Source organism: Caretta caretta, chromosome 8, assembly GCF_965140235.1.
Source record: "Caretta caretta isolate rCarCar2 chromosome 8, rCarCar1.hap1, whole genome shotgun sequence".
NCBI classification, from domain to species: Eukaryota; Metazoa; Chordata; order Testudines; family Cheloniidae; genus Caretta; species Caretta caretta.
Genome location: NC_134213.1, coordinates 42496409 through 42769050, shown reverse-complemented (window position 1 = coordinate 42769050; position 272642 = coordinate 42496409). Strand labels below are relative to the sequence as shown.

Below are 272642 nucleotides of genomic sequence, written 5' to 3'. Positions count from 1 at the left end.
GCAAAGACTGCCCTTCTCTCCCTGCTGTTTAGTGCCATTTGTGGAGCTGAGCGAGACCTCCTTCCCTAGACCCTCCTTTCTCCCCCTGCCTGCCACTCTGCACGCAGCTGGGGAGTGTCAGGCAAACCAACATGATTCACTCTGACCCCTGGGAGAAATGGAACAATGAACAGATGTGGGTATGATGGATTTTGTCACAAAGACCCTCTTGGGACTGTCGCCGGATGTGCTGCAACTGGCTCTGAGCCTGTTTTCTTTGTCAGCTTGGGACTCCAGAACCGCCTTGTTGAGCCAGACACACTAGCCTGCTTCAACACAGACCCGGGATCTGAACCACACCCCCAAAGCTGCCGACTTAACTGAAAACAGCTCAGCAAGTGCTCCTGTCTCCAGCACCCAGACACCCGGCTCCCAATGGGATCCAAACCCCAAACAAATCGATTTTACTCTATCTGAAGCTTATACCGGGTAAACTCATAAATTTTCCACCCTCTATAACACTGCTAGAGAGATATGCACAGCTGTTTGCTCCCCAGATATTAATCACTCTGGGTTAATTAATAAACGAACGTGATTTTATTAAGTATAAAAAGTAGGATTTAAGTGGTTTCAAGTAATAACAGACAGAACAAAGTAAGTTACCAAGCAAAATAAAACGAAACACGCAAGTCTAAGCCTAATACATTTATGAAACTGAATACAAGTAAATCTCACCCTCACAGATGTTCCAATAAGCTGCTTTCACAGACTAGATGTCTTCTTCGTCTGGGCCCAATCCTTTCCCCTGGTACTGTTCTCGTTAGTTCCAGCTCAGGTGGTAACTAGGGGTTTTTCATGCCTGGCCACCTCCTTTGTTCTCTTCCACCCCCTTTTATAGCTTTGGCACAAGGCGGGAATCTTCTGTCTCTCTGGATCCTCACCCCTCCTTCTAAATGGAAAAGCACCAGGTTTAAGATGGATTCCAGTTCAGGTGACATGATCACATGTCACTGTAAGCCCTCCTTCTTCATTACCTAGGAGCTAGAAAACAGGTACACAGGAGGGCTTTCAGGTAAGCAAATCCATTCACAGTTCATTGGTTCTGAAGCCCCCTTAATGGCTTCCACTTAACATGTTTACATCAGTAACACAAGTGTATATCTTATTTTCCTAACTCCAGACATAGAAATAATACATGCAAACAAATAGGATGAACAGACTCGTAGATCATAAGCTTTGTAATGATATCTTACAAGAGACCTTTTGCATGAAGCATATTCCAGTTACATCATGTTCACACTTATAAACATATTTCCATAAAACATGGAGTGCAATGTCACAGTGGGGGCAGGATGAGAAACCCACCCTGGAGACTCGGAGAAAACAAAGGAAGATTCAGGAGCTCTGAGTGAGGGCAGAGAGGAAGCAGCTTGGAGAACCGGCCGCTGGCGAAGGGGACCCAGCCTGGACCTGATAGGAGATGAGACCATGTCACCGCCCCACCACCCTGCGCTCATACCACACACTAGCACCAGGGCAGAGTACAGACAGGTTGGACTGACCCAGTGCGGGAGGGATCGCACTGGTGCAGGGCAGAGTCTGTGTGTGTCTAGCCAGGCATGGGGGGTGGGGGCTGCTTTGCTGCATGCTGTGCTGGGGCAAGGGAGGCTGTAGCCCCTGCCAGAGATCCTGGGTCTGATGAGGGAGGTGCTTGTCCCTGTGTTAACGCTGACCCCCCCCGGGAGGGAGGGCTGGTGTGTGTGCCAGGGTGCATGGCTGGGACCTGGGAGTCCCCCTCTGATAAGGGGTGACACAAACAGGATTTGGGGACTGTAGGCAAGGATCCCTGGGGACCATGGCAGAGGCACTGGGGGGCATCTTTGAGTCAGAGGACTCTCCCATTCCAGCCCAGCCCCCCTTCCTGCCAGCTCTACACCTGGGGGACCAACCTGGGAGATTCAGAGACCAAACGAATGGAGGAGCCGCCCTGGTGCAGTGCAGACCTGGCCTGATGACCAGACGCCCACCACCGCAAATATTTTTAAGTGGCCAGATTGGATTTATGGGCCCGCGGCCCACTGGAACAAGTGAAAGCCTTTTGCTCAGGCCCAAACACCTATCGAGACACACAGGGCCTTTGCTAGTCGGCTCCAAGGGAGCCTCTGCTGCAATACTTCCCTGGCCCAGGGCCTGGCACGGAGATGGGCAGGCAGGCCTGTGACCCTGGTGCTCAGCAGGCTTTGCATTCCCTGGGGGTCCCACAGCCTGACAGGGGCTTGGAGTTGAGTGCAGTTGGGTCACAGACTCCTGAGAGCCATGCTTGGGTTACCTGCACCCAATCCTTGGGGGCCAGATGGGGATGGGCTGACGTTTCCCAGAGAGACCCACCACATCACCCCCAGACCCTGAGGCAGCCTGGCAGCAAGTGGCTCAGCTTTCCAGATTGGAACTGGGGTCCCCCTCCTCCACTCCCCCAGGACTGGCCCAAGGGAATGGCTGGCTGAGTTGTCCGGACACATAGAGGCTCTGAGCACACAGCTAGAGATGCAGCTGCAGAGACTGGCCTGAGGCAGTCTAGGGCAAAGAGCCAACGATCAGTTCGCCCAGGATGGCCAGCACCGCTGCTAGGAATGCGGGAAGCTGGCCACAGCATGAGGGTTATACTGCCCAGGTGGAACCATATCCTGGCCCTGTGAAAACCTGACTGTGGTGGCCTGCAGCCTAGTCACTGTCAGGAAAGGGGTGCTGCCAGTGGGAGGCCTGAACCACACGCATCAGCCCGTGAGGCTGTACCCCACTCAGGTCATTGCAGGGGTCCGCACCTTGTCTGGGAAGCCATGGTGATCCCCAGAGAGAGACCAAACATGGGAATGTCCCGCAGTTTCCCTGACATACTGCATTGTTACCCAGTGGGGGTGAAAAAGGACTGTTTGCTTAGGGGAGCCTACGATATGTGGATATGGGTGTCACCTATCTGTCTTGGCCTTAGGCTCCATATCAGTGGAGCATCAGCAAAAACCATGGCAAATCCAGTTGCCCAGACATTGATACCTAGCAACCCATGACCCAGAGGCATTTGGATCTCCCTGTGATGGGTTGGATCACAGAAACCCACTTGGGGCTGCCAACTGATGTGCCAAGACTACTTCTGCCCTTGCTTTCCTTGCCAGCTTGGGACTCCAGCACCCTGCCAGTCTGCTCCAACACAGACCCAGGGTCTGAACCATGTGCCCTAAAGCTGCAGACTTAACTGAAAGGAACTGTCTTTAACACTCAGATGCCCAACTCCCAATGGGATCCAAAGCCCAAATAAATCTGTTTTACCCTGTATAAAGCTTATACGGGGTAAACTCACAAATTGTTTGCCCTCTATAACACTGATACAGAGATATGCACAGCTTTTTGCCCCCCCCCCAGGTATTAATACATATTCTCGGTTAATTAATAAGTAAAAAGTGATTTTATTAAATTCAGAAAGTAGGATTTAAGTGGTTCCAAGTAGTAACAGAGAGAACAAAATGAATTACCAAGCAAAATAAAATAAAACACGCAAGTCTAAGTCTAGTACAGTAAATAAAACTGAATACAGATAAAAATCTCACCCTCAGAGATGTTTCAATGTTTCTTTCACAGACTGGACGCCTTCCTAGTCTGGGCACAATCCTTTCCTTCCTAGTCTGGGCACAATCCTGGTACAGCCCTTGTTCCAGCTCAGGTGGTAGCGAGGGGACTTCTCACGATGGCCACCCCCTTTGTTCTGTTCCACCCACTTATATATCTTTTGCATAAGGCAGGAATCCTTTGTCTCTCTGGGTTCCCACCTCTCATTCTCAATGGAAAAGCACCAGGTTATATGTGGATTCCAGTTCAGGTGACATGATCACATGTCACTGTAAGACTTCATTACCCACTTGCCAGCCCACAGACTTACAAATAAAACAGAGCCATCTACAGGTAATTGTCCTGGTTAATGGGAGCCATTAAGATTCCAAACTACCATTAATGGCCCACACTTTGCATAACTACAATAGGACCTCAGAGTTATATTTCATATTTCTAGTTTTAGATACAAGAATGATACATTTATACAAATAGGATGACCACACTCAGTAGATTATAAGCTTTGTAATGATACCTTACAAGAGACCTCTTGCATGAAGCATATTCCAGTTACATTATATTCACACTCATTAGCATATTTTTATAAAATCACATAGAGTGCAATGTCACACTCCCCACCTCTCTGCACAGGGGCTGAGCAACTTTCCCCAGCTGGAGAACAAAGGCCTGGTAAGGTGTGAGATGGGCGGGATGACGGCTGGCTGCTGGAAAGCATCAGGGCTCTCAACTGGAGTCTGATGAAGAAGGTCAGAGGGAGGGTTCACTACAGCTTGGCTGTGCTCTGGGCTAGCCCGAAGGGACGATGCTTTAACCACCAGTTCTCTAGACTATTCTAAGGACTTCCTATGCTGTGTTCCAGTTAACAAATAACCCCGCTGTCTTGACAAAGCTGGGTGAGTGTCACTGCAAATACTGGGTGAGGTGCATTAGTCCCTGCAGAGCATCCCAGTCTCGACCAGGGTCTGGCTCATGTGGACTCGCTCAACAGAGTTCACAGCGTGAAGCAGGATACTGATGGCCCAGTCTAAGGAGGCAGTGCAGTGGAGTCGTGATCTGCCCTGGAGGAAGAGCCAGAGCCTTTGGGGGTCTGGCACTGTGAAGGATTCCCCCTAGAGCAGAGGCCCCGGGGGGCACAGAGGAACTTTCGGGGGAGGCAGTGGGGCCTGGGCCAGACCCCCTGGGGAGCAGGAAGGGAGAACCACGCAGCCTCTCACTGGCCCCAGCTTTGCTCTGTCTCACCCGCAGTTGTGTCCCCGGCCTCCACAAGTGCCAACTTTTCCCAGTGCCGGTGGGTGCTCATGCCCCCAGGCACCGCCCCCATTCCACCCCTTCCCCAGAGTCCCCACCCCCAACTCCACCCCCTTCATGCCCCTATTGGACCCCTCCACAAATCCCCACCCCAGCCCCACCTCCTCCCCTGAGCACGCCACGTTCCCCCTCCTCTCCCCTCCTTCCCAGCACTTGCCGCGCGAAACAGCTGTTTTGCAGCGCAAGCGCTGGGAGCCAGGGGGAGAAGCAGGACGCAGCGGTGCGCCCAGGGGAGGAGGCAGAGCGGAGGCAGAGATGAGCTGGGGTGGGGGAGCGGGGCAGGGAGCTGCTGGTGGGTGCTACAGCCCCGGAGCCCCCACGGAGTTGGTGCCTATGCGAGCCACGCTCCCGGCCCCACCCTTGGCGCAGCTCCACTCCTGTCCCCAGCCTCGGCGCAGGTCCACTTTCAGACTCACCCCAGCCTCGGCTGCTGTCCATGGCTCTGTTTCTGGCCTGGGGGCAGAAGCGGGGCTGGGACCAGACCTGCACCAAGCTGCTGGCCCAGCTGCTGGCCCCTAGCACCTCCGCTCCTGCCCCCAACTTTGGCCCCTGGCCAGGACTCTGGCCCCACTCTCGGCCCCAGACCCATCCCCAGCTGCAGCCCCCTTATCCCTGACCATGCCCCCCGCCTCAAACCGCATCCCTGCTCCTGGATTCTGGGAATGGGGCATGGATAGGGATTGGGAGGGGGCACAGCCCTCAAAAGTTTGGGGACCATTGCCCTAGAAATTATTCCAAAGCTGGGGCCATAGTACTGATCCTGTGAATCCGTGACACCCCCATTGCCTTGCAGAGCAGCATTAGCCAAGGCTTGGGAGAGGCCTGGCTCCAGGAAATAGACATGGGCGCTGTGCAGAACAGAGGGACCATCTGACCCAGCTGATTCAGAGGCACTCAGTTGCCTTCTCCAAGCAGCTTGCTGACTTTAGGTATGTAACACATCCAGCATTGGGTCACCACTCCCTGATCTGAGAGACAAGCCTTCTGGAGAACATCTTTGTACACTCAAAGACGTACATGGTGACAAGTTTCAGAGGGGTAGCGGTGTTAGTCTGTATCAGCAAAAACAACAAGGATTCCTTGTGGCACCTTAGAGACTAACAACTTTATTTGGGCATAAGATTTTTGTGGGCTGTAACCTACTTCATCAGATGCATGGGTGAAAAATACAGTAGGCAGGTATAAATATACAGCACATGAAAAGATGGAAGTTGCCTTACCAAGTGCGGGGGGTCAGTGCTAACAAGACCAATTCAATCAGGGTGGAAGTGGCCCATTCCCAACAGTTGACAAGAAGGGGTGAGTATCAACAGAGGGAAAATTACTTTTTGTAGTGACCCAGCCACTCCCAGTCTTTATTCAGGCCTAATTTGATAATGTCAAGTTTGCAAATTAATTCCAGTTCTGCAGTTTCTCATTGAAGTCTGTTTTTGAAGGTGTTTTTTTTTTTTTTTTTTAAGAATGGCCACATTTAAGTCTCTTATTGAGTGTCCAGGGAGATTGAAGTGTTCTCCTACTGGTTTTTGAATGTTACAATTCTTGATGTCTGATTTGTGTCCATGTATTCTTTTGCATAGAGACTGTCCGGTTTGGCCAGTGTACATGGCAGAGGGGCATTGCTGGCACATGATGGCATATATCACACTGGTAAATGTGCAGGTGAACGAGCCCCTGATGGTGTGGCTGATGTGGTTATGTCCTGTAATGGTATCCCTTGAATAGATATGTGGACAGAGTTGGCAATGTGGCTGTTCTTCAACAAAAAAACTTCAAAAACAGACTTCAATGAGAAACTGCAGAGCTGGAATTAAGGTGCCACAAGGAGTCCTCGTTTTTTCAAAGACATATGAGGACCTGAAACACCTGGATGTTCATCCAACTAATCTAATATGGATTGAAGAGCAAACCCTCCAAGTGCCAGTTCCTGAAGGAGAACATGGGATACCCGGCCCATGTTGTGACAGCAGAGGGAGTATTCCCTGAACTGGAGAAAGTGCAGGTCATCAAGACATGGCCAATGCCCACCACAGTACAAGATGTCCAGATGTACCTTGGGTTCATTGGATATTACAGACGTTTTATAAAAGACTTTGCCAGGCAGGCAGCACCCCTACAAACTCTGTTACAGGGCTCTCCAAGGGCAGGGCTATGCAGAAGTGTCCTCTGAACTGGGATGGGGGCTACCAAAGGTCCTCTGAATGCTTGAAGTCTGCTCTGGTGAAGGCACCAACAGTGGCCTACCTGGGCTACGCTCTCCCTTTATACAGATGCCAGTAACCAGGACTGGAGGCTGTACTCTCCAGGTTCAGGACGGGCAGGAGGGGTGATCATGTAGGCCAGCCAGGGATTGAACGCTGAGCAGTACAGCTCCTTCAAACCAGAATTCCTGGCCCTGGTCTGGAATTACAGAAAAGTTTTAGGGCTACCTGGCAGCCACCTGCTTTGCAGTATACATAGACAATAACCCTGGTGCACATTAGCTCCTCCACGCTGGATGCAGTAGAGCAATGCTGGGCAGTGAGAATGGCCAACTACAACTTCTACTCCTGGGGGAATTCTGCACCAAAAAAATTAAAATTCTGCAAAATTCTGCAAATTTTATTGGTCAAAATAACACTACATAATCACGCCAGTTTCAATTATTTTGGTAATTTATTTCAAAATACCCATCAGCAGGTATGTCTGTAACAATACAGACCAAAAAAATATTCCTCCAGGAATAGAAAGTTAAAGAAACGCCTATGACAACCCAGTTCCTATTTTTCTGTCCCCTCCACTGCAGAGCCCAGTCATGGGGCTCCCCCTCAGCCCATACACCTGCACCCTTTCCTCCCCAGAGCCCAGCTGCAGGACCTCCCCAAGCCCAGACACTCACACTCCCTACCCCCCCGAGCCCAGCTGTGGGGTCTTCCCTGGCCCAGACACTCACACTCCCCTTACTCCATAGAGTCCAGGGATCCAGAGGGAGAAACAGTTTGATGCTGGGTCCTAGGCCTGCATGGAGTTTTCCGCATGCCACGATCTCCTGCCTTCAGGGTGTGCTGAGAACAGCAGCTGCCAGGAACCCTTCAGTTTCTCCTCTGCCCTCCCCCCCCCCCCCCCGCACTGGGTCCATTGGCCCCTAGTGATAGCCAGCAGCACTGTAGCCCATTTCGGGGGATGGGGAGCGGGGGGAGAAGGAAATTCTGTGTGCATGGTAATTTCTGCAAAATTCTGCATTGTGCACTGTGCAATGGTGCAGAATTCCCCCGGGAGTAAACTTCTCCATGGAATTCCAGTCTAGCTGGAGCAACACCAAGGCTAATGCCCTATCCAGACTGCTGACAACCCAGAACCAGAAACACTGGCCTCCGCGAGGAGTTAGAGATGTTACCATTTGTGGACAAGCGGTCACTCCTGAAGCGGTCCAGGCATGCAGCTAGGCAGCGGCCATCACCCTGGGGCTCATCAGGAACCCACAGAAGAGCTGGAAGAGGGCAAGGACCTCTGGATCCAGAACCAAGACTGCAGCCCTGTTGTTTGGAGAGTATTATAGATTATCTGGCAAGGCACTGGGCTTTCCACTGTGGATTGGAGTGCTCTTCCCCCAACAGTGACTCAGCTGCTTTCTGTGTAAAGAAGAAGGCAGATTGATATGCAAGACCTGAGACCCAGGAACTAATGAAGAAGTCCCCCAAATGGTGCTGCCCCAAAGAGTAGCCAAGATGGTGCTTCAGACCACTTTGGCTCCTAAAAGACTCGCATGAATGTCTGCAGGAAGTTCTGTGGGGCGGGGATGGCCCAAGCCATGCAGGAGTGGTGCAACAACTTCTCAGTCTGCACCAGCAAAAGAAAGCCTGGGGAAGGGGACAGGGCCCCCCTCCAGCCAATAGAGACCAGCGCACCCTTGGAGTTGGTAGCATTGGACCACTTGGAGCCAAGTGAGACCAGTGCATCCTGCATCCTGACCATGGTGGCTCATTATACCAAATTCCTTGGGGAGATCACCACCAAAGCAACCACAGAAGCTGCCTGGCAATACTTTGTCAAGCTCTATGGCTCTTCCCACCCCCTCCCCCCTCCCAAGGTGCTCATAGACCAAGGCATTCCCTTTGAGTCACAGATATTCAAAAAATTGTACCCTCTATGTGACAGCCACATGCTAAGGACAACAGCCTGCCAACCCACTATGGACTCTGTGACTAAGCCAGCCAGAGGCTGCAAGTGGGGCTGAGGACCTGGCAGAGACCCAGTGGAAAGGCTGCCCTTCCTACCAACCAGAGCTGACCTACAGGTATAACAACACTGTGCACACCCCCAGCAAATACACCCCTACTTCCTGATGTTGGGAAGGCATGGCTGGCTGCCAGTAGACATGACTTTGGGCATCTGATGAGGACCCCAGAATGAGTCCATGAGTATCACCAACACCTCCACCAGGCAAGCTGCATCATAGCCACTAAACAGGCCAAGCCTGAGACACACAGATAAACAGTGCTGCGACAGACGTGCTGGTGCTGGGGGATTGGGCTCTACTCAAGAAGTAGAGGTGCTCCAAACTGGATTCAGCCTGGGGACCTGAACCATTCATTATCTGTGCAATCCCATACCCAAATGGCCAGTATATAAGATCTGATCAGAGTCTCCAGGTAGACCAGAGAAGGGGGCCCACCAGCACATGCTCGGGCCTTGCCACTTTGATCCCAAGCCACAAAACTGGGTGAGGGGAGGAGATCCTAATGTTAGTAGCAAGGGTCTGGAAGGAGTCACTGGGCTCCCACAAGGGGGTGGGGGTTGCATGGGCTGGGGGGAATCGCCACCAGAAGCACCCCAAAAAAGCCAAAGTGTGAAGCAAAGAACCTCCTCAGTTCGTGCTTTTAGCTGGATTCCCCCCAACACACATGGGGAGTAGGTGGCCCCACAACACAGGTGTAAGGGGTAAGTGCTGCCTACAAACAGGGCAGTTCCACCTCTGAATGTTCCTGGGTTTGCCATGGAAAGACACAGCTACAAGAAATCAAAGAGAAGGAAGACGAAATTCTGCCTCCTCATGGTCTCCAGGTCCTCTTCCATGAGGGCTGCCTCATTGCAACACAGCTGACCGGAAGAGGGAACCTGTGACATTATATGATTAAAATATGACCTTGTCGATCATTGTTGCTACCACTGTTATACAATTGCAATAAATCTTGTACAAAGTATGTCATGTAAGGTGTCAATGGAAAAGTTATGGTTTGCTGAATGTGATTATTCTATTTATATGCATGCATCATTTTTGTATCTGAAATTATAAATATTGGCTGTATTTCAAATGTGTTTGCTCCTGGGTAACACCCACAAGGTATTTACATCCAGTCTAGCCAACAAATTGTGAAAGGAATGTTTAAGTTGACAGTCCATCAGTGAACACAATGGGCCGTGAAAGAAGCTTATCCACACCTGATGGACTTTCCTGAGGACATTTCAGCCAGACTGTGGGTAATGGCTGCTATGACTCATTGAAGCATGCAAGGGCATGTGACTAGATCATATGGTACTGAACTCCATCTTGTCTGCCTGTACTTTTCCACAAACTGTGCTGGGGGCTTTGCTCAGAACAATGTGTTTCCCACCACATGGCAGAAGCTACAAAACGCCCTGGAAGCATCTCTGTTTTGCCTCTTTTCTGCTCTGCTCTCTGGACTTATACTAATGGGTAGGTTGACCATATTTCTCTATACTGAATATGGGACACTTGGTAAAATTACTCATCTTCAAACGAGTTCAATGGCAATCAGTTAGAACTAGGCAGTACAAATGTTCAAATTAACATCAACTTGACTGAGCCCCCGTTAAAAATAAATACTGCATAGCTGGATTCTTTTTATTTACTTTCTTATCTTTAAGGCTTTAGAGTTCACACGCATATCCCTCTCTCACACGGGGGTGGGGGTGTGATCTACTGACCCTCCCCTCCCTTCCGGGCGCTCTCCACCCAACATGTCTGAGTGAGCCACCAGGACTTCCTGAGGCAACGTTGAGGGGGGGGCACACAGGGTCACATGCCCCCCCAGACTTCTGCAGGGTTCAGACCAGAACAAGGCCAACAGCAGGCTTTTGACACTGTGTGGGAGGAGGGAAAGGATGGGAGTTGCTTCCAGCCGCAGGGAGGGGGAGGGGGTAGAAGGGATGACCTGGCCCGTGTCTTTGCAGAGCTCATCTCTTCTCCCTCTTCCCACCTCCCCTGTTCTGAAAGCAGCTTGTCCCTTCCTGCCCACAAAGGCAGCTAACACCTCCAGGCTGCTGCTGGTCACTGACATAACCCAGCCGCCTCCTGCCCCCAGCTACCGTGTGGGCAGGAAGGGGTTAAGTGGCAAGGATGCATTGTGCACCAGGGTCCAGGGAACCTGACTGCAGGAGCTTCAGTGAACCCAGACAGAGAGGTGGCTCAGCACGGGAGGGTGGGGACAGATCAGCCTGGTGCTCCCGGGGGGCAGGACCCAGGGCTGGGGGTGGAGGGGTTGAAGAGGACCTCTCTGGGTGGGCTGCTGTGGACCCTGCAGGGTTGGGGCACAGACAGGCTGGAAATTGCTTCTCCCCCCACTCCAGAGCTTAGCTGAGGGGTGGAGAGGCTTCCCATGCCAGCGCTGTGTGGGACTTTGGCATATGCAGGGCTTGGCTCCTCCTGGCCAGCGCCGCGGGCTGGGGGGTCTTGGGCACTGGCCCAGCCAGAGGCAGTGGGGGAAGGCAGGAGCCTGCCGGCCAGGCTGTTGGTGAGTTGGTAAGCGCTCCGACCAGGGGCTGATTCTCCACACAGCACTGGGAGTGAGACACTCTCTGCCAGTGGGGATATGGAGGAGCAGCAGGGCTGGGGGGTGTGTGTGAAGGGGCAAAGCAGGGAGAGGACAGCGAGAGGGGGAGCATGTAAAGGGCGGATGGGTGGGCAGCAGAGGCGACATGTAACCAGCTGCCACCTGGCACCTGCCCGCATGCACCAACCACCGCAGCTGCCAGCCGGAAATGGGATGGGGAGGGGAGCTGGGCTGGGCTGATGGACCAGCAGGAGGAGCAGCTGGCCCTGCGTGCTGCAGCTTTGCTCCGCCAGCAGCCTTGCACACCCACTCCCGTTGTTGACCACTGGACCCCCCACTCACCGCTGGTGGGTGGGCAGCTGGCAAGCAATGATCTGGCCAGCAGTAGGACCTACCAGTACTGATGGGGGGAGGCAGAAAATATGGGACAATTTGCCCATTTCTAAGAAAAAGTTGGGAGACCTGTAGGAGGGCTTAAATATGGGACTGTCCCTTTAAAAACAGGACATCTGGTCACCCGACTAAGGAGAGCATTCTAACCAAAGGACTGAGGACCTTCCAATCAGTTTGTTGGTGACACTGGGCACTACTCTAGGTAACGCGGGAGGGTGGAAGACCACGAGTGTCGATGAAGCCCTCCTGCTCTAGGCCCAGGCAAACTTTCTGTGACCCTGCACAACTCTGAGGAAGCTACCACACAAACAGACAGGTTTGCACACGGCTCGCCAGCCAAGGCCAGCTTCGGCCTGGGAAACGTATAAATAAGGCAAAAATGTTTAGGAAAAACTAGTAACAAATAAAACCAAATAAGGCAAGGCTCGGGAACTGCTAATGAAGAAAAACATAACTGGCTGCTTTAGCTGATTGGCTGCAATATTGTACGGGGCAACAGGTAATTGGTTGTATAAGCTTGTGTAGTAAAGTAGGCAAAAGGTGTAAATTGTATACTGGAATCTGCATTCGGGGCTGCAGAATTTGAGACAGTTCAGTCTCCCTGCGCCCTATCTGAAGCTTCAAATAAAACTCTCTGCTTCTCCACCCCATTGTGGTCATTGGCGCGACGCATACCGGGCAACAAACCCAACTGTTGCTTGCCTTGGGCGCTCTGTGCCGGCAACAAGTTGGAAGCAACCAGAGATTTAACAAGCCAGCAGGTTATGCTAATCACTGCTACAAGCCTGATCCAAGAACTTTGCAATTATTGTATGTATGTATTTGATTCCTTTAACCAATTTTAACTCTCACCTTTCTTTTCCCTTATAAATAATCCTTTAGATCAGAGGTAGGCAAACTATGGCCTGCGGGCCACATGTGGCCTGTGGGACTGTCCTGCCTGGCCCTTGAGCTTCCCGCCAGGGAGGTTAGCCCCCGGCCCCTCCCCTGCTGTTCCTCCCTCCCCCGCAGCCTCAGCTCGCCATGCCACCAGTGCTCTGGGCAGCAGGGCTGTGAGCACGTGCCGGGCAGCATGGCAGGCTCTGGCCAGGCGGAGCGGCTGCCAAACATGCTGCTCTGAATGGCATGGTAAGGGGGTAGGGAGTGGGGGGGTTGGAAAAGGGGCAGGGATCCCAGGAGGCAGTCAGGGGACAGGGAACAGGGGGTGGTTGGATGGGATCGTGTCCCACTCCCCCAGTGTTGCAGGGCGTGATTGAGGCAGAGTGGGAATTTGCTGGCAGGACAAAGCATCCAGAAAAGAAAATACAGATGTTTGGCAGGCTCCCCATAAATGAAGGATCCTGTCAGCCTGCCCCAAATCAGTGCTACAGCTGCTCCCTTGATAAAAGACACTGGGGCGGGGTGCACCCCTGCAGTGCCACACCTGCCCACAGGAGGCATATGGGGATGGCACATATCTTTTACACTGGACTAGAGCTTTTGCTTGTGTTCAGCTGTATGTTTTCCCTCTAGCACAATTCTAATGCTCTCTGCAACCAAACACAAGAGTCCTTCGGTCATGGGTAAGTTGTGCTACCTGCCTAGAGTGGATCCCAGCCGAGGCAGAGTCCCATCTGCTCCCTCACAGACTGTGTGGAGGGTGATCTGGTTACAACACCCAAGTCAGATCATCTGGCCACTGTCTCCCCTGCACAGCACAATCCCCTGGCTAGGGCTCAGGCCAGCCAGAAACCACCTACTATAGGCACAGATATAAACTGTTACCACAACCAACTTTGTGTGAACAGCTTCCCACTGCCTATGTACATCAGCCACGCATAGATGTTTAATGTCTGGCAACTGGAGCTACCTCCTTGCACGCCTGATGGCCTTTTGGGCCACGGCAGCAGCCATTCAGGACCTCTGCTCCTACCGCCAGAGTCAGAAGGTCTATGACAGGCCTTCCAAGCAACTCGCTGAGCTGGGAATTAACCCAAACAGGGACCAGAGCCATAAGGCCTTTCTTGTGTGGGAGTTCTGCAGACACTGCTGGCTATCCCAGCTCTGCAGAACAATGTAACCCTATCAGTCTGTGCTGGGGGGGCCTGGTCAGAAACCATCGCACAGGGGGGATATGCCACTGCTTCTGCGAGCTGTGCGGAGCCATGGCTGGCAGAGAGCCTGCCTTAGCCCCGCTGTGCTGCCAACAGGGCTGTTAACGGCCCGGTCAGCAGTGCTGACGGGAGCCACTAGGGTCTCTTTTTGACCATTCCGATCAAAAACCGGACACCTTGCAACCCTGTGAAGAACCCAAGCCAGAGGAGGTCAGGAAACAGTTTGCTAGTAGAAGTTGGTTGCCATGGAAGCAGCTAGGAACTGGGCCTATGCTGGTGTGCTGGGAAATTGTAATAGGCATCCAGATCCTGAGAGAACTATGGGATTTTGCAGAGGGATCATGGGAGTTGTGTGGGTTTGACCTCTCCTCCCAGTCTCCCCTTCCTTCAGCAAGGTCTCCCAGAGAGCTGTCCTCAGTCATCCACAATGCACTGCCACCTGAAGCAGTGCTAGGAACTCTGGGAGGGGTGCCCAGGGGGTATATGCTAGCACAATGTAACATGATGCGAGTGTGGATGCAGGGTATAATAGCAAGGCCACTGACCAGGTATGTGAATATCACATGCAGACACCATGACTTGTGTTAGCTGCAATGGAGCTAAGGTAACTCTCGCTAACACATACCCTCTGAGGGGACCAATTAACATATGATTCAATACTGGCCTATTCTGAAATACCTGACATGACTAATTGGGACTATTTATAAAAGCCCAGTCAGCCATTCCAGCTAGTAACTACTCCAGGGAGGTGGTCAGTTGGGGGAAATTCCAAAAATATCAGCACATGCTAGAGGATGACTGCACCAAGAACTCAGACAAAGCTAGTAACCTGCACTAAGGTGTGCATTTGTTTGGTTTCATTCATTAACAGATTCCCTAAAGCACCTTGCTTCACATCCTGAGGTGCTGGAGTGCTGCAGAAATTCAAACCCAATAGGAACACAGATAAGCCAAATTTCATCTCATTGTAAAAGTGGCAGGGAAGGACCTGCGCAAGGGATGGGGGGGTTTCACCTTCCTGTGCAGTGTGGGGGACAAGTCACTTGCTGGAGGATTCTCTGCACCTTGAAGTCTTTAAACCATGATCTGAGGACTTCAGTAGCTCAGACATAGGTTAGGGGTTTGTTACAGGAGTGGGCGGATGAGATTCTGTGGCCTGCGTTGTGCAGAAGGTCAGACTAGACGATCATAATGGTCCCTTCTGACCTTAAAGTCTATGATTCTATTCTGAGTCATTGCTCTGCAGCCCACACCCACAGAAAAGCTAGAGCCAGATCCCTGGCAGTGTGACTTGTTGTGCAACTCCTAGAAGGCAGGTCTGGCTGACTTGTGAAATAGGCATGAGCAAAAAGTGAAAGAACAGGCAAGGTTTCCAAAAAACAAACAAGCAAACAGAGTCCAGGACCCAAGGGTGTGTGGCACCTTGGAGCAGAGACATGCTGTGGACCATTGTCACATTGTGTTCATTGGCAAAGATCCAACAAAAGCCTTTGCCAAGCTCTGTGCCTCCGGTAGCCATGTGATTGATCATAATGGGAAACATTAAAGCATCCAAAAAATCCCTGTTTCCTTGATTTGCTCTTTAATCTGAGTAAAGCAGCATGAAGGTCACCATTTTAAATAATCTCATCTTTCCTTTGCTACCTGAGTCTCACCATTCTTCTGTTATCTAGCTATGCAACATATCTCTCTCTTCCTCATCTAGTTGCTGGTCCATATAGGGGATGACAACCTACTACTGCTATCAGTTACTCCTTAGCTGAGAGGATAGAGGTCTGCACTGTGGATCTAAAGATTCCAACCCTGCTGATTTCAGAGTAGCAGCCGTGTTAGTCTGTATTCGCAAAAAGAAAAGGAGTACTAGTGGCACCTTAGAGACTAACCAATTTATTTGAGCATAAGCTTTTGTGAGCTACAGCTCACTTCATCGGATGCATTCAGCGGAAAATACTGAATTTTCCACTGAATGCATCCGATGAAGTGAGCTGTAGCTCACGAAAGCTTATGCTCAAATAAATTGGTTAAAGTATTTTCCACTGAATGCATCCGATGAAGTGAGCTGTAGCTCACGAAAGCTTATGCTCAAATAAATTGGTTAGTCTCTAAGGTGCCACTAGTACTCCTTTTCTTTTTGCGAACCCTGCTGTTGACCATGGGTAGGTGAATTGGGTTCCACAGGATGGATTTTCCATTTTTCAATTTGCTTTTTGAAATATTTAGGAAATTACATGTAAAAACTTACATTAAAGAGCATTGATGTTGCAAAGTGAAGACATCAAAAGTTAGGAAATGCCAGAAATAGGCTCTGTGTACAACCCTGTGCCTCCTATGATAGCATCTGTAGTGATATGGTCACATAATATTTGCAACTTTAACATGCTTTTCATATAGTTTTTCTGGGTGTAATTAACATCACAAGCACAGTCTTGCACTGGTAGTGGGGCTAACTTTTCAGAGCAGCATCTTAGAATTCACAGCAACAAACACTGTTCTCCCTCTAAGGGCAGGCTGCAGCTCTGCCCACTCTAGGACCTTTCTCCATATTCAGACCCCACTATGGGTTTGGGGAACACCCTGTCCCATTGGCTGTCCTTTTTCCATCCATCCACCTCCTGTGAAAGGGCAGCCAATCAGAGCTCCTGGATTTCACAAGTTTCCTGTTTCTTCAGCACATGGAGTAGCTAGTGCTCCGCCCGCACTGCAGGGCTGGGAATGCTTCTGTGTGCTGCCACCCCCAGGGCCCTGGGTATTCTTGCCATCTCTGCAGCTCCTGCATGGTTCTCAGCACTGCCCCCAGCCAATACTTGTGACCACTTTGGTGGGGACAGGGGAGCTAGATGCCTGTGGAGGAAGGAACTCTCCAGGAACCCCCAAACTCTACATTGCAGGATGGAGAAAGAGGGGGCAACTTCTAAAGATTAGGAGGCAGAAAATACAGGGGTGGTGCAGGGGCTAGGTACTAAATGCTGGGCTGTGGGATGTGGGGGTGAATGAGAATGAAGTGCTGGGGCATGATGTGAAATGGTAGTGTGACAAAGCTGAAAGGAAGGGACTGGGTGGAATGGCACAGGCCAACAGTGATGGGGTATGGCCACACACCCAGACTGGCTGCACATCCCTGACAGGAACTGGGCTGCAGTGGGGTTTGTTTGTTACACAGCCGCTTGTAGCTATGCACATTGCAGGGCCCCACCCATCCTTCCCCTGAGATCACTGCTGTAGATGGCTCATTCATGACACAGACACCACCGCCCTCTCCCTGGCTGAGGTCATGGCTCACCCATGTTTGTAATGGGCCCTGCTGCAGGTTCCTTGGCTGCAATAGTCTGAGTTAGAGTTGGGCCAGAATGAAAAGCTCAGGTCCAAACTCTGTAGCCTGGTGGCTGGATTAAATGTAACCCTATAGCACGGCAAGGAGGCTGTTTGACAAGAACCGTTGGCTATGCGCTCCTCCTCAGAAATGGATGTTCAGTTCTGTCTGAATGCCCGAAGTGTGCCAGGTGTTGTCCATGTAAAGAATTGGTCCAGTCCCCAAAGACTCACAGTGAAAGGTCAGACATGCCATAAGTAGACCAAGTGGGGGACATGGAAGGGCAGGGGGAAATGAAGCAGAACAAGAGTTACAGTAAATAGAGTAACACTTCCTCATTTATTTTCTCCACACTGCTCATGATTTTATACACCTCTATCATATCCCCCACTTAGTCTCCTCTTTTCTAAGATGAAAAGTCCCAGTCTTATTAATCTCTCCTCATATGGAAGCCGTTCCATACCCCTAATCATTTTTGTTGGCTTTTTCCGAACCTTTTCCAATTCCAATATATCTTTTTTGAGATGGTTGGGTGGGGCACATCTGCAGTACATATATATCCCTTTCTTAATGATTCCCAACATTCTGCGTGCTTTTTTGACTGTCACTGCACATTGAGTGGATGTTTTCAGAGAACTATCACAATGACTATCTCTTTCTTGAGTGGTAACAGCTAATTTAGACTCTATCATTTTATACGTATAGTTGGGATTATGTTTTACAATGTGCATTACTTTGCATTTATCAACATTGAATTTCATCTGTCATTTTGTTGCCTAGTCACCCAGTTTTGTGAGATCCTTTTGTAGCTCTTCGCAGTCTGCTTTGGACTTAACTATCTTGAGTAGTTTTGTATCATCTACAAATTTTGCCACCTCATTGTTTACCCCTTTTTCCAGATTATTTATGAATAAATGGAATAGGATTGGTCCCAGTACAGTACAGACCCCCTCTCTCCATTATGAAACTGACAATTTATTCCTACCCTTTGTTTCCTATCTGTTAACTGTTAGGATATAGATATTCAGGCCTGTCTTTAAAGGCCTATACTCTAAGAATTTAGGTGTATTCTTATCACTTGGCTAGTGATAGAGGTATAAAAGAAAGAATCAAAATCACTGTCTGCCGGTGTAAGGGCCTTCTCTTACTGTGACAGTCTGAGGCCCTGTTCTTAGGCTAAGGCCTTTGGCTAAGCAGCAGAGGCAGCCATAAGCTGGGAAGCAAACAGTCACATCCTCACATTCCAAACTAGTCACACTGAAATAAGGTGCTATTCGGCTGTTAGGAATACAATCCTGTCCTGATAGTTCCTATCACCTCCAGAGAAAGGGAAGTGCCTAGAAAATGTAAAAGGAAACTTAGTTTGATAGCATCCTGTCTGGCAAGAACTCACTTATCAATAGCTGGGATGTGAAATCCTCACTTCTGTGTTGTCTTGTCATTGTAGTTCCCACTTTGCTATTGTTTGTCTGTATAATCTCTGTCTGGTTAAATTTCAGGAAAATGATTGGTTAAGGTATAGCTAAGCAGAACTCAAGTTTTACTATATAATCTGTAGTCAATGAGGAAGTGACTGGGTGTGGGTGGGGGTGGGCATGGGCATGTGGGTGTGGAAAATGGGAACAGGGAATGGGGGTAAGAAAATTGGAATCATGTTTTGCTAAAGGGGGAGATGGGAACAGGGAATGGGGGTAAGAAAATTGGAATCATGTTTTGCTAAAGGGGGAAATGGGAACAGGGAATGGGAGTAAGGAAGTTGGAATCATGTTTGGCTAAGGGTAGTAATGGGAACAGGGACACAGGTGTAAGGCTCTGTGGTGTCAGAGCTGGGAAGGAGGATACTAAGGAAGGAAACTGGAATCATGCTTGCTGGAAGTTCACCCCAATAAACATCGAATTGTTTGCACCTTTGGACTTCGGGTATTGTTGCTCTCTGTTCATGCGAGAAGGACCAGGGAAGTAAGTGGGTGAAGGAATAAGCCCCCTAACATTAACCAGTTACCTATCCATTAGAGGACCTTCTCTGTTATCCCATGACAGCTTACTTTGCATAAGAGCCTTTGATGAGGGACCTTGTCAAAGGCTTTCTGAAAATCTAAGTATCATAGAATCATAGAATATCAGGGTTGGAAGGGAACTCAGGAGGTCATCTACTCCAACCCCCTGCTCAAAGCAGGACCAATCCCCAACTAAATCATCCCAGACAGGGCTTTGTCAAGCCTGACCTTAAAAACCTCAAAGGAAGGAGATTCAACCACCTCCCTAGGTAATGCATTCAAGTGCTTCACCACCCTCCTCGTGAAAAAGTTTTTCCTAATATCCAACCTAGACCTCACCCACTGCAACTTGAGACCACTACTCCTTGTTCTATCAACTGCTACCACTGAGAACAGTCTAGATGCATCCTCTTTGGAATCCCCTTTCAGGTTGTTGAAAGCAGCTATCAAATCCCCCCACATTCTTCTCTTCCGCAGACTAAACAATCCCAGTTCCCTCAGCCTCTCCTCATAAGTCATGTGTTCCAGTCCCCTAATCATTTTCCAGTTGCCCTCCGCTGGATGTTTTCCAATTTTTCCACTTCTTGTAGTGTGGGGCCCAAAACTGGACACAGTACTCCAGATGAGGCCTCACCAATGTCGAATAGAGGGGAACGATCACGTCCCTTGATCTGCTGGCAATGCCCCTACTTATACAGCCCAACATGCCTTTAGCTCTCTTGGCAACAAGGGCACACTGTTGACTCATATCCAGCTTCTCGTCCACTGTAACCCCTAGGTCCTTTTCTGCAGAACTGCTGCCTAGCCATTCGGTCCCTAGTCTGTAGCGGTGCATGGGATTCTTCCGTCCTAAGTGCAGGACTCTGCACTTGTCCTTGTTGAACCTCATCAGATTTCTTTTGGCCCAATCCTCTAATTTGTCTACGTCCCTCTGTATCCTGTCTCTACCCTCCAGCGAATCTACCACTCCTCCCAGTTTAGTGTCATCTGCAAACTTGCTGAGGGTGCAGTCCATGCCATCCTTCAGATCATTAATGAAGATATTGAACAAAACCGGCCCCAGGACCGACCATTGGGGCACTCCGTTTGATTCCAGCTGCCAACTAGACATGGAGCCATTGATCACTACCCATTGAGCCTGATGATCTAGCCAGCTTTCTATCCACCTTTTAGTCCATTCATTCAGCCCATACTTCTTTAACTTGCTGGCAAAAATGCTGTGGGAGACCGCATCAAAAGCTTTGCTAATGTCAAGGAATAACACGTCCACTGCTTTCCCCTCATCCACAGAGCCAGTTATCTCGTCATAGAAGGCAATTAGGTTAGTCAAGCATGACTTGCCCTTGGTGAATCCATGCTGGCTGTTCCTGATCACTTTCCTCTCATGCAAGTGCTTCAGGATTGATTCTTTGAGGACCTGCTCCATGATTTTTCCAGGGACTGAGGTGAGGCTGACTGGCCTGTAGTTCCCAGGATCCTCCTTCTTCCCTTTTTTAAAGATGGGCACTACATTAGCCTTTTTCCAGTCGTCCGGGACCTCCCCTGATCTCCATGAGTTTTCAAAGATAATGGCTAATGGTTCTGCAATCACATCCGCCAATTTCTTTAGCACCCTCGGATGTACCACATCCGGCCCCATGGACTTGTGCTCGTCCAGCTTTTCTAAATAGTCCCGAACCACTTCTTTCTCCACAGAGGGCTGGTCACCTCCTCCCCATGCTGTGCTGCCCAGTGCAGTAGTCTGGGAGCTGACCTTGTTCGTGAAGACAGAGGCAAAAAAAGCATTAAGTACATTAGCTTTTTCCACATTCTCTGTCACTAGGTTGCCTCCCTCATTCAGTAAGGGGCCCACACTTTCCTTGGTTTTCTTCTTGTTGCTAACATACCTGAAGAAACCCTTCTTGTTACTCTTAACATCTCTTGCTAGCTGCAACTCCAAGTGTGATTTGGCCTTCCTGATTACTGTATGTCTACTGGATCACCCTTGTCCACATGCTTGCGGATCCCCTCAAAGAGTTCTTGGAGATTGGTGAGCCATGATTTCCCTTTACAAAAACCATGTTGACTCTTCCCCAACAAATTATGTTAATCTATGAGCCCTTTGTAAAAATTGGTGTCACATTAGCTATCCTCCAGTCGTTTGGTACAGAAGCTGATTTAAATGATAGGTTACAGACTACAGTTAGTAGTTCTACTGTTTCACATTTGAATTCCTTCAGAACTCTTGGGTGAATACCATCAGGTCCTGGTGACTTATTACTGTTTAGTTTATCAGAGTAACAGCCGTGTTAGTCTGTATTCGCAAAAAGAAAAGGAGGACTTGTGGCACCTTAGAGACTAACCAATTTATTTGAGCATGAGCTTTCGTGAGCTACAGTGAGCTATAGTTGCATCCGATGAAGTGAGCTGTAGCTCACGAAAGCTCATGCTCAAATAAATTGGTTAGTCTCTAAGGTGCCACAAGTACTCCTTTTCTTTTTGTTTAGTTTATCAATTTGTTCCAAACATCCTCTAATGGCACCTCAATCTGGGCCAGTTCCTCAGATTTGTCACCTAAAGAGAATAGCTCAGGTTTGGGAATTTCCCTCACACTCTCAGCCGTGAAGACGGATGCAAAGAATTAATTTAGTTTCTCAGCAATGGCCTTATTGTCTTTGAGTGCTGCTTTAAGGGTGTGGTGGGGGCAGGGAGCAGTGCTGTGGAGGGAGGGGAGTGGAGGGTGGAGGGTTTGGGTGGGAGCAGGGAGCGACACGGTGGGGGAGGGGAAGGGTTGGGTGGGAATAGGGAGTGGTGCTGTGAAGGATGGGGAGTGGAGGAGGGAGGGGTTGGGTGGGGGCAGGGAGCGGTGCTGTGGTGGGAAGGAAGTGGAAGGGGGAGGGGTTGGATGGGAGCAGGGAGAGGTGCTGTGGGGGAGCACAGAGGGGAAGGGAGGGGCTGGGTGGGAGCAGGCAGAGGTGCTGTGGGGGAGGGGAAGAGGGTTGCGTGGGAGCAATGCAGTGAGGGAGGGGAGTGGAAGAGGGAGGGGCTGGGTGGGAGTAGGAAGCGGTGCTGTGGGGGAGCACAGAGGGGAAGGGAGGGGCTGGGTGGGAGCAGGCAGAGGTGCTGTGGGGGAGGGGAAGAGGGTTGCGTGGGAGCAATGCAGTAAGGGAGGGGAGTGGAAGAGGGAGGGGTTGGATGGGAGCAGGGAGAGGTGCTGTGGGGGGAGCGGAGGGGGGAAGGACTGGGTGGGAGCAGGGAGAGGTGCTGTGGGGGAGGGGAAGAGGGTTGCGTGGGAGCAATGCAGTAAGGGAGGGGAGTGGAAGAGGGAGGGGTTGGATGGGAGCAGGGAGAGGTGCTGTGGGGGGAGCGGAGGGGGGAAGGACTGGGTGGGAGCAGGGAGAGGTGCTGTGGGGGAGGGGAAGAGGGTTGCGTGGGAGCAATGCAGTGAGGGAGGGGAGTGGAAGAGGGAGGGGTTGGGTGGGAGTAGGAAGCGGTGCTGTGGGGGAGCACAGAGGGGAAGGGAGGGGCTGGGTGGGAGCAGGGAGAGGTGCTGTGGGGGAGGGGAAGAGGGTTGCGTGGGAGCAATTCAGTGAGGGAGGGGAGTGGAAGAGGGAGGGGCTGGGTGGGAGTAGGAAGCGGTGCTGTGGGGGAGTGGAGAGGGGAGGAGAGGGGCTGGGTGGGAGTAGGAAGCGGTGCTGTGGGGGAGTGGAGAGGGGAGGAGAGGGGCTGGGTGGGAGTAGGAAGCGGTGCTGTGGGGGAGTGGAGAGGGGAGGAGAAGGGCTGGGTGGGAGTAGGAAGCGGTGCTGTGGGGGAGTGGAGAGGGGAGGAGAGGGGCTGGGTGGGAGTAGGAAGCGGTGCTGTGGGGGAGTGGAGAGGGGAGGAGAAGGGCTGGGTGGGAGTAGGAAGCGGTGCTGTGGGGGAGTGGAGAGGGGAGGAGAAGGGCTGGGTGGGAGTAGGAAGCGGTGCTGTGGGGGAGTGGAGAGGGGAGGAGAGGGGCTGGGTGGGAGTAGGAAGCGGTGCTGTGGGGGAGGGGAATGGAGGCGGGAGGGGTGATGTGAGACGTGGCTGGGAGAAAGTGCTGAGGATTCTCCCTTTGCTTTCCCCACGAGTCGGCTACGTAGAGTGTATGTGACATCACAAACATCACCATGGCAAACAGCTGCGGAGTTGGTGGAGCACTGGAGTGGCCCACACCCGCATACGCTAGGGCCTGCCACGTGCCCCAGAAAGCGATTGGGCGGAAGTGGCTGTGACTCCGCCCTTCGTGGGCTCTCAGCCATTAGGATCGCGTCTCCGCCGCCGACCATGACGTCAGGGCCGGTGGGCGCGTCGTGGTCCTGGCGGACGCGGCGAGACAGGCGGCTCCTGAGCCCAGCGATTGGTGGCGCTGGGGGGCAGGGTGCAGCCGCCTATATGAGGGCGGTAGCGGGAAGCGTGGTCGCTGGTGGGCGGAGGCAGCGGCAGCGGCAGCAGCCGGGCGGGAGGTGCATGCTGGTTGGGGGCCGTGAGTTCCCGGGCTGGGGTTGCCGGGCGCTCCCTGCCCATGGAGCCCGAGGTGCTGCGCCGCCGGCTGGCCGCGGCCGGGCAGAGCCACCTGCTGCGCTTCTGGGCCGAACTGGGCGGCGCGGAGCGGCGGGCGCTGCGCGAGGAGCTGGAGGGTCTGGACTGCGAGGCGCTGGGCTCCAGCTTCCGTCGGGCCATAGAGGGCACGGGCGCGGCCGGCCGCGACAAGGTGGACGGGCGGATGGAGGCACTGCCGCGGGCCGTGCTGGGCAGCGCCACCCGCGACGTGGGCCGGCTCCCCGAGTGGGAGCGCGAAGGTACGGGCTGGCGGGCGTTCCTCCCCAGCAGCCTGCCACGGGTGCCCCTGGCCCTGGGGGCAGCGCCGGGCGCTTCCTTCCCCCGGCGGGCCAGGCTGGCTCCTGGCCTGGGGGCGCTGCTTAGCGTCTGGCGGGAGGGAGCCCCTTGGGGTGGCGCTGCCCGCAGCCCGGTGCGGGGGGAGCGGAGGGCTCTGCTGTCCCCGCTCGCAGCTGCGTGGTGCCGCGCCGGCGGTGCGCTCAGAGCAAACCCTTCACAGCCTCTGTGCCTGGGAGCCCCTCTCCCGAGTGCTGCACTGCGATCAGTGACAGACCCTGGGGCCCGAAAAGCTTGCGCTGGGCACAAGCTGCTTTCTTTAAATTCTTAATTTTAGATTTCATTAGCATAAATACTTTTAAACTTGTTCAAGTGGCTGCTTCTCCGTGAGGGCCAGTCACATGCTTGTGGCGCTTCGCATTTGCACACAAACATCAAACCCAGCTGAACTGAAGAACATTGTGCTGTAAAGGCGGGGGGGGGGGGGGGAGTAGATACTAATGATCCTTCCCCCTCACCAGTAGTGCAAGCTGGCACATGGATGTGGCCCAATGGAAGACACATCACTGTGGACTGAGCCCAGGCATGTAATCTTAGCCACAACAGAACCCTCAGGAAGTGGTGTGTGAAAACTGGGGGAGGGTTGTAATGGAAGCAGTTTGTAGTATTAACTAAAACAACAAGGAGTCTGGTGGCACCTTAAAGACTAACAGATCTATTTGAGCATAAGCTTTTGTGGGTAAAAATCCCACTTCAGATACATGGAGTGAAAATTACAGATGCAGACATAAATAAACTGATGATAAAGAGAAGGGTGAAGAACAAGTGAAGAACCAGTGCTGACAGGGCCAATTCGATCAGGGTAGATGTAGTCCACTCCCGACAATAGATGAGGAAGTCTCAATTCCAGGAGAGGCAAAGCTGCTTCTGTAATGAGCCAGCCACTCCTAGTCCCTATTCAAGCCCAAATTAATGGTGTTAAATTTGCAAATAAATTTTAGTTCTGCTGTTTCTCTTTGAAGTCTGTTTCTGAAGGTTTTTTTGGTTCAAGTATAGCTACTTTCAAATCTGTTATAGAATGTCCAGGAAGATTGAAGTGTTCTCCCACTGGCTTTTGTATGTTACGATTCCTAATGTCCTGATTGGTGTCCATTTATTCTTTCACATAGGGACTGGCTGGTTTGGCCAATGTACATGGCAGAGGGGCATTGCTAGCATGTGATGGCATACATAACATTAGTAGACATGCAAGTGAATGAACCTCTGATGGTGTGGCTGATGTGGTTGGGTCCTCTGATGGCCTTACTAAAACAGATAAGGGGACAGAGTAGCCAACGAGGTTTGCTACAGGCATTGGTACCTGGGTTAGTATTTCTGTGGTGTGTAGTTGCTGGTGAGTATTTGCTTCAGGTTGGGGGGCTGTCTGTAAGTAAGGACTGGCCTGTCTCCCGAGGTCTGGGAGAGTGAGGGATTGTTTTCCAGGATAGGTTGTAGATCACTGATAATGTGCTGAAGAGGTTTTAGCTGGGGGCTGTACGTGATGGCCAGTGGTGGTCTGTTATTTTCCTTGTTGGGCCTGTCCTGTAGTAGGTGATTTCTGGGTACCAGTCTCGCTCTGTCAATCTGTTTCCTCACTTCCCCAGGTGGGTATTGTTTTAAGACTGCTTGATAAAGATCTTGTAGGTGTTTTGTCTCTGTCTGAGGGATTGGAGCAAATTTGGTTGTATTTTAGGGCTTGGCTGTAGACAATAGATCGTGTGATGTGTCCTGGATGGAAGCTGGAGGCATGTAGGTAAGTATAACGGTCAGTAAGTTTCTGGTATAGGGTGGTGTTTGTGACCATCGCTTATTTGCACTGTAGTATCCAGGAAGTGGATCTCTTGTGTGGACTGGTCCAGGCTGAGGTTGATGGTGGGGTGGAAATCTTCAAGGGCCTCCTTCCTGTGGGTCCATCTGATGATGTCATCAATGTAGCGCAAGTAGAGGAGGGGTGCTAGGGGACGAGAGCTGAGGAAGCGTTGTTCTAAGTCAGCCATAAAAATGTTGGCATGCTGTGGGGCCATGTGGGTACCCATAGCAGTGCCGCTGAGCTTATGCTCATATAAATCTGTTAGCCTTTAAGGTGCCACCAGACTCCTTGTTTTTGTGGATACAGACTAACATTGCTACCCCTGATACTTGAGTGTTACTAAGATCTGCTGCCTTCAAATACTGCACCTATGTGTGAAAATGCAGCATTAACGCTGCATATCAGAAAGTAGACCTCCCTAGTAAGGCTAGAATTGGCATGATAGATTAGATAAAGAGACAGCAGGAGTGATTGTGAAATGAGTCTTGTAGCTGCTATAAGACAGTAATAGAACAATAAAGCTTACACTTAAATGTAGTGGGTAGAGCATTTCCCTGAGACTTGAGGGAGCGGAGTGTTGGTCCCAGCTCTGTTGCTGGGTGATCTGGGTGAATTGATTTTTCCCTCTTTGTGCCTCCATATCCCCATCTGTAGCAGGAGGACCATGATACTGGCCACCTTTGCAACACATTTTCAGATTGACTGATGGAATGTGCCATAAGAGTTTGCATTAATGTATCTTAAACACAACTAGTGTCCAAAGAGTATGGGGGACACTTTGGCCCTACTTGTTTTATTTGCTCTCTCAATATGACACTATGGTGTGGCTGGGTAAAGTTGGGAGAGAATAACTGAACAGACTACTAAATTTTCATTGACATGCTAGTTACTATGCATGTGCACCTCGATATGTGCAGCACCCTTTGTTCCATTCCTTAACAGATGTTTTAAAACAAGTTTAAGGCATGAGTCCAAGCAGGAAGTTATCCAGGAAGCATTTGACCTTTGGAGGCTCATTGTAAACTCTCAGCTGTTTGCTATAAAGGCTATCAGGAAAAACAGCCATACCGCTTTTGCTGATGGAGAAAGCTCTAATGTTGCAAAATGCTTTTCATTATAAATGCCTGTCTGTAGAAACTTGCAACTTTCTAAACTCTTCTGGGCCAAACTGGGGTTTGGGGTAGCTGTATCAAGAGGGTGACCTACTTTTCCATCAGGAAGGCAGGAGAATCTGGACACTAATCATATACAAAAGTCACACACACAACTCTGAAATTTAAATGGATGCTCCTCAGTGAGAGCTACTAGTCTGAAAATATCTGGAAATTGGTTTGAAAATGCCATTGTGGATTCTTTATTGTGCACTATTCTAGGTAGCTGTCCTGTAAATGTAGGCACAGTTTGAAAAGAGCACAACTTAGCTGCATAAAATTGACTGGTTCGGTTCAGCTTTGCCTTATTTGAATGCTTTTACTCTTGCAAAAGCTTTTTTTCCCCTTTTTTGCTGAAATTTAACTTGACTGAAACCAAAGTTTTCTTGGAAAATTAACTTCTGTGAATTGGTCCAACCACTTTGTTTGCGAAGAGGGAGACAAACATTTTTGCAGATAGAAAATCCAGGTGCAGACATCACAACATGCTTAGCCAATGGGTATACTACATGAAGAACAGTCTCTGTTGGTTTGAAAAAATGGTTGCAGTTTTCTAAATTGAAATGTATTTGAATTTACTTTTACCATTGTTTGGAGGCTCGTGACATGAGGTGAAACCCAAACTCTTCAATTACATTGTGGCACAGCTAAAGAGGCAAGGGCCAATGTCTTCGTGCGTGGGGTGGGCACCTAATTAATTGCTTACATTTTATGAAGTGCTGAAGATTGAAACTCCTATTGAAGATGAACCCTGCACCACAAATCCTGTTGAACTAGTCTGCCATAAGCACCTATTTAGGCTCCCATAGTCAAAAAAAAATTTAGACTTAAAGACTATTCATAACAGTACTATATAAATCCCAAAATTTCCAGTTATTTGTAACTTTAAATTCTCTTCTTTGGGCTGTCACATCACCTGTTTGGACATTGCTTGAAGATCTGAACTTCTGTGCACGAGTTCAGAACTGTCTTGAATGATCAGACTTGGGAGTGGAGCCACACATGTATGCTATACAACTGAGCACATTCTGTTGCTGACGCTATTCTGATAGAACTGTCCAGCTGTGCAACATCTAGCGTATACAAACTCCCTGTGAATAACTGCTTCATATCTTGGCCCCACATACAACCTAGCACTCCTAATTCTTGACATTCTTGTAATACTCTAAATGCTGAGTATCTTTCACTATGCAGCTACAAAGCAGCAGTTATACCAACTCTTGTGAGATGAGAGGATGTGTACTGGGATATGGGAATGGAGGGGGGAATAAATGAGGTACAGATTTACCCAAGCTGCTGGCGGAACTGGGATTAGAATGCCAGCATTCGTGGCTCCCATTCATTCATATGTTTAGGCCATGCTTCTCTCTAATGCAACACACATGTACTCTTTCCCTTCTTTCTGTCTTCCTTTTGTTTGTTGAATTCCTTTCTAAACTTTCAAATAGGAAAATTCCATGTTAACTGTGCAACCTTGATTATTTTAATTTACCTACTCAATTCTGTAACTAATACAGTATTTGGGGGCGTGGGGTGTCATTAAATACAAAAATCTACACTGGTGCAACAAGAAGGGTGCATAACTGAAATGCAGGTTGGGCAATAGGAATGCACAGGTTCCTTATCCGTGTTACATGCAGTCTGGCAAGTTACCTTAGATGAGGCACCATTGTCTAGGGGATTAAGGTCTGGGCCAGAAATCTGAGTCTGGGAATTCTGATCTTGACTCTACTCCCCTCCCTACTTTCTGTCCTTGGGCAAATCCCAAATGAAGATAAAGCCACGTACCTCACAAGGGGTTTGAGTGTTACAGTTAATGTTTGTATAGTACTTTGAACACATGCTGGGTTGGCCACCTCTTGCCACTCCTTATGATGTGGTTAGTCTGTGCTAGTGATACTCTGACATCAGTGGTTCAGGAGCCAAATTAGTGATCAGCATTACTCAAAAGAGCCACAATAAATGAGTATATAGTACTATAGTTAATGAAACAATGAATACACACTAAACAGTATGAAGAATATTTGCTTTTTATATATCTATATATAGTCTCACAGCAAAATGACTGACCATGTATTTTATTAGCTACAGTTGGCTTATAACATAGTAAAAGCATCCTCAGTGGCTAACTAAATCTGCAGCACATGTTAAAATCCTGAGATCTGCAGGAGACACTCGAGTGAGGCTAGTGAGCCACATGTGTCACTGGTCTAGGCTGTCCTTGTGATCTCTGTAAAACCTGGGAGTTGAGGACAACTGTTTTCCTGGTCCTGTGAAGCCCAGCACTGTGGATCCCAATGATTTGGGGGTAAATAGAAATCTAAAGAGACTTGGCTGAGCCTGGATTACACTCCTGCAATAGGATGATTTGAAGATCCCTCCAGCACATTTACTACATGAAACTGCCAGCTGAGCTTCTGTACCCCAAAGGATAATCTCTCTGCCCCTCTGCAATGCCACTCCTGGGTGGAGTGGTGTGATCCTGGCAGACAGGAGCTGGGTGTTTTTCAAGAAGGGTGGGGTGTAAACACCACAAGCATACCCAGAACTTAGTTTAGCCCTGTTGGGGCCGCTCTGCAGATCATTCTTGTCTCCTTCAGACAGAGCTCCTTTGCTGTGACTGAGCCAGTCAGAGCAGTACACATGTTCTCTCAGACCATCCTGTCCCCCTGCCAGTAACCAGAGAGCCTTTGTTTAACTGGGATTGGCTGTGCTGCCTTCCTCCCCAGAGCCAGCCAGCTTGGGTGTTGGAGGATTATGGTTCCAACGATATTGTTCATAAACTGGAAGGCATCACATGGCTTCCACTCTGCAAGGGGAAAGCTTCTGGTCATTCTTTTTTTCTTTCTTTCTTTAGGTCTCCATCAGATTTCTCAGAGCAAAGTAGCTGTCCTCCTCCTAGCTGGTGGACAGGGAACGAGACTGGGTGTTTCTTATCCCAAGGGAATGTACGATGTCGGGTTGCCATCCCACAAAACACTCTTCCAGATCCAAGCAGAGCGCATCCTGAAACTGCAGCAGCTGGCTGAAAAACAGCATGGCACTAAGTGTGTCATTCCATGGTAAGGGGTGTGCATTGTCAGTCCATCCTGATAGTAATCTGGTTTGTCTGCAGCAGGGGGCTGGGGGAGAGTTCTAGATTCTGGTCCTGGCTCTATTTCCTTTGTGTAAACTTGGGCGTGGTAACTAATCTTTGCCTTGGCCTTTCCTACATGAAGACAGTCAGCAGTGGTATAGAATCATAGGACTGGAAAGGACCTCAAGAGGTGATCTAGTCCAGTCCCCTGCACTCATGGCAGGACTAAGTATTACCTAGACCAGTGGTCACCAACCGGTAGATTGTGATCGACTGGTCGATCACAGAGCCTCTGCGAGTCAACTGCAGTCTCCAGCTGCTAAAAGTTTGACAGGGCTGAGGCAGGCTCCCTGCTTGCACTGGCCGAGCGCCACTCCTGGAAGCAGCTGGCATGTCCCTGCGTTTGGGGGATGGGGAGGTGAAGGGAAAGGGGGTCTCTGGGCGCTGCGCCTCCCTGCCCCTGCAGCTCCTATTGGCCAGGAATAGGGAACTGCGACCAATGGGAGCTGTGGTGGTGGTGCCTGCAGGGAGGGGCAGCACGCAGAGCCACGTTCACTCCCCTCCAGACCCCACCCCCCCGGGATGTGCTGGCAGCTTCCAGGAGTAGTGGGGGCCTGGGCAGGCAGGGAGCCTATCTTAGCTCTACTGCGCTGCCGCCTGAGGTAAGCGCTGCCTGGCGTGAGCCCACACACCCCTGCCCCAGCCCTGAGCCCTTCCTGGAGCCAGCACCCCAAACCCTCTCCTGCATCTCATCCCCTGCCTGAGCCCCCTCTGAGGCCCCTCCCACACTCCGAACCCCTTGGCCCCAGCCTGGAGCCTGTACTCCAACCTTCTACCCCAGCCTGGTGAAAGTGAGTGAGGGTGGGGGAGAGCAAGCAGTGGGGGGTGGAGGGAGTGAGGTGGGGCCTTGGGGAAAGGGCAGGGTAGATCCTGGGTTGCACTTTAATTCAAAAAGTGATTATGTGCTTAAAAAGGTTGGCAATGACTGATCTAGATCATTCCTGACAGGTGTTTGTCTAACCTGTATAATGGTATACACCAGCACAAAGCCCTAATGAAGACATGGTGTGCCCATGCAGAGAGTAGCCTATGCTGAGGCTGTGCTCTCATTAAATTGCCAGGTTAAGCTGCACTGGTGCAATGTCTGCTTTAGAGGTTTGCACTGGTGATACAGCATCGAGGCAGTCATGTCAGTGAATTGCCTTAATGTAGCTGTGGTCAGAGTCTGCCCATCTAAGTTGTTCTGCAAGGCAGTGGAGACTGAAAGACCCTATACACAGACAAAGTGTTGAGTTATGAATTGTAATGCCATAGTTAAGGTTGCAATCAGACTTCCATCATAAGCCTTCTTCTAAGGGTATATCTGTGCTACAGCGACACAGCTGTGCCACTGTAGTGTTATAGTGTAGACACTTCCTATGTCAATGTAGCTAAATCCACCTCTGAGAGGCAGTAGCTAGATCGACCTAACCATTGTGCTCAGGGTGAGAAACTGTCGTCATAGTCCTGAATGTGGTAGCTAGATCAATCTAATTTTTATGTGTAGACCTAGGCCTCAGTCCACTCCCCTCTGGGTGGGGGAGATGGGTGTCTGCCATTGTTTCTCTTCTGCCTTGGTCTTTAAGCTTGGTCCTTCCAGCCTTGCTCAAGAAAGATGTGGACTGTGACCTTTCTGGGCCATCACTCTCATGGGTGGGGATGATGAGCCTTGTCAAAGAGCTGCTCTCCAAATCATATGTCCGGTGTCTGAGTTCAGGAGGTATGTGAGTATGTCTACACTGCAATTAAAAACCTGTGGCTGGCTCATGCTGTCGGGCCTGCAAGATGGGACGGTCCCAGAGCTTGGGCTGCAACGCAAACCAGAACATCTACGTTGTGATTAAATGGTCCCACAGCCTGAGCCCTATGAACCTGAGTCAGCTGGCATGGGCCAGCCATGGGTATCTCATTCCAGTGTAGATGGAATATACACCTTTGTTTGCAATCTACAAAGTATGCATTGTAAGGTATCATTTAAAACTGGTTTCAATATTTCAGGCTGTGATGACCCGATCTCTTCCCCCCCCCCCCCCCGAAGTGATAGCAAATTACTGTAGATGCTCACAGGAGCATACTCATGGTATTGCCACCCTTACTTCTGTGTTGCTGCTGGTGGCTGCACTGCCTTTGGAGCTTGGTGGCCGGAGAGTAGCAGCTGCTGTACCCCCCAGCTCCCCTTCCTCCTGGCAATATAGTGGAAGGGCTATATTACCAACCACCTGACCAGGATGGTGATAGTGACTGAAATGCTCAGGCAGATTAGAGAGGCTATTAACCTAAAAAAACTCAATAATAACTGAAATCCCCCATTATTAATTATCCCCATATTGAGTGGGTACATGTCATCTGAGGACGGCATGCAGAGAGAAAGTTTCTAGACACCTTAAATGACTGCTTCTTGGAGCAGCTGGTCCTGGAACCTACCAGAGGAGAGGAAATTCTTGTTTTAGTCCTAAGTGAAGCACAGGATCTGGTCCAGGAGGTGAATGTAGCTGGACTTCTTGGTAATAGTGACCCTAATATAATTACATTTAATATCTCTGTGGCAGGAAAAACACCACAGCGGCCCAACCCTGTAGCATTTAATTTCAGAAAGGGGCACTACACAAAAATGAGAAGATTAAACAGAAATTAAAGGGTATAGTGCCAAAAGTGAAATCTCTGTGAGCTGCGTGGAAACTTTTTAAAGACCCCATAATAGAGGCTCAACTTAAATGTATACCCGAAATTAAAAAACATAGTAAGAGAACCAAAAAAGAGCTACTGTGGCTCAACAACAAAGTAGAAGAAGCAGTGAGAGGCAAAAAGGCATCCTTTAAAAAGTGGAAGTTAAATCCTAGTGAGGAAAATAGAAAGGAGCATAAACACTGGCAAACAAAGTGTACAAATACAATTAGAAGGCCAAAAAATAATTTGAGGAACAGTTAGCCAAAGACTCAAAAAAATAATAGCCATCGAGGTGCTAAAGGAGCAGTCAAGGATAAGGCCAATGCAGAGAAACTAAATTAATTCTTTGCATTGGTCTTCACGGCTGAGGATGTGAGGGAGATTTCCCAAACCTGAGCCATTCTTTTTAGGTGACAGATCTGAGGAACTGTCCCAGATTGTGGTATCATTCATGGAGGTTTTGGAACAAATTGATATATTAAACATCAATAAGTCACCAGGACCAGATGGTATTCTCTCAAGAGTTCTGCAATTTCACATTTGAGTTCCTTCAGAACTACTGACCGTAGTCTGTAAGATATCATTTAAATCAGCTTCTGTACCAGATGACTGGAGGATAGCTAATGTGATGCCAACTTTTAAAAATGGCCCCAGAGGTGATCCCAGCAATTACAGACCTGTAAGCCTGACTTCAGTACCGGGCAAACTGGTTGACACTTTAAAAGAACAATATTGTCAGATTTCTAGATGAACATAATTTGTTGAGGAAGCGTCAACATAGTTTTAGTAAAGGGAAATCATGCCTCACCAATATACTAGAATTCTCTGAGGGGGTCAGCGATCAAGGGGATCCAGTGGATATAGTGTACTTAGGTTTGCAGAAAGCCTTTGACAAAGTCCCTCACCAAAGGCTCTTAAGCATAATAAGTTGCCACGGGACAAGAGGGAAGGTGCTCTCATGGATTGGTAACTAGTTTAAAAGATATGAAACAAAGGGTAGGTATAAATGGTCAGTTTTCAGAATGGAGAGAGGTAAATAGTGGTGTCCCCCAGGGGTCTGTTCTGGGGCCAGTCCTGTTCAACATATTCATAAATGATCTGGAAAAAGGGGTAAACAGTGAGGTGGCCAAATTGCTAAAGATCGTTAAGACCCAGGCAGACTGCAAAGAGCTACAAAAGGATCTCTCAAAACTGGGTGACTGGGCAACAAAATGGCAGATGAATTTAATGTTTATAAATGCAAAGTAATGCACATTGGAAAGCATAATCCCAACTATGCATATAAAATGATGGAGGATGGGGTGGGTCTAAATTAGCTGCTACCACTCAAAAAAGAGATCTTGGAGTCGTGGATAGTTCTCTGAAAACATCCACTGAGTATTCAGCAGCTGTCAAAAAAGCAAACAGAATGCTGAGAATAATTAGGAAAGGGATAGACAATAGGACAGAAAATATCATATTGCCTCTATATAAATCCATGGTATGCCCACATCTTGAATACTGTGTGCTGTTGTGGTCGCCCCATCTCAAAAAAGATATTGGAATTGGAAAAGGTTCAGAAAAGGGCAACAAAAATGATTAGGGGTATCGAATGGCTTCTGTATGCAGAGATTAACAAGACAGGGACTTTTCAGCTTGGAAAAGAGACGGCTAAGGGGAGATATGATTGAGGTCTATAAAATCATGACAGTGTAGAGAAACTAGATAAGGAAGTGTTTACCACTTCTCATAACACAAGAACTAGGGGTCACCAAATGAAATTAATAGACAGCAGGTTTAAAACAAATCAAAGGAAGTATTTCTTCACACAGTTCAGTCAACCTGTGGAACTCCTTGCCAGAGGATGTTGCGATGTCCAAGACCATAACAGGGTTCAAAAAAGAACTAGATAAATAAATGGAGGATAGGTCCATCAGTGGCTATTAGCCAGGATGGGCAGGGATGGTGTCCCTACCCTCTGTCTGTCAGAAGCTGGGAATGAGCTATGGGATGACTCACTTTATGATTACCTGTTCTGTTCATTCCCTCTGGGGCACTTGGCACTGGCCACTGTTGGAAGACCGGATACTGGGCTAGATAGACCTTTGGTCTGACCCAGTAGGGCCGTTCTTATGTTCTAAAAGTGTCCGTGCCCAGGGGGGTTCAGAAACTTCCAATGAGCAGTGTGTATGGGTCTACAGTGCATTTCCACCATTTCTGCTGGGACTGAAGGGTGTAAAGGGGGATCGCACCAGTTGCCCTTCATTCTGAAGTGGCTGCTCTTTGACCAGGGAAGTAACAGGATGAACTGATCTAGTTTAGCTCCCTCTTGTTAGTTCAGTCTTCTCTGAAAGTGGTTTTTCTAATCACTGGTTGCAGGCACTACTGTGGCCTTGCCTTTTTAAGCTGCTTGTGCATCCTCATCCCTCTGGGATAATCTCCCATCCTGTACAGTTGGTCTCTGCTTGGGGTCTGACACTCTGGTATCCTGGCTGGGGCATACAGGGAGGCCAGCATCAAGCACTGATTTACCATATTCGTGGTAGCCATTGCTAGTGTTTCTAGAACCTGAGCCATAATCCCTCTAGTTCTCTGTGCTGCCGATTCAAGCAGAACCCCAAAAGGTCAGGAGACGCCTCATTGCTGCTGGAGGAGGCTCAAGGGCCGGTAAGTCAGCAGTGCCAGATGCTTGCTGACAAAGAGTCCTCCAGCCAAATTACCCAGCAAAGCGTTGTCCAACCCTGCTCAAGGAGGTTCACAAAGGAGCATGTTAGAAACCTTTGTATCAAACTGTGTGGGCTTGGCTGAGGAAGTGTATTGATAAGCCCAACACCAAGGAGAGGAGCAGGCTGGTGTCCCTAGGTCCCCTACACTCCTCCTTGGTGTCATGGAATTACACGGCCAGTGGGGGATGGGCCTTTCAAGGAAGATCAAGACAGCTGATTCCTCTGACCCCAGGAAGAGTGGGGAGGCAGCACCAGCCTTCCTTCCATCAGAAGAGTATTGTTCTTACCCTTGCAAGGATCCTTCCTCCTGGTGTCCGCATCAGTGCCCCTCCTGAGACATTAGGCTTTGCTGCTGGCGAGTCCCAGAGTCCATTACGGTCAGTGGAAGTGTTGCTCAAGGCCTGTGCTGAGGTTCCTCACTGGCTTGGTGCAGCTAGCCCTCATCCTCCCTAGTGCCAGTAGATCATACCACAGCAGATCCAGCTTCCCCCTGCATGTGTTCTAACCACGAGCTCTACCCAGCTCATGGAGACCACCAGCACCATCCTCAGGGCTCCCTAGGACCCTGACATGGCCACTCAGACAATTGCTGCCAAACCTATGGCTGCAGAGAGCTCATTGGTCAGAGGTGAAATGTTCATGTGATTCGCAAGTGAGTGAGAGCTGTTCTGTGATACATCCTGATCCCAGGGGGTCCTGTTCTCTATCCCATGAGTGCTCTACATGGGCTTCAAAAACAATCCTGTGTGAAGATCAGGCAGGAGCAGAGTCTGCCTCCCTATTTACTTGGGGTTTTTCTCTTCTTGCTGTGGCAGGTACATCATGACAAGTGGCAGAACAATGGAATCTACAAAGGAGTTCTTCATGAAGCACAATTACTTTGGTTTAAAGCAGGAAAATGTGATCTTTTTCCAGCAAGGGATGCTGCCTGCCATGGGGTTTGATGGCAAGATTTTTCTGGAAGAGAAGAGCAAAGTTTCCATGGCACCAGGTCTGTGCTGTTGAAATCCCATTAGTGGGGGTTTAAGGGAATGAACTTCTCTAGCAGACCGGATTCAGCAAGGCTTTGAACAGGGCATCGAGATCGTTCAGACTGGAAGGTCTCAAATGTAAGATCTGGAGGGTGATGGGGATAAGAAGCCTTGAGGAGGTGGGGTAAACCACGGTGGGTTGAAAGTTTATTCTAATTCCATCAGACACATGTAGCCAGCAGCTCACAGGTGTTTTTTAGATTCAGAATTGCTTTGTTTGGAATCCTGTAGAATTTACAAAACGTTTCATGGTCTGTGCCAAATCCAGCAACATTCCCCCAATTTCCCATGGATTTCCAGTATTGCTCTGGTTAATCTTGAGCAGAGGGGAGTCGCAGAAATGGCTGGACTGAAGAGGCTTTGAGTGGGAGGGAAAGAGCTTGTTAGACTGCAGCCTAGGGACACCCCTTCCCTCACTCCAGAACATCTCCCAGGTTAGATTTGAGGGACAGAAAATACATAAGTGGAATAAAACGTACTTTAGGGACTTCTGGGGGTGACTTGTGCAAAAGTTGATTCTAGGAAATGGCAGAGAATCGCAAGTTATCCTCATATCTGGCAGACCTCGCCTTTCAGAAAGCAGCTTGCAGGCTTAGTGTCCTTAAACATCTATATCACAACAATAAGTGCCTGCCTGTCCCTTTCCTTTAGACAAATATGGGTTTAACAAAGCCAGGCATCTTGCCTGCAAACTGGGGAGTGACCCTCTTGGTATTCTACCGAGTTATCTAGGGGTAGTAGTTTGCTCCGCTATAGCGCAGCTGGGTTCCTGTTTTCCCTCTGGGACGGAGGGGGGTGAATTTGCACAGAGCGGCTTGTGGCCTATCACTCATCCGTCATCTTGGTGATGGAGTTAGCACTGAGATGCCAAAGAGACTGCTTAGCCCATTAGTGAATGAGGCAGGGGTGGGGGGGAGAGGCTTTGCAGGGCTTTAGTAGTGATGAGGGGCTCAGTATCTCCTAGTCCTATAGGAACAAAAGCCACTGTTAGTCCAATCCTTCCTGCCATTGGTGCCCTGCAGCCCAGTGGCATTTTTATTAAGCTGAGGCAAGTCCTTGCCCTGACTTGGCATCTCAGTGTTGGAATGATCCCTAGGATCCTCAAAATTCCATCCTGCATACCTTGCCACAGCCCCTTCCCCATAGACACCTCTGTCTTATGTAGTTCCTTCTCCTTCTAATTCCCTGCATACACTGCTCCTGCTAGGACTGTTCCTCCTCCTCCTCCACAGAGCAGGCAAAGACTGGTGCTGGCCACTCAGGGCTGTGTGCTGGCTTCTTCTTGTCCCAGCCTCTGCTGCAGGGTCACAGTCCCATCCCATCTTTCAGGCTGGGCCTGGAACAGGGCATCAGGGAAATGGACACAGCAAGGTGGCAGACCAGGGGAGAGGATATTTGGGCTAGGGGTGGGCTCACAGGAGGCCAAAGTCCCACCTTGGCCCCTCTTACCAGAGTCTAGTCTGTTCCCCTGGCAGCTTCCCTCAATCTCTAGGAAGTGCTACTCCCTGTGTGGCATCCAGCTGGGAGCTGGCTCAAATACTCACTCCTGCTGTTTGCTTCTGGTGCAGTAACGTGTTCTCGCCTCACCAGATGGCAATGGGGGGCTGTACCGAGCCCTTGGCGCCCATGGCATCGTGGAGGACATGGAGCAGCGAGGCATCTGGAGCATCCATATGTACTGCGTTGACAACATCTTAGTGAAGGTGGCTGACCCCAGGTTCATTGGGTTCTGCACGCAGAAGGGAGCTGAGTGTGGGGCAAAGGTAATGGGGCTGCCGTGGGGTGGAGAGGGTAGAGGACCTGGCTCGTACACCCTTAAGTGCACTGGCACAATTGTCCTAATCGCAGCATTGGCTGGCACCAGCAGCTTGCTCCCCGCCAAGGCTGTGTCCAGGCTCTTCTGGTCCCTCTGTCTGCATGGGCGCTCTAGATCTGAGAGGGGGTTGGTACTGAGCTCACTACAATGAATGTTGTGTGGTGCATTTTTTTCAGGCTGCAACCATGTTAGCCCCTGTAATCGGGGATTGGATGTGGTATGCTCCAAGCTCTGTGCATGGCACCATGTGATGTCACTGGCAGGAGACTGCACATTTCCGTAATAGGACAGTACCTCTCTATTCTCACATAACTTGATGGCCAGATGAATAGCTGACAGTTTGTTTAAATTATAATCCCTAGACTTCAGTTTCAGCATGGCCTTGTGGTTAAGAGGCATGGATAGTCCTCTTGAGCTATGTTTCAGAAAATCCATGCACCCAGGCAGGCGGCAATGTCTGTTTGTTTATACGTGGTTTATAAAGCTTTTCTCAAGTGCTAGATATCGAACTCTAATGTAAAGTTTAGGTTCTGGAGCCTGATTCAGCCCCAGGGGAGCAGTATTGGCTCCCTGAGCTGCCCCGATCCTGCCCCTGCTTCAGTGTTCCTGTTTCCAGTTGGCTCTTTTGGATGGCTGAGCTATTTGAGCTCTCCGTTGAGCGGGGAGTAGAGTAGGCGGCTGTTGCTATTTCAGGCATCCGCTCCTTAGTGGACTGGCCATCTGCATGGCACTTCCTCTGTTTGTGTAGAACTACATTAAACATATTAGGGCTGCAAATTAATCACTCAAATTAGGAGATGCCTGTGCACCCTTAATTCAGTCCTCTTGTGTATGTAGTACAGCTGTTAATTACTTGATCACATAGTACTACCACAGCACCCCACCTCATTCAGCGCACAGGATTGATGATGCGCACTGAATGGGTATTGAGGATTTTGTCCTCATTCAGTGCATAGCCCATGCGTTTACTGTTCGCCGTCCAAATCCTGCCAATTCAGAATAAGTTATTCATGGGCTCTTTTGTGCAGACATTACTGAATGTGGTGTCCCACCCCTGTGAGATGAGTGGGTGATGTCCCCATTTTACAGCTGGGGAACCAAAAACACAGATTAAAGCCAAGTGTCGGCTAACTTTCAGCTCCCAATTTGGGGAGCCTAGGACCTGATCTTTGTTCAGAGTGCTTAGAACTTTAACATTTTACATGTTGAAAGCATAGCTCCCATTGACCTCATTTGCAACTGTGAGTGCTTGGCACTCTGCAAATCAGACCCCACGGTCTCAAGTCAAATTCCTAGAAAATGAGGACCACAGTTAGTGCCAACCTGCGAAAAATCAGACTTAGGTTAAAATGATTAAAAACAAACCTATAAGAACAGCCATACTGGGTCAGACCAGTGGTCCATTTAGCCCAGTATCCCATCTTCTGACGGGGGCTAGTGCTTCTGGGGGAATGAACAGAACAGGCAATCATTGAGTAATCCAAATTATCCATACTTGTATACAATTAAACTTGAAATTGACAGTCTGAGTCCCTACTATGATCTATTAAAACCATTTAAATAAATGCTTGATCAATGAGCTCTCAAATTTCAATGAATTAAAGGGTGCTGCTTTTTTACATCTTCTGAGGTGATCTCAAAAGTTCAATTTTATAAATGTCAGTATCATAAAGTACATTAAGCATCAATTTCAGGCTTTACAGAAGAGCAGATGCTTGTATTTCAGTTCCTATTGTGCAGAAAAGCTTTTGCCGTAATTGCTTTTGCCATATTTAATGTTAAGCTGCCTTTGTGGCCTGTTCTAGGTATTTTCACAGTTGCGTGGTTGAAAGTATGTGCAAAAATGGGATCTCTCTGAAATAACGGCACAAACTCCATAGCTGTACAGGGGATAAGAGTTGGGCATCTGGTTTTGAACAGTGCAGTTTTCAGTTGGACTGTGTTTGGCAAGTGAGGCTGGAGACTCACTGTGTGAGAAGTAGCTGATGGAAAGGTATCAGTCTGCAAAGGTTGACCACAGTCGTAGTTTTTTTTCTCATTTTTTTCCAAACTGAAAGGAGGAAGAAATTGTGCTCAAACTCCACTGTTTGGGCTGAGATCAGGCAAGGGAAACTTCATCCAAAAGCAAATATTTCAGGAGGTGATGGACATTTGAAAATAATAGGTTATAATGGAAGCCTGGACAAAATACAATACCTGATACATTCTAGTGCTGCCTGGTACCATATGCTATCTCTGTGGGATATGTGAACCTCTACAGAGTTCTGATTTTTCTAAACAGTGCTGCATACTGTTTTGTTGGAGGGGGTGTCCGCCTGCTGCTTGGCTGGCTGAGGTCATTTGATTCTGGCCCATGTCTCAGTGAAGCTTGGTTCAAGTAAAAGACAACTCCTAACTGGCTTGGCCTTTTATCAGCCACTTGAACATCTCATCCATATTCTAATGGGAGTGTATACCTGTCATACGTGTGTTTATTCAACAACAAGCTCCTATTGTAGAATGGTAGGGAGGCATGGTCTTGTGCATAGATGGGGACCTGCAATTGCAATTCCTGGTTTCTATTCCCAGTTCTGCCATGGAGTTAGAACTACACCCAAAGTTGTAAGGAAATGTGTGATTTTTATACCTGCTTAATTTAACCACTGCAACTTTGTGTGTAGACATTCTTGCATCTGCTTTAAATCTGGTTTAAGTTTAGCTTGGAGTCATAACCCATTATATAGGTTAGCTTGCAGATTAACTAATTTTAAACAATAGGAGTGCGAATGCACAAGTTGCACCAGTTTAACTAAACTAATGTCAATTGGAGCAAATTCTGTAAACAAACCCTTGTTGTGTGACTTTGGCCTAGTCTCTTCACATCTATTTCTCAGCTTATGCACCTGTAAAAATGACTTTCCTCACCAGGATGTGGTGAGATTTAACATTAGTGATTCCTGCATGAAAGGCACTGAGTTAGTGGTATTAAGTCAAAGCCCTTTCTCCTGTTATGTAGTGCAGTCATTACTGGCATTCCGTTGTACTTCAGTGTCCAGACATCATATGTCTGCAGGCACCTACAGGGATTGCAGCTCCATGTAACTAGTGCAGTTGTTTTTGCTAGGTACAGAATATACCTGGGGTGCAAGAGGAGCTCCTCCCCCCACCAGCAGCAGTGCTAGCCCTCATGATCCCCCAAAGCACTTGTGATTTGATATCTCGGTTTGCACCAGAATGGCCTTCAGATTCCATGCAGGCGAGGAGACTCGCCCAAGGAGGGAGCTGGTACTTTGTAGTTCTGAGTGGGGAGTGCCCTGGAGATAGGGTAAAGCTGGGTGTCCTATAAGACTCTTCTCTAGTGCCACACAGAGCTTCCCATGCACCACCCACCACTGCTGAACACCAGATACTCTGGGGATTTAAAACCATGTCTGCCGTGACTCACCGTATCCATCTCTAACTAAAGATCTCCGTGGAAGAGCCTTCAGGACATGCCTGCTTCCATCCCCAGGGAACCACTTTTGTATGCATCCAGCCTCTTTTGAGGAAGAACACAAAGGGGAGCTAGCACCACAAGCCAGGTCTAGGGAAGCTCAGCGTCCGCAGCCAGGGCCAGGTTTTCAGAAAGCCCAAGGCAGCGGAATTTTTCAAATTCCAATAGCTGGCCAGACTCTCTTGTTCAGCACCAAGGTGAGCAGCCAGCCTGCCACAGAGGGCAGTCAGAGACCTGCTGCCTCCCCTGATGACCCTTGTGTGCAAGGCCTGTTTCAGTGTGGCTAGACAGTCTCACTCAGCTCCTGTGCAATGCTGCCCAAAGGGCAGACCACTCACTGCTCTGTTTTCTCTCCCCAGCTCCATGTCCTCCGATTCTCCACGGGCACTGGTGAGCATGGAGTGTCCTACCAACTGCAGAGCCAGTGCCCTTAGCAGGAGGGAGACAGCAGTATTCTGTCCTTCCCCTGGTGCACCAGACGCTGCCAGTTTCAGAGTGGTAGCCATGTTAGTCTGTATCAGCAAAAAGAACGGAGTCCTTGTGGCACCTTAGACTAACATTTTATTTGAGCATAAGCTTTTGTGGGCTAAAACCCACTTCATCGGATGCATGCAGTGGAAAATACAGTAGGAAGAGGGGTGTGTGTATACACACACAGAGAACATGGAAAAAAATAGGTGTTGCCATACACAGTACAATGAGTGAACGAATCAGTTAATTGATCGCTCTCGTTGTAGTGTGTATGGCAACACCCATTTTTTCAGTGTGTGTGTGTATCTATCTTCCTATTGTATTTTCCACTGCATGCATCTGATGAAGTGGGTTTTAGCCCACGAAAGCTTATGCTCAAATAAATGTTAGTCTAAGGTGCCACAAGGACTCCTCGTTCTTTTGGCCACAGGAGAGGAACTGTCTATGGGAGTGAAGTCCTTTCCTGGCAGACAATGTTTCTGGGAGAAGGAAGCAGAGGACTGGGTAGCCTGTGAGGGAGAGGGGCAGGTGCCAGGGAAGCACATGCAGGGGACAGGGCTTGGGTGGAGGGTGCAGAGCTGTAGAACAGATTGGAACAAAGAGGGTTGATTTATCCTTCTTTTTTTTCTTTCCAAGGACAAAAGCATCACCTAAAATGGCAGTGTAAAAGTTGCGAGCCCATGAGCGAGGGGCTCCCACTCATGCCCCTTTCTGCACTGGCTGTGGTAACCCACTTCACTTACAGGGACTTCCTGGACAAATGCCCTTTCATCTGAGTTCTCCTGTGTGTTCTCTGGGCAGGTGGTTGAGAAGACAAACCCCATGGAGCCAGTGGGCGTGGTATGCAGAGTGGATGGCATGTACCAGGTGGTGGAGTATAGCGAGATCTCCCTGGCCACAGCACAGAAACGTAGCTCCGATGGCCGGCTGCTGTTCAACGCAGGCAACATTGCCAATCACTACCTCACAGTGTCCTTTCTGAGAGATGTTGTCAAGTACGGGCAAGCTGGGGCCACGGGCTGTGTATTAATGCAGTGCCAAAGAGAAGAGCTAGGACTTGGAAATCTAGCCTAGTCCTGTTGCAATCAGGCAAAAGCTCTTGGGCCCCATCTCACTTTCTGTTAAACACTACAGGGGTTGTAGCTTTCCCAAAGCAGAGTAGGATAAGGGGTGGGGCCTGAGTGTCTCCTTCTGGCACTAGTATTTCTCCTCCTAGCCCCTTTCTTCACAACCACCTTCCCTCAGCAGCAGCCCAGTGGCTGTGTTCATGCTCACCATGTGCAGTAAAGTCCAAGCTAATGGTGGAAGGCAGGAGACTAACATCTCTGATCAGAATGAGGCTGTTCTCTGAACTTTGTGGCTCCCCTCAGGAAGTAGAAATCAACCTCAATGTGCAAGTTAGGTAAAGTACCATGCTGGTGTTGCTCTCACTATAGAGCCAGCTGTCAGAACCAGCAATCCAAACCCCCACCCTGAAGTGGCATGGGTAAAATGGCAAACTACCTCTGTCTTCACTAGATTCCTGCTTCACTGAGGTTGGGACCCCCTGCCACCTGGGAACAAGAGCCGCTTACACCTTTGCAGACAGTACGGCTGAGTAGAGTGACCAGATGTCCTGATTTTGGGGTCTTTTTCTTATATAGGCTCCTATTTCCCCCACCCCGATTTTTCATACTTGCTGTCTGGTCACCCTACAGCTGAGAGTCTGGACATGATGAGCGCTCTCCCATTATGTCTGGAATGAATTGTAACACCTGTCCCCCAGGCTCACAGTCCCTACCTGCCCTGACTGTATTGCACCACTGGCAGCAGCCCTAGCTGTCATGACTGATTAGGGACCAGCTGCAGTAGGCATTGTTGCCATTACTGTAGCCTCAGGTGGCCTTCTGGCATGTGTATTCACATGGTCATCAGAATGAAAGTTGGCGCTCCTTGGAGTGGGCGTCACACTGGTATTCTCCAGATGTCTCACCACTTTAGAATAGTTCCTCTTGCTCTCAATGCCCTAAATCCTCTTTTCCATCACCCCTATATGTTCTCTGTCCCTGGCAAGACTGGGACTGGTTAATATTGCTTCATTCCTTAATGTAAATGGAGCATGTTGTTTTGTGGATGTGGGGCAGCTGGGAGGTGGCTGCTGGGGCTGGGAATATGTGGACTGAGATGGTCGCTGACAGGTAAATAAAAAAACAAAACAAAAACTGCTTCTAGAAACTAAAGCACAATTAGCAAGGGTTGAAACCCAACTAGACTATCTAGCAAAGCTAATAACAGGCATTAGGATGCATATGTGCAGCCAACAAAGCATTGAGGCCAGGGCCAAGATCTGGCTCTGTATATGAGCTTGCTTCCCCTCCACAAATCCCTCAGGAACATCATGTGCACAGCACCGGGCCTGGAGTATAAGCATCGTGCTCTGTCCACCAATTTTCTCTGCTTTCCTGTCTTTCAGCAGGAGGTGAAAGCACTGGTGTACCTGGGCTTCCTCCACTCCAGCTGCACAACCTGCAGAGGAGGTTGTGAGCCTGCCAACACTCCCAGAAACTAGGGAAGATGGGGACAGAATGGTTTGATCCAGGGGGCATCAAATGGGGGACCAACAGCAGGAGGAGGGCAGGTTGTAGGGAGTTTAGTTTTTTGTATTCTGGCCATAGGGTAAGCAAAGTGCAGGTGGCTGGGCAACCAAAAGAAGAGGCAGCTGGGAGGACAATACACCCCCTCCCAGCTGCTCCTGGACCAGAATGATTGGAGGACAGTGGTGGCTAGAACGTGCTTTCTAACTGTAGGAGGTTTTGATTCCTCTTTCTTGCCCTGCCAGCATTTATGAACCTCAGCTGAAGCACCATGTGGCCCAGAAGAAGATTCCATACGTGGACATCACCAGTGGGCAGTTGGTCAAGCCAGACAAACCGAATGGCATCAAGATGGAGAAGTTCGTCTTTGACATCTTCCAGTTTGCCAAGTATGCCCTGGTCGCTGCTGCTTGTTACTCAGGTGGTAGAATACTGCAATACCCTCTTCCCGGGGCTGCTCAAAGGAGGAGCAGGACATGCTAGGTGCTACTGGCAATTACTGTGTTGGTATGCTATAACCCAGCATGGACCCGGCTGGCTTGGCGGCTGCGGTCTCCCAACAAGGACAACATGGCTTGGTTAGAGGGCTCCTCCCCAGTGCAGAGTTACACTCTGGATTCCATTACAAACCGTGTAGGAAGCTGCACTGTCACATGCAGATGATGTGGCTCTCAGCAGTGTCGGGGAGGGCTAACTGTGGTGACTCTGGCTGGTACATATAAGGATTCTGGGTCCAGCTGCAAGAGCCAGTTTTGGTGCCCAGTTCTGTCCAGTCTTCGTTCCCTGGTTTGTTCGTTTGCCTCGTTGCAGGCTGGCAGCTGCCCTGTCACCTGTCTGGTGCACTTGGCACTGCCCTTTAGCCAAGTGAGGAAGCAGCAGGGCAGGGTTGGGAAGTTCTATGCTTCCTGCTCTGGCCCCCACATGGTCTCCCATTGTGGGCTGCTGTCACTCCCTGCCTCAGGTTGGGGAGTGGGACCAGAAACACTCTTTCTGAGGTAGGCCATTCTCCTGGAATTGGGATGAGAAGCTTCTCTAACTCCCTCTGAGGCACTGCCAGCCATCTTGGTCACACCCTCTGTTGGGCACAGCCTGAATCATGGAGCTCTTGTCAGAGCAGATTGGTCTCTGGACTGACAAAAGCCACCTCCAGCAACAAGAAAAATGTGTGTTACTCCCCACGCTCAGAGCAGGAGACAGGCTCAGGGCTGTAAGGCCTAGGTGGCTATGGACTTACCAGACTGAGTGGGTGCAGTATCTCAGCCCAGAGGAGCTAATTGTGAGGCCACTGGCATTATCTGTGCTGCTGGTTGCTGGCAAGTCTCTGGGATGGAGAGAAGCAGGGAGGCTTCCTTCCAACTCCAGACAAGCAAGAATAAAGTGAATCTGTAGCAAAGCCCTTCTCTTTGACACCAAGCCATTCCTGCCTTATCCCCACTCCAGGCAGTTTGTGGTGTACGAAGTGCTGCGTGAAGATGAGTTTTCTCCTCTGAAGAATGCAGACAGTCAGAATGGGAAAGACAACCCCACCACTGCCCGACATGCCCTTATGTCGCTGCACCATTGCTGGGTCCTCAATGCTGGGGGCCACTTTGTGGATGAAAATGGCACCCGTATCCCTGCGATTCCCCGGTAAGTTGCTGTTAGCTGCCCTACCCCTGCTCCATCCCCAAGGAGCAGTCTCCTTTACCATCTCAATGGCTGGTGGGAGCGGATCACATTCCCAGTTTGCGATCTAGTCTTGGTAGCACAAGAGAGCCCCATTGGCTGTCCTACCAGGGAGTACTCTTCCTGCCCTCAGGGTTTAAAGGTTCCTTCTGGAGAGGCTTGGCTGCGTTTGACTCGTGTTGTCCAGTTGACGTAGTTCTGTTACTCAGCTGAGCACCTGACTTGAGTAGGGGGTAGTGGCTGGTCTGTCTGTACATAAGAGAATTCTTTTCATCCCATGGATTCAGATCAGAGAAAATATTAGCAAATAGTTCCCAGCCACTGTGCAACCATTCAGTAACCAGCAAACAGATCCTCCAAGAGCCTGTGCAGACTTGTTACCTGGAGCTGATGGCTAGCTGGCCACCACTCAATAGTGGTCAGAGTGCCACCCACAAGTGAAATATGGCTTGTGGAGCTCTGCCATGTGGTCCAAGGCCACTGCTATGGGCAGAAGATCAGTGTTGTATTGCTAGTCTCCTGTAGGCCGACCTCTGCATTAAAGGTAGCTGCATGTAACTTTGTTGGTGAGAGCTGCCCTCCTCTGGCTCCTGACCAGCTCAGGCAGTTGGGCTGAGTTTGTTCAATACGGTGAAGAGGTTACTAGAGTTCTCCACCACACAGCCTATCCTAAGGAGCAGCTAGAGTTATTATGCATCCTCACCGCCAATTGTACTCTCTGCTGCTGGCCATCCCTCTCACCAGCTCTCCTCCACAGCCATCACTACTAGGGGGTTCCAGGAAGGGGCTGACAAACCGCTTTACCTCCTAACTTGGTTTAGTTCTCTTTCAGTTTGTTTCAGTCCTCTTTAACCCTTATTTATTCCCACATAACAGCTTCACAAGTGGAAAGCCAGATGCCATCACAGCTGATGTCAATTGCAAGTAAATATCCAGTGCCAGGCTGTGTGCCATGCATGGTGATGGGGCTGTACTTAAGTACTAACAGGCTCTGCATTTCACTGCAAGGCCAAGTGCCTGGTGAGTGGCAGTTCGCACTGGTTGGTGTGCACCGCTTTCATGGTGACTGGCTTCTGGTTGGGAGCTACTAACAGAATGGTAGCGAGGGTGCATGCTGGGGAAACTGAGAGCATGTCCTGCTAAAGAATCCTGTATCTGTTGCTTCTCATGGTCACTAGATCCAAAATCAATGATTTATAATATTCCATGTGTTCTTGCCTGGACCTCTCTCATGTCCAGGCCTGTGTGTGTTCATTCCTATTGCTCCTCTCAGCGGTGAGACTGAGTGGTGTAACTTGAGGCAGAACTTAGCCTGGCAGTTGGAATTTGGGTTTAGTTTTGCTGATGCAGGAGCCAGGAAAGACTTCAGCTCCCTTCTGTGGCTGTGCTGTCTCTCTTTAGTAAGTGGATCTGAATCCAGTACACACTGGGAATAGGTGAGAGCGAACCATGTGAAAATGGCATGAGAGCTCTTCAGGGCCTTGCAAAGTAGGCACGGGTTCATTGTGGCCTTCTGTCAAACTGTTCTTCCTGCACCAGAGGCTGGTTGGAACTCTAGCTACCATCGGCTGGCATTTGAACTTGTACTTCCAGAGAGTCTATGTATTTCAAGCCATAAATGGAGACCATCTTCTTCAGTGTTCATCTCAGGCCTCACACTAGGGAAACTAACTGGAAAACCGTTTCCTTAGAATGTTAGGAATTGGGGCTATTTGCCACAGGAGCCTTGTCCTGTACGTGTTTGAGATAAGGTCTGCCTTGAACTCTTTAGGAGACAGTGGTCATTCAGACTTGCTGCTTGCTTCTGTGATTCATTTTAAATGCTATTCCTAGTGGAATTCTGCACCACTGCGCACATGCAGAAACATGTCCCTTCTCTTTGCTTTTCCACAGAAACCATTTTCTGTGGGGAAACAAAGAAGCTGCACCAGTGCTCACTCACCACTCCCTGGCAGCATGGTTTTGTCTGTTTGGTAAATCTTCACCCAGGGGAAGGAAGGGGTCTGCCAGAGGGGGAGGAGTATGACGACTGAGGCAGCGTTCCTGTTCCCCCTCCCCTTCCCCTGAACAGAGCAGCCAGGGCAGAGTCAGATCAACCCCCAGAAACCTTCTGTAGCTACAGGAAGCCTGCAGGGGGCTTGGCAGGGAAATCTGGGTTCAGGGAGTGAGTCTTGGTGGGGTGGGGGTTTGGGTCTGCGCAAGGTTTGGTTGGGGGGGGAGATTTAGGGGGTATCCAGCTGCATAGGGGTTGGGTGGACAGGGGGAGCAGCTCCCCGTACAGTGACCCCTCCCCTACTTCCTGGCCCTGTGACTCCTCAGCCACTTGGGGAGGGGTCACTGTACGGGGAGCTGCTCCCTCTGGCTGCCCAGCCCCCATGCATCAGAAGCCCCCTCTGCACCCAGACACCCCCACCTCCCCAGTCTCGCCCCCCCACACTGAGCCATAACTACCTTCACCTGGACTCCACTGCAGAGTTCCATTCCCCTGCACTCGGAACCCCCCAGTGAGCCCCTGTGCATCCAGATCCCCTCCACTGAGCTGCCTGCACCCAGATGGCGCTACACAGAACCCTGATACTCTTGAGGGAATTCTGCATCAAAACGTTAAATTTTTATTCTGCATATTTTGTCAAAACAATCACACCATTTTAATTTTAGTAATGTAATACTTGTCAGCAAATAAGTGGTGTGATTTTGTGTTTTGACAAATAAAATATCCAGAATTTAAAATATTGTGTGCAGAATTTTAAATTTTTTTGGTACAGAATTCCCTCTGGAGTAACACGCTGATTGTGCTGGTGTCTGACACTCCACCTTCAGTGAAGATGGAGTGTTTGATTGTGAGCTAAGAGCTGGACAGAGAGAGAGACACACACACACACCCCTCCAGGAGATCAGTACTTTTTAAAGCCTTCTAAAATCTGCTTTGGAAGCTCTCGCAGATCCATCTCATGTGACTTCCTGGAAGAAATTTCATTTTAAAAAGGTTAGCAAAACTTTAGATGCAGCTCACAATTGTTTGCTTCTTCTGACTCCAAAAACACACCTCCAGCTTCTGAATTAGACTAAGAAAAACCCTGGCATTAGGCCGGAGTCCCTGCATGGCCCAGAGACAGTCTGAGGCACCCTGAAACAGCTACACCTCATGCACCCTTACAGACAAGCAGTCTGATACAACATGGGGGACGGGCTGATCATGCGGAAACAAGAGAACAGGATCACACTGTGTCACTTCACTGGGTCTTCCCCAATCAGCCACTGCCTCTGTCTCAGGCTTAGCAAGCATCAATCCTGCATGCACAGCTGAGGCTTGATGAACCTGTGAGCGAGCCAGGCATTGGAAGGCAGTGCCTGAGTACCAGCCATGTTCATTCCTTAGTATACTGCACTTGCCCCTTTCATTGGCATCAGGGACTAGTGAACACACACAGTTTGCTTATACAAAGTGCAGCTGCTTATACCTGGAAGGCTGCTGGCGTTTAAGGGCTGAATTCTCCAGGGCTCTTACTGATATAGTCACCACAACTAAAAGTATGTTTAACACAACTTTTCTCTTTCTGCCATAGTTTGAAGGACGCTAACGACTTGCCCATTCAGTGTGAAATTTCTCCTCTCATCTCCTATGGTGGAGAAGTAAGTTTTCCCCCCCACCCCCTTCATTCTAGCTGAAAATGCATTTGTAGACTAGCTTAATGAAGTTTTCAGGTGACCGAGTGGGTTGTGCAAGTTATGATCTGTCTCAGAGCAGGCTCTGTAATTGAAGGGGGAGGAGAGAGAGAGAAGGGGAGGGTACAGTTGGCTTGTTAGAGACTCCCAGAATTTCTCCTGTTAAGAGGTTACCCAGGCTTTACTGAGTTAGGCAAGGTGCATCCTTGATGCTCTGGAGGTGGACTGTTTGTCTAGTCAGGGCTTGACTTTGCCCATGCCTAGGGGAGTCTGCTTTGTGTGCCTGCTCAGCAGGCAGATATGCTTTGGCTTTCTGGAAATATCACCCCTTCAGCTATTACTTGGTGAATATGGCAGAGAGTCTGTTATCAGAACAGTCTTACAGGTCACTGGTATGTCCTACTGTAACTGGATGCATCAAAATTCTGCAACATCTTACAGTACATGGTGCTGACTCTTATGTAGGCCGCAAATTAGTAGCTGAAGGGAGTATTGCTGGATTACCTGTGCAGCTTAGAGCCCTTGCTTTGAGTTTCATTAAGACCAGCTCAGCGAATCGGAAGCTGGCACTTATTGTAAAGAACCAATTCAGTCCACAGGACAGCCCCTTTGACTGCTGGCATTACACACTCATCAGTTCAGTACAACTTCCCTCTTGTGTCCTGTCCACCCTACCTTTTAACTGAGCTGGTGACCAGTTACTGCTGTGGCTTGCTCTAAGCAGCATTGGCCAAACTTGGCTGGGAACCGTGGTGGCAAGGTGGCCCAGGTTGACACGTCTTTACGTAACTTGTACCATATGGTCAACTGGGCACAGAGCAGATGGGGACTGCCCCAAGACATTTTCTGGCTTGGCCGTTCCTCCTTGTGCAGGAAGACTTCCCAGAATACCTTGCTGCAGATATTGCTCTGCATACGTGCCCTTTGTCAGAGCTGCTCAAACTCCTTGAGAAATCACTGAAAAACCACCCTTAGGCAGCATGGTAGATGGGACATGCCCCCAGAGCTGTGATGCTAGGAGCCCTGCTGTTTAGGCCAGTGGTATGTGTACCAATGGGGGTATGCAGAAGTCTTCCAACTCATCTAGCTATTTGCCTAGTTTAACAACAGGTTACAGAAAAAGCACTAGCGATATTAGTACAAACTAAAATTTCATACAGACAATGACTTTTCTACTGCTCTGTATACTATACATTTCAGTGTAACTACAATGTTTATATTCCAGTTGATTTTTCATAATATGGTAAATAAGCAATTTGTCAGTAATAGTGTGCTGTGACATGTCTTTTTGTAAGCACGTAGTTTAAGTGAGGCAAGACTTGGGGTATGCAAGACAAATCGGACTCTTGAAGGGATACAGTAGTCTGGAAAGGCTGAGAGCCACTCATTCAGACAAAGCAGAACCTTGTATCTTACAACTGGTTAAGATGATGATTATAATATTTAGTTAAAGGTTGTCATGCGGATGGGCACAGAGCATTAACTATTTAACCAAAGCTTTCTGCTCTGGAACTTCACTTTAATTTGCTCACCCCACTTAGTTAAGTATCTAGGTTAAGTTAGCAGGTAGAGCCATTCTTAATGCTGCTAAACCTACTGGGCTGTAGTCACCTGCTTCTTAACAGCAGCTATTTTTCTCCTTTTAGGGTCTGGAAAAGTATGTGGAAAACAAAGAATTTCATGCCCCGTTGATCATTGATGAGAATGGAATCCATGAGCGGGTGAAGAACAGTGTTTAGACTCTTCTGCAGGAAGCCAGCAGACCCAGCATAGCTTGTGACTTCACCTGTGAATCCAAACAAATGAAGGTTGTAGCTGTAAATGGTAGGGGCTGGTCTTGTCCTCTGAATTTACTGGCTTGTGGCACATTGTTTTAAATTAAAATAGAGACCATCTAGTCAGTCCCCTGAAGTTAAGTACAGATGTGGTATTGCTCTCCACACTTTAAGCATGGGCATTTTTTTAAGTGTATAAAATAATAAACAATTGTACATGCTGAGGGGTTTTTAATGGTACAAGGAGAGGTTCATAAATCTTATCTTTAAAAACAAATAGGATCAATGTCACTGTCCACATTCTGCCTTTTTAGGGTCATCATTTTGTTAGTACATCTGTTTTGGCTTTGTGTACACTAAATTACTAGGTTTTATGTGCATGGTATTAATGTATCTGGGTGTTGGGAAGTTATGTTAACTGATTGTATTATGCTCTTCCCACAGTTCTGTTCACCTATGTCAAGTATCCCACAACACTGCAAAGCTGAAGTCAGCTTTGGCATTAGAAAATAGGAAACCTGTCAAAGCAAAGCTGCATATATACCTTGTACCAAGTGCAGTTAGGGAGTACTTTCCTGGCTCATCAACACTTGCAATGTAATATTCAGAACAAGATATGGAAAAGTATAGGGAGGTACCAAGGACAAAGCTGGCACAAACTAGTAGGTTAAATTTAAACTTTAACTGGATGTGCGTGGGTCATTTAGCTTGTAACAATCACACTGTAAACAGAAGTGGGTTTGAGGGCATATCTTTGAAGCACACCTTCTGTGAAAGGTGAACATGCTGAGAGAAGAATTGCTTCCCAGAAGGAGGGTATGTATGTTTCTGCTTCGTATTGTACTGTTTTGTCTTTAGGCAATAAATTTGGCTAGGCTTGTTCAGTTGGTCCCTTGAACATTCTTAGGCCTGGTTTACCTCAAGAGGATTAGGTTGGTTTAACTATGTCAGTTGGGAGTGGAAAATCCACCCCCTTGAGTGGAGTTGTTAAATTGATCTGTCACCCTAGCTACTGCCTCTCTGGGAGGTGGATTACCTATGCTGATGGGAGAATCCCGCCTGTTGGCCTATATAGTGTCTGGACTGAAGCATTACAGTGGTGTGGCTATAGCATTTTAAGTGCACACAAACCCTTAATAATGAGCCGTAAGTGTAGTCAAATCAATTGGTTATACCATTAAAAATCAATCAATTTGGCAAACAAGACCAGGGGACATTAGTCAAGCATTAGTCAAACCCATTTGTCCTGAGGTCATGAGCTAGCTAGTTGGATTTGGAGTATCGGTCTCAGAGATTGGACTTTGGGGGTCCTCGCTAAATCAGGGAAAAATTATATTGTTACTTTGGCAAATAACTGGTTAACAGATTATGGAAAGCAAAAACTGCCTTCTGGGCATAAAGCCATATTTTTAAGAATATTTAAAGATTAAGTAAAATGTTTTCTGTGCAAAATACCCAGATGAAGCAAAGGCTAAGTGGCCACTACTTGCAACAGAACACTATTTTGTGCTAAAACGCCAGGTAGACATATAAAAATAAGCCATAGCAAATGAAAGGATGTTTTAAAGCATGTTGTCATACAGTACAAAAGACCATAGCAGTGATTTGGTCACATTAAAGGCAATCCAAAAAGTGATCCATTGAGTCATGTATGTAATTTTGTTTAAATTGGAGATGGAGGGAAAAGGCAAAAAAGGGAGAAGACAAAGAGCAGAAAGGAATGGCTGTTTATACAGTGACACACAGTCTATTATCCAAAGCAAGAAAGGGCACTACTGTAAACAATTTGGAGTACAGACAAAAGCAGCAGGCACTTGGGAAACACATACAGGTTTTGCAGGCACAGGTAGCAATCCCCATGCTCTTCCCGAAGCCAAGATAAAGAACAGGTCCTGGCTCTCAGCCCTCCCCTGCTTCTAAAGCACAGAACCACTCCTCTCCCAGCTGATGATATAACTTCTCTAATATTTTTACTTTTGGTTCTAGTTTTTGTCCTTTCTCTGTCCAAATCTTCCTTTTCTTTTGTATTCTTCACTTGGCTCAGTTTGCTGAACTCACTGCTGCTGTCTGCTTTGAAATGCCCTACCAGAATTAGTTAGTTATCCCTTGGCTTGTGCTTACTTCCTTTCCTATATCGATTGTCACTTCCCTTCCTGCAATTTAAAAACTAAGTGATAATTATTACAGAAATTCCTGTTTGAGAAAGAGACAGAAACTAAAAGAAACAAAATTACCAAAATGCCAAAGGTAAAAGCTTTACTTTAAATAAATTCAGTAAAATGAATTTTAACCCTTCTGGAATTCAATACCTAAAAATATTGTTGCCAAGCAACAGAATGCTAACTCTGCTTTTGATCCTAAAACTGCTTTTTTTCTTTAACTAGACACTAATGAATACATATTGATTTCTTATTTCTGTATAGTAGTATTCTTAAAATAAGCATATTGTAAAGTAATGTAAGTTGCCTTGACAAATTAATATGGGATTTTAATCAATTAAGTTTTTAAATAAAAAAATCTGCCTAATTTTTATTTTGTAGCATACCTTACTATAGTAACTTTTAATGCTTCATCTTGTATATTTAACAATTTTGGCACTATTTGTCTTTAATTGTAAGTAATCCTATATGTCATGTTATCCTGTGTGTCATGTGACTATTCTTGCTTTTATTTTACTATATATTTCAGTTTTGTTGCAACAAAATCAATTTTGCACACACAATTATAAAAGTGTTTAACATTAATGGTACTGTTTTGATATTATGGTTGCACTTCATAATACCACTTCAGTTTTTCTGCAAAGTTCAAAATGGGGTCAGTTTATAAATATGTATATATTTCTGCCTCAAATTCAACTGCAAACAAAATGTTTTAAAACTGTGGGGGAAAAGGTCTCAATATTAATGCAAAAACATTTAATAAGATCACTTAGTTGCACCTTTATTAAATATTAAAATAGTTAAATTTAATAACCAAGTGTTTAAACTAATTTTCTCATTATGTTGCATAATGTTAAAGTTAGCCTAATAAATTTCAGCAGATTTCTCTCCCAAGCACAAGTAAATGTCATAAGAATTTATCAAATTTCATTTAAACTTCATTTTGCTTTAATTTTTATGCTGTTTTGTGCTGTGTTAACAATGTATTGTTATAAAAGTTTGTGCTTTAAAATGAAGTTGAATAGCTATAACATACAAATTAACTAACAACCTTGATAAAAATTGTTGCTAACTTTCTTGCTAAAACAGAGTGCCCTGGTGGTAGATAGGGAGGAGTGCAATTAATCTCAGAACATTGTGAGCACTATCTTGGCATCAAGCACTATATTTATTATGGAAAACTAGTAATGCACATGTTAAGGAAAAAAGACATCTTTATGCAAAAACTGCAAAAGCATCTAAAACAGGTATATGTGCTAATGAACTAGGAAACTCAAAACAAACACAAAAATTTTAATAAATGTGTAAAAGAAAAATTAAAGAATAGAAAACCAGGCCCCATGTCTGTCATAGCCTGTGCCGAAGCATAACTTGTTTCAGCGATGGCTTGGACCCTATCACATTGTGAACAAACTGAGCTCATCTGTGTATAAACTTGGGTGGGTTACTGGAACCAAAAAATTTAGAGAAGTCAATCATATTAAGAACATAAGAATGACCATACTGGGTCAGACTAAAGGTCCATCTAGCCCAGTATTCTGTCTTCCGACAGTGGCCAGTGCCAGGTGCCCCAGAGGGAATGAATAGAACAGGTAATCCAGGGATACATAACTAACAAAGAGAGAGCAACTGGGAATATTAACCAACATAAGCTGTTTAAGGGTGCATACCACAGACTGGGGCCACCAGAATATGTCAGTGTGCAGTAAAGAAGCTCCCTGGGCATCAGGAGAAGAAAAGATAAAGTGCTTTATACATGACAGACTGGTCAACTACACTTTAACCTACAATACACAGACAACTGAGTATGCAATTAAGTATAGAGGCAGGTGGTGTACTATGCATTTGGTGCAAGCAGCTCATGGCCCTCAGTGACTGAGTAGGGGTTCTGAGAGACCAGAGTACTGAACCAGAGGAGCTGAAGATGACTGATGTACATAGGAGACTTTCCAGGACCCAGTAGAGCGGGTCTCACCCCCAGTCTGACAGCCTGTGCTATTGAGGAGGGTGAAAGTCTCAGGGAAGGAGAACATCAAGCTGGAGCAGAAGGCAATGACCCTGTAGTTGGGACCCTTCTTCCCAATAATGTCATGGTATCTTCTCTCACTGAGGACACCCTTCCAAGAGAGGGAACTCCAGTTAATAGGAAGACCGGTAATAGTTATGGGGGAAATTTGATCTTTAGAAATACAGATAACTGGGTTTGTGATGACTTGGAGAACCACATGGTGAAGTGCCAGCCGGGTGCAAAGGTTGCACATCTCCCAGACATCTAGACAGATTTATGTGCTGTGCTGGGGAGGATCCTGCCAGTGGTCACGGAACATGTAGGTACCAATTACATAGGGAAGGATTGGAGAGAGGTCCTGGAGGCCAAATTTAGGGGTAGATAAGAGATTGGAGTTCAGGACCTCCATGGGAGCATTCTCTGAAAGGCTTCCAGTTCCAGTTAGACAGGCAGAACTGGATGGTCTCAATGCATGGATGAGACTATGGTGTAGGGAAGGAGGGGTTTTGATTTATTAGGAACTGGGGAACCTTTTGGGAAAGGGGGAGCCTATACAGGAAGGATGGGTTCCACCTAAACCAAAATAGAACCAGATTTCTGGCATGTAAAATTAAAAAGGTTGTAAAGATGTTTTTAAACTAAGGGCTGGGGGAAAGGTGACAGGTATGGAGCACATGGTTCTGACAGAGACATCCCTTGGGGCAGATTTATTACAGGGGATTCTTTCTATTCTAGTAAAGAGGAGAGGATAGAAGCTGATAAAGTACAGGGAGAACTGAAGAGAAAGTCAAATGAAAGTCTCATTCAATTACATCACATAGAGGACAGACAACTAAAAAGTGACAATGTATTAGTGCTTGTGTACAAATGCTAGAAGTCTAAATACTAAGATCAGTGAACTTGCAGGCCTGGTATTAAATGAGGGTATTGATCTACTAGGCACCCTAGAAACTTGGTGGAAGGATGAGATATCAATGGGATATGGTAATACCAGGGTAAAAAAATATATAGGAATGATGGAGTAGGTCGTGGTGGGGGTGGGGGGACACACTATATGTGAAGAAAGCATAGAGTCAAATATAGTAAAGATCTTAAATGAGTCAAACTGTACCACAGAATCTCTAGGGATAGAAATTCCATGCTTGAATAATAAAAGTATAGTAGTAGGAATATACTGCTGACCAGGATGGTGATTGTGAAATGCTCAGGGAGATTAGAGAGGCTATAAAAATTTTAAAAAACCTCAATAGTAATAATGGGGGATTTCAACTATCCCTATATTGACTGGGAACATATCAACTCAGGATGGGATGCAGAGAAAGTTTCTAGACACTCTATTAATAACTGCTGCTTAGAGCAGCTAGTCCTGGAACCCACAAGAGGAAGAGGCAATTCTTGATTTAGTCCTAAGTGGAGCACAGAATCTGGTCCAAGAGGTGAATATACAGTCCAATCTGCCTTAGCAACCACCTTTCATGAGCAACTACTTGCAGAGGCCATGGAACATTTCCCCCCTATAATTTAACTATGAAGAGTGACGACCTGTCATGTGCAACCAGCGACCACGTTTTCTTACTCCTATCCATAAAAACAAACCTGTAGGAGAAACCAATCTTCCTTACTTCTGTGCTGCTGCTGGTGGCGATGCTACTTTCAGAACTGGGTGCCCGGCCAGCAACTGCCACGCTCCAGCCACCCAGCTCTGAAGGCAGCACAGAAGTAAGGGTGGCAATACCATGACCCCCCTACAATAGGCTTGCAACCCTCTTTTGGGTCAGGAGCTCCCATTTGAAAAACTGTACTTTTCTATACTGTACTACTGTATTAATAAATCCATAGTACAGTACTGTATGGTGTATGTAATGTTCATTTAAAAGGCAATTCAAATTAAATCTGAAACATTGTTACCAATAGTAGTCTTTGAGTACATGGTATAAGTGTCCATTTTACAGTAAACCTTTGAAGAGAGACCACCTCTAACAAGTGACCACTTGCTAACTCCCATGAGTGGTCATTCTTGGCATGTTTTACTGTAGCTGAACCATACAGTGATAGCACCATAATATAATTAATTAAACTAACATCCTTGTGAGGGGGGGAAAAATACCAAAGACGAACACCACAGTAACCTCTAACTTCAGAAAGGGAAATTACACAAAATGAGGAAGCAAGTTAAATGGAAATTAAAAGAAACATTCACAAGAGTGAAATGTCTGCAAGTTGCATGGAAACTTTTTAAAAACAATAGAGGCTCAAATTAAGAATCTCAAATTTTTTAAAAAGGGCAGACAAAAAAAAAAAAAAAAGCCACCATGGTAAAAACAGAGTTAAAAAGTCATCCTTTAAAAATTAGAAGTTAAATCCTACTGATGGAAAATAGAAAGAAGCATAACCTCTGGCAAATCAAGTGTAAAAGTATAACTAGGCAGGCTCAAAAGAATGAAGAGCAACTAGCAAAAGACTCAAACTAATAGCATTGTTTTTAGGTACATCAGAAGCAGGAAGCTTGCCAAAAATCAGTGGGGCCACTGGACAATCATGGAAGATACAGGCTTTGTGGAGAAGTTAAATGAATTCTTTGCATCAGTCTTTACTGCAGAGGATGTGAGGGAGATTCCCAAACCTGAGCTATTATTTTTAGGTGACCCATCTGAGGAACTGTCCCAGATTGAGGTTTTGGACAAATTGATAAATCAAGCAGTAATAAATCACCAGGACCAGGATGCGTTCACCCAAGAGTTCTGAAAGAACTCAAATATGAAATTGCAGGACTACTAACTGATCTGAAACCTATAACATTAAATAACTTCTGTAAACAGATGGCTGGAGAATAGCTAACATGATGCCAATTTTTTAAAAAAGTTCCAGAGGCGATCCTAGGAAGTATAGGCTAGTAAGCCTAACTTCAGTACCAGGCAAATTTACTGAAATGATAGTACAGAATGGAATTATCAGACATAGATTAACAGGTTTTGTTAAAAAGTCACATGGCTTTTTAAAGGGAAAAATCTTACCTCCCCCATCTCAGAATTGTTTTGAGAGGGTCAATAAGCATGTGGACAAGGGTGATCCAGTGGATATAGTTTATCTGGACTTTCAAAAAGTCTTTGACAAGGTCCCTCACCAAGGACTCTTAAGCAAAGTAAAAAGAAAAAGGAGTACTTGTGGCTCCTTAGAGACTTCATGCATTGAAGGGTTCATGTAGCGTTCATGCACCTGGAAACAGTCAGGGCACACCCTGACTGTTGTGTAGGAGCAATGCACACATTGCTCTGTTCTATCCAAGGACATGGACCATGAAAACATGGACCATCTGGGAAGTCATAATAAGGACATCAGCCGTGGGAAGCTTCCTCGGCCGAAGCTCAAGGCCTGAGAATAAAGATTGTAGTAGATAGAGGCTAGTAAATAGGAATATTAATCAAAGTCATATTATTTCCTTTGTTGATGCCTTTTGCGGTCGGTTGGGGTATGTGATGCGCAGGGGGGAGAGAAATAAAAGAGGTGGAAAAGCTGACAGGGGCAATCCCATCAGCAGACCAGCCTGCTTGCTTGCCTAAAGCCATGTCCTGTCTTGTATTGAACCGCCACAACTGGCGCCCAAACGTGGGGCCCTCAGCACTCACCTCGCCCAGCAAGGGTTTCAGACGCGTCACTCATCCGCTTCGCGGATCCCGGTGAGTATTTTTCATTGTGGTAAGTATGGGAAGTTCCCTCTCTGCTTTGCAAGTGCAACACCGCTGTGAGCTACAGTATTTGTTGCGTAAGGCTCAGCATGACTGTCCTACTAGAGAGCTCACTCTCCTGCTACAGGAGGTGAGTGCCCAGTGCCCGTGGTACCCTGAAGCTGGAACCCTTAACTTAGCGGACTGGGAGCGGTTGGGCCAGACATTGCACGAGGAGCCTCGGGCGCCCGTGCAGGCTTTACATGCCTGGCACCTCTGCCGCGACGCGATACAGCGTGTCGCCTCGGACAGACCCTCCCTCGTGAGGCTGGTGATCTTGCCACCCCCATCCGCTCCTGCAACCATCCCTCCCCCTGCTTCGCCCCCAGGGCCTCTATTACCACCACCTCCCTGGCCTTCCCCACCAGAGCCGGTGTGTGATCACCCTCCCCCCGTGGGGCCCCCCGGAGGGTCATCCGCGTCTGCTCAGGGGCTTTCGCTGGTGCAACAAATGGTCCATGCAGCGAAGACTCGCTCAGATCTTACAGCGGAGGAGCTGGCTGATCTGGTCTCAGTTTGCCCGGTGACCTGGCAGAATGATGACCAGGGCAACCCCGTGGGCACCTGGACCACTTTGCCATACTCGGTGGTTAGAGAGGTAAAGAAAGCAATTCGTGAGTTTGGCCTGACTAGCACCTTTGTGCGTGGTCTCATTGAAGGGATAGGTACTGGGTACTCCCTAATCCCTGAGGATTGGAAAACGCTGCTGCGCATGATGTTATCACCCAGTCAGTATGTTATTTGGGTTAGTGAGTATCGGCAGATGGCAGAATGCCAAGCTCAGGTACATAGAGAGCACGGTATCATTTATGAGCATTTGGCAGGGGAGGGCCTGTTTGCTACTATTGAGATGCAGTCTCAACTCCCTCAGGCCGTCTTCCCCATTATTTCCACCTGTGCCCAGCATGCTTTCAAGAAGGTCCCGGATTCAGGCAAGCCTACCAAAAGCTTTGTCAGTATCCGTCAGGGTGCCTCAGAGTCCTTTTTGGATTTTACCAACAGATTGCATGAGGCTATCCTCCGACAGGTGGATAACACTGAGGCAGCTCACGAGCTCCTGTTAAAATTGGCAGTTGAAAATGCAAACGAGGATTGCCGTCGTGCTCTCCAGGCAGCACAAGCCTCTGGTATTTTAGAGCTCTCAGACATGCTGCGGGCGTGCCAGAACATTGGCACACAAGCCCATAAGGCTGGAGTTCTGGCTGCCGCCCTGAGAAAAACCGGGAAGGAGGGGAAGCGTTGTTACCGCTGTGGTAAGGAGGGTCATTTTCAGCGGGAGTGCTGCTCATCTAAGGTACCAGCCTGACCCTCCAAGAAGTGCCCCAAGTGTGGGAAAGGTTATCACTGGGCTAATCAGTGTCGTAGCGGGTCGGGAAACCGCGCGACGGGTCCCCCCCGAACCCAGGGCCAAACGGGGGTGTTTCCCACTCAGACAACCACTCCTCTGCCTTAAAATCCATAGACTCTATGAGGGCGGCGACTGCTGGAAGTGCAGGGCTTGATTTGATCATGCAGGAGGACACTGACTTTCGGCTGCCAGGGGAGGTCTGTGCTATACCTACACAGGTGACGGGACCTCTCCCTGCTGGCTTTGTAGGTCTCGTTCTCCCTCGCTCACATGCTGGGAAACAGGGCTTTTTTGTCATTCCAGGGGTCATTGATGCTGACTACACGGGCATTATTAAGGTTCAGGTGTGGACTCATCTTCCACAGTCGCTCCCGTGTGGACGGTCAATTGCACAATTGATTTTAGTCCCCTATCAGGTGCCAGCTGCAGAGGATCGAGACCGGGGCGGAGGCGGCTTTGGATCGACGCTGGCTCAGTCACCATCTCACAACACGTCCTCTCCACTTGTTGCTCTAACAATGTCGGTCCGCCCCTCGAAACCTCAGTTAACACTTCTCTTAAATGATGTTCCCTTTACAGGGCTGGTGGACACTGGAGCTGACGTTACGGTGATTCGTGATCTGGAGTGGCCGGTCAGTTGGCCAACAATTCCTTCTAAGGAGTTGTGGGGGATTGGGGGTAGTAAATCCGGGCACCAAAGTTTGTCTTGGGTCACGGTCTCTAAACCGGGAGGCCGTGCCCTTGCTACAATCCGTCCTTTTGTGCTCCCTGTCCACCTCAATATTTGGGGCCGTGACTTGCTTACAAAGCTGGACACCACCCTCGATATTAATATCTAATGGCCCAAAACCCTCCCGCACCCGCCATGCCTTCAGCATTACCCTTGGTATGGCAATCCTTAGAGTCTGTATGGATTGACCAGTGGCCCCTCCCTCTAGAGAAGCTGAGAGCACTTCAGTCGCTGGTGCAGCAGCATTTGCATGCACAGCGCTTGGAACGCCCCACTAGTCCCTGGAACACCCCGTGTTCGTTATTAAGGAAAAATCGGGTGCATGGCGGCTGTTACATGATCTAAGGGAAATAAATAAACGCATCCAACCTATGGGCCCCTTGCAGTTTGGCTTACCGAACCCGAATTTAATTCCTCAAACCGATCAGCTTTGTGTGTTAGATTTAAAGGATTGTTTTTTCACTATTCCCCTTTGCCCACAAGACCGCGAAAAATTCGCGTTTACGGTGCCACAATATAATAATCAACAACCCTCTCATAGGTATCAATGGAAAGTCTTGCCCCAGGGAATGCAAAATAGTCCGACCTTGTGTCAGCTCTTTGTGGATCGGGCCCTTGCCCCTTTTTGTGCCCGGTACCCCACACTAAAGGTCTACCATTATATGGATGACATTTTGCTTAGTGGTCCTCAGGTTACGGCAGAACAACTTGAATCTCTGTCCAAGATTCTCGGCCAAAATGGCCTATTAGTGGCACCAGAAAAAATCCAACGCTCTTACCCCTACCACTACCTCGGACATAAGGTTTTACAAACCTATGCTGCTCCGGTTCGTCCGGAATTAATTCTACCTCAACCCCTAACCCTTGTTAAATTACAAGTTTTGGGTCATTTAAATTGGATTTGGCCCTACTTTCGTCTCCCCACTTCAATGCTGCAGCCGTTGTTTGAGCTCCTGCGTGGAGCCCGGGCACCGGGTGCAGTTATTGCCATCACTGAAAAGCATACTGCCTGCATTCGACAAATCAATGCAGCATTGAGTCAGCAGTTTGTGGACAGACTCCCAGAGGTCCGTCTCTTACGGTTGGTTCTTCTTGCCACCCCTCATACGCCAACTGCGGCTCTGTTTGTACCCCGTACAGACACAGCCGTCTCTATTGTAGAGTGGCTGTACCTTTCATCCACCCCCCCTCGAAATATTTACCCGTATTTAGATGCCCTATCTGATCTTGTTCGTAAAGCCCGCCACCGTGCAGTGCAACTCACTGGCACTGATTTAGTTGCCATTGTGCTCCCCTTGTCCCGTACTGAATTTGACTCTTTGTGCCACACCTCCTTGGCCTGGCAGGTTGCTCTTTGTGATTATGTGGGAGAGATCTCTTATAATCCCCCTAAAGATCCCCGATTGGTAATTACCCAACAGGTGCCCCTGGTTGTCCATCGTCTTAGTCGCTCTCAACCCATTGTTTCAGCCGTCACTCTTTTTACTGATGGCTCTCCACGTCGCGGTGTTGTCACCTATCAATTAGGTGACCCCCCTCATTGGCATTCTCGCTTTACGCTGCCTCAGCGTTCTGCGCAGCGCTCAGAATTGGCTGCTGTTGTTTTGGCCTTTCAACTTTTTGTTGATTGTCCCTTTAATTTGATTGTGGACACCCATTATGTTTATCAAGTAATTGATCATTTACCCCTAGCCCTCATTACCTCTCAGGTCGATGCAGACCTCCTTCGCCTGTTTTTGTCTTTACAGTATCTCATCACCACTCGTAATTTCCCGTACTTTGTTGCTCATATTCGCAGTCATACCCCTCTGCCTGGGCTACTCACTGAAGGCAATGCGCGCGCCGATCGCGCGTTACGTGGTGAGGTAAATTCTCTTTTTTCTGACCCCACTGAAAGCCATGCCTTTTTTCATCAGTCTGCCTCTGTTTTAGCCCGCCAGTTTCACATTCCTGCTGATCATGCACGTTCCATTGTTCGTTCCTGCCCCCACTGTGCTGCTGCTGCTCCTACTTTCTCTTATGCCGTTTACCCCAGAGGTACCGCAGAAAATCAGCTGTGGCAAATGGATGTTACTCATGTGCCACAATTCCGCCCCTATTCGTTTTTACATGTTTCCATTGATACCTATTCGGGATTCCTCTGGGCAACCCCACAGCGTGGGGAAGCCACTCCTAAAGTTATTCACCATCTGCTAGCCTGTTTTGCTGTTATGGGTCGCCCGAGCCAAATAAAAACAGATAATGCCCCAGCCTACTGCTCCACAGCCCTTTCCGCCTTTTGTGTCCAATGGGACGTCCGTCTCACACACGGGATCCCTTATAACTCCACGGGCCAAGCCATTGTTGAACGTGCAAATCGCACACTAAAAACATTGCTTGACAAACAATTAAAACAAGGGGAGCTGCGTCTCCGAACCTTGGGAGACATTCAGCAACAATTGCATATCCTTTTGTTCACTTTAAATAACTTAACGCTAAACGCAGATCAGCAGACCCCCGCGGATCGGCACTTTCATAAATCCGAGGTGCTGGAAAGACCACGTGTCTATTACCGTCAGCTGCCTGATCCGCAATGGCTGGGCCCAGTACCTCTAATCACTTGGGGTCGGGGATATGCTGCTGTGTCTCTCCCTGCAGGACCGTTGTGGGTTCTGGCCTGGTGTGTGCGACCGGCACTGAAGCAGCATGGCGTGGCACCAGGGACTGTCGAACCCCCATACCGGAGTTTCAGCTGACCCTGGAGCGGTGCCTCCTGGGTCGACAACGAAGGGACGGAAACGGAGGAGGCGTAGTGTCCCGAGCCAGCCCGTGACATGGGGAGCAGTAAAAGCATTGGTCGCCGCGGCTCAACGACGGCTGGCAGCAAACCAACAGCCAGAGACTCCTGAGACTTTGTTTGTGGCAATTCTTGCCCAAATTACTGCTAATTCTGTATTGATTGTATGCCTTTTGTGCCTGCTATTTCCTGTAGGGGTTGGCTCGGGAGCGCTTTCTCCGTTACGAGCCCGAATGACATATAACCTATGGGAAAGATTGGCTTCAATAGCAAATGTTACCCACTTTTGTTTATCTAATTCTGTAGCAGCTGGAGAATTGTTGGGTACATGCCTTATTCCAGTATGTCATCACCCTGAAGAAATAGGGAATGAGACGATGCTCGCTGCTTACGCGAATCTTTCTTCCCAATACTCTGGTATGGCTAATTGGGGCCCGGCCAATTATACTTTGTCTCACACGGCCATATCCTTCCACACACCGTACCCGGCCGGGGCCAACAATGTCACCTGTGCACGTGTGGTTAACTGCACTAGTACAAGGGTGCCCTTGGGCTGTCGGCAAGTTTCTCAACCCTTTTTAAATTGTTCCCACGCCGTAAATGTTTCATACAATTATGGCCATATCATCTTACCATCAGGATGGTTTTTTACCTGCGGTTCACGCACCTTTAATTATATTCCTGCAAATTTAAGTGATGGCACCCTTTGCTGTCTTAGTAGAATGACACCTATATAGCCTTTTGCTGGTCAAAAACGTAGTAGAAGAAGTGTACCCCTTTCAGATGATTGTATTGCAGATGTTGAGCTTTTTAGTCGTGCTGAGTATACTGCTTTAGCGGCCTGTATTGTTGGGGTCCCCGCGCTTGCCATTTATACAGCCAGAACTTTAAATAACCTGGCATGCTTTGCAGCAAAGGCAATTAATACAACATCCCAGGCAATTGCCCTACTTAACACAGAGCAACACGAATTAAGGGATGCAATTTTGGATAACAGAGCAGCCATTGATTTTTTGCTCCTGAAACACCATCTAGGCTGCTCCACGTTTCAGCACATGTGTTGCTTTAATTTAACTGATAATAGTCGCTCCATAGAAACTAGACTGGCCGAATTGGCCAATCTTACAGCACACATACGCCAAGATCTGGGGTTTGAGGGCTTTTGGAATTGGCTTACAGGATGGCTGCCCTCTCTAGGATGGCTGCGACAACTTTTCGGTTATGCTGTGTTTGTAATTGTTGGGCTTATATTTTGCTGCTGCTGTGTACAATGTATTCCCTCCTTGCTAAGGCTTTGCAGAGATCCGCCCTGGTAGGCTCCCCGAGTTATGTCCTTGTCTGTCCGGGAGTTGAATCACTTACAAAAGCAAATTGATGGCTACCATGAGATGGCCGAGCATAATAATAACAAAAGGGGGGATGAAGGGTTCATGTAGCGTTCATGCACCTGGAAACAGTCAGGGCACACCCTGACTGTTGTGTAGGAGCAATGCACACATTGCTCTGTTCTATCCAAGGACATGGACCATGAAAACATGGACCATCTGGGAAGTCATAATAAGGACATCAGCCGTGGGAAGCTTCCTCGGCCGAAGCTCAAGGCCTGAGAATAAAGATTGTAGTAGATAGAGGCTAGTAAATAGGAATATTAATCAAAGTCATATTATTTCCTTTGTTGATGCCTTTTGCGGTCGGTTGGGGTATGTGATGCGCAGGGGGGAGAGAAATAAAAGAGGTGGAAAAGCTGACAGGGGTAATCCCATCAGCAGACCAGCCTGCTTGCTTGCCTAAAGCCGTGTCCTGTCTTGTATTGAACCGCCACAATGCATCTAATGGAGTGAGCTGTAGCTCACGAAAGCTTATGCTCAAATAAACTGGTTAGTCTCTAAGGTGCCACAAGTACTCCTTTTCTTTTTGCAAATACAGACTAACACGGCTGCTACTCTGAAACCTGTCATTAAGCAAAGTAAGCAGTCATGGGATAAGATGGAAGGGCCTCACATGCATCAGTAACTGGTTAAAAGACAGGAAACAGAAGGTCAGTTTATATAAAGGACAGAGGTCAATGGATGGACCCCTAAAGATCTGTACTGGGATCAGTGCTGTTCAACATATTAGTAAAACATCTGGGAAAAGGGGTAAACTGAGGTAGCAAAATTGCAGAGGATACAAAATTACTCAGAAAGTCCAAAGCCGACTGAGAAGAGCTACAGGGGGATCTCACAAAACTGGGTGACTGGCCAACAAAATGGCAGATGAAATTAAATGTTGATAAATGCTAAGTAATGCACCTTGGAAGACATAATCCCAATTATACATACAAATGGAAGTCTAAATTAGCTGTTACTACTTTAAAAAAAAAAAAAAAGAGATCTTGGAGTCATCGTGGATAGTTCCCTGAAAACATCCGTACAACATGCAGTGGCAGTCAAACATAGAACGTTAGGAAAAGGATGCATAAGAATACCTCAGTTATCATACTGCCGCTATATAAACCCATGGTACTCCCACATCTTGAATATAGTGTGCAGTTCTGGAGGTCCCATCTTAAAGATATTAGAAATGGAAAAAGTACAGAGAAGGGTAACAAAAATGTGGGGAGATTAAAAAGACTGGGACTGTTCAGCTTGGCAAAGAGGCGACTAAGGGGTGATATGACAGAGGTCTATAAAATCATGAGTGGTGGGGAGAGAGTGAATAAGAAACCATTATTTTACCCCTTCGCGTAACAGAAGAACCAGGGGGTCACCCAAATAAATTAATAGGCAGCAGGTTTAAAACAAACATAGAATTGTAGGACTGGAAGGGACCTTGAGAAGTCACCTAGTCCAGTCCCCTGCACTCATGGCAGGACTAAGTATTAAGACCATCCCTGACAGGTGTTTGTCTAACCTGCTCTTAAAAATCTCCAATGATGGAGATTCCACACACCCCCTATGCAATTTATTCCAGTGCTTAACCTCCCTAGCTGCAATTTAAGACCATTGCTTCTTGTCCTATCATCAGAGGTTAAGGACAACCATTTTTCCCCCTCCTTGTAACAACATTTTATGTACTTGAAAACTTATGTCCTGTCATGGAGTCACTGGGGCGATGCTCTGGAACTACTCCATACGAAGCTAGTCAGGACTCTGGGGGAGCATGCCTCCTCTCTCTGAGCAGACTGTCTCCAGGGCATCCCCTTCCACACTGTGTTTCCTGCAGCGAGTCTGTCCGGGCAGGGCTCCTGGTGAAGCCAGAGGGTCCTGCACCCCAACTCCGCAGTCAGATGTGCCTCTCAGCCAGCCAGTAAAACTGAAGGTTTATTAGTCGACAGGAACACAACGTAGGACAGAACTTGTTAGCAGAGAAATCAGTGACTTTCAGCCAAGTCCATCTTGAGGGGAAGGAATCTCTAGTCCTCCCCCTGAGCCTCAAGCCAGCCAAGACTGACTCACTTCCAGCTGCCTGGCCCCTGCCCGTTGCAACTCTGGCCTTTGTCTCGCTTCCCAGGCCAAAAGTCACCCTGGTCGCATCCCCTTCCTGGGTCTCAGGTTACGAAGGGGCGGCCATAGCATTCATGCAGGCAGCTGAATCAGCCCTCACAAAATCAGCCCTTATTCCCACCACCTAGACATTGGTGCAATGCACAGGGAAACTGAGACACACAGCATTCATGCAAAACAGTAAGATTCACAACAGATGGGAAAATCCCAACTTCATCACATCTCTCCCCCCTTCGAGACCGAACTGAGCGGGGTCACTTTAGCCAGTGACCTGGGGAAGTTCAGGGCCCCCTCTCCAGGACAAAGCATCAGCTATGACATTTGCACTCCCCTTAATGTGGACCACCTCCATCTCAATCCTGGAAGGACAGACTCCACCTCAGGAGCTTGGCATTGTCCTGCCAATGTAAGTGGCCTACTACACCGACACAATAACTCCACCTCCACAAGATGCATAGGGCTTATACTGGTGTAGTTAGGGCAACACAGTGTCTGTGTAGACACTGCCTTACTTACATCAGCTGTTGGCTGTCCGCTGTCATTCTTGTTAATTTCACAGCTCCCTGCCAGAGCCCTGGAATTGACAAGGAAGGCTGGTAGGCTCCCTGCTGTGAACCCCACACTGGGCTCACCACTCAGGCTGTCACCCTGGGGTGGGTTGGGGGGCTGCAACTAGAGCCTGGCTGCTGCCAGGCTTTGCACTCCTAGCTGGGCTGCTGCCCAGACTCCCCATTGGGGTGCCACCTGAGCTCCTCACTCCCCACAGGGAGCCCGGCTGCCACCGGGCTCCCCGGTGGGAGTCCAGGTGCTGCCCATGGTCCCTGCTCCCAGTGGGGCAGGGAGCAGGGACCATGCAGCCCAGGTGGCACCGAGGTTTCTGGAGGGTGTGCAGGGAGCATGGAACCCAGCAGGGCAGCCTGGCTTCCGGCAGGGAGCTCCATGCAGAGCTGAGAGCCTCAGCAGTAGCCAGGCTCCCAGGATGGAGCAGAGCTGAGAGCCCAGACTCTCAGTGCTCCACACCACCCCTCTTCACGCACTCCTGGTGAGGATACACTACCGACAGAAGGTGGGTAGTGTGGACATGAAAAACAGCAGTAATCACTGCAGTGGCTGTCGACCTGTAGACATGCCCTAAATCTCTGCCTCCCTCTGATCTGTCATGTGGGGTCTTATTCAAGCAGGAGAGGAAGTGACTTATGGAGAGGCTGGTTGCAGTTCCATAGTGAAGGCTGAATTGAGTTTTGCTCTTTATTGCATATGAAGAATACACTGTATCTCACCCCCCAGTCACAGCACTTGTGGAGCTCAGCTTGAATCATCTGAGGATTTATAAGTGAATCTGTTAATTGGTTTGAGTGAAAGTGAATTTTTAAAATGTGTCCTTTAAGAAATTTAGCACATAGTGAATTTAGCACACCTTTTTTGTCCCAAATTGTCTCAACATCAGAATAAAACTCTTCAAACTTCTCATTGTTATAACTCACTGAAATCTTCTGCTTAAACAAAATTTGAAAATATTAGGCTACAATCAAGCTATGTTATTAACAATTATTACAGTTATTCAGGCTGTAGTTAGAACCAGTTCAACAGTATAGGGCATTCTGAGAGAGCTGGTGTGACAGGTAAATCAACCAATTCCTACTCTCTGTCTGCAGCTAACTTGGATGTTGCAATTCATTAGGTTATAATGAGGCCAGTTTCTGAGTATTAGGTTACTGGATGATGACATCCCCTGTCTTCCTACTGTGGGGTTTCTTGTATCTTCCTGTGAATCAACTAGTCAGTATTGTTATCCTCATTTTACAGATGAAGAAACTGAGGCACACAGCGGTGAAGCAACTTGTCCAAGGTCACCCACCAGGCCAGTCGCAGAGACAGGCTAGAACCCAGGGCTCGAGCATCCCAGTCCAGTGCACTCATGTAGCACCCACTTGCATAACCTCTGGCAACGGGTGAAGTCAGTGGTGTGAGGGACAGGAGTGGACATAGTGTTCTCACTGGTATATGCCTTGGTCCTAGCTGTCCCTGATTTCATTAAGTTTCTGTGGCCCCATGCTAGCTGGGCATCAGTGCCTGGAAGGGTCGCTCTGGCATTGCTGCAATTGTATACTGGGAAACTGAAGCAGGAGGAACCCTTAAACTGCCCTCGGTGTGAGCCTCTTCCTGCAGTCTCTCTTCTCCCAGGCCTGCTTTTAGAGTCGTCTTCTCTCCAGATGCCCTCTCACTTCAGGGACAGTCCTAGGGTACAAGCTCCTTCCTGCAGGGCCTCTGGCTTCCTTTCCCAGAGAGCAGAAACTCACAAAAGCCTCTTCTGGATCCCCTGTACCTCTTCTTGTGTTTTATGGCAAAGCAGACTCACGAGCTGGGTCTATGACCGCCAAGCACTGGACACCATAGATAAGAATTAATGTTATTTGCCTTTCCCAGTATTCTTAAAGAATTGCAATATTGCTTTTTTATAGGGCTCCATTTTCCTGATGCTCTAACTAGAGGTTGCAGCAAAAAGTTAGATATTTTAAGTCCTCTGAGTTTTTCAGATAAATACCCCCTTTCCATGGTACACTCTGCACTCCCATAGGAAGTGATCAGCTGTTTCCTGGGCCTTGAATGTCCCACAGAATCCGTGTTTATTAGACACAAATTACTGTTTAAGCCAAAATGGCCAATTAAAATTTTAATTACCGCCATTTCACTCTTTCTCTCAGGGCATTTTCAACTCTTGGACATAGTTCACAGAATCTTTTTCCCCTTTCTTTTGCCCGTATTTCCTGCCATTCCTCTCAACTCGCTTTTAAAACTCCAGTATATTTAAAGAGGGCTCTACATCAACTTGCTCATATTTGACATCTTTTTTGCCACTTTGTCGCCAGTTCATTGTCCACTACCCCTATGTGCGCTGGGATCCACGTGATTACTGATTGCACCCAACTGTGTCAATTCTGTTAACAGTAGTAGTTTATTAGGTAGATCACTCCTGCTACCTGAAGTGCTGGTTCTGATCACCAGTAGTCCTGATAAGGAATCTGGCAGTCTGCCCACAGCAGCTGGGCACATATCTATGATCCCATTTAATACCAGCATTATCCCTGTCAGTTCAGCTGTCAAAACTGCTACAAAATTTGATAGCCTTGCAGCTTTCTTGATTCTCAGTGAAGGAACACAGAATGCTGATCCCACTCTTCCTGTTATTACAATTTTGGAGTCATCAATATACTTTTGCCATATCCTCTCCACTTCTCACAAACGTTGATTTGCTCTGTCTTGCACATTGCACACCCCTTTCCCTCTTTGAATTTCCTTATACAATTCCATATCTATCACAGGAGTTGAATTTTCAGTTACAATGCATTTTCCCAAAGCTACAAATTTTAACCTCTTTAGGTCCTTCTTTTCACTAAGATCCTTTGTCCACACTTTAACCCTATTTTTACATGAGGTCTTCTCAGTTTTTGCCCCCTACATGTTGATCATACCTTATGTAAGGGGACTGTTGGCCCCTTACTAAAACTCAGTGACGGTTTTTGGTTGGCTAGGTCCCAGTACCAAAAGGAAGGGGAAGGATCGATGGGAAACCAGGACCCTGAGACTGACAGTCCCCAGGGGAAATGGGGAGAGGCCAATGCTCCAGGTCAGCCTAATTGACTGGTGGGCAGGCTAATGACAGAGTCTGGGGGTCAGAAAGGTCCCGTCCTCCCTGTGAGCTGGAATCGCCCTGGGTCAGACAGACAGAGTGGGGATGAGCTAAGGAGAGAGCAGACCCTGTGCTGGAAGCAGAGCTGCAGCCCCAGAGCCAGAGCCACAGCCCAGGGAGAGCAGACCCTGAGCTGGGAGCAGAACTGCAGCCACAGAAGCAGCCCAGGGGGCTGGAGGCAGAGCAGTAGCATCAGTGCTGAGGCAGAGTGGAGCCAGAGCTAGAACAGTGGTAGCTGGGAGTAGTCTGGAGCTGGGTGCGGTGAGCAACTGGGGCCAGCCAAAGGGGGATCCTGGGCAAAGGGCCCAGTGCAGAAAGACACCCTCAGCCAAGGGTCCTTGCAGGCCTGACTGGGAGGGGGATCTTACCCCGATGCGGGGCTGATGCTGGGAGAAGGGTCCTACCACCCAAAGCCTGGAGGTGTGTGGCCACCACCAGAGCAAGTTTCCAACCCACAGCATCCCTGCAGCACAGCCAGGACCTGAGACCTACAAGGAACAGACTATGAACTGCCCTGACATTCCAGAGACACTGTTTGTGATGTTCCCTGCCACAGAGCAGGGTGATGTGTTTCCTTTAACCTTTCCCATTTTTCCTTATCCTTTTTAAAATTAATTGCTGATTAAATAAATTGTATTTGCTTTAAATTGTATGTAATGATCAGTGGGTCAGGGGAGTGTCCAGTGCAGAGAGAGCAACCTGGAGTGGTGACACCCTAGCCCCTGTCCTAGGTGACCACAGCAAGGTTGGGGTTCAAACCCCCCAGGAATCCTGGGCCCAGCTTTGCTGGGGTTACAAGGACTCTGCCAGACAGGAGAGTGGAAGGGGAAAGTCCTCGAGGGCAGGGAGGCCTCTGGGTAAAGGAAGGGGGAAGCGAGGATTCAGACCCTTCCGCTAGCCCATTTCACTGGGGTAGTGCAGAAGCCAGGAAAGTTCCTCACAATAGCGGGACCATTCCCCCGCTTACACTTAGCTTAGTGTTTCTGTCTTCACTGTTTCCCATAACTTTAGCCCAGAAGGTTGAGCTAAAAGCTTCATTCTTAAAGTAATAGGTATTTTACCTGCAGGCCACACAGCAGCGTTGTGATGAAAGCACCACATGCAGTTCACACCACCTGAGTTTGGACCTTACCTCTTGGCCCTGCAGTTCTTCATTTATAGGAACTACCCAGCCTGGTTCTCCTGCCCTGGGTCGAATCCTCAATTCCTTGCATCCCGTCCAGCTGCCACTCAATACGCTAATTGGGCTCCCCAGCTCTCCTTAGCCCTCTCACTGCTGTTCTCATGGGTTGTCTGCACCTGCGTCCAGGCATCCTGTGCAAGGGCAGGTGCGGGAGGCTTCTGCTGTAGCAGGGCAGGGCAACTAAGCTGATATTTCACTGGTCAAAAGTGGGTCACAGTCACCACTTCCATTACATTCATCAGTTCTTCACTTCCAGTTCTAACCACTGTGCAGCATGACTGTGTGACTGATAGTCCATGTATCTCTTGGGTTTATACTGGGTCCCTGCCAGAAGGCTGTGGGGACAACTTTTAGGACCCAGAGTGCAGCCTTTTCAAGCCTGCCACTGTGGTTTAAAACTCCAGTCAGCTGAGGATGGCAGGTACCAGCTAAATGAGCTTCTGCTGTCAGCGAGCTAGCCAAGAGATGGATAAGGAATGTTCTCATCACTAAGACCAATATCTGCTAAACCAACACTTATTCTTGGGGAAATTCTGCACCACTGTTCAATGCAGAATTTTGCAGAAATTAATGTTGTGCACACAGAATTTCCTTTTTTCCCCACAGAAGTGGGCTGGAAAGATGTTGGCCATCAGTAGGGGCCGCTGCACCTGGCAGAGTCCAGCTCACAAATAGAAGACAAGGTGGGGGAGGGAACCAGAGGGTTCCCAGCAGCAGCCATTCCTAGGCAGCAGTGTGCAGGAAACTCCATGCAAGCCTGGGACCCAGCATCAGGCTATTTCTCCCTCTGGATCCTTGAGCTATGGGGGGTAGAGGGTGTGAGTGTCTGGGCTGAGGGGGTCCCATGGCTGGGCTCTGGAGGGAAGGGGATGTATGTGTCTGGCCCCCCGGCTGGGCTCTGGGAGGGGGGAGCAGGGAAACAGGAACTGGGTTGTCATAGGAGTTTCTTTAACTCTTTACTCCAGTGGAATTTTTTTGTGTCTGTATTGTTACAGACTACTTGCTGACAGGTATTTTGAAATAAATTGCCAAAATAATTGAAACTGGCATGATTATATAGTGTTATTTTGACAAATAAACTTTACAGAATTTTAAAATATTGTGTGCAGAGTTTTTAATTTTTTGGCGCAGAATTCCCCCAGGAGTAAACACTGCCAAGGTTATCTCTGCAAACCAGAAAGGCTAAATGACTAGACTCATTGGAAAGTGTACAGAATTCTAAGCTCCCACGCATCAGCAGAACATGTATTATTTAGGGACTTCCAGAGACCCTCAATTCACCTTTCAGATCTATTTTTGCACCTTGTAACTGTCACTTCTGGAGTGCAGCATTGTGTAGTGCCCTGCAACAGTTTGTACTCAAGCTGAAGTTTGTGCTAAGAGTGGATCTATGCAGCACTGCGCCGGGCAAGAGCGAGAGCAGCAGCTTGCAAAGGGAGACTGTTCTCAGCTCAGGGCTCACCCCATAAGCAAAGAAGATTTTCAATTACTTTGTTTTAAAGTATTTTAACTGCCCTGGATTCTAAGTGGTGTCTGGAAATCACAGCAGAAAGCCAGAGGGCCACCATCTCCAGAATGGCCCATTTCCCTGTATGTCCTCTTGCAAGAAGGCAGGTTTCTGTCTGCTTCCCTTAGGGTTTTGCTGAACAATCCATCCCTTTCCCTGCTCACCCATCAGCGTGTCATCAGATCCATGCTTCCCTCAGCAGGTAAAGACAAGTCAGTCCAGCCGTGCCAGCAAAGCTTGGCCCATGCTGTACCGGGGGAGAGGGTGCTCCCAGTCTCAAGACTCCTGAGAGCCAGGGCCAGAGTTTCATGAGCAGCCAGCACAGTAGGTGCATATATCCACTCCACCCCAACAATTACCTCTGCCCCTTGGCTCCCCATAGTCCTAAACCCTGGGGTCGGGAAGCTGACGGAGTATGGGGGAGGGCACAGGGAAGCAGGTATGTGAGAGCCTCAGGCAAGGGATATTGTGTGGGGAGGGGATCTATGTGAGTGGAAGAGCGTTTTATCAGGGATACCAGTGCAATGTGAAGTGGGAGGAAGTCCCTGAGCCTCTGAGAGTACAGTGTGGGAGGAGCTGAGTCCACAGGGAACAGCCTCTGGGAGGCCGTGCTCTGTCTGTGCTAGAACTGTGAGGAGGGACTCTGAAGATACTGGGAGGGGAAAAAGTGTGGGGGGGGAGGGACTGAGCCTGGAAAGGGTGGGATTACATACGTGACTTGGAAGAAGGCTGAGTGGTTGCATAAAGCAGTGGAGGGAGAGGAGCTGCAGTGCCAAGTTTCACCATGAGGAGGTGGTGTGGGAGGGGGAGTCGGATGGCTGAAGAAGGCAGCGCCTCTTGATAGATTTATTTGCAAAGCTGAGGTGGCTAAAGATGCACGTTAAACGAATGTATCCAGGGTTCTGGTCCATCCCCCCCTCCCCACCACTCCTCCTGCCAAGCACTTGGATGAACGCTCCCAGCCACGCCTGGGAAATCAGTCAGCCACTAAGATGCTTCCTTCTCCTCTCTCCCCAACATGGGACTTTCCTCATCTCATGATTACTCTAGTGCCCGGTTCGTGTGGGGCGAGAGTGGTGCAGGATATGGAGGTTTTCTGGACAGAAAACTGGCAGGTGGGCTTTATACTTGTCTGTCCACGGTAGGTCTGAGATAGCTGCGTTCCATTTGTTAGTGCCCAAATTATCAGGCTTGGGGACTAGCCGCCTCACTACTTCTAGGGGCTCCCCTGCATCTGACTTGTTCAAAGGTGGAGGGGTTGGCTCTGTTGCCGGCACCCAGTGCCAAGAGGCTAAACAACAGCTGAAGTTGGTTCGTTACCCGGTGTGCGACACCCAATAATCACAACAGGGTGGAGAAGCAGAAAAGTTTATTTGAAGCTTCAAATAGGTACAGGGAGATTTGAATCTCAAATCCTGTACACAGAGCAGGAAGTTACTCAGGCTTTTATACATCCTTTTTCCCAGCATACTTATCCAATAGCAAGCTGCCCTAAGTATCCATATAGCCAGCCAATCCAGTTCCCAGCTAGTTCCCTGGTTCTCTGTATCATTTATTAAACTATACATAAAGCTGCTTTATTCAGCATTGTTCTTCCATATCTGCCCTGTGTGGCCTTGCTTAGTTTCAGGCAGTCTGACTCTGCAGCATATTGTTGCAGATTCTCAGCATAACTGCTGTGTGTGCCTCCAGGCGGGGGGGCCAAGGACACTTGGGCCTAGTACGCAGAGCTGCTGCGAGTGCCTCCAGGCGGAGGGGGGGCCAAGGACACCTGGGCCTAGTGCAAGGGGGCTTCATCGACACTCGTGGTCTTCCATCCCCTCGAGTTACCTAGTGGCCATGCCCCAGTGTCACCAACAGCTCCCTCATTTCTCCTTGCCTAGCTAGAAGCTGCAGAGAGAGCAGCAGGGGTGCACTGAGACTGCTGGAGCCATCAGGAACCACAACTGCAACTCCATGGGGAGGGGAGTCCCCCAGGCTCAGTGCTTCACTGGTGGGTCCCAGGCTCTGATGTCCTGCTCTGCTCCCCTGCCTTTGCCTTCCAGGAAGCAAGAGGTGTGGCCTGGTGCCCTGGCATGCCCAGCCCAATCTGACCACTCCTCCTCCAGCAACAGGCTGAGGAGAGACACGAGGAAGGGGGTCAGGGGTCCAGGCAAACCAGCAGTTGGGGGGTGTGCAGGAGTGGGAGACCAAGGAGGCAAAAAGAGGCAGAGAATGGGAGCTGTCACTACAGGGGACCCAGGAGATGAGGGGGGCAAAAGACCCATCCGCATCCCATCTAGCTCTGCACGGGGCGGAGAGGGAGGGCTCTGTAGCATGGGGGGCCTCAGGACTTCAGAATGGGAATGGGGATGGCAGGAGGATGGGGGAAGCAGAGCAGGGCAGGACTGGGTGGGTGTAGGAGGCTGGGGAGGCAGGCGTAGGGGCTGGGAATTGGGGCAGATGGGGTATGGGGGATTAGAAGAGGGAGCTATGATTGGGGGGAAGTAGGAGCAGAAGGCGAGGGGGTAACAGGTAGAGGAGATGTATTATGCTGTGATAATTGGACCTATGAATTTATCCTAATTGTGACTCACTTGTGAAAAGTACGTGGCAGTTCCCAAGGCATCACAACAACCTGTAATACCAAGGCTGGTGGGGCAGGTCCGCTGGGAAACAGAGTGAATTACTCCAAACAAGGCTGCCAGGTACATTTGAAGGCCTGTGTTAAGATCATGCCTGGTAAATGATAAAAGCCTGGAGCTAGAAATTAGTGAACCACAACTGGTGTGTCAGAAACTAGGCTTAACCAGTGGACCCCCCACACACACAATTCTTGTGCTGACTTTCAGGACCATTCAAATAGTTTTGCAAGGGTTTAATGGCTCCCACTGGGCCCTGCAGTGTTGGAGTTGTGTTATTAGGGCACTTGGCAAGAGACACAAGTATCTTTTAAAACCTCTCTAAGATTGTTCTTAATGTTCCAAATGTGGCACATGGAGAATACTTGATTTGGGGGAGAGTAAAGGGCTTATTGGCTCCTTTTGTGGGTAACCTCCATACGTCTCTTGGGGACTTTGCGCATGGGTGGTGGGTGAACTGGTGGTTGGGGGAGGCTAGCCCCCAGCCCCTCCCCTTTTGCCAGAGGCCTCGCCCCTCCCTCTTCCCTTCCCCCCCCCCCGCCCTGCAGGAGCCCAGAGCACCCTCACCATGGCCCCTGGCCCCCCAGCCTCGGGGCTCCAGCGCCGCTGCCCCCAGCCATGTAGTGCCGGGCAGCCGGGCTGTAGCGCTCCCAGCCCTGGAGTGCCAGGTGGGGGGGGGGGGCATGGTTGCAGTGCCCAGAGCACCAGGTGGGCAGCACGGTGTGGTACAGCACGGCCCTGGCCCCAACGCCTTGCAAGCACTGACCCCAGCCACCCCCAGTCCCAGCGGCAGGCATTGCACGCTCATGGTTACCCTCACCTATTGCCTGTCTGCAGTTGTTGCTGAAGTCCATGAGCACTGGCCCATGGGGAGAACCCAGAGCACAGCGAGGGCCCCTGCACTGGCATGAGTCCGTCGGGCTTGCCCCTACTCCACTGGTAATTGGCTGCTGACTGCCCCTTCGCCCAGCAGTCCCCCTCACCCAGCACTCACTGGCGCTCCCTCCAGCTGCTAGTTCCTGTGCCCCCCTCACCTTTCTGGTGTCTCTTCAGAGGAATGAATGAATGGGGATGGGTGGGGTTGAGGGGGAGAGAGCACTGTGATGGAGAGGAGGCCTCGTGGGGGCAAGGACACCTAGATCGGCAGCCAGGTGACGGGGTACATGCTTCCACTCTTAGCCAGCGCCTATTTCCTGCTCTCCCATCTATGCCGCAAACGGGATTCAAGGCCAAGGCGCAGTCTGGCCTGCTGGGCAGATGGCCAGGGCTTCAGCAGGGGTTGGGGCATGGCTAAAGTCCATGTGAGGCCCGTCTGCTTGGCAGATCCCAGCTGGATCCCAGCTGGGTTTGTCGTGCACAGAGGCCCTGTATCCCACAGTTACCCTTGGAGTGTCTGCGTCTAGCTCCGAGCCCTGGTCTGCGTGGGGGGCTGGGGTGGGTGGGAGTACACTGGGCCATGTTGGGCTCTGGGCCAGGGTCCTTCCTCCCGGGGAGCTAAAGTCACCTGGCTTGTGCTTCCCCATGAGACGCTGTGGCCTGAGCCCTCCGTGGAACCAGGCCCAGGGGCGGTGGCTGTTCCTGGATGTTGATATTGTGGTAGCTCCCAAGAGCCAGGCACTCCCACTCCACACACAGTGGCGGGGAGAGCACGCAGAGCGGGGACCAGGGCCAGGGCAGACAGGCCCAGGGCGCTTGTACCTGGGGGGGTGTTTGCTACAGCAACGCGCATCTCAGGGGGCCAAGAGAGGGGCACAGGCTGTGCAAACAGCCAATCATAGCGTGCAAGGAAAGCCCTGAGTCCAGACTGAGCCTCCTTTGTGCACAAGAGGTTCTGGGGGTGTCTCCTCCCCGCTCTGCTCCTAGCAGCTGGGGCTGGGCTCTCCCGCCCCCACTCCCAGTTGGCCTAGAGATGTGCATCGAGTGTGACTGATTTCAACAAGGTTGCTTATGTCCCAGCTCTGGTTATAGGCTCCAGGAGCTCAGTGTATTTAACTTAACAGAGGAAAGGTTAAGGGGGTATGTCAAGGTTCCTCCCCCACTCTGAACTCTAGGGTACAGATGTGGGGACCTGCATGAAAAACCTCCTAAGCTTATCTTTACCAGCTTAGGTCAAAACTTCCCCAAGGTACAAAATATTCCACCCGTCGTCCTTGGACTGGCCGCTACCACCACCAAACTAATACTGGTTACTGGGGAAGAGCTGTTTGGACGCGTCTTTCCCCCCAAAATACTTCCTAAAACCTTGCACCCCACTTCCTGGACAAGGTTTGGTAAAAGCCTCACCAATTTGCCTAGGTGACTACAGACCCAGACCCTTGGATCTTAAGAACAATGAACAATCCTCCCAACACTTGCACCCCCCTTTTCCTGGGAAATGTTGGATAAAAAGCCTCACCAATTTGCATAGGTGACCACAGACCCAAACCCTTGGATCTGAGAACAATGAAAAAGCATTCAGTTTCTTACAAGAAGACTTTTAATAAAAATAGAAGTAAATAGAAATGAAGAAATCCCCCCTGTAAAATCAGGATGGTAGATATCTTACAGGGTAATTAGATTCAAAAACATAGAGAACCCCTCTAGGCAAAACCTTAAGTTACAAAAAAGATACACAGACAGAAATAGTTATTCTATTCAGCACAATTCTTTTCTCAGCCATTTAAAGAAATCATAATCTAACACATACCTAGCTAGATTACTTACTAAAAGTTCTAAGACTCCATTCCTGGTCTATCCCCGGCAGAAACCAGCATATAGACAGACACACAGACCCTTTGTTTCTCTCCCTCCTCCCAGCTTTTGAAAGTATCTTGTCTCCTCATTGGTCATTTTGGTCAGGTGCCAGCGAGGTTACCTTTAGCTTCTTAACCCTTTACAGGTGAGAGGAGCTTTCCCCTGGCCAGGAGGGATTTCAAAGGGGTTTACCCTTCCCTTTATATTTATGACAGAGTACTTGATCAGTCTAAGGGTACCTACCTAGGGAACACCCATTTCCAGACTAGCTGATCACAGTGGTCCCTTCTGGCCTTGTGATTTACGACTCTCTGGTCCAGCATCTGGGGTGTGCTGGGCCGTGGTAGCAGTGTCGGGGGGAGGGGGAGGAAGAAGCGCGGCTCTGGGCGCCCAGGGCTTTGTGTGGTGCAGCGAGTGTGCGTGCTGAAGGGTGCCTGGTTGGGAGCGCTGTTTGCAAGGCAGGGTGTGTCTGTGCCTGGAGTGGGGTGCTGGTTTGCTATGACATTAGTGCATGTTTGGAAGGCCCCAGGCTCAGAGAATGGAGAGCGAGGGTGAGGAAAGGGTGTGGAAATCTCAGCACTGTTCCGGGGGGCTGTGCTCAGCAGGAGCAAGGTGCTGTGGACCCTGGCAGGGCTGGGGGAGCCCAGGGCTGTGCCCTTGAGAGTTGTGTGAAACACTGTCACTGCCTTGGGATGTGGTTGTGCAAGGCTGGCTATGCAGCAGGTGCTGGGATTTGAACACAGCTTAATCTACAACTGCCAAATAATTCTAGTGTAAACTCCAGCTAACTGCCAGGCTGGTTTAGTGCATGTGTGAGTGTAACTGCGTGTGTCTGGCCTGTACAGATATGTGTAAGCAGTGTCAGGATGAGCTCCACCCTGACATCTGGTGGTGAGGTGTGGCAAGTTGTGGAAAAGAACTTTAGGAGCCGATCTCATTTGCATAGGCACACCCACCCCACCTAGAATGAGGCCATAGCTGCCCAAATGGTCACTTTGGCTGCTGTGGGATCCACAGTGTCTCTGTTATTGGGGCAGGAAGAATAAATTGTTATTACCCTGATTATGGGAACTGTGCTTGGAACTGTACTTGGTCTTTTGTTATGATGGAGGGACTTACCATCAACTAAGTAGCACTCGCTAGGCAAGGGTCATGGGTTCCAAAACTCTGAATTGAGGGAGGTTGGGGACAAGTATTAATACTTGGTGGTATGGGCCCCTTGGTTAGGGCCTTACATGCTAATTGCTCTTCCTCCTCTCTCCACTGTGGAATATCAGAACTAATTTTGGTTTCATTAGAAGTCTAGTTACAGGCTGCTGAGCTCACTTTGGGCTAATAGTGCACCAGCACCTAGGCTCCCCTACTACAAACTGAATTCACCAAAGAGCTGAACTGACTAAGAGCTGAAATCACTGAGCGTAGTGTTAAGTAGTGGGTGAGCCTGAAGATATATTGTGGAGCAGTTTGAGGGACGGCTGGAGTGCCTTGTGGACAGGCTAGTAGAGCAGTTCATAGGACGGCGGGAGCTGCTGGTGGGACGCAGAGCAGTTTGTGGGACGGCGGGAGCTGCATGTGGGCCGCTGAGCGAAGCAGTTCGTGGGGTGGCTGGCGGAGTGGAGTGGAGCGAAGGCCTATGGAGCTGTGGGGCGGTCAGCTTCAGATCATGTAAGATGCCTCTTACCCCTGCCCCCATCTCCACCCAGGTTGGGAGGTAAAGTTCTGTGGATAAACTTTTGAACTCTGGGGCTGCCCTGACCAGGGACAGAGACTTTTGGGACTTTGGGTGATTTGGGGTTGCTGGACTCAAGAACCAAAGGGAAAGGGCATGCCCCAATTTGCTTGGGGTGGGTTTTTTTTGCTCATGGGTTTGTTATGAATCTTGTTCGTGGTGTTTCCCCAACATAATGCCACATTGTTTCTCTCTGTTATTAAAAGGCTTTTTGCTATACTCAGACTCTGTGCTTGGGAGAGGGGAAGTATTGCCTCTTGGAGGCGCCCAGCGGGGGTGGAATATATTTGTCCCAGGTCACTGGGTGGGGGCTCGAGCCGGTTTGCATTGTGTTATTGGAATGGATCCCCTAGATATTGAACCCGGCCCTTGTTGCTGCCAACTCTGATGGGCAGAAGGGTTACATATGCATGCACCCAAACAGCATATGGTACGAGATGCCAATGCTCTTCTAGAACGGAGCAGTCGGGCCTGCTGTCCCACAATGCTCAAGGAAAGGATCCCTCTCTCCTGATCTGTTTTGCTTTATTGCTCCCCACAGTCCCTTGCTGCCTCCTGCTGGCCTAGCAGTGGGTCTGGCCTGTCCCTGCAGCAGGATGCAACTGGCCGGACAAAGCAACTCTCTCCAGTCCCACATCTCTAAGAAACTGCCCAACAGCCCTCCCCTTTTGTCCTTCCTGACACACGGATCAGACTCTGCACCCACAGCCCACTTGGGCTTTGATTTCCTCATGAATTTTTACCTGATTTTTACAGTATAAAAAATAAACCCAAGATCAAAATTAAAGCACTGATAGCTTGAGTAGAAGTAACTCTGGCCCTGCTCCTATCCTGGCTGCCCCTGCTCCAGGAAAACCCCATTACTCTCCTTAATGATTATTGGACAGATTATAGCTTTAAAGTTATCAGTGCCTTTCGCTGGCACCAACCACCCTGACCGTGGTGGGACTATGTGGGCAGCCCCTGCAGTGGGTGCTCCCAGGGGTGCCCTGCACCCTTCAATACAGGCTGAGTGCTGGGGCAAGCAGGGATCATGCAGCTGTGTGGATGTGGGGTGCCATGTCTTCAGAGCGATGCTGAGGGAAGACTTCTCACCCCACCCCCCATGACCTTCCCCAGAACAGGGCCCACTCATTCCTGCTGGGTGTGCAGAAGAGAACTTGGCCCAAAGGCTACGTCTCCCCTGCAGCTGGGTGTGAGCCTCCCAGCCCTGCTAGACAGACTCACGCTAGCATGCTAAAGACAGCTGTGTAGATGCGGCAGCTCTGTCAGAGCCTCAAAAGGTGCCCTGCACACGCCACACAGCTATTTTTAGCATGCCAGCTCGAGCCCCGTTAACACAAGTCTGTCTACCTGGGTTGGGAGGCTCATGCCCAGCTGCAGTGAACATATACCCTTTGTGCTTCCAGACTTCCTGGAAATGCCTCGCTGCTCCTTTAAGCCCAGCCCCAGAAGGCTCTACTCTGCAAGGCTCCTTAGGCAGCCTATGGAAGGGAGAAATAGCATAATGTGCACACTGCCATTCCTGTGCCACTGTGCATCCATGCTGCCCTTCGCTCTGTGATAATCTGTAGCTTGGGGGAAAACCCAGCACACCCATGTTCATCCTTATAATATGATTGTGTGCTATCTAATGCAAAGCTTGTCATGTCTGGAGTCTTTGGAAGCCTCATGATGCACTGAGCATTGTTGTTATGGTAATGTTATAGTAATCATTGTTATAGTAACATTATAGGTTGTAATTTCATGTATGTAGTTATGAGGCTGAGACTGTGTCCTCATGGATTAAAGCAAGCCCAGGCAAAAACTCTCCAAGAGCAGAGGGGCAGTTCACACCTCATCAGGGCATGTATGGGACAAACCCAGCCCAGCCTCACAGGAACAAAGGACACTGGCCTAGGTAACAACAAAGGATCTGTTGGACACTCAAATGAGTCACCCCCTTCCTTTGGTCAGTTTGTGACTGCAATGAGGTAATGCTCACCTGACTCTGAAGAGGGGGGGGGGCAAAGCCAAAAGGGAAGAAAGGACATGATAAAAGGGAGGGACGTTTGCCATCCTCTTCCTCTCTCTTCCATCTACATCTACAGACACCACCACCACCAAGCAACTGAAGCATTGATCAAAGGGTAACCAGCCAGCCTGTGGTGAGAAGCATCTAAATTGGTAAGGGCATTGAAAGTGTTAAGATCAGCTTAGAATGAGTTTTGCTTTATTTCATTTGACCAAATTTGACGTGTTATGCTTTGACTTATAATCACTTAAAATCTGTCTTTCATAGTTAATAAATTTGTTTGTTTATTCTACCTGAAGCAGTGCGTTTGGTTTGAAGTGTGTCAGAGACTGCCCTTGGGATAACAAGCCTGGTACATATCAATGTCTTTGTTAAATTGACGAACTCATATAAGCGTGCAGCGTCCAGCGGGCATAACTGGACATTGCAAGACGGAGGTTCCTAGGGTTGTGTTTGGGACCGGAGATCATAGAATCATAAAATATTAGGGTTGGAAGAGACTTCACGAGGTCATCTAGTCCAGTCCCCTGCTCAAAGCAGGATCAACACCAACTAAATCATCCCAGCTGGGCCTTAAAAACCTCTAAGAATGGAGATTCCACCACCTCCCTAGGTAAGCCATTCCAGTGCTTTACCACCCTCCTAGTGAAATAGTGTTTCCTACTATCCAACCTAGACCTCCTCCACTGCAACTTAAGACCATTGCTCCTTGTTCTGTCATCTGCCACCACTGAGAACAGCCAAGCTCCATCCTCCATCCAAAACTGGACACAACACTCCAGGTTTGGCCTCACCAGTGCTGAATAGAGGGGAATAATCACTTCCCTTGATCTGCTGGCAATGCTCCTACAGCCCAATATGCTGTTGGCCTTCTTGGCAACAAGGTCACACTTCTGACTCATATTCAGCTTCTCATTCACTGTAATCCCCAGGTCCTTTTCTGCAGAACTGCCATTTAGCCAGTCGGTCCTTAGCCTGTAGTGGTGCATGGGATTCTTCCTTCCTAAGTGCAGAACTCTGCACTTGTCCTTGTTGAACCTCACCAGATTTCTTTTGGCCCAATCCTCCAATTTTTCTAGGTCACTCTGGACCCTATCCCTACCCTCCAGTGTATCTATCTGTCCCCCCACTTTAGTGTTGTCTGCGAACTTGCTGAGGGTGCAATTCATCCCATCATCCAGATCATTAATAAAGATGTTGAACAAAACTGGCCCCAAGACTGACCCTTGGGGCACTTCTCTTGAGTAGATATCGAGCCGTTGATCACTACCCATTGAGCCCAACAATCTAGCCAGCTTTCTATCCACTTTATAATCCATTCATCCAATGCATAGTTCTTTAATTTGCTGGCAGGAATACTGTGGGAGACCGTATCAAAAGCTTTGCTAAAGTCAAGATATATGACATTCACCGCTTTCTCCATATCCACAGAGCCAATTATCTCATCATAGAAGGCAATCAGGTTGGTCAGGCATGACTTGCCCTTGGTGAATCCATGTTGACTGTTCCTGATCACCTTCCTCTCCTCCAAATGCTTCAAAATTGATTCCTTGAGGACCTGCTCCATGATTTTGCCAGGGATTGATGTGAGGCTGACCTGTCTGTAGTTCCCCGGGTTCTCATTCTTCCCTTTTTTAAATACGGGCACTATATTTGCCTTTTTCCAATTGTCTGGACCTCCCCCGATCACCACAAATTTTCAAAGATAATGGCCAATGGCTCTGCAATCACATCAGCCAACTCCCTCAGCATCCTTGGATGCATTAGATCTGGAACCATAGACTTGTGCATGTCCAGCTTTTCTAAATCGTCCCTAACCTGTTGTTTCGCCACTGAGGGCTGCTCACCTCCTCCCCATACTGTGTTGCCCAGTGCAGCAGTCTGGGAGCTACCCTTGTCTGTGAAGACTGAGGCAAAAAAAGCATTGAGTACTTCACCTTTTTCCACATCATCTCTCACTAAGTTGCCTTCCCCATTCAGTAAGTGTACCACACGTTCCCTGACTTTCTTGTTGCTAACATACCTGTAGAAACCCTTCTTGTTACCCTTCACATCCTTTGCTAGCTGCAACTCCAGTTGTGCCTTGGCCTTCTTGATTACACTCCTGCATGCTCTAGCAATATTTTTATACTCCTCCCTAGTCATCTGTCCAAATTTCCACTTCTTGTAAGCTTCCTTTTTGAGTTTAAGCTCACCAAAGATTTCACTGTTAAGCCAAGCTGGTCACCTGCCATATTTGCTATTCTTTCTGCACATCGGGATGGTCTGTTCCTGCGCCCTCAATAAGGCTTCTTTAAAATACAGCCAGCTCTTGTGGACTCCTTTCCCCCTCATATTAGCCTCCCAGGGGATCCTGCCCAGCAGTTAGCTAAGGGAGTCTAAGTCTGCTTTTCTGAAGTCCAGGGTCCATATTTTGCTACTCTCCTTTTTTCCTTTTGTCAGGATCCTGAACTCAACCATCTTGTGGTCACTGCTGCCTAGGTTGCCACCCACTTCTACTTCCCCTACCAATTCTCCCCTGTTTGTAAGCAGCAGGTCAAGAGGAGCAAGGTCCCTTGTTGGTTCCTCCAGCACTTGTACCAGGAAGGTGTCCCCAACACTCTCCAAGAACTTTCTGGATTGTCTGTGCATGGCTGTATTGCTCTCCCAGCAGATGTCAGGGTGATTGAAGTCCCTCATTAGAACCAGGGCCTGTGATCTGGAAACTTCAGTTAGTTGTCCGAAGAAAGCCTTGTCTACCACATCCTTCTGATCTGGTGGTCTATAGCACACGCCCACCATGACATCACCCTTGTTGCTCTTGCCTCTAAACTTAACCCAAAGACTCTCAAAAGGCTTTTCTCCAGTTTCAAACTGAAGCTCTGAGCAATCATACAGCTCTCTTACATACAATGCAACTCCTCCACCTTTCCACCCATACCTGTCTTCCTGAACAGTTTATACCCATCCATGACAGTGCTCCAATCATGTGAACTGCCCCACCAAGTTTCTGTTATTCCATTCACATCATAGTTCCTTGATTGTGCCAGGACTTCCAATTCTTCCTGCTTGTTTCCCAGGCTTTTTGCGTTTGTGTACATGCACCTAAGAAAATTAGCCGATTGCCCTACTTTCTCAGTATGAATCAGGAGGCTTCCCATCTTGTACCCTCTCCTTGTGTTTCCTCCCAATATTCCACTTCCCCACTTATCTCTGGGCTTAGGTCACCATCCCCCAGCGAACCTAGTTTAAAGCCCTCCTCACTAGGTTAGCAAGCCTGCTTGCAAAGGTGCTCTTCCCTGTCTTCATTAGGTGGATCCCATCTCTTCTTAGCAATCCTTCTTCCCGGAACAACATCCCATATTGGCTAGTGTAATTTGGTTGCAAGTAGCTGGAAGCAGCTTACATGCCAGAGGCTGTGCATGAACTGCCCAGGAGTGGGGATTCCCACAGCAGAGCAGGGTAAGGCTGGCTCCCAGAGTCAAGGATTTGAGTGACCTAGTAGATCACCGGTCTAGATAACACCAGAGGGGAACGTCACACCCTCCCACCAGGACTGGACATGGCTCAGTAAACTGGCTAAAAGATAGGAAACAAAGGGTAGGATTAAATGGTCAGTTTTCAGAATGGAGAGAGGTAAATAGTGGTGTCCCCCAGGGGTCTGTACTAAGACCAGTCCTATTCAACATATTCATAAATTATCTGGAAAAAGGGGTAAACAGAGAGGTGGCAAAATTTGCTGATGATACAAAACTACTCAAGATAGTTAAGTCCCAGGCAGTTACAAAAGTTACAAAAGGATCTCACAAAACTGGGTGACTGGGCAAGAAAATGGCAGATGAAATTCAATTATGATAAATGCAAAGTAATTCATATTGTAAAACATAATCCCAACTATACATATAAAATTATGGGTTCTAAATTAGCGGTTACCGCTCAAGAAAGAGATCTTGGAGTCATTGTGGATCGTTCTCTGAAAATATCCACTCAATGTGGCAGTCAAAAAAGCTAACAGAATGTTGGGAATCAGTAAGAAAGGGGTAGATAATAAGACAGAAAATATCATATTGCCTCTCTATAAATCCATGGTACGCCCACCTCTTGAATACTGCATGCAGATCTGATCGCCCCATCTCAAAAACGATATATTGGGTTTTGAAAAGGTACAGAGAAGGGCAACCGAAATGATTAGGGGTATGGAACAGCTGCCATATGAGGAGAGATTAATAAAACTGCGACTTTTCAGCTTGGAAAAGAGACGACTAAGGGGGGATATGATAGAGGTCTATAAAATTATGACTGGTGTGGAGAAAGTAAATAAGGAAGTGTTATTTACTCCTTCTCATAACACAAGAACTAGGGGGTCACCAAATGAAATTAACAGGCAGCAGGTTTAAAACAAACATAAGGAAATACTTCTTCACACAACACACAGTCAACCTGTGGAACTCTTTGCCAGAGGATGTTGTGAAGGCCAAGCCTATAAAAGGGTTCAAAAAAGAACTAGATTTGGTTCATGGAGGATAGGTCCATCAATAGCTATTAGCCAAGAGGGGCAGGGATACAAAATCATGCTCTGAAGTGTCTCTAGCCTCTGTTTGCCAGAAGCTGGGAATGGGTGACAGCGGATGGATCACTTGATGATTACCTGTTCTGTTAGTCCCCCCTGGGCACCTGGCATTGGCCACTGTCAGAAGTCAGGATCCTGGGCTAGATGGACCATTGGTCTCACCCAGTGTGGCCGTTCTTATGTTCTTAACTTATTTGACACATACAAGCTTTTAAAATAAATAAATAAATAAATAAAATAAATAAAAATCTGTCATAGAAAGGTTTCCTTGTTTCCCCCACATGTAGAGATTTTCCCACATCAATTATATTGGCTTGAGACCCAGTATTGGTGACTAAGGTTTGATTAGTTCTGCAGGGTTTTGAACTGAGGTGGAAAGTCCTGCACTTAGGGTGGAAGAATCCCATGTACCGCTACAGACTAGGGACCAAATGGCTAGGCAGCCGTACTGCAGAAAAGGACCTAGGGGTTACAGTGGACGAGAAGCTGGATACGAGTCAACAATGTGCCCTTGTTTCCAAGAAGGCCAATGGCATTTTGGGATGTATAAGTAGGGGCATTGCCAGCAGATCGAGGGACGTGATCGTTCCCCTCTATTTGACACTGGTGAGGCCTCATCTGGAGTACTGTGTCCAGTTTCGGGCCCCACACTAGAAGGATGTGAAAAAATTGGAAAACGTCCAGCGGAGGGCAACTGGAAAATGATTAGGGGACTGGAACACATGACTTATGAGGAGAGGCTGAGGGAACTGGGATTGTTTAGTCTGCGGAAGAGAAGAATGTGGGGGGATTTGATAGCTGCTTTCAGCTACCTGAAAGGGGGGTTCCAAAGAGGATGGATCTAGACTGTTCTCAGTGGTAGCAGATGACAGAACGAGGAGTAATGGTCTCAAGTTGCAGTGGGGGAGGTTTAGGTTGGATATTAGGAAAAACTTTTTCACTAGGAGGGTGGTGAAGCACTGGAATGGGTTACCTAGGGAGGTGGTGGAATACCCTTCCTTTGAAGTTTTTACGGTCAGGCTTGACAAAGTCCTGGTGGGATGATTTAGGTGGGGATTAGTCCTGCTTTGAGCAGGGGGTTGGACTAGATGGCTTCCTGAGGTCCCTTCCAACCCTGATATTCTATGATTCTATGAAAGGGCAGAGTCCCCTTTGGCCACGAGGCGAAATGTGCTTGCTTTCAGCCTTGAAACATTAGTCTCTAACCTTGTGTAGCGGGGCGGTCACCCTGCTCCGGTTAGGTTGGGGTTAAAAGCAGTAAGGTTGAGTGGTTGAGTAAACAGCCACAGGTGTGGCCACACCCAGCTAGGGTCCAGCTGACCCCAATGAAAGGGCAGGCTGAAGGTGGGAGAGACACTCTTGCTGTAGCTGAGGAGTAGAGAGGACCAGGCTGCCTGGGAGAGCAAGTAGGGTACCTGAGGTAGAGCAGGGCTGAGGAGTTCTGGCTTGGTGAGTCCCCAGGCTGAGGCCTTGCTAAAGGCCAGGGGAGGTATTGGGGTGCAGGGACGCAGCTGGGCTGGAAAAGTAGCAGGTACAAACCCCCTTGCTGATGATGAATGGTCACTTCATACTGAAGTTTGTCCCTGAGTGGTGTCCCCCAGGGGTCATTCTATATCCATAGAATATCAGGGTTGGAAGGGACCTCAGGAAGCCATCTAGTCCAACCCCCTGCTCACTGAGAGAAGGGGCTAGCTGTGGACTGGCAGTGGGTCACTGAGGTGGGTTTAGGGGATTGGGGTTTCCTAGGGAGGGGAAACCCAGAGTGTGGGGGCACTGCTGTGGGGCAGCAACCCAAGGTAAGGGGTACTGGGGTCCAGGAGGGATGTGGGGCCTGAAGTGCTATAAGTGGTGGAGGTCAGAAGGAAGTAGGCACAGGTAGGAAGGCACTGGCCAATAGGAAGCACTCTGAGGCTGGAACTGAGCTAATTCCCGGATGGCCAGCAGGAGGAGACGTGGCAGTGAGTGCCTGCCGTGCTACACCTTGTTACAGGCAAATGTTCAGAAAAAGCTGTTGGGTCACTGTTGGATGTGTTCTTCAGTTCTCAGTTACATTATTTCTTTCCCCTTGAGCCTTGTACAGTTGCACACATGGCAACTAAAACTTCTGGCTTTACCAGTAGAGGAATACAAAACAGTCCTAATTAAAATGTTAAAAATCCCATAATTGACTTGCTATTTCCCTTTCTCACTCACATATGTGGCCTATGTGGAACACAATGTGGTGGGGAGTGGAAAGATTTCATATATGTCCATTTCTTATTTTCTGAATCTCTGTGACAAGTGTACTAACCCCATGCTGGTGAGGTGAGGGTTAAAAAACGGCTCTGGGATGAAGAGACCACACACCCCTCACCTCTGCTGAGCATGTTCCCAGTGGAGGAAGCATTTAAAAGGGAGTGACTCAGTTCCATCTGGGCTGATGTGGAGGAGAGCAGTCAGGTGCAGCTGCCTCCTGCTGGGAAGCCACCAACACTCCATGCCACTAGGACTGAACCTCCGAGCCAAGCCACTGGAAGGCTGTTGACCACAAGAGGCTAGGGTGATGACTTGCTGTGGCCAGTGGAAAGTCCCCAGGGATGGATCTGAGGGGAACACACGAGGGATCCCAAATCCAACCTGTGATGATGGAGGGACAAGCACAAGGGTAGGAAGTGACCCAGGAAGCATGCTTAGGGGTATCAGGCAGGCCCTGGGTCAGAACCCAGTGGAGTAGGATGGGCCGGGGTTCCTTCTTGGGGGACGGGTAGCTCAGTGGTTTGAGCATTGGCCTACTAAACCCAGGGTTGTGAGTTCAATCCTTGAGGGGGCCATTTAGGGATCGGGGGGCAAAAATTGGGGATTGGTCCTGCTTTGAGCAGGGGGTTGGACTAGATGACCTCCTGAGGTCCCTTCCAACCCTGATATTCTATGATTCTCTACCCCCAGTGGAGAACACTCCCCCAAACTGTAGCTGCCAGGTAAACAGACCCTTGTTAGGCTCTCACTGTTAGGTATTATACCCCCACAGTATGGCCATTAGGCAGTACTGCTGGCCTGGAACCCACACCCTGCCCCTGATGACAGCTCATTCCATAGCTTCAACAGAAGGAGTGACCACTCATCTGGAACACATGCTGACAAAACATGTCCTGACCCTATCCTGCAGTCCCTATATACACACAATGCTTCAATTTTGCACCCCCCGCCCCCTGACTGTTAAGAGTGTGGTATTAAAGTGGCAAAGTCAAACACTCACTCATTAGTAAAGGGCAGAATAAAGGTTGCTGTGCAATCCTGCCCCAGGGCACCTGCCCCTTAGTTACAGGAGGGGGTCAGAGATTTCCAGACCAGGGGAGGCTGTGGTGGTTACTGAGCTGATCAGCATAACATAGGCCAGCGAGCCTCCCCCAGTGATCCCTGCTTCTGACCTATTGTGGGCACTTCCCTGGTCCATATTACCACCACAACATGCAAGCAGCTCCCATGCTTAACTATACTGACCCTCATGATACCCTGGGGAGACAGGGCAGGCTGTTATCCCCTGGTACAGATGGGAATGGAGGCACAGAGAGGCTAAGGACTTGGGGCATCCTGGGCTTCACTGGTCAGAAGTGCTGAGGGTTCCCAGCTTAGTTGGAGCAGCTAGTGCCCAGCATTTCTGACCTGGAGGCCCTCCTGGCTCTGCTGGGGGATCCATGACATGGACAACACACAATGAATGGTCACCTCTGGCAGGACCGGCTCTAGGTTTTTTGCTGCCCCAAGCTCCGAGAGCACAACTGCCCAAGGAAAAAAAAAAAAAAAAGCGGGGGGCGGGGGTGGCAGGAATGCTGCCCCTAGCACATGCTTGCTTTGCTGGTGCCTAGAGCCGGTCCTGACCTCTGGACGTGTGGGCTGTGTAAGTTTTTAACTTCCCAGAGGACATCTGTGGCACAGCCAAAGACAGAAGCCAGCTTTCGTAGTGCGCAGACCACTGCCTGAATCACAAGACCATCCTGTCTCTTTCTGCAACCTCCTGCCTCGTTCATTGAGTAGACCCCTTCCAGCTGCTGCAGTGAGACTGTCCTTATTCATTAGACCACACTGCTACATTTACTGTTGTGATAAATGGGGGGAGGGGGGTAGCTCCCTTTCCTGGGCACCTAGCCAGCCAGTTAGCTATAGAATCCCACTTGATGGTAGTTCTCTACTTGCTTTACCTGTAAAGGGTTAAAAAGTCTGGCTGCATGCATAGGTAAAAGGGAGTGAGTGGGCATCTGGCCAAAAGAGCCAGTGGGAAGGCTAGAACTTTTTAAAATTGAAACAAGACTCCCCTTTTGTCTGTCTGTCTTGTTCTCCGGAGAGAAAGGAGATGCAGAGCAGGAACAGGGCTGAACTATGCTGTAGGAAGCTTTAAGCCAGGTATGAAAAACCATCAGATCATACCTAGAGACAAATTATTTAAAACGCCCAGATATGTAAGTAGATCAGGGAATGTCTAGGAAAACGTGATTAGGTTTATCTTTTTTTTTCCCCCCTGTATTGGCTTGTGGACTCCTCTGCGCTAACCCACAAATGCTTTTGTTTTGCTTGTAACCATTAAGCTGGACCTCAAGAGAACCATTCGTGATGCTTAATTATTATATTTGCTCTTTTTAAATCTAGCAATAACCTAAGTTCCAGATGTATTTTCTTTCTTTTTGTTTTTAATAAAATTTACCTTTCTTAAAAACAGGATTTTTGTGTCTTAAGAGGTTTGTGCACGTTGTCTAATTAGCTGGTGGCAACAGCTGATTTCCTTTTTTTTTTTTCTCTCTCAGCTCTTCCCTGGAGGGGGCGTAAAAGGGCTTGAGGATACCCCACAGGGAGGAATTCCCAAGTGCGCCTTCCTAGGTCCAAAGGAGTTTTTTGCACTTGGGTGGTGGCAGCATCTACCCATCCAAGGTCAGAGAGAAGCTGTGACCTTGGGAGTTTAAGACCAGCCTGGAGTGGCCAGTATTAATTTTTAGAATCCTTGCAGGCCCCCACCTTCTGCACTCGAAGTGCCAATGTGGGGATTCAGCCTTGACAACTGTTCCATCCTGGGCACTGAGTGAGGCAGCCCTGGGGAGGCAGTCAGTATGTACAATTACAGACTGTAGCATAATGCATACATCCCAGGCAGAGGCATTCAGGCTGCACAGGCAATCCGAATCCAGGCACTTGAGTGCTTGACTTTGCACTTTATGTACTAATGTTCTGTGGGGGATAAACTCCAGTATTGCTGCAGAAAGGGCAGAAATAACATTATTCTGTGATGAGCGCATTCACCTCTTGTGAGTGTCTTCTGTCAGCTGGGTGTGATTCTGCACCCTCTGATCCTGGCACCTGCTCTTGGCTGTTGCCCTCATCAGGTGGGTCTTCAGTGGCTCAGCCCTCTAGCTAAGTCACACGCAGTCTAAGATGGACAAAGTCCTTCTGTGGTAACAAAGGTCCATCAAGGACTATCACTGTGCCCAGCATCCACAGCCCTGTCTCTGGGCTCACTTCTCACCCTGTTCTGGGCCAGCTTTAAAGTAGCTTATCCCTGGAGACTCTGTCCTCAGCACTTCTGTGGTGTCCCAGCTCTCCAGCCTGGTCACTCCGTAACTTCAATCCCCTTCCAGTGAGTGGTGACCAACGGTTCACCAGACGGCCTGTCTGTCCTCCCCATGTTCTTCAGCCCCATCCCTGAGCCCTTCACTCAGACTTTTAAAGGAGCCTTGTCCCCTGCTCGGAGCTTAGGGCACTTTGCTAGTGGCTGGTGGGGTCCCAACCCAGGGATCCTATAAATAACTCTCACAGTTGCTGCTGGTATTCCCTGGGCTGCTTCCCACATAGCCCCATCCTCTTCACCCTGATCTCAGGGCTAAAGATCTCAACTCCTCTTCTTCCTCATCCTCACTGAATGCCACTCCCACCAGAACCTGTCTTCTGGCTCTCCCTTGAGCTCCACTGACCAGCAAAGAGCTCTGGTCCCAGCCAGGAACTGAGTTGCTCAGGCCATGTTGCTCCTTTTATCTGAGTCTGCTGGACTCTGGCTGCTGCTGTGCAGCCTTTCTAGGCAGGCCTGAAGGACCCAACTCTGTGGCTCCTTCCTGGGGTGGGGTGTAGTAGGACCACAAGGCCTCCAGCAGGGGGCCTCAGAGGGCCTGGTACACCCTGTCACATTTCCCCAGTTTCATAGGACACTAAATTAGATTAAGTTGGCTGGGGCATGGTTCCTGCTGTCTAGTTGTAATGTAACATGCACAGCACGCTTCGGGAACTCTACAAGTAATAATCAATATTAACAACCGTTGAGGAGCCATCACACCATCAGTTTCTTGATCTTCTGTAGTCCAGTTAGGGGACACACTGACCCGAGGATGTTCCACTCAGAGCAGGAGAATGCTTATTAATCCTTGTTCTACGGAAATTGTACGGGGTTCCATTAAAAATTACCATAAAGTCATATAGAATTGAATAGAAAAATGATACTTTTTCCTCTGGTTTGGTTTTAACCTAGGATTCAATAGTAGGGAGATCATTTTCTGTCTTTCTGTAGCACTTTTCCATAAGAGGCAACTTTAATTGTTAAATTGGCTAGCAGGTAAGATAACATCAAATAATTACCTAATCTAAGTTTTATCTTGCCGCCCATCACCCTAGCATCTGAGCACCTTCCATGTAAAACCAATAACAAAGTCCTTAGACTTCATAGTCTCTGTTACATAGGCCCAGATCCTCACAGGCATATAGGTGGCTTTCTCCATTTATAGGGTCAGACTTCTGCGGGGGTTTGATAGGGTATACTTGCCCCGTACTGGAGTGGAAGGAGTTAAAGCAACGCTCTTAGCAGCAGAAGCCATGCTCCCAGACCCTGCTAGGCATGCGCCAACTGCTGCTGCAGTATAAAAGGGAGCAGCCTAGCTCAGTCTGGGCTGGCCTCTGCCAAGGAGGGATGCACCTCTCTGGCTCCAGCCAAGGAGCAGTCAGAAGCCCAGGCCGTGAGAGCGGGGGATGCTGAGACCTGGACAGGCACCCAGGTACCAGCAGACACCCCAGAGAGATTGCAGCTACCGAGGACTGCACTGCTCAAGGAAACTCTGGGGATACCCTGACTTCAAGTGTAGCAGTCAAGGTAGGAAGTAGCCCAGGGAGGGACTAGCCAGTGTCCCTGCAGCAGTTGGTGTATTGGAGGTGGATTCCCTGCCAACTTCATGGCAAATCCCTTCACTACTACCAGGGCCCTGGGCTGGGACCCAGTGGAGCAGGGAGGGCCCAAGTCCCCCTCCCTCCCCACTTTGGCGGCTGGCCCACCAAACCCCCTGCTATGGACTTTGGCCATTAGGCTGCATTTCCCTGCAGCCAAGGGGAATCTTATTGACTTTGGCTATTGAGCTGCACTTCCTTGCAGATGAGGGGAGTCCTGCTGACTTTGACCATTGGGCTGTGCTCCCCTGGTGCCCTGGGGAGCCCTATTGATTCTGGCCATTAGGCTGCACTTCCCTGCAGATGAGGGCAGCCCTACTGTTGCTGGCCATTCAGCCACGCAGCCCTGAGGCTGAGGACAGCCATATTGACTTAACCACAGGGCTACCACACTCTTGCCCCACCTGCAGGGTGACCTGGTGTACTTGCCCCGCAACAGGCAGATAGTGGATTTTTTGGAGGGGGGCAGGAGGATATTAGGGGTTTGGCAATAAAAGGATTGTTCAAATTGAGAGTGTCACTTGTGGGGGAAAGGTTGTCTCAGGGGGAAAGCTTTGCAGTGTTTCCTAAATATGGCCAGACTCTGGCTTGGCCTGTCCTCTGGAAGATGGTTGCTGAACCCTGGCATGACCAAAGTGATGCTGGTAGAAAAGGGGAAACTTTTCAGAATAATAACAGGTGCACCAAAAGGGCAGATTTGTAACCTATATGTTCAATAAACTAAGAATGTGAAGGAACTGTGCTGCTCTGTGGTTGGATTATTACAATATGCTGCACAAATTTGCTTTCCACATCTGTTAGCTCCCTACCTTTTCTTGACAGGAAATAGGCAGGGGTGCCCACCCAGCAGAACTACTATTATAGGCCTTTTCAGCTCCAGCTTCCCTTAAGCCAAAGAACAGCCTGGATGGGAGAGCAGAGAGGGCTGGTCTTTGGCTGGCGAGCTGGGCAGCCTACTTGCGGGTGACCGCAGCAGTACTGCCCGGGGGAACACTTCTGGGTGCAGGTAGCCAATAGTGCGGCCAAGGCTAGGTACTGTAAGGGGCAGGTGGCTTGTTGTGAAGTGCTGTCATGTGCCAGATAGTCTCATTAAGCCTGGACACAGCTGTCTGCTAGGCAGTGCCTGTGCTACCAGCGCCCCACCACCCTCCCAATGCCAGCGGTGCTGCTGTCTCGAGGGCACACTGGCCGCTGCTGTTCTTAGTGCCCAGAGAGCTGGTCTAGACAGCACAGTGACTGTCCATGCAAAGCTCCCACCACGGCTAGTCCCAAACAGAGCTGCATGGGTGATACCCCCAAATGCCAGTCTAGAGAAGGCCCCTGAAGCAGCGTCTCAGGAGGACAGATGCTTTTTGACTTTCAGTCCAGCATTGCTCACAGGAGCTCTGGAGGCGCTGGCCAGTGAGTGGGACCCATATCTTCCCTGTGTTGCCAAGGCCAGTGAGGAGTGAGTGGGACCCATATCTTCCCTGTGTTGCCAAGGCCAGTGAGGAGGGATTGGTCCATTGTGGAGATTGGCAGCAGCTCTCTGTGGGAGGGGAGCAGGGTGCCAGCTATTCCCACCCACCACAGGATCCATGCACCTCATCCCATACACCCTCTTTCATTCTAACAATAAAAGGGTTGGGCTTGAAATGACTATTTAAATTTCTATTGCAGTTTTTAAGTCTAAATGTAGCTAAAGCTCTGCTGGCTTCCTTGCAGTCCTGCTCTTTGCAGGTTCCTCTGTCTTTGCAAAGAAATGTGTTTTGCCGTAGCTGGATGCCAAACATTAAACATATCTGTGTTGCTGAATGAATCCCCCTCAGTCACTTTCAGCCTATGGATATGGTATGTTGAATGGATATGGTATGCTCCAGGGTATGCTGAATTATACAGCAGGATTCAGGCTAGCTCACTGAGGATCACGGGGGAGGGGAGGCAATACCTGGGAATTCAGCTAGGACCCCATCCAAAGAGAATGTTAGCTCATTGTCTCTGGAGACCACAGCCCAAAGTTACTTTTCTATGCAGCCTGCCAAGGGATGCAAGTATCCCTGTCCCATTTTGCTGATGGTACAGCTGAGACCCAGAGGTTGTTCTGGCAGAGATGAGAACAGAACTGAGATAAAGCCAAGCCTCATCTACTTAGCTACTCTACCTTTCAAAAGGAATGTGCCATGGCTAGATGTTGAGTGATGCTCTCTAGAGAATGGGGCCACTCCTGCCTGCGAGACAAAACCTTCTGTTAAAAGAAGATCCAAGGGCTGGAAGTTGAAGCTAGACAAATTCAGACTGGAAATAAGGTGTAATCTTTTAACAGTGAGGGTATGTCTACACTATGAAATTAGGTCGAATTTATAGAAGTCGGTTTTGTAGAAAGCGTTTTTATACAGTTGATTGTGTGTGTCCCCACACAAATGCTCTAAGTGCATGTAGTCGGCAGAGTGTGTCCACAGTACCAAGGCAACCGTCAACTTCCGGAGCATTGCACTGTGGGTGGCTATCCCACATTTCTTGCAGTTGCCCATTTGAATTCTGGGTAGAAATCCCAGTGTCTGATGGGGCTAAAACATTGTCGCGGGTGGTTCTGGGTACATATCGTCAGGCCCCCGTTCCCTCTCTCCCTCCATGAAAGCAAGGGCAGACAATCGTTTTGCGCCTTTTTTCTTGAGTTACCTGTGCAGATGCCATACCACGGCAAGCATGGAGCCCGCTCAGATAACCATCACCGTATGTCTCCTGGGTGCTGGCAGACAGTTTATTGCCTTTTGGCAGCAGACAGTGCAGTATGACTGGTAGCCGTCATCGACGTAGTCCTGGGTGCTCTCTTAACCGGGCGCCTGGGCAAACATGGGAGTGACTCAGCCAGGTCATTTCCCTTATTTCGTCTCATGGCAATTCAGTCCTGCACTGTCTTTTAATCTGCAGCTAGCAGAAGATGATGGCCAGTAGTCATACTGCACCGTCTTCTGCCAAGCACCCAGGTGTTGATGATGGCTGCAGTCGTACTGCACAGTCTGCTGGTGGTAGAATGTGCATTTGGATGTTTAAAGTGCGCTGGCGCAGTTTACTGACTCGGTCAGACCTCACCGAAACCAATATTCCCACTGTTATTACTGCTTGCTGTGCGCTCCGCAATACCTGTGAGAGTAAGGGGGAGACGTTTATGGTGGGGTGGGAGGTTGAGGCAAATCGCCTGGCTGCTGGTTACGCACAGCCAGACACCAGGGTGGTTAGAGCACAGGAGGGCGCGGTGCGCATCAGAGAAGCTTTGAAAACCAGTTTCATGCCTGGACAGGCTACAGTGTGAAAGTTCTGTTTGTTTCTCCTTGATGAAACCCCCCACCCCTTGGTTCACTCTACTTCCCTGTAAGCTAACCACCCTTCCCACCTCCCTTCGATCACCACTTGCAGAGGCAATAAAGTCATTGTTGCTTCACATTCATGCATTCTTTATTCATTCATCACTCAAATAGGGGGATAACTACCAAGGTAGCCCAGGAGGGGTGGTGGAGGAGGGAAGGACAAGGCCACACAGCACTTTAAAAGTTTAAAACTTTAAAACTTATTGAATGCCAGCCTTCTGTTGCTTGGGCAATCTTCTGGGGTGGAGTGGCTGGGTGGCTGGAGGATTCTTGGGCATCTGGGTGAGGAGGCTATGGAACTTGGGGAGGAGGGCGGTTGGTTACACAGGGGCTGTAGCGGCAGTCTGTGCTCCTGCTGCCTTTCCTGCAGCTCAACCATACGCTGGAGCATATTGGTTTGATCCTCCAGCAGCCTCAGCATTGAATCCTGCCTCCTCACGTTGCCGCCACCTTTCAGCTTCAGCCCTCTCTTCAGCCCACCACTTACTCTCTTCAGCCCGCCACCTCTCCTCCCGGTCATTCTGTGCTTTCCTTCACTCTGACATTATTTGCCTACACGCATTCGTCTGTGCTCTGTCAGTGTGGGAGGACAGCATGAGCTCAGAGAATATTTCATCATGAGTGTTTTTTTTCTCCTTCTAATCTTCGCTAGCCTCTGGGAAGAAGATCCTTGAAACACATGCAGCTGGTGGAGAGAAAAAAAGGGACAGTGATTTAAAAAAACACATTTTTTAGAACAATGGGTACACTCTTTCACAGTAAACCTTAACATTACATACATAGCACATGTGCTTTCGTTACAAGGTCGCATTTTGCCACCCCCCAGCAAGTGGCTAGCCCTTCCCCCTCCCCTCTCCCCATGGTTAACAGTGGGGAATATTTCTGTTCAGCCACAGGTAAACATCCCAGCAGGAACAGGCACCTCTGAATGTCCCCTTAAGAAAAGCACCCTATTTCAACCAGGTGATCATGAATGATATCACTCTCCTGAGGATAACACAGAGAGATAAAATGGATGTTGTTTGAACAAACATACACTGCAATGCTTTGTTGTACAATGATTCCCGAGTACGTGCTACTGGCCTGGAGTGGTAAAGTGTCCTACCATGGTGGATGGAATAAGGCTGCCCTCCCCAGAAACCTTTTGCAAAGGCTTTGGGAGTATATCCAGGGGAGCCACAAATGCCAGGGCAAATTAATCATTAAACATGCTTGCTTTTAAACCATGTATAGTATTTTAAAAGGTATACTCACCAGAGGTCCCTTCTCTGCCTGGCGGGTCCAGGAGGCAGCCTTGGGTGGGTTTGGGGGGTACTGGCTCCAGGTCCAGGATGAGAAACAGTTCCCGGCTGTCAGGAAAACCGGTTTCTCCGCTTGCTTGTTGTGAGCTATCTACAACCTCATCATCTTCCTCGTCCCCAAAACCTGCTTCCGTGTTGCCTCCATCTCCATTGAAGGAGTCAAACAACACGGCTGGGATAGTGGTGGCTGAACCCCCTAAAATGGCATGCAGCTCATCATAGAAGCGGCATGTTGGGGCTCAGACCCGGAGCGGCCGTTCACCTCTCTGATTTTCTGGTAGGCTTGCCTCACTCCTTAAGTTTCACGTGGCACTGCTTCGGGTCCCTGTTATGGCCTCTGTCCTTCATGCCCTGGGAGATTTTGACAAATGTTTTGGCATTTCGAAAACTGGAACAGAGTTCTGATAGCACAGATTCCTCTCCCCATACAGCAATCAGATCCCGTACCTCCCGTTCGGTCCATGCTGGAGCTCTTTTGCGATTCTGGGACTCCATCATGGTCACCTCTGCTGATGAGCTCTGCATGGTCACCTGCAGCTTGCCATGCTGGCCAAACAGGAAATTGAAATTCAAAAGTTTGCGGGCCTTTTCCTGTCTACCTGGCCAGCGCATCTGAGTTGGGAGTCCTGTCCAAAGCGGTCACAATGGAGCACTGTGGGATAGCTTCCGGAGGCCAATACCGTCTAACTGCGTCCACAGTACCCCATATTCGACCCAGCAGGGCCAATTTCAGCGCTAATCCCCTTGTTGGGGGTGGAGTAAGGAAATCGATTTTTAAGAGCCCTTTAAGTCGAAAAAAGGGCTTCGTCGTGTGGACGGGTACAGGGTTAAATCGATTTAACGCTGCTAAATTCGACCTCAACTCCTAGTGTAGACCAGGGCTTAGTAATTAACCACTGGAGCAATTTACCAAGGGTCGTGCTGGATTCTCCATCACTGGGAATTCATAGGACATAGGATCACCTCATAGATTCCAAGGCTAGAAGAAACCATTGTGATCATCTAGTCTGATCTGTAGAGCACAGGCCAGAGACCTGCCCCATAATAATTCCTAGAGAATATCTAATTTAGTGGTGGGCTAGTTTTCTTTTATAATATGCCATTGAAATTGGTCCTGATGGGTGGTTTGGGCGTACAAAGAAAATTTTAAGAAATTGCACAATACAGGTAAAAGTTTCTTGCACAAGCATGGATCTTGAATATTTTGATTACTGACACACTGTAAACATAAGCATTTCTATTATCTTAAAAATTAATTAGCACTTGATTTATTCCTTGTTACTACAACACTCATCACTACATGGCATTTTGTGGTTATAGTGATTGTTTAACAATGTTTTGTGTTAAAACTGAAAAGTGTCATTTCAAAGTCTTTCTGCTCCAAGTTATCCCTTGGCAGTTTCAATTCTCTCTGGAGTTTTACTGGAAACCATTTCTGTTAATTACTTGAAATAATAGCTGCATGTGAGCTAGTTCTTCTTAGGGGTAATACCTTGTCTATACATGAGATTGCTTTAAGTAAGTTTTACTCTATGCTAAGGCAGCCTGGCTCATTGTTGCCCCCTATTGGCAAGACCAGGTATAGATGTTTCTGAGTTTGCTATTGTGTTACCAGATGTGCCCATTACTTTGGGGTATGCTCGTTTATTAGGGTTACTTTTCTGGGGGGATTCTGTAATTCTATCAATGTACTGCTTGTGTCACTTGTGTTTTCATATGGAGCTCTACTTTTCCCTTCTGCAAGTCCCCTCCAATGGTTCCCTAGGGCCGGATGAACGAACACACACTAACAGAGCAAGTCTGAATGGACCGGGTCAATCAGCACTTTCAAGCTGTCACCCTTGTATGTCCCTGGGCTCAATAGGCTGGGCTGAGCAGCACTTTCAAGCTGCCACCCTCGTATGTCACAGGTTCAGCACATCCCTATCCCCACTTTCACGTTACAATTGTACTGGTAGTAACCCACTTGATGCGCAAATCCCACAGTATTTTTGGGCACTACAGGGATCTTTAGCTTAGGTAAAAGAAGCGTTGCTGCAGAGTAAATGGGGGAAGCTAAAAACAGAAAAGAGTAAAGTTCAGAGAGAGAAAGGCAACCAGCTTAACCATAAAAGTTATTTATTGAATAATAGTGATAACTACACAAGGAGAGCCTAAACCAACATAAGTTTACACTATTAAAGGTTATTACCTGAGGTAGAAAAGAAAACAGAGGGAGGGATCTCACCACTCCCATGAAGCTTGAACTGGTCGGGTTTCCCAGGTGATGATGGTAGTTCAGGGTCCTGAAAACTGGAGACAGGCAGAGCCCCCATCACGATCTGTTAGGAGAAGATGGAGTCCCAGTGGAACTGATGCATAGTTTGGATCCAAGCAACAGAACACTTATTGGAGTGTAGGTAGGGTTTTTTGTAGGGAAATAACAATGGTTCAAGGGAGAACACTAGATTTGTTTATGGGTAAACTGATGACTCAAGGGTTTTCTTTAGGCTAGACAATAGGAGCTGATCACTCTTGGCTATGGGTGGTGGTTCTTCCAGGGAACTCACAATGCAATTAGGCTGCTTCAGTATTTTGGATATCAGTCAAGGATTTATTACTAGAATTGGTCTAACTGAGCTGGGTGTATGCAGGTGTAGGTTTCATTAACTTTGGAGCAGAGATCCCCCATGATACAGTGCTTCCCTGCTTTTCTGGTCCCAGACTTCAGTGAGGTTCTTGCCTTGGAATCTCTGTTCTCCATTCTGTATGCTAATGGAGATGCCTCCTTGTCCCATCTTTGATGCAGATGAGGCTAGAGGAGTTGCCTTAATCTTGTCACCCTTGTCAGGAGGGGTCTAGGTGTGTCTTTCACTGCTCTCTGCAAGTCTTTTCTCTGATTGGTTTTGGTTCAAGCAGAGGCTTGGGAGGGGGGTGTCTTTCATGAGTCAGGCTGGATACTGCACCCTGGTTCCCCAAGAACACAGAGCTGACTGATATTGTCTCTGAGCTAATAGACCTATTGTTCATTTGTTTGTTTTAAGTGCAACCAGTAGAGGCTCATGCTTTCAGATCCAGAGGTTCCTGGGCTCAACCCAGCAGATGACCCAGCCAGGACCAACTGTGTGTGTGTGTGTGTGAGTGGGGGGGGGGGGGGGGCAGGGCAGAGACCAGGCCTCAAGGGGCAGAAGAGTGGCTCTCTCAGGCACTCCTGGCAGTGCCTGGCAAAGCAGGAATCACACTGGGATGGTTTAGCATTGCTTTTCAGTTGGTCATTCATTCATCATCATTCATCATTCATTGACTCTTAACAGGAAGAGGTGATTCGACCACAGTGTAGAATTCTCAGCCTTTTGGCTAAGATCAAGTGTAAGTAGTCTCTTGGCCTATCTAAGGCTGTGATCAAGTGTCTTGATGTTTTTGGTCTTTTGGCCTCAAGATGAAAACCTTGTCTGTGTCCTTTAGTGAAAAAATAATCTAAGTATCTACATGGGGAGGAGGTTGCTGAGAGCAGAGAGCTCTTCAATCCAGCAGGCAAAGGCAGAAAAGGAGCCAATGGCTGGAAGCTGAAGAAATTTAGATTGTAACTAAGGGGCATATCTTTAACAGTGTGAGTAAGTAACCACTGGAACAAGTCACCTAGGGATGGGAAGGATTCCCCATCACTTGGAGTCTCTGCATCAAGCCTGGGTGTTCGGGCTGTGCTAGACAGTGAAGTTCTGGGCTGGGTGCAGGAATCACTGGGTGTAAATTGCTGGTCTGTGCTGTGCAGGAGGTCAGACTAGATGATCTACTGGTCCCTGCTGGCCCTAACATATGTGACACTCTGCACCCCAGGTAGGAAGCTCCTCCGTCTTGTGCCCACAGCTGGAATCTCATGCACTGACACTCCACACTGGGATTGCACATAGCAAATGAACAGCACCTCTAAGCAGTGCCTTTTTGCTTTGAAATCTGCTTTAGCATTGTTAACTGGAGGAGGGCTCCTGCTGCTCCTGTTCCACCAGGCCACTTCCACTACTGTGACCCAGGGACCTCTTGATGTCAATTGGCAGAGGAGACAGGGATGAATCAGGGTCACAGGGATCCCATGGGTCTGGCATTTACACATTAGTTCACCGAAGAGTGTCAGGTAAGGAAGTTTCTGCTGAAAGCCTGTGTCGCACTGGTCACCCTCATTGCAAAATGTATGTGAGGATAATATGTACAGCGATGTGTGTACATATATGGAACATTATGGTCTTAAAGCCTGGTAGTTAAGGCAGGCCACCCAGAGGTACAGACCTTGAGATAAGTTCCATCAGACAGCAGGTGGGAGGCAGGTATCTCCCCGCTTTCCATTGCCTATTGAGTCTTACTATAGGAATTGATTAGCATTGAGTCAAATGCTATTGTGGGGATGTCAGGAGAAGAAATGTACAGGAAGAGGGGGGATGGGGGGAGTGGGAGACCCTCATTACAGGTGAACAACAAAGGATTGGTCTAATATATCTAGGGGTGCAGAGAGACACATGCACATTCTTCTCCTGGGGAGACACTGCCAGCCAGTTTGGTCTTCTGAAAGGAAGTTCTGACTCTCAGCTAGCCTGGGTGCAAATCACTGGTAGGACTAAGGCAGAGCAGTACCTTGTTAGACAAGATGGCATCTCGTTACTTGACTCTATGCTCTAGAATGTGTGCTATGCTTTGGTATGTAAACCTTTGTTTCCAATAGCTCTGCCTGTTGTCATTTGAATCTCTGGTCTTTGCTAGTAGATATATGCTTGCTTTCTCTGGAACCCAGCCTAAGTGCTGTGGGTTGAGCACAGTGGTAATCCAAGCTAGAGCAGGTAAGCTGGGGTACACTTTTCCTTTGGGAGCAGCCAGTCTGTGAACTTCCAGTAGAGCAGGGCCTGGGAATTCCTGGGGATGCTCAGGGGTGGGGTGTGCCTATTGCTAGCCTGCAGAGGGCAGTGGAGCTCATGTGGGCTGAGAGGGGCAGGCTGGTGCCGCCACTGGCTGCTGGTGCCAGTGAGCTGACGCTGGCAGAGGCAGACAGGGCTTCCACATGTGAAGGGGAAGCAGTAGCAAGATGCCTCACAGGCCTGGGTATCCCAAGAAGCCTCCCACCCACCAAGCACTGATAGAAGACCCCACCCAGTCCCCAAGCATCCACCCTCTGAAGGAAGGGATTATAAAACAGGGGAGCTCCCCTCCTCCAGGGAAACATGGTCCTGCACCCCTACCAAGCCCCAGCTCTCTGTGCTAGGGAGATTTATAGGCATATCCCCTCTGCTAGCGCTGTCTCCTGGAGATGTGGAGTGCCCTGTTCTCCTCCACCAGGGGTGCACAGGGAATGGCTCCAGGCAGCATGGGAAGAGTTAAGCCCAACAGGGGGTTCTGGTTCATTCTTTATTCCCCTCGGAGCTGTGAGGCCACCCTGGAGTCCCTCTAGCCTTGTCTGTGCATCGCTGAGTGACTCCCTTGGGTTGGGGGCAGGATCCCTGCAGACCAAATTATCCCAACTGCTACTTCTGGACTTTGTGTTAAGGGGGGAGGTTTATGCAGCTAGATGCAGCGCCAGCACCTGGGGGATATTAACAAGGAGCTGCCTTTAATCCTTTCTCTCGTTCACATAAAACTCTACTACCTAAATGAACAAGCAGTAAAACACACCCTGAAACAATCTGCCTGAGTCTGTAAAGCCACTCACTGCTTTGGGATTGTTTCCTTCCTATGAATGGGTTTTGCTGTAAATTACAGCTCTGCACACATTCCCTTGGGCCGAGCGAGCCTCGTCAGAGAAGCCAGCTCTGATTGGTGTCTGGCTCCCCCAGCCCCTAATTGAAGCCAAATGTGCAAGATGTGGGATTGTGGGACGTTGGCTGGGGCCCAGGAATCCGCAGAATGCCCCGGCGCTCGGCGGCGTCTTGCATCAGCCGGCAGAAGTTCGCGCTCGGCCGGGAAAAGGAATCTGCGGCCCCACTCCGGCGCGTCTTGGGGTAAGTGCTGCGGGGCCGGGAGCCCAGCCGCCCAAGACTCCGGGCTGCCCCAGCGCGGTGGGGCGAGGGCAGAGCCCGCGAGCGGCCGGCCGGCGGGCCCCGAAGTTTTGGGACAAGTTGCGGGAGGTCGGGACGAGCCCCCTCCAAGGGAACGTTCTGCTGGGGGAACGGGGCGCTGCGGGCCGGGCCGGCTGGGGGCGGGATCCCCGCCCCGGCTCCAGCGCGTCCCCTGCCTGCCGCGTGCGGAAACTCCCCAAGGTCCCGCCGCGCCTCTACCCCCGCCTGGAGCGCGGACAGGGCACGGCCGCCCGCGAGCCGGGCTGTGTCCCCCGGGCCTAGTGGAGGGGAGCCCAGGGTACCCGGAGCCCCTCCAGGGGGGCAGCGGGGTTGCCGAGGCTAGCGGTGAGCGGGCTGCGTGGCCCTGCCCGCTCGGTGCCGAGCCGCGGCCCCAGATGCTCCGCGCAGCGCCGGGTAACGGGGCCGCTGGAGCCCCGCTCCCGCAGACGGCGAATTGTAGCCAGAACAGACTACAGCTCCCAGCACGCATCGGGCCAGCCCGCCACTGCAGACCACGGCGCCTGTGGCGCTGCTTTCCCGGGACTTGTGGTCTTCGGACCGCTCTGTCCTGTGGAAGTGTAACGCTGCTGCAAAAACCCAGGCCTCATTCTGGGCTACATTAGCAGGAGTGCTCTAAGCGAGACAGGGGCAGTAATTTGGCGGCTCTACTCCGGGCAGATATAGCATCAACTGCAGTACTATGTCCAGTCCTGGGCTCCATATTTCAGGAAAGATGTGGACAAACTGGAGAGAGTCCAGAGAAGAGCAACAAAAATGATTAAAGGTCTAGACAACATGACCTATGAGGGATGACTGAAAAAATTGGGTTTGTTTCCTCTGGAGAAGAGAAGACTGAGAGGGGGCATGATAACAGTTTTCAAGTATGTAAAAGTTTGTTTACAAGGCAGAGGGAGAAAAATTGTTCTTGTTAACCTCTGAGGATAGGACAAGAAGCAATGGGTTTAAATTGCAGCAAGGGTGGTTTAGGTTGGACATTAGGAAAAATTTCATAACTGTCAAAGTGGTTGAACCCTGGAATAAATTGCCTAGGGAGGTTGTGGAATTGCTGTCATGGGAGATTTTTAAGAGCAGGTTAGACAAACACCTGTCAGGGATGGTCTGTATAATACTTAGTCTTACCCTGAGTGCAAGGGACTGGATTAGATGACCTCCCTTCAAGTCCTACACTTCTACGATGAATATCTTTGGGGCTCTACAGCCCCCAGCTCTGCCGTGTCTGAGGTCTCCATAGTGTTTAACAGGGCAAGCGCCTGGTCTATGGAGGAGCTGTGCCAGTCCTCAGCATGGCCTGTGAAACATTGGCTAGCCTGTTACTGTGAGCCTTTGTCACGGAGTCAGCCCTTGTCACTCCATACAAAGCCAGTCAGGACACTGATAGGAGCATGCCTCCTCTGTCTGAGCATACTGTCTCCAGGGCAAGAAGCTTTGACCTTCCTGGGTCTGACCTCAGAGCATTCAGCATCCCCTTTCTCACAGAGCAGTTCCTGCATGAGTGTACCCGGGCGGGGCTCCTGGGGAAGCCGGAGGGCCCTGCAGCCCAACTCTGCAGTCAGACATGACTCCCAGCCAGCTGGCAGAACAGAAGTTTCAGTAGTCAGGCACACAGCACAGGACAGAACCCACCGGGACAGAAACCAGTGACCTCCAGCCAAGTCTATCTTGGGGAAGGGAAACCAGAGCCAGGGCTCTGGTCCTTCCCCTGTGCCCCAAGCCAGCTGAGAGTGACTTGCTTCCAGCTATCTGGCCCCGCCCTGCTTATTGCTCCTCCTCTGGCCTTTGTCTCGCTTCCTGGGCTGAGTGTCACCTGGTCACATCCCCCTTCTGGATTTTGGGTTATGAAAGGGCAACTATAGCATCGGTGCAGGCAGCTGGAGCAACCCCTGCAAAAGTCACACACCCTTATTCCCACCACCTGACATTGGTGCAATACACAGGGAAACTGAGGCACACACAGCACCCATACAAAACAGGAAGACTCATATAGGCTCACATACAGTGTAACAAAGGAAAATCCCCACTTCGTCACATCTCTCTCCCCTTTGAGACTGAACTGAATGGGGTCACTTTAGCCAGTCACTTTCAGGCCTCCCTCTCCGGGACAAAGAATCAGCTATAACATTTGCACTCCCCTTAACATGGACCACCTCCATCTCATAATCCTGGAAGGACAGACTCCACCTCTGGAGCTTCGCATTGGCCCCTCTCATCTGGTGCAGCCATGGCAGGGTGAGTGGTCCGTGTACACAGTGATGGTCTTGAGCTTCCGATAGGCCACATGGAATCGGATCGATCCATCTTTCCTGGGGACCAGCACCACAGGAGAGGCCCCCAGAGCTGGTGGATGGCTGAATCACCCCTAAAGCCAGCATGTCTCTGACCTCTCCCTCCAGGGCCTGTGCTGTGTTCCCCATTACTCTGAATGGGGAACACCTGAGGGAAGGCCAGCTCCTATCTCCACCCAGTGGACAGCTCAGTTAGTGAGCCTAGGGCGGTTGGAAAACCGCTGTTGGTACAAATGTACAAATAGATAAGCTATTACCAGCAGGAGAGTGGGGGGGGGGGGGAAGGTATTTTTTCATGCTTTGTGTGTATAAAAAGATCTTCTACACTTTCCACAGTATGCATCCGATGAAGTGAGCTGTAGCTCACGAAAGCTTATGCTCAAATAAATTGGTTAGTCTCTAAGGTGCCACAAGTACTCCTTTTCTTTTTGGTACAAATGCAGCGTCTCTCTGATCTCTGCCTGCTGGGCAGGGGTTAGCTGGTCAGAGAGTGAAACTGATTCCAGCAAGGGGCCGGCTCCGGTCTCAGGGAAAAGACCCACCGGGGGTCTTCCCCCTTCTCCCACTGGCCACACATGGCCAGTACCAGCCTCTCCCTGTCACAGTATGGCTTCATCATGTTGACTTGGTCCCCTCAGTGGCTGTGAGCCTGGTTGGGCAGTTCCACCACATCGTTCTCCTCATTCAGCTGCTTGATGACCTTGAAGGGCCCATCCCAGGCAGCTTTCAGCTTATTCTTCCTTTCCAGGATGAAAACCCTCACCTGGTCCCTGGTGCCATAGGCTGAGTGGTCATACCAGACTTTCTGCCTCCCTTGGGCCCTGGCTAGGTTCTCCCTGGCAGGACCCATGAGCTCAGTGACCTTTGCCCGGAAAGTCAGTACATACTCCACCACTGATTCTCCATTGCGGGAGGCCTTCCCCCCCCTTCGTCCCTCACCAAGTCCAGGGCCACCTTCTGAAAAGGCTCCTCTATGACAAGGCTGCCTTATCCTTGTCCCAGGCCATTTGCACCTGTGGACAAGACAGCCCTGGTTGGTAGCTGTCCACCCGGGTGTGGTTGCCCACACGAAGCTGGGGTCTCCGATCCCCTTAGGCTCAGTTTTGCCCCTGCTGTCCCAGTGAGGGCCGGCAGCAAGCCTGCTGCTTTGCTCACAGAATCAGAGCCAGCATGAGCCATCTCCCCTGTGTGCAGGGGGGCAGGGACCATCTCTCTGTCTCATTTAGCTCCAGGGCTCTGTTTACAGACAGGCAGGTATCCTGAGCCTAGAAGCGCCTTCCTCCTGCCAGCCAGGTTATTTGCATTTTCACTGACCACTTCAGTCTCAGCCGATTGGTTTCCTGGATTCAAATCCTTGGCTGTTACAGGAGCAGGGCCTGGATCCTGACCCAAATAGACAGTCATTTCCCCAACAGGAGGTCACCGCCGATATCTTGGAGAACCCCAACTACCAGCCAGTCTGACCCCTCCTGTGTCTGCACAGGGATCTGGGCCATAGGCAGGGTGAGGGCCTTCATCCCTGGGCCCTTCACCCAGGTCACACAGCCCCTCAGCATCTGGTGAGGCTGCACCACCCAGGGCCTGACAACAGTTTTCTCTGTCCCAGGGTCTCTCCACCCCAGAAATGTCTCCCCATTGACCACCACCTTCCACTTCCACTGGGGGGTCCAAGGGTCCTGAGCCCAGGAGAGTACATATATGCTGGGCACAGGAGTGAGAGCCAGTCTGCCATCCTGCCTATCTGGCTAAAGAGCTCTATGGCCTTGGGACCCAGGAAGGGGGCTAGACACCAAAGCCTTTCCGCAGGTCCAGCCTCTTTCCAATTGCCAACCTTCGCAAAGGCTGCGAGACGGGCATCTATATCTCCCTTCTCCTTAACCTGGGGCAGCAATTTAGGGTTGAGGTTCCCTGCAGAATTGGCACCCCGGAGTCCATCCCCAGTCACCTCTGGATAGGTCCCTCTGCCTCTCAGCTCTGCCATCTCCAGTTCCTGCTGCCTCTTTCTCCTGCTGTTCTACTTCATGCCTTCCCTGTCTCTCATGGTCCTCTGACTCCTTCAAACTCAGCTCCAATTCCATCTGTCTCAGATCCACTGACTGGGAACTTGGTGGAGACCCCCTGCCGGTCAGGGACACGGGTCTCCGGGACACCTGGCTGCTCCCAGCCTGGTTTGTGGCCCCAGATGGGTCAGGAACTGGTGCGGGCCTGGGGCTGCCTAGCTGCTCCCAGCCTCTCTCCCGCCCCAAGCTGGGTAAGGAACCGGCTCCTTAGAGCGATCCTCCTCTTCCAACTAAGCAATCAGCTGTGCCTTAGTGAGCTTTCCAATGCGCAGCCGTCTTTCTCTGCACAGCTCCACAATGTCCTTCTTAAGAAGATGGTGATAGGCCATCTCCATGCTGTTCCCAAGTGGTCACAGACTCACAGGCCTGTGCTCTCTCAGCTCCCTGTGAGGAACCCCTTCAGTGTGACAGCCCTTTTCGGGGGCCCACCTCTCAGGGTTAATCCGTAGGCTCCTCCTGGAACCACACCTCTCGTCGCCTCCAGCACATCTGGCTCTCGCCGTCACACCTCTTTGTTTTACTGCTCCCCAGTCACTTACTGCAGGATGCTCTGTCTGTAGGGTGTAGTTTATTCCACCTTTGCCACCAGTTTTCACGGAGTCACTGGGGTGATGCTCTGGAACTACTCCATACAAAGCCAGTCAGGACTCTGGTGGAAGCATGCCTCCTCTCTCTGGGCATACTGTTTCCAGGGCAAGAAGCTTACACAGCTTCGACCTTCCTGGGTCTGACGTTGGAGCATTCAGCATCCCCTTTCTCACCATGTGCTGCCCGCAGTGAGTCCGCCCAGGTTGGGCTCCTGGGGAAGCCAGAGGGCTCTGCAGCCCAATTCTGCAGTCAGACGTGACTCCCAGCCAGCTGGCAAAAAAGCAAGACTCATATAGGCTTACATACAACATAAAAAGGGAAAATCTCCACTTCGTCACAGCCCTGTCCTAGGCACTAGTGCAGGGGAGCTGTGCGCTCTGTTCGGGGCAGGTGGGTTGTAAGGAGAAGATGGACATGAGATAACAAACCCACCTCCAACCAGCCCCTCCACTGCCAGCCTCATTGTCTTGCCAGGGTTCACAGGGGTCTGAGGAGCTGAGCCTCAGGCAGCTGGGCCCAGAGCCTCAAAGGTATCTAGGTGCCTAGCTCTCATTCATTTCAATAGGCATCAAAATACCTGTGAGGGGCTGGGCCCTGCTCTCTTGTGAGTGCTGGGGGTGCTGCATGGACACTTCCTGCTCATTTACTAACCTGAGAGCTGGACGGGATGGCATGTGGGCAAAGGCAGGGTCGGGCATGCTCCTAGACTGGATGCGTGTGCTCTCTCTAATGCCAATAAGCCCGGTCTGCATTCCCAGGGAGGCTGGGAGGCCTGCCCTTGGCCTGCAGGATGGGGGTGTTTCACTGGAGCTGTGCTTGTAGGTGGGTGAGAATTGGACCCTGTCAGGTCTGCAGACCTCTCCTGTTCAGGGCTTTTCCTTTCAGTGTGTGCTAACCAGTGCCTGTGCTAGGGCCTCTGCACACAGCCCCAGAGGGACAACGTAGGGGTGTGTGTGAGATCCAGCCACCCCAAATGTGTGCCACAAGCCAGTGGCAGTGGCTGACATATGCAGCGCTTCTCAGTCTGTGAAGCAGACCACAGCCTCCAGTGGCCATGAGTGGCAAAACCTTGTTCATGGTGTTCCCCCAACATGGGAATAATATAAATCAGTGCTGGGACCTGTTATAGGTTGGGGTTGGAGGTCACTGCCCAGGTTGCTGGGGGGCTTGTGCAAAGAGTCCTCACCTCACCTGCCCATGGGGCACAATCAGCAGGGAGATCTGTGGAGAGAGGGAGGGAGGTCCCTGTCCCAATGCCATTAGTTCAGCTGTTCCCATCTCCAACCCCCCAGCCCCCCTGCAGTTAATTCAGCCCCCCATTCCCACTCCATCCCCTTTCCCATACAGCCAAGTCAGCAGTCTCACACTGGCACCAATACAATATTTACCCCCAACCCCCTCCATAAAACTAAGCCAACCTCCACCCTGGTCAATGCAATTAATTCAGCCCTGGCCTGACCTCTATGTTGGGCTCCATAGCTGCTGCCTGCAGGGGTGCTGGGCCCCTGCTTCCCACTCCCCCAGAGATCAGAGACCGAGAGCCTGGCAGCCCAGGAGCCTGCTGGTTGCTCCCACATTGGGAGGGTGGAGAGAGAAGGCTGGGCTGCATCACCAGGGAGCGGGAGCGGGAGGGGGAGCCAGCAGTTCAGGGTCTGTTCATTTCCTGCACCGTCCCTGTTCTTCTGTGGATAATGTAGCAGTCCAACCACCTCCCCTCCCTCCCCACCCAGAAAAACCTAGGGGCACCTGCAGGTCACTCCCTTTGATCCCCTCTTGGCTCCAGGGGAAGGGCTACTGGAAGAGGGTCTCCTCTGCCTTTTCCCCTCCCTGCTGGTCAGCAGTTGCTGCTCCCTGCTCCTGTGAATGTGGCATAGCAGGAGGGCCAGAGACTGAGCTGCAGTGGGAATGCCCGTTTGAGAGGCCTGCCAATTGTGGCGAGCAGGATGGTGTGCTGCTGTGCACCCAGCAGTGCCACTCCATCTGAGGAAGTTTTCAGCTTGTGGTAGAGCTGGATGAGATACTATGCACAGCAAGTGTCTCAGCCGGTAACAGGAGCCAAGCTAATTGTGGGCATTAAATGCAGCAACTCTCAGTTGTCTGGACTCTCGTACATTCTAAGGCCAGCAGGAACCTACGATACCTAGTCTGACTCATGCCTACCCCATGGCAGTCACCCCCGATTCCTGCACTGCTGATGGAGCTAAAATAGATCTTTTGGAAAGATACCCCCAGTCTTCATCTTCAAACGGTCCATGTAAGTTGTGCTGAGGGTTAATCACTTTCCCTTAAAAACATGCACCTTATTTCCCCTTTGAACTGTGACTGCAGCATCCATCTGCTGGATCTTTTTCTGCCTGTGTCTGCTAGATTAAAGAGACCCTCTGTCACAGTTCAGGGCTGGCTGCACCTCTGCCCCTTCCTGGCCTCTCTGAATTCAACCCTGGAGGTGTCAGGCCTAGTGTCTTTACTTATTCTGGTGTGGAATCGTGCAATTCTCCGCTCTTAGACCTGGCCTTGGGCTACAGGGCCCTGTGTATCAACTGTGCATACCCAGCAGGTCCTACTGCAATTGGCACCTGCGGTTCTTCCCTGCAGGAGCCTTTGACCAGTGCTGAATACAGTAACTAGACAGCTATCTCAATCAAACCTATTGTTTGTTTTAGCTGTAGGAACAAAGCATATAGAGAAAAAGTATTGTAAAAACAATGCACAGTCCGCAAGCATAGCTTGCTCACAAAAAGCCCTTCCATCCTGGAACAGTGATTGTGGCACTTCAGATAAATTCCCCAGAAACGACTCCATTCTTGAGAGAGTCCCTTTTAAAGCCTCTCTAGCCCTCTTGATTTTCTGATTCCTTTTCTGATCCTGGCGTTGTCTGTCTCAAATGTTTGCTTGAGCCATGTATGGATATTTCTTTTCTTCCTGTTTGTTTTTCCGTCCAGCTCCCCCTAAATCAATTAAACCAGTATATTCATACAGCAAACACCCCAATAGCCACATCAACATACAGTATCCGTAAACTGTTACAGGGCAACTCCAATTCCATCACGCCCTGTACTATCAGAAATCTTTCCCATGTAGATACTTATAGATCAGGGATGGTCAAACTTTTTGGCCAGAGGGCCACATCTGGGTATGGAAATTGTATGGCGAGCCATGAATGCTCATGAAATTGGGAGTTGGGGTGTGGGAGGGGGTGAGGGCTCTAGCTGGAGGTGCAGGCTCTGGGGTTGAGCCAGAAATGAAGAGTTCAGGGCGCAGGAGGCAGCTCCGGGCAGGGGGTTGGGGTTGAGGGGTGCGGGCTCTGGCGTGGGGCTGGGAGTGAGGGATTGGGGTTGCAGGAGGGGGCTCCAGGCTGGGACTGAGGGGTTTGGAGGGTGGGAGAGGGATCGGGGCTGGGGCAGGGGGTTGGGGCCCAGGAGGGGGCAGGGGCACAGGCTCCGGGCAGCACTTACCTCAAGCAGCTCCCGGAAACAATGGCATGTCCCCACTCCGGCTCCTACATATAGGGGCAGCCAGGGGGCTCTGCATGCTGCCCCTGCTCCAAGTGCGCTGCAGGGGCAGCTCCTGTAGAGAGGCAACACGCAGAGCTGTCTGGCCACACCTCCGCTTAGGAGTCAGAGGGGGGACATGCCACTACTTCTGGGAGCTGTGTGGAGCCATGGCATACGTGGAGTGGGGCCAACTCCCAACCCCGCTCCCCAGCTGGAGCGCTGGAGTGGGGCAAGCCCTGGACCCTGTTACCCGGCGGGAGCTTGAGGGCTGAATTAAAATGTCTGGAGGGCCGGATGTGGCCCCCCAGCCGTAGTTTGCCCATCCCTGATCTAGTCTGACCTCCTGTATAACACAGGCCAGAGAGCTGCCCCACAATAGTTCCTAGAGGGGATCCTTTAGAAAACATCCAATCTTGGTCAGTGATGGAGAAGCCACCATAGTCCTTGGTAAATTGTTCCAATGGTTAATTACTCTCACCATTAAAAATTTACACCTTATTTCCAGTCTTAATTTGTCTAGCTTCATCTTCCAGCCATTGGCTTGTGTTCTACCTTTGTCTGCTAGATATCCTTGCTGAAGTGTGGACCCAGAACTGGGCACTGTATCAGTATGGTCTCATCAGTGCTATATGCAGAAGTAGTATCAGCTCCCTACTCCATATCCCCTTGTTTCTACCTCCAAGAATGGCATTTACATTCTTAGCCACAGCGTCGCACTAGGATAACAAACTGAACATGAGCTCCACCATGACATTTATGTGCCTTCCAGAGTCATTGCTTTCTGGGATACAGCACTCCATCCTGAGTAAGTATTTAAGTATTACCTACATTCTTTGCTCTTAGATGGAGAGCCTTACACTTGGCTGTATTAAAATGCATGAGTTTTTACATTACACTCATTTTACCAAGTGATCCAAATAACTCTATATCAGTTACCTGTCCTGGTTGCCATATACCAACCCACCAGTCTTTGTGTCAGCTGCAAACTTTATCAGCAATGAGTTTTCTTCCTCTAGATCATTGATCAAAACCCAGTCTCTTCAGGGTACAATTGGGTGAGATCTGTCAGCCAGTTTTAACCCATTTAATATGCAACATAATGATCTTGTATTGTGCTAATTTTCTAATCAGAATGTTGTGCATTTCTAAGCCAAACACGTCCAAGTATATTACATCAATACAGTTAATTTGACCAAACAGCCTTGTAATCTTGTCAAAGACCAATATCAAGTTCCTCCAAAGTCCCAATTTCCATGAAACTATGTTAATTAGTATCACTTATATTTCTATCCTGTAACTCTTTCTTGATCGTCCTGGAGCAGCCATTCCATGATTTTTCCCAGGATCAGTGCCAGGCTAACCAGCCTACTTGGGTTGTCCTGTTTACCCCATTTTAAATAGTGGCACATTAACTTTCTTCCAGTCCTCTCGAACTTCCTAATTGTCCAAGATGTATTAAAAATTAACATCAGTGCTCAGGAAAGCGCCTCAACCAACTTTTTAAAACTCTCGGGTGGAAGACTGGATGTCTTTCTAAAAGATCTGCTGTAGCTCAGACAGAAATTATGGGCTTCGTGCAGGAATCTCTGGATGAAATTTCCCAGTCTGGGTTCTGCAGGTCAGACTAGATATCACAATGGTTGTCTGGCCTTAAAATCTGTAGCTTCATGAAGTTAGCCAGACCTGCTGTTTTTATCTTTAGTAGATGTGGTTTCATAGAATATCAGGGTTGGAAGGGACCTCAGGAGGTCATCTAGTCCAACCCCCTGCTCAAAACAGGACCAATCTCCAACTAAATCATACCAGCCTGGGCTTTGTCAAGCCTGACCTTAAAAACTTCAAAGGAAGGAGATTCCATCACTTCGCTAGGTAACGCATTCCAGTGCTTCACCACCCACCTAAACCTCCCCCACTGCAACTTGAGACCATTACTCCTCGTTCTGTCATCTGCTACCACTGATAACAGTCTAGATCCATCCTCTTTGGAACCCCCTTTCAGGTAGTTGAAAGCAGCTATCAAATCCTGGCACATTCTTCTCTTCCGCAGACTAAACAATCCCAGTTCCCTCAGCCACTCCTTATAAGTCATGTGTTCCAGCCCCCTAATCATTTTTGTTGCACTCCGCTGGACGCTTTCCAATTTTTCCACATCCTTCTTATAGTGTGGGACCCAAAACTGGACACAGTACTCCAGAGGAGGCCTCACCAATGTCGAATAGAGGGGAACGATCACGTCCCTCGATCTGCTGGCAATGCCCCTATGTATACATCCCAAAATGCCATTGGCCTTCTTGGCAACAAGGGCACACTGTTGACTCATATCCAGCTTCTCATCTATTGTAACCCCTAGGTCCTTTTCTGCAGTACTGCTGCCTAGCCATTCAGTCGCTAGTCTGTAGCGGTGCATGGGATTCTTCTGTCCTAGTCCTCTGCACTTGTCCTTGTCGAACCTCATGCGATTTCTATTGGCCCAATCCTCTAATTTGTCTAGGTCCTTCTGTATCTTCTCCCTACCCTCCACCGTATCTACCTCTCCTCCCAGTTCGGTGTCATCTGCAAACTTGCTGAGGGTACAGTCCACGCCATCCTCCAGATCATTGATGAAGATATTGAACAAAACCGGCCCCAGGACCAACCTTTGGGGCACTCTGCTTGATACTGGCTGCCAACTAGACATGGAGCCATTGATCGCTACCCATTGAGCCCGACAATCTAGCCAGCTTTCTATCCACTTTTTATAGTCCATTCATCCAGCCCATACTACTTTAACTTGCTGGCAAGAATACTGTGGGAGACCATATCAAAAGCTTTGCTAAAGTCAAGGAATAACACATCCACTGCTTTCCCCTCATCCACAGAGCCAGTTATCTCATCATAGAAGGCAATCAGGTTGGTCAGGCATGACTTGCCCATGGTGAATCCATGCTGACTGTTCCTGATCACCTTCGTCTCCTCCAAGTGCTTCAAAATTGATTCCTTGAGGACGTGCTCCATGATTTTTCCAGGGACTGAGGTGAGGCTGACTGGCCTGTAGTTCCCCAGATCCTCCTCCTTCCCTTTTTTAAAGATGGGCACTACATTAGCCTTTTTCCAGTCATCCGGGACCTTCCCCGATCGCCATGAGTTTTCAAAGATAATGGCCAATGGCTCTGCAATCCCATCCGCCAACTCCTTTAGCAGTGCAGTGCATCTGGCCCCATGGACTTGTGCTCGTCCAGCTTTTCTAAATAGTCCCGAACCGCTTCTTTCTCCACAGAGGGCTCGTCACCTCCTCCCCATGCTGTGCTGCCCAGTGCAGTAGTCTAGGAGTTGACCTTGTTTGTGAAAGCAGAGGCAAAAAAAGCATTGAGTACACTAGCTTTTTCCACATCCTCTGTCACTAGGTTGCTTCCCTCATTCAGTAAGGGGCCCACACTTTCCTTGAGTTCCTTCTTGTTGCTAACATACCTGAAGAAACCCTTCTTGTTACTCTTAACAGCTCTTGCTAGCTGCAACTCCAGGTGTGATTTGGCCTTCCTAGTTTCACTCCTACATGCCTGAGCAATATTTTTATACTCCTCCCTGATCATTTGTCCAGGCTTCCACTTCTTGTAAGCGTCTTTTTTGTGTTTTAAAATCAGCAAGGATTTCACTGTTAAGCCAAGCTGGTCACGTGCCATATTTACTATTCTTTCTACACATCGGGATGGTTTGCCCTGTAACCTCAATAAGGATTCTTTAAATACAGCCAGCTCTCCTAGACTCCTTTCCCCCTCATGTTATTCTGCCAGGGGATCCTGCCCATCAGTTCCCTGAGGGAGTCAAAGTCTGTTTTTCTGAAGTCCAGGGTCCGTATTCTGCTGCTTTCCTTTCTTCCTTTTGTCAGGATCCTGAACTCTACCATCTCATGGTCCCTGCCTCCCAGGTTCCCATCCACTTTTGCTTCCCCTACTAATTCTTCCTGGTTTGTGAGCAGCAGGTCAAGAAGAGCTCTGCCCCTAGTTGGTTCCTCCAGCACTTTCACCAGGAAATTGTCCCCTACCCTTTCCAAAAACTTCCTGGATTGTCTGTGCACTGCTGTATTGCTCTCCCAGCAGATGTCAGGGTGATTGAAGTTTCCCATGAGAACCAGGGCCTGTGATCTAGTAACTTCCGTTAGTTGCTGGTATAAAGCCTCGTCCACCTCATCCCCCTGGTCCGGTAGTCTATAGCAGACTCCCACCACGACCTCACCCTTGTTGCTCACACTTCTAAACTCAATCCAGAGACTCTCAGGTTTTTCTGCAGGTTCATACCGGAGCTCTGAGCAGTCATACTGCTCCCGTACATACAGTGCCACTCCCCCACCTTTTCCGCCCTGCCTGTCCTTCCTGAACAGTTTATATCCATCCATGACAGTACTCCAGTCATGTGAGTTATTCCAATCACATCATAATTCCTTGACTGTGCCAGGACTTCCAGTTCTCCCTGCTTGTTTCCCAGGCTTCTTGCATTTGTATATAGGCACTTGAGATAACTTGCTGTTTGTCCTGCTCTCTTCGTATGAAGCAGGAGTCCTCCCCTCTCGTGTTCTCCTGCTCATGCTTCCTCCCAGTATCCCAATTCCCCACTTACCTGAGGGCTTTGGTCTTCTTCCCTCAGTGAACCTAGTTTAAAGCCCTCCTCACTAGGTTAGCCAGCCTGCTAGCAGAGATGCTCTTCCCTCTCTTCGTTAGGTGGAGCCCATCTCTGCCTAGCACTCCTCGTTCTTGGAACACCGTCCCATGGTCAAAGAATCCAAAGTCTTCTCTCCGACACCACCTGCATAGCCATTCATTGACCTCCATGATTCGACGGTCTCTACCCAGGCCTTTCCCTTCCATGGGGAGGATGGACAAGAATATCACTTGCGCCTCAAACTCCTTTATCCTTCTTCCCAGAGCCACGTAGTCTGCAGTGATCTGCTCACTTTACCTCCTTTCCGAAGGGTCACTGGAGAAGATGTTATTTATTCCTGATTATCTGACATTGGAACCAAGCTGTGCGGTATAACTAATGCAAAGAAATATTTATTGAACACTTTTTGCATTTATTGATGCCTTTTCTGCATCATGATTGGCAATGTTATCACCTCCACCATACTGGGCCTCTACTACCATTATTAAGATTCCTTTTTATCCTGATGTATTAAACAAATTACTTTATTGTGATGAAGTCAACTGGTTATTGATATTTCATTAATTCCTTTATCTTCTCATATCCGTTGTCTGCAGTTGTTATAGAATAGTGATTTCTTATTTTTATTGCTGTTTTCCTGTCCTAACCAAACTGGTTTTCTAATCGAAATAGCTTGCTGCTGTTTTGTTTTTTGTCTGAGTGATTGCAGATTTCGGAGCATTTAGTAAAACGTTCTTAACTCCCAATCTGGGTTCACACATTGCTGTTTACGTTTTTGCTCACAATCATTTTTACTCATAATTATTTTTAGCTTTGGGAAATTGGACTATTTAAACTTCCAGGTACAGATATTACTGGTTGGGATTATATTCTGTTTGCACATAATGCATGTAATTTGCTCATTGGCATTCATTCATTTTTCATTTGTTCATTGCTGCTATTATTTATTCTCTGTATCTAGGAGTCCCAGTCATGGATCAGGATCCATTGTGCTAGGCCCTATACAAACACAGAACAAAGACATGGTCCCTGCCCCAAAAGCCTACAATCTAAGTCAAATTTTGTGATCAATTCATCTTCATCTATCAAATGAAGTCTAATAATAATTGCAACATTTTTTGTGTTAGAAAATCATCATGTATAAATTGTAGAAATTCCAAAGATGATGTACTACTGGCAGCATGAAACTCCAGCAGATTCAAGTCCCCTCTCCCCAACATAAGTTTCTTCCTTCCTATTTCAGAGGAACAGCCGTGTTAGTCTGTATTCGCAAAAAGAAAAGGAGTACTTGTGGCACCTTAGAGACTAACCAATTTATTTGAGCATGAGCTTTCGTGAGCTACAGCTCACTTCATCAGATGTTTACCGTGGAAACTGCAGCAGACTTTATATACACACAGAGAATATGAAACAATACCTCCTCCCACCCCACTGTCCTGCTGGTAATAGCTTATCTAAAGTGATCAGCAGGTGGGCCATTTCCAGCACAAATCCAGGTTTTCTCACCCTCCACCCCCCCACACAAATTCACTCTCCTGCTGGTGCTAGCCCATCCAAAGTGACAACTCTTTACATAGTCAAGTCGGGCTATTTCCTGCATAGATCCAGGTTTTCTCACATCCCCCCCACCCCCATACACACACAAACTCACTCTCCTGCTGGTAATAGCTCATCTAAACTGACCACTCTCCATAGAGGCTTAAGGAGCTGCTTGTCCTACTCTCCAGTCTGGTTTGCTGGTCTGTGATAAAACCCCACACCTACCTCATCTTGGTCTTCATCATTTAGACCATTGGTCCATTAACATCTCAGACCCTGTGTTTCTGAGTTCTCACTAACTCTAAAGCAGGCAATGGTATCTGTGATGTAGCGTGTCCCTCCTTCCCCCATTTGTTCTTCCTAAGTAGTGTCCCAGTGAATTTTAACATTCCAGTCCTAGATTCCAAGGCTAGAAGAGGTGATTGTGAGGATGTAGTCTGACCTCCTGTATAGCACAGACCAGAGACCTACCTCCAAAATCATTCCTAGAGCAGAGCTTGTAGAAAAACATCCAATCTTAACTTTAAAATGGTCAGTGATGGAGAATCCACCATGAACCTTGGTAAATTGTTCCAATGGTTAATTACTCCCTTTACTTTAGTAAAATTTTACTAATTACTTTAGTAAAAATTTAAACCTTACTTCCAGCTTCTGAAAGTTGAAGCTAGACAAATTCAGACTGGATCATGTTATATCTTTCTCTGCTAGATGAAAGAGCCCATTATTAAATATTTATTCCCCATATGGGTACCTATAGACTGTGATCAAGTCACCCCATAACCTTCTCTTTGTTAAGCTAAATAGACTTGAAGACTCAATCTATCACCGTAAGGCACGTTTTCCAATACTTTAATCATTCTTGTGGCTCTTCTCTGAACCCTCCTTTTCAACATCCTTCTTGAACTGTGGACACCAGAACTGGATACGGGATTCCAGCTGCAGTCATACCAGTGCCAAATACAGAGGTAAAATAACCTCTCTGCTTCTACTCCAGATTGCCCTGTTTCTGCATCCAAGGATCGCATTAACCTTTTTGGCCATAGCGTGCACTAGAAGCTCATGTTCAGCTGATTATCCACTCTGATCCCCGTGTCATGTGACTTCTCCCAACCACTCTCCGTAGTGCCAAGTCAGTCAGATTTCTTCTCCTCCTGAGCATTTCCAGTTCCTCCTGTTTATTACCAGGCTTCTGCCATTTGTGTGTGGACAGCTGAAGAATGTGTTTCCTTTATCATAGAAGATTAGGGTTGAAAGAGACCTCAGGAGGTCATCTAGTCCAACCCCCTGCTCAAAGCAGGAGCAACCCCAACTAAATCATCCCAGCCAGGGCTTTGTCAATCTGGGCCTTAAAAACCTCTAAGGATGGTGTCAAGTCTGATTCCCCACTCTGGCACTTCGAGTGCAGAAGGTGGGGGCCCACAAGGATTTCAAAAATTAATACTGGCCACTCCAGGCTGGTATTAAACTCCCAAGGTCACAGCTTCTCTCTGACCTTGGAGTGGTAGATGCTGCCACCACCCAAATGCAAACTCCTTGGAACCTAGGAAGGCACACTTGGGAATTCCTTCCTGTGGGGTACCCTCAAGTCCTATCACCCCCCCTCCGGGGATGAACTGAGAGAGAAAACAAAGGAAAGTAGCTGGTTCCCCCAGCTAATTAAACAACATATGCACAAACTTCTTAGGACACCAAAAATCCAATCCTATTCTTAAAAAAGGGTAAATTTTATTAAAAAACAAAAAGAAAATGTATCTCAACCTTAGGCTTTTTGCTAGATTTAAAAAACCCAATTACAAAAATTAAGCATCAAGATAGCTCTCTTGAGATTCAGCTTGAAGGTTACAAGCAAAACAAAAGCATCTGGGGTTAGCACAGAGGAGTCCACAAGCCTAACAAAATAAAAGAAATAAAATCTAATCGCGTCTTTCTAGACATTTCTGATCTACTTACATATCTGGGTTTCAGATAAGCAGGTTCGAGGTATGAATTGATGCTTTTTCATACCTGGTTTTAAAACTGCTTACAACATTGCTGCTCTGTGTCTCCGCTCTCCGGAGAACAACAACAACAGACTAAGGGGAAGTCCCCCCCCCCCCATTTTAAAAAGTTCAAGCCCTCCTATTGGCTCTTGTGGTCAGGTGTCACTCCTTTCCTTTTACCTGTGGGCTCTTTTAACCCTTTACAGGTAAAGCAAGCAGAGAACAGCCACCAAAAGGGACATTTATAGCTAACTGGCTGGCTGGATGTCCATAAAAGGGAGCTACCCCCCACCCCCCCTTCATTTATTACCAATGGAGATTCCACAACCTCCTGAGGTAACCCATTCCAGTGCTTCACCACCCTCTTAGTTTTTCCTAATATCCAACCTAGACCTCCCCCACTGCAACTTGAGACCAATCTTCCTTGTTCTGTCATCTGCCACCACTGAGAACAGCCAAGCTCCATCCGCTTTGGAGCCCCTCCTTCAGGTAGTTGAAGGCTGCTATCAAATCCCCCCTCACTGTTCTCTTCTGCTGACTAAATAAGCCCAGTTCCCTCAGCCTCTCCTCATAAGTCATGTGCCCCAGCCCCCTAATCATTTTCATTGCTCTTCTCTGGACTCTCTAATTTGTCCACATCCTTTCTGTAGTGGGGGCCCCAAAACTGGGTGCAATACTCCAGATGTGGCTTCACCAGTGCCGAATAGAGGAGAATAATCACTTCCTTCGATCTGCTGGCAATGTTCCTACTAATGCAGTCCAATATGCCGTTAGCCTTCTTGGCATCAAGGGCACACTGCTGACTCCTATCCAGCTTCTCATCTGTTGTAATCCCCAGGTCCTTTTTAGCAGAACTGCCGCTTAGCCAGTCAGTTCCAAGCCTGTGCGGTGCATGGGATTCTTCCTTCCTAAGTACAGGACCCTGCACTTGTCCTTGTTGAACCTCATCAGATTTCTTTTGGCCCAATCCTCCAATTTGTTGAGGTCATTCTGGACCCTACCCTCCAGCATATCTATCTCTTCCCCAGCTTAGTGTCATCCGCGAACTTGCTGAGGATGCAGTCCATCCTATCATCCAGATCATTAATGAAGATGTTGAACAAAACCAGCCCCAGGACCGACCCCCTCCCGGGGCTCTCCACCCGATACTGGCTGCCAGCTAGGCATTGAGCCATTGATGGCTACCAGTTGAGCCTGATGATCTAGCCAGCTTTCTTTCCACCTTGTAGTCCGTTCATTCAATCCATACTTCTTTAACTTGCTGGCAAGAATACTGTGGGAGACCGTATCAAAAGCTTTGCTAAAGTCAAGATATATCACATCCACTGCTTTGCCAATACCCCAGAGCCAGTTATCTCATCATAGAAGGCAATGAGGTTGGTCAGGCATGATTTGCTCTCGGTGAATTCAAGTTGACTGTTCATGATCACCTTCCTCTCCTCCAAGTGCTTCAAAATGTATTCCTTGAGGACCAGCTCCATGCTTTGTCTAGGGACAGGTGATGCTGTAGTTCCCTGGATTTTCCTTCTTCCCTTTTTAAAGATGGGCACTATATTTGCCTTTTTCCAATCGCATGCTGATTTGTTATGTCTATAGCACTGAGAGTCTGAGTTACAAGGCTGAACTTTTTTACTGTAAATGCTCCATTAACACTCTCCCTTCTGTAGCTAGTGTAACGCCCGCTGACTAGTCTAGGTTGTCTGTCACCTTCATGGCTAGACAGACAGCCTTGCTGGTGGACTTTGATTCTGTCCACCCTATGGTTAAATGTGTAGGATACACACTGAAAGGCTGAGCAGATTAGCTCACTTACATGGTCAGGACTCATGCACCTGTTATAAAGACCAGAAAGGTAAAAAGATGGGGATGTTTCAAAAACCAACTCAGATAAACTTTAAGGAGAGGAAGGGAGCTTTGCTGCTGTGTTTTACAGGGCGGATGTACACACTAGAGTACTGGCCCTAAACTGTACAGTCTATGATAGTATGACTGGGGGCGAAGGGGTTGTCTAGTTCTGCAGTGTTGGTTATAAAGGAGGGATGTGGGTGGTGACTAGGGCCTAGACACCCATGGTTGACCCACGCCAGCCAGCTCGGGCTTATGGGGCTTGGGCTGCAGGCTGTTTCACTGCTGTGTAGGTGTTTGGGCTTGGGTTGGAGCCCAGGCTCTGGGACTCTCCCACTTTGCAGGGTCCCAAGCCTGGAAGTCTACGCAGCAGTGAAACAGCCCCGTAGCCCGAGCCCTGGGAGCCCGAGTCAGCCGGCACAGGCCAGCTGTGGGCTTTTCTTTGCTGTGTAGATAGACCCTAGGTGGCTTAGATCAGTGGTTTTCAACTGGTCATGGGCCATGAGCCTCAAAACGGTGAACCACTATCCTGCGACCCTCCATGTCCCACAGCAGGAATGTGGGGCTGGGCCCTCGGATGATTTCTCAGCCTTGTTGTGAGCTGAGGAGGAAAAATGGTGGTGGTGAGTTGATGCTGGTGGGAGGTGGGCTGCAGTGTGGGGGTTGGTGCTGCTGGGGGTGGGGTAGGGATCCTTTCCTCCTCCTCTTGCCCCACATTCATCTCTGGGGCAGTAGCAGTCTCCACAGCCCCTTGAAGTAGTTTGTCCTGCCCCAGTGCTGGAGCAGGGGGCGGCTAATGGAGGAGCTGTTCTCTGACTGGATCATGGGATGGGAGGGGGCAGAGGCAGCCCAACAGGAGGGAAGGGAGGGAATGAGTTGCACTGTCTGTACACTCCTCTGGCTGCTTGAGCTAAAGGGAAGGTGCTTGCTTTGTTGTGCCCCCCAAGCCAAGAGCCCCTGGCCTAAGTGACTGATCTCAGGCTAGGCGGACTCAGCCATGAACCTGTCAAAGCTGGGGTTTAACTGCCTGATGCCGGAGCAGGCGGGGCTGGGACCTCCCTGTAGTGGCTCGTGTAGCAGGTATCAGCCTAGCAGCAGCGGCATGAATCGGCAGCCTGGGCAGAGACTCAAGTGCCTGGGTGCAGGCATGAGGGGGATGGCCGCAGCCCTGCTGCATGGGCACAGGGCAAGTTGAGCTGCCTGAGCTGGGGATCCAGCACCTCTCACGTACCCACAGCCCCCTTTGAAAAGTGTTGTTGGCTCTACTGCTGCCTCCCCTTGGCAACTTTGTTCTAAGGCAGAGGGGGCTGCGCACGGACAGACTGAAGCCTGAAAACCATGCAGCCCGGGGGAGGGACAAGAGAGAGACAGCCATAGCATGGGAGGTGGGTCCAGTGCCAAGGCCTGATTTGGATGTTCTCGCAAGCTGGTGTGGTGCCCTTACAGCTTGATTTTCCAGGAGATTCTTTCCTGATGCAATGCACAGCTTGTCTAGAGATGCTCCCTGCAAATATCTCACTTCCAGTGTTGCCAGTGTGTGACCAGTCACCTGAGAGGTTTGTCATATCATGCCCTAACTGGCAGATTGGTGTGGGATTTTTTTAAATGAGAACAGCTGTTTTTAAAGAGATTTCCCTTCCCCCCCCCCCCCATAACTAAACAGGCATTAGAAAGAAAGAAAAAAGTGGACAAACAAATTCTACCATGTGTAACTATAAGAAACCTTTCATGCGTTCATGGGTCATCCAGTCATGTTTGAACCCTGTGTCTTCACATCTCCAGCACAGATGTCTACCATCTGCACTAAAGGAAAAACTTATCAGGGATCCTAGAAATCCATTCGCCACAGAAAAACATGGAATTAACGTTTTTACAGAGAATCTTCAGTTTTTACATTTTGTGAAAACATAAAAACGTATATTAAGTAAATTTTACTGAAAGTAGCACTTATTCAGTGCATGCAACCTCCCCTTCTTGTGGTTGATTTTTGAATGTACTTTACGTTTATAGTGGAACCCAGTTTATCAGATCTAATTGGGACTGGGGCCAGATTGGATAATCATATATTCAGGAGAATTGGCAAAGAGCTTTCTATCCCTTATTTTAAGCTTGTGGGGATGGGGGGGCTCAGGTGGTCAGCCCCAGGCAGTGGGGGCTGACCATCCAAGCCCTGCCACTGTCAGCACCAGGTGGCTGACTAGTGGCTCAGTTATACAGAGAGCCGGCTAATGGAGACTTGGATAAACTGAGTTCTACTGTATATCAATAAAACATGATGTTCAACTGATACCTATACATACTGTGGCTAGGGAAACTAAAGTTCAGTGTTCCATTTTCATTGTGGAAAGATGCAGATTTTTGGGGTTTTTTTTAATCAGAGAAGTGTGTGGGGTTTGTTTGTTTTGTTTTATCACAGAAAACTAGGATCTCTGATCTCCATGGACCAGCCATTAAAGGAGGGCAGGTAATAACATGCTTTACCAGAGAGTTCTACAAGTATGTGCTATAAGGAAGTAACATGCTGATCATCAGGACTCCTGGCTCTGGGAGGGGAGTGTGATCTAATGGTTGGAGCAGTAATTAGAGAGGATAGACAAGCCCATAGATTTGGCACTATGATGAAGTGGGAATTTTCTGTAATGTTTTCATGAATGCCAGTGATTTATTGGACTAGGTATGCCTCCCCCGTGGGTGCACAGAGGTTAAAAAAACTGCTGTTGGAGCAGAACAGGAGACTCATGGTGTCATGTAACTTTCTGGAATGGTGTGAATGGGTTGTTAAAGGACCCAGCTCAATGGGAACCCCAATGGTGGGACATTCACACCTAGCGACCACCAGCAAAGAGGAAGACAATTTCCTCCCACCTCTCTGCAGACAAGCAGAGCAATGCCCCAACTGGAGAACAAAGGGGAAAAGTGTCAGAAGGTGGGGTCAAAAGCAAGGCCTCTGGGGAGAGACAGAGCATTCACCTGGGACTGACTGACAGCAAGAGGGAGCTGGAACCCAAATGGATTCTACAGCAGTTTGGCTGGGTAGAGCCCTGACCTTAGCAGTCTGAACTCTCTTTGGCTATGTCTACACTACAAGCTTTGGTCGACACAAGTTAGATTGGCATAAAGCCGCCACAGTTAATCTATTGCCTGTGCATACTTGGGTCAGCACTGCACGTACTCACCAGGAGTGTTTGTGCTGATGCGTAGTGCAGTAGGTATCCCGGTGTGTAACTTTCCGCACTGTCCAGCACGCTGTCTTGGGAAGTTTGGGCAATGCATGGTGGGGAAGAAACAAGTCACGCAGGCCTTGATTGGGAGCAAGGGCTCAGCTTGCCAGTGTGCAATTGTTTCCATCCCAAATTGTCATCTCTACCCATATTTTCACACCTTTTGTAAAAATCCCATGAATGTGTATAGCCCTCCTTGACGTCTGCCATCTCTGACAGAAACTGGAGCCTGCACAGCTCTGCACCACGGTCAGAAGTTTTGCAAGCACAGGATGCACAATTTTGTGGTATTTACAGAGCTGCAAGAAGAACTAAAGCCGTGGGAACTTGATGATTTCTTGAAGGACAGGTTGCCATGTGACATAATGAGAACCAATTCAAGGGTGGTGGTGGTGGTGGTGGTGGTCATGGAGCAGCTGCAGATGGTGGAGCACTGCTTCTGCGCCCAGGAAACAAGCACTGACTGGTGGGATCACATCGTAATGCAGGTTTGGGATGATGAGCAGTGGCTGCAGAAGTTTCAGATGCACAAGGCCATGTTTCTAGATCTGTGCATGAGCTTGCCTTAGGCCTTCAACACCGGGACACCAAAATGAGAGATGTGATGACCACGGAGAAGTGAGTGGCAATTGCACTGTGGAAACTTGCAACCCCAGATTGCTACTGGTCAGTAGGAAATCGTTTTGGAATTGGAAAATCCACTGCAGGGGCCACTGTCATGTAAGTTGCAGGGTCATTAATTCTCTCCTGCTGTGCAGGACTGTGATTCTCAGAGATGTGCAGGACATAGTGAATGGATTTGCTGCATTGAGGCTCCCAAAGGGAGGTGGAGCAATGGATGGCACGCATATCCCTATTTTGGCACCAGATCACCTTGCCACAGAGTACCTCAACAGAAAGGGATACTTTTCTGTGGTTATGCAAGTGCTAGTATATCATTGGGAACACTTCACCAACATCAATGTTGGTTGGTCAGGGAAGGTGCATGGTACTCACGTCTTTAAGGTCACAGGACCATTCATAAAGCTACAGGCAGGGACTTTCTTTCCCAACCAGTGGATTACCATCGGCAATGTTGAAAAGCCAGTAGTGATCCCGGGGGACCCAGCCCACCCCTTGCTTGCGTGGCTCATGAAGCCGTACACCAGCCACCTGGGCAGCACCAAGGAAACATTCAACTACCTGCTCAGCAGGTGTAGAATGACCGTTTGAATGCACTTTTGATAGATTGAAGGGACGCTGTTGGTATTTACTCACAAGTTTGGATCGAAGTGAAAAACATCCCAATGGTTCTAGCTGCCTGCTGTGTCCTGCATAATATCTGTGAAGCAAAGTGGGAAAAGTTGTTGCTGGTGAGGAGGGGAGCGGCTGTCTGAGTTTGAACAGCCAGACAGAAGGGCTATTTGAAGAGCTCAGCATGGAGCTCAGGGAGGCTTTGAAAGAGCATTTCAGCAGTGAGTCACTGTAATATGCTGTGGTGTCCTGTGATTTACCTGGCTCTGCTGTTTTGGGGTGTTAGGAATTGTGTGGTGCTTGGTGTAAATTTATGACTATAACACTGCCAATGCACCTATTAATTTTGTGGTGTTAGCTGTACATTTATGATTATTACACTGTCGCTGATCATACAAATTGTATCACACTGTACAATAGCAAGTAAGTGGGTGCTTTCAGAACTGTTAGGCACTCCACAGCATATGTTATGAACTAATATAGATGGATTATTTTCCAAATAATAGAATTTTATTCAGTAACAAACCAGTGCAAAACTCTGTGCAATTTAAAAGCAAATACATTAAAAACTTGTTAAGTTCTGTTCCATTAATTTATTAAGGGGAAAAAACATTCATGCCCTTTTACCTCCACATACAACAACTGGGGCTCTTAATGTCCCTGGGGGTGGAGTGGTGGGGGTAGGGATGTGGCCCCTGGTACCCCATGGAATGGGGTGGGGGTGTAAGGAGGTGTTTTTGTAATGGAGTTCTCCATGGACTGCAAAGGGAGGTGAACCTGGGATTGTTGAACTTGTAGGTCCACAAGAGTCTGCAGCATCTGTTTGCTGCTGGAGAAGCCCCATTATTTCCTGGTGCATCTCCCTCTTTTTCCTGCGGCATGTCCTGAGCCTTTCTCCTGTCTGCTCTTTCCTTCCCAGTCAGTCTGTAATGTTCACCCTCCAGGCCCGTTGCTCACTATCTGATACAGCCCTGGCTTGCAGGATCTCACTGAACATGTCATCCTGAGTCCTCCTCTTTCTCCTCATCAGGCTCCAGCATTCCACCTGTGTGGAGCAGGAACGTCTCAATGCCACAATGGCAGCAGTTGCAGAAAATGTTGTACCAATAAAATAAAAACCAGCAGGATCTTATTAAAGGGAAAAAGGCAAAATACCACATTTATTGTGAATACAGAAAGAATCATAGTAAGCAGTTAGTTATAGCTATAACATTCCATTCAATCTCATATTTATTCACGCATTCATTCATACAAACACACACACACAGGTTCTGCAAGGTTGTTATCATAGTTACCAGCCTTAGAGTTGCTCATGCCAAGCCACTGGCCAGGTGGCCTGGACATGAGGAGGGAGCAGGGCCTTGTCAGATGCTCATCTGATGCTCCTGGAAGTTGGTTTGCAGAATCAGACCCCAAAGTTCTCATTTTTTAGAGTCTATTTTTATAGGAATTTCTTCCTATGCCAGTCTATGGGAATTGCTTCATTATGCTGTTGCTGAATCAATCAGCAGATAGCACATTCCTGACGGCTCCAAGATCATAGAATCATAGAATATAAGGGTTGGAAGGGACCCCAGAAGGTCATCTAGTCCAACCCCCTGCTCGAAGCAGGACCAATCCCCAACTAAATCATCCCAGCCAGGGCTTTGTCAAGCCTGACCTTAAAAACCTCTAAGGAAGGAGATTCTACCACCTTCCTAGGTAACGCATTCCAGTGTTTCACCACCCTCTTAGTGAAAAAGTTTTTCCTAATATCCAATCTAAACCTCCCCCACTGCAGCTTGAGACCATTACTCCTCGTTCTGTCATCTGATACCATTGAGAACAGTCTAGAGCCATCCTCTTTGGAACTCCCTTTCAGGTAGTTGAAAGCAGCTATCAAATCCCCCCTCATTCTTCTTTTCTGCAGACTAAACAATCCCAGCTCCCTCAGCCTCTCCTCATAACTCATGTGTTCCAGACCCCTAATCATTTTTGTTGCCCTTCGCTGGACTCTCTCCAATTTATCCACATCCTTCTTGAAGTGTGGGGCCCAAAACTGGACACAGTACTCCAGATGAGGCCTCACCAATGTCGAATAGAGGGGAACGATCACGTCCCTCGATCTGCTCGCTATGCCCCTACTTATACATCCCAAAATGCCATTGGCCTTCTTGGCAACAAGGGCACACTGCTGACTCATATCCAGCTTCTCGTCCACTGTCACCCCTAGGTCCTTTTCCGCAGAACTGCTGCCTAGCCATTCGGTCCCTAGTCTGTAGCTGTGCATTGGGTTCTTCCGTCCTAAGTGCAGGACCCTGCACTTATCCTTATTGAACCTCATCAGATTTCTTTTGGCCCAATCCTCCAATTTGTCTAGGTCCTTCTGTATCCTATCCCTCCCCTCCAGCGTATCTACCACTCCTCCCAGTTTAGTATCATCCACAAATTTGCTGAGAGTGCAATCCACACCATCCTCCAGATCATTTATGAAGATATTGAACAAAACCGGCCCCAGGACCGACCCTTGGGGCACTCCACTTGATACCGGCTGCCAACTAGACATGGAGCCATTGATAACTACCCGTTGAGCCCGACAATCTAGCCAGCTTTCTACCCACCTTGTAGTGCATTCATCCAGCCCATACTTCCTTAACTTGCTGACAAGAATACTGTGGGAGACCGTGTCAAAAGCTTTGCTAAAGTCAAGAAACAATACATCCACTGCTTTCCCTTCATCCACAGAACCAGTAATCTCATCATAGAAGGCGATTAGATTAGTCAGGCATGACCTTCCCTTGGTGAATCCATGCTGGCTGTTCCTGATCACTTTCCTCTCATGCAAGTGCTTCAGGATTGATTCTTTGAGGACCTGCTCCATGATTTTTCCAGGGACTGAAGTGAGGCTGACTGGCCTGTAGTTCCCAGGATCCTTCTTCTTCCCTTTTTTAAAGATTGGCACTACATTAGCCTTTTTCCAGTCATCCGGGACTTCCCCCGTTCGCCACGAGTTTTCAAAGATAATGGCCAATGGCTCTGCAATCACAGCCGCCAGTTCCTTCAGCACTCTCGGATGCAACTCGTCCGGCCCCATGGACTTGTGCACATCCAGCTTTTCTAAATAGTCCCTAACCACCTCTATCTCCACAGAGGGCTGGCCATCTCTTCCCCATTTTGTGATGCCCAGCGTAGCAGTCTGGGAGCTGACCTTGTTAGTGAAAACAGAGGCAAAAAAAGCATTATCTTGATGTTATCTTGTTCTTTGGTTCACCCATTCTTGAGGCTGTTGGGTGGATTCCAGTCTGCCCTCCGGGGGGTCCTCTGGTTATTTCCACTTGACGCCTTCTTCAGCCGATGGACACTGGATTCTTAGGCTGGCACCTCCCTGATCATTCAGTTATTATCCACACCAAGCATCCATCCACATACATCCTCTATCTCTATTTTAATCACAATTGTTAATACAACAAAAGGTCGGGGAGTCTCTGGGTGCTGTTTCTGTTGTTAGAGTATTGCTTTGAGTCTCTCTCTCTGTGAATTGCTTTGAGAACAGACTCTGTCTTAGAATGTACTAACACAATTAGCAGCTTGCAAGTTTCACACATAGAGGGAGAGAAACAGTACCAAAAACCAAGAGACCTCTTAATTAGTAATACCCTGGAATTTAAACTATGGGGAATCAAACTCATTTGTGATTTTAATACAGAACTTCTTTAATATGATCCAACAATAAAACACTCACAGGTACCATTGTCAGTACAGTCACAATGGAAAGTGAAAGTTATGATTCAGAACTCCCTTTCCTTGCTCACGTTTTAAATCAGACATGCTTATTGACACTTCTGCTTCAGAGAGCTCTTGTGCATGGCGCCACTTGCAGCTCCAGCCATGGTGAGTATGGCCTGCTGGGGGGAGGGAAATGAGGGGGGAATTGCTCAGTTGCATGAAATGACGAGTATAGGGCAATGGCACTGAATACGGGCCCCATTTTCCACCAGATGGAGGTGATTGTAGCTCATATCTCATTCCTGAGGGTAACTAAGGCACAGAGAGCACAGCCGCTGCTGGCGTCCCAAAGCTGTTGGGGCTCACATGCTGCTACGCTGTGTGCTGCAATGGTGCCTGTCGAAGTTATCGCCGATTGGTGTGGGAAGGTGCCTTACCACAGAGGAAGAAATAAGGTTGCCATCCCTAGAAACCTTTGGGAGAGGACTGCAATGTACCTTCGTGGAAGGTATCCTCCAGCGAGATTTCAATGAAGAAGGGACATCCCTGTAGAAACAAACTGCTCTGCATGGTCCCCCCTGCCTAATCCTACAGGGGAATGCAAAGCTGATAACACTGCTAACTCTTTGTTGTATCGGTACCGCTTTCAGTATGGAAAGTTGATAGCTGTATCTTGCTAAGTTAGGACAACCATCAGCGTGATGGGAAATAAATATACATACTTACCCGAGGATCCTTGCCTGTGCTCAGCTGAGGGGCCTGACTGGACAGTGGTGGAGTCTCAAGCAGATCCTGGCTCATGGCGCAGCTGGACCCCATGGTAGCATGTCCCCTATCATCCTTTTCTTCCTCCTCCTTGCTGTTCACAGCAGGGGCTGCGACTTCGGCTCCTTGGAGGTACCCATGGTGGTCTGTGGTGTGGTGGGGTCCCCCCAAGTGTGGCCTGCAGGTCTTTGTAAAAGTGGCAGGGCTGCGTCTCAGCACCACATGACTGTTGCCCTCCCTGGCCTGGTTTGCCTGACTCAGCTCCTTGGCTTTCACTCAACACTGCTGTTGGTCCCTGTCATACCCCTTCTCTTCCATCTCCCATGCAACCTGCTCTTCCATGTCCATGTTTCTATGGCTGGTCCGTTGCTGTGCTTCCACAGCCCGTTCTCCTCACTGGCCCAGGAGAGCCAATATCTCCTGGCTACTCCAAAACGGAGTGCGTCTGGAACGTGTAGCCAGCAGGGTCAGCTGGGCAGTTGCACACAACAGTGGGGAGCTGCGAGTTGTGCTAGCTAAGCTGGACTATCAGGAAAAGGCATATCAAAAAGTTCTGGGCTTCAAAACGGGGAGGGTGGGTTTCTAGTTCTTGTGACCCCCTGAGCAGTGGAACTCACAACTGTGACCAGAGTGATCAGTGCCGGGCATTGTGAGGCAATATAAGTAACGCAATGCCTATGCTGGCCCTGTGTCAACCTCACTACACTGACCATGCGGCAATGCTACTCCTGGAGGTGGTGTTACTGCAGTGCTGTACTGGGGTGCTTATGTCAGTGGGAGACACATTTAAGTGTCCTTCATCTGCACATCTACCAATGTGATATATGCCATCATGTGCCAGCAATGCCCCTCTGCCATGTACATTGGCCAAACCGGACAGTCTCTACACAAAAGAATAGACACAAATCCAACATCAAGAATTATAACTTTCAAAAACCACTCGGAGAACACTTCAGCCTCCCTGGACGCTCAATTACGGACTTAAAAGTGGCAATTCTTCAATAAAAGTCAAAAACAGACTCCAACGAGAAACTGCAGAACTGGAATTAATTTGTAAACTGGACACCATCAAATTAGGCCTGAATAAAGACTGGGAGTGGATGGGTCACTACAAGAACTAAAAACTAATTTCCCCATGCTAATTTTTCCCCTACTGTTACTCACACCTTCTTGTCAACTGTTTGAAATGGGCCAAAAAGTGATTTTTCCTCTTGCTGATAATAGTCCACTTTAATTGAATTGTCTCATTAGAATTAGTAAGGCAACTCCCATCTTTTCATGTATTACGTGTATATATATCTTCCTACTGTATTTTCCACTCCATGTATCTGATGAAGTGGTTCTTAGCCCATGAAAACTTATGCCCAAATAAACTTGTTAGTCTCTAAGGTGCCACATGTACTCTTTGTTGTTTTTACATTTAAGTGTAGATACCTGCATGTAGCAGATTGCGGCAGGGCCCCCCTGGCTACTGCCTCTGCTAGGTCCTGGCCTTTCACCATTGGCAGGGAGGGAAGAGCTACCTCCCTGCTTTCACTCCCTGCCTTTTCCCTTTCTTTCTGCTCCCTCATTGGCTTCCTTCCTCCAAGGCTTTTATACAGCCCCAGGCTAATTAGGCGGCAGCTGTCTCTGCTTCCTGAATTAGGGCCAGCCAGCTCTAATTTATTGCCTTAAATGGGAGCTGGCGTGACAGAGGGCTTTCCCCAGCACCCTGTCCCACAGCTCAACTAGGTCAGTGCAAGGCAGCTTACCTACCTTTGTAGTGTAGAATCATAGAATATATGGGTTGGAAGAGACATCAGGAGTCATCTAGTCCAATCCCCTGCTCAAAGCAGGACCAACCCCAACTAAATCATCCCAGCCAGGGCTTTGTCAAGCCAGGCCTTAAAAATCTCTAAGGATGGAGATTCCACCACCTCCCTAGGTAACCCATTCCAGTGCTTCACCATCCTCCTAGTCTATAGAAGGCCTTAGCCTTTACTTCTCTGTGCTGACCTAAGGACTTCCCCGTCACTAATAGCCTTTTCAGAACAGAGTAGGGTTTGTCTGATGTCACTGCAAATACATGCTGAGGTGCACTGATCCCTGGCAAGAGTGAAAAGTCTCTGATGAGGAGTGTATCTTGGCTGGACTTGTTGGGCAGAACTCGTGGTGTGAAGCAGTAATGTTTGGAGCCCAGAGGCTCAGTTTAGGAAGGGCTGAGACTGCGTGGCCTACCCTGGAGGAAGAGTGGGACCCCTTGTGGGTCTGGCACACTGCAAGGGTTCCTGCAAGGCACTGTTTAAAAGCTGGGGCATAGCACCAATCCTGTGGTTCTGTGACAGGCGCATTCATGCTGAGAACAGGTGTGGCTCACTGGATAAGAATCGGGTTTGTCACGTTGGTAGGCATGGACAGATTTGATCTTTATCGGTAAATGTCAAGCGGAAAACTATTTCCACTGATGATGGAAATTTCCAGACAGGCAAAGTGAGAAAAATACTACTTGAGAACTTAGTCTGATTGAAGGATGTTTACTTTGTATATTTTGACATGTGATTTTGACAGTTTGTGTTATAACCCGTTAACTTTTGAATCTCAACATCTGCTGTCATTAAATAATGACCTAATTTCCTGCAACTATGAAAATGTAAATTGATAAAAATCTAAAAAAAATGCTTAAAAATAAATAGATATTATTGGTTGAAAGGATAAAAGGATACCAATCTGCCATGCTGCCACCTTGAAGACATGGGGGCTTGTAACAGGGCATACAAACCCCACGCTAGGCAGGAAGGGGTTAAGGAGTTGCTTTGGGCTGCAGTGGCTTTACCCTGACATACTTGCAAGGCAGGTCAGGCCTGGAGGAAGAGTTCAAAAGGGAAGAGCGCAGCTCAGGTGGAGGACAGACCCCTGGTCCCCTCAGCCCCAGGATTGGGCCCCATGGTGGGCAGAACCTGCTCCTATGGCCAGATTATCCAAGCACCCTGCGAAGAAGGCAGGTCACAGTATAACCAGTCATTGCAAGCTTTCTGGGGGCTGACCAGAGAACGTGGAACCAGACTGTACCTTGGCCAAGACCCCTGGAAGGAAGGGAGGCTGCTGGCTCATCTAGGGCTGGTTGTTGTGTTTCATTTGTTTTTCCTGTTTTCCTCCTCTGGGCCCCAGGAGGGGAGGATTCCAGAGGGGCTCAGCGAAGGGCTGAGTTTCCATCCTTGGGCCAGTGATGAACTGCGCTAACCCAGATGACGAGAGCTGAGCGAGCACGCGACTTGGTCACAACCCAAGGGGGCGCTGCAGAGACTAGGCTCTTGACAATGCTATTCCCTGTTTGTGCCATGACCTTGTGTAGCCTTTCAGTTACCACTGTTGTAGATGGGGGATGGTATGTGACTGCCCCCTAAGGAGGGGGCGGCATCAGCCCTGGCTCAAGACAAGGGCTGTGAGGTTCATAGAAATGTAAACAGCTGTTAGGGGGCTTATTCCTTCACCCACTTACTTTCCTGGTCCTTCTTGCATGAACAGAGAGCAACAATACCCGAAGTCCAAAGTTGCAAACAATTTGATGTTTGTTGGGGTGAACTTCCAGCAAGCATGATTCCAGTTTCCTTCCTTAGTGTCCTCCTTCCCAGCTCTGACACCACAGAGCTTTACACCTATGTCCCTGTTCCCATTCCTGCCCTTAGCCAAACATGATTCCAGTTTCCCCACCCCATTCCCTGTTCCCATTTCCCCCTTTAGCAAAACATGATTCCAATTTCCCCACCCTGTTCCCATTTCCCCTCCCCACACCCACCCACCCACTTCCTGATTGACTGCAGACTATATAGTAAAACTTGAGTTCTGCTTACTATACCTTAACCAATCATTTTCCTGAAATTTAACTAACCAATCCTAACCTATTGTAACATGATTATGTAACCAATTATATCCCACTACCTTAATTAGTTTACACCCAGCAAAATTAATTATACAGCAGACAGGAACAATCACAGAACCAGACAGAGATTATACAGGTTTCAGAGGAACAGCCGTGTTAGTCTGTATTCGCAAAAAGAAAAGGAGTACTTGTGGCACCTTAGAGACTAACCAATTTATTTGAGCTTTCGTGAGCTACAGCTCACTTCATCAGATGCATCTGATGAAGTGAGCTGTAGCTCACGAAAGCTCATGCTCAAATAAATTGGTTAGTCTCTAAGGTGCCACAAGTACTCCTTTTCTTTTTTTTTTTTTTTTAGAGATTATACAGACAAACAATAGCAAAGTGGGAACTATAATGACAAAACAATACAGAAGTGAGGATTTCACATCCCAGCTATTGATAAGTGAGTTCTTGCCAGACAGGATGCTATCAAACTAAGTTTCCTTTTACATTTTCTAGGCACTTCCCTTTCTCTGGAGGTGATAGGCACTATCAGGACAGGATTGTATTCCTAGCGGCCCAATAGCACCTTCTTTCAATGTGACTAGTTTGGAATGTGAGGCTGTGACCGGTCGCTTCCCAGCTTATGGCTGCCTCTGTTGCTTAGCCAAAGGCCTTAGCCTAAGAACAGGGCCTCAGACTGTCACAGTAAGAGAAGGCCCTTACACCGACAGACAGTGATTTTGATTCTTTCTTTTATACCTCTATAACTAGCCAAGTGATCAGAATACACCTAAATTCTTAGAGTATAGGCCTTTACAGACAGACCTGAATATCTATATCCTAACAACAGCCCTCAGCAGAGGTGGACCAGACTCCTCAGCTCCTGGGGCCCTGCTCAGTGCACTCTCCCTACAGTATTAGGTGATGGGTCTCTTGTGTCTGCAGAACGCTACCAACTGGGCGGTGCTTGTCCGAGCCCGCACCTGCCCGTCATGGGGCTGTTTCCTTTCCTTGTGCTTTATTCCTAGGGATGCTTTTGTGTATCCCAGCCTACTCCCTAGTCTTCAGGGCCCCTGCACATCTGAGGCTGGGTCAACATGAGGCTTGGGCTCCATCTGCTCCGCTATGTTGAGTGCTGGAGCCCAAGCCTCATGTAGACCCAGTCTTGGAGACTTACTGCTGCAGGTTTCTGCTGGCCGCACAGGCACACCCTGTGAGATGTAGCAAATTTTTACCAGGTGCAGGGAGGCTGCTTATGGCATTGCTTTTAGCTCCTCTCTGCTCACAGCCTCATGGCTACAGCTGCCTGAAAATCAGAATTTCTGCTTCCTTGAGCCCCGCTGTGTGCCTAGCCCCCATAGAATCTGTCCTTCTTAGCCTTCCTGCTGCAGCCGGTGGGCTGCTCCTTCCAGCCCCGGCTCCTGCTGGTTTTGCCCTGGCCGGTCCCTGCTGGTGATTGCTGCTACTCCTGAAATACTTCTTTCCAGGCTGAGTCCTGTACAAAGCGCACACAACTGGCAGCTTCATTCTGCAAGCTGGTGTGGTGAGGACTTGGGTCTTTCGTAAGAGAGCCACAGCCCAGGCTCTGCCTGCAGTGTCCTGGCGTTCCTGGGCACTAGAGCAGGGACAGTGCCTTGCTGGGAGGGGGAGAGGCCTTGCTTGATAGGGAGCGCTAGTTGGTGCTGGGGCTGGCTGTTCAGGGCGTGGCACACTGGGGTCCTGGTCCATGCCTGGGGCCCCAGGCTCTCTGGGAATACAAGTAATACATAGAGAGGGAGAGGGCTGCACAGAGCCACTGAGAACTGTCAGTGGAAGAACTGGGATTCAAACACATGTGTACCTGGCCCAGTGCATGTTATCCCCGTGCATGCTCTGTGGGGCAGGTAGCAGCACTGTGGTGGGCACCCATCCAGTTTTCACAGTCTGGATCTCGGCTTGTGTGTCCGGGTGCCATGTGACAAGCCCTGCTTTTTTTGATCTGTGGAAAAGGTGGCAACCCTAAGCAGAAGGAAGGAGGCAGCACAGCAGCAGCCGCCACCTCTGGGGGCCAGGCTACTTGTGTGGCCATGCTAGTGAAGACCCAACAATTGACGGGAGTGGGGCCTTGGGGGAAGAGGTGGAGCAGGGGTTGGGCCTTGGGGATCCAGTTACAAGCCATTAGAAAGGTGGCCACCCTATGCAGCGCTTCCTCTGTCTCTGCGCTCTGGACCCAATCTGGCCAGTAATCCAGGCTCCCCTCCCCGTAGCACCTGTGGTCAGATATTTGGCGCTCTGTGTGTGTGTTCTTTCTGCGTGCTGTGCTGACTCTGGCCAGATAGCCCGTACAGCAGGTTCCAGTCGAACTGCCCAATAAATCTACAGACTTGGTTTGTAGCGAAGGCACTTGGTCAGGTTTATTGTCTACAAAGCATGGTCCTAATGTCCTGGCTCCATGGTTACAGGTACACTCACACGTACTCCCATTGCAATGGACTAGCTCAGTCAATGGCGGGACTTTCCATTATCCCCATGGCCAGACAAAGACACTCCTTCTGAGACTTAATTTTACATATCAATACAAACAAGTTACATATTGCCCCAACGTATCAGGATGCCACCTTCTGACGTATTTGGGTGCCACCCATTACCTTGTACCTGTAGGTTCGATCAAAACATCTCTATCCATCATGCTGTCATCCTGACCTTATCCTTAAGATGGATCAGCGTGTTTGTGTTTGGTATTGAGGTGTTCTGGTTCCACCTTTCTGGAATGTGTTTGTGTGTGTATATTCTTGTGGCTAGCACTACTTAGCAATGTGTGTTTCTGCAATATCAGCCCTGTGATTGCCAGATTCTGTGAGCAGGGCCTGCCTCTTGCTCGCAACCTGACTTTGCTTCATATTGGCTAAGTTTTGACCACTACTTTAGTTCAGGCTTCTGATACAAGGGCTTATGTTTCAGGCTCTCTTCCTACTACAGCACCTTCCTCCCTGCACTGGCAGCCATCCCTTCTCCCTCCCTCCCGCTTTCCAGGCCTGCGGGAAGGGGATTCGTCTTCCCCCTCCATGAGGGCCACCAGTAGCGGGGCAGGCTGGACATTGCCCTCTGGCTCCCCCTGCTGGCTGATTCTGCTCAGCCGTTGTGCAGGCCTAGGGAGTGCGGAGTGCGGCTGCCTCTGTGCTGCCATTAAGTGGGGGCAGAAGGCAGATTGTGGGGAACATGGGGGTGTGAGGTGCTAGAGATGGAGAATGAGTGGGAAAGAATCTGAGGGGAAAGGAAGGGAAATCTGGGGAGGGGTGAGTGAATGTAGCGAGTGTGTATGGGACAGGAGACATGCAGGAGTTGGGAAGAAGCAGTGAGTGGGACAGTTGACTGTCCCTCCTAGATGGGAGGGGGGATAAAGTCCCCACCAGTGGTGACCAGGGAGCCCACAGTTGTGTGTATTTAAGGCTGGATCTTGACCCTGATGTGACCCCACACACAGTGGCTGTTGGCTTCCTGACAAGTTAGACCATGAGAAGACTGGCGAAAAGCATCATGTATTTATTGTTTTGAAGTCTCATGATGTGGAGGGCCTGAGTAATGACTGGGGAATGCCGGGGGTGTGACACAGAGCCAGCCCAACTCTTGGGGCAGACAGGCCTGTTGCTGGACATTTGGCTTTCATGTGTGGCCTGGGAGCCCTGTGTGTGCCAGGTGCCCCTTTCTGAGGTGGGCAGTACCTTTCTCATAGCCAGCCACAATCTGAAGGGCTTAGTCAGAATGAACCAGCAAAGACATGATACCCATTACCCCATGCCTGGGGGTGATGAGTAGCTTAGATGACCATTACCATAGCAAATTCAATCCTTCACGTATTTATCCTGACAACACCCCAGTGCTATGAGCCCCAGTTTACAGGTGGTATAACCCTTCTGCCAGCTGGTGTCGGCAGCACTGGGGGGCTAGGTTCAAAATCTAGAAGTTCCTCGTAACATTGCAAAACAATTGGCTCGAACTCCCACCCAGAAATCTAGGAAAACTAAACCCTACCCCTGGATGCTGCTAAGAGGCAACTCTTCCTTTGTCGTGCACACTGAGTCTGGGTAGAATAAGAACTTTTATTTAAAGGGAGAGGGAACCCAGTATTAATGTGGGAAAATACCACAACAATATTCAAAAGGATGCAAACCATGAGCAAACTGCCACCCCACAGTATCTTTAGCAGTGTCCTTTGCTTCAGTTTCCCACCTTGAGATGTGAAAGGGCAAATGTCCCTTTAACACACCAGTCCCCTGTCCCTTCCCTGCTCACAGTTGGTTGTCTGAAGTCAGTGAAGTGCCAGCTTCAGGGATGTGTTCGCAGGTGTTCCCCTCCTGCCCCTGAAGGGGGGTTGAGCAATCCCCCTTTGCGGCTGCTGCTCCTTGCTATCTCTGTCGCCTCCGCCTTTAACGGCCCTGCTGTGTTCAGAGGTTCCATTGCTTAGCCCAGAGCTTGGTGATTTCAGCTCTTAGTGATTTCACCACATAATGAGGAACCTCTGAATGCTGTGTTCTCTGCAGTGTCTTTACCTGCATCACTGTCCCCACACCAGGTAAACCCTTAAACCTGCTCCTCAGTGATTTCAACTCTAGCAAATGCTGAGCAGAACAAAGGACTCTTAACTGAGTCTCATTCACTCTGCCTTGAAATGGTAGAAAGAGAAAGTCAGACGGAATGTACAACTCTTTAACTAAGTCTATACAACCACATAAGAACCGACGTCTGGGTCTCTCTCTATCTCCCCCCCCAACTTTCACTTGGATTTGGCGTCACTATCCCCTGCTTAGTGGGTGCAGTTCAAGGTAGGTAGACCCCTTCAACTAGGGTGTAAGTACAGTTCTGCTGCCCTTTACTCACACAATAAGGATAACGCTTCGTTGCTCCTGCGTCCAAGACTAAAGTGAATTTTAACCCAAAGCAACCAAAATGAATTGTTTTGGCAAAGTAACTCTATCTGCTGATCACCTAGGCAAAGTAGGTGTGTCTATGCAAATACACTCTGCTTCTGAAGTCTTTCCCCATTCATCAGCAGAAGCTGGGGAGAGCTCATTCAGACCCTGCTGAGGAAATATGATGTGGACTATATGATGGAGGAGAAAATCAAAGGCAAGTCTTCCAAGTCCCAGCCAGGGCCCTAACCACTGGGCTATCTGTGCCCTCTCCTGTGTGCTTGGCAGACCAACACCCTTACTGGGAGCAAAAGAGGCATGCCAGGCACAGGCGTGGCAGTGAAGGGACAGACTCCCTTCCCTAGCATAACGACTTGGAGGACTCCCGACCCAATGGACACTGTACCTTGGGGAGCACTCTGGAGTCTGGTGGTGTTTTTTGCTTTGCAGAGCACTGCAGTTGGTGATTGAATCCTGCCAGGATGGAGACTGGAACACACCAAGTGGGAATGACATCGTCCTGCTCCAGGCTTTTACTGGCAATGCATGCAAGGCTGTGCTGACAGACAGCAGATGTCCACGCACTGTTTGGAGTCCTGCCAGCAAAATCATCCACTTTTTCCAGCAAAGTTAAACTAGTTCCCCAAGAGACACAAGCACCTACCCATCCATTTCTACCAGCGCAATGCCTGTGTGGTTGCAAAAGTACTTGTACTGTACCAGCAGTCCTCCAACTGCCAGCCTACAATGCAATTGTCCCCACAGCAGTGACTGCTGTGGCCAAAGTTCAGAACTCGAGTGTTTAGGGTCATAGGATGGAGAGGAGTCAGGGAAGGGGGAAGCAATGCAACAAACAGTCAACAGAGGGATTTGTTGGACTTTGCCCCCATGCTCCCACAATTCCCCAAGAATTGGCCCTCAGATGTTAATACCTCTAAGCCTCTCCTCTTCATGTCTCACATGGGAGCTACAAGGACCCTGGAGTCTTTGCCAGTTTTCCAAGCCCCCGGCCGTTGCTGGGTTTTGCAGTGGGCCTCTGACCACCTCATCACCATTGCCTGTCATGTGCACCATGAGGTTATGATTGATGGAAGGATTAGTTGTAGTGAGTACTGCTGCCCTCTGCTGAAGGGTGTGGGACATGCTTGAATATCAGCCATTCTTTCTGGCATGTATGGCTCCGTGAAGCAATTTTTCAGTCAAGATTGGCTGCTTTTCCAACAGATCTGCTATAGAAATTATTGTGGGGCAGGTCTCTGGCCTGTGTTATCCAGTTGGTCAGACTAAACGATCACAATGGTCCCTTCTGGCCTTGGAATCTATGAATCTATTTGATATTAAAATTTGCAGTGTGTGTTAGTTACATAAATTATCCAATCAGGGAGCAGAAAGAATGCGCTCTCTCTCTCTTTCTCTCTGTTTATTTATATACATACGGCAAAGGGCTGTCGATTAATCACGATTAACTCAAAAATAATTTGGATTAATTGCAGTTTTAATCACACTGGTAAACAAAAGAATACCAATTGAAATTTAACAACTATTTTTGGATGTTTTTCTACATTTTTCAACTATCTTGATTTAAATTACAACACAGAATACAAAGTGTACAGTGCTTACTTTTTATTATTATTTTTCATCACAAATGTAAAAAAACTGTAAAAATGATAAACAAAAGAAATAGTATTTTGCAGTTAACCTCATTCAAGTACTGTAGTGCAATCTCTTTATTGTGAAAGTGCAACTTACAAATGTAGATTTTTGTGTGTGTGTTACATAACTGCACTCAAAACCAAAACAACGTAAAACTTTAGAGCCTACAAGTCTACTCAATCCTACTTCTTATTCAGCCAATCACTCAGACAAACAAGTTTGTTGACATTTATGGGAGATAAAGCTGCCGGTTTCTTATATACTATGTCACCTGAAAGTGAGAACAGGAGTTTGCATGGCACTTTTGTAGCCAGTGTGGCAAGGTATTTGTGTGCCAGATCCTCTAAACATTTGTATGCCCCTTCGTGCTTTGGTTGCCATGCCAGAGGACATGCTTCCATGCTGAAGACTTTGTTTTAAAAAAAAAAAAAGTGTTAATTAAATTTTGACTGAACTCTCTGGGGGAGAATAGTATGTCTTCTCTGTTTTACCCGCATTCTGCCATATATTTCATATTATAGCAGTCTTGGATGATGACCCAGTACGTGTTATTTGTTTTAAGAACACTTTCACAGCAGATTTGACAAAACATAAAGAAGGTACCAATGTGAGATTTCTAAAGATAGCTATAGCACTCAACCCAGGGTTTAAGAATCTGAAGTGCCTTCCAAAATCTGAGAGGGATGAGGTGTGTGTGTGATGGGTTGGATCACAGAAACCCCTTTGACCGTGCCACCTGATGTGCTGAGACTACCTCTGAGCCTGTTTTCCCTGCCAGCTTGGGACTTCAGTGCCCTGCCTGGTTGTGCCAGACAAGTTAGCCTGCCGCAAACACAGATCCAAGGCTGAACCACGTCCCCAGAAGCTGCAGGCTTAACTGAAAATGGCTTAAGTGCTCCTGTCTCTAGCACTCAGATACTCAAACCCCAAATAAATCCATTTTACTACGTATAAAGCTTATACAGTGTAAATTCATAAATTGTTCACCCTTTATAACACTGAGAGAGAGATATGCACTGCTATTCCTCTCCCCCCCAGGTATTAATACATACTCTGGGTTAATTAATAAGTAAAAAGTTATTTTATTAAATACAGAAAGTAGGATTTAAGTGGTTCCAAGTAATAGACAGAACAAAGTGAATTACCAAGCAAAATAAAATAAAACGTGCAAGTATAAGCTTAATACAATAAGAAAGTGATTACAGATGAAATCTCACCCTCCGAGGTGTTCCAGTAAGCTTCTTTTACAGACTAGTCTCCTTCTAGTCTGGGTCCAGCAATCACTTGCACTACTATAGTTACTGTCCTTTGTTCCAGTTTCTTTCAGGTATCCCTTGGGGGTGGAAAGGCTACCTCTTGAGCCAGCTGAAGACCAAATGGAGGGGTCTCCCAGGACTTTATATAGTTTCTCTCTTGTGGGTGGAAACCCCTCCGTCCCTCTGAGTAGAATCCCAGCCACAAGATGGAGTCTTGGAGTCACATGGGCAAGTCACATGTCCATGCATGACTTCGTTCTCTACAGGAACGATCCCAGGAAAGCTCAGATGTGGATTGGCATCTATCAATGTCAATTGTTCGCCAAGTACTTCCATTTACTTGAATAACCCCTTCACACCATGTTGATCAAATCAGCTGTAGGTGCTTTCTACAGGAAACACTTTAAATACAAGCATAGAGCTAACACTCACAACTTCAGATATAAAAATGATACATGCATACGAACAGGATGAATACATGCAGTAGAACATAAAATTTGCAAAGATATGTTACATGGCATATCTAGCATAAAACATATTCCAGTTATGTCATATTTACATTCATAAGCATAATTCTATAAAGAATTATGGGGTGCAACGTCATAGTGTGGAGTATGCTTTCGGAAGTCTTAAAAGAGCATCACTCTGATGCAGAAACTACAGAATGTGAACCACCAAAAAAAAAATCGACCTTCTGCTTGGGGCATCTGACTCAGATGATGAAAGCGAGCATGCATCAGTCTGCACTGCTTTGGATCGTTAGAGAGCAGAACCCGTCATCAGCATGGATGCGTGTGCTCTGGAATGGTGGGCAAGCATGAAGGGACATATGAATCTTTAGCATATCTGGCACATAAATACCTTGCAACGCCGGCTACAAAAGTATCGTGTGAACGCCTGTTCTCCCTTTCAGGTGACGTTGTAAACAAGAATCAGGCAGCATTATCTCCTGCACATGTAAACAAATGTGTTTGTCTGAGCAAGTGGCTGAACAAGAAGTAGGGACTGAGTGAACTTGTAGTGGACTAAAGTGTTTCATTGTTTTATTTTTGAATGCAGTTTTTTGTACATAATTCTACGTTTGTAAGTTCAACTTTCGCAATAAAGAGATTGCACTACAGTACTTGTATAAGGTGAATTGAAAAATACTATTTCATTTTTTTACAGCACGAATATTTGTAATAAAAAATAAAGTGAGCACTGTACACTTTGTATTCTGTGTTGTAATTGAAATCAGTATATTTGGAAATGTAGAAAACATCCAAAATATTTAAATAAATGGTATTTATTATTGTTTAACAGTGCGATTAATCGCGATTAATTTTTTTAATCGTTTGACAGCCCTAATACACACACACACACTCAGTCACTCACTCCCTCTCTCTCTCTCTCCAACAAAGAATGACTATGATTATTTAATAATTGTAAAGTTTGCAATGTGGTGCTTGCTAATTGCATAAGTTATACAATCAGGGAACAGAAACACCACAAGACATCCAGCTAACCAGAACAATGCCAATTGCTAATTTTGAATATTTGTCATCAAATTATTGCAATCAAAGAATTGGTCACTAAAGTAGGCTAATAGGTTAGTAGAGTTTAAGGCCAGATGAGATCTGACCATCTACATAATACAGGCCAGAGACTCTCTACCAATAATTTCTATATCAAGCCCATAATGTTTGGCTGAGCTAGAGCATTTATTTTAGTCTTGATTTAAACTTGTAAGTGATGGAGAATCCATACCTCTCCCTCCAGGTACTAAGTAACTGATGAATCATTCTGAATAATGATTAGAACTGAGATTTTCATGATCTGTTCATGGACAATTCATAAACAGGGTTGGGGGGGGGGGAAGTGCAACATTCATTAAATTATCATAGAATTAATATCCTCTGCAGCTGATTTGCTGAGCCATTGGTATAGCTTGTGGATGGGTCTGGCTCATACATATTGCTGTCATACAGCATGTCAGCGTAGCCTGCGGTCAGAGCTAGAATGTACCTCTCCTAGATGGAATGCAGCATCTGTCTTAAGAGTGCACAGCACCATGCGTAGAGGACACAGAGTGAAGGTGGGCACAGAACCCCGCTGAACCTGCAGAGTTTACTCAGGCTGGCTGAATGCCATTGCTGGAGTAACCTGTCGGCTAAGGACCCTGAGCTGGCACTCCAGCTGTTGAACATAGCATGGGACAATGTGTTTTGCCCCACCACAGGGCTGCACAGCTGGGGATGATGGCTGCTCTGTGGAGCTGCCCATGCCCTGCTGCCATAAGGTGGAGGAGCTGAAGAGCAGAAGGCAGCAGTTTGTGCCTGTGTCTGGCACAGGCAGGGGTTGCTGTTGCACCCTGACAATTCTCCATCTCCCTGTTGGGGTTTTCTAGCGCTCCTGTGCATGGTGGGTCAGGCCCCGCAGACCTGCTCACCCCCACTGCTGATGTGGATGGAGTCTCAGTTGCTTACCTTGCAGCTTGATGGTTCCTGCCATTCATGGAGAAGTTGGATTCTGGTGGGGAAGCAAAGTGTTACCACTAAAGCTCTTCCAAACTTTGCCCATGTGAGTCACCAGATGAGACAGGGCTCGCAGTGGACTGGGCAGATGTGGGGGTGTGCCTGCTGTGCCCCAGCCCTGGCTGCCATGTGTACAAAGGAGTAGTGTGGGAGGCAGCAACCAGGCATTATGAGAACCAATGGGCTCCAATTTATCCTGGTCTCGGTATCTCCTACACGCCCCAGGTTCCCCTGCAACCACCAGGTCAGCGTGCACATGCAGCCCTGTAGACTTTCCCTGGGCCTGTGGAATCCTGCAGCCCTCCTGACCCGAGCAATACGTACACTACATGGTAGAGCTAGTTCACAAGTAGCTGTGTAAGCTGTGGGACAGTGTGTGTCAGACACCCTCGGTGGGCTGAGCCTCAGAGCAGGAAACCAGATATCCCCAGAAGAGCTCTGCTAGCTGGAATGGAAGCAGGTGGTGTCGAAGGTCTGAATGGTGTGGGTTTAAGTGTTCTGAATAACCCCAGGGAAAATGTATATACATGGTGTGAGGCTCGTTGAGTAATTAATTAAATTATTTTATATGGCAAAATATTGCACTGGGAGGTGAATTTGGATGTTGTGTGGATATTTGTATTTGTATTTGATTAATAAGAGCTGTCCCTTTTAAGAAGAGGGTGGGGCACTTATTGTAGTGGTTGTTTGGAGGCGACTGACAGCAACAGGTGGGAGATTTGCCCAGGTGTGCAAAGAGTGGGAGATCCGGGTGGCTCAGCTACAGCAGAGTCAGAACTTCATTCAATAAACATCTCTATCTAGAATGAAGCTCGTTCTTGCAGGTGTTGCAGTGGCGCCTATGGGAGACTAGGATAGTCTAATACTTAGTCTTGCCATGAGTTGCAGGGGACTGGACTAATGAAGGCCAATACTATAACAGGGTTCAAGAAAGAACTAGATAAGTTCATGGAGGATAGGTCTATCAATGACTTTTAGCCAGGATGGGTAGGGATGGTGTCCCTAGCCTCTGTTTGCCGGAAGCCGGGAATGGGTGACAGGGGATGGATCACTTGACGATTACCTGGTCTGTTCATTCCCTCTGGGGCACCTGGCATTGGATACTGTCGGAAGACAGGATACTGGGCTAGATGGACTATTTGTCTCACCCAGTATGGCCGTTCTTATGATTACTCCTGGGGGAATTCTGCACCACTGCACAATGCAAAATTTTGTAGAAATTAATGTTGTATGCGCAGAATTTCCTTTCCCCACCCCCAGAAATGGGCTGCAGAGATGTTGGCCACCATTAGGGACCACTGGATCCAGCAGAGTCCAGCTCGCAAATAGAAGACAAGGGAGGGGGAGGGAACTGGAGGGTTCCCAGCCTCTGCTGTTCCCAGCACACCCTGAAGGAAGGAGGCAGCAGAATGCAGGAAGCTCTATGTAAGCCCGGGATCCAGCATCAGGCTATTTCTCCCTCTGGATCGTTGAGCTATATGGGGTAGAGGGTGTGAGTGTCAGAGTTTGGGGGGCTGCGACTGGGCTCTGTGGGAGGAGGGGGTGTGAGTGTCTGGGCCGGGGGGCTGCGGCTGGCCTCTGGAGGGGAGGGGATGTGAGTGTCTGGTCCCCCAACTGGGCTTTGTGGGGGAGGAGGCAGCGAAGCAGAAATTGGGCTGTTGTTGGGGTTTCTTTAACTCTCTACTCCTGGGGGAATTTTTGTGTGTGTCTGTGTTGTTACAGACCTATTTGCTGACAGGTATTTTGAAATAAATAACCAAAATCATTGAAACTGATGTGATTATGTAGTGTTGTTTTGACAAAATTTGCAGAATTTTGGAGAATTTTAAAATATTGTGAACTGAATTTTAATTTTTTTGTGCAGAATTCCCCCATGAATATAAGTTCTTATGACCTCTTGAGGTCCCTTCCAGTCCTATGATTCTATGCCTGCAGGTGATACTAATGAGCGTCCAAGCCTTCTGTCTGTAAGGCACCACATGGAATCCTGCCCAGCTCAGCAGAGGTTAAAAGTGGTCCCAGCTAGTGCATGTTTGGTGGTCCCTGTATGAGGTGAATTTGGTGGGTCTCAGTTCCAGCTTCTGTGTCTCAAACTCACCAGCTACTCTGCACTAACTGGCAGACTCAGCAGAGAGGCCAAGAACTGCATGGACAATGGAGACTGAACTGCCCACAACCCCTAGCGAAAGTGCCCATTGGGGCGTGAGGGCAGTGCAGTGTGTATTGGGAGCTTGCCTTCCTGCTGCCCTGTAGATAAAGGGCTTAATTCACCAAAGCCATAATTTACTGCTATCTACAATTAAGTTGTGAACATGCAAATTAGCTCATTGAATAATTTGCATACAGTATTATGTGTGGAGCTGCAGAGAACTTGGCAGCTATGCAATGCGTCTTTCTTTAGTTTCACAGGCTGGCTGCATTGTCATTCCATGTCCTAATGGGCGGTGTATGTAGTTCTGTGAGAACTGAGCTGAACTAGTCTCTCCAGACGCAAAAACACTCCAGCTCTTTCTGCTTGTGTGGTTCAAATTAGCTCTTACATGCAATCAGTTGTTTGTTTTAATTTGGCTCTGGGCCTTTACTAGAAACACAAGAATTCCCAGCCCAAATTGCAGCCCCAAGATGTCCGAAAATTTGGCGAATGTTGAGGTAAACACCCCAAAGCACCTGTCCAAAGCTGAGACATCACATCGTTTGCACTTCTACCATGTACTGAACTCAATTAAGTATTCCTTGGCAAGGAGACGGGGAAAGGTATGCTTCCAAAGTGTGACTTTTAGTCAGTAATTGCTTTGCTTGCACAAAGCCATTCTATATAGTGAATGACAGGGTGAGCACTGAATACACTCTCTGAATACCCCCCCCCACACACACACACACATATGAAAATAGGCCTCTGCCTGGGTTGTCAAGTCAGCTTCAGAAGCTCCAGACTCTGCGCTGCACTCTGAAGTTTTGTTTTGAAGGTATTCCCTGCTGATGTGGGTGAAATAGAGGGATAAATTGAAAGCACAGAGTAGTAAATGAAGGATAAATAAAATCCCTTCCCAGCCATGTTGTTCCTCGTGTGCAGATTCCTAGAATATCATTCTGCATCAGCAGTGTTGATCTGTAAAGCGTTTTATAACTTTGGAGCCATTATAGTAAATGTGGGGGTGGGTGTCAATCTGAAAATGACCCCATTTCATCCAGCTTGCTCTACACGTATGGGGGTGTGCCACCCATTTAGCACAGGTATAAACAACAATGTAGGCAATGAGACACAGTTTAGGTAAGTAGAGTGCCCTACATGCCTGAACCCCAGGGTATATTCCTGCATGGGCATTCTACACACCATGCAGTGCCTCCCATGGCTCGACTGCTGCTTTTAACAGCATAGTATCATAGAATCGTAGAATCTCAGGGTTGGAAGGGACCTCAGGTGGTCATCTAGTCCAACCCCCTGCTCAAAGCAGGACCAATCCCCCAACTAAATCATCTCAGCCAGGGCTTTGTCAAGCCTGACCTTAAAAACTTCTAAGGAAGGAGATTCCACTACCTCCCTAGGTAACACATTCCAGTGCTTCACCACCCTCCTAGTGAAAAAGTTTTTCCTAATATCCAACCTAGACCTCCCCCACTGCAACTTGAGACTATTACTCCTCTTTCTGTCATAGAATCTCAGGGTTGGAAGGGACCTCAGGAGATCATCTAGTCCAACCGCCGGCTCAAAGGAGGACCAATCCCCAATTTTTGCCCCAGATTTCTAAATGGCCCCCTCAAGGATTGAACTCACAACCCTGGGTTTAGCAGGCCAATTCTCAAACCACTGAGCTATCCCTCCCCCCTGCTACCCCATCTGCTACCACTGAGAACAGTCTCGATTCATCCTCTTTGGAACCCCCTTTCAGGTAGTTGAAAGCAACTATCAAATCCCCCCTGCTGCCAGAACCTTTCACTGCCGCGTGTGGTGCCTGTACTCGGCATGCCACTGTAGCTGCAGACTCAGCCTAAAGCAAACCCTTACCAGTGCCCTCAGCAGTGTCACAGCAGGATAATTTCTCGTGGTATGGGGGACAGCTGAGCATGCTCATCTCTTGAGAAAACGGATATAATCCTAGGAGTTTACTGTTAAGGGTTTGCACTGTGCACGTGAGTTTGAAACTGGGTGTGTATTGCTTCTAGCATCTGTTGGAGATGGAAGCAGCATCCTCAAGGACAGCTGGAGTGTGCTATTGGCAGCATCATGGGCAATATGAAGGTGCAAAAGAATGCACAAGACTTTCTCCTAAACTTCTTGTTTTCCTTCTGTTAAGGCTTTGTGGGGATAGAAAGTGTCCTGCCATGCCCTTAACTATCAGCGTCTGGAGGTTTGTTTGCTAATTAAAATTATTCAGAGGAACACAGGTAACTGAGAGGCTGGTAGTACATGCACCTAGTTCTGGTGACTCCATAATAACATTCATAGATTCATAGATATTTAGGTCAGAAGGGACCATTATGATCATCTAGTCTGACCTTCTGCACAACGCAGGCCACGGAATTTCACCCACCACACCTACAAAAAAAACCTCACACCTATATCTGTGCTATTGAAGTCCTCAAATCGTAGTTTAAAGACTTCAAGGAGCAGAGAATCTTCCAGCAAGTGACCTGTGCCCCATGCTACAAAGGAAGGCGAAAAACCTCCAGGGCCTCTTCCAATCTGCCCTGGAGGAAAACCCAGCCTTGGGGTGCTGAGGACATGTGCATGTCACTCAGCCCCAGATTGGGCTTTAGGGGCTGCCCACAGTTCTACTGATACCCCTCAATTCCAAACCACCACTCCCCTGTTATTTTAGACCAGAATTCAGTTCCTGCTTTCTCTCCCCCAGTTCTGCTGATGCTTTTCAGTCCCAACCCATAGCCTGCCCTGCTATTCCAGTTCTGAGCTCCTTGCACTCAGCTCTGACCTGCAGTCCCCCGCCCAGCTCTCCCCACACATACAGTTGTGCTGATGCCCCTCAATCCCAACTCAGTCTGCCCTGTTATTCCAGCCTTGAGCTCCCAACACGCAGCTCTAACAGTGCCCCTCGATCCTTAGCCACAGCCTCCTGCTTCTAACCCAGCCCTGGTCTCCCCTTCACACACACCCCTCTACGACTACAGCTCTATAGGGCTGTTGATTAATCACAGTTAATTCATGTAATTAACTCAAAAAAATTAATTGTGATTAATCACACTGTTAAACAATAGAATACCAATTGAAATTTATTAAATATTTTTGATGTTTTTCTATATTTTCAAATATATTGATTTCTATTACAGCACAGAAAACAAAGTGTACAGTGCTCACTTTATATTATTTTTATTACAAATATTTGCATATAAAATGAAAAAGAAATAGTATTTTTTCAATTCACCTCATAGAAGTATAGTTGTGCAATCTCTTTATCGTGAAAGTGTAACTTACAAATGTAGAATTTTTTTTTACATAACTGCACTCAAAAACAAAACAATGTAAAACTTTTGAGTCCCCAAAGCCACTCAGTCCTACTTCTTGTTCAGCCAATTGCTAACAGAAACAAGTTTGTTTAGATTTACGGGAGATACTGCTGCCTGCTTCTTATTTACAATTTCACCTGAAAGTGAGAACAGGCATTCACATGGTACTTTTGTAGCTGGCGTTGTAAGGTATTTACATGCCAGATGTGCTTAACATTCATATGCCTCTTCAAGCTTTGGCCACCATTCCAGAGGACATGCTGATGATGCTCATTACAAAAATAAAGCGGTAATTAAATTTGTGACTGAACTCCTTGGGGGAGAATTGTATGTCTCCTACTCTGTTTTACCCACATTCTGCCATATATTTCATGTTATAGCAGTCTCGGATGATGACCCAGCACATGTTGTTCATTTTAAGAACACTTTCACAGCAGATTGGTACTTTCTTTGTGTTTTGTCAAATGTGAGATTTCTAAAAATAGCTATGGCACTCAACCCAAGATTTAAGAATCTGAAGTGCCTTCCAAAATCTGAGAGGGATGAGGTTTGGAGTATGCTTTTGGAACTCTTAAAAGTGCAACACTCCACTGCAGAAACTACAGAACCTGAACCACCAAAAAAGAAAATCGACTTTCTGCTGGTGGCATCTGACTCAGGTGATGAAAATGAACATGCGTCGATCCACTCTGCTTTGGATCATTATCGAGCAGAACCCATCATCGTCATGGACACATGTCCTCTGGAATGGTGGTTGAAGCATGAAGGGACATATTAATCTTTAGCGCATCTGGCATGTAAATATCTTGCAACGCCGGCTACAACAGTGCCATGCGAACGCCTATTCTCACTTTCAGGTGACATTGTAAACAAGAAGCAGACAGCATTATCTCCTGTACATGTAAACAAACTTGTTTGAGCGATTGGCTGAACAAGAACTAGGACTGAGTGGACCTGTAGGCTCTAAAGTTTTTCATAGTTTTATTTTTGAATGCAGTTTTTTTTTTGTACATATTCTACATTTGTAAGTTCAACTTTCATGATAAAGACATTGCACTATAGTACTTGTATTAGGTGAACTGAAAAATACTATTTCTTCTTTTACAGCACAAATATTTGTAATAAAAAATAAATATAAAGTGGTATTCTATCATTGTTTAACAGTGCGATTAATTGCAATGAATTTTTGTAATCACTTGACAGCTCTACAGCTCTCCTGATAAAGAGCTAGGTAGTATTATTATGCATGAATTAATTTATTAATAATACTGATTGCATGGACCCCCTAGCAGAGAACATAAACCTATGGAGCAGTCTTGGCTGGAGATGGGAGGTCTGGAAGTCAAAGACAGGGTGAAAGGGGACGTCTGAGTGTTTAGTTCAGAAGAGTGTGCCAAATTTTCAACATGTAGACAAGTTCATTTGCCGTGTTTGGACTGATTTATGCCCTTCTCATCATACAGACAAATTGACAGCGGGAGCATTGGCACAGCTATGGGGAGGTGAGGAATGGCATAATATAGGGTAAGAGAGATTAAGGTCAGAAGGGGTCATTAGATTATGTAGTCTGATCTCCTGTCTAGCACAAGCCAGTACATTTTAAACACAAGAAGTTCAGTTTGACTACTAAGGAACTATGTCTTCCAGAAAGGCACCCAGTCTTGATGTGAAGATGTGGAGAATCCCCCACTTCCCTTGGGAATTTGTTCCAGTGGTTAATCACCCTCCCTATTAGAAATGTGGGCCTTATTCCTCATTGGTTTTGGTCTGGCTTCAACTTCCAGTCATTGGTTCTCATTGTGCTTTCCTCTGCTAGATTAAGAGGCAGGGTGCTATCCACTAGGCCACACTGCTCCCCATGCTACTTGTGTGTGAGGGGGATAAAAAGAGGAAAAGAAATCTAAGGGAGCGAGAAGATACAAAGGAAGGGAATGGACAGTTTAGTTTTTAAATGCAGCTTTCTCTAGGATGTCTCTGCAAATGACTAAGGACTGTTCTTCATGCTTCCTACTGTATTTTCCACTGCATGCATCCGATGAAGTGGGTTTTAGCCCACAAAAGCTTATGCTCAAATAAATTTGTTAGTCTCTAAGGTGCTACAAGGACTCCTCATTTTTTTTTGCTGATACAGACTAACACGGCTGCCACTCTGAAACCTGTCACCATGCAAGACACTGAATTTAGCTGTATGGAGTAGAAATCCATCAACTTCATGAAAAAACTCGTACAGATACAGACAGACATCATCTTCCTTTCCAAATGCAAACAGATGGACATCATACCAAAAGGACTGAAGGTAAAAAATCCATTACAATCTACATACCACACAGACTATGCTGACAGATTGTGCCACACGGTCTCAAAGAAACTGCGGAACCACCTGATCAACATCCTATGCAGCAAACAGGGAAAGATTAAGAATGAGCTCTCAAAACTAGAAACTCTCATAAAAAACAACCTTCCACACAAACTTCCTCGTGGCTGGACTTTACAAAAACTAGAGAAGCCATTTACAACACACACTTTGCTTCTCTACAAAGGAAAAAGGACACTATCTAAACTCCTACATGCCACAAGGGGCCACAACAGTGGTTCCCTTAACTCACCCAACAATATTGTTAATCTGTCCAGCTATACTCTTAGCCTGGCAGAAGAGTCTGTCCTATCTCGGGGCCTCTCCTTCTGCCCCTCCACCCCCATGAACATGATACAGTTCTGCGGTGACCTGTAATCCTACTTTCGACGTCTCCAACTCAAAGAACATTTCCAACTCACCTCTGAATAGCACACTAATCCACAGAAACCTTCCTACCAAAACTATAAAAAGAAGGATTCTGCGTGGACTCCTCCTGAAGGTCGAAACAACAAACTGGACTTCTATATAGAGTGCTTCCGCCGATGTGCACAAGCTGAAATCGCGGAAAAGCAGCATCACTTGCCCCATAACCTCAGCCGTGCAGAACACAACGCCATCCACAGCCTCAGGAACAACTCTGACATCATAATCAAAAAGGCTGACAAAGGAGGTGCTGTCGTTATCATGAATAGGTCAGAATATGAACAAGAGGCTGCTAGGCAGCTCTCTAACACCACATTCTACAGGCCATTACCCTCTGATCCCACTGAGGGTTACCAAAAGAAATCTACACCATTTGCTCAAGAAACTCCCTGAAAAAGCACAGGAACAAAGCTGCATAGACACACCCCTAGAACCCCGACCAGGGGTATTCTATCTGCTACCCAAGATCCATAAAGCTGGAAATCCTGGGCACCCCATCATCTCAGGCATTGGCACCCTGACATCAGGACTGCCTGGCTATGTAGACTCTCTCCTCAGGCTCTATGCTGCCAGCACTCCAAGCTATCTTCGAGACACCACTGACTTCCTGAGGAAACTGCAATCCATTGGTGATCTTCCAGAAAACACCATCTTCTCCACTGTAGATGTAGAAGCCTTGTACACCAACATTCCACACAAAGATGGACTACAAGCCATCAGGAACAGTATCCCCAATAATGTCATGGCGAACCTGGTGGCTGAACTTTGTGACTTTGTCCTCACCCACAACTATTTTACATTTGGGGACAATGTATACCTTCAAGTCAGCGGCACTGCTATGGGTACCTGCATGGCCCCACAGTAAGCCAACATTTTTATGGCTGACTTAGAACAACGCTTCCTCAGCTCTCATCCTCTAGCACCCCTTTTCTACTTATGCTACATTGATGACATCATCATCTGGATCCATGGAAAAGAAGCCCTTGAGGAATTCCACCATGATTTCAACAATTTCCATCCACCATCAACCTCAGCCTGGACCAGTCCACACAAGAGATCCACTTCCTGGACACTACAGTGCTATAAGCGATGGTCACATAAACACCCCCCTATACCGGAAACCTACTGACTGCTTTACTTACTTACATGCCTCCAGCTTTCATCCAGACCACATCACACGATCCATTGTCTACAGCCAAGCTCTACGATACAACCGCATTTGTTCCAATCCCTCAGACAGAGACAAACACCTACAAGATCTCTATCAAGCATTCATAAAACTACAATACCCCCCTGCTGAAGTGAAGAAACAGACTGACAGAGCCAGAAGAATACTCAGAAGTCACCTACTCCAGGACAGGCTCAACAAAGAAAGTAACAGAATGCCACTAGCCGTCACCTTCAGCCCCCAACTAAAACCTCTCCAGCACATCATCAAAGATCTACAACCTATCCTGAAGGACGATCCCTCACTCTCACAGATCTTGGGAGACAGGCCAGTCCTCGCTTACAGACAGCCTCCCAACCTGAAGCAAATACTAACCAACAACCACACAACAAAAACACTAACCCAGGAACCTATCCTTGCAACAAAGCCCATTGCCAACTCCGTCCACATATCTATTCCAGGGACACCATCATAGGGCCTAATCCCATCAGCCACACCATCAGAGGCTCATTCACCTGCACATCTACCAATGTGATATATGCCATCATGTGCCAGCAATGCCCTTCTGCCATGTACATTGGCCAAACCGGACAATCTCTATTCAAAAGAATAAATGGACACAAATCGGACATCAAGAATTATAACATTCAAAAACCACTCGGAGAATACTTCAACCTCCCTGGTCACTCAATTTGAGACCTAAAAGTCACAATTCTCCAACAAAAAAACTTCAAAAACAGACTCCAATGAGAAACTGCAGAATTGGAATTAATTTGCAAACTGGACATCATTAACTTAGGTTTGAATAAAGACTGGAAGTGGATGGGTCATTACACAAAGTAAAAACTATTTCACCGTGCTAATTTTCCCCCTACTGTTACTCACACCTTCTTGTCAACTGTTTGAAATGGGCCATCCTGATAATCACTACAAAAGTTTTTTTTCTCCTGCTGATAATAGCCCACCTTAATTGATTAGTCTTGTTACAGTTGGTATGGCAACACCCATTTTTTCATGTTCTCTGTGTAAATGTATCTTCTTACTGTATTTTCCACTGCATGCATCCGATGAAGTGGGTTTTAGCCCATGAAAGCTTATGCTCAAATAAATTTGTTAGTCTCTAAGGTGCCATAAGTACTCCTCGGTTTTTTTTGCTGATACAGACTAACACGGCTACCACTCTGAAACCTTTTCCCATTATAGTTATGCTGGTATAACTCTGTGATGCGGTGTACTTGGCCTTCTTGGCCCTCTGCTGGAGGTCCTACCAGATCCTATTTTATAGATGGGGAACTGAGGCCTGGTCTACACTGCAGGGGGAGATTGATCTAAGTTAAGCAACTTCAGCTATGTGAATAACAGCTGAAGTCAACGCACTTAGGTCTACTTACTGTGGTGTCTTCACTGTGGTAAGTCAACAGCTGACACTCCCCCATTGACTCTGCCTGCACCTCTCGCTCTGGTGGAGTACCGGAGTCGACGGGAGAGCGCTTGGCAGTCGATTTATTGTGTCTAGACACAATAAATCGACCCCTGCTGGATCGATCGCAGCCTGTCGATCCTGTGGGTAATGTAGACAAGCCCTTAGGTTCAGATTCAGTGACGTGCTTAAGTAATTGAACCCAGATATCTTGAAGCTTGACCATAACACTCCTCGCCCACTGAAGAGTTTTAGAAGGGCCATTTCCCCCGAAACTGGAAATAATTATGAACAAAATTGACTGGAAAGAAAAATTTAAACAGAAAAATGTGAAGAATAATTTAGGGTTATTTAAGAACATTTTACTGGATGTCTACAGACCTACAAATGTGTAAGGCTAAATGGGTTAAAAAAAAATCTGGTTTAGAGGGGAAGTGAAAACAGCAGTAAACAATGAAAAGATTATATAATAAATTTAAAAAGTTGACAGCAATTATTTATAAACTAGGAATTATGAAATGCAGACAACTGATAAGGGAAGCTAAAGGTGTTAATGAAAAATCTATGACCAGCAGAGGTTTAAGGATAATAAAATTTAAATTTAAAAATATATCAGGAATAAACAAAATCCTAGGAATAGTATAAGTCTGTTACTAGACAGAGATGGTAAAACTGTTAATAAACAAGGCAAAGAAACCTGAAGTGTTCAATAAATATTTCCTATGCACAGCATCATAAGGCATCTATATGGTATAATGATGAGGAAATACTTTCCATTCCAAAGTAATTAGGGAGGATGTTAAACCACAATTACTAAAAGTGAAAACAATTTAAAATCACAACATCTCGATAAGTTGTACCCAGGTGTTTTAAAAGATTGGCTAAGGAGCGCTCTGAAAAAATCTTAGAATGCTGAGGTGCTTCTAGAGCAGTGTTTCTCAAATGTGGCTACAGTGGCCCCATACAGCCACCAGGGCCTTTTCTTGCAGCCGCAGCCTCCTGGGCTGTGATTGGGAGTGGGGCACAAAGCAGTGGCCCCTCTCTCAGGGCTGCCTGCCGCCCTCCGGTGACACAAATGCTGGAGGTTCAGGCAGCTGGTGAATTCCACACTTTTCTGGGAGTAGGGGAGGCAGGCTTTGGCCACGGGGCTTCGAGCTCCATCCATGCGGTGGCAGGCTCTGGTTCCAGGCTCTGGCCTCAGGCTCACCACCCCTGACGTCGTCCCTGGGCCCTGCTGCCTCGCTGCCCACCTCCCCATCCAGGGCTTAATTTGTCACAGAGTTTGCCAGGGCTGAGTTTGTGTGCTGTGAAAAGTGAGATTAACAAACATACAAATATCACTTTTCACAGCAGAAGAATCATAGAATCATAGAATCTCAGGGTTGGAAGGGACCTCAGGAGGTCATCTAGTCCAACCCCCTGCTCAAAGCAGGACCAATCCCCAACTAAATCATCCCAGCCAGGGCTTTGTCAAGCCTGACCTTAAAAATATCTAAGGAAGGAGATTCCACCACCTCCCTAGGTAACGCATTCCAGTGCTTCACCACCCTCCTAGTGAAAAAGTTTTTCCTAATATCCAACCTAAACCTCCCCCACTGCAACTTGAGACCATTACTCCTTGTTCTGTCATCAGCTACCACTGACAACAGTCTAGATCCATCCTCTTTGGAACCCTCTTTCAGGTAGTTGAAAGCAGCTATCAAATCCCCCCCTCATTCTTCTCTTCCGCAGACTAAACAATCCCAGTTCCCTCAGCCTCTCCTCATAAGTCATGTGTTCCAGTCCCCTAATAATTTTTGTTGCCCTCCACTGGACTCTTTCCAATTTTTTCACATCCTTCGTGTAGTGTGGGGCCCAAAACTGGACACAGTACTCCAGATGAGGCCTCACCAATGTCGAATAGAGGGGAACGATCACGTCCCTCGATCTGCTGGCAGTACCCCTACGTATACATTCCAAAATGCCATTGGCTTTCTTGGCAACAAGGGCACACTGTTGACTCATATCCAGCTTCTCGTCCACTGTCACCCCTAGGTCCTTTTCTGTAGAACTGCTGCCGAGCCATTCAGTCGCTAGTCTGTAGCGGTGCATGGGATTCTTCTGTCCTAAGTGCAGGACTCTGCACTTGTCCTTGTTGAACCTCATCAGATTTCTTTTGGCCCAGTCCTCTAATTTGTCTAGGGCCCTCTGTATCCTATCCCTACCTTCCAGTGTATCTACCTCTCCTCCCAGTTTAGTGTCATCTGCAAACTTGCTGAGAGTGCAATCCACACCATCCTCCAGATCATTAATGAAGATATTGAACAAAACCGGCCCCAGGACCGACACTTGGGGCACTCCACTTGATACTGGCTGCCAACTAGACATGGAGCCATTGATCACTACCCATTGAGCCCGACAATCTAGCCAGCTTTCTATCCACCTTATAGTCCATTCATCCAGCCCATACTTCTTTAACTTGCTGGCAAGAATACTGTGGGAGACCGTGTCAAAAGCTTTGCTAAAGTCAAGCAACAACACGTCCATCGCTTTCCCCTCATCCACAGAGCCAGTTATCTCGTCATAGAAGGCAATTAGATTAGTCAGGCATGACTTGCCCTTGGTGAATCCATGCTGACTGTTCCTGATCACTTTCCTCTCCTCTAAGTGCTTCAGAATTGATTCCTTGAGGACCTGCTCCATGATTTTTCCAGGGACTGAGGTGAGGCTGACTGGCCTGTAGTTCCCAGGATCCTACTTCTTTCCTTTTTTAAAGATGGGCACTATATTAGCCGTTTTCCAGTCGTCCGGGACTTCCCCCGATCGCCATGAGTTTTCAAAGATAATGGCCAATGGCTCTGCAATCACATCCGCCAACTCCTTTAGCACTCTCGGATGCAGCGCATCTGGCCCCATGGACTTGTGCTCATCCAGCTTTTCTTAATAGTCCCGAACCACTTCTTTCTCCACAGAGGGCTGGTCACCTCCTCCCCATGCTGTGCTGCCCAGTGCGGTAGTCTGGGAGCTGACCTTGTTCGTGAAGACAGAGGCAAAAAAAGCATTGAGTCCATTAGCTTTTTCCACATCCTCTGTCACTAGGTTGCCTCCGTCATTCAGTAAGGGGCCCACACTTTCCTTGACTTTCTTCTTGTTGGTAACATACCTGAAGAAACCCTTCTTGTTACTCTTAACATCTCTTGCTAGCTTCAACTCCAGGTGTGATTTGGCCTTCCTGATTTCACTCCTGCATCCCCAAGCAATATTTTTATACTCTTCCCTGGTCATTTGTCCAATCTTCCACTTCTTGTAAGCTTCTTTTTTGTGTTCAAGATCAGCAAGGATTTCACTGTTAAGCCAAGCTGGTCGCCTGTCATATTTACTATTCTTTCTTCTATTCTTTCTACACATCGGGATGGTTTGTCCCTGTAACCTCAATAAGGATTCTTTAAAATACAGCCAGCTCTCCTGGACTCCTTTCCCCCTCATGTTATTCTCCCAGGGGATCCTGCCCCTCAGTTCCCTGAGAGAGTCAAAGTCTCCTTTTCTGAAGTCCAGGGTCCGTATTCTGCTGGTCTCCTTTCTTCCCTGTGTTAGGATCCTGAACTCGACCATCTCATGGTCACTGCCTCCCAGGTTCCCATCCACTTTAGCTTCCCCTACTAAATCTTCCTGGTTTGTGAGCAGCAGGTCAAGAAGAGCTCTGCCCCTAGTTGGTTCCTCCAGCACTTGCACCAGGAAATTGTCCCCTACCCTTTCCAAAAACTTCCTGGATTGTCTGTGCACTGCTGTATTGCTCTCCCAGCAGATATCAGGGTGATTGAAGTCTCCCATGATAACCAGGGCCTGCGATCTAGTAACTTCCGTGAGTTGCCGGAAGAAAGCCTCGTCCACCTCATCGCCCTGGTCCGGTGGTCTATAGCAGACTCCCACCACAACATCACCCTTATTGCTCACACTTCTAAATTTAATCCAGAGACACTCAGGTTTTTCTGCAGTTTCAAACTTGAGCTCTGAGCAGTCATACTGCTCCCTTACATACACCAGCTAGTAAGTCTTAGTGGAGGGGGGAAAGTGCAACCAAAAAAGCAAAAGAAACAATAACAAAAAAAGACAAGAACATGCAAAGCGCCTTATTTGTCTTTCTATTCTGTTTAGGTCCAGTAAAGTATAGCGACAAATGTAAATTATTTTTATTACTGAGTCTGAAAAAACCCTACATAAATAAATTACAATGATTTGAACATATGTATGTGCATATTTATTTTGTTTTTACTAAAGTTAATTAAGTATTTTAGGAAAAATTGTCAGCGTGGCCACCAGCAAGAGTTGGTCGCTGCACTCTGAGGTCACCAAAAAATTCGTTGTGAGAACCCCTGTAGAGGACTGGAGAAAAATTAATGTTGTGCCAGTATTTGAAAAGGGCAACAGAATCATCCAGGCAACTATAGTCCTGCAGCCTGCCACTGATCCTGGGCAAAATCATGGAACAGCTGATACAGGAATCCATCAGTAAAGAGTCAGAGTGGAATTATAAACGATGCCAACAGTCAATAGAATGTTATGGGAAATATATCTTGTCAAATACACTTGCTAATTTTTTTTATGAGATCATAAGTTTGACTGATCAAAGTAACTATGAATATTTGTAAAGTGTTTGTGTACGGCACAAAATTCTGACTAAAAAAAATCATTATTATACAAAATTAATATAGTCTGTGTTAAATGGCTTAAAAACCGGTTCACAGATAAATATTCCAGTTTGAAATCTAATGTGGAATTATCACATCCAGGTACTGGATCCTGTTTTGCATTTGTGACCACACTTCAAAACAATGTTGAAAAATTATAAAGGGCTCGTGGTAAAGAGTGATGAGAATGAGTCAAGGTTTGGAAAACCTGTCTGATAGTGAGAGACCAAAGATGCTCAATTCCTTGGGTTTATTAGGGAGAAGGTGAAGGGGTGGCTTGATCACTGCCTAGAATTACCTACCTGGGGAGGAGAACTCCAAGAGCAGAGGGCTCCTTAATCTGGCAGAGAGAGGAGAAACAGGATCCAGTACCTGGAAACTGAAGCTAGACAAATTCAGAATAGAAATAAGGGGCACGTTTTAATGGGGAGGGTAATTAGCCACTGGAACAATTTACCACTTGGAGTCTTCATATTGGGTTTGGACAACTCCTTCTAAATTATCTGCCCTAGCTCAGCCAAAAAGCATGGCTGGCTGCAGGGATCGCTGTCTGGGATTCTCTGGCTTGCACTCTGCAGGAGGTCAGACCAGATGAACACAGTGATCCCTTCTGGCCTTAGGAGCGATGAGTGTGCATTCCTTTAACAAGTTCTGTTTAGTGGAAGTACTGTCCAGCTGCAAGAACAAGAAGAGGTAGAGCATGCTGATGGCAGGGCAGGGGGCAAGGCTCTGGTTTTACCTATCTGAGGGGGAGACAGACGGTTGAAGAGAGGGGACTAGAAACTGTCAGGAGGAAGGAGGAGGAGGAAAGGGTTCTTTCAATGAATGAAGAACAAGGCTGGCTCATTGCGACTCAGGAACTGCTCACTGCCAGTGAGGTCCCTGCATTTTGTAAGCTGAAATACACTCCTGTTTCCCGCTGTGCTGCATTTAGCTGCTGCCCATAAGGGAGTTTGTTGGGAACCCGCTGAAATCCCATCAGCCTAGGTTTCTGAAGGGCCTAGGATCATGACAGATGTTCATGGAAACTCTTAGGAAAAAGAGCCACCAATCCTAGTGCTCGCCTGCTTCCTGTTGGAGCAGAACTCAATCTGTCATGGCCAGGATGACAGAGGCTTTTGCTGCTTCTAGCCCAGCCCAGATCAGGAGTTTCTGGCCATGTTTTCCATCTGTCAAGTAGCTGGCAATCCAGTCCATGACTGGCAAATCGGTTCAGGCCTCACATAGCCCCTGGATGGTAGCTGTTTGCTGGGGGAGCTGTGTTCTCGCCTGTGAGTCAGAGTGTGACAGTGTTGCCTTGGGGCTGAATAAAAGTGTCTCGTGTGTTTGCTGCACCTAAGCGATGGCAGGGCACTGCACCATTGTGACAGCTATAGCAGCCTCTATGAAATCCTTAGGTTTTCTCACCCCATTTCCCCCTAGGAAGATGCCTGGTTCACACACCTTCCTGCACAGGTGGTACCTCTTGCCCCCACAATTCAGAGTGCGTGGCTGCTGGAGCCTGAATGTGCTTTCATAGGAACCTGGACGGGAAGGGCCTCCTGGGTCACTGAGTCCAGCCCCTGCTATTGCAGGTATCCCTATGGTATGATCCCTTTCATAAACTCACCAAACTCATCTTCAAATTAGCTAGGTCATTAGCCCCCACTATCCAATTAGGAAAAATGCTCCAGAACCTCACCCCTCTAATGGTTAGAAAGCTGTTTCTAATTGCCAGCCTGAAGTCACTCCTGGCTGGTTTATCCCCATTCGTCCTTCTGCCAGCACTGTCTTTCAGCTTCAGTAGCTCCTCTCTCTCCCTGGTGTCTACCCGCCCTGATGTACTGAAAGAGAGTGATCAGATCCCTGCTCAGCCTGCATTTGGCTAAACAAGCCAGGCTCTTCTCCTTTCAGAAGTTGGGCCCTTGTTCTCATCAGCATCCTAGTAACTCTTCTTTGCACCAGTTGGAATTCCTCTTTCTTGGGTGACCAGAATTTACACTGTATTCCAGAAGAGATCTTACCAGTGCCTTGTCCAATGGCATTAATACGTCACTGATGGGGGGCATTGAGAAGCTCCCAAGGCCCATATTATACTGGCTCTGGGAATATACAGAAAGGACTTGGCACCTTGGCACCACTTGGCACCTTGCAGCTAAACAGAGAAGAAAAAAACCCTGTGTTTATTTGAGACAATAACAATTCTGACAGAGAGACACCCCTCCCCCCAATTCCTCATGCTAATTGCCAAGTAAGGGTGCCTAAGGCCAGCTTCTTTGGAAGACTGGAATATGGTGGCTGGAGTGGCGATTGGTGGGCGGGATCGCTATTGAGGGTGATGGTGGGTGGGATCTCTCCTGGGGGCAGTGACAAGGAGGGTAGTCATAGGAAAGGGGGAATCACTCTAGAAGGCATTGATCAGGCGTAGGACCCCACTGGAGTATAGAATGCCTCTCAGCCTTCAAACCTGCCTCTGTGATACCAGTGACTCCAAGGGGGAACACCTGCAGTTTGTATGGCACACTGTAACTTACAGAGCATGATGGCTTTTGACTTTACTATCCATTTGAAAGGCTGTGTATGAATTAAATAAATCAACTCTTTAAAAAGGAAAGCGGCATGTCATACAGCCACCATGCTCCCATCCAACATCATAGGGTTGGAGCTCTGGGCTTTCAGATATCTAAGACAGCCCTCTAGCAGCTATAGGAATAATTACTAGCCTCTCTGTGAACCAGCCCCTAGAGAGGGGCATGAGGTACACCTTTCTTGTGCGTAGTCAATCATTTACTAGACTGCTGTAGAATTCTGCAGATCAGGACTCCTGGGGTCTATCCTTTGTGATGGAAGGGGACTGTGATGCAGTGATTAAAGAGAATAATCAAGGCACGTATATTTGTCATAGTCAGAAAAGCAGTGTGACTGAGTGAATAAGTCTTGTCTCACATATTAGATCTGGATTCTATTTCCAGCTCTGCCAGAAGCAACCTCTCTGTTATCATGTTGGTAAAATGAGGGAGGGCTAATACATAACTTCCTTCTGGATTGTTGTAGGAGGGGGCCTTAGTGCATGGGAATATAAACAGCAATCACTAAAGGTCAATATTGAACTCATTGTCTGCTTGCCCAGTGCACTTTCCCCAGGCCATAGGGAATTTGGCAAGAGAGTCTCTGTCTCTTTGGCGTGCCAGAACAGGTAGCCTGATTCTAGAGTCTAGATGGCAGCAATTGTGGTGGGATGGCAATTCTACGGAGGGTGCCTGTTACAAAGGGCAGTGGCTGGGGGCAGTTTGCATGAGGGCATATCTGCAAGGATCTCTGGCAGTGGTTCAGCGGCAGAGATTTGCCAGGCGGGTGCCCTGGGGACTCTAACTGAACTCCAGTCTTGTGTATCTTAGAATTGTAGAAGATTAGGATTGGAAGAGACCTCAGGAGGTCATCTAGTCCAATCCCCTGCTCACAGCAGGACCAATCCCCAACTAAATCATCCCAGACAGGGCTTTGTCAAGCTGGGCCTTAAAAACCTCTAAGGATGGAGATTTCAGCACCTCCCTAGGTAACCCACTCTTGTGCTTCACCACCCTCTTAGTGAAATAGTTTTTCCTAATATCCAACCTAAACCTCCCCCACTGCAACTTGAGACCATTGTTCCTTGGTCCATCATCTGCCGCCACTGAGAACAGCCGAGCTCCATGCTCTATGGAACCCCCCTTGAGGTAGTTGAAGGCTGCTATCAAATCCATCGCGCAGTCTTCTTTTCTGCAGACTAAATAAGCCCAGTTCCCTCAGCCTCTCCTCATAAGTTATGTGTCCCAGCCCCTTAATCATTTTCGTTGCCGTCCGCTGGACTCTTTCCAATTTGTGCACATCCTTACTGTAGTGGGGGGCCCAAAACTGGATGCAGTACTCCAGATGTGGCCTCACCAGTGCTGAATAGAGGGGAATAATCACTTCCCTCAATCTGCTGGCAATGCTTCTACTAATGTAACCCAATATGCCGTTAGCCTTCTTGGCAATAAGGGCACACTGCTGACTCATATCCAGTTTCTCGTCCACTGTAATCCCTAGGTCCTTTTCTGCAGAACTGCTGCCTAGCCAGTCGGTCCCCAGCCTGTAGCAGGGGGAAGTGCGTCTTGAGGGAGCTTGGGTGGGGTAGGCTCTGGCCTGGCTGATGACACCACTTCCAAGGGACCGAAGTGATTCCCAGCCCTGGGACCAGCTCTGGCTGCACTGGCGGCTCAGCTAGCAGACACAGTTGCCACCCAGCAGGGCCAGTGAGTGCGGTCAGGAGGCAGGGCATGGGGGAGTGGATTTCTTGCAGGGGCAGTGCTGGGCGGTGAGGGGGCAGAGAAGATGTGTATGTTAGGGCACTAGGGAGTGGGGGTTCTGTGGGGGGAGCTGGGCAGTTGTGATGGGACTGTGGGCAGGGGGGTGATGGGCAGGGGTGCGCTGGGCAGGGGTGCTGTTGTGCAGGATGCTGTGTATTTGTGTGGAGGGGGCTGGGCATAGTGGGTCTTGGGGGTCTCTGGCCATAGGGAGTCGGGAGGATGTTGGGTGGGGGGGCTGTGTGGCATGGCATGGGCCCATCCCCTGAGGGGAAGGGGCATGCTGGCAGCACAGGGCCAGGTGGGCCACTGTGTGTCTGGCAACTGCTGGTTTGTAAATAGAGCTGGGCCGCCCCTGCCATGCCATGCCCAATTGCCTCTGGCTGGGCCCTCGCTCTGGGGACTGACCTCCCCACACCATGCTCCATCGTCCCCATAGGGTCCCACAAATAAGTTTGGTGCTGGGCCCACAAATGGTTAATCCAGCCCTGCTCTTGGGCCCACTGCTCAGGGGGCCAGGGGACAGCCACAGTGGCTGCTGCTGGAGCAGCTCGCCAGCCAGCTGCTGGGGTGGCCCTTGGGCTGGCTGCACCAGCTGCTACTCAGGCGGTCCCCGGGGCCACCTGCACTGGCCTCTGCTCAGGCGGTCCCTGGGGCCAGCTACACCGGCTGCTGCTCAGGCAGTCCCTGGGGCCACCTGCATTGGCTGCTGCTCAGGCAGTCCCTGGGGCCACCTGCATTGGCTGCTGCTCAGGCAGTCCCTGGGGCCACCTGCATTGGCCACTGCTCAGGCAGTCCCCAGGCAGCTGGCCCCAGAACTGCTCAAGCCCTGGCCACTGTGGCTGGCCCCAGGGACGGCCTGAGCAGTGGCTCCTGGGGCAGCCAGGGTGATCCCTGGCGGCGGCCCCTGGCAGTTGCTCCCCCTGCCCCCACCCCCGCTCCAGGAGCAGCCACCCCCACACCAACACCAGCCTCCCAAGGTTTAGTCAGAGGTATTTATATGTCATGGAGAGGTCACGGGCTGTGAATTTTTGTTTATTGCCCATGACCTGTCCATGACTTTTACTAAAAATACTCATGACTAAATCGTAACCTTAGTCATGAGAAGATCTCAGAGCCCTTTACAAATATCAGTGATCCCTGCTGTACCTCTTTGAGGTATTTTGGTTGTTATTGGCCCCATTTTACAAATGGTGAAACAGCTACAGCTTTCAAACATCTGCATCTAATTTGTGGCTGTAAAAATAGCTCCTGCACATGCAAAAGTGAAGTTTGTATTGGCAAGTCTCCGATTACATGAACAATTCATTACAGTAGAACCTCAAAGACGCGAACACCAGAGTTACGGACTCCCTGGTCAACCAGACATCATGGGGAACTGGAAGTAACCAATCAGGCAGCAGCGGAGACAACAAACAAATAAATAAACCAGCAAATACAGGACTGGACTGTGCTTGTATTGCATCTTAAAGTTAGGCATATCTGGGGTGCCTGTCCCCCACCCATCCCCTACAGGTAGGATGCCATTTCCCCCTCTCCATCCCCCATGGCTGGGAGGGGGACAAGCTTGTAAGCTCAGAGCCCAGGAAATAAACTTCCCGAGCTGCTGCTGAAACCTGGCCTGGAATGTGAGCTGCGGGAGCCGGAGCCAGAGCCAGAACTCCTGCCTGCACGCTGCACCGTGGAGGAGCAGCTCAGTTTTAAAGGGCCACACCCTGCACTGCGTGTCCACTGACACTGCAGTGCCCCAGGGTGCCTCACTCATCACCCTTGCAGCCAGGGATCTAGAACCAGCCTGTCCCCACCCCCACGTGCCAGGCAGCCACTGCAGAACTGTGAGCCCTGCTCTGAGCAGTCTGCCCTGCGGAGCATCCCATAATGGCTTGCTCAGACTTACGAACGTTTCTGAGTTCCGAACAACCTCCATTCCCAAAGGGACCATTTCAGTGGTTCTCAAACAGGGGTCCGCAGCCACTGGGGGCCACGAGCAGGTTTCAGGGGGGCTGCCAAGCAGGGCCAGTATTAGACTCTCTGGGGCCCAGGGCAGAAAGTCAAAGCCATGCCACAGGGCTGAAGCCTGGGACTCCAAGCCCGATCATCCCGGGCTGAAGCTGAAACCTGAGCAACTTAGCTTTGTTGGGCTCCTTGTGGCATGGGGCCCCAGGTAACTGCCCTGCTTGCTACACCCTAATGCCAGCCCCGCCTTTTATATGCAGAAAAACAGTTGTGGCATGCCTGGGCTGGGGAGTATTTTAGCATGTTGGGGGGGCCTCAGAAAGAAAAAGTTTGAGAACACCTGTGTTAGATCATCTAGTCTGAGCTCCTGTATAGCACAGACTCACCCGCTCGCCCCTCTGTTGAGTCAATAACATGGGTTAGACTAAAGCATTTCAGTCCTTAAGAGACTAAACTGTTGTGTGCCACAGGCAGAGAATAGGAGACCAAGGTGCCCCAAGGCCCCTGCAATGGCAGGGAATCAATTCGGTGGAACCGGTTAGCTGGTTGTCAGGGCATGGTTTTTCGGTTCCAATGTAGGCATAGCTGTTTGAAAATGTGATTTTTTAAAAAAATCATTCTGTGATCATTCAAGATAAAACCCCAGCAGGAATACAGAGGTGACGGTTAGACTTTATGTCCAGTAAGAAAAGACCAAGAGTGAGTGCAGATACTTTGTACAGCCCCAGTAAACAGGGTATACTATCAAGCCAGCCTACTCACAGCAGAGTTAGGGGCGCACTAACCCAGCCAAACGCTAGGTCTTTATTGAACAAGAGAATAGTGGCAGTGTAAACATTGCCAGGCTACCATGGATTAATACGAAATCATGCCCACCAGAAATGTACACACCTCCTTTAGCAAAGGCTACTCTACGGGTTTGGGATAGAACTAGAGATGAGATCAATTCTTTTCCCTCCCCAATGACACCCATTGCAAATACTCCAGATCTTAACCCACATCACGAGCCAGAATGCTTTAAAGATGGACCATAGAATACACATGGATGGCCAGCTATTGAGTACAGAAACTTTACTATTTTATTTTGAGATCAAACCTAACTTTAACTGGCCTGCTCTCCCATGGTAACAGTACTTGCGAGTTAGGCATTATGTTTCTCAACTTTACAGGAAAAAAACTGCTTTATGCAGAAAGCTAACTTTAATAGAAGCAATGGCAACTGGTCAATTAGGAAACAAAAAAATGTATACCTAATCTATATTAATTGTGATTTTTTTTTGTCCAAAGCAGTTTGCCCCCACTCCCATGGGGACATATCTCCTGAGCTAGCAAGTCACTCTGTAAGCAGGTGGTCTCAGTTCCTGCTGCATGGCACACAGTGAAGGCTATTTTACCCCCTTGGAGAAAGAGCCCTTCTGATCCCAGCCTACATCTTGTGCCATGGCTCTAGATGGTGCTCTGAATTCTTCCTGCTTCAGATACTTCCCTAGGACTTGTGTCCCCTCCATCAGCTATTGCTACCCCGCATTTGCTCTGTTCTGGGACAAGATGGCTTCAGTGTCTGGCTGGGACCCGTGTGAATGGTGTGGGGGTTGGGCAATATCATCATCTTTAAGGGGCCAATGCTGTGCCAGGAGCCAGGTGTGATGCAGGTGCCCAGGGAAAAGGGAGTTTCCTTTCCCACTAGGGCATGCAGGGCAACTCCATGGCCACCACTGCTGCCTTAGTGCTCCCGTGAGCACCCCCCGGGTGTGGGGGAAGAATGACTGGGGGATTGGCAGAGCTGCTGATCCTCTGTCCCAATACTGTTGCTCCCTGGCCTGCCCTGCCCCGTCCCCACACCACCCTAGGATGGGATGCTAGGACAGAGCTCTCCTGGGTTTGGCTGTGGGGGGAGGAGGTGCACAGCCCCAGGGTCTTCCTGAAGTGTTTCCTACTCCTGTGCCCTAACAGCACCCCCCATTGTCCTCAGCACCCCCTGCTCCTCTGCCATGCCAGTGCCCCCCCATTGTCCTCAGTGCCCCTGCTTCTCTGCCACGCCAGCACCTCCCATTAGCCTCAGCGTCCTCTGCCCTGCCAGCACCCTCCATTGTCCTCAGCGCCTTTCCTCCTGTGCCGCGCCAGTGGCCTCCATTGCCCTCAGCACCCTCTGCTCCTCTGCCCTTCCAGCACGCTCAGTTGTCCTCAGCACGCCCTGCTCCTCTGCCCTTCCAGCACCCCCCATTGTCCTCAGCACCCCCTGCTTCTCTGCCCTGCCAGCACCCCACATTTCCCTCAGCACCCCCTGCTTCTCTGCCCTGCCAGCACCCCCCATTGTCCTCAGCACCCCCTGCTTCTCTGCCCTGCCAGCACCCCCCATTGCCCTCAGCACCCCCTGCTTCTCTGCCCTGCCAGCACCCCCCATTGCCCTCAGCACCCCCTGCTTCTCTGCCCTGCCAGCACCCTCCATTGTCCTTAGAACCTCCTGCTTCTCTGCCACACCAGCACCCCCCATTGTCCTCAGTGCCCTTCCTCCTCTGCCCCACCAGCATCCTTCATTGCCCTCAGCGCCCCCTCCTCCTCTGCTCTGCTGTCGCCCCCCATCGCCCTCAGCACCCTCTGCTCCCCTGTCCCGCCAACACCCTCCATTGCCCTCAGTGCCCTCTGCCCCATCAGCACCCTCCATTGCCCTCAGCACCCCCTCCTCTGCCCTGCCAGCACCCCTCATTGCCCTCAGTGCCCCCTGCCCTGCCAGTGCCTCCCATTGTCCTCAGTGCCTCTGCTCCCCTGTCCTGCCAGCACCCTCCATTGCCCTCAGTGTCCCCTGCCCTGCCAGCACCCCCCATTGCCCTCAGTGCCCTCTGCCCCACCAGTGCACCCCATTGCCTCCTGCTCCTCTGCCCTGCCAGCGCCCTCCGTTGCCCTCAGTATGCCCTGCTCCTGTGGCAGGGAGTGGGCTCTTATCAGGCTCCTCCATGGGGTCGCCCGAGGCTCCGCTGTCTTTTATGGCGCTTCCTTGGGGAGGCACAGGCCATTGCTGACCCTTCAGGGGGATGTTCCTCCTGCTTTGAGCAGAGTAGGGGCTTCCAGGGGGCATGGGTGCTGCAGAGCTTGTGGTGGGTGGAATGATGGGTCTGGCAGTGGGTCGCAGTGGGGCTGACTAGCTCTGCAGGGAGCGCAGTCCAGCAGGCTGGTGGTGGGAAGGTGCCTGGGGAGCCCTGTTCACTCACATTCTTCTCTCGGAGACAGTCTGCACAGCATCTTCTGCTTGTCCCCCGGTAGAAATGTTCATTTCCAGGCATTGGCTCCCTGAGCTGCTGCCCCAGCTCCCCTAACAGGGCCTTCTGGTCAGAGAATGGCTGGGGCCAGCCAGTAATCACGCCATGGTCCCAGGGTGTGCCCAGTGGCTCCTCCCCAGTGCCTGCCAAGTAGACTCCAGTCAAGGGCTCAGGCCCTTCCCTCCCCTAGCTGCCTCCACAATGACACTGCCTGCCTGGAGCTGGGGGCAACTTTTGCCCCAAACCCTTTCTTCCCACGTGTCACGATCGCTGGCGTTCATCTGGCCCCAGGGCTCTTATCAGACTCCTCCATGGGGTTGCCCGAGGCAAGTCAAGTTCAGGATCCTGACACAGGGAAGAAAGGAGAACAGCAGAATATGGACCCTGGACTTCAGAAAAGCAGACTTTGACAACCTGAGGGAACTGATGGGCAGGATCCCCTGGGAGAATAACATGGTGGGGAAAGGAGTTCAGGAGAGCTGGCTGTATTTTAAAGAATCCTTATTGAGGTTACAGGGACAAACCATCCCGATGTGTAGAAAGAATAGTAAATATGGCAGGCGACCGGCTTGGCTTAACAGTGAAATCCTTGCTGATCTTGAACACAAAAAAGAAGCTTACAAGAAGTGGAAGATTGGACAAATGACCAGGGAAGAGTATAAAAATATTGCTTGAGTGAAATCAGGAAGGCCAAATCCCACCTGGAGGTGCAGCTAGCAAGAGATGTTAAGAGTAACAAGAAGGGTTTCTTCAGGTATGTTAGCAACAAGAAGAAAGTCAAGGAAAGTGTGGGCCCCTTACTGAATGAGGGAGACAACCTAGTGACAGAGGATGTGGAAAAAGCAAATGGACTCAATGCTTTTTTTGCTTCTGTCTTCACGAACAAAGTCAGCTCCCAGACTGCTGCACTGGGCAGCACAGCATGGGGAGGAGGTGACCAGCCCTCTGTGGAGAAAGAAGTGGTTCGGGACTATTTAGAAAATCTGGATGAGCACAAGTTCATGGGGCTGGATGCGCTGCATCCGAGAGTGCTAAAGGAGTTGGTGGATGTGATTGCAGAGCCATTGGCCATTATCTTTGAAAACTCATGGCGATTAGAGGAGAACCTGGACGACTGGAAAACGGCTAATGTAGTGCCCATCTTTTAAAAAGGGAAGAAGTAGGATCCTGGGAACTACAGGCCAGTCAGCCTCACCTCAGTCCCTGGAAAAAATCGTGGAGCAGGTCCTCAAGGAATCAATTCTGAAGCACTTAGAGGAGAGGAAAGTGATCAGGAACAGTCAGCATGGATTCACCATGGGCAAGTCATGCCTGACCAACCTGATTGCCTTCTATGATGAGATAACTGGCTCTGTGGATGAGGGGAAAGCAGTGGATGTGTTGTTCCTTGACTTTAGCAAAGCTTTTGATACGGTCACCCACAGTATTCTTGCCAGCAAGTTAAAGAAGTATGGGCTGGATGAATGGACTAAAAGGTGGATAGAAAGCTGGCTAGATTGTCAGGCTCAACGGGTAGTGATCAATGGCTCCATGTCTAGTTGGCAGACAGTATCAAGTGGAGTGTCCCAAGGGTTGGTCCTGGGGCCGGTTTTGTTCAATATCTTCATTAATGATCTGGAGGATGGTGTGGATTGCACCCTCAGCAAGTTTACAGATGACACTACACTGGGAGGAGAGGTAGATACGCTGGAGGCTAGGGATAGGATACAGAGGGCCCTAGACAAATTGGAGGACTGGGCCAAAAGAAATCTGGTGAGGTTCAACAAGGACAAGTGCAGAGTCCTGCACTTAGGACGGAAGAATCCCATGCACCGCTACAGAGTAGGGACCGAATGGCTCGGCAGCAGTTCTGCAAAAAAGGACCTAGGGGTTACAGTGGACAAGAAGCTGGATATGAGTCAACAGTGTGCCCTTGTTGCCAAGAAGGCCAATGGCATTTTGGGATGTATACATAGGGGCATTGCCAGCAGATTGAGGGACGTGATCGTTCCCCTCTATTCGACATTGGTGAGGCCTCATCTGGAGTACTGTGTCCAGTTTTGGGCCCCACACTACAAAAAGGATGTGGAAAAATTGGAAAGAGTTCAGCGGAGGGCAACAAAAATGATTAGGGGACTGGAACACATGACTTATGAAGAGAGGCTGAGGGAACTGGGATTGTTTGGTCTGCGGAAAAGAAGAATGACTGGGGGTTTGATAGCTGCTTTCAGCTACCTGAAAGGGGGTTCCAAAGAGGATGGATCTAGACTGTTCTCAGTGGTAGCAGGCAACCGAACAAGGAGTAATGGTCTCACATTGCAGTGGGGGAGGTTTATGTTGGATATTAGGAAAAACTTTCTCAGTAGGAGGGTGGTGAAACACTGGAATGTGTTACCTAGGGAAGTGGTAGAATCTCCTTCCTTAGAAGTTTTTAAGGTCAGGCTTGACAAAGCCCTGGCTGGGATGATTTAGTTGGGGATTGGTCCTGCTTTGAGCAGGGGGTTGGACTAGATGACCTACTGAGGTCCCTTCCAACCCTGATATTCTATGATTCATGGCTGGGGGGTTGTGCACACACTGGCCAGTGTGAGGCAGGTTCTTCTGAGGTCGCTACTGCAGAACCGTTCCCACCACGGCGCTGCTGCGTGCGGTGCATGCACACCAGGAGGAGTTGGTGATGGTGGGACGGGCCCCAGTGGTTTATTAGGGTAGGTTGTTCTGGGGTGCAGGAGGGGTCACCCACTGGTCTGGGCTGGACTGCATTTTCCCTGGTCATTGCTGTAAAATAGTGCGTGAGCGCAGGGAGGAAGCATGTTCTTGCAGCTGATGTGGCTCTAGGAGATGGGAGGCCTGGGGAGCTGATCCTCATGCTGCCCAGACACCCTGGAGTGTCAGTGAATTACCTCTGTGTGCTTCATCTTCCCCTCTGTCAGAGAAGGACTCTGCTGCTCTGCCCCCACAGGGTGCTGTGAAGCTCCATGTATTAATGGTCACAAAGTGTGTTTCAACCCGCAGGCAGGAGGTGCTAGAGAAGCACAACCTTCGGGCTGGGCTGCATACAGGGCTTTGCAGGGCTTCTCACAAGCACAGGGCTGTGCACAGCGACTCCATGGTAGAAGCTGGCTCCTGTGAGCTTCGTGTCTGACTGCTCTGATCCTGGCATTGCCCCCAGGGCATCTGTCTCACTGCCTCCCTGTGGGGTTTGGGCAGGCTCGGTAAAGCTAGTGCTGTAGTGCTGGACTGCGACTGTGGAGACTGTGCAGGACATTCCCACTTCTGGCCTGAGTGAGTTTAGGTTAGTCTTTTAATCTGCCTTGGGCATCATCTCCAAAACGCCTCCCTTCTGTTGCGCAGCTCCAACCCACTAACAACTGTGCAGGTCTCAGGTAGTCTGGCGAGGAGGAACAGATAGCTACTGAGAGAAAGAAAGACCCAGGCCCCGCTCATCTGGGGGAAGACGTGCCAGCCTGGGGTGTGTGGAACGTTTAGGCTTGGTTCCTTCCTAGCGAGCTGCCCTGTCAGTGCAGGGAGAGGAGCTCTGGCTGCCTGGGGAGTGCAGGGAACCCGGAGGTGTCTAACACACAGGAGCATAGCTTAATCCCTGAGTCAGGGCTCTGAAGGCAAACACCCCTCCACATGATAGAGGTCAGCATCAACTGACTCTCCCCCCGTAATGAGTGTTTCCCTGCTGCTGCTGCTGCTGTCAGTGATTGGTGGGGGCATGTTACTTCTCTCGGTGCACAAGCAGTGTCAGTGCATTCTGGGTAGTGCCAGAACCACAACCCGTGTCCTCCTAGCCTCTGTTTAGATATCACTTCCTGCTGTGTGGCTGACCCTAACAGTGCTTGTGGCACAGAACCTGGTTGCGGATGGTGGAGGGTTACACATTTGGTATGGATGGTATAGGTGATGTATCTTGCAATAGTTGATGTAACAGCTTGGGGCGAATGGTCTTGCTGTTATAGGTGGATATGGATTGTGTAGCTGTTACACCTGGGTGCTGTTGGAGTGGCTGTAACACTGTAGTGTGCATGGGGTAGCTTTAACACCAGTGTGTGGATGGTGTAGCTGTTACACCCTGGTACATGTGGCATGTCTATTACTGCTTGGTGTGGAGGGTGTGAATGGTTCACCTGGGTGTGGCTCACATATCTAACACATCTGTGTGCTACTCATATAGCCATTACAATTCACTGTATATGTATAGATTTACAGAGGGATAAGGACAAGAGGGTAGAGTTGTGGCTCTTTCATGTGGATGGTATAGCTGTTTCACCTTGGAAGAGATGTTATGTTATGTGAGATGTTATGGTTGTCACACTTTGGTGTGGATGCTGTAGCTGTTCACCCTGGTGTTTCTGTTTATAAGAATTACACTATGTTGCAGACCATACAGCTGACAGCTTGTTAGAGTTGGGGATGGGGTGCCTTCTGCACCCAGGTATGGGTGCGGTAAGTGTCAAACCTGTTCGCAAGTATCTTGATTTATGTAGTTTTAAAACTTTTGTTCAGATGGGGAGCTGTTACACACTAATACTGATGGTGTAGCCTTTAATCTTTGGTGTGGATGGAGCAGCTGTTACACCTTATTGTAGATAGTGTAGCTATTACACCAGGATGCTATTCCATGCTTGGTATGGAGGTTACAACTTTTACAGCTGAGTGCAGAGGGTTTAGCTGCTATGCATTGTGTGCACGGTGTACCTGTTACAACTCAATGCACAAGGTATATCTCTAACACCTTTCTGCAGATTGTACAGTTGTTTCACCTTGGTGTGGATAGTGTAGCTGTTGCCATCTGTATCATGTGGTATAATTGTTGAACTTTAGTGTGGCTGGTGCAGGTGTTCTACTTTGGGGCAGACGGTATTCTGATGCTGTATTAACTGTTGCTGTAGTTAAGGTGACATCCAGAACATTCATTTTGATGGGATAGAATTGTAAAAACTTCATGTGTGAGTAAGTTTTAGAAGAACTAAAATTGTACCATAACCTCTGTCTTGTTATGGATTGTTTGGTGTATCTCTCGGTTGTTGAATTGAAATTCTGGGACGTTTATAACAAGATGTTCAATGGGTATTTTGGCATTTTTCCCGGCTGCAGATGGTGGAGCTGTTTAACTGGAGATTCTTTGGCAGGGTGCCACTCACTTTCTTTGGAATCTGATAATCTCTTCCTCTTGCTGTTAGAGAATCTGTTATTCTTGGGGTAATGTTTCCCTTGTTCTGTTCTCCTGACACGCTTCCATTTTCCATCTATTCTGTCGTTAGTTGTCATTGGTTCCAGAAGCTTGTTAGAAGCTAATGTAACCCACTGGACAGCATGTGTTACGCATTCGCCACTGTCTAATGTGCAGAGGAGGCAGGTTTGTCATAGGCCCAGGCCCAGCAGTGTGGAGACTCCCGCTGTTAGCCTTGGAGCCCCTTGGTTCTATCATCACACTAACACCAAGATTTTTGTCCTTCACACCATATGTCTTGACACAATGACCCTTGTGACAATGAAGGGGGGAGGGGTGGGACGGAGAGCTCCCTTTTATGGACACCAGCCAGCCAGTAGCTATAAAATCCCACTTAGTAGCTGTTCTCTAATTGCTCTACCCGTAAAGGGTTAAAAAGTCTCACTGCTATGCATAGGTAAAAGGAAGTGAGTGGGCACTTGGTCAAAAGAGCCCGTGGGGAGGCTAGACCTTTTTAAAATTGAAAAAAAGACTCCTCTTTTGTCTGGCTGCCGCCGTTCTCCCGGGGAGAGGCGGACAGGGCAACAGCTATGCTGTAAGAAGCTTGGGCCAGGCATGGAAAAATCATTAGTATCATCCCACAGAGATAACGCGATTAGGATTATCTCTTTTATTTCATTATGGCTTGTGGATTCCTGTGTGCTAACCGCAGGTGCTTTTGTTTTGCTTAGTTGCTCTTTTAAAACCTAGCAATAGCCTGAGCTCCCAGCTGTATTTTCTTTTCTTTTTTTTAATTAATAAAATTTACCTTTTTTTAGAACAGAATTGGATTTTTGTGTCTTAAGAAGTTTGTGCACATGTTGTTTAATTAGCTGGTGGCAACAGCTGATTTCCTCCCCCCCGCCTCCAGCTCTTCCCCGAAGAGGGGCATGAAGGGGCTTGAGGGTACCCCACAGGAAGGAATTCCCAAAGCTCTCAAAGAGGTTCTGCACTTGGGTGCTGGTAGCATCTACCACTCCAAGGTCAGAGAGAAGCTGTGACCTTGGGAGTTTAATATCAGCCTGGAGTGGCCAATATTAATTTTTAGAATCTTTGCGGGCCCCCACCGTCTGCATTTGAAGTGCCAGAGTGGGGAATTAGCCATCAGAAAATGCTGATTCATTGAAAGCAGAATGTTTAGTGGAAATGTGTTGATTGCAACAGAATTGTGAGAAAAAGTCCTATGCAGAATGGGTTGTTCTGATTTTCCATTTCTAAACAACTTGTTTCCATTTTTTATTTTATAGATTAGAATTCAAACATATTTAAAAGTCAAAATCAGAACAAAGTGTTTCACGGGACTGAAAACAAGAATTTTTCTGGAATGTTTTGTGGGAAATTTTGAATTTTTAAAATTTTGTTCTATTTCGGTACAGGAAAAAATTCCAGTTGTACAGATTTGCTCAGAAAATCCCATTCCTGCCCAGTTCAGTTTCCATGTCATGGACACCAGAGCTATTGAAGATCTTTTAATTCCTTCTCAAAGTACTGCAGATGGGGCATCCCTGCCTCCTGGGATGCCACCCCCAAAAGGAATGTTCTGATCCAAGTGCTGTACTCACTAAGCCACTCTTCCCTCGCTCGTGGTGGGCAGAGACATTGCTAAAATGGACCCATTGCTTCAGACTGGTGTGGGGGAGTGATGAGAAATAGATGCCTTCCTTGCTGTATGTGTGGATTAGTCTCCTCATGCTTGGCTGATTGGCCCAGATTGGGGCTCTGAGGCTGGTCTGGAATTTAGTTACACTACTTGGACCCATTCTTAATCCATCATTTCTTTGTTTACTTTGGGTGGGGGGATTCCAGGGGTTAAATGTTGTTTAAAACTTAAGCCACGTTGTCAAGCTGTCTAGAGTAGCTCACTAGTGTGAGTGCCAATCTCATAAGAACATAAGAATGGCCATACTGGGTCAGACCAAAGGCCCATCCAGCCCAGTATCCTGTCTACCGACAGTGGCCAATGCCAGGTGCCCCAGAGGGAATAAACCTAACAGGTAATGATCTAGTGATCTCCCTCCTGCCATCCAACTCCACCCTCTGACAAACAGAGGCTAGGGACACCATTCCTTACCCATCCTGGCTAATAGCCATTAATAGACTTAACCTCCATGAATTTATCCAGTTCTCTTTTAAACCCTGTTATAGTCCTAGCCTTCACAACCTCCTCAGGCAAGGACTTCCACAGGTTGACCATGTGCTGAGTGAGGAGGCATAGTTCAGTGGTTTGAGCATTAGCCTGCTAAACCCAGGGTTGTGAGTTCAATCCTTAAGGGGGCCATTTAGGGATCTAGGGTAAAAATTGGGGATTGGTCCTGCTTTGAGCAGGGCATTGGACTAGATGCCCTATTCTTCTATGAAGAAGAACGTCCTTTTATTTGTTTTAAACCTGCTACCCATTAATTTCATTTGGTGACCCCTAGTTCTTATATTATGGGAACAAGTAAATAACTTTTCCTTATTCACTTTCTCCACACCACTCATGATTTTATATACCTCTATCATATCCCCCTTAGTCTCCTCTTTTCCAAGCTGAAAAGTCCTCGCCTCTTTAATCTCTCCTCATATGGGTCCTGTTCCAAACCCCTAATCATTTTAGTTGCCCTTTTCTGAACCTTTTCTAATGCCACTATATCTTTTTTGAGATGAGGGGACCACATCTGTATGCAGTATTCAAGGTGTGGGCATACCATGGATTTATATAAGGGTAGTAAGATATTCTCTGTCTTATTCTCTATCCCTTTTTTAAATGATTCCTAACATCCAGTTTGCTTTTTTGACTGCCGCTGCACACTGTGTGGACGTCTTCAGAGAACTATCCATGATGACACCAAGATCTTTCTCCTGATTAGTTGTAGCTAAATTAGTCCTCATCATATTGTGTGTACAGTTGGGGTTATTTTTTCCAAAGTGCATTATTTTACATTTAACCATATTAAATTTCATTTGCCATTTTGTTGCCCAATCACTTCGTTTTGTGAGATCTTTTTGAAGTTCTTCACAGTCTGCTTTGATTTTGACTATCTTCAGCAGTTTAGTATCATCTGCAAACTTTGCAACCTCACTGTTTACACCTTTCTCCAGTTCATTTATGAATAAGTTGAATAGGATTGGTCCTAGGACTGACCCTTGGGGAACACCACTAGTTACCCCTCTCCATTCTGAAAATTTACCATTTATTCCTACACTTTGTTCCCTGTCTTTTAACCAGTTCTCAGTCCATGAAAAGATCTTCCCTCTTATCCCATGACAACTTAATTTACATAAGAGCCTTTGGTGAGGGACCTTGTCAAAGGCTTTCCGGAAATCTAAGTACACTATGTCCACTGGATCCCCCTTGTCCACATGTTTGTTGACCCCCTCAAAGAACTCTAATAGATTAGTAAGACATGATCTCCCTTGTCAGAAACCATGGTGACTTTTGCACAACAATTTATGTTCTTCTACGTATCTGACAATTTGCCACTGAATGCATCCGATGAAGTGAGCTGTAGCTCACGAAAGCTTATGCTCAAATAAATTTGTTAGTCTCTAAGGTGCCACAAGTACTCTTATTCTTTACTATTGTTTACTATTGTTTCAACTAATTTGCCCGGTACTGACATTAGACTTACCGGTCTGTAATTGCCAGGATCACCTCTAGAGCCCATCTTAAATATTGGCGTTACCTTAGCTATCTTCCAGTCATTGGGTACAGTAGCTGATTTAAAGGACAGGTTACAAACCATAGTTAATAGTTCCACAATTTCACATTTGAGTTCTTTCAGAACTCTTGGGTGAATGCCATCTGGTCCTGGTGACTTGTTACTGTTAAGTTTCTCAATTAATTCCAAAAGCTCCTCTAGTCACACTTCAATCTGTGACAATTCCTCAGATTTGTCACCTACAAAAGACGACTCAGGTTTGGGAATTTCCCTAACATCCTCAGCCGTGAAGACTGAAGCAAAGAATTCATTTAGTTTCTCTGTGATGACTTTATCGTCTTTAAGTGCTCCTTTTGTATCTCTATCGTCCAGGGGCCCCACTGGTTGTTTAGCAGGCTTCCTGCTTCTGATGAACTTAAAAAACATTTTGTTATTACCTTTTGAGTTTTTGGCTAGCTGTTCTTCAAACTTCTTTTTGGCTTTTCTTATTTTCCTCAGGGCAGACTGTCAAGGAACAGGGCACAAACAACTGGTTGTGTGTACTATAATTAGATTTCACTAACCAAGTAACAAGTGTGAACTCTTCAAGCCTTATAACAGCTTTAACATGGAGTCACAGACATCCCCCTTGGGCACTCCAGTCTATCTTGCCTGCCAGGCAAACTTCCCTTTGTGATAGATGGTCCTTTACATCAAAAAAAATCACAGCAATATTCATAGAATCATAGAATCATAGAATATAAGGGTTGGAAGGGACCCCAGAAGGTCATCTAGTCCAACCCCCTGCTCGAAGCAGGACCAAATCCCAGTTAAATCATCCCAGCCAGGGCTTTGTCAAGCCTGACCTTAAAGACCTCTAAGGAAGGAGATTCTACCACCTCCCTAGGTAACGCATTCCAGTGTTTCACCACCCTCTTAGTGAAAAAGTTTTTCCTAATATCCAATCTAAACCTCCCCCACTGCAACTTGAGACCATTACTCCTCGTTCTGTCATCTGCTACCATTGAGAACAGTCTAGAGCCATCCTCTTTGGAACCCCCTTTCAGGTAGTTGAAAGCAGCTATCAAATCCCCCCTCATTCTTCTCTTCTGCAGGCTAAACAATCCCAGCTCCCTCAGCCTCTCCTCATAACTCATGTGTTCCAGACCCCTAATCATTTTTGTTGCCCTTCGCTGGACTCTCTCCAATTTATCCACATCCTTCTTGAAGTGTGGGTCCCAAAACTGGACACAGTACTCCAGATGAGGCCTCACCAATGTCGAATAGAGGGGAACGATCACGTCCCTCGATCTGCTCGCTGTGCCCCTACTTATACATCCCAAAATGCCATTGGCCTTCTTGGCAACAAGGGCACACTGCTGACTCATATCCAGCTTCTCGTCCACTGTCACCCCTAGGTCCTTTTCCGCAGAACTGCTGCCTAGCCATTCGGTCCCTAGTCTGTAGCTGTGCATTGGGTTCTTCCGTCCTAAGTGCAGGACCCTGCACTTATCCTTATTCAGGTTACTCCCAGTCTCAAAGAACTCGTCACTTACCCCAAGTCGATTGCACCTTAGATCTCTTACCAAAGACAATGCTTGTAGCCAATCCTGTAATAAACGATCTAAAGATTTATTAACTAGGAAAAAGAAATTAGAGTTATTTACAAGTTTAAAGCAGGTAAACACACACACACACACAGAAATGAGTTACAGTTTTAGATTGCAAAAGGTAATGGAAGCTGCTGTGATGTGCAGGGTCTGTATGTCCTTTAGGGCTAACCTAAGCTAAGCAGCTTGGGCATCCCTTGCTTATGCTTAGAAATATTGCCCCTCCAAATTCCAGGCAGCACACCAATACAGTGCCTCCAGGTCAGGGAATTTTATTCCATTCCCTCAGAGTTCAAACTGATGGAACAAGTGTCCATGTCTGTCTCTTCTCCATGGGTGTGTGTCTTTGTCCTTTGATGTTTCCGAGTGGCTCATTTGGTTTCAGTGGGCCGTCTTGTGAAGTGCTGGCCCTGAACACACTAATTAATGCTTCTTTTCTGTTTGGTGAATTACACAATTATAGTGGTTTACATGCAAACACTCAATAGCATTGTATACCATGAGCTACAGATGTTGTAAGTGAGATCAATACATGCAGCATCCTACAAGCATTTCATAAGGTCTAAACACATTCTTATCAACTTAACATCTTTTTTAACCATGCTAACACACAGTGAGCCAGACTGGTTTCCAGCTATGCATTTGTCAGTGTTCAGTGAGGCCTGGGGGCCTTGGTATGAGTTGACACCTGGTCTGCCAGCATCACACAGGTTTTCTGGCAGAATATCCTATGGCAGAACTCGTAGCTTCTGCAACAGCCAATGTGGGAAAGGACATGCTTTATGACTGATGGAAACAGATGGACCAATCACATGCATAGGAGCTGCTCCCTGGCTCAGACCGGGGATGAAGCTGAGGGGCGGACTCTAGAAACTCCATGTATAGATAGGAAAATGTTGATTTATCTCCTGCTGCCTTATGGGAGGAACCCAGGGGTAGGCAGCCCTGATTGGAAGCAGAAATCAAGGGAGCAACTGGTAGTTGGCAGGAGACGTGAGCAAGGAGACAGGGCTGGCAGCGGGGGAGAAATGGAGGATGAGTGCTCCACTGTACCGGACAAGGGCCAGAACCCTGGATCAGTATCCTCTAAGTCTTGGAGATGTTCAGACTGCATCTGGGCCTCTCCCATGCATCTCTGCTCCATGTACATTGAACTGCACAGTACTGCTCCTTCACAGCAGTGACAATTTCATACTCCCGCTGTCCTGCTAATGTCTTCTACTGCTTCTTTTATCTCCCCATTTAGCTGCTGCTCTGGGGCTGAAGTAACCTGCCGTGATGATCTCCACTCCCAGGATGCCCCTCCTACTGCTGCTGCTCCACATCCCAAGTGCTGCCAAAGCTCAGGTTAATCCAGGTAAGCAAAATGAAGGCCAGCCTGTTGCAATTCCAGCAAAGCAGCTGCCCCAGAGGTTATTTTAATTGGCTGTGCTCCTGCCAGCAGGAGGCCAAGGCTCATTAATCTTCTTCCTCCATAACAGACGGGTCACCCCGTTTCCAGGAACTCAGACTTTTCAAATACAGAGAATGAAAGTGTCTTTTTGAAACTCTGCATCAACACCTGCCCAGAATGAGGATGGGCAGTGCTGGTTTACAGTGGCTTTGTTAAAGCCTGGTGTAACCCTTTAATCTCACAGTACTGCTGTCTCCCGTCATCCCACAGCACTGTGTTCCTGGCCCTAGTGATTATAAGATTGTTCTTCCCAGCCAGTCTTACAACCATGGCCCCACTGAGGACAATGGCAAAGCCCCCACTGACTACAGTGGGGTCAGGATTTCAGCCCCTCTTCCACCAGGAGACTTAGCATAGTAGCTTTCTAGGGTTTTCCTCTCTGGAATGGGAGGAGTGTTTAGTGTTCCTGAAAGGGAGGGGCCTGATGCCAATAGCCAGTCAGAGACAGGACCCAGTGCATCTTGGTCCTGCCCTGCAACCCACTGTGATAACAACAATTACACCTAGCTCTTGTCATCAGTGGCTCTCAAAGTGCTTTACAAATGGAGTAAGTATCATTCACTCATCCCATTTGACAGATGGAGAAATGGAGGTATAGAGCAGGGCAGTGATTTGCCCAGGGTCACCCAGTAGGCCAGGGGTAGAGCTGGGACTAGAACCCACGTCTCCTGAGTCCCAGTGCACTGCTCTACCCCTAGACTATACTGCCTCACGTACCTTAGCTGTGACCCACAGTTACACAGTCCTTGACGAGTTTCAGCTATTACAGTGTTGCTTCTTCAGCAGTTCAGCAAGGGTACCTTGGTTGTAGCTTGCAAAGGGCCTGCTATTTTAATCCAGTGCTACTCTAGTGCCAAAGTACATCCATCCTGAACTGCAGCATCCCCTGGGCCCTCCTGCAGCTCTGCCAATGCAGAGTCCTGACTCTCCTAAGTAGGGACACTTGTTCCTGAGGGGTGTTAGATCTGTGCATGCATGGGGAGGAGGTTGATCTCACTGAGCATGTTTGGCTTGTGATTATCTGTGGTTTCATGTGAAACCTGGGCCTTTGAGTGGAGGCCTTTCTATGTTTTGTTCCCAATTGGTCCAGTTTTATTTTGAGTTTGATGAGAGCAAGGAAAATTGTACTGGGAATTATTTTTTTTCCTGGTCCGAGGTGCTTTTTTTGGCCATCCCTAGCTGTAGCAAACTAAGACTTGCTTTATAAAATCTCTGACAGATGCCTGGCCCTTATGCAGAGCCAGGGGCTTTTGAAGTCTTTTTTAAAAATTGGTACAAGCAAGAAAAGAACATCAAAAAGTGATTTCTCCACATGCTCAACCCCTTGGTGCATTCATGGAAGCAGAATCTCTAGACCCTTTGGCCGTGGTAGAGTAACTGGTACATATCAAGGGGTTACAGTTGGTTTCCACTGTGACCCAATCAGTTCAAGGCCCAGGGCCATCAGGAAGGAAAAGTTTGCTGGATTTCTCCATGGACTATGCACAACATCATACTGATTCCAAAGGAGTCGATCCCGTTTCACTGGAAGACTTCTATCAGACATAGGTTTGGCCTTGTCTGGCCTGGACAGTCATTGTACTGGACTGGAGCCAAAGTAGCTGAGCAGATCCCAAAGGAACAACCCTACAAGGGCTTCCTACTGGCTTTCAGTGTGATCTGCTCTGCTATCACAAGTTAAACAGGTTCAGGTTTGGTCAGTATTGGATAGAAAACCTCCAAGGAGAACTCAGGGGCTACTAGAAATGGTTCTGGTGATTCAGCAGATGCTGCTCTTTACTGGACACGGTGCTAGGGGCCAGCTGTGCTGCTTGCTGTCTTTTGGACGAGACGTGACACTGATGATCTGTAGTCCCCTGTGGCCATCAGAAGTATTATAGAGATCAGCCTGGGCATTTAGACCAGGACACACTAATTAGATTATGCCGTGCAAAATTCCCTCTGTCCCTATAGCCAAGGTCCCCAAACTGTGGGCGCATCCCCTAGGGGGGCATGGACGAACATCCAAGGGTGCACAGCAGAGCCGGACCAGCCCCCATGGGGGGCAGGGAGTGCCACCCAGTCCCTCCCCACCCCCAGCTTTGCTCTAGTCCCACCCCCAGCTGCGTCCCCATCCCTGCTCCCAGCCTCGGCCGCAGCTCTGTTACCAACCTGGGGCTGAGGCTGGGAGCGGAGCTACCCCAGGCTGCGGGCCCGGCTGTTGCCCCACATGGCAGCCCAGCTGCGGCTCTGCTACTACCCCTGCCCTCAGTCTTGGCCCCTGGCTGTGGCCCGCTTCCAGCCACAGACCTACCCCCACCTGTGGCCCCAGCCTCTGCCCCTTACTCCAGTCTGCACCCCCCCCCCCCGGAGCTGGGGCGCTGTTCCTGGCCCCAGCAGGTTGGGAGTGGGGGGGCATGGACAGTAATAAGGGGGGGTGGAACCCTCAAAAGTTTGGGGACCACTGCTCTATAGAGAACAAATGTTTAATCCTGGGCTGTCAGTCTAGCAGAGGAAGGTAAAACATGAGCCTATGGCTGGAAGGTGAAGCTAGACAAATTCAGACTGGAAATAAGGTGAAAATCTTTACCAGTGAGAGTAACTAACCATTAGAACAACTTAGCAAGGGTCATGGTGGATTCTCCGTCACTGAAAATGTTTAAATCAAGATTGGGTGTTTTTCTAAAGCTCTGCTCTAGGAATTGTTTTGAGGAATTTCTCTGGTCCGTGCCATACAGGAGAGCAGACTGGATGATCACACTGGCCCCGGAATTGATGCACTTTCACTTCCTTTCAAAAGTGGTTAGTTATGTGGCATTGCTATGTGCTGTAAACCAGCTGCTCCCTCCCACCCCAGCAGTGGCTGTATTTCAGTGGTGAGTAATGAGTTCTGCAAAGTGTTTGTGTTGGGATCGTTTGGATTGCAATACCTTACAGTATAGAAATACAGTGTATTACACTGTAAGAGGAGAGCCAGTCCATATGTCTTCCCTGCTGGTGTAGGCTGGAACTCAGCTGACCTGTGGGCCATTGCTGGGACAGCGTAGTGTAGGGGCAAAGGGCATCAGAGTCTAATGTTCAAATACAGCAAAATGTAAGTGAATTATGGACTTTAGCCCATGACCAAGATCAGGTTGGTGACGGGCTGGGGAGAACAGGTCATGTGGCTGGAGACCTGGGCAACTTGGTCTGCACTGCACCTTTGCTCAATGGGCTGGTGCTGACTTGCATTAGACGCTGGCCAGTCTGGAGCCCAGCGTTAGAGGGAGATGTGGCTCATTGGGCACGGATTGGCTTAGTCTAGGTGAGCTCTGCATTCAGCTTCCAGTCCTGCGGCTGGCAGAGCTGTTGGGGAAGAGCATCCCATCCCAGGGGAGGGGAGGCGATGTCTTCAGCTGTCCAGTTAGCAAGCTACCCTGACCTGCCTACGAGCAGCAGCAGGTAAGAGGGGAAGATGAGATAGGAGGCAAGCAGGTTAGCTGACCAAGTTGCAGAGGAAGCCATGGGCAGAAGGTAGGAGGTGAAAAAGCCCAGAACGCAACACTGTAAGGTGGTGGCTCAGGTGGGAGCAAGAGCATTTTGTGCTGTGGTGCCCGTCGGCATCATTGTCCATCTGACATCTTGCTGGTTGCTGAGGGTGAAGACAGGACACTGGGGAGCTGCGTTTGCCACTAGTGAGGGCTCCGGCTGGGGTCCAGGCTCTGGGGTGGGGCTGGGGATGAGGGTTTTGGGGTGAAGGAAGGGGCTTCAGGCTGGGGAAGGAGGTTGCGGTGCTGGGGGGAGGTGAGGGCTCCAGGAGGGAGTTCGGGTGTGGGAGGGAACTCTGGGCTGGGGCAGGGGGTTGGGGTGCAGGACGGGGTTTGGTGTGCAGGGTCCCAGCAGCACTTACCACGATGGCCCCCAAGAAGTGGGCCGCCAGGTCCCTGCAGCCCTTAGGCAAATGGGCGGACAGGTAAGCTCAGCACGCTGCCCTTGTGCTTGCAGGTGCCGCCCCCCAGCTCCCATTGGTCGTGGTTCCCGGCCAATGGGAGCTGCGGAGCCAGCCCTTGGAGCGGGGGCAGTGCGTGGAGCCTTCCTGGCTGCCCATGCGTCTAGGGGCTGCAGGTACCTGGTGGCTGCTTCCAGGAGCCACGGGGAGCTAGGGCAGGCAGGGAGCCTGCCTTAGTCCCAGGCCCCCGCTGCACCACCAACCAGACTTTTAATGGGTCCCTTTTCGCCAGGGTATCTTTTTGACCAGGTGTTCCGGTCGAAAACCAGACACCTGGCAACTCTAGCTATACCCAGTGCCCCAGCGCATGGCTGGACAGGGAGCAGAGACAGAGATGCCATGGGGGTCTGCTGGAGACTCCACTCTTGCTATTGATTTGACATGGCAGGCTCTTTCTCAGATACAGTAGTGATGGGCTGTAGAATAATGCCCCCAAGACAGAATGCTACCAAGCCTTCCAATGTGCCTATAACAGACTGATATCCAGACCCCGGAGGCCAGCTTCATTGTCTGTCTGTCTCTGCAGGCCCCCAGCTCCCCCACATCAGTGGGTCTCCAGCCCAACTCCACAAGCTGCAGCTGACTCCTGCTCACTGCTGGGGCTGTAAGCCATTAGGCAGTCCCGCCTCCTGCTGCGTGTAGTCCAGCCTAGGAGCCTGGCAGGGTTCCCATGGGTGTTTTTCACCAGCTAAACTAAAGCCAAACCTCTTTCTGTGCCCTGTGTGGCTGCTTTGTATCAGATGTCACAAAACCAGGAAGAGGAGCAAGCACCCAAAGAGCAGAACTACAGTGCAGACGGAGCTCCCTGGAGCCAGGAGCAGGCCAGGCAAGGAAGGGAGAGAGGATCAATAAGATAAAAGTTGTGCACCAAGAAGGAGAGATCAAGAGCTCAGATCCCAAGTGGGGTGACCTTAGAGCACCCCCATGTACCACACTCACTCTGGTTTGTCTTGTCTTAATACTGAACAAAGACTGCTGCAGTCAAAGGAGGTTGTGGGGCTAGATGGGGAGCAGAGGTACTCACAGAATGGTCTTTCTTTGAAGGTCTCGTCCCCAGTATGAGGATGTCTGAGAATCCCTAATGGAGCATGCCTCTGGGTGCAGGTCCCTGCTGCACAGAGGTGCCCTCTGCTACCGGTGCCATGCAGAACAGGTTATCTTGCAAACTAAGCCCTCTTCTAAACCTTTCTCTCCACATAGGACTCTACTGGGGACCCCCATTGGACACAGGGCACATACACGGTGCTGCCAGGTCAGACCATTTATCACAAGTCTTGCCATATTTGGTGTTTTCCTTTAAGATCCCAGCTCCTGGACTCAGGGCATTCAGTGAGAATCTCAGCTTTCATTAGCAAAATTAAGTTTCTATCCCTCTTGGTTGTGGTAGGGTTGCCAACTTTCTAATCGCACAAAATTGAACACCCTAGCCCTGCCCCTTCCCCAAGGCCCTGACCCTGCTCGCTACATTTCTCCTCCCTTGGTGGCTTGCTCTCCCCCACCCTCACTCACTTTCACTGGACTGCAGCAGGGGGTTGGGATGCAGGAGGGGGTGAAGTCTCTAACTGGGGGGCAGGCTTCAGGTGGGACCACAGATGAGGGGTTCAGGGTGCAAGAGGGGGCTCTGGGCTTGGACAGGGAGTTGGAGTGTGGGAGAGGGTGGGGCTCTGGCTGGGGGTGCAGGCTCTGAGGCGAGGCCGGGGATGAGGGGTTTGGAATGCAGGAGGGGGTTCTGGGTTGTGGGGGGCTCAGGGCCAGGGCAGGGGGTTGGGGCTCGGGATTGGGGTGCTGGCTTACCTTGGGTGGCTCCCGGTCAGCTGCTCCCCAGAAGCGGCCAGCAGGTCTGGCTCCTAGGCAGGGGGGTCCATGAGGCTCTGTGTGCTCTCTTGTCCCATAGGCACCTCCCCCACAGCTCAAATTAGCTGCTATTCCCAGCCAATGGGAGTGTAGAGCCAGTGCTCAGAGTGGGGACAGTGCATGGAGCCCTGTGGTCCCCCTGCCAGAAGCCGGACCTGCTGCTGGCCACTTCTGGGGTGCAGCACGTAGCCAGGACAGGTAGGGACTAACCTGTCTTAGACCCGCAGCACTATTGACCAGACTTTTAACTGGAAGAAAACCAGACACCTGGCAACCCTAGGTTGTGGAGAAAAGGTGGAAATCAAGACCCGAGTGTTAGCTAACAGCTCAAAGACTGGAAGGCAAAGAGATACTGCAACATTCATTCTTATGTTTTGAAATCTCAAGACTTTTGGAGGATTTTTGAATATCTGGGGTTGGCAAGGCTGCAGAAGAACACCTGGTTGTCTCCTTTTGGAATGCAGGGCATGTATAACCCATATACCAACACATAGATTTCTCTGCACAGCCCACAACACTTTGCTTTGAATGCACTAGCTGAAATCAGCAAAAAACTGGTTCACCTGCTTCTGGGCCTCTCAGTGTTTTCCCTCCTCTGGAGAGGTCCTGGGATTGTAAATGGTCCCTTGGCTCCAGGTGGAGCGCGGCATGCTGGAATTTGTAGTCCCTGCAGGCCCCAGATGGCGGTAGCTGCTCACTGTGTGGTAGGAGTCTGTGGGCCACTTTGGCCCATTTGCTGCATCCTTGCCTCTGGCTTTGGCCTGTGTGTGTGTGTTTACTTGGATGGAGCTTAGTGGGCTGGAGCCAGTGGTGAGACAGTAAACAGCAGGGAACAAGCCACTCTTTCAGGAGCTGGCTTGGCAGCTAGGCGTGACAAATAGCTCTTGGGAAATTGTGTTGTAGCTGCTGCCGCACATGGGCTACAGCGAGTGCCAGGCCACAGCCATGGCCGCGGCACTGGGTACTTTTCCACTCCCAGACTGAGGAGGAATCAGCCTGTGGAAGGAAGAGAGAGGAACTAATCAGCTGCTTCATGGGAAGCCTGAAGGTGCTGCCTGCTGCAGGTTTATGGGGTTTGAACTGAATGCTGTGGTGGGAGGGGATGCGGGAGGCTGCTTGCTTGGCCTGGTTTTATCCTGAGTTTCTTTAGGGCAGGTGGGAAAGAAATACAGAGTCCATTAAAGCAAAAGGAACAAGTTCCCTTTTCCAAGTGAATTTCTCCCTGGTAAACCGTGCTGGAGCGAGAGGCGCAGAGACTGAAAACGCCTGTGTATCCATGACAGGAGCAGCACCAGTTTACCCGTACTCTCTCTCACTCACACAAACTACACCTCAGGGAGTGACGAGTACTTCATGGCCAGTTCAGTCATTGTCTTCTTTCCTGATAGCACTGGCTGCAATGGTGTGCTTGTGGATGCCTGTCCCAATAGAAGGGGAATTAGACCCTGCCCCCTCTGTTCATTTCACACCAGCCACTGAATGACCATCTGATGGGAGCGGCCTTTGTCATGGGCCTGGGCTTGATTCAGATCAAGGGTCTAGAAGTGTATAGCTTTTAACGCCATAAAGGAGCACTGCAATCCTTGAGTCTGACCTGCATAGCACAGGCCAGAGACCCTCCCCGGGATTCCTGTAGTCAGCCCAAAAAGTTGATAGTGGAGCTAGAGCTGATCCTAAGGTATCCGGTCTTTACTCAGAAATTGCAAATGATTACTCAGATACTTTTGGAAAAACCTACCTACCCTTTGAGTGAGGGGGATTCATCACACCTCTGGGGAATTTGTTCCAGTGGTGAATTAGCCTCACTGTTAAAAATCTGCACCATATTTCCAGAAAGAACTCTGCTGACTTCCGCTTCCAGCCCCTGGATCTTGTTCTGCCTTTGTCTGCTAAATTGAAGAGCCCTCTGCTCTCAGAAATCTCTTCCCTGTATATGGATGTCTACTCTAGACTTTGATCAAGTTGCTTTTAATTCCTATTCAATGAGCTTCTTTAGCCTCTCACTGTGAGGTGGGTTTTCCAGATCTCAAATAATTCTTGTGGTGCTTCTCTGAACCCTCTCCAATTTTTCAACATCCTTTTTCAAGTATGGCTGCTAAAACGGGGCCCAGGATCCAGTATTGATCTCACCTGGGTATCATTGGGATCACTCAATGAAGACCTGTTGCATGAATTTAGACGGAAAGATACACGGCCAAATAACAGGACTAACCATCCAACATTAAACAGTTTTAAACAAGGTTTGGGGTTTGGTGTGCAGAGACCTCAGCATGCTTAGTACCATGGCACAAACACCATTAAATGTCCCTTTAAACCTGATATTAAGAAACAGAAAAGAAGGAAAAGTTATTTATACTTTACATTTCAAATTAGTTAAGGCTTTCATTTTAACAACAGCCCTTGTTCCCTTTCCCATTAGCAGAAAAGGGTTTTTAAAGGAAATATCCCCTTGTTTGACAGTCTCTTAGGTCGTGTTAAAATGATGATAATTGTTCTTTTTGGGGAAAAGGGAAGAAGTTAGTTGAAATGGGCTCGAACTATTGTTAAAATCGGATCTGTTTCTTACAAGACAAAATGAAACAAACACACACAGAAGGGGAGAGAAAAGAACAGAAAAGATAGAAAATGAAGCTTCTGGTGCTGACTCTCACTTGCAGCCTCACTGTTGGAAAAACACAGACCCAGCACATGGACTTATCAGCCACTCCAAGACCTGGCAAACTTATACCAGCGTTAGGCTGTTTAGGACTCTGCTTTTAGTTGCCTCTTTATGGTCACAGGCTCACAGCAGTGTTGCAAAATATAAGAATAGTCATACTGGGTCAGACCAAAGGACCATCTAGTCCAATATCCTGTCTTCCGACAATGGCCAATACCAGGTGCTCCAGAGGGAATGAACAAAACACGTAATCATCAAGTGATCCATCCCCTGTCATCCAGTCCCAGCTTCTGGCAGTCTTGGCTGGCCAAGTCAGACTCTTATTAGACAGAGGCAAAAGGAGAGAGATAGGAAAGAGGAGAAATAAGGTAGGGAAGGAAACGGGCACAATGGAGCAGGGAGGAGTGAAAATTTCACATGCCAGCTGGTGGTTGGGATTCAGCTGGAGCTGGTAGGGGTGGCGATGTCATCTGGGTTCCTCTCTCTGGCCCGGTCTGGTCAGGACACCAGTTTGGGTCAGGATGACAAAGATCTGGGGCCCAGGAGATGGTGGGGCTGGCAGCCATGATGGTGAAACTCACTCCAGTAGCCAATTTGTCTCCTCAAAGTCTCTTTGTAAGGACCCCAAAGGCAGTGGTGAGTGTAACAGCCACTCGTTATTTCAGCCACCAATTAAGACTAATATTCAACACACCAACTTTGGTTAATTAATTTCCAGACCCACATTTTTCTTGTTTACCAGGCATGATCTTAACACAGTCCTTGAGCTGGGCTAGGAGGCCTTTCTGTTTGGACTCAGTCACGCTGTCTCCCCTTCACACCTTTTCTATCAACATTTATTGTTCTAGTTCATAAACTATCACAATAACCTTACACTCACTCTAGGATTACCAACTTTCATTGGTCTTATTCTTGGAGGTTTCATTGTATGACTTAATCTTCAATTAAAGATTAAAGTTTAATTCTTGGAGACTCCAGGACAATCCTGGAGGGTTGGCAACAATAACTCACTCTCTACCAGTGAGCTCATAGTTAGAGTAAATGTGTAGGTCCAATTATCACAACAGCTCTCTGCTCAAAAGGGGAAACCAAAAGTTTGGCTGTGTAAGGAATGGGAGGGATAATAATACAGAAGATACTGTAATGCTTTGATATCGCTCAGGTTTCAGAGTAGCAGCCGTGTTAGTCTGTATTCGCAAAAAGAAAAGGAGTACTTGTGGCACCTTAGAGACTAACAAATTTATTTGAGCATAAGCTTTCGTGAGCTACAGCTCACTTCATCGGATACTTTCAGTGGGAAATACAATGGGGAGATTTATATACATAGAGAACATGAAACAATGGGAGTTACCATACACACTGTAACAAGAGTGATTACTTAAGGTGACCTATTACCAGCAGGAGAGCGGGGGGGGGGGGACTTTTGTAGTGATAATCAAGGTGGGCCATTTCCAGCAGTTGACAAGAACGTGTGAGGAACAGTGGGGGGTGGGGTGGGGAATAAACATGGGGAAATAGTTTTACTTTGTGTAATGACCCATCCACTCCCAGTCTCTATTCAAGCCTAAGGGTATGTCTACACTACGAAATTATATCGAATTTATAGAAGTCGGTTTTTTAGAAATCGTTTTTATGTATTCGAGTGTGTGTGTCCCCACAGAAAATGCTCTAAGTGCATTAACTCGGCGGAGTGCTTCCACAGTATCGAGGCTAGAGTCGACTTCCGGAGCGTTGCACTGAGCGTAGCTATCCCAAAGTTCCTGCAGTCTCTGCTGCCCATTGCAATTCTGGGTTGAGATCCCAATGCCTGATGGGGCTAAAACATTGTCGCGGTGGTTATGGGTACATATCGTCAGGCCCCCGTTCCCTCCCTCCCTCCCTCCGTGAAAGCAAGGGCAGACAATTGTTTCGCGCCTTTTTTCCTGAGTTACCTGTGCAGACGCCATACCATGGCAAGCATGGAGCCCGCTCAGGTAACCATCACCGTATGACTCCTGGGTGCTGGCAGACGTGGTACTGCATTGCTACACAGCAGCAGTAACCCATTGCCTTGTGGCAGCAGATGGTACAGTAGGACTGGTAGCCATCATCGTCATGTCCAAGGTGCTCCTGGCCACATTAGGGACTACATTAGAAGTGACTTGACCAGGTCATTCTCTTTAGTCCTGCAGTCAGTCCTATTGAACCATCTTATGGTGAGCAGGCAGGCGATACGGATTGCTAGCAGTCCTATTGTACCATCTTCTGCCGGGCAGGCAAGAGATGAGGATGGCTAGCAGTCCTATTGTACCATCTTCTGCCGAGCAGCCATGAGATGTGGATGGCTTGCAGTCCTTCTGCACCGTCTGCTGCCAGCCAAAGATGTAAAAGATAGATGGAGTGGATCAAAACAAGAAAGAGACCAGATTTGTTTTGTACTCATTTGCTCCCCCTCCCCGTCTAGGAGACTCATTCCTCTAGGTCACACTGCAGTCACTCACAGAGAAGGTGCAGTGAGGTAAATCTAGCCATGTATCAGTCAGAGGCCAGACGAACCTGCTTGTTCCAATAAGAACAATTACTTAGGTGCACCATTTCTTATTGGAGCCCTCCTTGAAATGCCTGAAATTTCCTGCCTGAAATACTCCTTGATGTAAAGCCACCCCTTTGTTGATTTTAATTCCCTGTAAGCCAACCCTGTAAGCCATGTCGTCAGTTGCCCCTCCCTCCGTCAGAGCAATGGCAGACAATCGTTCCACGCCTTTTTTCTGTGCAGACGCCATACCACAGCAAGCATGGAGCCCGCTGAGATCACTTTGGCAATTAGGAGCACATTAAACACCACACGCATTATCCAGCAGTATATGCAGCACCAGAACCTGGCAAAGCGATACCGGGTGAGTAGGCGACATCAGCATGGTCACGTGAGTGATGAGGACATGGACACAGGCTTCTCTCAAAGCACGGGCCCTGGCAATGTGGGCATCATGGTGCTAATGGGGCAGGTTCATGCGGTGGAATGCCGATTCTGGACTCAGGAAACAAGCATGGACTGGAGGGACCGCATAGTGTTGCAGGTCTGGGACGATTCCCAGTGGCTACAAAAATTTTGCATGCGTAAGGGCACTGTCATGGAACTTTGTGACTTGCTTTCCCCTGCCCTGAGGCACAAGAATACCAAGATGAGAGCAGCCCCCACAGTTGAGAAGCGAGTGGCAATAGCTCTGTGGAAGCCTGCAACGTCACACAGCTACTGGTCAGTCAGGAATCAATTTGGAGTGGGCAAATCTACTGTGGGGGCTGCTGTGATGAAAGTAGCCGACACAATCAAAGATCTGCTGACATCAAGGTTAGTGACCCTGGGAAATGTGCAGGTCATGGTGGATGGCTTTGCTGCAATGGGATTCCCTAACTGTGGTGGGGCCGTAGACGGAACCCATATCCCTATCTTGGCACTGGAGCACCAAGCCGGCGAGTACATAAACCGCAAGGGGTACTTTTCAATAGTGCTGCAAGCACTGGTGGATCACAAGGGACGTTTCACTGACATCAACGTGGGATGGCCGGGAAAGGTACATGACGCTCGCATCTTCAGGAACTCTGGTCTGTTTCAAAAGCTGCAGGAAGGGACTTTATTCCCAGACCAGAAAATAACTGTTGGGGATCTTGAAATGCCTATAGTTATCCTTGGGGACCCAGCCTACCCCTTAATGCCATGGCTCATGAAGCCGTACACAGGCAGCCTGGACAGTAGTCAGGAGCTGTTCAACTACAGGCTGAGCAAGTGCAGAATGGTGGTAGAATGTGCATTTGGACGTTTAAAAGCGCACTGGTGCAGTTTACTGACTCAGTTAGACCTCAGCGAAACCAATATTCCCACTGTTATTACTGCTTGCTGTGCACTCCACAATATCTGTGAGAGTACGGGGGAGACGTTTATGAGAGGGTGGGAGGTTGAGGCAAATCGCCTGGCTGCTGGTTACGCATAGCCAGACACTAGGGCATTAGAAGAGCACAGGAGGGCGCGCATCAGAGAAGCTTTGAAAACCAGTTTCATGACTGGACAGGCTACGGTGTGAAAGTTCTGTTTGTTTCTCCTTGATGAAACCCCCCACCCCTTGGTTCAGTCTACTTCCCTGTAAGCTAACCACCCTCCCCACTTCCCTTCGATCACCACTTGCAGAGGCAATAAAGTCATTGTTGCTTCACATTCATGCATTCTTTATTCATTCATCACACAAATAGGGGGATAACTACCAAGGTAGCCCAGGAGGGGTGGTGGAGGAGAGAAGCACCAGGAGGGGTGGTGGAGGAGGGAAGGACAAGGCCACACAGCACTTTAAAAGTTTAAAACTTTAAAACTTATTGAATGCCAGCCTTCTGTTGCTTGGGCAATCCTCTGGGGTGGAGTGGCTGGGTGGCCGGAGGCTCCCCCACCGCATTCTTGGGCATCTGGGTGAGGAGGCTATGGAACTTGGGGAGGAGGGCAGTTGATTACACAGGGGCTGTAGCGGCAGTCCGTGCTCCTGCTGCCTTTCCTGCAGCTCAACCATGTGCTGGAGCGTACTGGTTTGATCCTCCAGCAGCCTCAGCATTGAATCCTGCCTCCTCTCATCATGCTGCCGCCACCTTTCAGCTTCACCCCTCTCTTCGGCCCACCACTTACTCTCTTCAGCCCACCACCTCTCCTCCCGGTCATTTTGTGCTTTCCTGCACTCTGACATTGTCTGCCTCCACGCATTCGTCTGTGCTCTGTCAGTGTGGGAGGACAGCATGAGCTCAGAGGGGGGGAGGGATAGCTCAGTGGTTTGAGCACTGGCCTGCTAAACCCAGGGTTGTGAGTTCAATCCTTGAGGGGGCCATTTAGGGATCGGGGCAAAAATTGGGGATTGGTCCTGCTTTGAGCAGGGGGTTGGACTAGATGACCTCCTGAGGTCCCTTCCAACCCTGATATTCTATGATTCAGAGAACATTTCATCACAAGTGCATTTTTTTTGCCTTCTAATCTTCACTAGCCTCTGGGAAGGGGAAGAACCTGTGATCCTTGGGGGGTACTGGCTCCAGGTCCAGGGTGAGAAACAGTTCCTGGCTGTCGGGAAAAATGGTTTCTCCGCTTGCTTGCTGTGAGCTATCTACAACCTCATCATCATCATCTTCCTCGTCCCCAAAACCTGCTTCCGTGTTGCCTCCATCTCCATTGAAGGAGTCAAACAACACGGCTGGGGTAGTGGTGGCTGAACCCCCTAAAATGGCATGCAGCTCATCATAGAAGAGGCATGTTTGGGGATCTGACCCGGAGCGGCTGTTCGCCTCTCTGATTTTCTGGTAGGCTTGTCTCAGCTCCTTAAGTTTCACGTGGCACTTCTTCGGGTCCCTGTTATGGCCTCTGTCCTTCATGCCCTGGGAGATTTTGACAAATGTTTTGGCATTTCGAAAACTGGAACAGAGTTCTGATAGCACGGATTCCTCTCCCCATACAGTGATCAGATCCCGTACCTCCCGTTCGGTCCATGCTGGAGCTCTTTTGCGATTCTGGGACTCCATCATGGTCACCTCTGCTGATGAGCTCTGCATGGTCACCTGCAGCTTGCCACGCTGGCCAAACAGGAAATTGAAATTCAAAAGTTCGCGGACCTTTTCCTGTCTACCTGGCCAGTGCATCTGAGTTGAGAGTGCTGTCCAGAGCGGTCACAATGGAGCACTCTGGGATAGCTCCCGGAGGCCAATACTGTCTAATTGCATCCACAGTACCCCAAATTCGACCCAGCAAGGCTGATTTCAGCGCTAATCCCCTTGTTGGGGGTGGAGTCAGGAAATTGATTTTAAGAGCCCTTTAAGTCAAAAAAAAGGGCTTCGTCGTGTGGACGGGTGCAGGGTTAAATCGATTTAACGCTGCTAAATTCGACCTCAGCTCCTAGTGTGGACCAGGGCTGATTCAAACCTGATAAAAGGCACAGTATGCAGTTAGCCTGTGGTGTTCTCTGCCATACGATCATTTTGACACCAAGAGCTTAGCAAAGTTCAGAAAAAGGATTGGGCACTTATATAGATAAAGAGAACATCAGAGTTAGAACTGCTGACCCTCCAAGAGTTTTTAAAGGGATTTAAATCATCTACCTACTGGAGCTCAGAAGGAAGTTTCCTCCCTGGTAAGTATCCTATAACTGTCTACTGCAACATTTCTTGCACCTTTCTCCGATGCACTGGCCACAGTCAGAGACAGGATCCTGGATGGCTCACAATGGCAATTCCTATGCTCACCAGTGCCATATATAGAGGTGTGAAAGGTGACCCTCCCCAGCAGTGCTGCCTAGTGGTTATGTTGTCCTCCTCCCTGATGGTCCTCTTTCTTCTACCACTCCATCCTGTGGGATCTGTCCCTTTGTTTGTGGCTCAGTCCTTCTGACCTGCTCTGCTTTCCCTTTTAAACTCCACCTCCTGTTTGTGCTGGCTTTGCATATAAGAACATAAGAATGGCCCTACTAGGTCAGACTAAAAGTCCAGCTAGCCCAGTACCCTGTCTTCTGACAGTGGCCAGTGCCAGGTGTCCCAGAGGGAATGAACAGAACAGGTAATCATCAAGTGATCCATCCCCTGTCGCTCATTCCCAGCTTCTGGCAAACAGAGGGCAGGGACACCATTCCTGCCCATCCTGGCTAATAGCCATTGATGGACCTATCCTCCATGAATTTATCTAGTTCTTTTTTGAACCCTGTTATGATCTTGGACATCACAACATCCTCTGGCAAGGAGTTCCACAGGTTGACTGTGTGTTGTGTGAAGAAATACTTCCTTTTATTTGTTTTAAACCTGCTGCCTATTAATTTCATTTGGTGACCCCTAGTTCTTGTGTTATGAGAAGTAGTAAACAACACTTCCTTATCTACTTTCTCTACACCAGTCATGATTTTATAGACGTCAATCATATCTCCGTTTAGCCATTTCTTTTCCAAGCTGAAAAGTCCCAGTCTTTTTAATCTCTCCTCATAAAGATGCCGTTCCATACCCCTAATCATTTTTGTTGCCCTTTTCTGAACCTTTTCCAATTCAAATATATCTTTTTTGAGATGGGGCGACCACATCTGCACACAGTATTCAAGATGTGGGCGTACCATGGATTTATATAGAGGCAACATGATATTTTCTGTCCTATTATCTATCCCTTTCTTAATTATTCCCAGCATTCTGTTCACTTTTTTGACTGCCTCTGCACATTGAGTGGATGTTTTCAGAGAATTATCCACAATGACTCTAAGGTCTCTTTCTTGAGTGGTAACAGCTAATTTAGACCCCATCATTTTATATGTATAGTTGGGATTATGCTTTCCAATGTGCATTACTTTGCATTTATCAAGGTTAAATATCATCTGCCATTTTGTTGCCAAGTCACCCAGTTCTGAGAGATCCTTTTGTAGCACTTTGCAGTCTGCATGGGTCTTAACTATCTTTAGTAATTTTGTATCATCTGCAAATTTTGCCACCTCACTGTTTACCCCTTTTTACAGATCATTTATGAATATGTTGAATAGGATTGATCCCAGAACGGACCCTTGGGGGACACCACTATTTACCTCTCTCCATATGGGGTTGTTTGGGCCCAGAGCTGCTCTCTAACCCTTTGTTCTCCAGTCTGGGGTTTGCACACCCCATCACAAGAGGTAACATCATTTTTCTCTGCCTGCTCAGTGTTTCTCTAGTTATCCATCCCAGGAGTAGACTAGTCCTCTTTGCTGCAGTGTTGCACTGGGACTTTATGTTCAGGTGGTATCCACCATGACCTCTATGTCGCTTCCAGAGTCACTACCTTCCAGGATAGAGTCCCCCATCCTATAAGTGTGGCCACATTCTTTGTTCGTAGATGTATGATGAAAGATCAGTGCACCAAGCTTACCTAGTTACCCAGATCGCTCTGTATCAATGGCCTGTCCTCTTTGCTATAGGCCACAACACTAGACTTTGTGTCATTGGTAAACTTTATCAGCAGTCATTTTATATTTTCTTTCCAATTATCGATAAAAGAATAGGGTGAGAACAGATCCCTGCAAGAGCCTACTAGAAATAATCCCATTAGATTCTAGTTTCCTATTAACAACTATACTGTGAGATCTATCAGTGAGCCAGTTTTGAAGCCACTAACATGGGCCATATTGATATTTGTATAGTGCCAGTTTTTAAATCAAAATGTCACTTGGGACTAAGTCACATCCATTACAGAATCTAAGTTTATTATGTCATCATAGTTACCTTTATCAGACAGATTTGTAATTTGCTCCAGGAACAATATCACATTTGTTTGACACAACCTATTTTCCATGAAACCATGTCTGCTGGTATCGATTATATTTCCAGCCTTTAGCTCTTTATTGCTAGAGTCCCGTATCAGTCATCTGCAACACGTATGTTAGCCCATGAAACCAGAAGGCCCATCCCCACCATGGGTGAGCAGCTGGGTTTGAATGCTGACCAAGTCTCTTCTCACTTAAAGCACAGTGTACTGTGTTCTTGTGAACTATTGTAACCCATACCATGCTCTGTGGGGCTCTGGCCCCCTCTACTGATGGAGTTTAATGAGTCTGCTACAGCCTTAGCAAACAGAGCTGGGTCATTTAGCTCAGGCACTAGAGGCTCCTGCTTTAAGATCTAAAGGGCCCAGGTTCAATTTCTGCTGTTAATAATGCACCCTGCTAAGCATGGTATTGTGTTATCATGGGCAGGTGGTTGCAGGAAGTATGCCCTGACAGTCCTAGGCTGGCTCCCTGAGAGGGGCTAACCCCATGAAGCCCTGGGCTGCTATGGGCACTCGTAGCTGTCAAAGCTGCCCAGGTATCAACCATCCATCCGCATGCATCATTGGAAATGTAGCTCCTGGTTGCAGTTCACACCCGCCACCTCTGTCTGGTGAGCAAAAGGAGGAGCCTCCATCAGCAGCTGGAGCCGAGAGCCACATGCACAGCTCTGGCACATCCCATTTTGGCCAGTCGCTGAGATACCCTTCCACGGTGCTGAGTGAGAGGCTGCAGCTGCCCCCAAATGCCTCCTCAGAGCACTGTGTGGACTGACTCTCCACAGAGAGGGAGCTCTGCCTCCCCTGAGAACAGCAATCTCCGGCTCTCATCCTCCAGGCAGCCCTGTGTGGCTGGGCCCCTGCCGGTCCCATGGAGGCCAGGTGGTGGAGGACTGAGTCAACGTGGGGCAGCTCTTGGAATCAGGGCCCATGTGAGGAAGAAGCCAGGACACTCAAATGAGCCTGACCAGCTGTGTCCTTCACCACGGGAGTGGGAGAGTCAAATGGTATCTAGGACTCTTTCAATAGAATCCACACACCCCAATAGGAACACATGTGCCCACCCCCTCTGATTTCCACAGGGCTTGGGCATCAGTCACCATCCCCTGTTCAGTGAGCAAGGCTAGAGTGAGCATGAACCTCTCCGTTAGGGCATGGTAAGTCTTTTGGCCCAGAGGAGCTCAGGACACTTACTCCAGGATTGCAGCAGTCTCTGTGTGACGCTGGCTGCTACTGGGGACTCCTGCCAGGCCTGGGGACTCCTCCTGGATACCAGAGACACCCGCGCTGCCAACTACAAGTCAATTACCTCCCTGCCCCACCCTGCTGAGAGGAGTCACTTTCCCTCATGCAGGATGGCAGCATGGAAGGTGCACAGGCATGACCTGCTGAGGTGCAGTGATCAAGCTGTGTTGATGGGGTCTGGGTCTGGGATAGCAGGGTTTGGGTGAGGGGCATTGGCAGATCTGTGTGTGAGCCCAGGAGGGGCTGCGGCAGGTGCATTTGCAGAGATGTTACTGTGGGGATAGGGGCCAGGCACTAGAGTAGCAGGTGGTGCTGCGGGCTGGGACAGAAGTGTATCTGGAGCTAAGTGGAGGGCACAGGCAGGAGAAGGGGCTGCCGGGATGTATCAAGAGTGGCTACATCAGCCAGGCTGTGTGGAGGTCCCAAGGTTTGCATAGCAGGGGGGTCTATGGGTCTACACCAGATACCAGACACCCATATTTGTGTGGGGTGCGAAGCCAAAGCCTAGAAGAGCAGGAGGTGCTACTAGAGATCTGCGGATGGGCCTGTTTTTTATACCAAGCCTATCACTGTGGTATCTGTGGTGCACTGGCATAGCTTTGGGGAGGTTCCAGGGCTGAGCTAGCATGTAGTGTGGTGGAGCAGGGCAGGCGTGAAGTGGGGGGAGCTTCTCCAGAGCTACCTGCGCCATGCCTGACCTTCTCCTGAGGGCCAGTACTGAGTTCCTCGGAGGCACTGAGCATTCTCCACACTCACTGGAGCAAACCGAAGGAGCAGCCAATGGTGTGTCTCGTTTCAGCTGTATGCCGTTATCCTCTGGGCATGTCAGGCGGCCACATCCCAGACGAGGACATCTCCGCTTCCAGTCAGTGGTCTGAATCCACAGCAGCCAAGTATGGAAGGTGAGGGCAAGCGATGCAAGGGAGCCGTGTGCCTTTCACATGGGGTGATTGGCTGTGTGGTATCACACTTGACCTATGGCAGGGGAGAGCTGCGTCACTGATGTTCTCAATAGCCATAGCAGGATTTCACTAGTGTTCCTGTTTTGTGACTGGCTATTGCTGGGCGAGGATCCTGTGCTGGGGCCCGGGGCGTGTTCCATGAACCTGCAGAGTCTCACTCTGCCAGTGTCATCCTGCGTGTGCAGCATACCTCAGTGGCTGCCGCTCTTCCAGATTCCTCTGCCAGCCACCACTGCTCCTGGGTCCAGCACAGGACGAGGCAGGCTCTGCTGCAGCTGTAGGGAGGTGGAGAGCACTTCCCAGAAGCAAGCAGTGGGGCTGTGGTTCCATGGCAGCTGTGGGGCTGGCCAGTGATGAGCTTCCAAAATCTTAACAACCAGTTCCCTCCTCACCCCACAAGGGGGTCGTGGCCTGTCCCGTTCCCCCCCCCCGGACCCCTGCCCCATCCACCCCCCTTCTCTGTCCCCTGACTGCCCCCAGATCCGGGCAGGAGGGTCTCATGGGCCACTGTAGTGGGTGCCCACCCCGCCCAGCCCCTAAGAGCCAGAGGGACCTGCCGGGGGGCGAGGTGGGGAGTCCTGGCAGTGCTTACCTGGGGCGCTCCTGGGAAGCATCCAGCAGGTCCCTCTGGCTTCTAGGGGCAGGGTAGCATAGCTAGGAGGAGCGGCTGCTTCCCCCACTGATCACATCAAAAGTGGTTCCCTAGGCGCCGACTCCATGGTTGGTCCGGGGCTAGAGCTCCCACGGGGAAAATTCCCGCCCCGCGCCGAGCCCCAGATCACCTCCGCCTCCTCCCCTGAACGCACCACCCCGCTCTGCTTCTCCACCCCCTGCCCCCGCTTCCTGCGAATCAGCTGTTTGCGCAGGAAGCCTGGGAGGGCTGAGAAGCAAGCGGCAACTTCGTGCTCAGGCCCAGGGAGGCAGAGGTGAGCTGGGGCGGGGAGCGGCTCCCCTGCACCCCCTGGGTTACCTGCTGCGGTGCGGGCAGCCCTCCTCGCACCCCCCCTCCCCAGCTCACCTCCGCTCCGCCTCCACCTCCCTGGGCCTGAGCGTGAAGCCACCACTTGCTTCTCAGCCCTTCCCTCGCGAACAGCTGATTTGCGGGAAGGTGGCGGGGGGCGAGCGGAGAAGGAGAGCGGGGTGGCGCGTTCAGGGGAGGAGGCAGAGGTGGAGCAGAGGTGAGCTGGGGCCGGGTGCGGGGCGGGGAGCTGCCGGTGGGGGCTCTGCACCCACCAAATTTTCCCCATGGGTGCTCCAGCCCCGGAGCACCCATGGAGTCAGCACCTAAGGCACCACTTTTGGCCGGTTAAATTTAGTAGCCCTTTTAGAACTGGTTGTCCCTCGCAGGACAACCGGTTCTAAAAGGGCTTCTAAATTTAAGCACCGGTTCTTGTGAACCGGTGCGAACCGGTTCCAGCTCACCACTGGGGCTGGCCCAAGATAGGGTTCCTGGAATGTGTTCCTGGGGGCAACTTTGTGGGGCCATGGCTAGGCTGCACGGGGCCAGCCCCTGCAGCAGTTGCCAGGTGCCATGGTGGCTGACAGCTTGGTCACAGGTTGAGGCCCCTACAAATGCAGGCTGAGGGCATGTTCAACAGCAAGAGGGAAGCTGCAGCCCTCTGCCTCTAGCAGTCTCCTGCCAGGTACCAGAGTGAGGAAGAGTCCAGCCAGCCACAGAGGGGAGCAGAGCGGAGATGGGAGCATGAGGAAGGTGCCAAGTGGACAATGGGGCTGGGGACCTGGGCTCAGACCCAGGGATTCTTGGGGTGAAAGGGGCATGCTGTGTGTCAGAAGACAGGGCAGATTTGCCCAAGAGTTTTGTAGTGAAAGTCATGCAGCCATGAGCTTTCTAACCTAGACCTTTCCCCAGGAGACTAGACCCAATGGGCTGTGTGATGCCTGCAGACCCAGGAAGGGCGTGTGGCCCTGGAGCTCAGCTGCATGTCAAGGGGCCTCCCTGAAGCCAGCATTAGCCATCACAGCGCTCTCTGGGAGTTCCCTCCTTCACTCTGGGCTCAGTAAAGGATGCTGCAAGAATGCGTGTGTTCATTTGTGAACGCATGCTGGGGAGGGTCCCTTGTGCTAGGAACACTGTCATGAACGTTCCCTCAGCTGGAGCAGTGACCCTGAGCCAGCGAGGAGTTCCTGACGGGTGGCGCTCATGCCGGGTCTCCTCTCCTCCCACCCATGGTCATCTTAACTCCTGCAGACAGGGCGAGATAAACCCACCCAGAACAGCCCTGTTGGCCTCACTTTCTCTGCTGGCCCAGCCCGCTCCTCGGAAGTTGCCTGAGTGTGAGAGGGCAGCTGCAAGAGAGAGGCTACACCCAGCATGTGCCCAGCAGAGGCTGCCCCAGGGCTGGGGTTTGACCTTGTGGCAGCCTGTCGCTCTGCATGGGGAGTTGGTAGCAGGATACAGTCTACAGCATGGTGCTCTTCCACTGTTCCTTCCTGTGGTACTGACAGCTCTTCCTCACCTGGTGCTGAGGGAAAGTCATGCATCATCTCTGGTGATTGGAGGGAGACGTTTCCTCCTGACCCCTCCCATCTCACCTCTCCATCTGGGGCTCTGCCCTGCCACCTTGGTTACCCAACAGCTTCTCACGTGGCAGGCCCTGCACGTTGTGTTTCTGCCTCTAGTGCCTGGTCCCTGACCCAGCTGTGAGGGCTCCTGTCGGGCTTGAGGCAGGGGCCAGTTTTGCATACATGCCATGCTGCTGTTGAAGGGCCAGCCCCACGTCAGAGGCAGTGAGGAACACTCTCCTGGGAACATGCCCATGGTGATACCCTCCAGCTCCTGCTATATATTATCCTGGTGCCGTCTGCCTGGCCCAGTGCAGTCCCATGTGCTTTCTGCCCTCCCCCACTTTGGGTAGCTAGTGCCCAACAGGTACCCACAAGTGAGGACTGGTGAGAGCAGGGACTGCAGTTGGGCCCCCTGGTGAGCAGGATCTGGGGGCAGTGGTGCTGTATTCCCCTCCTCTGGGCCCACAGAGCCCCAGGGCCCACACTGGCCCTCAGGCCTGGTTCTGGTGGGATTTCTGATGGGTCAGATACAGACCCTGCCCCCTGCTGGAGCCAGGGTCAGAGCAGGGGAGCACACAATTTGTGAGTGGGGAGGCAAGGAAACACCCCCACAAGACAGCAGGCAAGGAGAGCCGGGTGGCCATGATGGGTGGGTATGGGTCATGCTCAGAAACGGCACCCAGCACCAGCACTCCATATCCAGTGTGAGCTGCTAGGGGAACATGAGATGGCCCGTGGGAGGGAGAAATTCTGATTATGCTGCTCCTTGCCCAGCTCCACACTGGCCATGGGACTGGTGTCCCTATGGGGGGCCCAAGGCCAAAGCTCAGAACTCAAAGGGGGTCGGGGAACGCTCCTCCAGCATTTTATAATGAGAGAATTGAGACCTCAGGGCTTCAGGCCTAAGCTTGGCTGGTGAGCCCTCCCTACTGCAGGGCCCCAAATCTGTGAATCCACCCCCATATCCCAGCTCCTTGTGAGGGGAAGGACAGGTCCTCCTTGTGCTGCAGGTGAGTTAAGGGTTGGAGGCTGAGGAGCTGAGACTTTTCTACTTTGTTACTGCTGGTTAGAAGATTCCTGGTCAGTGCTAGGCCAGCCCAGGGGCAAGTGGGGTGGGCTGTGGGGAAGGCAGGGTGGGGTCTGACGCCTGGGGAGCAGGGTGCCATAATAGGCTCTCATAGGAAGTCTTTTTGGAAGTGACTCTCTCTCTTCCTCTACACTCCTACCCCACCCTGCACTGCCCCAGGCTTGACTCAGAAGAGGGTGATGGGGCTTGGTGTCCAGAGATCCCAGTTGAGCCGGATGACCTCAAGGAGTTCCTTCAGATTGACCTGCACGCCCTGCACTTTATCACCCTGGTGGGGACCCAGGGGCGACACGCTGGCGGCCATGGCAATGAGTTTGCACCAATGTACAAGATCAATTACAGCCGGGATGGCACCCGTTGGATTTCCTGGAGGAACCGGCATGGGAAGCAGGTAAGGAGGTGGGGAAATTAATAAATCTTCCCTGCTAGGATCCCACTGCCTTAGAGATGGGAAGGGGGGCCCTGTATGTGGGATGTGTCACCATGCTCAGACTGGCACCCTAACCAAGTGTTGCTGATCTGGCATATACTGCAAATCCAGTAACAGGTGGGCCAGGTATCTCTATAGCTGCCACCTCGAGTTACAGGCATTCAGGGCTGAAGCAGTGCCTGGCCAACGAGCAGAACACCATCTCCTAGGACAGAGAATGCCTTTGCCTGGCTAGGGTACTGACAATGAAGGGTGTCAGCAATCCATTTCTGGGGCAGTTGGGGCTTGGTCACTGGAGTATTGGAAAATGCTAGTGAAGATGCTGATGATACCTGCCATGCAGTGCCCAGGGAGGTGTGAGTTGAAGTGCAGGCTTTACCCTCCATGCCCATTCGTGCCAATCCACCTCTCCCAGTGCAATGTAGACAGGAGATGCACATTAGCACCATCCAGGCTGCCACAGCTGTAGTGCTGGATGCAAGTTCACTGCAGGGAATACAAGCATATCTACTGCCATGCCCTGGGCCCGTAACAATGACAAAGCCCCATGCACTGGGGGATTGTGCCCACCACACAGATGCTGAGACTGATGCAAAAACAGTGATCTCCCTGCCCCTGGTGGCAGAGAAGTGCCGGGTGGTGGTAGCAGGGTATGGTGAGGTGCAGCAGCCGTGAGCCACACTTGGAGGCCTGTGGGATGTGTGAGCTGCCCTCTGTCTCTCTCAGCTGCACAGCATCAGCGCTCTTTGCTCCTAGTATCTGTCGTTCTTAGGTGCTGGATGGAAACACCAACCCTTATGACATTGTCCTCAAGGACCTGGAGCCTCCCATCATAGCTCGCTTCGTACGCTTTATTCCCATCACCGACCACTCCATGAATGTATGCTTGCGAGTGGAGCTCTACGGCTGCACGTGGCTAGGTGAGCAGGGGCTCTGCAAGGGCACCAGTCACACCCATTTCCAGTGCCATGGATCAGGGGACCAGAGGAACTGCAAGTGCAAGGGCTCTTGCTGTGGCAGCGGGACCCTGTGTTGTGTTTGGGGGTCTGACATGGAAATGCATCTGTCTGCATGGATCTCTAGGCAGTGGGGGCTTGCAAGGGGCTATGGCTGGCAATGGGGCTTGGAAGGGGAACACTCACCAGAAGTGCTGCCTTCTGATCAGGCTAGGGTGTGGTAGGTTGTCTTCCTCCCAGGGGTTTCCCTTTCTCACAGTAAATCCTCTGTTTGGGGATCTGTTCTGTTAGCGACTCAGCCCTCCGGCTAGGTCACATGTTTGACCCCAATGATGTGGAAATCTTCAGAAGTCAGCAAGAGCTTTGGGGCTTCCCCCATGTGTTGGGGTTTTGGGGTCTGGACCCTTGCACCTTCAGGGTCTCCCAACTAGATTCCCCACCAAGGGACAGGCTTCTGTCATTGTCCCCTCTTTAGGGGCTGGTAGGGGATCCAGGGCCCAATGGTAGGCAGCTGAGATCGGCACCTTGGGGCACTATGCGGCTGCCTCCCTGCCTACCAGTGTCCCCTCTCCCCACAGGGTAAAATAAGGAACCAAACACAAAATTAAAGTCTGTGACCTTCAGAAGTCCCCAGTTCCTCCTTTGCAGGCTTGAGCAGGTCAGTATCCAAGCCTCAGGCTGCAAGCTTTCCTGGGAGATGCCTTCCCAGGAGCTTGTACGATAGGTCTTCTCTTGTCCACTGCCTGCCCCCTACTCAGCTGCTCTGCTTCCCCTTTTAAGCCCCCAGTCCAGCTTCTGCCAGCTCCTTTACCTCTTGTTCTCCAGTGTGGGGTTTATACACCCTGGCACAGGCTGGCAACATGATTGTGTGACAGGCTTTGGCAGCAATGGGGGCTTGTGAGGGCTCAAGACTGGAAATGGGGGTTTGCTAGGGGCTGTGTCAGCAATGGGGGGTTGCAAGCAAATGTGCCTGGCAATGGGGGGTTGTAAGAGGACATGGCAATAATGGAGGTTTGCAAGGAGCCATGTCTGGCACTTTGGGTGTGCAATGATCCATGGCTGGCAATGGGGGTTTGCTAGGGGCCATTTCAGTAATGGGGGTTTGCGAGAAGCCATGGCTGGCAATGGAGGTTTTTGAGGGTCCAGGGCTGTGTGAGGGGCCATGGTTGGCAATGGGTGTGTGCAAGGAGCCGTGGCTGGCTACTGGGGTTTGCGAGGAAAAGTGGCAGCAATGGGGTTGTGCAAAGGGCCGTGGCAGCAATGAGCGTGTGCAAGGGGATGTGTCCAGCAGTGTGGATTTGTGAGTGGCTGTGGCAGTAATGGAGGTGTGTGGCTCACAGTGGAGGTGTGAGGGGGCTCTGGTGGGTAATAGGGTTGGTGAGGATCCGTGGCAGCATTGAGGATTTGCAAAGAGACATGGCACTAATGGGTCTGTGTGAGGGGCCATGGCTTGCAATGTGGATGTAGCAAGGGGGGTTTGCGAGGGAATGGGGCAGCAATGGTATGGGGGCTCATGACTGGAAATGGGCATTTGCTAGGGGATGTGGCAGCAATGGGGGCATGCGTAGGGCCATGTCTAGGAATGGAGGTTTGTGAGAGGCCATGGCCATAATGGGAGTTTGTGAGAGGCCGTGGCTGGCAGTGTGGGTTTGCGAGGGCCCTTGGCTGGCAGTGAGGGTTTTGCAAGAGGCTGTGGCTGGCAATGAGGGTTTGACAGGGCCCTTGGCTACAATGGGGGTTTGTGAGAGGCCATAACAGTAATGGGAGTTTGTGAGGGTATGTGGCTGGAAATTGGGTGTTGTCAGGTATGTGGCTGACAATGGGGTTTGCGAGCTGTTGTTTCTGGCCGTGGGGGCATGCAAGGGGCTGTTTCTGGCAATGGGGCTATGTGAGGAACTGTGGCAAGCAATGAGGGTTTGCAAGGGGCCGAGGCAAGCAATGGAGGAATGATGGGGCATACCAGGCCCAGAGGTGCCCCGATGGAAAAGGAGCAGTGAAGGTGAGTCCTCCAAGTAGCCTAGAGAGGCTGCATGGGAGTCAGCCCAGTCAGGGCCCAGCAGGCCCATACAAAAGGGGCTGCTGTACAGAACAGGAGTTAGTTGCTGCCTGGAGCTGGAGGAGCAAGGAGGTTGTTCCTGGCTGGCTGAAGGAGCGGCAGGCTCTCAAGACAGAGAAATTGATGGCAGGGACTTGGGGAGGGAGAAGGAGCTCCTGGCTGACAGCTGGGTAGCTGAATGCCCTGTGATATTCATGAAGGAGCTGTGGGAAAATGTCCCAGGGAGCAGTAAAAATGGTAGCAGACTCAAAGGGGATGCAGTGGCATGTGGCTGCTATTCGTAGGTTCCCTAGGTCAGGACCTGGAGTAGTGGGCAGGCCCAGGTCCCTGCCACTGGGGAAGTGGCCTGAGTATGGAACTGGGATACGCCCCTGGCAGGGGATCTGAACAGTTTAGTTGGAAAGCTGGGGCCAGAAAATCCCAGCAGGATGAAAGCATTGGCTCCAGGGAGAAAGCCCAGGGGTGGAGGTACAGCCCCTTTGCAGGGTCGGGACTGTTAAGCAGTCCCACAGTCTCTCCAGGAATTGAGCCCGGGAAGGGCTGCAGCAAGAGATGTTCCAAAGTGGGGTATTGAAACCAACAGGGTCCTATCCCGTGTACAGACTGTGTGCCCGGCGGGCGGGCTGAGTCACTGAAGACCTTCTGCAATCAGAGCCAGTGCCAGCATGTGCACTCAGCCAAGTGCCTGGCAGTGAGGGCCCTCAAAGGGCTGTTGGTGGCAGTGGGGGTTCATGAGGGGCCATGGTGGCTAATGTGTTTGTGTGAGGGAATAAGACAGCAATGGGGGTTTGCGAGGGGCTGTTGGTGGCCATGGGGGTTTGCCGGGGCTGTTGGCAACGTCGGTTTGATAGGAGATGTGACTAGTAGTGGGGTTTGGTGAGGGGCTGGCTGGCAATGGGAGCTTTTCAGGGGCTTGACTGGCAATGGGGGTTTGTGAGAGGCCGTGAAAGTGATATGTGGGGGGGGGGGCTGTGGGGGGCATGGCTGGCTGTGGGGCTATGTGAGGGGGCCATAATATAATGAAGCTTTGTGAAGGGTATGGCTGCCAGTTGGGATTTGTGAGGAGTCAGGGCAGTAATGGGTCTGTGGCTTGCACTGGGGGTTTGCAGGGGAACATGGCTGGCAACAAGACTGGAAATGGGGGTTTGCTAGGGGATGTGGCAGCAACGGGGACATGTGAAGGGCCATGTCTAGGAATGGAGGTTTGTGAGAGACCATGGCCATAATGGGGGTTTATGAGGGACCATGGCTGGCAGTGGGGGTTTGTGAGGGTATGTGGCAGTTCATGGGGCTTGGCGAGGGGCCATGGCTAGCAGTGGGGGCATTGCAAGGGGCTGTGTCAGCAATGGGAGTGTGGAAGAGGCCGTGCCTGGCAATGTAGGGTTGCGAGGGGCCGTGCCTGGCAATGAGGGGTGGGAGAGGACGTGGCAGTAATGGACCTTCAGATGCACCTGTTGCTGGCAATGGGTCTGTGTGCGGAGCTGTGGCTGGCATGGGGTGTTTGCGAGAGGCCGTGTCTGGCAATATAGGTGTGCATGGCAGCAATGGAGCCATGACACAGTAGAGGTTTGACAGGGAATATGGGTGGTAGTGGGGGTTGGCAAGGGGCTGGCTGGCCATGGGGATGCGCAAGGGGATGTGGTACCAATGGGGGTATATGAGGGGATGTGGCAGCAGTGGGGGTGCGGAAAAGGTTGTGTCTGGCAATGCTGGTTGGCTTGGGAACATGGCAGTAATGGGTGTGTCCGAGGGACAGTTGGTGTGTGTGCGGAGCTGTGGCTGGCAAGGGGTGTTTGCGAGGGGCCATGTCTGGCAATATGGGTGTACACAGGGCTGTCACTGGCAACTCGGGTTTGCAAGGGGCCAGGGCTCGCCATGGAGGTGAGTGAGGGGACGGGGCTGGCAATGGGGCTTTGTGAGGGCTCCTTAACGGCAATGGAGGTGTTTGCGGGGCCTTGGCTGCCAGTGGGAGTTTGTGAGGCCACATAGTGTCAGTGCCCAGGTTTGTGAGGGTCCATGGCTTTCAGTGGGGGGTTGCTAGGGGTTGTGTTTGGTGGTGGGGTTTGGCATGGGGTCAACTGGCAATGTGGGGTTGTGAGAGGCCATGAGAGTGTTGGGTGTTTGTGAGGGGCCATGGCCCACAGTGGGGGTTCGCGAGGGGCTATTGGTGGCAGCAATGGAGGTTTGTTAGAGGATATGGCTGACAGCAGGGTGGAGGAAGGTGACAGGCCATGCCTGGAAGTGGGAATGTGGCAAGGTCCATGGCTAGCAATGGGAGTTTGTGAGAAGACATGGCAGCAATGGTTGTGTGTGAGGAGATGTGACTGGCAAAGGCGGGTTGCAACTTCTTAGCCTATACCCATATCTCTGCTGGCATGACATTTTCACTGCCCTATTTGTCAACCTGGCCAGTTCTCCATCCAGCCATTCTCCCCCTCTATTTTTGTGTGACACTCATACAGCGGAGCCCAGTCAGTTTCTGAGCTCATCCCTGGTCTGTGCTGCAATCTAGAGCCTCTTGGCCCAGGTGGATGTTGCATTGTCCTCTCCTTTTGGTTTATCCGGGAGAGCTGCTGCAAACCTGTCTGGGGGGGATGCTTGTTTGGGCCCACACTAATTGCACGCCGATTGCTCTGGCAGATGGGCTGGTTTCCTACAACGCGCCTGCTGGACAACAGTTCGTCCTTCCCAGCGGCACAGTCATTTACCTCAACGATTCTGTGTATGATGGCGCTTTTGGCTACAGGTAAGTCCCCAGAGAGCTCCTTGCCTAGGAAGGTGGGGGAGGGGTTTTTCAGGCAGGTCAGGGCTTGATAATGACAAGCTGCCAATGTTCTACCAAGGGCTCCACAAAAATGATCCCCCAGTGTTGTCCTGTGATTAAACCAGGTTTCTACCAAACAGTTTAAGGTCACCTGTTTAAGCTGCTTGACTTGTCAGCTCCTCCAGTTCTGTACATCCCTGAGCACATCATCAGTACTCAGCGAACTAACTAATAGCAACCCCACTCCAGCAGGGATTGTGCCCCTACAGACAGGAGAACTGGGGATATGCTCATTTGCCCATTTAAACAAGACCGTGTTTTTCTTGCCATAAGCACAGAAGGAAGGAGCCACTTGGCCAACAAAGGGGCAAGTTGCTGCCTCTTTCTGAGAAAATAGCCATTGCTCTGGACATTATGAGTTCAGCCCAGGTCATCGGACATGCTGGGATGCTGTGGAAAGCCCCTGGAAGGGGTGTTGGGGGCTGTGTGACTGAGGCAGCCCACTGAGATCTCTCTGATGTGGAGTTAATAGTTGTTTCCCCACAGTATGGGGTCCCTTAAAGTCAAGCAGCTCCTGTGATTCCTCCTGGGAGTTTACTCCACATACCAAAGGATGCTTGTCACCTCCTAGCCCTCATCAGGTCACAAAGTCAGTGTAATTCTTGAAATGGACTCTTTGCTGCCCCAACCAATACATTGGTGCTCCCTTCTCTAAAGCTAAGACACCAGTGCCATCAACATCCATGCTAGTGAGAACCCACTCCTGCATACAGGATGCACAGTCCAGTGTTTAGCAGCAACCCTACAATAACAGAACCACCCCAAATCCACTAACAGTGGGATCTGTGGACCTAATGGGAGCAGCAAGTGCTAAGCACCTTGCAAAATCAGGCCCTCTTTATTTAGGGGCCTAACTTTAGACTTCCAGGTTTGAACATTTTAGTCTGTCTGTCCCACCCTTCTTGCCTCCCTCTGTCCATCCAGGTTCTTTAATGGCACACAAACGAGCATGTGAGGCCAAGTACTCTACTAAACCACTGCAGGTTGCCCAGTGCTGTTTAAAACAGGCTGCAATGGCTCTCAGGGGACTCAGTGAGGAAAGAGTTAGTTTAATGATTTTAAGAAGCTATAATGAAAAAAGGCCTCCAGTTTTTTAAAGCATTTATGAACAATGGCCATCCATTCTACACTCCCCAGTTGCTGGTGGGATGGGGCGACAGGTGGGAGGCAGAGAGCGGGAAGATTTTTGGGTGGACTCCAAAAAAGATTCACACCCCCTTGTATCTTTCCAGCATGACTGAGGGACTGGGCCAGCTGACGGACGGTGTTTCTGGCCTGGATGACTTCACACAGACCCATGAGTACCACATGTGGCCCGGCTATGACTACGTAGGGTGGCGCAATGAAAGCGCTGCTGGGGGCTACATTGAAATCATGTTCGAATTTGATCGGATCAGAAACTTCACCACCATGAAGGTATGTGGCTCCAGGGGCACCTTTCTTGGTAACATCAGTGAGGGCTTTTTGTGGCCTTGTCTCTCTGAACGTGGGCCCGGCTGTAGAAGGCACGTTCTAGAAAGGCACTAGGGGTCTGACTTTGTCATGTGCCTTACAAAATGCCAATGCAAGGCCTTAGGGTCTAGGACACAGGCTGCCCTACATTTTGGGCGGGGGGCTGTGTCAGGGATAGTGAACATGAGTGAGGAAAAGCTAGACATGTTGGCTGTAGCTTCTATGCATGTTACACTGCCCTCTCAGCTGCACCATGCCTCCTTGGCCCTAGCCACCAGCTCCTGCTCTGCTCAGCCCTGCTCTGCTGCCCCACTTACTATCCCTGCCTGTGGGTGACTAAAGGGCCACTTCTGTCTGTAATCACTATATTTCTATGACCTGTCAGCCAGTGACTGGAATGAGACCAAAGACTCACTCCATTTGTGACCTCAGACAGTAACAAGTTTCCTATGATGAAATGCTAAGGAAATGTCCCCCACCCCTTCCTCCTGGGCCCCCTTGACCAGCTAGGGTTCTAGGTGAGGGTGCCACCAAGGGCAGGCCGCAATGAGCACAGGGTTCCCTGCATGGCTATCCCAGGGTCTCTGAATCCTATGGAGTTGCCCTGGGCAGTGGGTGTTGCCAGCCTGTGCTGGTGTCGAGCTCACCTGGGACTCTGTTGCTGCCATGCAGGTGCACTGCAACAACATGTTTGCCAAGGGGGTGAAGATCTTCAAGGAGGTTCAGTGCTATTTCCGCTCCGATGCCAATGAATGGGAGCCCAACACCATCTCCTCAGTGCTGGTGCTGGATGACGTCAACCCCAGTGCGCGGTTCGTCACTGTGCCCTTGCTTCATCGCATGGCCAGCGCCATCAAGTGCCAGTATTACTTTGCTGACACCTGGATGATGTTCAGTGAGATTACATTCCAGTCAGGTACTGGCAAAAGGCGGGAGGTTGGGGGACCTGGAAGCCACAGCATCCATGTCAGGGAGCAAGGGAGGCATAGGTCCAGGGAGTACCAAGCGATGTGCCATTTGTTCTGGACCATAGAAATGTAGGAACTGCCAAACTGGATCGCACCTCAGGTGCTTCTAATCTAGTCTCCTGTACCTGACAGTAGCCAGAAACAGCTGCTGAAGGGGAAGGTATGAGAACCCTGTAGTAGCTGATGGGGGATAGTGTGCACCCACATTAGGGCTCATCCTGGTCACTAACAGACAGGCTTAAGCCCAGAAGCAGGAGGTTCAGTGTCCCTTCCCAAATGTTTATAATGAATTATGGTAATTCTGCATATTTTTGATAGCCATATAAATATCCAGTCTCTCTTTTTGAATCTTGTTAAATTTTTTTGCCCCAATGATTTCCTGTGGCAGCGAGTTCCACAATCTAATCATGTGTTGTGTGTGTGTGGGGGGGGGGAGGTATTTCTTTTTATTGGCTTGGAATTTCTCACCTTTCAATTCCATGGGATATCCACTTGTTCCTGTGTTACAAGGCAGTGAGAAGAGTAGTTTCCTATTTACCCAAGGAAAGTGGGTACTGGGACTACTGTGGTACCAGTAGCTATAGCATTCATCCTGTGGAGGAACAGGGTTTTGAGGAGAGCAGCACCATGCAGTGGGAATCCCCTAATGGTGGGTTTGTGCTTGGAGGCTTTAGAATTCAGACTTGGCTGAGTTGTGGTAACCTGGGCTGGAGAGGGCTAGGAACCTTTTCAGGGCCAGGTAGAGTCGAGCAGGTGTTCTGTGACATGAATTAAGTGCCACAGGGAAAAATCCATTCTGCCCTCACAACAGCTATCACAGGCATGTGAGTGTCACTGACTTGTTCTCAATTCTGTTTCTTAGATGCAGCCATGTACAACAACTCTGGAGCCCCTCCTGAGTCACCCATAGCACCCACCACTTACGGTATGTGGTATGTGGACATTCTGTGTGCTCAAGAGCCTGGTCCCCATCAGGTCTGCAGAGGTGGCATATTCCTGCGAGGAAGGATTGGCCACTGGATAAAATGCAGCCCTCCTATAGACCCCCTGAATTCCTGAAACACATGCCACCCTATTAGAATAAGGGCACCAGAAACCACCTCCAGTCTGAGAGTAACAGCTGCTGCAGTACCCAGAGATTACTCCGATATGGCAAAGTGCTACTTCATTATGACATGGGCATAGAAACACCTTTCACATGATTACGTGGCTTATGAGTACCTGGTGTCTGTCTAGATGTGTATGATGTCATCCATTGCCATGGGATCGAAATGCCTTCCATGGCCAGGGCCCCATGTAGTCCATAAGTCCACAGATGCAAAATGTGTAGTGCAGCGAGCCTCGTACTGTGGACCAGTCCTCCTAAGTCTGAGATTCAGTGGGGAAAAAAAATGTTTCCATCCCTAATGGTTGTAAAGGTAACCTTCCAGGCCCAAACCAAGCAATGTCTTCCTGAGTCTGCAGGCATCTTGAAACAATAGCTTGGAGAGGTGTGAACTGCCCTAGTCACTTCAATGGGGTTTTAACACAACATCGTTTACTCTTTCATGGCTGATCATTTTATCAGAACCATCCAGCTAATGTGATTGTTTCACAATCACAAATTGCTTAAACCTTCAGCTAAAGCAGATTGGAAATTTTCCGATGGACTCATTTTTCTATCAGAACTTTTCAAGTTTGAGGAAATTTCATTTAGAAAAAGTTTAGAAAATTTTCAACATTTTAATTTCAAAAAGACTTATTTCAAATTTTTATAATGCATTGTATTATATCATATTCATTAACATAGGAAATACCAGTTACCAAACAAATTACAAAAACAATATATTTTATAAATTTTATAATATTCATGATTATCACACATTGTGAGAGAGCAAAGGTGGGTGAGGTAATATCTGTTGTTGGACCAGCTTCTGAAGAGCCTACCATTCGGTCTTGGCCAAGTAAGATCTAAGTTGGTCCAATTAAAAGATATTCTTCAAGTGATGGTCGCTGTATGTATTCCAAATGTGGGTGCACATGTGCGCCATGCACTGGAGTTGGAAGGTTTTCTTAGTAGTGTTAGCTGTGAGCATGAGGGGGTCAACAGAGGGTATAATAGGCCATGTGGGTCGATGCCTCTCCAGGTCCCTCTTACCACTGCATGGCCTGAGTTGGAACCCATGTTCCTGTGCACTCTTAGCTTGCTAAGAGAGTGATCTACTTTCCATTCCTGTATATAGTTGTACGTAGCTGTATTTAGTGTTTCATAATTGTTCTTCATAGATAATTGTTAGTGTAGATTCTCCCCCCCCCTTGGAGAACCTCCCCTCGAGACTATGGCCGGGATTCCAGGCTTTGAGAACTGTGCCCCTTGCCCGTGCTTATTTTCTGCGAGCAATGAGCACCGGTGTTGCCTGTACTGCCTCACAGCCCGCTGTTCGGTTTGTAAGTCTTTTCTGCCCTGAACGCAGAAGGCGTGAGAGCTTTGCCTCAGGAAGTTCTCAGTGGATGCAGTCATGCGCCCAAGGGCACACTCGTATCTGGAACCACCAGTATAGAGACGGTCACTGGCGGTGAGCTCCCCTCCACGTACCTCCCAGGCCCTGGATCCGTCAGTACCGAAGGCGACGGACAAGCCCCGCCATGAGGGTAAAAAACATGGACATGGGCATAAGAGCAGATCCCCAGCCCTGACCACTCATAAGTGCAGCTTTTCCTCCCCAGACCAGATAGAGTGAGAGGTCACATGCGAATCCCACCTGCCCAGCACCCAACCTGCCCCATGTTGAGGGCAAGGCAAAACACAAACAGGATCCAGTGATACCCTCGCTGGCACATGCACCACCCATCCCTTCAGTGTCTGGGAGCCCCTCAGATTGACTGGCACTGCGGACAATGCCTGGGCCCTCGGGCATGCCCAGAGGGGCGTCATGCACTCCTGGATGCTTGGAGCTGCTCCTCTTGATGAAGGAGCCGCTCCTCCCGCACCCACATTCTCCACCCCTTTCCAGACCTCCAACCACCACCGTACTCCCCTCTCCGGTGGACGAGCCTTTGTTGCTGCTACTGGAGAAGCACGTTGTAACGATGCAGCCTCTGGCAGGACGCTGAGAGTATCCATTCAGGACAAATTGCTTAGAACAGGGCAGTTACAGTCCAAGACTGGGGGACCTTTACACACCAATCCACCCAAACAGAGAGGACTTCAGTTTTACCCTACTGGCTAACCAGAAGTCATATAAGCAATTCCCTCAGTTTCATAGACATCAGGGTTGGAAGGGACCTCAGGAGGTCATCTAGTCCAACCCCCTGCTCAACGCAGGACCAATCCCCAACTAAATCATCCCAGCCAGGGCTTTGTCAAGCCTGATCTTAAAAACTTCGAAGAAAGGACATTCCACTGCCTCCCTAGGTAACTCATTCCAGTGCTTCACCACCCTCCTAGTGAAAAAGTTTTTCCTAATATCCAACCTAAACCTCCCCCACTGCAACTTGAGACCATTACTGCTCATTCTGTCATCTGCTACCATTGAAAACAGTCTAGATCCATCCTCTTTGGAACCCCCTTTCAGGTAGTTGAAAGCAGCGATCCAATCCCCCCACATTCTTCTCTTCCCCAGACTAAACAATCCCAGTTCCCTCGGCATCTCCTCATAAGTCATGTGTTCCAGTACCCTAATAATTTTTGTTGATCTCCGCTGGCTGTTTTCCAATTTTTCCACATCTTTCTTGTGGTGTGGGGCCCAAAACTGGACACAGTACTCCAGATGAGGCCTCACCAACCTCAAATAGAGAGGAACGATCACGTCCCCCGATTTGCTGGCAATGCCCCTACTTAAACAGCCCAATATACCATTGGCCTTCTTGGCAACAAGGGCACACTGTTGACTCATATCCAGCTTCTCGTCCACTGTAACTCCTTTTCTGCAGAACTGGTGCCTAGCCATTCGGTCCCTAGTCTGTAGCGGTGCATGGGATTCTTCCGTCCTAAGTGCAGGACTCTGCACTTGTCCTTGTTGAACCTCATCAGATTTCTTTTAGCCCAATCCTCTAATTTGTCTAGGGCCCTCTGTATCCTGTCCCTACCCTCCAGCGTATCTACCTCTCCTCCCAGTGTAGTGTCATCTGCAAACTTGCTGAGGGTGGAATCCACACCATCCTCCAGATCATTAATGAAGATATTGAACAAAACTGGCCCCATGACCGACACTTGGGGCACTCCACTTGATACTGTCTGCCAACTAGACATGGAGCCATTGATCACTACCCGTTGAGCCCGACAATCTAGCCAGCTTTCTATCTACTTTATAGTCCATTCATCCAGCCCATACTTCTTTAACTTGCTGGCAAGAATACTGTGGGAGACTGCGTCAAAAGCTTTGCTAAAGTCAAGGAACAACACGTCCACTGCTTTCCCCTCATCCACAGAGCCAGTTAGCTTGTCAAAGAAGGCAATTAGATCAGTCAGGTGAATCCATGCTGACTGTTCCTGATCACTTTCCTCTCCTCTAAGTGCTTCAGAATTGATTCCTTGGGGACCTGCTCCATGATTTTTCCAGGGACTGAGGTGAGGCTGGCTGGCCTGTAGTTCCCAGGATCCTCCTTCTTCCCTTTTTAAAAGGTGGGCACTACATTAGCCTTTTTCCAGTCGTCCGGGACCTCCCCTGATCACCATGAATTTTCAACGATAATGGCCAATGGCTCAGCAGTCACATCCGCCAACTCCTTTAGCACTCTTGGATGCAGCGCATCTGGCCTCATGGACTTGTGCTTGTCCAGCTTTTCTAAATAGTCCCAAACCACTTCTTTCTTCACAGAGGACTGGTCACCTCCTACCCATGCTGTGCTGCCCAGTGCGGTAGTTTGGGAGCTGACCCTGTTCATGAAAGCAGAGGCAAAAAAAGCATTGAGTCCGTTAGCTTTTTCCACATCCTCTGTCACTAGGTTGCCTCCGTCATTCAGTAAGGGGCCCACACTTTCCTTGACTTTCTTCTTGTTGCTAACATACCTGAAGAAACCCTTCTTGTTACAGCTAGCAAGAGATGTTAAGAGTAACTCCAGGTGTGATTTGGCCTTCCTGATATCACTCCTGCATGCCCAAGCAATATTTTTATACTCTTCCCTGGCCCTTTGTCCAATCTTCCACTTCTTGTAAGCGTCTTTTTTTGTGTTTAAGATCAGCAAGGATTTCACTGTTAAGCCAAGCTAGTCACCTGCCATATTTACTATTCTTTCAACACATCGGGATGGTTTGTCCCTGTAACCTCAACAAGGATTCTTTAAAATACAGCCAGCTCTCCTGGACTCCTTTTCCCCCTCATGTTGTTCTCCCAGGGGATCCTGCCCATCAGTTCCCTGAGGAAGTCAAAGTCTGCTTTTCTGAAGTCCGGGGTCCGCATTCTGCTGCTCTCCTTTCTTCCTTGTGTCAGGATCCTGAACTCGACCATCTCATGGTCACTGCTTCCCAGGTTCCCATCCACTTTTGCTTCCCCTACTAATTCTTTCTTTCCCAGTATCACCACCAGCACCACTCCTTATGGGGATGATTGGTTATGAAAACCAATACCCCAGTCAACTGAAAAAAAAAGGTTCTCCCGATCCCAAAGGTCCAAGCCTTAGACCCAGCTCAATATACAAATCACGCTGTTGCCAATCCTTTAGAATCTAAAGGTTTATTCATAAAAAGAAAGAAATATACATGAGAGTTAAAACTGGTTAAATGGAATCCATTACATACAGTAATGGCAAAATTCTTCATTCAGGCTTGTAGCAGTGATGGAATAAACTTCAGGTTCAAATCAAGTCTCTGGAGTACATCCACAGCTGGGATGGGTCATTCAGTCCTTTCTTCAGAGCTTCAGTTTGTAGCAAAGTTCCTCTAGAGGAAAGAAGCAGGATTGAAGACAAAATGGAGATGATGCAGCTGCCTTTTATAGTCCTTTTGCCCTGTGGTTTGTGCTTCCTTTGTTCCAAACACAAGCTACCCAGCACATGACATGAAAAACCTCAGAGTTCTGTCCATAGGCATGTCCCTGCATCCCTGGCTGAGTCTCAAGGTGTCTCTGCCTTCTCTCAATGGGTCAGTTGTATAGCTGATGGTCCTTAATAGGCCATCAAGCAGGCTAGGCAGTGCTGATGCCAAATTGTCCGGGGTGTCACCCAGAAGCACAGCACAAGTTTGAAATACAGGTAGTGTAGAGCCAGTACTTTAAATACAAAATGATACATGCATTCAGATAACATCATCATAACCAGTAAATCATAGCCTTGTCATAGACACCTTACTTGACCTCCTTTGTACACGATTTGGTGCCACTATAGGACCTTGGTTGCAACAACGATCTATTCGGTCACAGTTCATATTAATAACGTCACACACACCCCATTGGTGCATCACAGGCCTCCGGTACCCATGGTCCCCCCTGTTGCTGGAACCATCTTTGGAGTCTGAGGGCCTCTCAGAGTCAGAACCCTCGTTCTCGCTTATACCCCATCCGAGCCCAGAATCACAACCCAGACTGCCATACCCCCTGGCTTATGATCCCCCTGCGGAGGCCTGATACCGTTAGCCATGACACCCACTTATGCCCAGGGACCCTTTGTTTTGGCCATTCTGGGTGCCCTGGGATCTCTACTGAGGATGGCGCCGTTGGTTTATGAGGAGGAGGAAGATGTAGAACCAGTACTGCTGGTCCACACTGCTGCTGCTTCCTCACTGAACAAGGCGCTTATTCTCCCGGATTGATGACCAATACCAGGACTTGCTCCGGATGATTTTACCCCCTTCCCCCCCCCTTCCCCAACTCTCTTGTGCAGCAGCAGAGTGGGCACAACAGCACCTACAAAAACCTACTCCCCCAGACAAAGCAGCAGGAAAATCAACTCCGCAGTGGGACTGCAGTTCTGCATTGCCAGTTATCAGGCTTTGCTAGCCAAATAGGACTTCAGCTGTAATAGGCTAGCAAAGTTCAAGGACAAGCTGCCACCACGCCAACAGCAGCAATTCCAGGCCTGGTGGACAAGGGGTGACTGGTGTACAAAGGGCCTCTAGGCCACTGTGGATGTGGCCAACATGTCCTCTCACTCTCTGACGACTGGCCGCAACTGTCCGGATTCTTCAGGGAGGCCCAAAACACTACTGATGACCTCCCCTTTAGGAGCACAAACTAGTCACTGACCAGATTGATGGTTCCCTCCATTCCCTGAAGGACTCTCAGGCCACACTCAGGTCCCTTGGCATTTACATCCCAGTCCCAAGATGCAGGCAGCTACAGCAACCGTTCCATCCCTGACCACCCTCCCCCTACCTGCCCTACTACCAGTGCCAGCAGGTGGCACCACATAGACAGCACCGCACACAACACTCCCCGCCTCCACCACAACCACCACCTTGACCCCAAACAAGCAGCAGTCAAAACAGCAGTTTTGACATGCAGGTCAAGAACTGTGAACCTCCCCCCGATGCCTTCCAGAGTGCCCAATATTATCTTTGGGGACTGTCTTGCTCTGTTCTGCCACAACTGATGCAAAATCACCATGGACAATCAGGTACTGGAGATTATCCATCATGGATACTCCCATAGAATTCCTCTTGTTTTCCCCCTCATCGCTCCCCAGCCCAGACTTCCCCTGGGAACTCATCCTCCAACAACAAGTGGATGCTCTGCTCCTCAAGGGGGCCATAGAGCTTACTGCCATCACCACCCACTGAGTACGATATCCATACCTATCATCCTCGTTTACCTCCTTGGGCTCAAAATGATGAGCCTTGCCCTCAGCTCTACACGGGTCCACCTGGCAGCACTTAATGTCTTTCTCCCTCTGTGGATGGCACCTCTGTTATGTACCCCTCCACTGTCCATTTCATGAAGGGTCTCCTCAATACCTTCCTGCCAGTACTCCAGCCCACACCTACATGGGACCTCAATCTCGTTTTGTCCGTCCTCACAAATGGCAACGTGCTCCCTCTCCTATCTCTCCATGAAGGTGATGTTCCTAGTGGCCATTACCTCAGCTAGATAAGTCAGTGAACTGGCAGCCATGATGGCTAACTGCCCCCCTTACACTGTATTTCAGAAGGATAAAGTGTCCTTATGGCTTCACCCTAAGTTCCTCCCAAAGGTGGTGGTGGAGTTCCACCTCAATCAGGCCGTCCACCTCCTTGTCTTCTGTCCCAAGCCATTCTCTCCCATGCGGACAGGATCCTGCACTCCCTCGACATCCACTGTGCAGTAGCATTCTAACTCAACAGGGACTTCTGCCTTTCATGAATCGATGAAACTGTTTGTGGCCATCGCTGACCAGTCCAAGGGCCAAGCCCTTGCCTCTAAGGAATCTCCAAATGGGTCTCCATGCAGCATTCACGGATGCACCTGCTAGCCATCGTACTGCTGCTTGATAGATTTACAACGCACTCTGTGTGAGCACAAGCAACCACATCAACCTGCCTGGTGGACATCTTGTGGCAAGACATTTCCTGTAGTGACATGGCGCTCTGTACACACGTTCACATCCCACTGTGCCATCACTCAAAGGGTGGCTGAGGACACCGCAGTGGGCCGTACTGTACTACAGGCTGCATTTCCTCTCTTCCTTGCACCCACCTCCACACTGATCGCTACTCCTCCACAGTTGGAATATATATAGGGACCATCACTCAAAGAAGAGGAGGTTACTTACCTGTAATTGGAGGTTCTTTGGGATGTGTGGTCCCAGTTTGTATTCCAATACCCACCCTCCATCCCCTCTGCTGTGGACTGGACTACTCAGAGCTAATAGGGTCACTGGAGGGGCGTCGACCTGTATGGCCTCTTAGACCCTTGTCTGTGAGCACAAAGGGATGCACAATGAACATGTGGGTCAATGGACGCTGCTAAGAAAAGCTTCCAGCTCTGGTGCATGGCGCGCATACGCACCCACATTTGGAATACAGATAAGGACCACACACATCTCGAAGAACCTCCAGTTACATGTAAGTAACCTCCTCTTATCTCATCCCTTTGTCTCTCTCATTTCCTGGGACTAACACAGCTGCTACAACAATATTGCAAATGACCTATTATGACATGGCATCATAATAGTCAAAACATTTTCAACTTTTCTACTCTTTATATATAATCTCATTTCAACTTCTGTTTATAATTTTTTTTTGAATGTCAAATTTTCCTGCAGAACAGAAGTTCTGGGTTTCAACCCATTCTGCTTCCAGCTCTTCTTCAGACACCCTCTGCGCTGCAGTTATGTGGTGTTAATGCAGTGGCATGTTGAACAATAAAGATGTGGGAACAGTCTGAAGCAACGAATGTAACATAATATCAACAAGAATAGCACAGGGCATAATGGGCACAGTCAGTGCAGTTATTTCCATAGTCAGTTCATTAATTGCCTCCTTTTTCGTTAAAATGAAGTTTTCACAGACTTTCTAGTCTGTTATGTCAGGATGTTACAGAGTCCAGGGTTGTGGCTGCAAAATGAAGAGCAGTGTGTACCCTGGGCTTTGACCATGTGAGAGAGTCACATGAGTGTGGTGATGGGGAGTCTCGAATTGTTAGTTACAGTCTCGCAATCCTGCGTGTCCCAGGCTCCATGGCCACAGAAGGGATGAGCTGCACTAGTGCAGCAGGGGCCAGCACAGAAGTGCTTCCCAGAGGGCAGGACTGTCTCTGGCCCTATGCATCCCTGCACTCACATCCCCAGTCAATGTACAGGGCGGAGAGCAGGCTCCACCCAGCTGTGCCTCCTCTTGCACAGAGGGATGGAAAATGGACAAAGCATTGGCGGTAAACCCCAGGATGCTGGCCAACAGAGCTGTGCTGCTGTTGTCTGCTCCTGGCAAGGATAGGCTGGCAAACAGGGAACCAAGGACACAGTGAAGTGCAGAGTACTTTGGGGTGGTGCAGTTATGCACTGCTTCTGGCTGTGGACAGAGGTAAACTCATCATTGCCCCTGTAGGGATGGTGAGCCCAGAAGTAACAGCCAAATAGACTTGCCAGTGACTGAGATCTATGTTTCCAATGAGAACCCAAGTTAAATCCAGCCTCCCAACGTCACCAACTTCTGCTCTCTCCTGTCTGCTGGCAGATCCAACCCTCAAGGTGGATGACAGCAACACACGCATCCTGATTGGCTGCCTGGTGGCAATCATCTTCATCCTGGTGGCCATCATTGTCATCATCCTGTGGAGGCAGTTCTGGCAAAAGATGCTGGAGAAGGTGAGCAGATCCTGGAGGCTTCTTTGTAAGGGCTCTGCCAGTACTAGGTTCAGTCTTGCGGCTGCACATCAGCCCCTCTGGTGACGTCAGCACAGCCCTGACAGTAATGGAGTTTGTTCAGGGTGAGGCCTAGCTGGGGATGTGCACCACATGCATCCCCCCTGAAGCTCACAGTCAAGCGCATGGACCTGCTTGTGCAGGCTAATTTCATCTAGCCACTGAGGGTGCTTCTACACTGGAATAAAAGATCCATGACATGGCCACAGCTGGCCCAGATCAGATGACTTGGGCTTGCAGGACACGGGGTTCATGGCTGTAAAATTGTTGTGTAGACATTCAGGCTTGGGCTGGGGCCTGGGCCCTGGGCGCCTTCCTCCTCGTGGGGTCCCCTGGCAGCTCCCTCCTCCTCTCCCCTCCCCCCGCCCCCATGGCTCAGGGGACTGTTCCCCAGCTGCCCCTGGATTCGGCAGCCCTGCCTGGTTAACAGGAAGGTTAACCAGGCAGGGCTGCCAAACAGGACATTTTGGCCCACATGATTTGTCTTGCTGCTTTGGTCCACTGTTTGTCCAGAGTGAGGAATGTCCTTTGCTGTGTCCCTGTACTTTCTCCTTCTGCGTCCCCATCTCTCAGGCGTCTCGTCGGATGCTGGACGATGAAATGACCGTCAGCCTCTCCCTGCCTAGTGAATCCAGTATGTTCAACCACAACCACTCCTCCTCGTCCAGTGAGCAGGAGTCCAACTCCACCTATGACCGTATCTTCCCCCTGGGCCCAGACTACCAGGAACCCTCGCGGTTGATCCGCAAACTGCCAGAGTTTGCCCCAGGAGACGAAGAGGCAGGTGAGAATTAACAAGCAAGTTCTATGGCTAACACAGCCTTGTTTGAGCAAACAATGAGCAGCAGAGTGCTCCTGCAATACCCTGCTATGCCTGCTCCGGAGGCATTCAGTCGGGGGTAGTAGTGGCATTCAGTCTCACTCCATCCTTGATCTGCTAGCAAGGAGCACGTGCTCACACTGACACTTGTGGTGGAGCCATTTTTAGGGTCATGTGTATAGTTGGGCACAAACAAAAAAGTTCCCTTGCAGAAAATGTGTATTTTTTTCTGTGCAAACTCAAAAATTGAAAATTTTCAGCCAAAACATTTTGGCTTGAAAATACTGCCGTAGTGCCTCATGGGAGTTGTTGTTGAGTGTGCCTCCTCTATAGGGTGGTCTTTTTGGTTGGATTACATCAACAGTTTAGACAGAAACATTTCAACCAGGACTAGTCATGCATCCACTGGGAAATGGAGTGAAACCATTTCACATCACATGGGAATCGTATCACACAACAGCCATCCCAGTGGGAGAGACTTTAGACCAATACCAACCTGGGGTAAATTTGAACCAACAGCCTAGAGGTCCCAGTCCCCTATCCCAGTCCTAGGCCCAGTCTCCCTGAGCCATGTTAAGATGAGCTGTGTATTTTATTTCATTACAAAATTTGAATTTGCCCTTGCCATGTGCAGTCTGTTTTTAGTGAAATAAGTCTGTGACTAAGACAGTTCAGACTGCAAGTATTTCAGCTTAATATGGAATTTGACATTTGTGCTGTGTTGGTTAGTTACCTGTTTATCAAAGATCTGGAAAAGTGAAGTGGCAAAATGTGCAAATGATAAAATTATTTAATAGTAATACATAGCTCATAGCTAGGACTTTCCATCTGGAGACCTCAAAGCATTTTACCAAGCAGTTCAGTATCATTCATTATCTTCATTTTACACTTGGGGAAACTGAGGGACAGAGTAGGGCAGTGACTCTCCCAAGATCACCCAGCAGCAGAGCCAGGCATAGAACATGTTTCCTGCATCACAGTGTCCTGTCTGCTAGCCCACACTGCCCCTTTTCAGATTAGCCAGGACTGGAGGAGGAACTTCCCAGGGATTTAACCAGGCTGGGGGAACGGGCAACATGATGTCAGACTGAAATTTAATATTGACAAATGCAAAGTCAGTTGCATAGGAAGGAACAATTAGAACTGCTCCCAGCCATGGATTTGAAGAGTTTGCTGATGCCTTCTGAATACGGGGCACAAGTTCTGGATGAGGATGCTACTGGCTTCCCCTCTCTCCCCTTGTCACCCATGGCAACAATCATAACGGGGCCTGGAAACTTGGAGTGAAGTTTCAGGGAGCTGAGAGGACTGTACAGGTCTCAGACCCCTTTAAGCTCCCCCAAAGCCTGGTCTGTCTTCACCTGGCATCTGGGAAAGCAGATGGCCCAGAGCATTCTCTATGTGACTTGGGCTCCAGGGGAAAAGTGCTGAGTATCTGAGGTGCTCTTGTGCTCTTTTCTTCCCAGGCTGCAGTGGAGTCCTCAAACCCGCCCAGCCAAGTGGCCCCGAGGGAGTCCCCCATTACGCGGAGGCTGACATTGTGAATCTGCAGGGGGTTACAGGCAGCAACACCTACTCCGTGCCTGCCATCACTATGGACCTGCTCTCTGGCAAGGATGTGGCTGTGGAAGAGTTCCCTAGAAAACTGCTAACCTTCAAGGAGAAGCTTGGAGAAGGCCAGTTTGGGGAGGTGAGTGTCTTGTCATGGGCTCTTACGTTCTCTCCAAGTCCTGTCTGCTCCTTTGTGCAGTTGTTAGGATGGACCAGAGTCCTGCTGGAACACAGCCAATGACAACAGTGTTCTTCCACCACCAGAGAAAAGTACACCCTGGTGCTGAAGGAGATAAAGGGATCTCTGGTGAGTCACCTGCTGTATGCAGGTAGCCTGCAGCAGAACCACTTTGGGGTGCGGTGGGGTTGTTTCTTGAAAGCTAAGCTGAATGAGCTTCAGTCAGTACCTGGGATGGGGGATCTCCAGGGCACAGCTTGATGCTGCAGGAAGTGATGTATTGTTGTTCAAAAGGTGGTATTGGTCCCTGTAAGTAAGTGCTGAACAAATGCCCATGACTGTAAAATGTGCTGCCCAATTATTTCCTAGGTGCAGGATAAAGGGGTGTTGTCTTTGCCTTCTAATTATATCCCCAAAGTTCATTGTTTGTACCATGAGTCATGATAACCCCTGTAGCTTGCTCTCCAGTGTGCTGCCTTCCCGCTGACTTCACATCCCTCCCCTCCCCCCAACTTGGTATGTCAATGACTCCCATTGCATTAACCTACAAACCTGAAATTACATGTGGACCCACAGAGAGAGGTGAATAAACATCCTTTGGCAGAAAACTGTTAACTCTTCATGCTTAACACTGAGGGTATGTCTACAGTACGAAATTATTTCAAAAAAATTATTCTATTCGAATTTTTGGAAGCTATTTTATACATTCGATCTTCTGTGTCCCCACTAAAGCGCGTGAATTCGGCAGAGTGCGTCCACAGTACCAAGGCTAGCATCGAATGTCGTATTGGTGCACTGTGGGTAGCTATCCCACAGTCCTCGTCGCCCATTGGAATTCTGGGTTAAACTCCCAGTGTATGTTCGGGCAAAAACATTCTCGCGGGTGTTTCTGGGTGTGCGTCATCAGAAAGCTACGGCAGACAATCGTTTCGCACCTTTTTGGCGTGCAGACGCCATACTGCTTTCAGCAGGTGGTGCACCACTGCTCTCCTGCTACTATGAATCCACCTCTCATTTCCACTCATCTTCCTATATAATCTCTACTATCTACTCTTTCTCTTCCTCATCGAATGCTTCCGCTGCCAACTCTGCTCGGCCATCGTGAACCGAACAGCACAGCTTCTGCTGCCAACTCTGCTCTCCCGCTATTGCCATGCTTCCAAGCTTCTCCATGCTGTCTGTCCTGGGCTCCCACCTCCGTGAAAGCTACAGAAGACAACCATTTTCAGACTTTGTTCGGCTACCGTGAACTGAACAGCTCAGCTTCCGCTGCCGCTCTGCTCTCCTATGTTTCGCGCCCTTTTTCCAGGATTACCTGTGCAGGCGCCATAGCCATGGAGCCTGATCAGATCTCTGCTGCAGTTTTTACCGTTGTAAATACCTCGCGCATTATCCAGCACTATGTGCAAAACTGCAAAACCGGGCGAGGAAGCGACAACAACGCGATTATGGTAATGATGAGGACATGGCCACAGACAGCATGACATGTGGCGATTGGGAGATCATGGTGGTGTTGGGCCATGTTCGTGCCGTGGAACGCCGATTCTGGGCCCGGGAAACAAGCACAGACTGGTGGGACCGCATAGTGTTGCAGGTATGGGATGATTTCCAGTGGCTGAGAAACTTTCGTATGCATAGGGCCACTTTCATGGAACTTTGTGACTTGCTGTCCCCTGCCCAGAAGCACAAAGACATCAAAATGAGAGCAGCCCTTACAGTTGAGATGCGAGTGGCCATAGCCCTGTGGAAGCTTGCAATGCCCGACAGCTACCAGTCAGTCAGGAACCAGTTTGGAGTGGGCAAATCTACTGTGGGGGCTGCTGTGCTGCAAGTAGCCAATGCAATGATTGACCAGCTGCTATCAAGGGTAGTGACTTTGGGAAATGTGCAGGTCATAGCGGATGGCTTTGCTGCAATGGGATTCCCTAACTGTGGTGGGGCCATGGACAGAACCCATATCCCTATCTTGGCACCGGAACACCAGGCCGGCGAGTACGTAAACCGCAAGGGATACTTTTCAAAAGTGCTGCAAGCACTGGTGGATCACAAGGGACGTTTCACTGACATCAACGTGGGATGGCTGGGAAAGGTGCATGACGCTCGCATCTTCAGGAACTCTGGTCTGTTTGAACAGCTGCAGGAAGGGACTTACTTCCCAGACCAGAAAATTACTGTTGGGGATGTTGAAATGCCTATAGTTATTCTCGGGGACCCAGCCTGCCCCTTAATGCCATGGCTCATGAAGCTGTACCCAGGCACCCTGGACAGTAGTAAGGAGCAGTTCAACTATAGGCTGAGCAAGTGCAGAATGGTGGTAGAATGTGCGTTGGGATGTTTGAAAGCGCGCTGGCGCAGTTTACTGACTCAGTTAGGTCTCAGCACAACCAATATTCCAATTGTAATTGCTGCTTGTTTTGTGCTCCACAATATCTCTGAGAGTAAGGGGAGACATTTATGGCAGGGTGGGAGGTGGAGGCAACTCGCCTGGCGGCCAGTTTCACACAGCCAGACAACGGGGCGATTAGAAGAGCGCAGCAGGGCGTGCTGCACATCAGAGAAGCTTTGAAAGTCAGTTTCATGCCTGGCCAGGGTACGGTGTGACAGTTGTGTTTGTTCCTCTTAAAGTTACCCACCCCCTATATATATATGAAAGGAAATAAAGTCACAATTGTTTAAAAAACATTCCTTATTATTTGTTGCACAAAACATTGAGAGAAATCAGGAGCTAGATGTGGGAGGAGGGGTATTGGTTTAGGGGGGTGGAGGAGGAGGGAAGGACAAGTCCAGAAACCAAATCAAAATTTAGGATATGCCAGCTTTCTGCTGCTTGTGCAATCCTCTGGGGTTGACTGTGTGGGTCCCTGTAACCTCCCCCCCCCCCCCGTGTTATTGGGCGTCTGGGTGAGGACGCTATGGAACTTGGGGAGGAGGGAGAGTGGTTATTCAGGGGCTGCAGCGGCAGTCTGTGGTCTTGCTGCCTTTCCCGCATTAGATCCACCATACAGTGGAGCATGTCAGTTTGCTTCCCCATGAGCTTGACCATAGCATCCTGCCTGCTCTCATTGCGCATGCCCTTCTCTCTTCGAATTAATGTAACGCTTTACGCAACTCATCCCAGACCAGGGGGATGAGGTGGACGAGGCTTTCTTCCGGTAACTAACGGAAGTTACTAGATCGCAGGCCCTGGTTATCATGGGAGACTTCAATCACCCTGATATCTGCTGGGAGAGCAATACAGTGGTGCACAGAAAATCCAGGAAGTTTTTGGAAAGTGTAGGGGACAATTTCCTGATGCAAGTGCTGGAGGAACCAACTAGGGGCAGAGCTCTTCTTGACCTGCTGCTCACAAACCGGGAAGACTTAGTAAGGGAAGTGAAAGTGGATGGGAACCTGGGAGGCAGTGACCATGATATGGTCGAGTTCAGGATCCTGACACAAAGGAAGAAAGGAGAGCAGCAGAATACAGACCTTGGACTTCAGAAAAGCAAACTTTGACTCCCTCAGGGAATTGATGGGCAGGATCCCCTGGGAGAATAACATGAGGGGGAAAGGAGTCCAGGAGAGCTGGCTGTATTTTAAAGAAGCCTTATTGAGGTTACAGGGACAAACCATCCCAATGTGTAGAAAGAATAGTAAATATGGCAGGTGACCAGCTTGGCTTAACAGTGAAATCCTTGCTGATCCTAAACACAAAAAAGAAGCTTACAAGAAGTGGAATATTGGACAAATGACCAATAAGAAGAGTATAAAAATATTGCTCTGGCCTGCAGGAGTGAAATCAGGAAGGCCAAATCACACCTGGAGTTGCAGCTAGCAAGAGATGTTAAGAGTAACAAGAAAGGTTTCTTCAGGTATGTTAGCAACAAGAAGAAAGTCAAGGAAAGTGTGGGCCCCTTACTGAATGAGGGAGGCAACCTAGTGACAGAGGATGTGAAAAAGCTAATGGACTCCATGCTTTTTTTGCCTCTGTCTTCACACACAAGGTCAGCTCCCAGACTACTGCACTGGGCAGCACAGCATGGGGAGGAGGTGGCCAGCCCTCTGTGGAGAAAGAAGTGGTTAGGGACTATTTAGAAAAGCTGGACGAGCACAAGTCCATGGGGCCAGATGCGTTGCATCCGAGAGTGCTAAAGGAGTTGGCGGATGTCATTGCAGAGCCATTGGCCATTATCGTTGAAAACTCATGGTGATCCGCAATTGTTTGCCTCCACTCATTCAACTGGGTCCTATCAGTGCGGGAGGACTACATGAGCTCGGCAAACATATCGTCCCGAGTTCATTTTTTCCACCTTCTAATCTGGACCAGCCTCTGGGACAGAGTAGATAGGGGCTGCATTGAAACATTTGCACCTGCTGTGGGAGGAGAAAAAGGGAGGGTAGTATTTTAAAAGATACATTTTAGAGAACAAAGGGGACACTGTTTCTCAGTGAAACAGGCAATTCATAGTACACAGTACATGTTCTTTCTGTACAAGGTCGCATTTTGCTTCCGATACTGAAGGGCCTGCCACTTTGGTGTGAGTAAGCCACCACATGTGGCCAGGCAACAGAATTCATCTTGCAGGCAGCCTGAGGGCTCTCTGGGATGATCGCTTCACACAACACCCTTCTCCACAATACACACACCCACCCACCGCAGGGCTCCAATGAGGATCTGAGCAGGGATGAGCCCTTTAAACTAAACACGAACAGCCCAGCACAGCTGGGTTTCCCTCCACTCCCCACCACATGGCTCTGATCAAGTTCTCAATCACCAGAAGTGCCTTCTCCAGGGTCATGGTCCGGGAGCATGCTTTGGGAGTAGGGGGAGGCTATTAGCTCCAGCGTTAAGAATAGTTCCTGGCTGGGGGGAAAACAGATTCCCCACTTGCTACCTGTGCACTGTCCTCCTCATCCTCCTTCTCCTCCTCTTCATCCCCCAAAAACTCATTCTCCTCGCTCCGTGCTACTCTCCCCTTTCAGGTGTCCACGGGCAGTGGTGGGGTAGTGGTGTCATCACCCCCCATAATTGCATGCTGCTCACGGTAGAAGCGGCATGTATGGGGCTGTGACCCAGAGCGCCCATTCACCTCCCTGGCATTTTGGTACGCTTGCCTGAGCTCCTTGATTTTTGTACGACACTGTTCTGTGTCCCTGGAGTAGCCTCTTTCCGTCATGGCCCTGGAGACTTTGGCATATGTATTTGCGTTCCTTTTTTTGGAACGTAGTTCTGCCATAACAGATTCATCTCCCCAACATGCAATGAGATTCACTACCTCCTGTTCGGACCATGCTGGAGCTTGTCTGCGAATCCGGGACTGCGTGGTCTCTTGTGATAGTGGACTCTGCATGGTCACCTGTGATGGTGGACTGTGCTGATGGTCACCTGTGGTGATGGTGACCAAACAGGAAATTCAAAAGTTCCCGGGGCTTTTACTGCCTACCTGACTAGTGCATTGGAGTTCAGAATGTTGTCCAGAGCGATCACACGGGAGCATTCTGGGATAGCTCCCAGAGGCCAATATTGTCGAATTGCGTCCACAGTACTGTAACCCTCGATTTTAGCGCTACTCCATTTGCCAAGGTGGAGTACAGAAATTGGAGTAAAGAGCCCTTTAAATCAAAAAGTCTGGTTTGGTCGTGTGGACGGAATCAGTTTTATTTTGAGGTAACTCGGCTAATTCCAGAATAACCGCGTACTGTAGACCAGGCCTGAGAGACTAAAGAAGTGTAATCTAGTAGCATATCCAAGAGAAAGTGAGGCAGTGACATGACCAGTCTATAAGTACTGAGATGGGGAAGAGATTTCTGACAGCAGACAGCACTTTAGTTAACATAATGAGAACCCATAGTTCAAAGCAGAAGTTAGACAAATTCAAAGAAGAAATAAGACACATTGGAACAGTGAAAGGAATTAACCACTGGAACAACTTACCAAGAGTTGTGGTGGATTCTCCATTGCTGCGGCCCCCTGCCCAGTGGCTGGAGTTGGGAGGTACCCCTGACCGTGGGGCTACGAGCTGGGGGAAGGGTCCCCCATGGCTTACACCGACTGGGAACTGCGGGTTCCCTCCCTTCACCGGCTGGGGCTGGGATCTCTGGGGTCCCTGCTGGAGGCGGCAACTGGGGAGCTCCGGTGATCCCCCGCTGCCCGCAGGGACTGGGGAGGTCTGGGAGCTGGGGAGGTCCAGGGGATCCTCCTCCCCCCCGCTGCAGGGCGGTGAGCTGGGGTGGGTCCCCTGCTGTTCCAGCGGCTGGGCTGCTGAGGCCCCAATGTCACAGAAGTCATGGAAAGTCACAGAATCCGTGACTTCCACGACCTCCATAACATACTCCTAGCCTTAATTATAGACCATCAAATCAGGAAGAGGAAGTGGATGAGTCCTTTTACAAGCAGGTAATAAGATTAGCTAACACACATAACCTAGTATGGGGATTTTAACTTCCCTGATATCTCTTGGAAGACTATTGTAGCAAAACATAGTATGTCCTGCAAATTCTTAGTGTGTAGGCGACAGCTTTCTGAAGAAACAACTAGGGGTCATCCATTTTTTATCTGGTTTTCATGAACAGGGATGAATGAATTGCAAACGTGAAGGGGGTTGGGAAGTTGGGAGGAAGTGATCATGATCTGATAGAATTCAAGATCCTATGGAAAGAAGGACATGAGAACATCAGAACAGGGACACCAGACTTCAAAAAAGTGGATTTCATCTGACTCAGAGAAATAGTCAGCAAGGTCCCATGGAAAGACCAATTAGGAAGAAAAGGAGTTGAAGGGGGTTGGCAGTTCTTAAAAGATGTAATACTAGTGGCTCAACATCGAACTATTCGGTCAGAGGAAAGATAAGAGCCACAGGAAGCCAATGTGGCTGCACAAGGAGTTTTTAGCTGTCTAAAAACCAAAAGGGATACATACAGGATATGGCAGGAGGGGCACGTCACCAAGGAAGTATACATGGGAATAGCACGAGCATGTAGGAGCAAAATCAGGAAAGCCAAGGCAAAGAATGAGTTACAGCTGGCAAAAAATGTTAGAGACAACAGAAAGAGGTTCTTCAAATATGTCAGACAAAAAAGAAAGATCAGGGATGGTGTTGGTCTGCTGCTCAATGGAGAACTTGAGCTGGTAACAGAAGATGATAGGAAGGCAGAGCTTCAACGCCTTCAGTTGTTTCTCAAAAAATAACATGTGACTGGATGACTAGCAAAGTTACCATAGACAATAAAGGGAAAGGGATGCAGATCAAGATAAGTAAAGAACACATCAGAGATCTTCTTACCAATTTGAATGAATTCAAATGAGCAGGGCCAGAGGGTACTGAAGGAATTAGTTGAAGAAGTCTCTGAGCCACTGGCAATAATATTTACAAACTCTTGGATGACAAGAGATGTCCTGGAAGACTGGAGAAGAACTAACGTAGTGCCAATCTTTAAAAAGGGGAAAAAAGACGTGCCGGGGAACTAGAGACCAGTCAGCCTGACCTTGATCCCTGCGAAACTACTAGAGCAATGTGTGAAACATTCAATTTGCAAATACCTGGGGGATGAAGGGGTGATCACTAGCAGCCAGCAGGATTTACCAAAAACAAATCATGCCAAACCAGCTTGATGTCCTTCTTTGACAGGGTAACTGATTTAGTGGATAGGGGGAATGCGGTGGACATCATATACCTGGGCTTTAGCAAGGCTTTTGACACGGTCCCATGTCACATCCTGATAGCTAAGCTGGAGAAATGCAGGTTCGACAGAACTACCATTAAGTGGATACATAGTTGGTTAAACAACCGCAAACAAAGAGTAACTATCAATGGAATGATGGGGGAGGTCTCAAGTGGGGTTCCCCAGGGATCTGTTCTGGGCCCAGTGTAGTTTAACATCTTTATTAATGACCTGGATATAGGAATAGAAAGCATCCTGATCAAATTTGCAGATGACACAAAGCTGGGCGGGAGGGGAGGGTTGCCAATACTTTGGAGAATAGAGCTAAAATTCAGAGGGATCTTGGTAAATTGGAGAACTGGGCAGTTGACAACAAAATGAAATTCAACAAAGACCAATGTAAGGTGATACACTTAAGGGAAAAATATCAAATGCACAAATACAGAATGGGGGAAAACTGGCTTGGCAGCAGCACTGCTGAGAAGGATCTGGGAGTAGTGGTGGATCAAAACCTCAACACGAGTCAGCAATGTGAAGCTGTTGCAAAAAAAGCAAATGCAATTTTAGGGTGTATTAATAGAGACATAGCATACAAATCACGGGAGGTGATAGTACCGCTCTACTCGATGCTGTTAGGCCTCAGCTGGAGTATGGTGTCCAATTTTGGTCACCAATGTATAGAAAAGATGTAGAAACTGGAAAGGATCCAGAGGCAAGCAACAAAGATGATCAAAGGGATGGAATGCAAGTCATATGAGCAAAGGCTGAAGGAACTGGCTATGTTTAGTTTGGAAAAGAGGAGATTAAGGGGGGACATGACTAGTTTTCAGATACTTGAAAGGTTATCATAAAGATGGAGAAAAGTTTTTCTCTTGCTAACAAGAGCAGGACAAGAGGCAATGGGTTCAAATTACAGCACAGCAGATTTAGATTAAATCTCAGGAAAAAAATCCTATCTGTAAGAGCAGCAGGACAATGGAACAGACTGCCTAGGGAGATTGTGGAAGCTCCTTCACTGGAAGTTTTCAAAAGGAGGCCAAATAGCTATCTGTCTTGGATGGTTTAGACACAACAAATTCTGCATCATGGCAGGGAGTTAAGAGATGACCCTTTCCGTCCCTTCTAATCCTATGATTCTAAGATCTATGAATCTGTTACATTTTTTACTCATATAAAATGTTGCATTTAATTCCACATTTTTTGTGAAATTATCTAATTATACTCAGTAGCAATACCATGAATATTCAATTTCAAATATAAAAATGAGAATAGTGCTAAAGTTTCTTTAGGATTTCACTTCATCATTTTGTTTTTTTCTCCCAAATAGCTTCCTTTTCTATCAAAGCACTATTTTCCAGCGCATTTGCCAAAAATTATTTTCTCCACGGCTTCTGCCAAAGCAAGATTTCCAGAGCAGATCAGAAAAGTTTTGCTGGAACAGATTTCTGTTGGAAAATGCACTTTTGTCAAAATCAAAACGTTTTGAGGGAATGTGTCAATTCTGATGAGATTTTTCAATCAGAAATTTTCAAAATGATTCAAACTCAAAAGGAGGCATTTTGTTCAACTTCCTCGTTTCATTTCATTCCAACTTCCTTGTTCTGTTTCATTTTTTATATGATCACAATGAAATGTTTTGATAAGGTTCTTTTGATGTTTTAGAATATGTCAAAATTTTGACTATTTGTCCTGATTCAGGATCAAAACACATTTTGGAATTTCCCTAGGGACAGAAATTCCATTTTCCAATGAGCTCTCAAGATTTGACTGTGCTTCTGTCAACACTGGTAGCAGGGGCCTTGGGTGGGGCTTGTCCTGATCTGACACAGATTGCTGTGATTGCTGGAAATTAGAAAACGTTCCTTCAGACTCGGCCTGAGGTAGAGCAATTCCAGTGATCTCACTTGGAAGGCAGGCTCGCATTCCTTTCACTTTATGCCTAGAGTAGCGATTCTAACAGTTATGACCATGTCTAATGCTGATGTTGCTCCAAAGTGTGTGTGGGACACATTTAGGATAGGAATGAATCCCTCTTTGTGTTTCTTGGGAACTGTGTGCTGCTTACATGTCCTGCAATGGGATTTGAGCCTGATGACTCCACATACATCATCCCCTGTGCACCACCGGGCCTGAAGCCCCTCTCTGCATGGCCTCCCTTTGTAGTCTCTCTGCATTGCACAGCCCTAGCACAGGACATCTGTGCCAATGACAGAACAGAGCCCAGAAGATGGATGTTATTTCAAACGTGTTTAATTCATGTTGTGAAAGCTGAGACGAACGTACTAGGCACATGGTTCCACAGACACCATTTTGCTTCAGCAGAACAAAGCTATGTAGCAGTGCAATAGAGTTACCGACAGTCGATGCTATCTGAAAGTGTATAGCTCCCACAAGGCCTTGTCAAAACTAGCAAAAGAGTTCTTTTTGTGATCGGGAAGCACAGAGATCATACACCTCATGCAAACTCAGCCTGGGCCCTTCCAGTCAAGCTGGGTTCTTTCCATTTCCAAATTATCACTAGTTCTTCAGACTAAATTATGCCCATGGGGACAGCTATGGAATCCCATTGTTTTCAGGGAGGGTGATGCAGTTGTCACTGATTGGATCTGAGTAAACAGTTCTGTTGCTGGTTCTGGCTCACTCAGCCTTGATTGTGTTGGCACAGACAGGAGTGACAGGCAGTAAAGATTTATTTTGGACATCAGACGGCATGTAACACTTTTGGGGAGCAGATCTGCAGAGTGAGGTGGCCCCATTGTGTCAGATCCAGTTTCCAGAAGAGGACTATGCTGCTGCTGCCATATGTGGTGGTGCCTTGGCTCGGGTCTGCTCCCACCATTTCTTATTCCACCTTACAACTTATGGGTCATATTAGCTCCATGGCTGCATTCTCAGGATCAAGTAGCAGCAGTGGTCAACTTTTGAGACGGTTGTATCGCCTTTTCTTGCAGATGCAGCTACTGTCATCCATGCTTTTGCTTAGAGCACTGTACAAGATCCTTGTTTTTCTGGGCATAGGGAGTGCCCAGGGTGAGTGCATAGGGGCTTGTAGTGTAATAAAACAAAATCAATCAGTAACTCTTTGACAGGTGTTATTATTGTTCGGACCTAGAGCTGGCAAAGCAGCCATGGGAATTATTAGAACTGAAAATAATTGCACTAACAGAATTTTAAAAGGGTCTGATTTAGTTCAGGTTTGAGGGTAAGAATGAGTTGCTCTGATTTGACCCCCAAGAAAGTCCCAGGTTCTGGCAATAGAGAACCAGATGGCAAAGGTAAACCCTACCCATTACCCCCCTCTAGGTTCATCTCTGCGAAGTGGAGGGGATGGAAAAGTTCATGGACAAAGATTTTGCTTTGGATGTGAGCTCCAACCAACCTGTCCTGGTGGCTGTGAAAATGCTGCGAGCAGATGCCAACAAGAATGCCAGGTATTGGGGTCATGTGGAGTTTGACAACTCAGTATGTACTGGAAGCTTGAGCCTCACTCAAAAAAATTCATACAAGCCCTGGGTAACAGGAGACTAAGTCCCATTTTCAAAAGCAACTCAAGTCTCCTGTGTTCCCTAGACCCTTTTGAAATGTGATCCATACATAGTTTATCAAGGGACACAATGGAGGCAGCAAAGGCTTTGCTCTGAGCATTCCCCTTGCATGGCACAGGGCATTCTGGTGACACCAAAGACTTACGGCATATGGAACAATATTTCTTTTTTAAAACTCTAGGGAATTCCATTCAAAAGCAGCATTAGGAGAATGCACTGAGGAGTCAGGAGATGTCGGAGATGGGATTGCATGTGGCCCCCTTGTGGGTGGGTGTAACTGTGCAGCCTTTCATTACATAGTTATGAGGAGTCCGGTGGCACCTTAAAGACTAACAGATTTATTTGGGCATAAGCTTTCGTGGGTATGTGACGAAGCAGGGAGTGGGGCGGACTGACCTGGGAATGTTGCAGGGGAGTTTTACTGGGACTGTCTGCATGGGGGATGGAATAGCAGGGGCTGACTTGACTTGAGGGACAATACCTGAGCCTGTAACCTGAGCCAGGAGGGGGATGGGACCAGGTGACACCTTTGCCTGAGAAACTGGGCAAAGGCTGGAGGAGGAGCGAGACTGCGGGAGTGGAGTTTCAGTTTTGGGCTGGCTGGGAAAAGCAGGGAACCCCAAGTCTGGGGTCTAAGCTCCTTGCCCCCCAGAGGGACCTGGCTGAAGGGTCCTGGTTGTATTTACAAGCCCTGCTTAGAATTGTGTTCCTGTCATCTCATCATAGAAGGCAATCAGGTTGGTCAGGCATGACTTGCCCTTGGTGAATCCATGTTGACTGTTCCTGATCACCTTCCTCTCCTCCAAGTGCTTCAAAATGGATTCATAGAATCATAGAATATCAGGGTTGGAAGGGACCTCAGGAGGTCATCTAGTCCAACCCCCTGCTCAAAGCAGGACCAATCCCCAATTAAATCATCAAGCCTGACCTTAAAAACATCTAAGGAAGGAGATTCTACCACCTCCCTAGGTAACGCATTCCAGTGTTTCACCACCCTCCCAGTGAAAAAGTTTTTCCTAATATCCAACCTAAACCTCCCCCACTGCAACTTGAGACCATTACTCCTTGTCCTGTCCTCTTCTACCACTGAGAATAGTCTAGAACCATCCTCTTTGGAACCACCTCTCAGGTAGTTGAAAGCAGCTATCAAATCCCCCCTAATTCTTCTCTTCTGCAGACTAAACAATCCAGTTCCCTCAGCCTCTCCTCATAAGTCATGTGTTCCAGACCCATAATCATTTTTGTTGCCCTCCGCTGGACTCTTTCCAATTTTTCCACATCCTTCTTGTAGTGCGGGACCCAAAACTGGACACAGTACTCCAGATGAGGCCTCACCAATGTCGAATAGAGGGGAATGATCACGTCCCTCGATCTGCTGGCAATGCCCCTACTTATACATCCCAAAATGCCATTGACCTTCTTGGCAACAAGGGCACACTGTTGACTCATATCCAGCTTCTTGTCCACTGTCACCCCTAGGTCCTTTTCTGCAGAACAGCTGCCGAGCCATTCGGTCCCTAGTCTGTAGCGGAGCATGGGATTCTTCCGTCCTAAGTGCAGGACTCTGCACTTGTCCTTGTTGAACCTCATCAGATTTCTTTTGGCCCAATCCTCCAATTTGTCTAGGTCCCTCTGTATCCTATCCCTGCCCTCCAGCATATCTACCACTCCTCCTAGTTTAGTATCATCCGCAAATTTGCTGAGAGTGCAATCCACACCATCCTCCATGTCATTTATGAAGATATTGAAAAAAAAAACGGCCCCAGGACCAACCCTTGGGGCACTCCACTTGATACCGGCTGCCAACTAGACATGGAGCCATTGATCACTACCCGTTGAGCCTGACAATCTAGCCAGCTTTCTACCCACCTTATAGTGCATTCATCCATCCCATACTTCTTTAACTTGCTGACAAGAATACTATGGGTGACCGTGTCAAAAGCTTTGCTAAAGTCAAGAAACAATACATCCACTGCTTTCCCTTCATCCACAGAACCAGTTATCTCATCATAGAAGGCGATTAGATTAGTCAGGCATGACCTTCCCTTGGTGAATCCATGCTGACTGTTCCTGATCACTTTCCTCTTGTGTAAGTGCTTCAGGATTGATTCCTTGAGGACCTGCTCCATGATTTTTCCGGGGACTGAGGTGAGGCTGACTGGCCTGTAGTTCCCAGGATCCTCCTTCTTCCCTTTTTTAAAGATTGGCACTACATTAGCCTTTTTCCAGTCATCCGGGACTTCCCCCGTTCGCCACGAGTTTTCAAAGATAATGGCCAATGGCTCTGCAATCACAGCCGCCAACTCCTTTAGCACTCTCGGATGCAATGCGTCTGGCCCCATGGACTTGTGCACGTCCAGCTTTTCTAAATAGTCCCTAACCACCTCTTTCTCCACAGAGGGCTGGCCACCTACTCCCCATGCTGTGATGCCCAGCGCAGCAGTCTGGGAGCTGACCTTGTTCGTGAAAACGGAGGCAAAAAAAGCATTGAGTACATTAGCTTTTTCCACATCGTCTGTCACTAGGTTGCCTCCCTCATTCAGTAAGGGGCCCACACTTTCCTTGACTTTCTTCTTGTTGCCAACATACCTGAAGAAACCCTTCTTGTTACTCTTAACATCTCTTGCTAGCTGCAGCTCCAGGTGTGATTTGGCCCTCCTGATTTCGTTCCTACATGCCCGAGCAATATTTTTATACTCTTCCCTGATCATTTGTTCAATCTTCCACTTCTTGTAAGCTTCTTTTTTATGTTTAAGATCCGCAAGGATTTCACCATTAAGCCAAGCTGGTCGCCTGCCATATTTACTATTCTTTCGGCACATCGGGATGGTTTGTCCCTGTAACCTCAATAGGGATTCCTTGAAATACAGCCAGCTCTCCTGGACTCCTTTCCCCTTCATGTTATTCCCCCAGGGAATCCTACCCATCAGTTCCCTGAGGGAGTCGAAGTCTGCTTTCCTGAAGTCCGGGGTCCATATTCTGCTGCTTACCTTTCTTCCCTGTGTCAGGATCCTGAACTCAACCAACTCATGGTCACTGCCTCCCAGAGTCCCATCCACTTTTGCTTCCCCCACTAATTCTTCCCGGTTTGTGAGCAGCAGGTCAAGAAAAGCTCCCCCCCAGCTGGCTTCTCTAGCACTTGCACCAGGAAATTGTCCCCTACATTTTCCAAAAACTTTCTGAGGACCTTGAGGACCTGCTCCATGATTTTGCCAGGGACGGAAGTAAGGCTGACTGGTCTGTAGTTCCCCAGGTTCCTTCTTCCTTTTTAAAATATGGGCACTATATTTGCCTTTTTCCAATCGTCCAGGACCTCCCCCGATTGCCACAAATTTTCAAAGATAATGGCCAATGACTCTACAATCAGATCAGCCAACTCCCTCAGCACCCTTGGATGCAGTGCATCTGGTCCCATGGACTTGTGCATGTCCAGCTTTTCTAAATAGTCCTTAACCTGTTCTTTCACCACTAAGGGCTGCTTACCTTCTCCCCATGCTGTGTTGCCCAGGGCAGCAGTCTGGGAGCTGACCTTGTCTGTGAAGACCGAGGCAAAAAAAGCATCGAGTACTTCAGCTTTCTCCACATCATCTGTCACTATGTTGCCTCCCCCATTCAGTAAGGGTCCCACACTTTCCCTGCATACCTGTAGAAACCCTTCTTGTTACCCTTCACATCCCTTGCTAGCTGCAACTCCAATCGTGCCTTGGCCTTCCTGATTACACCCCTGCATGCTCTTGCAATATTTTTATACTCCTCCCTAGTCATCTGTCCAAATTTCCACTTCTTGTAAGCTTCCTTTTTGAGTTTAAGCTACCCAAAGATTTCCCTGCTAAGCCAACCTGGTTGTCTGCCATATTTGCTATTCTTTCTGCACTTCGGGATGGCTTTTTCCTGCGCCCTCAATAAGGCTTCTTTAAAATACAGCCAGCTCTCCTGGACTCCTTTCCCCCTCATATTAGCATCCCAGGGGATCCTGCCCATCAGTTCCCTAAGGGAGTCTGCTTTTCTGAAGTCCAGGGTCCATATTTTGCTACTCTCCTTTCTTGCTTTTGTCAGGATCCTGACCTCAACCATCTCATGGTCACTGCTGCCTAGGTTGCCACCCACTTCTATTTCCCCTACTAATTCTTCCCTGTTTGTGAGCAACAGGTCATGAGGAGCACAGCCCCTAGTCGGTTCTTCCAGCTCTTGTACCAGGAAGTTGTCCCCAGCACTCTCCAAAAACTTCCTGGATTGTCTGTGCATTGCTGTATTGCTCTCCCAGCAGTTGTCAGGGTGATTGAAGTCCCTCATTAGAACCAGGTCCTGTGATCTGGAGACTTCAATTAGTTGTCCAAAGAAAGCCTCGTCTACCTCATCCTTCTGATCTGGTGGTCTACAGCACACGCCCACCACGACATCACCCTTGTTGCTCTTGCCTCTAAACTTAACCCAAAGACTCTCAACAGGCTTTTCTCCAGTTTCAAACTGGAGCTCTGAGCAATCATACAGCTCTTTTACATACAATGCAACTGCTCCACCTTTCCGCCCATGCCTGTCCTTCCTGAACAGTTTATACCCATCCATGACAGAGCTCCAGTCATGTGAACTGCCCCACCCAAGTTTCTGTTATTCCAATCACATCATAGTTCCTTGATTGTGCCAGGACTTCCAATTCTTCCTGCTTGTTTCCCAGGCTTCTTGCATTCATGTACATGCACCTAAGAAAACTAGCCGATTGCCCTACTTTCTCAATATGAATCAGGAGGCTTCCTGTCTTGTACCCTCCTCCTTGCATTTCCTCCTGGTATCCCACTCCCCCACTTACCTCTGGGCTTAGGTCACCATCCCCCAGCGAACCTAGTTTAAAGCCCTCCTCATTAGGTTAGAACTTCTCCTCATGTTTCAGTATATTTATACCTGCATCTGTAATTTTCACTCCAAGCGTCTGAAGAAGTGGCATTTTTTACCCACGAAACCTTATGCCCAAATAAATTTGTTAGTCTTTAGGTGCCACCGGACTCCTTGTTGTTTTTGTGGATACAGACTAACATGGCTACCCCTCTGATACTTGATTACATGGTTATGAGCATCAATCATTCCTGTTACACCCACTCCTGGGTCAGTGCCCCACCTGCCTCTCTGCACCCAGCTCCTGACTCTGGTCCCCCATCTCTGCTGTTCCCTAGCTGTCCATGGTTCGACATTTGCAGGTTTGATTAAAATACTACACATGTCCACCCCATTGGGCTTCTGCCAAGAGCCCTGCCACCCTGAGCAATAGGATCTGCTCTCAGTGCCAAAAAGCACAGTCTGGTCAGGTAAGGCCAAGCTCTAAGCAGTTCACAGGCCCCGCCCTCAGTCATGGGGGAGGGGGGCTGAGTGGCTCATGGCATCCTTGGCCATGTGTCTGGGATGGGGGCACCTCTGAGTGGCTTGAAATGCCCCCTGCCACCTGACGGAGGTCTAATCTAGTTGGGCCAGTGACCTTATTCACTACAGCAAGTCCTGTATGGTATTGGGTTGAAAGCATTCACCAAAGAAGGACTATTCAACTGCATGGGAATTAGAGGAACTTTTAAAATACTAACTTTTATTACTATTATTTATTATTTATCTGACTAGTGTGCGGTTGTCACCATTGTCTTCTACTTTAGAATCAGGACCGCTCAGTTTGCAGTCAGACCTGTCAAAGGCCTTATACAGCAACTGGAGAGTCTCCTTTAGCTCAAGTGGTAGGGGGCTATGCATTTAGAGCAGGTGAACCTGAGTGCTGTCCCCGTTGTTGCCATGAAATCCCAAGTAGTCATGGGCTTCAACACAGGGAAAGCCAGGTAGTTCTAGGCAGCCACAAGTGTGTGTTACAAATAACAGACAAAAATCTGAGGTCATGCAATGTGAGGTCCTTGCTGCATGCATGTGTATCTTACCTAGACCAAAACGGTGTGAAGCTGAATTTAGGGTTGAGAATATGGATCAGCAAGTAAGGGGAAAACACAAGAATGTTGTAGTTAATAAAATCAAAAGACTTTTAAAAATAGAAATCCAGGAAATTTGTAGTTAAGGTGAAACTTCTAAAGCTCCCAAACACTTGGAAGTCTCGAAATGCCCAGTTAAGACACCCACATAACCTTAACTCTGCCTCCTTAGTGAGGCTAGCCTCTCTTCTTCCCATCTTTGTCCCTTTTGTTCCTAGGGCCCAGACAGGTTTGCTGGCCCAGGCACTTCTGTTGTGCAATGAGTTATTTTGGATCACGAGGGCTCTCAGAGGACATATACACAGCAGCTGGAGGTGAAATTCCTAGCTCAGATAGACAGCTACATGCTAGCGTGTTAGTAGCAATGTTGCCATGGCAGCATGGATGGTAGCTCAAGCTAGCTTCCTGAGTACATGGCTAGGATTGAGGACGGGATCACACTTGAGGGGCTATCTCAAGCACTGCCTGTACTGCTGTGACCATATGGCTATCTCTTAGTGAGTGAGCTTGAGCAGAGCTAGCATGTATACACCTACCCAAGCTGGGGATTACACCTCTCAACGTAGCTGTACCCGAATGCTCTGCAGCAGACCTCCCAGCAGTCCTGGGTTTCACAGGACTGTCCTACTGTGACCCTCCAGCCCCAGGTGAAGCAGCTCCTGTCTCACAGGTCTAGCTGGGCTTGGCTCCCCGCCTCATCGAGGGGCCAGGCCACATACGAGCGAGTGGCATGGTGACCCTGTGTGCCAGGAACCAGGTCACAATGCCCCTCATAGGGAGCTGAACCCAACAAGCCCTGCAGGAGAGGAGCCACCACTGTGTGGGGTAAGTAGGAGGCAGGCTTGCTCTCAACCCCCAGGGGGCAGCACCTGTCCCACTTCAGCCCCTGCAAATGTTGGGAGATATGCTGCAGATCAGGCTGGCTTCTTAGTGCTTGGCTCATGGAATTGATGAGTTCGGCTGCGATTCTTTCATGGAGGTCCAAGAAGTCACAGATTCTGTGACTTTTGGGGACCTCCGTGACTTCCACAGTGGTTGGTGTGGCTGATTTCAGGGCAGCCTGGGCAGCTGGCTCCAGGGACTGCTGGAACAGTGACCTATGTGGCTGGCTTTGGGAAGCTCCCGAGCAGCGGTCCTGGGGGTGCCCTGGGGATTGCCCAAGCAGCAGTGGTCCCGGGGCGGCTGGAGCAGTGGCCCCAGGGGCGCCCGGAGGCCATCCAGAGAGCAGTCCCTGGGAGCAGCTGCTGGGGGGCTGCCAACCCCCAGCACTGGAGCAGGCCACTCCCTCCGCCCCCATCAGGGGCCCCCTGGAGCAGCAGGGCCCCAGAAATAGAGATTTAGTCATGGGTATTTTGGGTAAAAGTCATGGACAGATCACGGGCCATGAATTTTTATTTATTGCCCGTGACCTGTCCATGACTTTTACCAAAAATACTCATGACTCAGTCTTAGCCTTACTGATGGGACCCATGCAGAACCTGTCCAGTGGCAGCCATGGAGGGGCTGTGGAGGTCAGAGCACTCTTCTTTGTCCAATGGGCAGCCAAACTGTATAGAGCTTCCTTTGTGTTCCAGAGCAGCTGCCTGAAGGGGTGGGGTTGGGTTTGGGGAGTAATGGCCAGGTCATCTTCCAGGACCATGTGATCCTAGGGGAGCAGCCAGGCCTAAGTGATTTCCCAGGTGTAAACCCCAGGGACTGAGGCAGGAACAGGGAACAGAGTGCTAGTTAGTGAGACTCCAGGATAGTCCACAAGAGACGCCAGCCTGAGAGAGCTGCCTTTTGGTGTCAGAACCATGATGCTTTAGCTGAGGTTTCTGGGAAGAGCAAGTTGCCTGTGTGCCATTTGTTACCACCTCTGACCTGAGCCATTCTGTGAATAACCAACTTGCATGGGAAGATCCCTGAGTATGCACCACCGATTGCTGCTCCAGATGGACCTGCCAGGCCCTGAAGGGAGGGATAGCTCAGTGGTTTGCGCATTGGCCTCCTAAACCCAAGGTTGTGAGTTCAATCCTTGAGGGGGCCATTTAGGGATCTGGGGCAAAAATTGGGGATTGGTCCTGCTTTGAGCAGGGAGACTAGAAGATCTCATGAGGTCCCTTCTGTTAGGATATAAATATTCAGGCCTGTACTCTAAGAATTTAGGTGTATTCTTATCACTTGGCTAGTTATAGAGGTATAAAAGAAAGAATCAAAATCACTGTCTGCTGGTGTAAGGTCCTTCTCTTACTGTGACAGTTTGAGGCCCTGTTCTTAGGCTAAGATCTTTGGCTAAGCAGCAGAGGCAGCCATAAGCTTGGAAGCGACCGGTCACATCCTCACATTCCAAACTAGTCACATTGAAATAAGGTGCTATTGGGCTGTTAGGAATACAATCCTGTCCTGATAGTGCCTATCACCTCCAGAGAAAGGGAAGTGCCTAGAAAATGTAAAAGGAAACTTAGTTTGATAGCATCCTGTCTGGCAAGAACTCACTTATCAATAGCTGGGATGTGAAATCCTCACTTCTGTATTGTTTTGTCATTACAGTTCCCACTTTGCTGTTGTTTGTCTGTATAATCTCTGTCTGGTTCTGTGATTGTTCCTGTCTGCTGTATAATTAATTTTGCTGGGTGTAAACTAATTAAGGTGATGGGATATAATTGGTTACATAATCATAGAATCATAGAATATCAGGGTTGGAAGGGACCTCAGGAGGTCATCTAGTCCAACCCCCTGCTCAAAGCAGGACCAATCCCCAATTAAATCAAATTGGGGATCATGTTACAATATATTAGGATTGGTTAGTTAAATTTCAGGAAAATGATTGGTTAAGGTATAGTAAGCAGAACTCAAGTTTTACTATATGGTCTGCAGTCAATCAGGAACTGAGTGGGTGGTGTGGGGAGGGGAAATGGGAACAGGGAATGGGGAAATTGGAATCATGTTCTGCTAAAGGGGGAAATGGGAACAGAGAATGGGGGTGGGGAAATTGGAATCATGTTTGGCTAAGGGGAGGAATGGGAACAGGGACACAGGTGTAAGGCTCTGTGGTGTCAGAGCTGGGAAGGGGGACACTAAGGAAGGAAACTAGAATCATGCTTGCTGGAAGTTCACCCCAATAAACATTGAATTTATTAAACACCTTTATTTATTAAACACCTTTGGACTTCGGGGATTGTTGCTCTCCGTTCATGCGAGAAGGACCAGGGAAATAAGTGGGTGAAGGAATAAGCCCCCTAACACCTTCCAACCCTGATATTCTATGATTCTATGTGGCAAAGGCTCAGCAAAATCTTCCCATTAACGTCTGTCACTAGTATTCGTGTACTTTGCTGTGCAAATTGCTCTCTGTGGTACTTTCCCCTGTTGTACATTGTATCATTAACTCCAGTGCCCTGCATGTTTTGGCTCTGTCCATCTATCCCTGTGGGTCTGTGTCTCTGGGGTTGTCCATGTATGCCCACATGTGTCATATACCTGTCCCTGTGGGCCAACGTGTGTCTGTGTGGTTTTGTTTCTGAAAGGAATGACTTTCTGAAGGAGATTAAGATCATGTCACGGCTCAAGGACCCTAATATCATCCGGCTGCTGGCAGTGTGCATCACTGACGACCCTCTCTGTATGATTACCGAGTACATGGAGAACGGAGACCTCAACCAGTTCCTATCCCGCCACGAGCCCCAGCTCCCCCCTGCCAGCAATGGACCCATTGTCAGGTAGCCCTTCCACTCCTGCATGGGACTCCTCAGCTACACAGGACTCTACCACTCTCAGAGCATGGTGGGGCAGAAGGCCAAGAGCATATGGGACTTCATGGAGGATGCAGAAAGGGGAGGATATGACTGGGTAGGGGCAGGGAGAGCAGGTGTGATGGGTGGGGGAGGGGACACGAGAGCAGATGTGGCTGAGTGGGAGTGGGGTTGTGAGAACGAATGCAACTTGGTGAGGAGTAATGGTGTTGCTAGATAGGTGTGGGGGCAAAGTGGGTGTGGTTGGGTGTGAGGAAAGTGAGGCAGGTGTGACCAGACAGGGGCAGTGAGAGGAGGGTCTGGGTGGAGGTAAGGAGAGCAGGGGGACTGTATGGGGATGAGGCAGAGTGGGGGGCGGCTGGGTGGGGGTAGGGAGAGCGAGTGTGACCAGGTAGAGGTGGTGAAAGCACAAGCAGGAGGAAATGCCTATTTCATTGTCATTTCTTGGGCTCCTCCTGGCGTCTCCAGCATTCTGTGCTGTTGCCCTGTTTTGGGGATGTGCCAAACCTTTGGGTAGCTGGGCTTGGACAAGCAGGAGCTGCTGCTCTGTAGGAATCTGGCCAGGCCACTCTGCCATCCATGCCATGTTCGTTTCTTACTGCCATGCCAGTGACGTACTATAGGAGCACTCCTTCCCTGACTGGCCCTTTCAGCAGTATCTAGCCAGGGTCTGCACTCCATGATACATCCATCAGTAACCATGGGAGCTTCTGCTGTAGGCTGTTGGTGTCCAGGTTGTTGCCCCAGGGTTTGCATCTTACAAGGGTAGGCTTCTCTGGGTTGCCGAGGATGAGGTCCAGCTGCTCCTGGTTAGGTGACATCACACCCAGGTGGCTCAAGGCCAGCTCAGCAGCCTCACCCCTCCTTTGGCCTTCCCTGTCTCCGCAGCTACACTGACCTGAAGTTCATGGCCACTCAAATTGCCTCTGGCATGAAGTACCTGTCCTCTCTGAATTTTGTGCATCGGGACCTGGCCACACGCAACTGCTTGGTGGGTAAGAACTACACCATCAAGATAGCAGACTTCGGCATGAGCAGGAACCTGTACAGTGGAGACTACTACCGAATCCAGGGGCGGGCCGTGCTTCCTATTCGCTGGATGTCCTGGGAAAGTATTTTATTAGTAAGTGGAGACTTTGCAACTGCCAGGGGAACCAGTGAGAGAGATTGTGGGGAGCTGGCCCCTTCCCGTAGCACTGGGTGATCACGGGGAAAGAGTTTCAATGCTCCCTGCCTGCAGCCATCTCCTGATGGATCAAGGGGCAGGATGGAATTGGGGGGCTCTGTGTTTGCATGCGTTGTCCAGGGCATTCGCTCCATTGCTGCTCTAATCTAGTGACATCTGAGCAGTCCCGGCATGGGGAGGCACTGCAGTGGGGGGCAGAAAAGGGGAAGATGGAGTTGTGGCTGGGCCTATCCCATGAGCCTAGTGTTTCTTTACAGAAGGACTGAAGCATGTCTGGGTCCCTGTGTGAGAGATGTTCAGTATCTTCTCTTGGTGTGTTGCTTAGATCTGAATGAGAGTGGGGCTGCTTTTCTGTAGATTTGTATTGTCAATAAGTGGGTGCAGCTAAAGGCCTAGCTTGATAATTACAGCAGTTCGATGGTACTTTAACTGTTTGGGCTGCCATGCGAGTGCTGCAGCTAGTTGCCTACTGCGGAGCATTTTGCCTGTAGCAAGGACCTTGCCAAGTGAGCTCGTTACTTGAGGTCACCTCCCACTTAATCCCAGCCCTCCCGCTCCTTGGCTCTCTGACAGCTACCTGGGAAGCGTGGAGACTATTTTATGTGGAGCCAATCAGATCTCCTCTCTAGTCACCCAGAAGCAATGGAAGATAATAGGCATCTACACCAGCCATAGCCTGTTGGAGGTATGAGAGTGCTGGGGGAAGGGGATCTGGAGTGCACTGCACTCTGTCCATTCTCACTGGTCTCCTGGCCCCTAGGAGATTAGCCCCTCATTAAGAGCTATTCTAACATGCACCAACTTGGGATAAAGTCCCATTTGCCTTCCACACACAGTTGTGCTGCACTGAGTGTGTGTCCAATGCTGCTGAGAGTTTAGCCCGTGGACAGCAGGTTTACTGGGTGACAGCAGTCTGCATTTGCATGGCTTTGTCTCCATATTGCAGCCTCGTGAGAGAAAGGGACTGTCTGATGGGTGGGGGTGGGAGGTGTCACATAGAAATGGACATCTTTATACGGGCACTGAGTGAGGAGGAAAAGGAGAATGCCCTGGGTCAATTGGCTGCACTTCAATAGCGTTATGTTGAGAGGGACCAGTGACTGCTTTGATTACAAACCCCTCTGAGCTGGGGTGTTACCACAGCCTGCAGTTACCAGAACTGTCAGGATGAGCTAATCAGAAGCCCCACTCCCCAAGGCAGCAGGGGATTGTGAACCCCCACAGGAGTTTGGACTGGTGGGTAGAGGCTTTTGCAAAGTATTGTTTTGGGTGTGGGAGGGAAGGCAGAACACACAGAAACTGAGAACAAATAAGGACAAAGAGAGAGGCAGGCACAGGCAAAAAACAAGAAATCCAAGCAATAGCTGGTGAGCCCAATTTGACCTGCAAAAAGCTAGCAAGGGAGCTTTTGGGTCTGCTAGCTAAAGAGGCTTGGGGCTGTAAGCTGAGAAACTGCTCCTCTTATTCTTGACTCCTGTGCTCAGAGAAGCAGGACTTTGTACATTCCTTGTAAATAAACAAAAGTGCATCATAGAAAATGATGAACTCTGACCAGCCACAGAGGGTGAAAAGGGACATCACTGCCATCCACAAACAACAAATCATAGAATATCAGGGTTGGAAGGGACCTCAGGAGGTCATCTAGTCCAGCCCTCTGCTCAAAGCAGGACCAATCCCCAATTTTTGCCCCAGATCCTTAAATGGCCCCCTCAAGGATTGAACTCATAATCCTGGGTTTAGTAGGCTAATGCTCAAACCACTGAGCTATCTCTCTCCCCCTAATGCTTTACACGTAAAGCAAGCAGAGAACAGCTACCAAGAGGGATTTTACAGCTAACAGGCTGCCTGGATGTCCATCAAAGGGAGCTTCCCCCCACCCCCCACTTCATTTATCACAGGCTGACAGGCAGATCCTGGCATTTCTCATTCAGTGCTTGTGTTTATCTGTGTGATGGGTATACAAATCCCAGACGGGCACGAAAGAGGATAAAGGACAGTGCTGGGCCTGGCTAGCTCCACCCCTCCAACTGGAGACAGCCCAGCTGGGAAGGAGTACTGACCTACCCTGCTGGCGCCTGCCAAAAGGGACTGGAGACGCCTCCCCGAAATAACAGGACTGTGTGCTGAGCCCGGCTGGGGCTGACAGTTCAGCTTCCTTTTTTATTTTTCCTTACCCAGGATCAGAAGCAAAGGGAGCAGTGGCAGAAAGTGGCCCCAGGGAGGGTAACTTGCGCCCCCGTCCCCCTTCCCGGGTCAATGCAGCTGACCCTCCTAGGGCCCTGGGTCAGAGACCAGTGGAGTGGGTGGGTCTGAGCTCCCCTATCACTACCCTATGACTGAATGGATGCTAACCATTAGGCCAGCCAGCCCATCAAAGACCCTACTACTATCTATTAAGACTTGTGCATAAGGCTCCCTTTGCCAACACGAGTACAATTCAAGAGACTGTAGCAGACTCACCTTCTAGTTCCCGCGCACTCCCCATTGTAAAGGTTAATGAAAGCCTGGCGAAACACGTGTCCTGAAGCTCGCCAGACCCTAGCTCTGATGAGTTGCTGGTGGGAGTGGGTTCACAAGGCATGAGCCCTCCCTGAGCAATTTAATGTCACCAGCCCTGGAGAGCTGAAACCTCTGGACCAGGAGAGAGATGCCCAGTTCATGTGACATGGAGCAAAACAAGGTGTGATTTCTAATGCTCAGGGTGATTGACCACTGGAGCAGCTCACCTAGGGCTGTTGTAAATGGGTCTCATTCCAAAAGATCTGCTGTAGCTCAGTCACAGGCTATGGAACTCCAGGCAGGGATCTCTCACCTGTGCTATGCAGAAGCTCAGATGAGTTGGGTCATGATGGGCCCTCCTTGCCCAAAAATCTGTGAAAAGAGGGAGAGGGAAGGAAGAGCTGAGAGTTGGAGAAAAATATAATTCTGTCAGACAGGTGCTCTAAGCTCTCTCTCCCTCTGCAAACAGGAGTTCTACATGCAGATTGTGATGCTGGCAAGCCAGGTGTCAGCTCAGGTCAGAACCCCAGGCCAGTTCACTTGTGTGTTAGTAGATCAAAGTGTTAAATGTGTCCTCAGATTTTAAACTTAATGAAAACTAGTGGAATGTTCCGTGTATCATTTGCACTTATCTGTTCCTGTTATAATGTAAAAGCAAACATTTACATGGTATATATCCTGAGAATAAATAACCCACCCAAGAAATCTTGTGAAATGCTAATGAAGGATTTAAGGACTTTAACAGAAAATGCTAATTTCAAAGCAAATTATGCATGATGGTTGGAGGTCAAAAAGCTAAGTCATTTTTCACTCATCCTCATCAGAGGAAAAGCCCACATGGGTAGAGATGCTGTCATCTTGCAAGCAAGACACAAGAAGTAATTCTTCCACTCTACTCTGCGCTGATTAGGCCTCAACTGAAGTATTGTGTCCGGCTCTGGTAGCCACATTTCAGGAAAGATATGGACAAACTGGAGAGAGTCCAGAGAAGAGCGACAAAAATGATTAAAGATCTAGAAAATATGACCTATGAGGGAAGATTGAAAAAATTGGGTTTGTTTAGTCTGGAAAAGAGAAGACTGAGAGGGGACATGTTAACAATTTTCAAGTACGTAAAAGGTTGTTACAAGGAGGAGGGAGAAAAACTGTTTTTCTTAACCTCTGAGAATAGGACAAGAAGCAATGGGCTTAAATTGGAGCAACAGTGGTTTAGGTTGGATATTAGGAAAAACTTCCTAACTGTCAGGGTGGTTAAGCACTGGAATAATTTGCTTGGGGAGGTTGTAGAGTCTCCATCATTGGAGATTTTTAAGAGCAGGTTAGACAAACACCTGTCAGGAATCATTTAGATAATACTGAGTCATGCCATGAGGGCAGGAGACTGGACTAGATGACCTCTCAAGGTTCCTTCCAGTCGTATGATTCTATGATCTTGCTTTCTGGTGTGAAGAAACTATAAATATGGATTCAAAGAAAGATCCTTTTATCTCTGGATAGTTTGGATTTTAACAGGGCAGAATAACTGAACGAGAAGACAGAGATCCCCAGAGTTATTCTGGGTAGCCCTGAGAGATTTTTGGGAAATTGGCAGATTACTATATCTCTGTTACCATTTGGAATTACAAATTGTGACTCATCTGTTATTATATTTTACCTGCTTTAACCTCTCAGCTCTCATTTCCTTTTCTTGGCTAATAAACCTATAATTAGTTTACTATATAATAGACTGCCAACATTGTCTTTGGTGTAAAATCCAGGGTACCAATTGATCTGGGGTAAGTGACTGGCCTCTTGGGATTGGGAGAAACCTGATGTGGTGGGATTTTAAGTTTGTGACCTTTTATCACAAATTCAGTTTGGGTGGCAAGATAGACAGGATAGTCTAAGGGGACTGTCTGTGATTCCATGGTAAGACTAGGATAGTGATCTGGGAGTTCACATTTGTTACTGGCTTGGTGAAATCTAATTATGGAACAAACCACCAGTTCAGGGGTCTGCCTTGAGATCAGCACTCTCAGCTGTGAGCTATGCCCATAGGCACCAACTCCATGGGTGCTCCAGGGTTGGAGCACCAATGGGGAAAAATATGGTGGTTGCTGAGCACCCACCGGCAGCCCCCCATTAGCTTCCCCCTACCAGCACCTTCCACCTGCCAGCAGGCCCTGTGGATCAGCGCCTTCCCCCCACCCCCTGCTATGCCGCCTCCCCACTGCAAACAGCTGTTTTGTGGTGTTCAGGAGGCTGGGAGGGCGGGGGGAGAAATGAGGATGCAACATGCTTGGGGAGGGGGCGGAACTGGGTGGGAAGAGGTGGGGCAAGGGTGGGGCCTTGCGGGGAAGGGGTGGAGAGGGGGAAGGGCCTGGGGCAGAGCCGGGGGATCGAGCACTCCCCAGCACTTTGGAAAGTCGGTGCCTGTGGCTACACCAGACAGCAAGACACAGATCATGAATAAATATGAATGTGAACAAGATCAGGAAACATGTCTTGGTGCCTCCAGTGGTTTCTGTTGTTGCCATCTGAATGTTTTTGCTGAGATGAGGGAAGAAGGATTGGCTGTGGGGGTGGGGAGGGAGAGAGAGTGTGTGCGTGTGTGTGCATACGCATCTGTAATCCTGAGCTTCCTATCTCTGTTTTCTCCCATAGGGCAAATTCACTACAGCCAGTGATGTCTGGGCTTTTGGGGTGACACTATGGGAGACCTTCACTTTTTGCCGAGAGCAGCCATATTCCCAGCTGTCAGATGAACAGGTCATTGAGAATACTGGAGAATTCTTCAGGGATCAGGGGCGGCAGGTAGGAAAAGCGGTGGGAAAGTACATCCAAGGAAGAGACAGAAAATAATTAATTCAGGGTGGGGTGGGGAGGTACTTATTCAACATAATCAGCCCATGAAAAGCTTGGTTAAGGATAAATTAAGCTTGAAAGTGCAATTTCTATCAAAACCTTTAAAGAAAGAGCTCCATAAACTTTCCATTTCCAATGTAAACAGAAATACAATGTTAGAGAGGCTGAAAATTCAGTGTTAAGGTCGGTCTCACTTTAAAGATGAAAAAGGAGAGTTTGGAAATGTCCAGTGCAGGTTCCTGCAGAGCCCTCTCTGTGCCTAGGTTCTTTGAGAATGGCCAGAAACGTAGAGGAACGTAGAGGCTAGGGTGACCAGAAAGCAAGGGTGAAAAATTGGGATGGGATGCGGGGGGGGGGGGGGGGGTAATAGGGTCCAAAAGAAGACAAAGCCCCTAATATTGGGACAGTCCTGGTAAAATCTGGACATCTGGTCACCCTACTTCTAGCACACACAGGGTTACGTCGTCAGTAGCTTTCAAAATCAAGAGCACAATTTTCTAGGCAACCTTGGCAGCTCCCCCCATCAGATTCCTTAGACTGAGCTACACCTGTGTTGGCAATAGAAACTCCCCTGGCTCCTGACTTCTCAAAGCCATCGCAATCCGCACTGCCAAGTGCCTTTTCTGGGAGCAGTTATACTTCATTGCTCCGCCAGGCACACTAGTTTTTCATAGATTCAAAGGCCAGAATGGACCATTCTGATCATCTAGTCTGATCTCCTGTATAGCACAGGCCACAGAACTTCCCCACAATAATTCCTGGAGCAGATCTCGTAGAAAAAACATCCTATCTTGATTTCAAAATGGTCAATGGTGGAGAATCCACCACAGCCCTTTGCAAATTGTTCCATTGGTTAATCCCCTCGTTGTCAAAAATATATGCCCCTTGTTTCCAGTCTACAGTAGCAAAGTATCACTAGACACTTAGTCAGGTATATTGTACCCAAATTCCGTATCCTGCATTCTGGCACACTGCTAATGTGCTCTGTCTGCATTCAGTGTGCTTCATTCCTACCCGACATGCACAGCATGGCTTGGCGATGGAAACACCCATTGGCATGACATACATTGCTGAGTATTTTCAGCATGATTCACACCCATCAGAGTCAGTTTCAGCCTCTCTGCAGCTTCAGGCAAACATCTTTTTGGTGAAACTTTGTTGCTAGAGTTGTTTGAAAATGTTTTGACTAATAGGTTTCCTTTGGAAAATGCAGTTTCATTAAAATCAGAACTTTTCACAGGAATGTGTTTGATTTTGATGAAATTTCACTGGAAAAATCTCTAAGTGAATCATTTCAGCTTTCTCATTTAATTTCAATAATGTCAAAATGTTTTGTTTCAACTTTACTGTTTTGACTTTTATATTATATTAAAATTAATATTATCTGCTATTAAATATAATATATTAAATAGTTTATATTGTTTTGACATTCAATAAGGTAAAATTATTTCATTTTAATAAAAACATTTTGATGTTTTGGAATTTCCATTCGGTGGAAAATTTAGACTTTCATTTCAATTTGGAAAGAAAAGAAATATTGAAATGTTGGAATTTCCTGCAGAATGGAAATTCCATTTTCTGCCCAGCTCTTTGTCGCTGCAGCTGCATACATCTTATGATGATTTCAGGCAACTGGGTTAAGGTTTGGTGAAGTTAGCATGTGTGTGTGTGGGGGGAGTTGTGTTGTATGTGTATTAGAATCAGGATTCTAATGGAATGGGAGGTTCCGACTTTATTCCTGAGTCCCCATTGCAGCTCCATTTGCAAAGTTGCTTTCATCATATTTTTTTAAAATTCCAGTGCAAACTTTTTCATTCAGTGTAACCTTCTCCTGCAGCACTGGCAGCCCAGACCCAGCCTGAGCTAGAGAGTGAGCCGGAGGGTAAATAGGCAGGGAGCAAAAGGCTTCATCACCATTGTACCCTAGCTGCTTTTGGTGGCTCATGTTTTCTGTGTTTGAGGCACTTTGCTGGATTGGGTCTGAACCCTCTGAATTGCGCAGGATTGAGCCCTAGCATGATCCCAACTGCTCTGACTGCTCCCAGTGTTCAGAGGACAGTAGTAATTAGCTGGGTAATGGGATACAATCAAACCTCTGCATTCAATGTCCCATTTCTTGAGCCCAATACATTATTCAGTTCACAATAAATCTGGGACCTTTGGCTTTCTTTTACTACAATGGGGCACCAGCCCCTCCATAATGAGAAATCAAGTTCCCTGGGGTGAGTTTGCTCTTCTTCCAGGCTAAGTATGCCATTAACTCTCTGCTTTTGTAATGTCTGTCTTGTTTTGAAGACATACCTTCCTCAGCCTGCTCTCTGCCCTGATCCTGTCTACAAGCTAATGCTCAGCTGCTGGAGACGAGACACGAAAGATCGCCCCTCCTTCCAGGAAATTCACCGCCTCCTCCAACCACCAGCCAGCGAAGAATGACACTTTGCTTCCCTCACACGTCCTGGTCCTCATCCCACCCCGGAAGATCCACCTGTAAAAACTGAAGCCACTTCACCTGGACTCACAACAAAACCTGGGCAGTGGTGCTTCTTCTACTGCACATTAAACAATCACCATAAGCGGAGAAAAAAGTGAGAAGGAAGCAAGCCTAGATCAGACCAAATCCATAGCTCATATGACAAGCTAACTCTGGAATGACAAAGGATGAACAAGGGTTACTGATAGATGTGGCATGTTCCTGTTTATCAGTGGATTCAGTCAAAGAGGATTCTGTTTTCCCATTTTGGAAGGGGAAATGTAAGGTCCATATTCTCCATGAGGAAGCTCCTTGTGCAGGGAGCGTGTGCTGGAAATGCATCTGTGGATGGGAGCACACACCAGGAAAGTGCCTGGTAAAAGGAGGGTAGTTGGGGGATGTGCCTAGTGCAGGGAATGCAGGTAAGGAACACAGTAATGCAGGAGTTGCCACTAAAGCAGAGTGGGCTGTGCAATTACAAAGTGAAAACTGAACCTGTCTGGACACTTTTAGGTTTCAGACAGGCTCAACGGATTTATCATTAGCCTGGTTAGGATTCCTCCCATCCTTGCTTGGTTATAGCCCGTTAGACAGGAGAAAGCCCAAACACATTGTGTAGTACAATGTGCCAGCTGCTGGGCTGGAATGTGCATTCTGCTTGGTAGGTGAACATTCCCACTGCCATGGAGGCATTGCTTTCTGAGGAGCATATGGTTTACTGCATCTGCTGCAGGACCAATGAGGAATGACAAGCCACCCATCTAGAGGACAGCAGAAGTGCCCTCCTTTGATCCAGGCACGGCCTCTTGAGCGGGCCTTATGTCCTTGAGAAATGCATTCCGCATCTGCTGTTCATGTTGTCAAGGTAGGGAAATCCTACAGCTACCAGATTAGTGGGGTAGGTGCTAGCTCTGCATTTCCTGAGAATCAGAGTTAGAGAGATGTTTTAGATCAAACATTTAATTTCAAAGGGTAGTGGCCATAATCACCCAGTTCCCTCCCCATGTATAACCCCCTCCCCCACCTTCTTGAGCTTTAACAAGTAAAAGAACAGGATGTTGTACTGCTCTGGACATCCGCCAGCACCGAGGGCTGCCACTCCTGCTTGTAGTAACCTTGAGCACCATGATAACATTGTTTGTTGTGAATATAATGCCTGGAGTTACCACTAACGATAGCTCCTCTCCTGCCTACCCCATCTTGGCACAGAAGCTCTCTTGGCATGTCATGTTCTATTCTAGGGCTTGGTCTGACCCCCAGCTGTGGTCTGGCAGGATTTCCAGCCAAAAGTACTTGGGACCAATCTAGCCATGGTTGGAGCTTCTGTGAGAATGAATGTGCTCCCCTGGCATCCCCTAGATTTGGCTGTTGCATGCATGAATGATTTGGGCAGTGTCCCTACTGGTCCTGTTTGCTCTGTCAGTTTCCAGTCAATGTACACAAAGGGGCTTGCTGATGCAATGGGTGTGAAAGTGAGACCCTTACAGTATGGAATACACCTTTGTTCCCTACAAGGATGCCTGTTGTTTGCATACACATCAGCCCTTGAAATGCAACAGAGAACACAGTTGGTCTGATATGCTCATCCTGAGATACGCAAACCCATAGCACTGTTTCCAGTATACTATAACCTAGCATGGATAGGGCATGCGTATACGGGCGCTGTGCCTGTGCTAAGTGAGCAAACCATTGCAGGGACGTGAGCTGTGTGAAATAGTTGGCTGCCTCACTCATCCTGACAGCAGCTGGTATGTCAACACAGCAGCTCTATTTGCATCAGAACCACCTTGGCTATCACCACCTAGCAAGACTTACAATTGCAGTTGTACCAGTTGCCAAGGTGGCTGGAATGACTCGTGAACGTGGGTGCCAACCTCAGGGCAGGCTGTTAAGAAACGAGGCACGAACCCCAAACTGGTTGTATGTTCTGTACTTAGATTTCACCAACCAAGTAACAAGTGTGAACTCCTCAACCATTGTAACAGCCTTAACATGGCTCAGGCACTCAGGGATGTCTTATCACCCAGACAAGCCTGCCTCTGTGATAGATGGTCCCTTACACCAAAAATCACAGCAATATTCAGGATATACAAGTCCCAAAGTACCACTCACTTAGCCCAGGTCAAGTGCACCCTAGATTTCTCACTAAAGACAATGTTTGTAGTCAATCCTGTAATAAACTACCGAAAGGTTTATTAAAAGAAATAAGAGTTATTTACGGGGTTAAAGCAGGTGCCAAAAGATTATGATAGCTGCTATAATATGCAAGCTTTATATGTTCTTTGCTTATGTTTAGGAATCTTTGCCCCTCAAAGTCCACACAGCATTTTTATTCCCTTTGCCCCTGAGTTCAAACTGATGGGACAAACATTTGTGCACGTCACCTCTTCATGGGTGTGGGGGGAGAAATCAACAAGTTTTTTGTCCACTGATGTACCGCAGTGGCTTGTCTTGTGTCTGTAGATCTTTTGTTGGGCAGGAGATGACACTTCTTGTGGTACACTAGTATTTCACACTTTGGTAATGCTTCTCTCCTGACAGTGGTGGGCGTATCCCAGTTTCATAGCAAACACTTTCATAGTTACAGAACAAATACTTAAATATTACCTTATAACATGGGATACAGATATTATAAGTGGAATAATACATGCAGCATCCTACAAGCATTTCATAAAGTATAAACTAAACACATTCTGATAACTCTAATATCTGTTTTAACCATACTAACATACAGGTGAGCCAGACTGGTTTCCAACTCTGTATTTGTCAGTGTTCAGTGAGGCCTGGGCACTCACCATGAGCTGGCACCTGGTCTGCCAGTGTTACACTCTTACTTTCTAGGATTCCTCTGGGGGCTCACAATGTTGCTGGGAGTGTGGGTAATTTCCCTGAGTGAAATTATGCATTTTGGGGTGGAGTGGGGAGGTTGGGCTGAACCTGGGCATGTTCAGTGCTTGTGCATTCCCAACTACACAGGGATCCAAATATTGCAGACTGCACTGGTGCAGCCAACGCTAAGCTAACAGCTTCATTGCAGACACTGCAAACAGGTAGTAGAACCACCACTTGGGATGGCTGTTGTTTGCAGTCCTAAGCTGTTGCAAGCTTAATGCATTCCAAGCAACAGTTAGTGGTGACATATTCTTAGCTAGTATAGACTGGCCTTTGTGCATGATGATGGGAGGAGACAGGTTCTGAGCCTATACATAAAGAGCACTCAGCACTATATTCTGTTTATTTTTCTCCATACAAATAGTAAGTACCATCAAAGAAATGATAGGAAAATAATTCAAATTGCATCAAGAGCAGAATTTGTCATTCCTGTATTCCCTGAAATTCAAAAAAAAGACAGAAGTTCCTTGGCACTTTTCTTTCCTATGAAAATGAAATCTGTCATTCAGTCGTAGCTGCGATCCCAGGCCCCATGGCCATAAAATCAGTCTCTGTGCACAAAGCACTTCCAGTCTTGGGCAGGTTAAGGCAAATGGCAAAGCTTTAGTCATGCTAAAAGCTGTTTAATCTCTCCCATGAAAAGGACCTTTCTGGAATCTCTGATCAGCATGGGACTGAGACTAGGCTCAGGAATGACAAAGGGCGAGACTTAACGGATTTCTGTCAAAGGCTAATTTGACTTGCTGGGTCCTGAGTTCTAGCAGGGTTTCCCTGCGAGGGTTGGTCACCCTAAACTACTAACATAGAGTATTTTCTTTCATTGCTTAGGTGTTCACAGTTTTCATCAAAAACCTCCCTCATTTTGGTGCCAGACACGACCCAGAGTGTCCTAGCCCCCTTTTATACTGTAGGAACTATCGTTTAAAAATCATGCTTAAACACAGTTTAAATGTGATTGTAGCCAAATTGGATTCTAACATGATTTGGTTGGTCAGGTAACATAGGCAGGGCCCTTCCTAGGCTAGGGAATGGAGGTGTTACCCTGAAAGTTGGATTTGGGCACCCCTAGAATAACCTGCTTATCATCCCCTTACTCTATGCCTCCCAAGGTATGAGTTTCCAAGGCCGTTAAGGAAAACACTAAAGGACACAGATATAACCTTCCAATTAAATGATTTTATTAAGATAACTAATAATCCCTGCTACAGGGTATTCTAAGAATAAAAATCAGAGACAAATCCCTTGTTGCAAGTTGAAGGGAATTTAAACTGCAGTAGTATACAGTCTAAATCAGGGGTGCGCAAACTTTTTGGCCTGAGGGTCACATTGGGGTTCCAAAACTGTATGGCGGGCCGGGTAGGGAAGGCTGTGCCACCCCAAACAGCCTGGCCCCTGCCCTCTATTCGTCCCCTCCCACTTCCCGCTCCCTGACTGTCTCCTTCAGAACCTCTGACCCATCCAACCCCCCTGCTCCTTGTCCCCTGACCTCCCCCTCCCAGGATCCCCCACCCCTAACCACCCCCCCCAAGACCTCCCCCACCCCGCTCCCTGTCCCTTCATTGCCCCGACCACTAACCACACACCTGCTCCCTGACAGGCCCCCCAGGACTCCCATGACTATCCAACCGCCCCCTGCTCTCTGTCCCCTGACTGCCCCCCCCCCAGAACCTCCACCCCATCCAATTGTCCCCTGCTCACTGTCCCCTGACTGCCGCCCGGGATGCCCGGCCCCCTATTCAAGCCCCCGCCCCAGCTCCCTGCCCCCTTATCATGCTGCTCAGAGCACCAGGACTGGCAGCCGTAAGTAGTGCATTCCTATGGGGAGCAATTTAATACACAATACCGGTGGCTCTCACAGGAGCTCGCAGCCCCACCACCCAGAGTCCTGGCAGCACGGCGAGATGAGGCTGTGGGGGAGGGGGGCTCAGCTCCCCAGCCGGGAGCTCAAGGGCCGCGCAGGACGGTCCCGTGGGTCGCATGTGGTCCGCGGGCTGTAGTTTGCCCACCTCTGGTCTAAATGATGCACTCTGCCACAGATGGCCAGTCTGTGACAGATCGCTGACAGCAGTTCTTAGTTTACACTTTACATTTTACATAGGTAAATTACAATGAAAACACATACACACGTCTTAAGCATATACATACTAATACTAAACTACACTTATGCTCTACTATAATTAAAACTAACAGGCCTACACTACTGAGTCCACTGTGTTGTCAGATGCTGCTGGGTCAGCTCTGGTTACCTGCCAGTTTAGAATGTTCCTTTGAAATTCTCTCTCTCCTTCTCTCTATCTAGCAGTCCTTCCAGCAGCTCTTCTCGCTGGCTCCTGACTTTGCCTGCTGATCTTCTCCCTTTTATACTGTCCTATCCAAACTTTCTTTTGTACTATTTATTTTTAACCTCTGCTGAGCATGCTCATCATCAAACATTCCCTCATCCTTAGCTACCAGGAGAAGTAGCCCCAAGCTAGCCCAGACTGGCGCTGCTTGACTGTTCCTTACCCTTATACTGCACATGCTCACTTGCATTATTTCTACCTTAGAGACACAATCACTTAATTCAACCTTAGTGCCCAGACTCCAGATCTAGCCTACTTTGTGGCCATACCTCATTTTACTCTCAGGTCTGGTCATGTGACTTACAATGTTCAATGGTAAATGACCTGCAGCTTACAGTTGGTGAAGTGACACCTGCTTATTCCAGAGGGAAGCCAGAGACACCGAATGGGGGGTAGGAATACAAAATGGAATCTCGGGGAATTTTTTGATATCAAAGAATTCAGGAAGTTTCCTCCCATCCCCACTGGCTCACCAATCTGTGTTAGAGCCCCACTCACATCATTTAAATGGTGCTGAGGCCTGAATTGTAAACTCTGCTTTACATTAGTATAGCCGGGCCTCAGCTCTAAGTAACTCAGGGACTAGGAAAGATTTGCAAACACTGCTTTTAAGTGTGACTGCTCTCCCATCACTGAGCCAATTCCTCCAGCAGCTTCTGCTCTACAAATCAAACTCAGTGATCTAGTGAGGTGCTCTCACAGCAGAGACAAGAGGCCGTGAGATCTCTTCCTGCATGTGACTCCTGGGAATGGAGGGAAGGGAATCCGAGCAGAGGACAGCATCTGAACCAAGTGCAAGGAGGACAAGGACCTGTGGGGGTGAATGTAGTAAGTGCTGGCACCAGTCAGCCATGGAGAATCATCCCATGAAGAGATGGGGAGGCCAACAGTGGGAGTTGAAGGCAATAGGCATGTGCAAAAATGTCCTATAGTGAGAGTGGCTGGACAGATTAGAAAGGGATGTGATAAAGGGAAAGAGGAGAGATGGACATGATGGAGGGAGGACGGTGCAGAAAAGATGGTGGAGGATCAGTGGCAGGAAGAAGGACGAGGGATGGTCCAGTGTTTAGGGCACTAGCCTGGGAGTCAGGAGACTAGAGCACAACAGGATCCATCTAGTTCAGGATCCTGTCTCCAGGTGGGGCCAGTACCAGCTGCTTCAGAGGAAGGTGCAAGGAACATGGAGTGGGACATTTCACCTTTACCAAAGCGCTCTGGCCCCATGTACAGCAAATGTATGGTTTGGCACAACCCTTCTCAAGAACCAAGGGATTGTGGGACTGGCAGTCAGGAAGAGGGGGAGGGGCACGGGCACATGGGAATTGTAGTGGGGCTGCAGTGTATGCTGGGAAAGGGAAATAAAGGAGTTCTGTATTGCCCAGGGTGGGGGGATGGACGGCTTGTGATGTGCTGGGGTTTGGAGTAGATGCTTGTAGTGGTCTCTTCTGGCCTTACGATCTCTAAGATCAAACTTGTGTGGGCCTTGCCACAGAGAGAAAGAAAGAAACATGGAGAACACAGAAATGGCTGGTGGGTCTCTGGGACAGAGTGGAGGCCATGGCTAAAGGTGAGAGGGAGGTACCCCAGGACAAGAGAGTTCATTTACCTGAGAGTTTGTTCAGAGAGCTTTTCAGAGGGTGAAGAAATCGATGCTGAACATTGGCACAGGGCTTGAAGGAAGCCTAGGGTGAGCATCTGCTTTTTGTCATGCTGTTGTGGAGGGCTTTGTGGGTCAGGGTGGGAGAAAGTCTCCCCTTATTTCACTGTGTCAAGAGTAGGAGATAGCTGAGACCTGAGGGAAGGCTGTGGCTCCATGCAGGTGCAGTTAGCTTACTGGAGCTCTTGGTATTTGGACTCTCACTGAACTTGTTTGCTCTAGAAGGGCTGGTGTTTTCCTAACTTAGAGGCAGAGCTAAGTTAAACTATTCAGCCAGGTGAGAGAGAAGTCAAGGCAGAGTTGGAAGGGGAAACTGAGGCAATTGCTGTATCACCAGGTGTGATAAAAGCAGGTGGTATTGGTGCCTATAGGGGAAGTTTCTTCCTAGCACTCCCAGTTAGTGGTTGGCTTATATCCTGAAACAGGAGGCATTTTATCCCTTAGCCATTTTAAACCCGTATAATGTAATTTTAGATGTTCTTAAGATTTATGTTAATGTCCAGCCCTTTTATATTCCTTGTAAGCTTTTGTTCTCTTATGGCAATGAGGTCTGCAGTTTAAAAGGGAAACTAGAAATGCCTGGTCTACCTTCTTTATACCATTCATTGTTTTGTGTGCCTTAATCATGCCACCTCATATCTGTGTCCATGTTACGTCTTTTCATTTTAGTGGACGGTTTCTCAGCTGCCCGGTATTTCTGCTAAATAGTGTGGCAGAGTTGAGCCTAGATTTTCAGGCAGGGGTGCTCTGGGTTGTGCCTAGGGACCAGCTCAGTACTCACTGACTCCAGCCACCTTTGCACCGAGCTCCTGAGCTGCACTGTGAACCCGTCAGGTCCAGCCCAGGATCTGTGCATCTGTCTGTGAGCTCTCTGGGGGAGGGACCTTGTCCTATATTTGATCTGCACATTTAGTGCTACAAAAATAATCCTGAGAAATGCATCACCCCCATTGATGCTGATTTGCTACAGCACAGTCACCTGGTGCTGGATCTAGAGTTAGAGCAATTCTGGACATGGACTGGAGAAATTCACAGTGAAACCAGTGGAAATTCCTTAATCTTCCACTCCCCCCTGTGAAACAAGCAGTCGCACTGGTTTAACACCATACGGTTAAATGGCTACAAGTCTGTGTGTAGGAGAAATACATAAGGAGGGTAACTTGGGAGTACTTACATTTACCACCAAGTGACAATAAGATCCCACAAAGGAGTTGGCTGATGAGGATGCTCCGGCTGCCTGCAGGGCACCCTTCTACCTCTATTTGAGTCCATATGGCTGAAATCTGGTTTGCTTACATGCCTCTGTGCACAGGGCATGTGAACTGTTTTCATTCTGGTTTGGTAGGATTGTACATCCACTTAGCACTCACTTAACAGGCATGTGATGACCACACATCCTAGTGGTTGTCTCCAGGGCAGTCAGGCCCAGCTCAGATGAACTTGAAGGCAATGACAGCAGACTTAACCTAGTTTGTGTGACTTTTGTTTCTTCACACAAACTTGCACCGAAATAGCCTGTCCGTTTCAGTTCACACCTTTCTGATCAACTTCAGCAAATTCTAACAAAACACTTTTCTTTTGAAATATGAATGTTCCCACAGTGACCTGCCACGAAATAACAGAAGATGTAAATTAAAAGCCTTTGGATTATTTTGGTGCAAGTTTGTGGGGAGATCAGTCTTGGCTGTGATAGAGAAGGGGGAGCCAGTGGATGGTGCAGAGAAGGAATTGATAGCAGATTGGTGGGCCACTAGGTGTGGGATGGGTTGGTGTGGGGTCAGAGGAGGAGGTTTTAACAGGCATCAGGTTTAAAACAAACAAAAGGAAGTATTTTTTCACACAACATTGTCAACCTGTGGAACTCCTTGCCAGAGGATGTTGTGAAGGCCAAGACTATAACAGGATTAAAAAAAGAACTAGGTAAGTTCATGAGGGATCAATGGCTCATCAATCAATCATCAGTGGTGTCAAGGCTGATTCCCTACTCTGGCACTTTGAATGCAGAAGGTGGGGGCCCGCAAGGATTATAAAAATGAATACTGGCCATTCCAGGCTTGTATTAAACTCCCAACATTACAGCTTCTCTCTAACCTTGGATGGGTAGATGCTGCCAATACCCAAATGCAAAAAAAACCCCTTTTGAGAATCCAGAAAGGAGCACTTGGGAATTCCTTCCTGTGGGGTACCCTCAAACCCTTTCACTCCCACTCCAGGGAAGAGCTGAGAAAGAAAAACAAAGGAAATTAGCTGTTGCCCCAGCTAATTAAACAACATGCACAAACCTCTTAGGGACATAAAAATTCAATCCTCTTCTTAAGAAAGGTAAATTTTATTAAAAACAAAAGGAAAGAAAATACATCTGGAAGTTAGGCTTTTTGCTAGATTGAAAAAAACCAAACTACAAAAATTAAGCATCAAGGTAGCTCTCTTGAGGTTCAACTTAAAGGTTACAAGCAAAACAAAAGCACCTGGGGTTAGCACAGAGGAGTCCACAAGCCAATAAGAAATAAAAGAAATAACCTTAATCGTGTCTTCCTAGACCTTCCCTGACTTACTTATATATCTGGGGTTTCAGATAAGCAATTTCTAGGTATGATCTGATGGTTCTTCATACCTGGCTTAAAGCTTCTTACATCATAGTTCAGCCCTGTTTCTGTTCTGCATCTCCTCTCTCCAGCGAACAACAACAGACAGACAAAGGGAAAGTTTTTTCCCAGTTTTAAAAAGTTCTAGCCCTCCCATTGGCTCTTTTAGTCAGGTGCCCACTCCCTTCTTTTTACCTATGGGCTTTTTAAACTCTTTACAGGTAAAGCAAGTAGAGAACAGCTACCAAGAGGGATTTTATAGCTAACTGGCTGGCTGGTTGTCCATAAAAGGAAACTTCCCCCACCCCTTCATTTATCACAAATGGCTATCAGCCAGGATGGTCAGGGATGATGTCCCTACCCTCTGTTTGCCAGAAGCTGGGAATGGGCGGCAGGGGATGGATCACTTGATGATTACCTGTTCTGTTCATTCCCTCTGGGGCACCTGGCATTGGCCACTGTTGGAAGACAGGATACTGGGCTAGATGAACCTTTGGTCTGACCCAATATGGCCGTTCTTATGTTATAGTATTCAGAATGGGCTGGACAGAAGGGAAAGCTTGGTTCTGCAAACCATATGCCCAAGGCGCTGGAATCCACTCAATGTCTGTACCTCGCCCCAACACATGCACACCTGTGAAACAAACCCAAACACAAGACAAATGTCATATCAGAAACTCTTAACACATCTGATGACTCCCTTTTTTACAGCTATCTGCATCACAGACTGATGAAGGTAAAGATAGGGCCCACAATGGAACTATGATTCCAAATCTGCTGTGGAATTCAAACTCTGCAGCCTGGAACCATCTCTGAGCAGGGCATTGCATTTGGTTTCAGCAAGCTAGATACCTTTAGTTTTACAGGCACTTAAAAAAAATCAACCAAAGAGAGGGAACAAAATCATGTTGGAGTTTGCTTTCAGAAAGCCGAGCTGGGCTTTTTTTTGGTCCAGTTTTGGAAAAAGGAGCTCATCTGCAGAGCTGTATTCAAGAGCAAAGCTTGCCAACAGAGCTGAAAAATTCTGACCAGCAGAGTACTGTGTCCAATTTTGGTCACCAATGTATAGAAAGGATGTAGAGAAACTGGAAAGGATCCAGAGGTGAGCGACAAAGATGATCCAAGGGATGGAATGCAAAGGCTGAGCAGAGGCTGAACGAACTGGCTATGTTTAGTTTGGAAAAGAGGAGATTAAGGGGGATATGACAGCGGTCCTCAAATACTTAAAAGGCTGCCATAAAAAAGATGGAGAAAAGTTGTTCTCTCTTGCCACAGAGGGCCGGAAAAGAGGCAATGGGTTCAAACTACAGCACAGCAGATTTAGATTAAATCCCAGGAAAAACTTCCTAGCTGTACGAACAGTCGGACAATAGAACAGACTTCCTGTGGAAGCTCCTTCACTGGAGGTTTTCAAAAGGAGGCTGGAGAGCCATCTGTCCTGGATGGTTTAGACCTAACAAATCCTGCACCTTAGATGGGGGTTAGTGATGTAGAATTCAAACCCGTGCAACTGCCTCCAGTACTGGTTTCACTGTCAGAGCCAGGTCAGGTCCCATGCTTAGATGCATAGATTTAGATGTGTACAGTTGTTTCCATTCACACCAATAAGATGTTGGCAAATTAAATGACATTTTTTTCCCCCTCTGGTGTTTCTCTCGCAGCTCAGACCAACTGTTCTAGAAAACAGATAAAGTTAAAGCAGCTAATTAGGAAACTGTCCAGTTACTTCTGCCCCAAACTGACCTCCATCATCTTTAAATTGCTGGAGAATGTCTCAATTCTAAATGAGTATCATAATGAATTTGCTAGTATGTATGTGGCACCACTGCCCTCGGCTGCCTAGAATCAAAACCGATTCACTAGGTGTCATATACTTGACACTGCTGAAAGTTAATGGACACTCTCCAGTAGCTCCAATAACAGGGAGTCTACTTTTCCTCCTCTCCTACCCCCCGTCAAATGGTAGGGTCTGAGTTCTGTTCCCATCAAGCTGCAGGAGACCAGGGTTTGCAGCAAGGTGACTACTGTAATGTGCTAAGTAGCCATGAACTTGTTACAGGATCAACAATATGCTGAGCTATTTGCAAAATATTAATATGAAAACAAGCAGACCCTCTGTGTCAGACTGACCTAGCCCAAGCAATGTTTGGGGCTCCCTTTGCAGCAGCAATCATGAAGTAGCAAACATTGGACTCCAATCATCACTTATGGACTAAGGTTTTTAAAAATGGCTTGTCACACTTGAGTTCCTAAATCCATTCTGGGCACCTAAAGTAGTGAATGGATTTTTTCCCCCCAAAGTGTCAAGGACCCAGCAGCAATCACTGAAATCAGTGGAACTGCTGGCTGCAGTGTAGCATTTCTCAAAACCAGACCACTTCTTTAGGCACCTAAATATGGATTTAAGATACTAACTTTAGCCCCCTCTCCCCTTTCATAAAAAATCTTGGCCATTGAAGTCAATGGCAAAACTCCATGGCAAGAGGATTGGGCCCAAAATTGAAAAGTTGTGCTATGCTATCACCAGCAATATTGGTGCATTTTCAAGGGAGTAAACAAAAGGGATTTCTGGATTTGATAGCATAGCTAAATCTTGTGTGCAGTGTAGTTGTAGACGTGTCAATCCCAGGATATTAGAGAGACAAGGTGAGGTAATATCATAGATATTACCTCATCCATCTTGTCTCTCTAATAGCTAAATCTTAACATTTTGCCTCCCTAAATTCCCTCTTCAATTTCACTTGAATATTGTCCTAAACTGTTTTGTAGTGTTGATGTGATTATTGGCTGCATTCTGCCCCAGAACTTGCTGCCTTTCCCTGACTCATGTGTATATACAGTTTGTAAAGATGTTTGTAAAACTCTTTGGGTCCTTTCGGATAAAAGATGCTATAAAAGTGTATGATATAGTAGGTATTATTAATAATTGTTAAGCTTCCTAGCAACCACAGGTGCAAAAGCCTCCTTTCTCATAACATGGAACAAAAGCCTATTGCACACAGCAGGTGCAAAGCTGCACCTTGTTTTGTCACTTACGCCAGTGCTAATTGTGTGCAAAGAGGGTGTGAAATACAACCATTGGGAGTTGGTGGCATTCTGCACATACGTTGCAGACGTAAATACTGACACAAGGTGCACAGTAGTGGGAAATTGGGTCCTAGACTTCCCTCGTGCAACTTGGCAATGTGCCCCAAATTTGAATTGGTGAAGCACGGAGAGTTTTATAAAAGAGCTTGCCTTTAAGAGGTGTGGCACACCTGTAGCTCCCATTGACTCCACGTGTAGTTCAGCATGATCAGTATCTTTGCAAAGCAGGTCCATAAAGGGCAACAGGTCAGATTTCCTCTCCCAGCAGTAAGTCATCATCAGTGTAAATCTACTGACTTGAATGAGGAGAGAAGGAGAAGAATGTTGCCCGTGTCTAACTGATGTGGATGGTTTATTGCTCTGTGCCTGTGTTGTAAATACCAAGCGTATCTGTTTAATGAACCTTCATGTCTGTTTTCCTGCCCTCCCCAACTGCAGAAAGTATGTCTCTGAAACAACGTTGTGACCCCATTGCTGGAGCTAACGGGTCCTTGTGCTGTATAGCTCAACCTAGTGCAGAGCATGTCAAATAGCGTCTTCCATTCCTAACACATAGTACTTGATCTAATCACAGTGTCTAACTCCAATACTCATACCAAAACTGCTCTCTACAAGTGCTCTGTATTTGAAAAGGAGACATGATACACATGTATAGTTTTCTGTAGTTCCTTATTTATTCTCTGTAAGAACACTTTGAATTGTACTTCTGTAAAATGATCAATTGTAAATAACAATCATCTTTAAAAACCGAGGCTGCTGCCCGTGTTATGTCTGTGCAAACTGCAGGATGGTCCAAGTCACGCGTTGGTGTGTGTGTAAGTGGGGGGAGTCCCGTTCTCATGCGCTGCCCTTCACTGACTGAGACCAGCACAGAGACCTGTGTGCTTTGCAGCAGGGAGCAAAAACCATTACTTCCCCTTTGAGTGAGGACTGCAGGGCTGGCTGTAGCCTGCTCCAGATCCCATCAACACAGACCAGTCCAAGTTTTGCCTCCTTCAGGGTCTGAGGAATGACTATGTCTATGCTGCAGTTGGTGGTGTGATTGCGGCATGGGAACGCATACCAGAGCTAGCCTTAATCTAGCTAGCGTGGCTAAAAATAGAACAGATGCAGCAGTATGGGCTTCAGCACAGGCTGTACAAGCCCCCGAGGGATGCTGGTTACGATCACCATGTTCCTAACCTGCGCCAGGTCTATGCTGCTACATCTTTATTACCATCTTCAGCAGTGCTCACTAGATTAAAGATTGTGCAGGTATATCTACCCAGTCCACAATCACCCCTCTGATTGCAGTGTGGGCAAGCCACGTGAATATGGTCTTTGTCTGCCAGCTAGCCAGGGCAGGAGCTCCTGAGTTCAGCCTCCAACCTTCTCTCCTCACAAGTCCC

General features: G+C 48.8%; 2 protein-coding genes across 6 annotated transcripts; both read left to right on the top strand.

Moving 5' to 3' along the window:
• Positions 1 to 23783: 23783 nt before the first annotated feature.
• Positions 23784 to 66798, top strand: UAP1 (UDP-N-acetylglucosamine pyrophosphorylase 1). Of its 5 annotated transcripts, none has more exons than XM_075131431.1 (12): positions 23784 to 24270; positions 30162 to 30366; positions 36607 to 36782; positions 38413 to 38585; positions 43383 to 43576; positions 45400 to 45543; positions 46595 to 46783; positions 47696 to 47743; positions 50386 to 50452; positions 52132 to 60104; positions 62080 to 62132; positions 64868 to 66798. In XM_075131431.1, the coding sequence occupies exons 1-10, from the start codon at positions 23994 to 23996 to the stop codon at positions 52222 to 52224; spliced, it is 1566 nt and encodes a 521-aa protein (XP_074987532.1). In that variant the 5' UTR covers positions 23784 to 23993; the 3' UTR covers positions 52225 to 60104; positions 62080 to 62132; positions 64868 to 66798. The 5 variants fall into 5 exon arrangements, with proteins under 5 accessions (XP_074987532.1, XP_074987530.1, XP_074987531.1 ...); XM_075131429.1 differs by having other exon boundaries at positions 63979 to 66798; XM_075131430.1 differs by having other exon boundaries at positions 60812 to 62132.
• Positions 66799 to 106151: 39353 nt separating this feature from the next.
• Positions 106152 to 272003, top strand: DDR2 (discoidin domain receptor tyrosine kinase 2). The gene is made up of 17 exons (XM_048859659.2): positions 106152 to 106296; positions 184563 to 184673; positions 203557 to 203659; positions 207492 to 207723; positions 208535 to 208682; positions 213415 to 213520; positions 214831 to 215014; positions 215723 to 215966; positions 216881 to 216943; positions 226082 to 226212; positions 226843 to 227053; positions 228556 to 228779; positions 239763 to 239890; positions 249468 to 249659; positions 250581 to 250815; positions 256021 to 256170; positions 258517 to 272003. The coding sequence occupies exons 2-17, from the start codon at positions 184595 to 184597 to the stop codon at positions 258652 to 258654; spliced, it is 2568 nt and encodes an 855-aa protein (XP_048715616.1). The 5' UTR covers positions 106152 to 106296; positions 184563 to 184594; the 3' UTR covers positions 258655 to 272003.
• The last annotated feature ends 639 nt before the right edge of the window (positions 272004 to 272642 follow it).

What these genes read in the sequence shown, in the direction of transcription:
- UAP1 (XM_075131431.1), top strand. Translation starts at nt 23,994, where the DNA reads ATGGAGCCCGAGGTGCTGCGCCGCCGGCTGGCCGCGGCCGGGCAGAGC. An exon ending in ACTAAGTGTGTCATTCCATG is followed by an intron (nt 30,367 to 36,606) that starts GTAAGGGGTGTG and finishes TTGCTGTGGCAG; the next exon opens with GTACATCATGACAAGTGGCA. An exon ending in GAGCTGAGTGTGGGGCAAAG is followed by an intron (nt 38,586 to 43,382) that starts GTAATGGGGCTG and finishes TTCTCTGGGCAG; the next exon opens with GTGGTTGAGAAGACAAACCC.
- DDR2 (XM_048859659.2), top strand. Translation starts at nt 184,595, where the DNA reads ATGATCTCCACTCCCAGGATGCCCCTCCTACTGCTGCTGCTCCACATC. An exon ending in ACAGCAGCCAAGTATGGAAG is followed by an intron (nt 203,660 to 207,491) that starts GTGAGGGCAAGC and finishes GCACTGCCCCAG; the next exon opens with GCTTGACTCAGAAGAGGGTG. An exon ending in GATGGCGCTTTTGGCTACAG is followed by an intron (nt 213,521 to 214,830) that starts GTAAGTCCCCAG and finishes GTATCTTTCCAG; the next exon opens with CATGACTGAGGGACTGGGCC.